Source organism: Heterodontus francisci, chromosome 40, assembly GCF_036365525.1.
Source record: "Heterodontus francisci isolate sHetFra1 chromosome 40, sHetFra1.hap1, whole genome shotgun sequence".
Taxonomy (NCBI): Eukaryota; Metazoa; Chordata; class Chondrichthyes; order Heterodontiformes; family Heterodontidae; genus Heterodontus; species Heterodontus francisci.
The window spans coordinates 13,175,754-13,464,111 of record NC_090410.1 but is presented as its reverse complement, the minus strand read 5'-3'; the positions used below and the strand labels follow the sequence as shown (position 1 = coordinate 13,464,111).

The 288,358-nt window shown below is 46.2% G+C and overlaps 4 protein-coding genes across 10 annotated transcripts in view; all 4 read right to left on the bottom strand.

The window, feature by feature from the left end:
• The window catches only part of LOC137353105 (ADP-ribosylation factor 6-like), a 6,422-nt gene extending 1,995 nt beyond the window's left edge, over positions 1 to 4,427 (bottom strand). Inside the window, exon 1 of the mRNA XM_068019098.1 lies at positions 1 to 4,427. This exon is cut by the window's left edge and continues 1,995 nt beyond it. Within this exon, the coding sequence (XP_067875199.1) occupies positions 3,395 to 3,922 (528 nt within the window). The 5' untranslated portion in view covers positions 3,923 to 4,427 and the 3' untranslated portion in view covers positions 1 to 3,394.
• A 32,590-nt stretch (positions 4,428 to 37,017) lies between these two features.
• srsf7a (serine and arginine rich splicing factor 7a) lies at positions 37,018 to 61,995 on the bottom strand. Of its 5 annotated transcripts, XR_010969813.1 has the most exons (9): positions 61,884 to 61,995; positions 48,834 to 49,058; positions 46,916 to 47,095; positions 44,430 to 44,516; positions 44,280 to 44,324; positions 42,059 to 42,106; positions 41,265 to 41,294; positions 39,174 to 39,224; positions 37,458 to 37,498 (listed from the first exon to the last, which is right to left on the bottom strand). XR_010969813.1 is itself a non-coding variant. In XM_068019094.1 (8 exons), exons 2-8 carry the CDS (start codon positions 49,046 to 49,048, stop codon positions 37,444 to 37,446), a joined length of 681 nt encoding a protein of 226 aa, XP_067875195.1. In that variant the 5' UTR covers positions 49,049 to 49,058; positions 61,884 to 61,994; the 3' UTR covers positions 37,018 to 37,443. The 5 variants fall into 5 exon arrangements, 4 of the variants coding, with proteins under 4 accessions (XP_067875195.1, XP_067875196.1, XP_067875197.1 ...); XM_068019094.1 differs by lacking the exon at positions 41,265 to 41,294 and having other exon boundaries at positions 37,018 to 37,498; positions 61,884 to 61,994; XM_068019095.1 differs by lacking the exons at positions 41,265 to 41,294; positions 61,884 to 61,995 and adding an exon at positions 49,841 to 49,915 and having other exon boundaries at positions 37,018 to 37,498.
• Positions 61,996 to 77,723: 15,728 nt separating this feature from the next.
• Positions 77,724 to 131,142, bottom strand: LOC137353103 (cyclin-dependent kinase-like 1). Of its 2 annotated transcripts, none has more exons than XM_068019093.1 (9): positions 130,318 to 131,142; positions 100,977 to 101,098; positions 95,547 to 95,619; positions 94,292 to 94,382; positions 91,647 to 91,847; positions 89,732 to 89,814; positions 87,981 to 88,037; positions 87,182 to 87,337; positions 77,724 to 78,402 (listed from the first exon to the last, which is right to left on the bottom strand). In XM_068019093.1, exons 1-9 carry the CDS (start codon positions 130,483 to 130,485, stop codon positions 78,379 to 78,381), a joined length of 975 nt encoding a protein of 324 aa, XP_067875194.1. In that variant the 5' UTR covers positions 130,486 to 131,142; the 3' UTR covers positions 77,724 to 78,378. The 2 variants fall into 2 exon arrangements, with proteins under 2 accessions (XP_067875194.1, XP_067875193.1); XM_068019092.1 differs by lacking the exon at positions 77,724 to 78,402 and adding an exon at positions 80,111 to 83,533 and having other exon boundaries at positions 130,318 to 131,141.
• A 1,095-nt stretch (positions 131,143 to 132,237) lies between these two features.
• Positions 132,238 to 275,783, bottom strand: LOC137353101 (mitogen-activated protein kinase kinase kinase kinase 5-like). Of its 2 annotated transcripts, none has more exons than XM_068019088.1 (32): positions 275,590 to 275,783; positions 252,910 to 252,967; positions 231,410 to 231,500; positions 229,812 to 229,876; positions 200,963 to 201,018; positions 195,485 to 195,532; positions 189,643 to 189,685; positions 184,187 to 184,259; positions 183,508 to 183,639; positions 179,816 to 179,878; positions 177,882 to 177,963; positions 175,572 to 175,700; positions 174,748 to 174,826; positions 172,801 to 172,856; positions 171,699 to 171,763; positions 171,139 to 171,183; positions 169,988 to 170,036; positions 168,371 to 168,569; positions 158,679 to 158,767; positions 155,710 to 155,751; positions 154,363 to 154,447; positions 154,160 to 154,239; positions 153,502 to 153,562; positions 151,316 to 151,421; positions 149,161 to 149,219; positions 147,940 to 148,043; positions 145,548 to 145,725; positions 143,213 to 143,281; positions 141,625 to 141,717; positions 140,576 to 140,646; positions 133,612 to 133,667; positions 132,238 to 132,684 (listed from the first exon to the last, which is right to left on the bottom strand). In XM_068019088.1, the coding sequence occupies exons 1-32, from the start codon at positions 275,692 to 275,694 to the stop codon at positions 132,546 to 132,548; spliced, it is 2,670 nt and encodes an 889-aa protein (XP_067875189.1). In that variant the 5' UTR covers positions 275,695 to 275,783; the 3' UTR covers positions 132,238 to 132,545. The 2 variants fall into 2 exon arrangements, with proteins under 2 accessions (XP_067875189.1, XP_067875190.1); XM_068019089.1 differs by having other exon boundaries at positions 175,584 to 175,700.
• Between the last annotated feature and the right edge of the window lie 12,575 nt (positions 275,784 to 288,358).

Genomic DNA, 288,358 nt, shown 5'->3' with positions numbered 1-288,358 from the left:
TAAATTGCTGATTGAAGCTGGGGACCTTTAGCGTGTCACCTATTTTGGCACAACACAGTCTTACTCTTGAAACTATACTGATGAGGGTCCACTTTGCGACATTAAAGGCTGATGCAGAGACTCTGCCCTTACATAAAATGATCTTCAGAACAAAAAAAAAAGTAAGAACTCCCAGACCTCACCAGGTTATTCACATCACACACCTTCCACCTCCCCTTTTATCACACCAAGGTCAGGCAACTGACCTATCGCACACATACTGCTCAATTCAGGGATGGCACAGGCTGAATCAACCTCCACCTTCTCTTCTGAATGCACCTGGCATTCACCCTCCTCCCAGAAACTGAGATGTCATGGTGAAGTCAGCAGCCAACCTACCTCCTGCATTTCTCTGCTGCCACCCACCAGTATAGCATTGTACAACACAAGGAGGCCTCAAAATGGAATTTCTTAAAAAATGTTGACAATGTAATTATTTGAATGGAAAGACCCTTTGCAGGGCATGAACCTAAATGCTGACAGTGCCAATCCTATAATCTTCCACTAGGTATCAATGGCATGGACTGAAAGTGCTCTGTAGCGACGCCTACTGCTAATTAAATAGTACTGCATGGATACTATTCCTTATCCCCCTCCCCCTCCAATTATTGTACCGGCTAATCTAAAAGGGCTTTGCATTGGAAATCTTTCAGAGCAGGCTGGGAGGAGCTGTAAGTGCAGGGTTTCACCAGTGAAAACAAGAATTAGGAGGTAAGGATGGCAGCTCTGCATTACCATGTGCTCTAAGTCACTTAGAACAGGAAACATCACAGACAAGCTCTCACGCCCAACACAAGATGGCTGTGGAGATCCAGAACTGATTTAAAAACCTGTGGCATTATTTCCTTCGCGTTCCAATTATTTTCTCCCCTCCTCCAGATACTGACAATTGCTGGGATACGCGATTCCACAGGTACCTACAGCCTCTGGGGATGATTCCTGTTACTCTTTACCTGACAGCCCTGACAGTGATTGGGAGTGGAATCGGGCGATATTTCCACCCCACTTTCCCAGAAGGTCACTGGCAGAAGTCCCACCAGCCCCTCAGCTGGGTTCAAGTTATGTAGCAGAGGCTTGGAAGCTACACTGGGACCTTCCAGTCTGGATGGTCACACTGGGCAACAGCACCCTATCCCATCAGCATCTGCGGAACAAGGTTCAGATAAAAGGAAAACCCAGACCAATTTGCTTAGAGAAGAGCCCTGAGTAAACACCTTTAAGTAGACTGAATAACTCCAGCTGTGTTTAAGCAAGTTCACATCGGTTGTTTTGACAACGCACCCTAAATTCTACTGTAATATCAGAGGAAGTTACCTGAAACCCATCCCCTAGAATGCAGAACTAATTTTAAACTTCCTCTTAGAAAGGCAAGTAATACCTAAATCATTCTGAAAGCAGCTCACAACCACATCCCAAAACTCGGTCTCCCATCATTCGCACCCAAGCCTTTAACCCTAACCCCAATGGAGTATTCCGCACTGATAGTGGGCATGACTTTCCTCATCCCCTTTAATTGTCTTCCCTTCTCTGCTGATAGGTGCACACGATGCACCTCCCCCAGTACCTTGCCATACTTTGAGGAAGGCCTGGACATTTGAATTTCAGCAGGCTATTCGTCATTAGGGAGCATCACAGCAGAGCCCAATTCTGTCCTCTCCTGGGATTCATATATGAGCACTTTCCATTTTAGGAGGGGGGAGGTAGTAACAGACAGCAATGAGTTTGTGCCATGCTGATCTACAGAACGATACCAGGGCCTAAAGGGTTCAACTAGGAAGATTAATTGCATAAATCTTGACTTGTATTTCCTTGAGTTTAAAAGGTTGATGGGTGGCATAATCAAAAGGTCTTTAAAATGGTAAAGGGATTTGATAGAGTAGATAAGTGGCAGAGTCCAGAAGGGGATAGAGCATTAAAATCAAAACTAGGCTATGGAGGAGAAAAGAGGGGGAAAAAAAATCAGGAAGCACTTCTGCTCACAAAAAGAGACTGTGGAAAACAGGAACTTACTTCCCCCAAATGGTTGACAATACTTGGGCAACTGGAGCTTTCAAGGCTGAGATCGATAGCCTTGCCTGATAAAAATCTATCAAGGGATACGGAGCAAATGTAACTGGAGTAGAGATCCAGATTAGCCACATTCTAACAGAATAGTGGAACAGGCTCAAGGGGCTGAATGCCACCCCACCACCCCCTCCCTCCTGTTGCTATGTTCTTGCTCCTCCCTCCCAAAGTTAACACACAAAGGGAGTGGTCATTCGTTCATTCATTCATTATTTGGGGTGGGTGTGAAGAAACAATGTTTATAAATTATAAGCATTTGAGAGCTGGCATGGACTCGATGGGCCAAAGAGCCTCCTTCTACATGTCACAACTCTAGAATTCATCGGGGAAAGCAAGAAGCAGTCTTTGAATTAAATTGGACCCCTCTCCCCTCCTGAAGGTTCCCACCCCTGCTATATGTCACGAGAATGGATATTCTTCCCGTGTGAGAATATATTTGGCAGCCTTTTCAGCCACACAGAGCATCACAGTGGAAAACTGCTACATCACTTGACAAGTGCACTTACCAGCCAGGACTGGTTTTGTTCCATTAGGAGGCCAGGAAAAATGACCCAAACTGCCATCAGCAACACAATGCAATTTAAAATTTGGGGAGGGGAATTTTTGATTAAACCCCCCTTAGCAGACACACTCATTTGATATAAATCTGTTACAAAAATAACTTCAAGCTAGCCATCCAGACACCCCAAGCCAGACTGCTGTCAATTACAGTCGAGAATCACAATTTAGATCCGAGAGATTAATGGTTTGATTTATTTATGGAGATCACAAATCAGAAGAGGGAGAGTGGGGGGGGGCTTGTAGGGAGACTGCATTAGCAAGTATCTCCCACTGAAATTGCTCAAACACACATATCTCTTGCATAGTACGATAGGGAAGTGTATGTCATATAATGAATCAATTGAAAACCAGAAAAAAAAACAAGCAGCCTATTGTAATTATAGAGATGTGTCACCAAACAGCCGAGTGGACAGAATCTCTCCCACCGTTGCATAGCCGTTGTATGTAGGTGACTTCCTCCCCTCCCTCCTCCTTAAATCTCTATGCTTTTCCCTGTTAACTTTTCAGCCCCGGGCTGGATTGGACCCGACTGATCAGACAGCCTGGAGGTCACAATTAACCAGTTGGAAAATTCCTCTTTTCCCCCTCCCTCCCCAAGCGAAAAACAAATTACATTTTCATTAAACTTTTTTTTTTTCTGTGTCTTGTACAAGTTAGGATTTCTCTATAAAGGTTCAAGCCAACCGAGTCGGCTCAGAGAAGAATCCCGGGCGTCTTCTCTCTGCCGCAGTTAGGATTTGTAATTTGAATTTAGCCAGGTGAGTCCCTCATGGAGTCCGTCTCCCGAGGTGGCGCAGGACGGCTGCACGTACCAATTCCTGTCCCTGATCCTGGTCAACCCCAGCTTCTCCTGGATCTCGTGTGGCTTCATGGCATCAGGCAGATCCTGCTTGTTGGCGAAGATCAGAATGATGGCATCCCTCATCTCGCGGTCGTTGATGATCCGGTGCAGCTCCTGCTTGGCCTCGTCGATGCGATCGCGGTCGGCGCAGTCCACCACGAAGATTAACCCCTGCGTGCCCGTGTAGTAGTGCCGCCACAGCGGCCTGATCTTATCCTGGCCGCCGACGTCCCACACGTTGAACTTCACGTTCTTGTAGGTGACCGTCTCCACGTTGAAGCCCACCGTGGGGATGGTGGTGACGGACTGGCCCAGCTTCAGCTTGTACAGGATGGTGGTCTTGCCCGCCGCGTCTAAGCCCAGCATCAGGATCCTCATCTCCTTGCTGCCGAATATCTTGGCAAACGCGCTGCCCATCTTCGGTGCGGTGGGGTGGGGAAGGGAGAGGGGAGGGGAGGGGGAAGAGGGAGGGAAGGAAAAAGGGGGAGGGGAGGTGGGGTAGGGAGAGGGTCACAAATTTCGGGTTGCCCTAGGTGAAATAAAGGCAAAAGAAGGCGAGCACAGCGATGTCTGCGGGCGGCGGCGCCGATCAATGGAACGTTGAGTTTCAATGGAACGTTGTGTGATCCGTTTCAGGCCCTTTGATACAAAGTATCCAAATTGTAACCAACGCTTCAATTCACAATTTCACCCGTCCGCTTCCGCACTGCTGCTGTCCCCTCGCTTCATATTTAATGCATTTCATCCTCTTGGGGTCTTTCCCCCCCCCCTTTTAAGTTAAAGAAAGAAAAAAATCTTTGATTTTTTTTAAAATCTATCTGAAACTGAACTCCGAGCCCCGGAGAGGAAAGGGCGCGGATGTAGATTACAGCAAGGGACCGAGCATGCGCAAACACTCACTCCTCATCCACTTACCCCACCTCCCACTCTGCAACTTTTAAAATGGCACTGCCCGCCCTCTCTTAAGGTGGCTTTGCATTGTGTTGGCCACCGCCTCTTTTTTTTTCTCGTATTTCCGTGGTGCATTAGGCGGGTTGCTAGAACATTTAGACGTCAGAAAAATATTCAGTTTCACCAATGCATTTGAATGCTGTGCATTCTCATTTAGCAAAATAACTCGCCTTGTGTTTCTTGGTGTATATATTTGAATATTATGCACGACTGCACATACTCATTATTCTGCCCCCCCCCCTTTCTGAAGGGCTTTATTGGGGTGTGGTTTCACCCTCTGATACCTCAACCAACTTGTCATTCCTTTTCTTTTAATCGTCAAGGACCACATATAGATCGGTCAAAGATTGTTGGCGCCAGCAGATCTCGCTGTTACCCCGGCAGTTCAACCATGGGAGCACTCACCTGATGCCCTTACCCGTGCACATCCCAGAAGGGGACGCTGAACATCAGGGGTGGAAAAACCTGGTCAAGTTTCTCCCCTGCTGATTCAAGTTGAGACATATTATAGGACCCACCCCTCTGCAATACCTTACATGTGGTTTAACTTCACCAATCCTCCCCACTTCTTTTAAACTACCATTACCACAAGTTTAATAGATAAACTTAGGCCCTTCGAGATCCTGCTTGAGATAGGCTGTAGGACCTTAGAAACCCAGTTGAACTATTTTCAGATGATAGATTTGAAATCACTCCTTATATATATTGTCTTTTGAATACTGAAAGTTTTTGAGATGTGATTAGAATCTGATGTACTATAACTGATGTTAGGGGTTTGTATTGATTAATATTGCAGCTCTGCCATCAATTTGTAATCAACTATTTTAATTTCGTTTTTTAAAAAAATAGTATTTTATCTCAAGGTGACTTATGAAACCTGTTCCCCGACAAAGGCTTTTACTGGGCGTGGTTCAAATAGACAGCCGCTGGACGCATTTATTTGTCCAGCTGCACGTCGAACCCCACGTGATGCGCAGCCACGGCACGGTGGGGCCAGTGACAGGTGGGCACACTTGGTGGGTCAACCTGCTGGTGATGATGATGAGAAGGAGGGGGGGAAGGAGGTGGTCACTGTCAGTTTAGGAACGACCTCTGTAAACCAGCACCCTCTAGAGGCATAAGGGTACATTTCAACCTCATAAGAGAATCAGGAATTTAAATGCCGAAGGGGCTCAGTGGGTAAGTGCACAATGTTGTGTGGTACTGTGCCCTATTGTTTGGTATTGTGCCATAGTGAGTGGCATTAAGCCCTACTGTATGACACTGTTTGGTTCTGGGCACTATCGATAAGCAAGGCTTCAGGTTTGATGTCCAGTCTGGGCAGAGTTTGATCTGGGCTGCAGTGGCAGTGAGGGGCGATAATTAGACTCGGTATTCTGATGTTAAGTGAGGTACCATACCTCTACATGCATTGGAGCATACGAGTCTGCTCTGTCATTTAAGATCATGGCTTATCTGAATGTGATCTCAGCTCCACTTTCCTGTCTGCATCCACCCCCCCCCCCTCCCCAATAACACTTGACTTCCTTTTCTATCAAGAATCTATCTAACTCAGCCTTGAATATATTCAATGACCCAGCCCCCACTGCTCTCTGAGGAAGCAAATCCCATAGACTCATGACCCTTTGAGAGCAAAATATTTCTCCTCCTCTCTGTCTTAAATGGGAGACCCCTAATTTTTAAACTGTATCCCTTAGTTCTAGACTCACCCATAAGTGAAAATATCCTCTCAACATCCATCCTGTCAAGTCCCTTCAGGATCTTAAATGTTTCAATAAGATTACCTCTCATTGGATGATTCTTGACTGTACCAGATAGATAAGGTCGTGTTGTGGTTAGGCTACTGGACTAATAATCCAGGGTAGTTTGAGAGAGTGAATTCAGTTTATAGAAAGATCTGGAAATGTAAAAAAAGCTGGTTTCAATGAAAGTGACCTTGAAGCTGTTGGATTAGGGAAGGAAACCTGTTATTCTTACGCAGTCCAGCCTACATATGGCTCCAATCCCAGTGGCCCAGCAAGGCACTCAGAGGGCAGTTAAAAGTCAACAATGCATTGGTTCTGAGAAGTGGCTCAGTGTAACTTGAAAAGGGCAATAATTTCCAGCTGTACCACATCATAGAATCATAGAAAGTTTACGGCACAAAAAGAGGCCACTTGGCCCATCGTGTCTATACCAGCCAAAAAATGAGCTGCCCAGCCTCATACCACTTGCCAGCATTTGGTCCGTAGCCCTACGGCTCTTCAGGTGCATATCCAGACAACTTTTCAGTGAGTTGAGGGTTCTTGCCTCTACTACTCTTACAGGCAGTGAGTTCCAGAATCCTGCACCCTCTGGGTGAAAAAACTTTTCCTCATCTCCCCTCTAATCTTTCTACCACTCACTTTAAATCTATGCCCCCTAGTCACTGACCTCACTGCTAAGGTAAGTAGGCCCTTCCTATCCACTCTATCCAGGCCCCTCACAATTTTGTACATCTCAATCTAATCTCTCCTCAGCCTCCTCTGTTCCAAGGAGAACAACCCCACTCTATCCAAACTAAAAGCAAAATACTGCACATGCTGGAAATCTGAAATAAAAACAGAAAGTGCTGGAAATACTCAGCAGGTCTGGCAGCATCTGTGGAGAGGGAAGCAGACTTGACATTTCTGTTGAAAGGTCACTGACCTGAAATGTTAACTCTGCTTCTCTCTCCACAGATGCTGCCAGACCTGCTGAGTATTTCCAGCACTTTCTGTTTTAATCTCCGCCTATCCAATCTTTCCTCATAGCTGCATTCTTCCAGTCCTGGCAACATCCTTGTAAATCACCTCTGTACCCTCTCCGGTGCAATTACATCCTTTCTGTAATGAGGTGACCAGAACTGCACACAGTACACAAGTTGTGGCCTAACTAATGATTTATACAGTTCCAGCAGAACCTCCTGATAATCAATTCAAAAATAAAACAAACAGCCTTTTCCACATTTCCAATTTTTTTTAACTACTAAGAAGAAAGATATGGACAATCTTGCTAAAACTGTTCTGTTTTTTTTCTCCCAGGCTATTCACAGCATTGTCCTTTAATTCCTGGTGACCCAAAGGCCACTTTATCAATGCAAGTTCTGTCTTAAATTAAAGGGATTTAGGACAAAGGAATTGGTTTAGCATGCCAAACTGTTGCCAGCGATTGAAATCAGTGATTTCAGTGGGGGGTGGGGTGGTGGGGGGGGGGGCGAAATACAGGTGGATTTATGAATCCAGGCTTCAGCCAGTGCCGTCATGTGTTTCACTCACTGCTGAGTGAGCTGGGCATCTTTTAAGGCCAAGCAACTTAAACTACTCACTACATTGCACTAACTAGAATAATCGACTGGATCGGAATCACGCAGCTAGTACAGAAGTTGCTCAAGGGAGCCCAACTGAAAGATGGAGCAAGAAAACAGAGTCAGGACCTGAGATGAGTCGGAGAGGGAGGGATGGGGATAGTCCCACTGAAGGTCAAGGCATAGAGGGAGAAGGATGGTCAGACTGAAGAGTGGGTGACAGGGAGCGGGACAATTATAGGGAAAGATTGGAGATTAAGGGATGGAGATAATCTCACTGAAGATCGGAAAGGGGAGAGATAGGGATAATCACACTGAAGTATGGGGAAATGGTGATTAACAGTAAAAGATTAGAGATGGAAGGTGAAATGTACAGAAATTACTGAGAAGGTGGTTATATACTGCTGGACTGCAAGAGCTGGGCAGTCTCACACAGACGTGACTAGTAGGCTCTGACTAAAACCAGTCGCACAATCCAAGTTGCTGACTTGGCAGGGATCAGGTAAAGTAAGCACAGCCTGGGGAATGGAACCTGGGACCTCCTGGCCTCTATCCCTCAGCAGTACACAGCCTGTTATATGTACAACTATTGTACATTGACCCTACCTTGTGGTCTTACAGCCTTAGTTTCTGCTGCACACGTGGAAGAGTGACAGGCCTAAAAATGATGGAGTCCAAGAAGGTTAGAAAGAACATTCATTCTTAGTATCAATGAGAATAGATCCCTAATTTTTATCACCCCACCATTGGTGGCCGTGCCTTCAGCTGTTTAAGCCCTAAGCTCTGAACTCCCTCCCTCTCTCTCCTCTGTTAAGATGCTGCTTAAAACCTATCTCATTGTCCAAGCTTTTCTGGTCAGAGCTAATATCCTCTTATATGGATCAGTCTCAAATTTTGTTTGGTAAAGCTCCGGTGAAGTGCTTTGGGATGTTTCAGTATGTTAAAGGTGCTATATAAATGCAAGTTGTTGTTTTCTGTTCCTTTCCCCTCCTCTCCTTCCATGAGGTATTTGGGGGTGGGGGAGGGTACATATCCTTCTGTAGAACAATTCCTCGGGTGCCAGTGGCTCTCAGTACCTTCACGTGTGAGCCCAGATTTTGTCTGCAGTCTACCCTACCATCCATGGCATTGCCACTGAGACTGTGCTTGGTCACATGTATTCAGGATCGAGGGCCTGGCTCATTTATTTTGAAGCTTTAATCCAATGCGAGGTTTCGGAAGGTGGTGGATCAACACCAGATCATAACTTGCTCGTAAGTTCCTGTTACCCTGTGTGTAATTCTGTAGCATGTATCATTTTACGCTACAAGGGTAAACCCTCTCACAATGTGGCACAGCAACCCTTGTCATTGTACATGGGTACAGACTGGTTCGTTGATGGTGGATAAATGCGACTGCCAGGGTGGTACTGAGCCACGCCAATCAGGGAGATCCCACGTTTTATTTCTGGCCTGTGCTGTGTTGGCTATAAACTTCCTGAACGTTGGTGCAGGTGTTTGGGAGGTAGAAGGGGATCAATATCCCTATGATAAGGAAGGGAAAGCAACAATCCAGGGTCTTTGCTTGCTCTGCTTCACCAGCAACCTCTGCTGGCATGTATGTATTGGAGGAATGGACCAGGCTTGGATAAGATGCTCTCCCTGGTTAAAGAGCCTTCTGTTATTCATTGTTCGTACATGAAGAATGGCCTCTTGTGACAGGTGCTGGAGGACGACTGGTGGCCCAAGGACGTTTCCCAATGACAGCCAGCAACTTCAGGAGAGGAGGGGAGAAAATTGGGAAGAAGTCTCAGGGTTTATATAATGTATTTTGTCGAGAGTATTTTAATGTTTTAGAAAGAAGGCAGTCAACTCAACTAATGTGAGGCCTTCACTAGCTGAGCGATAATGAATCTTTTTAAAGTACTTCCCTTTTTTTTTGGCTGCATTGAATCCTTGTATTTTAAATCCCTCCAAGGCCTCCCCCTCTATAACCCCCTCCAACCCTACAATCCTCTGGGATCTCTGCACTCTTCCAATTCTGGCCTCTTGCGCCTCCCTGGTTTTTATTGGCGGCCGTGCCTTCAGCTGCCTGGGCCCCAAGTTCTGGAATTCCCTCCTTAAACTTCTCCACCTCTCTCTCTCCTCCTTAAAACCTACCTCTACGACCAAGCTTTCGGTCTGCTGTGCTTTGATCTGCAATATTAAATCAAAGCAGCATGATTTTATTTGGAAATTTGCACTGTAGTCCGGGAGTAGTGGTTCATCTACTTTAATTAAAGTTTAAACCTGTTAAGAAGTTGCTGTCAACTCTCAAAGTATCCATTACCTTGAAGTTTCTGGTCCAATCTAAGATCAGAATAATTTTAGCCCTAGTTCTCTTGCTCATGTTATGAACCTCGTGAACTTTACTTTTGAAGAATTTGTTATATTTGCCACTGCCGTCTACGTCTCCAAAGCTTCTGATGGGGTCTGAGGTAAATTGCCATTATATTCCACTGAATATTCATCTTACGTGGTGGTGGTGGTGATGATGATCTTGTTGTGGTGCATGGTTGTCAACAGAGACAATTATGTTGTTTCATAGATTATTTGGAGCCGTGGATTTTTTCATGTCTCTTGTGCATTCAGCCAACAGCTATTATCTTTTCATAACATAAGACATAGGAGCAGGAGTAGGCCATTCGGCCGTCAAGCCTGCCTCGCCATTCAATAAGATCATGGCTGATCTGCCCCAGACCTCAACTCCTCTTTCGTGCCAGCTCCTCATACCCCTCAACTCCCCCATATTTCAAAAATCTATCTACCTCCTCTTTAAATACTTTCAGTGATCTAGCCTCCACAGCTCTCTGGGATAGAGAATTCCAGACATTCACTACCCTCTGAGAGAAGAAATTCCTTCACATCTCAGTTTTAAATGAGTGTCCCCTTATTCTGTAACTATGTCCCCTAGTTCAAGACACCCCTACTAGTGGAAACATCTTCTCAACATCTACCCTGTGATGCCCCCTCAGAATCTTGTATGTTTCAATAAGTTCACCCCTCATTCTTCTAAACTCTAATGAATAAAGGCCTAACCTGTTTTAGCCATTCTTGATAAGTCAACCCCTTCATCCCAGGAATCAGCCTAATGAATCTCTTTTGAACTGCCTCCAATGCCAGTATATCCTTTTTAAAATATTTTTTGGATCGATCGACCCTTCATCGACCCTTGGCCTCATGTCTCTTACCTCAAATAGAACTCCTATATCTCCTCCATTTCTCATGTTAACTACTTTCAACGTGTTCAGTTTCCTGTTCTAAGCACTTCTTGTCCACTCAACTTTTAATGCTTGATGCAATGCAGATCTGTCCAAGATTTAAATATCATGCACATAGCTGGAGATTCTCTTGCGACACTTTGACCCTCCTGCATAGGACATGAAAAAAAAACCTCTACATTTAACAGATCTTCCTCTTCCCACTAGCTTCCAATTTTTTTTTCTCTGTCTTTGCATAGACCTTCTGGTTTCCTGCTGCTATGCTCTAAAATGCAACTATCTCAAGAAGTATGTTTAAAATTTAGAGATTGCCACATTGTTAATAAAATGCAATTGATAGTTTTATGATTTTATTTTAAAATTTTAGCAATGTTCATTAAGATGAAATATAGGTGGAAGGAATAAAAAATATTTAAATGAAGAAAAAGGTGCACTCTAAGGTTTTACAGTAGTTCCATTATGGACTAATTGTTCCCATGTCCAAGTACAAGAATGTGATCTGCCTGTCACATAAAAAGCTAGCTTCCCAATCGTGAGCATTTTAAATAAAAATTATGTTGGTGGTTTTTTTAACAGTTAGATGTGCAGTAATTAATTTACAAAAGAACAAGTTGGCATCTAGTGACATTGCCCCATTATCCAGAAATTGAATTTCTGTTAAAATTTAACAATGAAAAGCTTATCATAACTTGAATATGTTGTAATATTTTCAATACACAGCACTGTGGACATTTGTGTTCCAAGGATCCAACTAAATTGCGGCACAGTGGCGCAGTGGTTAGCACTGCAGCCTCACAGCTCCAGGGACCCGGGTTCGATTCTGGGTACTGCCTGTGTGGAGTTTGCAAGTTCTCCCTGTGACCGTGTGGGTTTTCGCCGGGTGCTCCGGTTTCCTCCCACAGCCAAAGACTTGCAGGTTGATAGGTAAGTTGGCCATTGTAAATTGCCCCTAGTGTAGGTAGGTGGTCGGGAATATGGGATTACTGTAGGGTTAGTATAAATGGGTGGTTGTTGGTCGGCACAGACTCGGTGGGCCGAAGGGCCTGTTTCAGTGCTGTATCTCTAAATATAAATATAAAATATTATGTGGCTCGGTGTCAAATTGTGTCTGATAATGCTGCCGTGAAGCACCTTGGAGCATTTTACATAGGAACAGGAGTAGGCCACTCAGCCCATCATGCCTGCCCCACCATTCAGTATGATCTTGGCTGATTATTCACTTCAATGCCTTTTTCCCACACTATCCCCACATCCCCTTATGTCATTTTTATTTAGAAATCTGTCAATCTCTGCTTTAAACATACTCAATGACTGAGCTTCCACAGCCCTCTGGGGTAGAGAATTCCAAAGAGTCACAACCCTCTGAGTCAAGAAATTTCTCCTCATCTCTGTCCTAAGTGGCTTCCCCCTTATTATGAAATTGTGTTCCCTGGTTCTAGACTCCCCAACCAGGGGAAACATCTTACCAGCATCTACCCTGTCTATCCCTTTAAGTATTTTGTAGGTTTCAATGAGATCACCTCTCATTCTTCGAAAGTCTAGAGAATACAGGCCCAGTTTCCCCAATCTCTCTTCATAGGACAGTCCCACCATCCTGGGAACAAGTCTGGTGAATCTTCGTTGCACTCCCTCTATGGCAATAATATCCTTCCTAAGGTAAGGGGACCAAAACTGCACACAGTACTCCAAGTACGGTCGAACCATGGTTGTATACAATTGAAGCAAGACTTCACTACTCCTGTACTCAAATCCTTTTGCGATAAAGACTAACATACAATTAGCCTTCCTAATTGCTTGCTGCACCTGCATGTTAGCTTTCATTGACTTATTGACAAGGACACCCAGGTCCCTTTGTACACTTTCTAATCTCTTACCATTTAAGAAATACTCTGCACATCTATTCCTTCTACCAAAGTGGATAACCTCACATTTTTCCACATTATATTCCATCTGCCACGTTCTTGCCCACTCACTAAATCTGTCCAAATCCCCTTGAAGCTGCTTTGCATCTTTCTCACAACACACATTCTCACCTAGTTTTGTGTCATCCATGAACTTGGAAATATTACATTTGGTCCCCACATCCAAATCATTGATATATATTGTGAACAGCTGGGGCCCAAGCACTGATCCCTGCGGTACCCCACTAGTCACACCTGCCAATGCGAGAATGACCTGTTTATTCCTACTCTCTGATTTCTGCCTGATCACCAGTCCTTAATCCATGCCAGTATATTACCTCCTATCCCATGTGCTTTAATTTTGCTAACCAATCTCCTGTGGGGGACTTTATCAAAAGCCTTCTGAAAATTCAAGTCTACCACGTCCACCAACTCCCCTTTATCAATTCTGTTAGGAACATCCTCAAAAAACTCCAACAGATTCATCAAACATGATTTCCCATTCATAAATCCATGTTGACTATGCCCAATCAGATCATTATCATCCAAGTGTCCATTTATCACATCCTTTAGAATAGATCCTAGCATTTGCCCAACGACTGATGTAAAGCTAACAGATCTGTAATTCCCTGTTTTCTCCCTCCCTTCCTTCTTAAATAGTGGGGTGACATTTGTGGTGGAAGCGGAGGCAATCAATGATTTCAAAAGGAAATTGGATGGGCACTCGAGGGAAATAAACTTGCAGGAATATGGGGGTGGAGTGGGGGGGGAATGGGACTGACTGGATTGTTCTGCAGAGATGGTATGGACTCGATGGGCTGAATGGCTTGATTTGTGCTGTAATGACTCTATGACTAAAGGGAAGATGAGGAAGTGAATAACTAGGGGTGGGGGAAATGTGGAGAAGTTTATTTTATGCAGTGAGTTGTTGGGATCTGGAATGCATTTCCCGAAAGAGTGGTGGAAACCGAATTCAATAATAATTTTCAAAAGGGAATTGGATAAATTCTTGAAGGGAAAAAGAATTGCTGGGCTATGAGGAAAGAACAGTGTAGTGGAACTAACTGGGTAGCTCTTTCAAAGAAACAGCATAGTTGCAAGGGGCCCAATGGCCTCCTTCTGTGTTGTAAGATTCTATGATTTTACTTCCTCTTCCTGGATGGCTGCCCATGTCCCACCGGCTTCTCTCACCCACTTTTTGAATCGTAGCATTTTTGCAACACAGAAAGCGACTATTCGACCAGGTTTGGCTCTCTGAAAGACGGAGCCTGTCCCATTTCCCCCCTCACTCTTTCAATTATTGCTTTTCAAAATATGGATCCACATCCCTTTTAAAACATTTCATGGATTCTGCTCCCACCACTATTTCTTGTTGGGCATTCCTAACAAGCCTCTGTATAAAAGAATATCTCTGAATCACTGCCTGAATTTTTCTGTGGTTTTAAGGTATTGACGTATTTTAATAAGGAACTGTCTCAAAGTGCTTTGCAGAGACAGTGAGGGGAAAATGCCAAGCCAAAGAAAGAGATGGGGGCATTAAATACAATGACGTGTTTCTTTAATTTAATTTCAGTACCTTATTAGTTACAAAAAGTATTGGGGATGGGGGAAAAAATGGGCTGTTTGACAAGGCGGGGCAATTGGTGAGAGTTCATCTGGTTAAATCTCCAGGAACATGTCCCAGGCAGAGTTGGAACCCAAAGGGTAGTTGGTGTAATGATGAGGTGCAAGTAGATCTTGGTGTTGGCTGGGTTGTGAAGTTCAGCTCAGGGTCAAACTGGATGCCACAGGTTGGCATATCATTGCTTGAGTGAGCAGGGAGTGATATCAGGGGCTTGGTGTTGGGTTGCTGGCAGGAGCTGACTTTAGTTTTGCCGAACAGGAGCAAACGAGGCACCGTTAAACTTCTCCTAGTGGGCAGCTACAGATTGGCACCTTTTGGCAATCTACCTTGCCCTTTTTTTTTAACCTGCAGTGTTTTTTTTGTTATTCATTTCCAACTTGTGAGCATTTGCTGGGCACCCCTGGTTTCCCCTGAGAAAGTAGAGGTGGTTTTTGTCTTGAAATGCTGGTAGCGGTTTGAATGCAACTGACTAGTTTGCTAGATCATTTCAAAGGGCAGTTAAGAGTCAACCACATTGATGTGGCACTGTAGTCACACGCAGGCCAGACTGGGAAGGCATCCTTCCTTAAAAGACATTAATGAACCAATTGTGTTTTTACAACAGCTTTTACTGGCAGCAATGCTTCTTACATTTCAACAGTGATTATACTTCAAAAGTACTTGGTTATAAAGTGCTTTTTCTAACCATTCATGGGACGTGGGCATTGCTGGCAAGGCCATCATTTGTCACCCATCTCTAATTGTTAGGCAATTTCAGATGGCAGTTAAGAATCAACCACTTTGATGTGGGACTGGAGTTACCTGTAGGCCAGACCAGGTAAGGTTGGCAGATTTCCTTCCCTAAAGGGCATTAGTGAACCAGATGGGTTTTTCTGACAATCCGGTAGTTTCATGGTCACTGCTACTGGCACCAGGTTTTCATTCCGGATTTTATTTAATTGATTGAATTTAAATCCCCCAGCTTTTTGAACTCATGTTTCTGGTGCACTAGTTCAGACCTCTGGATTACTATTGCAGTAACATGACCACTATGCTACCGTGTCTGCAGCAAGAGGGACGCTGGCCCTGGAAGAAATGGTGTCTGGAGACAATCGGCTGGGCCCCGATGAGGCAAAGGGGCATCGGTCGTGGGGCAGGGGGGAGTGTAGTGCGGTGGGAGCAGTCGGGCTGAGAAGGGTGCTCTCCGTGGGGAGGGAACCCCCCACACCCACTCCAACCCACAAGGAGGCCGCCAGGTTTTGCTGGAGAACCTCAGCCACCTGGGGCCGCTGGTAAAATACCAGTGGCAGTGGGAGGAGGCCCTTAAGTGGTAGCTAATTGGTCACTTAAGGGCCTTGATTAGACTGGGGCGGGTAGGCCACTTCTCGCTGCCACCGCCCCGTGTAAAGTGGCAGCCAGGGGTTGGGGGGATGGAGGCTGGAAGGCATCAGGAATGGCCCCCAACCCCTGCCTACCACCTCACTCCAGTGGGGGGGGGGGGGGTGGGGGGCCTAGAATTCCATCTTGCATTTCTATAGCACCTTTCACACCCTCAATACGTTCCAAACTGCTTTACAGCCAATGAAGTACCTTTGACGTATAATCACTGTTGTATTGCAGGAAACGTGACAGGCAATTTACAGGCAGCGAAATTGCACAAACGGCAATGTGTTAATGATCAGATAATCTGTTCTTTTTTAAGGATGTATTCCCTTAGTACGGCCCTGAGAATGTCAGCCTGGATTATGTGCTCAAGACTCTGGAGTGGAGCTTTAACCCATGACCTTCTGAATCAGAGGCAAGAGGCCACAGCTGACGCACAAATCCCAAACCTTGGCCCTGTCTGGTGTGGTGTGTAAGCTGTGTAACAGCAGGTATTCAGCGGTGTAGTGTTAGAATAGAGGCTTTGATTTGAGCTAAGCTAAATGAGGGAGGAAATTTGGGGAAACACACTTGAGCAGTCCCCCAGTTTCTGTTAGCAGTCAGATGTTGGTGTGGGGTTTAAGTAGGCTCACAGTTTGCTCCCTTGGGAACAGACTCCTGTTGCTTAACCCAGTCTGCCTGATGTGGAAATTTTTAATGCTTACGCCACACAACAGAGGTCATACAATAAAGGTCATGCTACAGAGGTTATACTATAGAAGTCACACTGCAGAGGTCACACACTACAGCAATCATATCACAGGGTTGTGTTTCGATGCAGTCATTTCACAGAGGTCATTTACAGGTTAATTTCTGCTGCGAAGGAAGTCGGTAGATTAGGCTGGAATTACAAGCACTTGGGCATCTGCACACTTCCCTCACTATCAATAATTAACCTGTATTTGTCCTTGGAACTTAGTTAGATCAATCTTTCACAAGCAAGGGCCTGAGCAAAGGGCCTTAAAGGCACAGGCCAGGTCGGCAACTAATTTTTAAATATTTGCTCATGGGATGTGGGCGTCGCTGGCCAGGCCAGCATTTATTGCCCATCCCTAATTGCCCTTGAGAAGGTGGTGGTGAGCTGCCTTCTTGAACCACTGCAGTCCATGTGGGGTAGGTACACCCACAGTGCTGTTAGGAAGGGAGTTCCAGGATTTTGATCCAGCAACAGTGAATGAATGGTGATATAGTTCCAAGTTAGGATGGTGTGTGGCTTGGAGGGAAACCTGCAGGTGGTGGTCCCATGCATCTGCTGCCCTTGTCCTTCTACGTGGTATAGGTCACGGGCTTGGAAGGTGCTGTCTAAGGAGCCTTGGTGAGTTGCTACAGTGCATCTACTATATGGTACACACTGCTGCCACTGTGCGTCAGTGAAGGAGGGAGTGAATGTTTGTGGATGGGGTGCCAATCAAGTGGGCTGCTTTGTCCTGGATGGTGTCGAGCTTTTTGAGTGTTGTTGGAGCTGCACCCATTCAGGCAAGTGGAGAGTATTCCATCACACTCCTGACTTGTGCCTTGTAGATGGTGGACAGGTTTTGGGGAGTCAGGAGCTGAATTACTCGCTGCAGGATTCCTAGCCTCTGACCTGCTTTTGTAGCCATAGTATTTATATGGCTACTCCAGTTCAGTTTCTGGTCAATGATAACCCCCCAGGATGTTGATAGTGGGAGATTCAGCGATCATAATGCCATTGAATGTCAAGGGGAGATGGTTAGATTCTCTCTTGTTTGAGATAGTCATTCCTGGCACTTGTGTGGCGTGAATTTTACTTGCCACGCATCTGCCCAAGCCTGCATATTGTGCATGTCTTGCGGCATTTCTGCATGGACTGCCTCAATATCTGAGGAGTCGCGAATGGTGCTGAACATTGTGCAATCATCAGCGAACATCCCCACTCCTGACCTTATGATTGAAGGAGGGTCATTGATGAAGCAGCTGAAGATGGTTGGGCCTAGGACAATACCCTGAGGAACTCCTGCAGTGATGTCCTGAAGCTGTGATGATTGACCTCCAACAACCACAACCATCTTCCTTCGCGCGAGGTATGACTCACCAGCGGAGAGTTTTCCCCCTGACTCCCATTGACTCCAGTTTTGCTAGGGCTCCTTGATGCCATACTTGGTCAAATGCTGCCTTGATGTCAAAGGCAGTCACTCTCACCTCACCTCTTGAGTTCAACTCTTTTGTCCATGTTTGAATCAAGACTATAATGAGGTCAGGAGCTGAGTGGCCCTGGCGGAACCCAAACTGAGCGTCACTGAGCAGGTTATTGCTAAGCAAGTGCCGCAACACCTTCCATCACTTTACTGATGATCGAGAGTAGACTGATGGGGTGTTAATTGGCTGAGTTGGATTTGTCCTGCTTTTTGTGTACAAGACATGCGTTGGCAAGTTTCCATATTACCGGGTAAATGCCAGCGTAGTAGCTGTACTGAAACAGCTTGGCTAGGGGCGCAGAAAGTTCTGGAGCACAAGTCTTCAGTGCTATTGCCGGAATGTTGTCAGGGCCCATAGCTTTTGCAGTATCCTGTGCCTTCAGTCGTTTCTTGATATCAATTGGAGTGAATCAAATTGACTGAAAATTGGCATCTGTGATGCTGGGGACTTCAGGAGGAGGCCAAGATGGATCATCCACTCGGCACTTCTGACTGAAGGTTGTTGCAAATGCTTCAGCCTTATCTTTTGCACTGATGTGCTGGACACCCCCATCATTGAGGTTGGGGATATTTGTGGAGCCTCCTCCTCCTGTTAGTTGTTTAATAGTCCATTACTATTCATGACTGGATGTGTTAGGACTGCAGAGCTTAGATCTGATCCGTTGGTTGCGGGATTGCTTAGCTCTGACTCTCACATGCTGCTTCTGCTGTTTGGCATACATATGATCCTGTGTTGTAGCTTCACCAGGTTGACAACACTCATTTTGAGGTATGCCTGGTACTGCTCCTGGCATGCCCTCCTGCACTTTTCATTGAACTAGGGTTGATCTCTGACTTGATGGTAATGGTAGAGTGGGGGATATGCCGGGCCATGAGGTTACAGATTGTGGTCGAGTACAATTCTGCTGCTGCTGATGGCCCACAGCGCCTCACAAATGCCCGATTTTGCATTGCTAGATCTGTTTGAAATTTATCACATTTAGCATGGTGGTAATGCCACACAACACAATTTTATATTTGAGTCACAATGGCACAGAAGGAGGCCATTTGGCCCATCGAATCCATGCCAGCTCTCTGTGGAGCAATTCAGTCAGTCCCATTCCCCCGCTCTATCTCATAGCCTTGCAAGTTTATTTCTGTCAAGTGCCCATTCAATTTCTTTTCAAAATCATCGATAGTCCCCACTTCCACCACCCTCGGAGACAGCAAGTTTCAGGTCATTACCACTCGCTGCATAAAAAAGTCTTCCTCACATCCCCCCATATCTCTGGCCCAAAATCATAAATCTGTGTCCCCTCGTCCTTGTACCATCAACTAATGGTAACAGCTTATATTTATCTACCCTTATCTAAACCTGTCATAATCTTGTACACCTCCATCAAATCTTCCCTCAATCCCCTTTAGTCCAAGGAGAACAACCCCAGCTTCTCTAACCTAACCTTGTAGCTAAAATTCCTCATGCCTGGAACCATTCCAGTAAATCTCTCCTGCAACCTCTCAAGGACCCTCTCATCCTTCCTATACTGCTCAGGTCCCATGAGCAATATCACAGTTGACCAGCTGGTTTTTTTTTCTTTAGCCTCCTTATCTCGAGAGACAATGGGTAAGCGCCTGGAGGTGGTCAGTGGTGTGTGGAGCAGCGCCTGGAGTGGCTATAAAGGCCAATTCTAGAGTGACAGGCTCTTCCACAGGTGCTGCAGAAAAATTTGTTTGTCGGGGCTGTTACACAGTTGGCTCTCCCCTTGCGCCTCTGTCTTTTTTCCTGCCAACTGCTAAGTCTCTTCGACTCGCCACACTTTAGACCCGCCTTTATGGCTGCCCGCCAGCTCTGGCGAACGCTGGTTAACTTAAGTTAATCATAGTCTGTAGTTGCTCAGATGTAAACAGCTCCATTTAGGAGTGAAGTCCAATTAGACGGAGCCCTGTAGCTCCAATTGGCAGAGATTCTAGCCAGGTTTCACTGTAGCTCACCCACAGGGGGCAGTGCTGAGAAATATGGGGACTGCCTGTAACACTGACAGGTTTCCCGCAGTCAAGGCAGAAGTTGAAGTCTGGTGAAAACGTAAAACCAGTCCAGAAAATCCTTCCCAGTGGTATGTTGGTAAATGCACTGCCTTATGTGTTAATAGTCCCTGTTCAGACCCGGATCTGAGATTTTGCTAAGAAAGAACTTGCATCTGTATATCATATTTCACATTGTCTGGGTTACCCAAATTGTTTACAGCCAATGAAGTACTTTTGCAGTGTGCTCACTGTTGCCACTGTTACAATGTGGGAAACGGGGCAGCCGCTTTGTACACAGCAAGCTCCCACAAACAGTCTCATCTGAAAGATGGCACCTCCGAATGTGCGTCACTCCCTCAGCACTGCGTTGGAGTGTCAGCCTAGATTACGTGCTCGAGTCTCTGGCTCGAGGCTTGAAACTACAACCTTTTGCCTCAGAGGTGAGATTGCCGCTGAGCCAAGGCAAACGCTTTTAGCACCATTCTTGAGCATGAAAAGAAGTAAAGGCGGAAGTATGCGTGGAGACAGGTGAAAGAAATGCCAAAGACTTGCAGGTTGATAGGTAAATTGGCCATTATAAATTGCCCCTAGTATAGGTAGGAGAAATGTGGGAAGGTGGGGATGTGGTAGGGAATATGGGATTAATGTAGGATTAGTATAAATGGGTGGCTGATGGTCAGCAGTCCTCAGACGTGTCCTCAGTACCTTGCTCTACGGCAGCGAGGCCTGGACAACGTATGCCAGCCAAGAGCGACGTCTCAATTCATTCCATCTTCGCTGCCTTCGGAGAATACTTGGCATCAGGTGGCAGGACTATATCTCCAACACAGAAGTCCTTGAAGCGGCCAACATCCCCAGCTTATACACACTACTGAGTCAGCGGCGCTTGAGATGGCTTGGCCATGTGAGCCGCATGGAAGATGGCAGGATCCCCAAAGACACATTGTACAGCGAGCTCGCCACTGGTATCAGACCCACCGGCCGTCCATGTCTCCGTTATAAAGACGTCTGCAAACGCGACATGAAATCGTGTGACATTGATCACAAGTCGTGGGAGTCAGTTGCCAGCATTCGCCAGAGCTGGCGGGCAGCCATAAAGACAGGGCTAAATTGTGGCGAGTCGAAGAGACTTAGTAGTTGGCAGGAAAAAAGACAGAGGCGCAAGGGGAGAGCCAACTGTGCAACAGCCCCAACAAACAAATTTCTCTGCAGCACCTGTGGAAGAGCCTGTCACTCCAGAATTGGCCTTTATAGCCACTCCAGGCGCTGCTTCACAAACCACTGACCACCTCCAGGCGCGTATCCATTGTCTCTCGAGATAAGGAGGCCCAAAAGAGAAGAAAAGAGGTCAGCACAGACTCGGTGGGCCGAAGGGCCTGTTTCAGTGCTGTATCTCTAAATAAAAAGAAATAAAAATGGTTGAATTTATTTGTTCAGGTATTTTTAAACTTGACTGAGCACAAAAGGAAATTCTGAGATCTGATTGCAAGGTGAGCGATATTTTAGAGCATCGCCACCTAGTGGAAATGTCAGCCAGCAGCAACTTTTACAGTAATGAGACATTGCAACAACAAGAACTTGCATTTATATAGCAGCTTTAATGAAATAAAATGCCCCAAATGCTTTTTTACAGGAGCATTATGGAACAAATTTAAATTTAACACCAGGCCACAGAAGGAGATATTAGGCCAGATGACCAAATGATTGGTCAAAGAGGCAGCTTTTAAAGAACGTCTTAAAGGAAGAAAGGTGGAGAGATATAGGGAGGGAATTCCAGGTTTAGGACCTTAGGTAGCTGAAGGCATAGCCGCCAGTGGTGGAGTGATTAAAATCAGGAATGCTCAAAAGGCCAGGATTGGCAGAACACAGATCTGGGGGAGGGGAAGTTCCAGGGCTGAAGGTGATTGAAGAGATTGGGAGGGACAGAATGGTACATCACAGTAATGGTATTAGTCAGCATGAGCATATAACCCATTTTATGCCTTGGAGTTTCAGCATTCAAATAGGCAGCATTGTAAGAAGTGTACATGGAAGCGTAGAATTACAGAGAGATATTGATAGATTAATTGAACAGTCAAAACTATGGCGAATGGATTTCAATGTAGGCAAATGTGAGGTCATCCACTTTGGACCAAAAAGGAGAGAGTAAGGTACCTTCTAAATAGCGAAAAGCTAGAAAGAGTGGAGGTCCAAAGAGACTTGGGGGTCCAGGTACATACATCATTAAAATCTCATCAACAAGTATATAAAATAATCAAAAAGGCTAATGGAATGCTGGCCTTTATATCTAGAGTCCCAGAATACAAAGGAGTAGGAGTTATGCTTCAGCTATGCAAAGCCTTGGTCAGCCCATACCTGGAGTACTGTGAGCAGTTCGAGGAAGGATATATTAGCCTTGGATGGACCACAGCATGGATTTACTGGAATGTTACCTGGATCCAAGGGTTAAGCTGCGGAGAGAGATAAAATAATCAAAGGTTGTATTCCCTGGAAGTTGGAAGGTTATGGAGTGATTTGATTGAAATTTCCAACATATTAATGGGAACTGATAGGGTAGATAGAGAGAAATTACTTCCATTTGTTGGGGAGTCTAGGACTAGCGTGCTTAGTCTAAATATTAGAACTTTTAAAATTAGGAAACACTTCTTCACAAAGGGTGGATGAAGTTTTGAACTCTCTTCTGCAAATGGCAATTGATTCGAGATCAATTGTGAATTTTAAAACTCAGATCGATAGATATTTTTTTTCCCAAAGGTATTAAGGCATATGGGGCAAAGGCTCTGCCGAAAAGGCTCAAGGGACTAAATGACCTACTCCCATTCCTATATTTCTCCACATTGTACCGACAGTGAGCTTGTTCCACACATTGCCCACATTGAGAGACTGGCACTGGACTCATTTCCTGGGCTCTGCAATTATGAGACCAGCTACCAACAGCCATGTGACAGCAGTACATCAATCACTCTCTGTCTCAGTGGGGTAACTGCCTGTTCCCCATTTGATTGGCCAACAGGGTGACTTGTTCAAGGTTGGAAACTCAGGTTGGTGAGAACTATTTCAAACTTCTGATGAAGCGTCACTGACCTGAAACATTAACTCTGCTTCTCTCTCCACAGATGCTGCCAGACCTGCTGAGTATTTCCAGCATTTCTTGTTTTTATTTCAGATTTCCAGCATCTGCAGTATTTTGCTTTTATTACCCTTATGATCTTTATTCTCTGTTATATATGTATTAGCGTGCCCGATTTACAATTGAAAGATAAAATTGCATTTATATAGAACTTGCAATTCATCTCTAATTGCTGTAACTCACTTAGTGGAGAACACACCCACCACATTCTCTCAGACCACTGTGTCTTCTTTGGCCTCCTTGTCTCGAGAGACAATGGGTAAGTGCCTGGAGGTGGTCAGTGGTTTGTGAAGCAGCGCCTGGAGTGGCTATAAAGGCCAATACTAGAGTGACAGACTCTTCCATAGGTGCTGCAGATAAAATTAGTTGTCGGGGCTGTTACACAGTTGGCTCTCCCCTTGCGCTTCTGTCTTTTTTCCTGCCAACTGCTAAGTCTTTTCGACTCACCACTCTTTAGCCCCGCCTTTACGGCTGTCCGCCGGCTCTGGCGATCGCTGGCAACTGACTCCCACGACTTGTGATCAATGTCACAGGACTTCATGTCACGTTTGCAGACGTCTTTAAAGCGGAGACATGGACGGCCGGTGGGTCTCATACCAGTGGCGAGCTCGCTGTACAATGCGTCCTTGGGGATCCTGCCATCTGTCATGCGGCTCACATGGCCAAGCCATCTCAAGTGCCGTTGGCTCAGTAGTGTGTATATGCTGGGGATGTTGGCCGTCTCAAGGACGTCTGCGTTGGAGATACGGTCCTGCCACCTGATGCCAAGGATTCTCCGGAGGCAGCGAAGATGGAATGAATTGAGACGTCGCTCTTGGCTGACATACGTTGTCCAGGCCTCGTTGCCGTAGAGCAAGGTACTGAGGTCATAGGCTTGATACACTCAGATTTTTGTGTTCCGTGTCAGTGCGCCATTTTCCCACACTCTCTTGGCCAGTCTGGACATAGCAGCGGACGCCGTTCCCATGCGCTTGTTCATTTCTGCATCGAGAGACAGGTTACTGGTGATAGTTGAGCCTAGGTAGGTGAACTCTTGAACCACTTCCAGAGCGTGGTCACCGATATTGATGGATGGAGCATTTCTGACGCCCTGCCCCATGATATTCGTTTTCTTGAGGCTGATGGTTAGGCCAAATTCGTTGTAGGCAGCCGCAATCATGCTGAAGAGTGTCTGCAGACACTCTTCAGTGTGGGATGTTACTGCAGCATCGTCAGCAAAGAGGAGTTCCCTGATTGTGTATTGACCATTGTGTACAGGCTAAAAAAAGCAGCAAGATATTAATTCACACAATACATATACAATTAAACATGAATCTATCCACAAGGCGTTATATACTCTGTTACAGTAGGCCACTTGGTACACCTGTTGGCAGCCAATATTTCCTTTAGCTGGAACAACTATACTTTAACTATATATAAAGATTCTTTCGTAGACTTTCAAGTTGAGATATTGCACATGGGAGACATAAGCTACAGTTCACCCATGGCGCTTTTTTTTGATTATTAATTTCACGGGATGTGGGCATCGCTGGCAAGGCCAGCATTTGTTGCCCATCCCTAATTGCCCTTGAGAAGGTGGTGGTGAGTTGCCTTCTTGAACTGCTGCAGTCCATCTATGCGGGTACACCCACAGTGCTGTTAGGGAGGGAGTTTCAGGATTTTGAACCAGCGACAGTGAAGGAACGGCGATATAGTTCCAAGTCAGGATGGTGTGTTGCTTTGAGGCGAACTTGCAGATGGTGGTGTTCCCATGCATTTGCTGCCCTTGTCCTTCTCGGTGGACGAAGTCACAGGTTTTGAAGGTGTTGCCAAAGGAGCCTTGGCGAGTTGCTGCTCTGCATCTTGTATATGGTACATATTGCTGCGTTGGTGGTGGAGGGAGTGAATACTTAAAGTGGTGGATGAGGTGCTGATCAAGTGGGCTGCTTTGTCCTGGATGGCATCGAGCTTCTTGAGTGTTGTTGTGGCTGCAAACATCCAGGCTAGTGGACAGTATTCCATCACACTATTGACGTACAAACATATGAACATACGAATTGGGAGCAGGAGTAGGCCACTTGGCCCCTCGAGCCTGCTCCACCATTCAATAAGTTCATGGCTGAACTGATTACTCCACATTACCACCTACCCCCAATAACCTTTCACTCCCTTGCTTATCAAGAATCTATCTACCTCTGCCTTAAAAATATTCAAAGACTCTGCTTCCACTGCCTTTTGAGGAAGAGAATTCCAAAGACTCACAACCCTCTGAGAGAAAAAAAATTCTCCTCATCTCTGTCTTAAATGGAGGACCCCTTATTTTTAAACAGTGACCCCTAGTTCTAGATTCTCCCACAAGGGGAAACATCCTTTCCATATCCACCCTGTAAAGACCCCTCAGGATCTTATATGTTTCAATCAAGTTGCCTCTTACTCTTCTAAATTCCAGCAGATACAAGCCTAGCCTGTCCAATCTTTCCTCATAAGACAACCCGCCCATTCCAGGTATCAGTCTAGTAAACCTTCTCTGAACTGCTTCCAATGCATTTATATCCTTCCTTAAATAAGGAGCCCAATACTGTACATAGTACTCCAGATGTGGTCTCACCAATGCCCTGTATAGCTGAAGCATAACCTCCCTTCTTTTGTATTCAATTTCCCTCATGATAAATGACAACATTCGAGTAGCTTTCCTAATTACTTGCTGTACCTGCATACTAACCTTTTTGTGATTCATGCACTAGGACATCCGGATCCCTCTGCATCTCAGAGCTCTGCAATCTCTCACCATTTAGATAATATGCTTCTTTGTTACTCTTCCTGCCAAAATGGATAACTTCACATTTTCCCACATTATACTCCATCTGCCAGATTTTTGCCCACTCACTTAACCTATCTATATCCCTTTGTAGTCTCCTTATGTCCTCTTCACAACCTACTTTCCTACCTAGCTTTGTGTCATCAGCAAATTTAGCAACCATACCTTCAGTCCCTTCATCTAAGTCATTTATATAAATTGTAAAAAGTTGAGGCCCCAGCACAGATCCCTGTGGTACACCACTCGTTACATCTTGCCAACCAGAAAAATGACCCATTTATGCCTACTCTCTGTTTCCTGTTAGCTAGCCAATCTTCTATCCATGCCAATATGTTACCCCCTACACCATGAGCTTTTATTTTCTGAAATAACCTTTGATGTGGCACCTTATCAAATGCCTTCTGGAAATCTAAGTACAATACATCCACCGGTGCCCCTTCGTCCACAGCGCATGTAACTCCCTCAAAGAACTCCAATAAATTGGTTAAACATGATTTCCCTTTAATAAAACCATGTTGACTTTGCCTGATTACCTTGAATTTCTCTAAGTGCCCTGTTATAACGTCTTTAATAATAGCTTCTAACATTTTCCCTAAGACAGATGTTAAGCTAACTGGTCTGTAGTTACCTTCTTTCTGTCTCCCTCCCTTGTTGAATAAAGGAGTTACATTCGCTATTTTCCAGTCCAGCGGAACCTTCCCTGAATATAGGGAATTTTGGGAAATTAAAACCAACGCATCAACTGTCTTACTAGCCACTTCTTTTAAGACCCTAGGATGAGGTCTGTCAGGACCTGGGAACTTGTCAGCCCACAGCTCCAACAATTTGTTCAGTATCACTTCCCTGGTGATTGTAATTTTCTTCAGCCTTGTAGATGGTGGACAGGCAATGGGGAATCAGGAGGTGGGTCACCTGCCACAGAATTCCCAGCCTCTGACCTGCTCTTGTAACTACAGTATATATATGTGTGTGGCTGCTCCAGTTCAGTTTCTGGTCAATGGTAACCCCCAGGATATTAATAGTGGGGGATTCAGCATGTTGCTCTTAAACTGGAACTGAAAACTACCTGCCAGAGTTTTACACCCTGGGACTTCGTTGAAGTAAACAAGCAACCAGGGATGTATTATAAATTTTTCCACCCTAGTAGTGACTGCAAATAAGCATTCTTTGTATATTTTCCCCAGGATTGGGTTTCACATCTTATAAAGGATTTTTTTTGGTAGTGTGGTACTCAATGAAACAGGGTCGTAAAAGAACAAATTATTGACTAGGCCTCCGATGGAATATTCTGTCCCTTTCTGGGTGTCATACTTTAAGAATGATGTCAAAACCTTGCAGAGTGTGCAGAGATTTACTAGAATGGTACCAAAGATGGAGGACTTCAGTTCTATGGAGAGAGCAGTGAAGCTGGAATTGTTCTACTTAGAGCAGAGAAGGCTAAGAGAAAACTTAATAGAGGTGTTCAAAATTCTGTAGGGTTTTGGGAGAGAAAATAAAGAGAAACTGTTTCCACAGGCAGGCGATTTGGTAAGCTAGGGAAACAGATTTAAGATAATTAGTATAGGGGAAGATGAAGAGAATTAGTTTTATGCAGGGAGTTACTATGATCCTATGGTGACTGAATCAGATTCAATAATAACTTTCAAAAGGTAATTAAATATCGTAAAGGAAAAAATATGCAGGTCTATGGGAATGGAGCAGGGGATGGAATTAATTGGGTAGCTCTTTCCAAGTGCCAGCACAGGCACGATGGGCCGAATGACCTCAAGTTTGAATGCAGGATGGTACAAGGCGGATCTGTCACAGTAACGATCAGTTATCTTAAGACAAGAGCATTATGATGGAAATTAAGTTCACAACACAATGTTAAAATGAGTCTGAGAATAGCTTACCGAAACGATTCATCCCTCTGGCAGGCATGAGTGGGCATGCTCACAGACAGCAATTGAGTAATTTATGCTCAGTCAGAGTAAAAAGAATACTGATGGAGGAAAGGTGTTCATTGTATTCTTCTTCTGAAAGAAAAAAAGAACTTATATTTATTTAGCACCTTATCACATCCTCAGGATAACCAAAGTGCTGCTGCTATGTGGGAATAATTAGCATAGGTCAGGGTCCTTCAACTGGTAAGTAAGATAAATTAAAAGATAATCTGTTCTTCGTTGTGTTGGCCGAGGATGGAATGTTGGCCAAGGCATCGGGAGAATTTCCTTCTCTTCACATCCACCTGAGCATTGGAAGGCTTGAGATCTATTCCTTCATTTCATAGCATTGAATGCAACCCTTATAAAGCATTGCCTTTCAGACCTAATGGAAGTTCAGGTGTGCAGATGGGCCCCCTCAAGATTAGGCAGTGGTCCTGACCAGTAAAAACAGGTCAATTGTCAGAGGGATTGAATGTGTATGGTTCAGTACCACACTTCAGTGTATAACCTCAATAAATCTGGCATTACACTGATCAGACTTGTGGATGAAAAGTTAAGCAGTTTGCCTTCTCAGGTGGACGTTAAAGGACCCATTGCAATATTGGAAGAGGAAGGGAGTTCTCCCGGGTGTCCTGTCCAATATGTATCCCTCAACCAACTCTAAAACAGATGATCTGATCATTCATTTCAACATTGTTTGTGGGATCTTCCTCTGCTGTGTTTCCTTAGTACAACAGGGATTATGCATCAAAAGTATTTCATTGGCTGTAAAGCACTTTGGGATATCCTGAGGTTGTGAAAGGTGCTATATAAATGCAATTGAAAAAAGTTCACTAATCATGCAATACTGATGTTGCAGTTTCAAACCAAATTAAATCAATTTCCCCCACCCACCCTCCCCTCAACAAAACACAAATTCTTAACAGACCAGAGTCTCAAATACCTGAACTGTATCCTTGGACAGTTGGAAAGTAAATACTATCCATTACTGTTCAACAGGAGACTGCTAACATTGTCAAGGTCAAACAATTGAAAGAGATTGACAAATAGGTTGCAGAATCCTTAATTCTTGGGGGAGCTTTAGAAACACAGGCTGTGGTAGGACTGGAAATGTATTCCATCCACCGTTTAGTTGGAAGATAGTTCCAGTTGACTTACGACGTGGGGAGGTCTTATGCCCCTGTCCAGTGGAATCTGTGGCTATGCTATACTGGGAGTCCTAACAGTAATGAAAGTTTGCTTTGGGCAAATTTTTAAAGTAAAGACATGATATTTAAAATGTTAGTGCCCTAGAATTCCAGGGGCTGAGACTAACACCTCACCTTCTATACCACTTCCTGCTTTCACTCGACAAGAGACCATAGGGTAGATTCTCCACCCAATAGTGTGCTGACCCTAATAAAAACAGAAAGTGCTGGAAATACTCAGCAGGTCTGGCAGCATCTGAGGAGAGAGAAAAACAGAGTTCACGTTTCAGGTCTGTGACCTTTCATCAGAACTGGCAAAGATTAGAAATATAATGAGTTTTGAGCATGTGAAGGGGGTTGGCCCGGGCGTGGTGGTGGGGGGGGGGGCGGGGGTGGTAAGGAGAAGAAAAGGGAAGGTGTGTGATAGGGCAGAGGGCAGGAGAGATTAAATGACAAAGATGTCATGGAACAAAGGCAAAGGGAGTGCTCATAGTTGTAGTGAAAGATAAAGCATTCGTCCAGAGAGAGGGTTAATGGCAGAATAATGAACAGCTCTGTCCAAAAGCACAAACATGAAAAACAAGTTTAAGGCAGGCACGTGGTTAAAAAAGTAATAAAATAAAATAATTAAAAAAAAGCCAGTCATGCTTTGAAATTGTTGAACTCAATGTTGAGTCCAAAAGGCTGTAGAGTGCTCAATCCGAAGATGAGGTGCTGTTCCTCGAGCTTGCATGGATGTCCATTAGAACACTGCCGCAGGCCAAGGACAGAAATGTGGGCATGAGAGCAGGGTGGAGAATTGAAATGGCAAGCTGACCCTGCCTGGTTTTGCAGACTAAGCTTAATTTAGTGATAGTGAGTTTCCAACCTACAATGGCGCTTCGCAGAAGGAAGCAGGTAATGGGTTAGCAGCCCTTATAACGACAACAATTTGTATTTATATAGCACCTCTAACATCATAAAATGTCCCAAGGTGCTTTGCAGGAGCATTATAAAGCAAAATTTGACACTGAGCCACATAAGGAGATAGTAGGGCGGATGGCCAAAAGCATGGTCAAAGAGGTAGCTTTTAAGGAGCGTCTTAAAGGAAGAAAGCGAGGTAGAGAGGTTTAGGGAGGAAATGTTAGAGGCCAGGACCCAGGCAGCTGAAGGCACAACCACCAATGGTGGAACAATTAAATCAGAGATGTTCAGGAGGTCAAAATTAGATGAGCGCAGATATCTCGGTGGGTCGTGGGGCTGGGGGAGATTACAGAGATAGGGAAGGGCTTGGCCATAGAGTGTTTTGAAAAGAAGGATGAGAATTTTAAAATTGAGGGTTTGCTTGACAAACAGCTACCGCAGGTCAGTAAGCACAGGGGAGATGGATGTAGGGTATTTGGTATAAGGAGGCGGGCAGCAGAGTTTTGGATGACCTCAAGTTTATGGAGGGTAGAATGCAGGAGACCAGCCAGGAGTGCGTTGGAATAGTCAAGTCTGGAGGTAACAAAGGAATGGATGATGGTTTTTACAGCAGATGAGCTTAGGCAGGGACAGATTCAGGTGGTGTTAGAGATGGAAATAGACAGCCTTAACAATAGCACGGGTATGTGATCAGAAGCTCATCTCGGGGTTAAATATAACACCAAGGCTTCTTCAAACAATCTGATTCAGCTTCAAACAGTTGCCAGCGAGATGGACAAAGCCAGTGGCTCAGGATTGGAATTCATGGTGGGGACCAAAGTTAATGGTTTCAGTTTTCCCAATATTTAATGCAGTGGTGCAGTGGTTAGCACCGCAGCCTCACAGCTCCAGGGACCCGGGTTCGATTCCGGGTACTGCCTGTGTGGAGTTTGCAAGTTCTCCCTGTGTCTGCGTGGGTTTTCTCCGGGTGCTCCGGTTTCCTCCCACAAGCCAAAAGACTTGCAGGTTGATAGGTAAATTGGCCATTATAAATTTCCCCTAGTATAGGTAGGTGGTAGGGGAATATAGGGACAGGTGAGGATGTGATAGGAATATGGCAATTAATGTAGGATTAGTATAAATGGGTGGTTAATGGTCGGCACAGACTCGGTGGGCCGAAGGGCCTGTTTCAATGCTGTATCTCTAAATCAAAATCCAAATCAATTAATTGGAGGAAATTTCTGCTCATCCAGAACTGGATGTTGGACAAGCAGTTAGTTTAGAAACAGTGCAGGAGTTGAGAGGTGGTGGTGAGATAGTGTTGGGTGTCATTAGGAGCAGAAGTAGGCCATTCGGCCCCTCCAACCTGCTCTGCCATTCAATAAGATCAAGGCTGATTTGTTTGTGCCTTGAATTTCACACTCCCATGTACCCCCAATAACCTTTGATTCTCATGCCCAACAAGAATCTACCCCCACCTTAAAATTATTCAATGACCCTGCCTCCGCCACCTTCTGAGGCAAAGGGTTCCAAAGTTGCACAACCCTCTGAGAAAAAAATTCTCATCTCTGTCCTAAAAGGGCAACCCCTAATTTTAAAACAGTGCCCCCTAGTTCTGGACTCCCATAAGAGGAAACATCCTTTCCACATCCACCTTGTCAAGACCGTTCAGGATCTTATAAACTTCAATCAAGTTTTGCTCCTCTAAACTCCAGTGAAAACAAGCCCAGTCTGTCCCACCTTTCCTCATAAGACAACCCGCTCATTCAGGTCTCAATCTAATAAGCTATCATCAGCGTACAGGTGAAAACTAATTAGGTGTTTTCAGATGATGTCGCTGAGGGGCAGCATGTACATGAGAAATAGTCGTGGTCAAGGATAGATCCTCGAAGGACTCCAGAGGTAACGGTGTGGGAGCAGGAAGACAAACCATTGCAAGTGATACTTTGGCTAAAAGTAGGTAGATAAGATTGAAACCAGGTGAGTGCAATCCCACTTAACTGGATGATAGTTGAGAGGTGTTGGAGGAAGATGGTGTGATTAATCAATGGCTGCAGGCAGGTCGAGAAGGGACAATTTATCTGTCATAGACACATAAGATGTCATTTGTGACTTTGGTAAAAACTTTTTCAGTACTGTGGCAGCGCAGAAACTGTGGAGGGATTCAAACATGGAGTTCTGGGAAAGATGGGCATGGATTTGGAAGGCAACAGCATGGTCAAAGACTTGAGAGGAAAGGGTGGTTGGAGATGGGGCAGTAGTTCGCAGGGGACTGTGGGCTCAAGGGTTGGTTTTTTGAGGAGAGGGTTGATGATGGCAGATTTGGGGGAGGGGGTGGGATACAGGTCCTGAGAAGAACCACTAACAATATCAACTAACATGGACACCAGGAAGGAAAGTTGGGGTCAGCAGTTTAATGGGATTAGGGGCAAAGAAGCAGGAAGTGGGGTTCTTGGACAAGGTGAGCTCAGAGTAACTGGAGAAAGGTACGAGTTCAGGGCTAGGGCAGGGCCGTGGTTGGTGGAATCTTTAGAGGAAGTTTAGCCCGGTGGGCTACTGAAAAGGAAGGAAGCGGCAGAGGCAGCTGATCAGATGGTCGCAATCTTAGTGATAAATAAGTCCATGAGCTCCTCACACTTATTGTTGGAGGTGAGGGCGGCAGAAACGGGGAGAGTTAAGATGGTTTGCAGTAAAGAAAGTGGGTTTGATTTTTGTATTCCAGAACGATCCTGGAATAGTGAGCAATTTTAGCAGATGAAAGCAGGACCTGGTAGTGCTTTATGTGGTCCAGCCAGATCTGGTGGTGAATGGCTAAACCAGTTGCCCACTGTAATCATTTAAGTCTGCTTCCCTTAGCCTGAAGGGAGTGGAGGTAAGAGCTGTTACGGGGGAAATAGCTGGGGCAAGAGGGAGTAATGGTTTTATTAGGGACGAGGGCATCATAGAGGTGAGGGTGTGGTTGAGCTAGGCAGTAGCTGCTGGAATATCATACCAAACAGAATGTCAAAGGCTAGACACTTGTAATTTTAAAATGTGCAGTTTAAGTGAATTGGGGGCTGTTTTTTTCCCCCGGGGCAGACACAGGAGTTAGGATTCGTGAATGTGGAAGGGAAATGTGGGTGGACAGTGCTACAAGGAAGTGATCAGCGATGGCCTTAACTGTGATTGATAGGATGGGACTGGTGAGACCACGGGACAGTAAGGTCAAGGCGATGACCATGAATATGGGTTTGGGAGTTTACAGTTGGGGAGTTAGGGAGAGATTAAGGGAGGCTAAGACAGTGAACTCAGAGGAGAAAGAGCATATTGAGATGGAGAATGAAAAATCATTTGGTGTAGAGGCTGAGGGAGAAAAGCAATGAAGATAACTTGGTGAGAAAATTGTTATTGTACTGAGGTGAGTGGTACAGAACGAGGATTTTAAATGAGAGGTGTGGAACAAGGTGAGATGCATAAAGGAAGAGAAGGTGTAAGAAGAGTCGTGTCAAACCAAGGTATGAAACCTATGAGGTTTAGAACATAGAACAGCACAGTACAGGCCCTTCGGCCCACGATGTTGTGCCGAACCTTTAACCTACTCTAAGATCAAACTACCTACATACCCTTCATTCTACTATCATCCATGTACCTAATAGAACATAGAACACTACAGCACAGGCCCGGCCCTTCAGCCTGTAAATTTAAAGAGATACACCCACTTAAAAGCAAGTTGTTGCATGTAGGGCTGAAAACCTTGGTAGAAATGACAAAAGCCAATGCATATTTCAGATTTCACAACAGCTGTTTTTGACACCCATTTTGTTAACCAATCTGGGAGGAAACCTAGTCTGCAGCCAAGTGATGGAATCATAAAATCATACAGTATAGGAGGCTGTTCAGCCCATGGTGCCTGTGACAGTTCTTTGAAAGGACTATAAAGATTGTCTCTATATAGCACCTTTCGAGCGTAGGATGTCCCAAAGCATTTTACACCCAATGATTTTTTTTTTGAAGTGTAGTCACTGTTGGAATGTAGGAAACACAGCAGCCAATTTACACACAGCAAAGTTCCCCTAAACAATCTAATTAGACCCAATCCCCCTTCATTTGCTCCATTGCCCTGCAAATGAGTGTTATGAAGTAGCACTCAAACCAATTCAGGAAAGGCAGATTGGCGATGGTTAGTGAAGGTGACACTGCTCTACTTCTCATTGCAGCACACCATGAAGACTGAAGGGTACACTTGACTATTACTGCCACTGGCAGTGCCCGCTCTGGTGCGCATTAACAGTTAGTGTCCTTCAGAGGGAACAGCTCTGACTGACTGCTGCTCTGAAGCTTGTACGCCCAGTCTGTAGGAACAACAGTACCACCTCTACCTGTAAATGTGGAAGGGTGCCAGATGAAGAGAGTCCCCTATCTTGCCATTGCTTCACCTGTATTTCCAAAACCATTTGGGGAATTCTCATTGGGAAACCCACTGCATCAATATCATGGACATACCCTAAATGCCAAAATACATGGCACAAACCCTCTTATCTTGCCAAGGGAAAATAGTAGTCTACAAATTGCCACAAGATATTGCGCAAAATCTTATTTAAGGGCTTTTTAAACAGCCCTGGATGCCATTTTATAAGCCAGGTTGACAGTTGAGCACGACACTGAGAGCATCAGGAATTTAGCTGAGCAGCATTGGGGGGCTTTTTGACAAAAAGCTTTATATTAATTGCAACCTAATACCAGTACAAAACCCAACTGGACAAACTGTAATGGAATGCTCAATATTGCCAAATCCTGTCCATTTTTCAGAAAGGTTACACCTAAAGAAACTCCAACTTCATCAGTTATCCTCCAGAAGGCAAGTCTAGCTCAGTCCCATCTTACAATAGTCAACCAAGTGATACTCTTGCCTCCTGTTAAATACGAGTCTGGGAAAGCAGAGTCTTAGTATTTTTTATTACTATTAGAGTTACCAGTCTGACCCTGAACAAGTCCTGATTGCAGCACAGTAGCATTTCCTCAACCCTTCTCCAAAGTAGGAACTGCTGATTATTTTGGACATGTTATATCTTGGAAGACAGAGTAAATAAATTGGACAATCTCCTGCTTGGCTATCCTAATATAAAATAGCACTGCGCATCAGGACATCAAGACTTCCCCATTCTAGGATTCCCTGGGCTATTGCTAGATTTTGGTCACTTGACTCAGCCACTGAGGACAAAACCAGCAAATGTCTTAGATTGCAGTTATATACAGCTGTGTATGTATGAAAGCTTCAGTAGGAACCCTTAGGATTGAAGCATTGAAACTAAGGATTCAATGCAAATAATCAGTGACTCTAGCTCATCCAGCCTCAAGTTAAAAGCAAGATCAACAGAAAATAACAGGTGAAATCTTTCATCAATGGTTCTGCTGCAGGATTCCTTCCCAAATGCTACCCTTCTTATCTAGGATGCTGGCTGACATGCTGTGTGTTTTACTTTTGAATTAACCGACCACAGATCTTGTTCCGATGTTCACTTCCAGCACATAAACGCATCCGTTAAAAGTAGAGAAAAAAAATCATCTCATAACAGATGTAAGTGGAGGGGTGCCTACAATAAGTGTGCAAAGGTGAGCCATAACTATAACAAATCCATGCTTTGGTAGTTGTTTTTATAATGAACACAGTAGGTCCCTTAATATGCAGGGTTCAAAGCTACCTCAGATGGTACAAAAAAGATTCCTTTGAAATAGGCTTGGGAATTAAACCAATTATGAGCTACTGAGCAATTTACTGACAATTATTAGATGGAATTACATAGAAACTGCAGCACAGAACAGACCATTCAGCCCTAGTGTCCATGACAAAGTTTATGATCCACATGAGCCATGTGTTAGGGTATTTCAGAGAAACTGTATGAAATATTGAGACATTTGAGATAGTCACATGGTTTATTGACACTCCCCCCCGCAATAATGGCAACCATGAAGAGTATATGCTCAATAGGATGTTTTCCTTATTCAACTTATCTTCAATGTACTGAGGATCCAACCTTGTGTTGCTCCTATTCACCTACATCTTGGTGACATGATTTGGGAACACAGGATCAGCTTCCAAATGTGTGGAGACGATACACAACTACTTCGGCCTCCAAAGTCCATAACCACGTTCTCCAACAGCCTGTCCAAAATAAGACCTGATAGGCCAAACGTTTCTTCAGCTTAATGCTGGTGAAACTGAAGCCAACCTCTTGGGGCTATTAACAGCATTCTGCAGAGCCATCATCTCTAGCTCAATAAAGAAGTGGTGAATCTTGGGCATGGTGCTTGACCACAAACACTCTGCCACACATCTAAGTTTCCAAGCCTCTGCAACACTTCACCCCTACATGTTGCTTTGCCGTCAATCCTGAGCCTACAGCTTAATTAGCCAATGTCCCACTTCAACTCATCTAAATCACTGCAGCCCACATGCTCTCTTCACCTTTCCTGTTTGAGGTCCACTGGCTTGCCATGCCCAAATTAACTTCTAAAGTCCTGTCCTAGTATTCAGATCACTCAACGGCCTCACCTTTGTGATCTCCTGCCACTCATCCCCATATACCTTCTGTTCTTCCCCGTGCTTCATTGATGGCCACCTGTCCTATGAAACTCCACAGCCCACTCCTTCTACCTACTTCCTTACTTTCAAAGATCTCAAAGCTCTTCTCTTCTGCCACACCTTTGCTTCCTCCCCAACTCTAACTCTCTCCACTTTGCCCTTCCTACTCAGCACTTTGGTGTTGCTCTTAATATAAAATCCTTTGAGACATTTGCCTGCATGAGTGTAACAGAAGTTGAAGCAGATGTTGGTATAGTTTAATCTCTCCAGATGTTCACTCATCAAGACTGGAGTTTAATTTTAAATGCAACACACCTGCAGTGACCAAACATGGAGCATTGACAAGGTGATGCAAATGAAGCCATCCAAGGGGCTTCACTACATATTTCACTTTTGCCAGCTTTGTATCATCTCAATCATACCATTATAATACAGAGCACATAACTTAAATTACATTTTAAGCCTTTTTTTTATTATTGGGAACTGGGAGGAAAAACTGTAGAGACGAAATAGTTAACTGGTTTGGAAGCTTTAGAAATTCTCAATTGTATAACCTTCATGACATTACCTGGCACACTCTGCAACAAATTCACTGAAGCAGAATTTCTGTACTTTGATAAACGTGTAAAATTTAATACAAAGAAATGCGAGCATTTTACTGAACCCCTGCCAGCTAATGAGGAAGCTCCATAGAACAAGCTGTACAGTTCATTTCACAACATTCAATTCATAACATTTACTCGTGCTAAGTGAACAGTAGTAACACTTCTCTGTGGAATGCATGCATGTAAAAAGGCACTAAAACATCTAGGTTAGTTAAAAGATGGTCAGGCGACAAGGGCCCCATTGCCGTTCTCTTCACAAAGTCTTTCCGTTTCAATCGTCTCTTCCAGGACTTGGGCTCTTACGAGAACTTTCTGAAGGTGAATGACTGAAAGAAAAATAAAAAGGAAAACTGTTGCCAAAGGGTAGTGGTTGAATTCGCACTCTTTCTGTGTTCAAGGACCAACAGCCCATCAAGGTAAAGCCACACAGTGAAGCAGGTAAAACACTCATCCACAAAGAAACCAGAAGCCAATTTAAAAATACAATATAGGCAACAGTATCTATCACACCTGATTACATTAAGAGTGAACCATGTACTATGGGGGAAGCAGTCACATGTTGGCATGGCATTAGTGAACCAGTTGGGGTTTTTTATGACAATCCGGCAGCTTTCTCAGGCATTTTCTGGTGCCAGTTCTTAATGACCAGATTTACTGAATTCAGTTTCACAACTAGTCAAGGTGGGATTTGAATTTGCAGGGTTGCTCGTCCAGTACTGCAATCTCTTGGTTACCGTAACCATAATTAGGGATAAGCTCCGGGGAATTCTTGTCCGGCTTCCCAAGGCCACCATACAAGCTTCAGGTTAGCACAGCTATGTGACTCAGTGATCACAGCTAAATCAGGAACTCGTGAAGATGGCTGCAGTGACTCTTCACTCAGGTCTCAGCAGGTTTTTCTGCCCCGAGAGCAAAGACTGACAAAATAAAATACTTCCGGGCATCTAACCTAATGCCACAGAATTTATAGACATTGACCTCCACTTCTGCCATCTCCATCCATCTGAAATAACCCATCCAACCAGATTGCCCAACCCTCTGACTTTAAAAGTCTTACATCATGTCACCAACAAAGCTAGTGTTTCTCACAAAATAAACAACTCTAACTCCTGGAAACTATCCTTCTAATTGAGTTAAGATGCCCATCCAGTAGCTCATGAGTGCAGTAATTTCACATAATGTCTAGGGAGCACAACTCCCAATGCAGTCCTTTCAGTTCAACTACAAATCATTACCGCTCCCTAGTGCTCACTCTCAAATGCAGCTCCTTAAACGTGATTTCAGTTTTCACATAAAAAGAGTGTACTTCAGGTGTAATGCCAGATTGGGCCCACTAGCCTTTAAGGAGGGCAAATACGGTAGTTTTAATCTCATCTCACGGTTGACTATCGGCAATATCAGGCTCTGAAGACTCATACCCAAAATGCGAACTACTTCTTTCAAGTTGTCTTTTTACTACAAGAGTAATGAGCTAAGATAGGGAAGAAACATTTCTACGTTTGTGCTAATTGAGCTAGAGGATAGTGGATAGTAAGAGGACAACACTGAGCAGATGTAACCACCAACATTGGACCGAAGGTTAATTGAAGCAGTTTTCTGTTGTTTTCTATTCCCCACCTGCTGTGCAAAGTTACGCTCATCAAAACACTATTCCGACACCAGGACCTGCTCGCCCATCATCCCTCTCCTTATTGGCTCCTAGCTTCTCCTCCCCACACCTCTAATCCGCTTGTTCAATTCCCTTCATGACCCTGCCCCTCCCATCCCTACGAACCACCATTCCTCCAACTACTTGTGCCGCACCCAACCCCCTGGCTGCTGGGTAGTTGTAGAGTGAAGGTATATAGCATCGGGCACAGTCCAGAATTGCACAATTGGCTTCTCCACCTTAGCCTCGATGTCCATTTTTTGATTACACTTCAAATCCTTAAGGCCATTTACGACCTTAGAGGAGTTATATAAAATGCAATCTGTTGCCGTTTGCTAAGGGGATGGACCTACCTTTCTCGCTTCATGGAAAAAGACCTTGATCGAGACCTTGATCTTGAAGGGCTGAACACAAAGAGAAATATTAGAGCAACCAGTGCCCGGCTCCGGCCGCACCGCCACCCCGGCCCCTCACGGCTCCGGCCGCACCCCCGCCCCTCACGGCTCCGGCCGCCCCCTGCCCCCTCACGGCTCCGGCTGCACCGCCACCCCGGCCCCTCACGGCTCCGGCTGCACCATCACCCCGGCCACACTCCCACCGCCCAGGCCCCTCACGGCTCCGGCTGCCCCCCCGCCACCTCACGGCTCCGGCCGCACCCCCGCCACCCTGGCCCTTCACGGCTCCAGCCGCACCCCCGCCACTGCACAGTTATTTCGCTCCAGGCTTTGAACTGTGAGAATACAATTCCAGTAGTGATCAGCCAAGTCTAATCAGATTTTCTCTCCATGTCATGAACTCTTTATCTCTTCAGCTATCAGGAGACCTTGCACTGTCTGAACCAGGAACACGAGTTGTCTACATAACACTTTGCTGCATCACTGACCCACAAGTTATCTACCCTTGTTTTTCCATTTGCTAATGTGACAGGTAAACTGTAGTTCAGAAGTGAGGTGAACAGACTGCAGTGTATCCATTACTTATTAAGAGTTGATTGTTGCATTGCGTTGCTTTTTTAGATGGGAAGAGTATACAAGGGATTCCCTCTCACTTCACCTGAAGCCCATGGTAGCAAATGGTGGGTGCAGAGCGATTGGGAGTACACAGCATGGAGGACAGACCAGAATGGCACAATTAGCTCCAGCATCTCCTGCTCAGGGAGGAATCAACACTCCTGATCACTATCCAGTGAGGCCTGCAAGTAGAGGGGCTCAGCAATCCTATCCTAGACACGCAATTGAACGGCACAGGGCCACCCTCTTAGAGGAAATTACCAATTACAAGTCAGGGTCTTTAGGAAAGGGTGCAAAAAGAAAACACAATTCAGCATATTATGCATGCAAGCACCAATCGTTTCAACATCATGTACTGCACAAAAGCAATTCACCATTTTACCGCTTAAGACTCTCACCAAGAGCTCAATCAAGACATTGTCTGTCAAAATTAATTTCAAGACAGTATATGAAGGAACACTTCATTGTAAAGGACTCCTCTGGCAGTTTAAGGAAACTTCTAGATTTTCCACAAGCGGCATCCCTTCTGCCTATGTGTCAGTAGAGGTCCCATTACGGAGCAGCACATTTGAGCAGCAAGTTGCTGACTGATGCACATTAGTCTGGCACGTGGTTCAATCCTAGGTCAGCGCGAGGTTAGCCCCAGTGGCCTTGACTTATGGGGAGGACGAACAACAACTTATATAGTGCCTTTAATGCAGTAATATGCCCAAGGCACTTCACAAAAGTGATAAAACAAAATGTGACACTGAGCCACACAAAGAAATGTTAGGACAGATGACCGAAAGCTTGGTCAAAGAGGTAGACTATAAAAAGCATTTTACAAGGAGGAGAGGGGTAGAGAGGTTAAGGAAGGGAATTTCAGAGCTCAGGGCCAAGGTAGATGAAGGCACAGCAGCCAATGGTGGAGCAATCAAAACAGGAGATGCACAAGAGGTCAGAATTAGAGGAGCATAGAGATCTTGAAGGCTTGTAGGGCTGGAGGAGGTTACGAAGGGTTTGTTGGACTGGAAGCCAGTGTAGTTCAGCAAGTGCAGGGCTGATGAGCGAACAGAACTTGGTGAGTTAGGATATGGGCAGCAGAGGTTTGAATGAGCTCAAGTTTACGTATGGTCAAAGATGGGAGGTTAGCCAGGATAGCACTGGAATAATCCAGTCTAGCGGTAACAAACACAGGAAGGAGGGTTTCAGCAGCAGATGAGCTGAGATAGGGGTGGAGTCGCGTGATGTTACAGAGGTGGAAGTAGGCGGTCTTGGTGATGGAGCAAGTATGTGATCAGAAGCTCATCTTGGCCCAGCCATGATTTCCTTCTTGCACATTACCCCATAACTCCTGCTGGAAGTGACAGGATCAGGCCCAGGTGTAATGCCTCCTGCAGTCAAATGGTCTACCAACACTTACAGTCAAGACTCTCAAAAATAAAGTGTACTTACGCGTTCATCAGGCATCAAGCAGGTAACAGCCTTGGGAAAGATGGGGATAAAGTTGGTGTGGAAAAACTTATAATCATTCGTGCCCTTAAAAATCTACTTTTGACCAAGCTTTTAGTCACCCCTGTACCCTTCTTTGGATCAGTGATGATTTTTGTCTGGTTGCACTGCTGTGCAGTGCCTTGAAATGATTTCACGTTAAAGGTGCTATATAAATACAAGTTGTTGTTGTCAAATGTCTATGCAGATCAAGAAAATTACATTTACCTGATGATAGATAGTGTCTTAATTTTAAGAAATAAACTTCTAGCCAATTGTTCCCCCTCCTTTTGATGTTGATTGCACCAACACAATACCATGTCCAATTGACCACTGATCTTCTGCACCTCAAGTGCTGACAGACTGGGGGGGTTCAGAGTTGAGCTGATTCTGGTCTCTGTCCAACATCCACATGGGTGGACTTCCATCAGGAAATACTGGATAATGATCAGGAGACAAAAATCTTCCTTCCCAACCCAGGAAGGCAGAGGTTTATCGAAGCACCATATCACAGCCACCTTGGCTAAGGTCGCCTAACTCAGCAGAGGCCAGGAAATGAACCTGGGATCTTCCTGTGCTGATGTGCATGGCTCAGCTACTCACTGAGCCAGTGGTGTTTTGGGAGAAAAGTTTACTCTCCTCCACACAGGCCCCCTCAAGCGAATGGCCACTCTCATCTCCCCTTCCACAGTAATTCACATAAAACCTTCCAACATATATGACCTGCTGTGCTCCGAGCAGAACAAAATTTCACCTACCTTCTTCTAATTGGAGATCTGGACTTGGACCTCATTGGAGTGAGAGACCTGCAGAGAGACAAAGTTTGCCCTTTAAACTACATTACACACTAAACATTTTAAACCATGCCATTTGAGTGCTTTATTAAAAAGGACATTGGTGCAAGTTACTTTCATTTCACTTTATACTCCTGTAATCCTAATACTCTGAACTGTATGTGTATATATGACCCAACATAACCCCCAACATGCCACACCATTCCTACTGGGTTCCCTGTTTTAAAATCCGAATCCAACCAAAGACTTACCTGGTAACAATCACCATCAAGATGCAACATAATTTAATGCAAGCCCGACACTCATTACTTTAACCTCAATTACATGGATTCAGACCAACGGTACAACTCAATGTGAAGCAATTGGGCTAAGAATAGTTAATATAAGGATTTTGAGGATCACAAAGAGGCAATTAGCCTCAAAAAGTCCACCCCACTCATCACATTGACCACAACGTCAAAGGTTACTACACAAGGTAAGAGCACATGGTGTAGGGGGTAACATATTAGCATGGATAAAGGACAGGTTAGCTAACAGGAAGCAGAGAGTAGGGATAAACGGGTCATTTTTGGGTTGGCAAGCTGTAATTAGCGGAGTGCCACAGGGATCAGTGCTGTGGCCTCAATTATTTACAATTTATATCAATGATTTAGATGAAGGCACCAAATGTATGGTTGCTAAATATGCTGATGACACCAGGATAGGAAGGAAAGTTGTCAAAAGGAGGTAAAGAGACTACAAAAGAATATAGATAGGTTAAGTGAGTGGGCAAAAATTTGGCAGATGGAGTGGAAAAATGTGAACTTATCCATTTTGGCAGGAAGAATAGAAAAGCTGCACACTATTTAAATGGAGAGACACTGCAGAAATCGGTGGTAAAAAAGGATCTGGGTGTCCTGGTACAGGAATCTGAAAAGGTTAGTATGCAGGTACAGCAAGTGATTGGGAAGGCAAATGGAATGTTGGCGCTTATTGCAAGGGAAAATAGAGTATAAAATAGGGAAGTTTTACTGCAACTGTACAGGACCTTGGTGAGACCACATCTGGAGTACTATGTACAGTTTTGGTCTCCTTATTTGAAAAAGGATATAATTGCGTTAGAAGCAGTTCAGAGTAGGTTCATTCGACTTATTCTGGGGATGAAGGGCTTATCTTATGAATATATATACCCATTGGAGTTTAAAAAAATGAGAGATAATCTTATTGAAACATAAGATCCTAAGGGGACTTGATAAAATGGATACCAGGAAGATGTTTCCTCTTGTGGGGGAGACTAGAACTAGGGGACACAGTTTAAGATAGAGATGAGGAGAATTTTTTTTTCTCAAAGGGTTGATAGTCTATGGAATTCTTTTCCCCAGAAAGCAGTGGAGGCCGGGTCATTGAATTTATTCAAGACGGAGTTAGATTTTTGATAGACAAGGGAGTCAAGGGTTATGGGGGCAAACAGGAAAGTGCAGTTGAGACCACAACCAGATCGAATGGCAGAGCAGGCTCAAATGGACGAATGACCTACTCCTGCTCCTAAGTCCTATGTAACTACCAGCCATATCCCCAATCTTTCTTTTTACAGAAGTATCGAATTGCCTCACCCTCAGTTACACTGACCACTACAATGTCCCTTCTTGGTAAATTTATTATATTACCTTTCCAGTTGACTTCTCTGCTTACACCCAAGTTTGTCATTGTTTTTCTTTTTGAAAAGACCTGCAACCCCTGGTATTTTCACCCTCATCAAAATCATAGCTCAATTCATTCAAAGTTTCATGTTCTCAAAGCAGTAACAAGTGCTGTTATATGGCATGTGTGGCCATCACATTTGTTCCACGTTTATGACAGAAAGCTAGAGAGAATGCCAGAGAGAGCGTGTCAGAGAAAGAAGCTTTCCTCTGTCCCAAATCCCACAGGAACAGAAGGAGGCCATTCAGCCCAAGCCTGCTCTGCTATTCAATTAGATCATGACTGATCTTTACCTTAACTCCACCTATCAGCCATGGTTCTGTATCCCTTAATACCCTTATGTAACAAAAATCTATTAATCTATTTTGAAATTTTCAATTAACCCCCAGCCTCAAAAGCTTTTTGGAGGACAGCTGCAAATTTCCACTACTCTTTGTGTGAAGTGCTTCCTGACATCACCCCTGAACGGCCTAGCTCTAACTTTAGGTTGCTGATCGCCACTCACCGGCTTCTCTTCTTAGAATACGAAGGAGAACGGGAACGAGATCGGCTGAAATGCAAGAACAATTTACAGAGCATCAGCCTCTGAAGGAAAAAGAAAAGGCAAGCTACTGAGCCCAAATCCTAGATTCCAAAGCCAGGTTCAGTCACTTACCGATCGCGGCTGCGGCTGCGGGATCTGGTGTAACGACGCCCCCTTGATCTGGATCTCGAACGGGAACGAGACCTAGACCGAGACCGACTAAAACAGAAGAGAATATAATGAGCTCGCTTGGTGGAAGGGCACACGAGACAGCTAGCCATGCTGCACAAAGTGTCAAAAAATTATCAAAACGGTTACTTTTAAAAAGTTAAACGTGGATTCGTAAAGCCAAATTATTGAAGCGTTAAAAAGTCACATTAAAATTAAATACTTTTTATAAAAGGCTTGTAAAATTATAAACTACTCCTGATAAGAAATTAACCTTTACAGAACAGATTAGCCGTCTCTGCCCCAGAGAGATCTAGAAGATCTAGAAGACGCAGGTTGGTCTAATTATGTTCATTTCTCGTTGTGTCTAGCAGATCTTCCAAACACAGAAAGCTCAAATCAGGATACATGTGGTGCTTGATTGTGGAATATTTGAGGGGAGTTTGGACTAGGACGGACTAAGATGGACGCTCCTCTAGCAAACCGGAGTGCCTGATTAGTTGGCTTGATGGGCGTACTTTAGCGTTACATCTTTTAAACTGGCCAATTTTCTGTATCACAAAGACCGTAGACTGATTTTTTTTAAAGGCAGGACGAAGCAGAACCTCAGGTAGAGGTATATGCGCACAACAGAAGATCTGAACCCGCAGTGGCCAAAGTTTGCTAGAAGGCCCGGTGCCATGAGGGTCAGAAGATCATTAATCATGGCGACAGACTCAAATGCAGCAACCTGAAAGGTTGGATCAGGTGAATCGTTAGCCAAAGAATTATTACACCAGAAACATTGTTAACAGCCCTTGAAAAACATAGTAAAGCCTGGTGGTTAGGGATGAACAATAGCAGGACTAGAATTGTGTGACTGAAAACAATCACATCAACTTTTTACTTCTACAAAACTGCACCCGCTGCGCCCCTCACCCCCAACCAAGGTAAATGCACCACACTGTGAAATACTAAAGGTCAGACACCAGAAGGTCCCACATTCAATTTCCAGTCCGCAGTGAGTTAACCAATCAGAACTGATGTAGCCATTCAACTGGCCTGAACACCACTTGAATGATGGAATAGAGGGAGGTGAAAGAAAAAGAGCTATGCAGGACTCCTGCTGAAAAGTGCAGGAGGCGAAGCCAAGTTTAGCCTTGACTGAGATGCCCTTGATGATGTAATGGCCTGGCGACACACCACCTAGACTCATAGTTGCAGAATAGCCAATTGTGTAAGGAACGACAGAGAGTTCAACACCAGAGGGGTACGGAGCAAAAAAAAAAAAAAATCTACGGTTTCTCCATCTGGCAATTTGCCACAAGGGAAGCAGGTTAAAGGTTACAGTCAATGTGAGCACTGAGGCTATTTTTTTTTTTCAAAAACACTATTGTTTCATCCCTGCCACCAGTATAATAAATATATTCCTCAAAACTAAAACAACTGCCTGGATCTGTCTTTACGGATTTGCCTTTACTATCATATTGGACTCAATACGCATCTCACTAATTCATAACTTTTGACTCATTTCACAAACAGCTGAGATCTGTTAATTTGGACAGGCTAGGCAGGACCTTCTCCGGAATCAAACTGGTCCCAATGGATTCAGGTCCATGGGTTACTTTGATCTGTCAACCTTATGAATATTTCCACCTGAGAGTCCCAATTAACAGGGTTCAACTGCATAGTACAGGTACAATGCATAGCAAAAGCTTACTTTACACATTTATATATATAATATACACACACAGGGCAAATTTTTAAAAAAGATTAAAACGTTTCAATGTACATATTCTAGCATTTAAAGAGAAGACAAGTCAGACATGGAATATACACTTGCATAAAATATGGAAATCAGAAAACACAAGTCCTCTAAAAATTTCATTAGTCACCTCAAGATATAACATTTTGAATACCTCCATTATCAAATTCAGTTACCTACAGTCTAGAAAATTAACAGAGCACCCAAGTGTTGCACTGGACTTTCTTTTGGCAGGAGAAGGGAGAAGGAAGCTGGCGTGCAGGGGCAAAAGATGGGATTTTCTAAAGCTGTAGGTAACGGGACTGCCTCAACGTTGCTCCGCGCTAGAACATAACCGAACTGAACTTTACCAGTCAGCGGGGCTGTTAGACCAGGAGTTTCAGTGTATTAGATTCAAGAACAGGACAGTGTCATGTCTGAGCAAATATGCTGTGGAAATTAAACCAGCGAGAGGAACTGTCAAGATAAAGTTTGTGTTGCCATCTCCTTTTGAAACACTTGTGCTAGACCAACACTGAGCTGGCAAAGTTCATCCAATCTCTCTTACTGCTCTCCCTAGACTTTTACAGTGTTTTCCCCACTTTGCTCAGATTTTTCAAGGGCGAGTTACTTATATAGCAGTTCCTTCCTAAGTGTCATGCTTTTTCCGCTGATCGCAAGACACTGAAACCCCCACTTTCCAGCCAGCGTGCCCGCTGCAGCTTACCTGAAGCCGCGCCTTCTCTTGCTATAACGGTAGCAGTCGTAGGCATAGTGGCCACGCTCGCCGCACTGATAGCAACGATCATTGGGATCAAATTGGCGGCGAGCGGGAGGACGGCCAAAGCGCGATTTGCGTGACATCCCATTTGACAGCTCGACTCGCACCCTCGATCCACACAAAACCCTGAAAGGGAGAGAGAAAGTGAAAGAAACAGGTTTCTAAAGAATTATGGGGCAATGATATAGGCAGCTGAACGTCCACTTCAGGTCCTTAACCCCACTTGAATTCTCTACATAAAACGTACTGAAGACTAAGTAATCGTTTGTAAGCAGTTAGCTGCGTGCTGTACTAAACACACATATATCCTGACCTCCAACAGCATTCAGGTTTTAAGAAAGAAACACAAAATACTAGATAAGCACACATCTTTCCTATAATGCAGTGACCAGAAATGTATGCAGTAAGCTAGCTGTGGCCCAACTAGTGTTTTATACAGTTCTAGCATAACTCCCCACCACCACCACCCCTCATGTATTCATATCTCAGCTGATAAAGAAAAGCATCCGTATACCTTCTTAACCGCCTTATCTACCTGTCCTGCTATCTTCAGGGATTTGTGGACATGCACTCCAAGGTTCCTCTGTTCCTCTAACTTCTCAGCATCCTACCATATATTGTGTACTCCCCTTGTCTTGGTTTGCCCTATCCAAATGCATTACCTCACACTTCTCCAGACTGATTTCCATTTGTCACTTTTTCTGCCCACCTGACCAGTCCACTGATACCTTGCTATTTACGAGAAAAGAGAATGCTGAGGGTCATTATGGCACATCGAGCCCGTGTTGGCTCTCTGTAGAGCAATCCAGTCAGTCCCATTGCCCCACTCTATCCCCATAATGAATCTTAATGAGTACTTTGCCTCTGTTTTTACAGAACAGCGCGACAAAGCAGACATTGTAGGTTAGGAGTGTGAAATAATGGATGGGATAAACATGGTAATTAATCAAGGACAGTCAGCATGGTCCTTTTAAAGGACGGTCATATCTGACTAACCTGATTGAATTTTTTGAGGAAGTAACAAGGAGGACTAATGAGGGTAGAACATTTGATGTACTCTATACTTGTAGGGGAGATCAAAACAAGGGACCATAAATAACAGTCACCAATAAATCCAATAGGAAATTCAGGAAAAACTTCCTTACCCAGATCAGTTAGAATGTGGAACTCACTACCACTAGTAGTTGAGAGGAAGCTGGATAAGCACAAGGGCAAGTGGAAAGTACAGTAGGGTTAGATGAAGGGGAGGTGGGGGGAAACTAGCATGGACCAGTTGGGTTAAACTGCCTGCTTCTGTGATGTACATTCTATGTTAGAATGGGGATGGAAGCTGGGATCTTTGTGGTCTTTTCAGACTGAAGTCATTTACCATCCAAACTAACTCAGACATCAAGGGCACCCTGACTCAGGTTTTCAATGGAAACTGGGTGTGCCAATGTTGCATTTTAAAAAAAAATTCTTTCATGGGATGTGAGCATCACTGGCAGGGCCAGCATTTGTTGCCCGTTCCTAATTGCCCTTAACAATTGAGCGGCTTGATAGGCCATTTCACAGAGCAATTAAGAGTCAACCCCACTGCTATGGGTCTGGAGTCACACGTAGGCCAGACCTGGTAAGGACAGATTTCCTTCCTGAAAGGACATTAGTGAACCAAATGGGTTATGACAATTGATGATAGTTTTATGGCACCATTGCTGAGACTAGTTTTCAACTCCAGATTTTCATTAATTAATTTATTTTAAATTCCACTAGCTGCCGTGGTGGGATTTGAACCTGTATTCCCAGGGCATTAGGCTGAACCTCTGGATTACTAGTTGTGACATTGCCCCTTTGTACAGTTTGAGGGACTTCCCAATATACTCACTTGCCATCCATCCCACGCACAGCATCCTCTGCATCTCTGGGGTCTTCAAACTCCACAAAAGCGAAACCCGGAGGGTTCCGTGCTACCCACACGTTCCTCAGAGGGCCATAGTAGCTGAAAGCTCGTTCTAACTCTCCTTTGGCAGCTCCTGTTCCCAAATCACCAACGTAGACCTTGCAGTCTGAAGCTCTGGAGCTTCTGGAATAATACGACATTCTTCAGCTCCTGCAAAAGTCAAAAAATAAAATCAATCCCAACGGAGGCAATCATTTTCTTCCCTTATATAATCACTGGTAATTTTATATGTTTTGAAATAAAACTGGCCCAGAGTCTAACTACTGACAATTCGACACGATTGATTACTTTAGTACCAGATTTCTATAATAGCTACGACTTTTAAGAGCAGTTGAAAAACCATTTACAAATGCTTAGCTGTCGTGGGTGACAGGTTTCACACAGCTCCAGACTCTCCTTGAGAAAATGTTAAATTGAGAGTATTATACAACAATGCAGCATAAATACCTCAGCGACAAACAATACTCAACTATGAGAGCTTCAAGTCCTCACACAGCTACACTGGAGTATGTGTAATGTTTGGGTCTAGTATTCAGTCACAGAGGCCCACCCTACTGGCACTGGAGCAGGTTATATGGCAGAAACACAGGCAGTGCAACACGCTAAATGTATCTGCCAGCTCAGAACTTTACACAGACACACAGCTGCTTTTCCTCTCCCAACATAGTAGCTGAATTCTTTAGTTTAAAAAAAGTGCGCACATGAAATTCTTGTTTTAACATCTATGTAATTAAGGAGTAAGGAGAGTCCAGGAGCAATGTCTCCTTTCTCTCTCCAAAGTAGCCTCCCATTTTATAGTTACATCATAACAAAATTTCTGATGCTTTCTGAAGTACAGTGTGATGATACTGTAAGATCTCTTGACAGTTGAGTTTGCAAAAAGAGCAATAACTCTCAAAATTAATTTAGGAAGACAATAAAATACTACTCACCCAAAATACCAGATATCTTTGAGCTGTGTAACAGATTTGGTTCTCTGCAATCTCCTTTAGGAAGCAGGTTGGTATTATTTTTTGAACCATTTCAATGTTGCTGTGCCAAGTATGTTCTCTCAAAACTTGCACCACCTCTAAACACTTCCAATGCCACAAGGGCCAGTGTCAAGGGAAGTTCAAGGCCACACAGTTGGTTATTGAGCAGGCATATGTAAACTGTTTGATTGCAGCTGGGCCAATGAGAAATTGGCTGTGGCTCAATTTTAAAGCAAGGTGGCTTTCAAGTATAATTTTATTGCAGCTAACTCATGCACAGCTGGTTCCTACTTTAATGTCTTTTCTGGATTGGAATAGAATAGGCAACTCGCTACAGATACAGCGTAGGGAAGGCTCCTGTGGCACTGAACTGCTCAGTTCACAAAGAGCTCCATCTACTGTATTAGTTGCTTTGAAAGTTAAAACACATGCACGAAAACTAACCAGCTGAGCAGACTAAATCCAAGCCTTCTGAAAGATCCTCACAGGAACAGGAGACGACCATTTAAGTTCGTTTTGCCATGCAATTATATCATGACTGATCTCTTCCTTAACATTTACCAGCTGTAATGCTTAATTTCCTTGCCGAACAAACAATTAATTAATTAATTGACCGCCAGCCTCAACAGCTTTTTGGGGGAGAGTTCCAGATTTCCACTACCCTTTGTGTGAAGTGCTTCCAGACATCACCCGTGTGCAGCCTAGCTCTCATTTTAAAATTATGTCCCCTTAATCTGAACTACCACCACCCCCCACCCCTCCCCTGCCCCCACACCGAGCAGAGGAAATATTTTCTATTTACCCCATCAATTCCTTTGATCATCTTAAACACTTCAATTGGATCACAGACCTTTTTGTGCACACAGAGAGATGCATTAAGGACTGCACCATGGCAACTGCAGGGGGAAAGGACAAAGTGAACCTCAGGGCCACAGTTGTGACTGAGCGAAGATGATAGTTACAGAAGCATCTTTATGCCTTGCAAGTGCAAAATAACAATACTTGAGCGTAACAAAGTCCTGTGCCAACAACACCAATACACTCAGTAATGTTACGAAAGTACTTCGATCTTTTGTTGAATTTTGAGGACTTAGGTTTCATTTGGGAAAACTGAAAGGGATTCCATGGATTTATTTTTCCACTGGGGTCATTGAAAAGACTGAGAGGTCTTGTTTGCAAACAATATGTACTGAAGTCGTCAGATAAATACCCAGCAAAGGCTTTTTGACTTGAAGATGTTTACAGAGAAGTGACAGGTCAGATTTATAGGGGTCAGGAAGCTTGACTCGAGATATTGTTTTGGTTTCACTTTGGACAGTCAGTTGGAGTTTTAAAAACCAGCCAGGAGAGAACTCACCACAGCTCGGCCTTTCCCACCTCTTTGAGCAGCTCTTAGAAGTGAGTGTAAGAAATAGAGAAATTGATGCTACAGTCGTCCTGAAAGTTCTGCTCGAAACCCCTGTTGCCGCATTTCTCCTGAGAGGCTGGAAAAATCTGCCGGATAAATCCTTGACGCCGCCTGAACGAACTGATCCAGGAAAAGATCCCAGTGACAGCTATCTACACATATTTGGGATGCCAAACCGAAAAAGGGACAACCGACAACTCTGTAAATCTTTTTTTCTTCAAGAACTAGCAAGTGTTTGGCCAGAGACCGGAGAGAGAGAGAGGAGAAGGGGGGGGGGGGGGGGGGGAGGGAAGAGAAAGGGGGGGGGGGGGGGCTACGGTAAAAGGTGCTTTAATGCTTCCCTCCGTTACTGATCAAGTCCTGTTTTATAATAAACTGATAATTTTGTTGTTTTTTAATGTAACCTGGTTGGTGTATTTTATTGTGGGATAAAATAGAGTCTATGACTGACCATATCAGTAACTGGGCAAACATCTAAATATATGTTGTGACCTGTGGAGAAGGAGAACTAGAAAAAACAGTGCACTCCTCCCACCTCAGTCGTAACATTAATCACATAACTAGCTTAATAACCAGTAACAAAAGCTGCACCTGCAGTGCACCATTTCAATTCCTCAGGGTTTTAGAGATTAAAAGAGATTGCAGAGAGTTGGAAGCCCTCAAAGCTCACTGGGAGTTGCACGTCAAAATTACAGTAAGGCAGCAAATGGAACAGGATAGTTCTGAGAACGTTAGAAGTGAACGTATGAAAAGACCCGCTATTCCATCAGATGCCTTATGCATCACAAAACAGACACTCTCTACCCGTCTGGAACCATGTCATCACCTGGGAGAGGCAAAAAATAAAGATAAAAACCCAGGCTAATCAGCAGGTGGTGGTGGAGGACACAGTTTTGCAAAAGTCCATTCCAACCTCTTTAGGCGATCGAAACTAGTCCAGGACATCACATCGACCTTGATTTTTTTAATAAGATATCTACCTCTCGTACAAGGTGATCTTCTCCCCGGCCTGAAGCAGGTCCAGCTCTTGTTTGAAACAATACAGCCAATTAGTGTTCACCACACAAGCCAACAGCCTGTTCCATAGGTGCACTATTCTCTGACAAAAAGAACGTCCCAACATCCAACCTAGTTCTTCAAGCACAGGAACAGACCATTCAGCTCGACTGGTCTATGCCAATGCTTATACTCCACATGAACCTTCTTCACTTGTAACATTCCTACTTTCTCACCCTATCAGCATATCCTTTTATTACTTTGTCCCTCATATACTTACCTAACTTACCCTGAAATGCATCTAAGCTATTTGTCTCAACCGTTCCCTGAGGTAGTGAGTGCCACATTCTCACCATTCTCTTGGTAAAGAAGCTTCTCCTGAATTCATTATTGGATTTATTATCGACCATCTTATATTTATGACCCCTAATTTTAGATTCCCCCAAGTGGAAAAATCTCCCCCATCAAAACTCACAATTTTATAATTTCTAATTTTAAAGGCTTCTATCATCTCACCCCTCAGCTTTCTGTTTTCTGGGGAAAAGAACTCCAGTCTGTTCAATCTTTTCTGATAGTTACAACCTTTCAATTCTGGTCATCACCATTATAAACCTTTTTTTGCACCTTCTCCAGTTCCTTTATATTCTTGTTTAATATGGAGATCAGAACTGTCCACAGTACTCCATGTGTGGTCTAACCAAGGTGCTAAACAAGTTCAACATAACCTCTCGGCTTTTCAATTCTATTCCTCTAAAAATGAACACCAATGTTTGCCTTTTTATAAAAATGGTCTTGTTGAGCTGCATTGCGAATTTTAATGATTTATGAATCTGTAGTTCTGCCCTTGCGCAACTTGTAATCATGACTTTTGGTCCTCTCTAACCTATCCAATTGAAATAATTTGTTCGCATGAAGACAAACCAGTTCAGTTGTTCTTTTCAAACCTAAATCAAATCACCCCATAGTTTGCGTTTCTCTAAAGTGCACACTCCCAGCTCTTCTAATACAATGACAAAATACTGAAAGCTGGAAATCTGATCGACAAACGGAACAGGCTGGAGATACTCAGGTCAGACAACAACTGTGGAAAGAGAACCAGAGCCAATGTTTCAGGTCGATGACCTGCTGTCTGAAGTTAACTCTGCTTCTCTCCATAGATGCTGCTTGATCCTCTTGAATATTTTCAGCCTTTTGTGTTTACATCCCAGCGCTACTAAGCCTATCTTGGTAGTGAAGGTGTTTTAAAATGACAATTAATCTTGTGGTCCTCCTCTGCACTCTTACCAAAGCCTCAATGCCCCCATCACATTGGGGGACCAGCCCTGAGAACAGTTACTGCGGCTCAGCTTTGGGTGCTGTTGCCCTACACGCAACATTTGTATTTTTATTCTCTGATCATATTCCATTTCAGGTATTTCAGGCACCCACATGCAGGGCTGGGCTCTTAAAAACCTACTTCAGCCAGATTGAGAGAAAAAAAAACAATGGCAAAACCTAGCCTGCAAAACCACACTCTTTTTTCTTTCTTTTGGGCCTCCTTATCTCGAGAGACAATGGATACGCGCCTTGAAGTGGTCAGTGGTTTGTGAAGCAGCGCCTGGAGTGGCTATAAAGGCCAATTCTAGAGTGACAGGCTCTTCCACAGGTGCTGCAGAGAAATGTGTTTGTCGGGGCTGTTGCACAGTTGGCTCTCCCCTTGCGCCTCTGTCTTTTTTCCTGCCAACTACTAAGTCTCTTCGACTCGCCACATTTTAGCCCCGTCTTTATTGGTTGCCCGCCAGCTCTGGCGAACGCTGGCAACTGACTCCCACGACTTGTGATCAATGTCACAGGATTTCATGTCGCGTTTGCAGACGTCTTTAAAGCAGAGACATGGACGGCCGGTGGGTCGAGCTCGCTGTACAATGTGTCTTTGGGGATCCTGCCATCTTCCATGCGGCTCACATGGCCAAGCCATCTCAAACGCCGCTGACTCAGTAGTGTGTACAAGCTGGGGATGTTGGCCGCCTCGAGGACTTCTGTGTTGGAGATACGGTCCTGCCACCTGATGCCAAGTATTCTCTGGAGGCAGTGAAGATGGAATGAATTGAGACGTCGCTCTTGGCTGACATACGTTGTCCAGGCCTCGCTGCCATAGAGCAAGGTACTGAGGACACAGGCCTGATACACTCGGACTTTTGTGTTCCGTATCAGTGCGCCATTTTCCCACACTCTCTTGGCCAGTCTGGACATAGCAGTGGAAGCCTTTCCCATGCGCTTGTTGATTTCTGCATCTAGAGACAGGTTACTGGTGATAGTTGAGCCTAGGTAGGTGAACTCTTGAACCACTTCCAGAGCGTGGTCGCCAATATTGATGGATGGAGCATTTCTGACGTCCTGCCCCATGATGTTTGTTTTCTTGAGGCTGACGGTTAGGCCAAATTCATTGCAGGCAGCCGCAAACCTGTCGATGAGACTCTGCAGGCACTCTTCAGCGTGAGATGTTAAAGCAGCATCGTCAGCAAAGAGGAGTTCCCTGATGAGGACTTTCCGTACTTTGGACTTCGCTCTTAGACGGGCAAGGTTGAACAACCTGCCCCCTGATCTTGTGTGGAGGAAAATTCCTTCTTCAGAGGACTTGAACGCATGTGAAAGCAGCAGGGAGAAGAAAATCCCAAAAAGTGTGGGTGCGAGAACACAGCCCTGTTTCACGCCACTCAGGATAGGAAAGGGCTCTGAGGAAGAGCCACCATGTTGAATTGTGCCTTTCATATTGTCATGGAATGAGGTGATGATACTTAGTCGCTTTGGTGGGCATCCAATCTTTTCTCGTAGTCTGAAGAGACCACGTCTGCTGACGAGGTCAAAGGCTTTGGTGAGATCAATGAAAGCAATGTAGAGGAGCATCTGTTGTTCACGGCATTTCTCCTGTATCTGACGAAGGGAGAACAGCATGTCAACGGTCGATCTCTCTGCACGAAAGCCATACTGTGCCTCAGGGTAGACGCGCTCGGCCAGCTTCTGGAGCCTGTTCAGAGCGACTCGAGCAAAGACTTTCCCCACTATGCTGAGCAGGGAGATTCCACAGTAGTTGTTGCAGTCACCGTGGTCACCTTTGTTTTTATAGAGGGTGATGATATTGGCATCGCGCATGTCCCGGGGTACTGCTCCCTCATCCCAGCACAGGCATAGCAGTTCATGTAGTGCTGAGAGTATAGCAGGATTGGCACTCTTGATTATTTCAGGGGTAATGCTGTCCTTCCCAGGGGCTTTTCCGCTGGCTAGAGAATCAATGGCATCACTGAGTTCTGATTTGCTTGGCTGTATGTCCAGCTCATCCATGACTGGTAGAGGCTGGGCTGCATTGAGGGCAGTCTCAGTGACAGCATTCTCCCTAGAGTACAGTTCTAGGTAGTGCTCAACCCAGCGGTCCATTTGTTTGTGTTGGTCAGTGATTATGTCCCCTGATTTAGATTTGAGGGGGGCAATGGCAAAACCTGGCCTGCAAAACCACACTCACTGTATATATATAAACCTGCAGCACAGCAGTGTTGTGTACACAAGCAACCATATGAAAATATATATTATACTCCCAACATCTCTCACAGGCAAAGCCACCTGATTACTTCTTTGTATGCCTCACACGCCTCTTCCAACCGCCACTGGGGGAAAAAAAAACTCCAAGTCACTTACAATGGCACCTTCAAACTCCCAACTCTCTTTGGCCCTCTGTTTGCAACGATTCTCCAGCAAGTGTTAATCTGCTCAATCACGACCTCACTTCTGCCTTTGATGCCCTTGTCTACAGCAAAATCTTTAATCCCCTATCCTGGCTGTCACCCCTAGTATGGCCCATCTTCACTCGCTTAAATCCAAGAGAAGCAGGTCTGAACATATATGGCACATTATGGTATATGGTTTGTATATATGGTCCAGTTATTCATCACCAGATCCAGCTGGACCACATCAGACTCTCAGTACTCAGTGTCTAAAACTACTCCTGAGTGCAAAGACAACCCTCCGCTTCTTTCTCTAATTTCTCACCAATTTCTTGCTCCTTCGCCAAACTCATCGCGTGCCTGAAATCCGCCTCCGGTTCCGCTGACCACCCAACATCCATTCTTGGCCCCGATGCTAGCCGATATTGCAAGCTGTTCACTCTCCTCAGATTTTGTCCCCCCTCTCTTTCAAATGTGCAGCGATCTCGGCCTAAAAACCCAGCCTTGATGCCTTCCTTGCAAACTACAGCTACCACCCCTCCCCCATCTCTAAACTCCATTTCCTCTCCAAAGTCCCGGAATAATTTATCACCACCTAAATCTGTGCCCACCTTTCCTGTAACTCCATGTTTGGGCCTGTCCAATCAAGATTGTTCCCCTGCTACTGAAAAAGCCTTGATCAATGTCATAATGACATCCTGGGTGAAGTGGTCCAATATCCCTCCTCATCCCTCTCTGCAGCCTTTGACATGGCTGACCACACTCTCCTCCAACTCTTCTCCATTGTCCAGCTGAGTAGAACTGCTATTGTTTGTCCCACTTTTGCCTATTCAGTCATAGCCAGAGAATCTCCTGCAATGGCTAATCTTCTAGCCCATAGCTTTGGAGTTCCCCCTAGGGTCTACCCTTGATCCCCACTTATTTCTCATCCACATGCTGCACCTATGCAAAATCATTTGATGACACGATGTCAGATTCAGAGGTTTTCCTATAATCTCTCCCATTTTTAAGGTCGGGTCAGAAAGAAATGTTACACACCAATAAACAAAACAGAAAGCTAGCAGTAAAGGAATGGCAAACAGATTGCTTCAAGAGCAAGAAAAATGATTAAGGACTGCGCCATGGAGCGGTGCACCTTAGATTTGCAATCTTAACTAGAGCAGCGGCCAAATGGAGGACAGCTCCTTTATCACCAGTAAGGGAGATGTATTCTATACCAGGACCCTTGAACTATTATACTTTTACTCCATAATCTTACACAGTCTCTCACCAGTCACTGAAAAAAAATGCAGAATATAGCCACACATTTAGATGTTCATAATGAATCCAGTGTTCTATATAGTAAATATGGAGTTCAATAGGTTAGCTGCCTCTTCCTGCAAGAATTACTGGAACTTTAGTGATGCATAGTGTCACATAGCAACGGAGTGAAACAGACACCACAAAGCCATGTCAAACTGATTAGAACCTCAGCTCACATCATGCTGCACTCCATATTCTAAACTAGAAGTGTGACCAGAAACAACTCAAAATGTGCAACACAAAGCAACTTGTGCCAATACCCACACAATTCACTCAAGTTATGTAACTGACAGGATCGCAAACAGCCCACTACAACCAGCTTAAATCACAATGTAACATGGTACTGCAGCTGGCTACTGCACTATCTGAAAAGCCCAAAGGATGCTCACCAGGAACAATGTACTAAGATTAATGGATTCAATTTATACAGAGCAGGAACAAAAAGCAACAATGGTTTATGCCAGTAACACTCAGCCATACCAGCCAAAAGCAAGTCACAAGAGTGGTTTGTTCTAACAATCTGTCGAGGTTTGACAGTTCACAGGGATTATTCTACACCCCCCCATTCCTGGAAAGAGAGACATTTACCAGGGTACCAAAAATCTGGAATCCCTCCAGTGTTCTTTGGTGATAATATTCTTGCATCAGAGTCAGAAGCTTATGGGTTCATGACCCACTTCAGAGACTTGAGCACAAAATCTTGGTTGACACTCCAGTTCTGTACTGAGGGAGAGCTGCACTGGCGGGATTTTGTAAGAGACAGTAAACCAAAGCCCTATCTACCCTCTTATGTGATCAAACATCCCATGGCACTATTCACAGAAGAGCAGAAGAGGGCAGCACAGTGGCGCAGTGGTTAGCACCGCAGCCTTACAGCTCCAACGACCCGGGTTTAATTCTGGGTACTGTCTGTGTGGAGTTTGCAAGTTCTCCCAGTGACTGCGTGGGTTTTCACTGGGTGCTCCGGTTCCCTCCCACAGCCAAAGACTTGCAGGTTGTTAGGTAAATTGGCCATTATAAATTGCCCCTAGTATAGGTAGGTGGTAGGGGAAATTGAGGGAAGGTGGGGATGTGGTAGGAATATGGGATTAATGTAGGATTAGTATAAATGGGTGGTGGATGGTCGGCACAGACTTGGTGGGCCGAAGGGCCTATTTCAGTGCTGTATCTCTAAATAAATAAAATAAAGTACTCTTCCTCAATTGATAATTGTCCAATTCTCTTTTGAAAGCCACAATTGAATCTGCCTCCATCACATTCTCAGGCAGTGCATTTCAGATCCTAAGCACTCGCTGTGTCAAAAAGGTTTTCCTCATGTCGCTGTTGCTTCTTTTGCTAAGCACCTTAAAATCGGTTTCTCCCTATTTACTCTGTCCAGACCCATGACTTTGAACACCTCTATCAAATCTCCTCTTTACCTTCTCTTCTCCAAGGAGAATAGCCTCGGCTGCTCCAATCTATCCACGTAACTGTACATAGGAAATAGGAAGAGTAGGCCATTCGGCCCCTCGAACCTGTTCCACCATTCAGCCAGATCATGGTTAATCTTCTTCCTCAACACCATTTTCCCATACTACCCCCATATCCCATGATGCCTTTAATATTTAGAAATCTAACGATCTGTCTTGAACATACTCAATGACTGAGCCTCCAGAATTCCAAAGATTTACCACACTCCGAGTGAAGAAATTCCTCATCTCAGTCCCAAATGGCCTACTCCTTATTCTGAGACTGTGTCCCCTGGGTCTAGATCCCATCCACCCAGCCAAAGGAAACATCCTTCCTGCATCTATCCTGTCGAACCCTGTAGGAATTTTATGTTTCAGTGAGATCACCTCTCATTCCTCTGAACTCTAAAGAACACAAGCCTAGCCTCCTCAATCTCTCCTCATAGGACAATCCCACCATCCCAGAAATTAGTTTGGTGAACCTTTGTTGCACTCCCTCTAAGGCAAGTATATCCTTCCTTAGGTAAGGAGACCAAAACCGTACATGATACTCCAGCTGCAATCTCACCAAGGCTCTATATAATTGTAGCAAGGCACCTTTACTCCTGTGTACTCATCCTCTGGCAATAAAGGCCAACATACTATTTGCTTTCCCAATTGTTTACTGTACTGACATTTTAGCTTTCAGTGACTCGTGAACAAGGACACCCAGGTCCCTTTGGACATCAACACTTCCCAATCTCTCACCATTTAAGAAATACTTTGCATTTCTGTTTTTCCTAAAAGTGGATAACTTCACATTTTTCCACAGCTGCCATGTTTTTGCCCACTCTTGTACACCCAAGTCTAGGTCATTAATATAGATCAAGAAAAGTGGTCCTAACACCGACCCCTAAGGAACCCCACTGTATATCTTCCTCCAGTCCGAAAAATCGTCCACCACTACTCTCTGTTTCCTGTCTCTCAGCCAACTTCACATCCACGCTGCCATGGTCCTTTTATTCCATGGGCTTTAACTTTGTTGCCAAGCCTGTTATGTGACACCTTATCAAATGCCTTTTGAAAGTCCATGTACACCAGATCAATCGTGTGACCCTCATCAACCTTCTCTAATCCTGTTACCTTATCAAAAAACTTAAGCAACTTAAACATGATTTTCCCTTAATAAATCTGTGCCGGCGTTCCTTAATTAATCCACATTTGTTCAAGTGACTGTTAATTTTGTCCCGAATTATCATTTCTAAAAGCTTTCTCACCACTGAGGTTTAACTGACTGGCCTGTAGTTGCTAGGCTTATCCTTACACCCTTTCTTGAACAAGGGTGTAACATTTGCAATTCTCCAGTCCTCTGACGCCACCCCTGTATCTAAGGAGGATTGGAAGACTATGGCCAGTGTCTCTGCAATTTCCATTCTTACTTTCCTCAGTATCCTTAGATGCATCTCATCCAGCCCTGGTGACTTATCACAAGTACAGCCATCCTATCTAACACCTCCTTTATCAATTTTTAGCCCATCCAGTGTCTCAACTACCACCTTTTTCACCATGACTCAGGCAGCATTTTCTTACTTGGTAAAGACAGACGCAAAGTACTCATTTAGTATCTCAGCCAGTCCCACTGCCCCATGCACAAATCCCCTTTTTTGTCCCTAGTCGGCCCCACTACTCCTTTTATCACTCTTTTATTATTGATATGCCTAAAGACAACTTTTGGATTCCCTTTTATGTCAGAGTTCTGATGAAAAGTCACAGAACTAAAACATTAACTTTGCTTTTCTCTCCACAGATGCTGCCTGACCTGAGTATTTCCAGCACTTTTTGTTTTCCTTTCCTTCCTTCCCTATCTTTCCTGAACACCTTGTATCCAGGAATAGCCAGTCCTGCTTTTTTTTGAGCCAGATTTCCATTATCGTCACATCATCACACTTCCATGTGGCTATCTGCGCCTGCAGCTCACCAACCTTATTTACCACACTCCGCACATTCACATATATGCACAATAAACTTAATTTAGACCTTATTTCCCTCCCTCATACTCTGACCCTATCTAATACCATACTGTTGCCTACTCTAGTGATATCTGTCTCTCCCAATTCTCTGTGCATCTGCAGTATTTTGCTTTTATCTCTGTGCATCTTGTTTTTCCTTGCTATTAACTCCTGGCTCCCACATCCCTGCCAAGTTTGTTTAAAACTTTCAAAATTACACTAGCAAATTGTCCTACAAGGATATTGGTCCCAGCTCTATTCAGGTGCAACCCACTCGGCTTGTACAAGTCCCATCTCCCCCAGATCTGGTCCCAATGTCCTAGGAATCTAAAGCCCTCTCATGCACCATATCTCCAGTCACACATTCACCTGTTCTACCCTACTTTTATACCCACTAGTGCATGATACTGAGATTACTACCTTTGAGGTCCTGCTTGCTAGTTTCTTTCCAAGTTCTCTAAACTCTGCCCACAGGACCTCATCCCTCTTTCTACCTACGTCACTGGTATCGATACGGGCCATGACTACTGGCTGTTGACTCTCCCCCCTCACTAGTACGAGGGGGTGATTGGAACACTCCAAAGGAGGGAAAGAGGAGAAAGCAGGATGTAGAAACTATCTGAAAGTAGCTTAATCTGCTTTCTCGTGCATTTGAAGAATGAAAGGCTCCTTCTGACTACTTCAAAATATATATCAGATAAAGTATCACCTTTAACATCATGGGCTGTCCCAGAAGGAACCCGGGAGCCTAAGCCGCAGCCCCGGCGCCCCTCCTCTGTCCATCGATTGACTGAACCCCTCACTGCAGTCGGACAGGTCGCAGCAGCATTAGCGGGCCCTGACCTCGAGGGGCTCAGCTTCCCCTGGACACGCGGTCCATCAAACCGCCCTCACCACACCTGATCGGGAGACCCTCCCCTGGTAGCTGACCATGGGCCTGGGAATAGATCCGCAGCCGGTTGCTCCTTCTCCCTTTCCCGGCCGGCCCAACACTCGACCCCGCAGTAACAAAGGCCTACGGCCTACTCCACGCCGCCACACGGGGGAGGGGGCAACCTTAACCAGGACTCCAATGGGAGCGGGGATTCGCAGGCCCAGGCAGTAGCCTTCCCTTATTATTAGACCCCACTCCTCTCACTGGATTTCGCCCCATTTATTTTTTACCGTATTCTTTCTCTCCGTCCCGCTCTCAAGCACCCGCGGAACTCCGCGCCTGCGCAGCTCTCACAAGCTAGGCCGCTCGGCTCAAGCGTTGGTTGTCACCCTCATGGGAGGGGGAGGGGGCGGGGGGAGTCGTTAAGAGCATGCGCACTGAGTGGCTCTAGCAAAGGACCACCGTCAGGAGCATGCGCACTGCGAGTGGTTCCGGCAAAGGCCCACCGTCAGGAGCATGCGCACTGCGAGTGGCTCCGGCAAAGGGCCACCATCAGGCGCATGCGCACTGCGAGTGGCTCCGGCAAAGGGCCACCGTCAGGAGCATGCGCACCGCGAGTAGCTCCGGCATGAGGCGAGCGAGGGCACCAAGGAATTCTGATGAAAGGTCACGACCTGAAACGTTAACTCTGTTTCTCGCTCCGCAGCTGCTGCCAGACCTGCTGAGTGTTTCCAGCATTTTCTGTTTTTGTTTCAGATTTCCAGCATCTGCAGTATTTTACTTTTGGGTGGCTCCCAAGGAAATGGGCACAAAGCAAATGTTCCCAATGTCTGAATGGGGCCGGCCCAAGGCGCATCGAATATTGGGCCTCGTGCCTCATTATCGTCCAGTTGTCGAGGTTTAATGGGCGTCCCAAGGCAGTTGGTTGGGGAGTGGACCAGCAGCTCCCCTCTGGTAAGTGGTTTATTTATTTTGTTTAGAGATACAGCACTGAAACAGGCCCTTTCAGCCCACCAAGTCTGTGCCGACCAACAACCACCCATTTATACTAATCCTACATTAATCCCATTTTCCCTCTCACATCCCCACCTTCCCTCAATTCTCCTACCACCTACCTACACTAGGGGCAATTTTTACAATGGCCAATTTACCTATCAACCCACAAGTCTTTGGCATGTGGGAGGAAACCGGAGCACCCGGAGGAAACCCACGCGGTTACAGGGAGAACTTGAAACTCCACACAGGCAGAACCGAACCTGGGTCGCTGGAGCTGTGAGGTTGTGGTGCTAACCGCTGCGCCACTGTGCCGCCCAAGTCAGCATATTTTAGATATTTGTCTTTTCGGTGGCAGCCTGCATGTGGTAATGGTTTCTCCACATCTGCCCTCGGGCTAAATTTCATTTCCGGGATCTTTCAGACAAAGGAGAATCAGTTTCCCTACCAAATCCTTGCCTGCGGGCACCATCTTTTTCTGAGATGGAGGGCAAACAGATGCTGGTTGAAATCAGTCTTTAACCAGTGCCTGCCGCAAGCAGAAGTCTTTGAACGCCTCGCTTTTAAAATTCTCATCTTTGCTTTCAGATCCCTCCATGACCTCGCCCCTCTCTACCTCTGTATCTCCTCCAGCCCCACAACCCTTCATGATCTCTGCGCTCCTCCAATTCTGTCCTCTTGAGCATCCTAGATTATAATAGCTCCATCATTGGCTTCAGCTGCCTAGCCCCTAAGCTCTGGAATTCCCTCCCTACACCTCCACCTCTCTTTCCTCCTCTAAGATGCTCCTTAAAAACCTACCTCCTAGAGCAAAGTTTTGGCTATCTGTCCTAATATCGCCTTATGTGGCTTGGTGTCAAATTTTGCTTTATAATCTCATATGAAGCACCTTGGGGTGTTTTATTACCTTAAAGCCGCTATATAAATAAAGTCCTTGTTGGATCCAGAACAAGCACCAGAAGTCATATTCATATCTTCAGGAGACTCAGGTTTTATGAAGGGCCATCTTGTAGATCTTGAAAAACAATGGGGTGTAGTTCAGGCCTCATGTTCTTAAGCAGTTTGACACCTGACTGTAGATACAGCAACCTGACTGTAGATACCCAGCTCTGCCTCCATCAGGTACACGCCATAGGTTGGAGACTACAAGATCCAGGAACGAACAAAATCAGAGACTGTGCCTAAAAGGGTTAAATTATGAGGACATGCTGCATAGACTAGGCTTGTCTTCCCTTGAGTAAAGAAGATTAATAGAATAACTAATTGAGGAGTTGAAGATGGTTAAAGGAGTTGATAGAGAGAAACTATTCTGTCTAATGGGGAAATCCAAAACAAGGAAGGCATAACCTTAAAATTATAGGTAGGCCGTTTAGGGTTGACGTCAAGAAACACTTCTTTACACAAATGGTAATGGAAATTTGGAACTGTATTCCACAGTAACCTGTTGAGGCTGGGGGTCAGTTGGAAATTTTAAAACTGAGATTGATGGATTAGGCAAGAGGATCAAGAGTTACAGGATTAGGTGAAATAGCAATATGGTCACTTAAAGGATGTGGCAAGCCATTAGACAGATGCACTGAGGAGCAATGAAGGCGGGATAACAATGGGTCTGATTGCCTATAATTTTCAGGTAACAAACGTGTCCTTTTTTGTGATACAGTTTCGGTGTGACGGATCCAGGTTGCAGAGAAAACATTTCCTTTACGCAGTGTATATTAGGAGTCCCTTGTAATCATGTTTTCTGCTGCTGGTGGAGACAATTTGAGGAAATTGCTGGTTGATATTGTGTTGATATAAACAGGAGGATAGATGTTGGGACAATTCAGTGGAAACACTTTCCCTGTAAATTTCAATACTCGGAAAAGTAAAGGTTCAAACTTATAATTCCTGACTAGAATTCGCAGGGCTCCAGTCCTTGATTAATATTGTCCCATTTTTACAGCTGAACTCCTATAATGATGCAATATGAGAAATATTACAAACTCAGACTCCGAGTTCTTCTGAGGAGGCATGACAGGGCACATGCTGAGAGGTTGTTTCATAGAAACATAGAAAATAGGAGCAGGAGTAGGCCATTCAGCCCCTCATACCTGCTCCGCCATTCATTATGATCATGGCTGATCATCCAACTCAGTAACCTGTTCCCGCTTTCCCCCCCCATATCCTTTGATCCCTTTCGCCCCAAGAGCTATATCTAACTCCTTCTTGAAAACATACAATGTTTTGGCCTCAACTTCTTTCTGTGGTCGCGAATTCCACAGGCTCACCACTCTCTAGGTAAAGAAATTGCTGCTCATCTCAGTCCTGAAAGGTTTACCCTGTATCCTTGGACTATGATCCCTGGTTCTGGACTCCCCCACCATCAGGAACATCCTTCCTGCATCTACCCTGTCAAGTCCTGTTATAATTTTATAGGTTTCTATGAGATCCCTGCTCACTCTTCTGAACTCCAGCAAATATAATTCTAACCGACTCAATCTCTCCTCATACGTCAGTCCCGCCATCCCAGGAATCAGTCTGGTAAACCTTCGCTGCACTCCCTCTATACCAAGAACATCCTTCCTCAGATAAGGAGACCAAAACGGCACACAATATTCCAGGTGTGGCCTCACCAAGGCCCTGTATAATTGCAGCAAGACATCCCTGCTCCTGTACTCGAATCCTCTTGTTATGAAGGCCAACATACCATTTGCCTTTTTTACCTGTTGCACCTGCATGCTTACCTTCAGCGACTGGTGTACGAGAACACCCAGGTCTCGTTGCCTGTTCCCCTCTCTCAGTTTATAGCCATTCAGATAATCTGCCTTCCTGTTTTTGCTACCAAAGTGGATAACCTCACATGTATCCACATTTTACTGCATCTGCCATGCATTTGCCCACTCACTTAACTTGTCCAAATCACCCTGAAGCCTCTCTGCATCCTCCTCACAACTCACCCTCCCACCCAGTTTTGTGTCATCTGCAAATTTGGAGATATTACATTTAGTTCCCTCATCTAAATCATTAATATATATTGTGAATAGCTGGGGTCCTAGCACTGTTCCCTACGGTACCCCACTAGTCACTGCCTGCCATTCGGATAAAGACCCGTTTATTCCTACTCTTTGTTTCCTGCCTGCCAACCAATTTTCTATCCATTGCAATACACTACCCCCAATCCCATGCGCTTTAATTTTGCTCGCTAATCTCTTATGTTTCCCTTGGCTGGAGAGTCTAAAGATAGGGGACATAGTCTCAGGATAAGGGGTCATTTCGGACTGAGGTGAGGAGAAATTTCTTCACTCAGAGAGGGTTGTGAATCTTTGGAATTCTCTACTCCCGAGGCCTGTGGCTGCTCAGTTGATGAGTATATTCAAGACAGGAATCATGGGATATGGGGATTGGGCAGAAAGTGGAGTTGAAGTAGAAGATCAGCCATGAGCATTAAATAGCAGAGCAGGTTCAAGGGTTCATATATTCTGCTCCTATTTCTTATGTTCTGAGTTTTACCCATTGGGAGCTCATAGTGGGAATCTGGGGCATGGAGATGTGCAGCCTGTGGGAAGGTCACCCTCACTGGTGAAGTCATCACCTGGCAGGTTATGCGACAGCTCAAGCCTCAAGATATCACAGTGAAATTCGTGACTTCACTGAAGCAGGAAGTAGGAATCTACAAAGAAAAGTCTGCAAAGGACTGACGTCTCTGTGCAGAAAGAAGTTCCACTCACAAGAGAGAAAGAGACAAATAAATTAATGTCAAAACAACAAATTCGTAATGTAACGAGAATGATTTTTCTGTGATTGACAAGAAGTCCAAAGCCAAGGATTTCATTGAAATTGTGTCAATGTCGAGCATTTCCTAGCAGAATTATACAAATCCCACTCTTGATACTTGCAATCCAGACTTTCTTTGAAATTCAACATGAGAAGGTGATTTGGGACTATGAAAATGAACCCTCCACTTGTGGAGCACCTGCAAGTCTACCTTAAATCACCTTGCTGCCACATCTCAACAATGAGAGCAATGAGGTCATAAAAGTCTTTCAGGAGGGAAGCTAGGAAACACTTCTACACGCAAGGGGTGGTAGAACATTTGAACTCTTCCACAAGTGGCAATTGATGCTGAATCAATTGTTAATTTTAAATCAGAGATTGATAGACTTTGCTAACCACAGCTAATTAGGGACATGGTGCAAAAGCAGGTACATGGAGTTAGGCCACAGATCAGGCATGATCTCGTTGAATGGCAGAACAGGCTCAAGAGCTAAATGGTCTACTCCTGTTTCCCATGGCTACAAATCAGTACTGAACTTCTTTGGTCCAATAATGGAGTCAGAGAATTTCTTTTAATTCATTCACAGAATGTGAGTGTCGCTGGCAAGACCAGCATTTATTGGCCTTCCCTAATTGCCCTTTAGAAGGTGGTGGTGAGCTTCCTTCTTGAACCACTGCAGTCCATGCGATAAAGGTACTCCCACTTACCAGGTAGGGAGTTTGAGAATTTTGACCCAATGACAATGAAGGCAGGCGATATATTTCCAAGTCAAGATAGTGTGTGACTTGACAGAGACTTGCAGGTGGTGATGTTCAGAGTCATATGTAAGATGTTTCATGAGCTATTATTGGAGCAGACCACCCTGAATTATGAGAAATGTTTAAGCAACATCTCCAGACGCATTGTCAAAGACTCGTACAAGCAGATCACCTTCTCCATAAAGAACTATGCTGGCTTCTTCAGGTCAGAGAAAACACAATCACAACTCTAGGTTTTCTCATGAACAGTGCACCACCGGATTATTACAGATCACCCACTGCAGATCAGATTTGGAATGGGATTATTGCCTTGCTGTCAGATCACGTGCAAAATGTTGGAATAAAACAGCCCCTACATGCAGTATCTTTATGTGTATTAGTGATCACACTGAAGAATGCCTGCAGAGTCTGATCGACAGGTTTGCGTCTGCCTGCAATGAATTTGGCCTAACCATCAGCCTCAAGAAAACGAACATCATGGGGCAGGATGTCAGAAATGCTCCATCCATCAATATTGGCGACCACGCTCTGGAAGTGGTTCAAGAGTTCACCTACCTAGGCTCAACTATCACCAGTAACCTGTCTCTAGATGCAGAAATCAACAAGCGCATGGGTAAGGCTTCCACTGCTATGTCCAGACTGGCCAAGAGAGTGTGGGAAAATGGCGCACTGACACGGAACACAAAAGTCCGAGTGTATCAGGCCTGTGTCCTCAGTACCTTGCTCTACGGCAGCGAGGCCTGGACAACGTATGCCAGCCAAGAGCGACGTCTCAATTCATTCCATCTTCGCTGCCTTCGGAGAATACTTGGCATCAGGTGGCAGGACTATATCTCCAACACAGAAGTCCTTGAAGCGGCCAACACCCCCAGCTTATACATACTACTGAGTCAGCGGCGCTTGAGATGGCTTGGCCATGTGAGCCGCATGGAAGATGGCAGGATCCCCAAAGACACATTGTACAGCGAGCTCGCCACTGGTATCAGACCCACCGGCCGTCCATGTCTCCGTTATAAAGACGTCTGCAAACGTGACATGAAATCGTGTGACATTGATCACAAGTCGTGGGAGTCAGTTGCCAGCATTCGCCAGAGCTGGCGGGCAGCCATAAAGACAGGGCTAAATTGTGGCGAGTCGAAGAGACTTAGTAGTTGGCAGGAAAAAAGACAGAGGCGCAAGGGGAGAGCCAACTGTGCAACAGCCCCAACAAACAAATTTCTCTGCAGCACCTGTGGAAGAGCCTGTCACTCCAGAATTGGCCTTTATAGCCACTCCAGGCGCTGCTTCACAAACCACTGACCACCTCCAGGCGCGTATCCATTGTCTCTCGAGATAAGGAGGCCCAAAGAATTAGTGATCATCAGAACAAAACTATTGTGAGGCATTTGCATTTGGCAACAGCAAGAGTGAAGCAGTAAATTCTTCTATTGAAAATGGCCAAACAGAAGAAAACATCAGTTACTAGGCTGAACCTCTCTGCAAAGGACTTCATTGCTACGATTATCATCAGCAACAAGCTGCAATCTCATCTTATTGGAAAATAGATTTTCAAATCCAGTCTTTGTTTTACAAATAGAATTTATTTATGAAGGCAACCCTTTTGTCACTTTTTAGGGGATTTTTGGAACGAATTTTCCACAGAAAGGATTTGGAAGAGTTACTATTAATGCTAGGTTTTTAACAGCAATTTTTTTTCTTACAAGTCAAAGGAAGGGTGGGCAATATGCTGAACAGAAGTTGTTTCTTCAAGAGATTGAAGAATAAATGATATGTTAGCTCGTTTGGATAAATCAGAAAGCATTGCTCACCCATTGTATTGGAAAACCCTTTAACCACTGTCTATGAAGCAGGAGTTAAGCAGAGACACAGATGTCAGAAAGGAAGTCTCTTTATTTTGGAAACAGGTGCTACACAGGCATTTAGGCAGCAAAAGACATAAAACTCCAGAGGGAAGAGGTTGGTAGATGCAGAACAGAATGTAGCATGTTTATTCTGTTTAAATTAAATAAGATGAAATGGGGTGGTGTTGCATATTCATTTTTATAGCATTATGCAAGGATAAGTTTAATCGTATCTGTTGCTTTGTGCATTCACCTTACTGTTAAATAAAGTGGTTTAATGCTTCATCATCTTCTCTGATGACAAAGATAGGTAGGAAAGTAAGTTATGAAGAGGACATGAGGCTACAAAGTGATATAGATAGGTTAAGTGAGTGGGCAAAGATCTAGCAAATGTGGGGAAATGTGAAATTGTCCATTTTGGCAACAAGAATAAAAAAGCATAATATCTAAATGGTGAGAGATTGCAGAGCTCTGAGATTTGGAGGGATATGGGTGTTCCACCCCCTCCCCCTTTGCTCCCCTTCCCTCCCTGCACCCCCTCCCCCCCTTCCCTCTCCCTCCATGAAATTGCACAGTTTACTTGTTAAGGTCCCTGCTCAGGGATAGGAGCTAACAACCCCACTGCCTTGTGGGTGTCTCAGGAGAGACCAAGGCTAAGGGAATAAACCCTAACAGAAAATCCAGAGCGGAACCCCTAAGGCGGTCATGTTTGGCATGTTTCCGGCAGTCCCTGCAGCCATACCGGTGCCAAGGGTCATGCTCTGCACTCCTTTGGACCCCACCAGGAAGACCGAGAGGGGGGTTTTGACGCTTGGGCAACTCACAACCTCCATACATTCCGCCCAGGCATGCACCATGGAGAGGTCACTCTATAGTCACCTCACAGCGACCAAAACAACACGGAAGGCGGCAGTCTTGGGTTTATGTCCAGCTCAATTGGCATAGAGATTGGGCACCACGGGTTGCCTTTGTCGGTGGGAGAGGTCATCGCATCTCACTGGACAGCTACCGCCAGCCTCAAACTGGGCAGCCCCCGGTCAGAAAGGTTCTGTCCCGCCACAGTCTACCTGCTTCAATGGGTGCTTGGAGCTCAGGGTCATTGCCCGACAAGTGGACTGTAACACCGAATCAATCAGCATGACAAAAAAAGGAAAGAAGGTACCAGCCCTTCGTTTTGCAAGCTGGAACGTCAGAACTATGTGACCTGGCCTGTCGGAAGACCTTACACAAACCAACGACTCTTGGAAGACCGCCATCATTAACAACGAGCTTAGTAGGCTCAATGTGGACATTGTAGGACTTCAGGAGACTCGCCTCCATGTGAGCGGATCTCTAAGAGAGCAAGACTACACCTTCTACTGGCAAGGTAGGGATCCTGAAGAACCAAGACAGCATGGAGTGGGCTTCACCATCAGAAACTGTTTGCTCAGCATGATAGAGCCACCTTCAAATGGCTCGTAACGCATACTGTCCATCCGACTGCTCACCATCTCTGGCCCAGTACACCTACTCAGCATCTATGCTCCAACACTGCTCCCCACCTGAAGTTAAAGATCAGTTCTACGAGGAACTCCATAATATCATTAGTAGCATTCCTAATACCGAACATTTGTTCCTGCTGGGGGACTTTAATGCCAGGGTTGGGGCCGACCATGACTCATGGCCCTCCTGCCTTGGGTGCTATGGCATTGGAAGGATGAATGAGAACGGACAGAGACTGCTGGAGTTGTGTATCTACCACAACCTCTGCATCACCAACTTGGTCTTTCATACTAAACCCTGTCACCAGGTTTCATGGAGACACCCAAGATCACTCCCTGGTGTGCAGCAAAGTTAGACTCAAACCAAAGAAGCTCCATCACTCCAAGCAGAAGGGCGCCCGCGCACAACACTAACAGAATTTCTTATCCACAGCTGTTAAAGAAGTTACTAAATTTACTTGGAAAAGCCCTTCAAAACACTCCTACAGGGGATGCAGAGACGAAGTGGGCCCACATCAGAGACGCCATATATGACTCAGCGATGACCATCTTAGGCAAACGTGAGAAGCAGAATGCAGACAGGTTTCAATCTCACTTTGAAGAGCTGGAACCTGTCATAGCCGCTAAGCACACTGCACTGTTGAAATACAAGAAAGCCCCCAGTGAGTTAATATCCGTAGCACTGATTGTAGCCAGAAGTGCTGCACAAAGAACAACCAGGCGCTGTGCAAGTGACTACTGGCAACACCTATGCAGTCGTATTCAGCTGGCCTCTGACACCGGAAACATCAGAGGATGTATGATGGCATTAAGAGAGCTTTTGGGCCAACCATCAAGAAGATTGCCCCCTCTCAAGTCTAAATCGGGGGAAACGATCACTGACCAACGCAAGCAAATGGACCGCTGGATGGAGCACTACTTAGAACTGTACTCCATGGAAAATGTTGTCACTGATACCGCCATCAATGCAGCCCAGTCTCTGCCAGTCCTGGATGAGCTGGACGAACAGCCAACAAATTCAGAACTCAGTGATGCCACTGATTCTCTAGCCAATGGAAAAGCCCCTGGAAAGGATGGCATTACCCCTGAAATAATCAAGAATGCCAAGCCTGCTATACTCTCAGCACTGCATGAACTGCTTTGCCTGTGCTGGGATGAGGGAGCAGTACCACAGGACATGCGCGATGCCAATATCATCACCCTCTATAAGAACAAGGGTGACCGCGGTGACTGCAACAATTACCGTGGAATCTCCCTGCTGAGGATAGCGGGGAAAGTCTTCGCTTGAGTTGTTTTAAACGGACTCCAGAAACTGGCTGAGCGTGCATAACCTGAGGCACACTGCGGCTTTCGAGCAGAGAGATCCACCATTGACATACTGTTCTCCCTTCGCTAGCTACAGGAGAAATGCCGCGAACAACAGATGCCCCTCTACGTTGCTTTCATAGATGTCACCAAAGCCTTTGACCTCGTCAGCAGACGTGGTCTCTTCAGACTACTAGCAAAGATTGGATGCCCACCAAAGCTACTAAGTATCATCACCTCATTCCATGACAATATGAAAGGTACAATTCAGCATAGCAGTGCCTCATCAGACCCCTTTCCTATCCTGAGTGGCGTGAAACAGGGCTGTGTTCTCGCAACTACACTGTTTGGGATCTTCTCCCTGCTGCTCTCGCATGCGTTCGTCTTCAGAAGAAGGAACTTTCCTCCACACAAGATCAGATGGCAGGTTGTTCAACCTTGCCCGTCTTAGAGCGAAGACCAAAGTGCGGAAAGTCATGATCAGGGAACTCCTCTTTACTGACGATGCTGCATTAACATCCCACACAGAAGAGTGTCTGCAGAGACTCATTGACAGGATTGTGGCTGCCTGCAATGAATTTGGCTTAACCATCAGCCTCAAGCAAATGAACATCATGGGACAGGTTGTCAGAAATGCTCCATCTATCAATATCGGCGATCACGCTCTGGAAGTGGTTCAAGAGTTCACCTACCTAGGCTCAACTATCACCAGTAACCTGTCTCTTGATGCAGAAATCAAGAAGCACACAGAAAAGGCGTCCGCTGCTATGTCCAGACTGGCCAAGAGGGTGTGGGAAAATGGCGCACTGACACAAAACACAAAAGTCTGAGTGTTTCAAGCCTGTGTCCTCAGTACCTTGCTCTATGGCAGCAAGGCCTGGACAACTTATGTCAGCCAAGAGCGACGTCTCAACTCATTCCATCTTCGCTGCCTCCGGAGAATCCTTGGCATCAGGTGGCAGGACCGTATCTCCAACGCAGAAGCCCTCGAGGCGGCCAACATCCCCAGCATATACACCCTACTGAGCCAGCGGCGCTTGAGATGGCTTGGCCATGTGAGCCACATGGAAGGTGGCAGGATCCCCAAAGACACATTTGTACAGCGAGCTCTTCACTGGTATCAGACCTACTGGCCGTCCATGTCTCCGCTTTAAAGACATCTGCAAACACGACATGAAGTCCTGTGACATTGACCACAAGTCGTGGGAGTCAGTTGCCAGTGATCGCTAGAGCTGGCGGACAGCCATAAAGGCGGGGCTAAAGAGTAGCGAGTCGAAGAGACTTAGCAGTTGGCAGGAAAAAAGACAGAAGTGCAAGGAGAGAGCCAACTGTGTAACAGGCCTGACAACCAATTTAATCTGCAGCGCCTGTGGAAGAGTCTATCACTCTAGAATTGGCCTTTATAGCCACTCCAGGCGCTGCTTCACAAACCACTGACCACCTCTAGGCACTTACCCATTGTCTCTCAAGACAAGGGGGTCAAAGAAGAAGTGCATAAATCGCAAAAGGTTAGTATACAGGTTCAGAAAGTAATTAGGAAAGCTAATAGAATGTTATTGTTTATTGTGAGGGGAATTGAATACAAAAGTAGGGAGGTTATGCTTCAGTTATACAGGGCATTGGTGAGACCGCATCTGGAGTACTGTGTACAGTATTGGTCTCCATATTTAAAGGAAGGATGTAAATGTGTTGAAAGCAGTTCAGAGAAGGTTTACTAGACTAATAGCTGGAATGGGCGGATTGTCTTATGATGAAAGGTTGGAAAGGTTAGGCTTGTATCCGCTGGAGTTTAGAAGAGTCAGAGGCGACTTGATTGAAACATATAAAATCCTGAAGGGTCTTGACAGGGTGACGTAGAAAGGATGTTTCTTCTTGTGGGAGAATCTAGAACATTTCACATTTCCCCACATTATACTCCATTTGCCAGATCTTTGCCCGCTCACTTAACCTATCTAGAACTAGGGGTCACTATTTCAAAATAAGGGGTTGCTCATTTAAGACAGAGCTGAGAAGAAATGTTTTCTCTCAGAGGGTAGTGAGTCTTTGGAACTCCCTTCCTCAGAAGGTAGTGAAAGAAGAATCTTTTAAGGCAAAGGTAGATAGATTCTTGATGAGCAACGGGGTGAAAGGTTATTGGGGGTAGGCGGAAATGTGGAGTCGAGGTCACAATCAGATTAGCTATGATCTTATTGAATGGCGGAGCAGGCTCGAGGGGCTGAGTGGCCTACTCCTGTTCCTAATTCGTGTGTTCTTGTGTTGAGTCTTTGAAGGGAGTGAAGAAATCTGCTTATGAGACGGTGATCCAGTTGAAACAAATGGGTTTCATTTTCATATCCCTAGGATCATGCAAGCATGAAAGAAATGGTGGCAGTTGCCTGGTATACTGGTTACACTAGTGATCAAAACAGTATAAAAATGTCTAAGATTTCAAAGTGATTGGAACAGAAACAATGCTATCTAAAATATTAACTGGAGCAGAAGAGGAAGAAATTGGGATCACTTGACTGGTAAATTAAGAGAGAATTTCTGTCAGATAAGTCTCAATTGAGAGCATAGGCACAAGAGAAAATAATGGGGGTCACAACTAGAAATGAACCGTGTTTGCGGAACCATGGTCCTATCTCAATTGCCGACGGTGCTGAGTTCAACCCAGTTGAAAGCCGAGACACATTGTAGATTACTTCCATGAACCAAGAGGCTGGAGGGATGAATGGCCAACTCCTATGAGACAGATAGCAGTAGAGTATGATCTAGTAAGGCACTGGGGGCGGGGTGGGGTGCAGTGTAAGAGAGAATATAAGCTCTAAATTAGTTTTACTGTGAATGTATATGAATGCACAGAATGTGCTAAATAAGGTTGGTGAGCTGCAGGTGCAGATAGCCACGTGAAAATATGTCATGGCAATAACCGAGACCTGCCTCAAAAAAGGGCAGGACTGCATACTAAATATTCCTGGATACAAGGTGTCCAGGAAAAATAGGGAAGGAAGGAAAGGAGGGGTAGCAGTATTGATTAAGGAAAGCATTACAGTGTTGGATAGAGACGATGTCCTAGAGGCGTTTAGGACAGAATCTATTTAGTTTGAGCTAGGTAACAATAAAGGTTACATTTAATTGCTGGGGGTATTCTATAGGCCACCAACTAGTGGGAAGGATATAGAGGAACAAATTTGTAAGGAAATTACAGAGAGGTGCAAGAATTATAGGGTAGTTATAATCGGAAAGTTTAATTATCCTAATACAGACTGGGACAGTAATAGTGTAAAGAGTAGAAAGGGGCAAGAGTTTCTAGAGTGTGTTCAGGAGAATTTTCTACTTCAGTATGTTTCCAATCCAACGAGGAAGGTGGCACTGCTGGATGTCTTCTGGGGAATGAGTTGGGTCAATTGAATCAAGTGACAGTCAGGGAACATTTAGGGGACAGTGACCATAGCACCATAAACTTTAGGTTAGCTATGGAAAAGGACAAGGAGCAATCTGGAGTAAAGATATCTAACTGGGTGAGGGTCACCTTCAATGGAGTGAGAATGGATGTAGCCTGAGTAAACTGGAATCAAAGATTGGAAGGCAAAACTGAAACTGAACAATCGGCTGCATTCCCACAAAGGGGAAAAGTAGGGAAAACAGATCCAGAGCTCCCTGGATGACGAAAGAGATAGAGTAAAATGCAGTGACGTACCAGCTGAATACAGAAGGTTCAGAGGAGAAGTGAAAAAAAATAAGAGAAGCAAAGACAGAGTATGAGAAGACATTCACGGCTAACATAAAAGGGAATCTAAAAGTCTTCTTCAGGCATATAAATAGTAAAAGGAATAGTGGGGCCGCTTAGGGACCTAAAAGGGGATTTACACTTGAATGACAGAGGGCATGGTTGAGGTATTAAATGAGTACTTTGCATCTGTCTTTACCGAGAAAGAAGATACTGCCCAAGTTATGGTGAAAGAGGAGGTAGTTGAAACACTGGATGGGCTAAAAATTGATATAGGAGGTATTAGATAGGATGGCTGTACTTAAAGTTGATAAGTCACCAGGACCAGATGCGATGCATCCAAGGATACTTAGGGAAGTAAGGCTGTAAATTGCAGAGGCACTGATCATAATCTTCCAATCCTCCTTAGATATTGGTGTGGTGACAGAGGACTGGAGAATTGCACATGTTACACTCTTGTTCAAGAAAGGGTCTGAGGATGTAAGACCACGCCCAGCAACTACAGGCCAGTCAGTTTAACCTCTAATGGGAAAGCCTTTAGAAAAGATAATTCGGGACAAAATAGTCACTTGGATAAATGGGAATTAATTAAAGAAAGTCATCTGGGATTTGTTGAGTGCAAATCATGTTTAACTAACTTGCCTGAGTTATTTTATGAAGTAACAAAGTGGGTTGATATGGTCTACAATTACTTCCAAAAGGCATTTGATAGAGTGCAACACAACAGGCTTGTCAGAAAGTTAGAGCCCATGGAATAGTAGCAGCATGGATACGAAATTGGTTGAGTGACAGGAAACAAACAGTAGTTGTGAATGATTGTTTTTCAGACTCGAGGAAGTGGGGTTCCCCAAGGGTGGGTGTTGGGACTCCTGCTTTTCTTGATATATAGCCAGACAGGTGTTCAGAGCACAATTTCAAAATTTGCAGATGACACAAAAGTTGAAAGTATTGTGAACTGTGTGGAGGAAAGTGATAAACTTCAAGAGGTCATAGGTTGGTGGAATAAGCGGACAAGTGGCAGATGTAATTTAATGCAAAAAAAAAGTGAAGTGATTCATTTTGGAAGGCACAACAAGGAGCGGCAATATAAATTAAAGGGTACAATTCTAAAGGAGGTGCAGGAGCAGAGGGACCTGGGGGTATATGTGCATAAATCATGGAAGATTGCAGGGCAGGTTAAGAAAGCAGTTAATAAAACATATGAGATCCCGGGCTTTATAAATAGGGACATAGATTACAAAAACAAGGAAGTTACGATAAACCTGTATAAAACACTGGTACAGCCTCAACTGGAACATTTATGTTCAGTTCTGGGCATCACACTTTTGGAAGGATCTTAAGGCATTAGAGAGGATGCAGAAAAGATTCATGAGAATGGTTTCAGGAATGAGGAACTTCAGTTATGTGAATAGATTGGAGAAGCTGGGTCTGTTCTCCTTGGAGCAGAGAAGATTAAGAGGAGATTTGCTAGAGGTGTTCAAAATCATGAGGGGCCTGGACAGAGTAGATGGGGAGAGACTCTTCCGTTGGCTGAAGGATCCATAACCTGAGGAAAAACAATTATGCAGGGAGTGGTTAGGATCTGGAATGCACTGCCTGAGAGTGTGGTGGATGCAGATTCAATCGAGGCCTTCAAAAGATAACTGGATAAATATCTGAAGAAAAAGAAATTGCAATGCTATGGGGAAAAGTTGGGCGAATGGAACTAGGTGAGTTGTTCTTGCAGAGAGCTGGTACGAATATGATGGGCCAATGGCCTCCTGTGCTGTATTGATTCTATAAATAGCTGAAATGGGCTCAGGACTGCTGTATGGAGGGCAGTACATTGGGAGCTTGACAATGAAGCACTAGCCTGCTTTCCACACCACGATAGGTTTACAGGGAAGAATATTTAGCCAAATTGCAGTTGATTAGAAGGGAGCATTCCATTGTAAGAGGAATGTCACTGGCTTGAGTTTACTTTGAAGGATCACTCACCTGTACAGGTAACCAACCACTAGCATAGCCTACCTGTTGTTCTGTGCATGTGAGACTAAAGGATGATGCACTTCTAGACGAAATTCCTTATCCAGGACAGATGTTGTAAAGCATTTCTTTTTGTATTAGCCTGTTGTGGTTCTCTGTGATTTTTGATTTTTGCCATTCATGAGGGCTGTGCTCAAAGCTAAAATTTTAATCACAGACCAACCACTAAGAAAGACTTACATTTGTACAGCACTTTTCACAACTTCAGGACATCCCAAAGCACTTTACAGTCAAAGAAGTACTTTCGAAGTGTCGTCACTGTTGTGATACAAGAAATGTGACAGCCAATTTGGCAACAGCAAGATCCCACAAACAGCAATGTGATAATGACCAGAATCTATAGTGATGTTGGTTGACAGATAAATATTGGCCGGGACACCAGGAAAAAATTTCCTGCTTTTATTTGATATAGTGGCATGGGATCTTTCTGACCTCTACCTGAGAGGGCAGACAGGGCCTTGGTTTAACTCCTCCAAAAGATGGCAGCTCTGACAGTTCAGCACTCCCTCAAATTGTATTATTATGCTCAAGTCTTTGGAGTGGGACTTGAACACACAAACTTTTGACTCCGAGCTAAGAGTGTAACCCACTGTGCCACAGCTTGCATGTTTTCAACTGTAAATCCAGTAGAGAGGAGAGGGCGATAGTACTAACATGTGCTCTTCTGTCCCTGAATAAAAATGGTGGAGCTCCATTCTTTTCACTTTACAGCGTCTGTTCATACAGTTCTTAGGCTGGCTATCGGAGGGAGAACTGAGCATACCCTCTGATTTCTATGCCAAGTACCCTCTCTGCACATACATTTACAGGCCACTTGAATTGTTGACCTGCTGACTGTCTCCTCATTTAGTTTCAGATTTCCAGCGTCAACAGTATTTTTCTTTTTGCCCAATATTCACGTGACCACAGGCCAGTCAGTTTAACTTCGGTGGTGGGAAAACGTCTAGAAAAAATAATTCGAGACAAAATCAATAGTTACATGGACTAATGTGAGTTAATTAAGGAAAGGCAGCATGGATTTCTTAAGGGAAAATCATGTTTAACTAACTTGCAGGAGTTTTTGGAGGAGGTGACAGAGAGGGTTGATGAGGGCAATGCTGTTGATTGGTGTATATGGACTTTCAAAAGGTATTTGATACAGTGCCACACAACAGACCTGTGAACAAACTTGTAGCTCATGGAATAAAAGGGACAGTAGCAACATGGATATGAAATTGGCTGAGTGACAGGAAACAAAGAGTAGTGGTTAATGGATGTTTTTCGGGTTGGAGGAAGGTTTGTCGTGGAGTTCCCCAGGGATCAGTGTTGGGACCCTTGCTTTTCCTGATATATATTAATGACCTAGACCTTGGTGTACAGGGCACAATTTCAAAGTTTGCAGATGATACGAAACTTGGAATCATTGTGAACTGTGAGGAGGATAGTGTAGAACTTCAAAAGGACATAGACAAGTTGGTGGAATGGGCAGACAGGTGGCAGAGGAAGTTCAATGTAGAGAAATGTGAAGTCGTTCATTTTGGTAGGAAGAACATGGAGAGACAATATAGAATAAAGGGTACAATTCTAAAGGGGGTGCAGGAGCAGAGAGACTGAGGTGTTTACATGCATAAATCATTGAAGGTAGCAGGATGGGTTTTGACAGCGTGGTTAATAAAGCATACGGTATCCTGGGCTATATTAATAGGGGCATAGAGTACAAGAGCAAGGAAGTTATGTTGAACTTGTATAAGATACTAGTGGGGCCTCAACTGGAGTATTGCGTCCAATTCTGGGCGCGGAACTTGAGGAACGTCGCGAAGGCATTGGAGAGAGTACAGAGATTCAGGAGAATGGTTCCAGGGATGAGGAATTTCAGTTATGAAGATAGATTGGAGAAGTTAGGACTGGTTTTTTTGGAGACGAGAAGGCTGAGAGGTGATTTATTTTATTTTTATTTACAGATACAGCACTGAAACAGGCCCTTCATGAGCAGTCCTGACAGAGTAGATAGAGAAACTGTTCCCATTCGTGAAAGGATCGAGAACAAGAGGTCACAGATTTAAAGTATTTGGTAAGAGAAGCAAAAGTAACAGGAGGAAAAACTTTTTCATGCAGCGAGTGGAATGCACTGCCTGAGAAGGTGGTGGAGGCAGGTTCAATTGAAGTATTCAGTTATATGAAAAGGAAGAATGTGCAGGGTTATGGGGATAAGGCAGGGGAATGGAACTGATGTAATTGCTCTTTCAGAGAGCCAGTGCAGAAACGAAGGGCCAAATGGCCTCCTTCTGCACTGAAAAGATTCTGCGACTATAGAATCCTCTTCCTTTGTTCGAGGGAGCAGCTGCAGAAAATCCAACAGCCCCATGGTGTCACTGTTGAGCCTACAAAGGCATTGTTGCTGAGTAAAAGGCAGCATGGTGTCACTGCAGCCCTTCAAAAACCAATGGAATAAGACTGCTGAAATATTGAGGCTGTTCAGTCTACCTTTAACCCTTGCTGTGCTGATGCTTCAAACGTCACCTTCTTTAATTGGTAGGAAGGATTAATCACTCTGACCATTGAACTTGAGGAAAAATAGGCAATTCGGGTTATGTTGTCCTGAAGGCTGAATGATCTCCCTTGTCAGTATTTGTAAGTGACTGATAAACACAAAAAGACCACCAATTGTTCAGTTTAGTTTCAAATAAACGTGTTTAATATTATACAGAAGTATCCTGTGCCTACCTGGGCTGGGCCTTTGGTGTATATAACCTGACACAAATTGGCTAGAGCGAGGGTGCTAGTCCTCAGGAGCGGCCGCCCATTCGTGTACCCTTATAGTGGACCAGACCCAGTTCCACAAAGTCACCAGTCATCTGTAACCTGTTTGGTTGATAACTCGCAATTCATTAACAATCCAAGTAGCCTATAAATGTGATCATACTGTGTGTGACGAGAGGTGTCAGAGAAGCAGAGGCTGTGCATGGTTCTCCCTCACTATTTCAACAGAGGCTGCTATGGCTGAAAAGAATGATGCTCTTCCATTTTTATCTGGGGAAAGAAGAGCACATTGGGGCCACATTAGTCCCTCCCTTTCCCCTCTGCTTTACAACTGAAAAACATACCAGCTGTGGCTCGGGTGGTACGCTTGTCTCTGAATCAGAAGGTTGAGGGTTCAAGTCCCACTTCAGTTATCCTGTATCATCCCATTTATAGGCCACTTGGATTATTGGTCAGTCGCAGGCTGCACTTAGCAGTAACTTTCAAATAGGAACTGGATACACACTTCAAAAGGAAAGAATGTGCAGGGCTATGGGGAGTAGGTCTAATTGGATAGCTCTCCTAAAAATCTATCACAGGCATGATGGGCCAAATGGCCTTCTACAATGATATCTATTGTTTGCCTCAGACTGGAGACCCTTAGACCAGCCCCAAATCAGCAGGTCATGTTAGTTCCTCAGTTTAGGCAACACCGTACTGTACACACCCAGAATTCACAAGCTTCTCCAAAGGTGCATATTTTTCTGCAAGAGACAGTGGCCTGGTGCCTGTGTGGGATTTAATGACTGTCTCAAGTCAAAGGAACTGTTGCCATATTGTATAATGAATCTCCATGTACGACGAGGTTTCGTTACATGATCTCTCATCACCAACCACCTCACTTGGTTAAACAGGCTTTACCCATCTCCAATAAATGGAAGTGTTCAAAGTAAATTGTAGAAAAAACTTTTCAATAATTTTTCTCTGTTTGCAGTGTCCTGGCACTTAACCTTTCATCTCTGGAGACTACAGGATTACCCTAGACCGTTGGCAACCCTAATGGTAGAGGGTCAGTGAGCAGTGACTCATCCAGGCACAAGGTTGAGTTATCACAGTGTCCATGTCTAGCACTCAGGTAGGCTTTAAAAGTTTTGATACATAAGATTTATAGGCTACTAAATTGCTCCATAATCTTTAAATGGGAGATACTTGTGCACTTACTGACATGTCTCAGTCACTTCTTATTACTCTATGTGCAAGGTACAGGCAGGGTATAAAGCTCAGGGTTACTGAGAGACAGTAGTCAGTGCACACCATAATGTGTCAGGATCCTTTAATGGTTCATAGGGAGACAGACTGAGTGAACACAAGAGGCCTACTTGATGGGTGATTGAGAAAAGAAACATTTCATAAATTGTATTTATATAGCGCCTTTCATGATCTCAGCATGGACCTAGGCATTTTACAGTCAATGAAGTACTTTTAAAGTGTAGTCACTGTTGTAACGTAGGAAACACGACAGCCAATTTGTATACAGGAAGGTCCCACAATAATTATAGTCTATGGCTAGGAGGTAAAGTCAGGTGGTTGTAGCACATGGGAAGTGAAGCCCCATTCTCTCACATGCAAAGCTGCTATCTGAGGTACCAACAGGAATGAAGGGCGAGACTATCCCCTGGGTAGAGGCCAATCCAGATTACGCACACCTACTGTTTTTTTTTTCCATATACACATTCCAATCTGTGCGGAGTACATTGTGTTAAATAAACCAGGAGCTACGCCATAGCTCAGACTCAACCCTCAGGGGTATGTGGAACAGGATATACAACATAATCCAACTAGAGCCAGTGACATTCACAGAAATCCTAGCTCTAGCTGTCTCTTTGGACTATTGTATTAATAGTCTGTTGATAGGCAGCAGCCCTGGGGAATCAGGCCAGTGGCTGATGACAGTGCACTGCTTCCATATAAACAGGGTCAGTAGGAAAACCATAATTCTTTCCAGCACTGTGGTGGAAAGCCAGTGCTTCCATAGGCATCTTACTGTCTCCACCTGCCAACAGGGACAGCGGGTGCATGGGAAATGTAGTCCTTATCTGCTGTCCCAAAGCTCAATGGCCCTTCTCGCACACTTCAGTATTTTCCACCACCCACAAGCTGCAGCAGATTCCTAACTCATCCCAGCCACATATCATCCCCAACTTAGACACAAGGTTAGCTTCACCTCCATGACCTCTCCTCTCAAACACAACATTTAGTGTTTGTCGGAAATGGTATGCATGGAAAATAAAACAATTTGTAACTGTACATTTGTGCTTGCTGTAAATTTTAAACCGTCAGTTTTATAAAACAAGTGTGTAAATAGGAGACTGTTCCAGGTTTAATTTCAGGCTGGAGTAATGGATTTGGTTCAAAATCTGCACTGAGGGATTTAAAGTTACGTCTACCAGCCATCCAAAGCCAGGAGTGGGAGAGCCTGGGGTATTTGGAAGATTAGGTTGATGCTTAGGATTCATACAAGAGGAAGAGTCATTCTTAAAACATGCACAGAGACATGTGCAAATGTAAATACAGATCCCACTGACTAATATTATACAGAAAGAATCTGATTTTTTTTTGGTTCTCTAAAAATCTTGCATAGGATGCAAGACACTCACTGCCCATAAACACTTACTCCTACTATCTTTATTTTTGGTCCCTTTCCACCAATGTTTCCCAATGTAAATTGCTATGTCAGCATTTCCCATTCAGTTTTCCTACATCAGCAATCACACTGCAGTTGTAGGCTCTGGCCAATAGGTGGCTCTGTGCAATCAGTTTCTGAAGTGTTAACTCCATTGTCCTCTTGTATTAAAAAAAAGTCTATTAATCAACTAGGAAGACTGCCACCGATGGATTTACTGGCCTATAAAAAGAATCTGCAAAGCAGAAAGGTACAAATGTATTGTAAATATGTCACCACTGTGGCTGTATGTCTTAGGTATCTTCATATATTAAAAGGGGCCTGGCCATCAAGAGAATTACTATTTGCCAGGCAGGCTCCATCAACCACACATTGCAATACCAAGCACACAGGTCCCTCTCCACTAACACCCCCCACCCCCAACTCCCCCTTCAATGCCGTGAACTAAATGACCAGGTCCCTCTAAATGCAATGGGTTTGGAAGTGGTTGTCAGGAGTTCCACTTGGTGGGGAAGTTGTGGAGGCGCAGATGGGCGTTTGGCTGGGCTCGCTGGCTTTTGCTGCCATATAGTCAGATGTTGGGCAAGTGATGGTCGTACTTGTGCCGGTGGTACTTCTTGGTCTCGGGCGCTGGTGAGATGTTGCTGCTAGTTAGTTGAGGCAGGTACTGGAGCTGAGGAGAGCAGGGAAAAAAAGAAAAAGCTACAAACACATACTCAGCATCATCTTACTGTCGACTGCTGTAATGTAGGAAATGCAGACAGCAAGCTCCACAAAAAACAGTATGATAATGAACAGATCATCTGTTTTTGTGATGTTGTATTGGCCAGGACACCAGGGAGAACTCCCCCACTCCTCTTCAAATAATGCCATGGCATCTTTTACATTCACCTCAGAGGGCAGACCGGGGTCGCAGTTTAACGTCTTGTATGAAAGACAGTTCCTCTGACAGTGCAACACTCCCTCAGTACTGCACTGGAGTGTCACCTTGACTTTAGTGCTCAAGTCCTGGAGCAGAACTTGAACTCTCAACCCTGTGACTCAGAGGCAAGAGTGCTATCAACTGAGCCACAGCTGACACATAACGAGGGGACATAGATACAAGATTAAATGCAAAAGATTTAGGACAGAGAGCAGAAAGCTTTTTTTAAATTAATATACAGTGTTTTGAGGCTGTGGAGTGTTCGTGATGGAGGCAGAGACCATTTTGCCATTTAAGAATCAGATAGATACATGGCTAAAGGAAAGATTATGCAAGCCAGGTTTTTACCTAATTCTCACAGCCTTTATCTAGAGTGAAAGGCTCGACATAAAACTCTCCCTTGCATACAATCTCTTCTAAAATTCACATTTTTCTACCAGTGCCTGTTGGGAAATCAATCCTTGGGCTGAAGAGGTAGCAGTAACTGACAAGGATGGGCATGTAGAATTAGGATTACTCCTTGGGTGGAGGATAAACACCAACATGAACTTGTTGGGCTGAACGGTTGGTCTTGGTGTTGTAACATCTCTGTAATTCAAATGTTAAAAGATCCCAACACACTATTGCTAAAGAGCAGGAGCTCTCCCAGGTGTCTTGGCTCAATATTTATCCCTCAATCACCATTTGTAAAGGCAGATTAACTGGTTAGTTAGCCCAACATGTCATTGGGAAAATGCTGGAATCCATTATTAAGGTAGTAGCAGGACATTTAGAAAATCACTATAAAACCATATTGACTCTGCTTGAGAAATCATGTTTGATAAATTTATTAGAATCCATTGAGGATGTAACAAGCAGGGTGGATAAAGGTGAACCAGTAGCTGTAGTGTAATAAAAACAAGAAGTGCTGGAAATACTCAGCCAGGTCTGGCAACATCTGTGGAGAGAGAAGCAGAGTTAACGTTGCAGGTCAGTAACCCTTCTTCAGGTCACTGACCTGAAACGTAAACTCTGCTTCTCTCTCCACAGATGCTGGCAGACCTGCTGAGTATTTCCAGCATCCGCAGTATTTTGCTTTTATTACAGTAGATGTAGTGTATTTGGATTTCCAAAAGGCATTTGATAAGATGCCACGTGAAAGGTTACATACAAGATGTTGGGGTAATATATTAGCATAGATAGAGAATTGTCTAACTGACAGAAAACAGAAAGTCAGGATAAATGAGTCATTTTCAAGTTGGCAAACTGTAAATAGTGTGCCACAGGGATCAGTGCTGGGGCCTCAACTATATCTATATTAATGACTTGGATGAACTGTACTGTGGTCAATGTGAGGTTATCCACTTTGGTAGGAAGAATAGAAAAGCAAAAAGAGAAACTATAGAAAGTTGCAGTACAGAGGAATCCGAGTCCCCATAAATGAAACATAAAAAGTTAGCATGCAGGTACAAGTAGTAATTAGGAAGGCAAATGGAATGTTGGCCTTTATTGCAAGGGAGATGGAGCATAAAAGTAGGAAAGTCATGCTACATCTCCATAGGGTGTTGGTGAAACCACTCAGAGTACTGCGTACTGTTTTGGTGGCCAGAATTTTACGCCCTCCCCCCTCCCGCCGCCCAAAGAGCGGGAATGCGGGGGGCCTAAAATGGAACTAGAGGCTTGGGGACCCTTCCCGACCTGCTCCTGCCTCCGCCACCACTTTACACAGGGCGGCAGTGAAAATTGGCCCGCTCGCCCCAGGCCAATCAAGGCCCTTAAGTGGTCAGTTAACAGCCACTTAAGGGCCTCCGCCCGCTGCCACGGGGATTTTACCCATGGCTCGTAGGGCGGCCCAGGCCCAAGAAAAGCCGCCTGTGTCCGATGGAGGGGTGCCCCTGCTGCCCCAACCACCCCCAACACCTAACATGCCCCCCCGGGGAGGGAGGGAGAGGAAGGGGGGGGGGGGGGGGGAGGGAAAGGAAGGGGGGGGGGGGGGGAGGGAAAGGAAGGGGGGGGGGGGGAGGGAAAGGAAGGAGCAGCGGAAGGGGAGTGCCTTTTTCTGTGCATGCGCCATAAACACAAGGACTGGCTGATGAGATAGAGCCAATTAATTTGCCCAACAATTGCCTGGAAGCACCTTCGGATGGAGGTGGCCATGCGCTGGACATCAGTCGCATGCCACAATCCATGGATCCTGAGCGTTTCACCACCCTCCTCCCTCCCTCTCCCCCCCGCTCTCCTTCTTTCTCCTCCCCTGGCACCGCTACCGCTGGTCTCCCCGCGCTGCTGTCCCCGGCCCGCTCCACACTCTCACTCCGGCCAATGTATTCTGCCACGTGTTTGTTAGGTTTCATCTCTGTGATTCTTTGAGCAGCGCCATCTTTAGTCCTGGCAGCTGCTACAGTCGCAAGCTGTGATGTTTTTGTGGCACATGCTGTATTTGCGCATGTGCCAAAACAGCGCCACCTATCGATCGCATTGTCAACAATTGCAGTCAAAAAAAAAACACCAACATCTTCTTTGTGAATCTGGGCTGCAGTCCCAGCAGTGGTCACCGCTCCTGGTGGCGCTGCTGGGCCGCTAATTGGCCGGCAGCTCCATTAGGCAGGACTTCCTGCCTCAAGCGGGTGGAAGTCCCGCCTCAGAAAAATTAAAGGCCGAGGAACCGCAAAATGCAGGTCGGATCCCCAGGCCAGGCGGAAGCGGGTTCACCACCTACTTTTCAGTCGGTGGACGGTTCCCATCCGCCAAGGGAAAAATCCCGGCCGCTATCCTTATTTGCTTTGGGGGCAGTTCAGAGTAGGTTCACTAAGCTGATGCCTGGGATGAAGGGGTTGTCTTATGAGGAAAGTTTGAGCAGGTTGGGCCTATACTCATTTGAGTTTAGAAGAATAAGAGGTGATCTTATTGAAACATAGAAGATTCTGAGGGGGCTTGACAGGGTAGATGTTGAGAAAATGTTTCCTTTCATGGGGAATCTGGAACTAGGGTGCATAGTTTCAGAATAAAGTGTCACCCATTTAAGGCAGAGATGAGGAGGAATATCTTCTCTCGAGAGTTGTGAATCCCTCTTCCGCAGAGAGCAATGGCGGCTTAGTCACTGAATATATTCAAGTCTGAGACAGACAGATCTTTGAATTACAGAGGAGTCAAGGGTTATGGGGAACAGGCAGGGAAGTGTTGAGGCCAAGATCAGAGCAGCTATGATCTTATTCAATGATGGAGCAGGCTCAAGTGGGTCATGTGGCCTACTCCTCCTACTTCATATGTTCTTATGGTTATGTGTAACTGGGGAATATGATACAACCCCTGTAATTTATTTGCCTCACCCACATGTGGCTTACAGTTCCATGGTGATTAAAATGGCTGGGCAGTGGCGGGTTGACCCCATCAATGGGTTGAAGCACTCTGCGCCCTTACCCCTGGTGGGCGCCTGCGTGGCATCCTCTCATGCCTCCTGTTGAGCTTCTCAGCATCTCGGCTGCTCTCCATTTCCTCCCGACAGCTGTCAAAGTGTGGGTGCTGCAGCAACTGCTCACATGTCAGTCTCTCTGTGGGGTTCATCATCAGACAGCCCTAGGACAAGTAACAGAGGTGACAGACTTTCACACTGAGCCCTGCCCAAATCTTCAACACTGTCGAATCGCAGCACAGAATGTAGCAGAGATCAAGGCACACCCACCCGGGCCTGTGAGTGAGGGGTACATCAGAGTGTTAACTGAGGTATGGGGTATAAAATAGTGTCTTATAGTGTAGGGTCTATCAGGATATTACAGTGAGGGCGTGGAGCATAACAGATTATAGTGAGGGGTGTGGGATAGATCAGAATATTACAGTGACGGTGTGGAGCATAACAGAATATTACAGAGAGAAGTGTGTGGGCATATCAGAATTTAGTGAAGAGTGTGGGGCATAGCAGAATATTCCTCAGGGTGTGGTACGTATCAAGTGCTGCTGTGAAGGTATGCTGTAGATAATACTGTTATGCAGTCAGGGTTAGGGACTCTAATACAGCAAATGCCTTTAATATAAGCAAGTAGCAACCGAATTGAACAGGAGCCAATCATGTTTTCAATATTCTCAGTTCTGCAGATCTGAGTGACGTAGGTCAGCCTGGAGTTGCCTACATCACACTCTGTGTGGTGTCTCTCCCAGTGTGGTGGTATTTGGGATGTTTCACACTGCGATAGGTTACTGGCAGCTGAAGGTGTTCACTCACCTTCATTAAGTGGAGTGCCTGAGCAGAGATGTGTGGAAACTTCACCTCCAATGGCTCCTGGGGAGACAAGCAAGTAACAGTGTTAGCGCTATGCCTGAGCCCCTCTCAGCACCGGCAAGATTCCCATCTCCAGATCCAATCCTGTTCTGCATCCCCCTTCCACAAATTCATTAGGATAATCCCAGTTTAGAAGTTGCCTGCAGCGGGCAATAACAGAAGCCAATGGAAAACCCCAAGTGGGAGACTCCACACAGCTCTGCCCACCCCGTGCATCTCGCCACATCTGTGGGAAAATTTGAGGAATACATTTTTTCTCTGTGGAATGAGCAGTTGCTATGGAAACAAATCCGATGCTGGAGTTGAACTAACAGCACCATCAGGAACTCCTGGCTTGCAATGTAAAAATTCCTGTTTTGGCAGTACACACTGTGGCTGCAGACTCAACTGCTGGACACTTTTAAGAGTGATTGTCAGGGCTGTAACAATGAGACATGCACAGGGGCACAAGATAATGAGATCATGTCAGTATTGTAGACAGTTGACCTTTTCAGAAAGTCATAGTTCACATATAATTTCACATGCTGCATCAACTGCATTTCAACTCCCCGCATTCCCTCCCCAAACAGGTCAGGGTGTTGGCAGTATGGTATTAGGGGTCTGGTTAAGGGTTAGGCCCCTAAACTGCTCTGGGGAAATGACTGACCATCTTACCTGCCCCAGTGGCATGGGCGTGTGAATAGGCCGCCAACCAACTAGTAGTTCCAGCTATGGTCCGTGCCGAGTTAGCCATTCTCAGCTGGGGTTGCACTTGGGATGCTACAGTTGGCCTCAGCACCCGTGGGCTGATGGAGGGAAGACAGTGGGGAAAGAGAAGAAAGAAAAATGAGCTAAGGCTCTGACTCTTGGTCACTATCCACCATGTTAGGTGCGTGGAACTCTGATGAGAGCAGGCCCTGATGTGGCAGTGAAGCTGGTTGATTGGCCTGGCAGCACTCACCGTCTCAGCTCATAACCTTTGGGTATGGTTGTGGGGGTCGGCTGCCATCTCACAGAACTGACCCCCAGCTCAAGACTTCTCCCCCAGGACAGCAGAAAGGATTTCCATTCCTCCATCAAGTTAAAAGACATTGACTGAGGACGGCACTTTAAAAAGCATACTTCAATGGCTGTAAAGTGCTTCTGGAACGTCCTGGGGTTGTGATAGACACAATATAAAATGTAAATCTTTGTCTTTTTATTCTCTTGCTATGAACCCCCAAAACCCATATCCAGGACGAAGCTGAAACTCACAGATTTGACCCCGGCTGTAAGCTACGGCTCAGTAGGTAGCACTCTCACCTCTGAGTCAGACAGTTGTGGGTTCAAGTCCTACTCCAGAGACTTGAGCAAATAATCCAAGACAACATTCCCAGTGCAGTACTGAGGGAGTGCTGCACTATCAGAGATGCTGTTTTTCAGATGAGACATTAAAGAGGCCTTGTAAAACATCCCAAGGTAGTATTTCAAAGGAGAGCAAGGAAGCCGTCCTCTGTGTCCTGTCCCATATTTATCCCTTCACAAACATCACTAAAACAGATCATGTCATTATCTTATTGCTATTTGCAATGTGGACTGCAACATTTCCTGCATTACAACAGTGACTACACTTTACAAGTACTTCATTGGGATGTCCCAAAGTTGTGAAAGGTGCAAGTCATTCATTTTGTAAAGTGTGGGAGGGGGGGGGGGGGGGGGGGTTGGGGAGTCCTTACCATGATGTCAGGAACAGGAATGTTGACTCCACTGAAGAACTGGTTGGAACTGAACACCTTTTGGTGCCGAGGGATGAGATCCCCTGTGAGAGCAGAGAGAAAACATCACACACAGTCCATGTGAAGAATGTGACTGAGGTACAATGTCGAGCGAGATAGAGGTCATTCTCCTGCCTCAACATCAAGATAAGCTCAAATACTAGAGACAGCTGGGACTGGAGTGGGCAGCACAATAGGATCTTCAAACAAGCTCGATAAACACTGAGGAACATCAGTAACCAGAGGACACAGTTCTAAGTAATTGGCAAAAGATCCAAAAGGAGATGAGGGGAATTTTTTTTTTTTTAAATGCAGCATGTTTTGATTTGGAATGCACTGGATGAAAGGGTGGTGGAAGCACTTGAAATAGTAACTTTCAAAAGGGAATCTGACAAAACACGCGAAGGGCAAAAAAATTGCAGGGCTATGAGGAAACGGACTAATTGGATTGTTCTTTCAAAGTACTGGCACTAGCATGATGGGCTGAATGGCCTCCTTCTGTTGAGAGATTCTATGGTAAACACTTCTGTTCTCAGACCACAACCTAGATATTGCACATTGACAGTTCATGATTTTGCTACTTTTTCTCCTGTTACATAAAGCTTTTAATAAACTAAGTTCCCCAGCCAAAGGACACTCCACGCCTGAAAATTGACAGAACAACCCTGGCATGTAGGTATTGCTGGCAAGGCTGGTATTACCCATCCCTGATATTGTGGCAATGAGCCTTCTCCTTGAACCAATTTGAATGGCTTGCTTGGGCATTTCAGAGAACAGTTAAGAGTCAAAAATATTGCTGTGGACTGCAGTCACAGTCAGACTGGGTAAGGACATCAGGTTACCTTCCAAAAGGGCAATAGTGAACCAGTTGGGTTTTTAAACTTCATAGTCACTTTTACTGAAGCGTTTAATTTTATTTCCAGATTTTATATAGAATTTAAATGGAATTCAAATTCTCAAACTGCCACATTGGGATTGAACTCTCATTCTCTGGGTTATTAGTCTAGTAACATAACTGCTACACTGTAATAACCTGTGACTAGGCCTCAAAGCAGGAAAATGGCAGTGCTGAATTATAATAGTTGGAATTACTTAAAGCTATTACTGAGCCTTGATATTACAAGGAGCATCCCTCCCCCCCACCCGCCCCCTGGCTGACCTCCACCAAACATGCAGAGGTCCGAGAGCGAGGGGAACTAGGATGCAGCCTTTGCTTATGCCAGTTAATAGTGTTTTCCACTTGGTGATTCCTTGCAAAAAGATGTACGGTGGGAAATATGGTGATGGTTGTCAACCCTTCAGGATCGTCCTGGAGTCTCCAGGAATTAAAGATTCTGTACACTGGATTCCTGGACACTGCTACGACAACCCAGCAGAAAAATCATAGGACACTGAAAAACAATAAATATATTTTCTGGTGCACTTTTGTTTCTGATGGGGAGGGATGAGGCTATTTGGCAATCAAGAATTGGCAAAATTTCTGTTTGCTTTCCAATTGGCCATGAGAAGGTGGGACGCCACAATGATGGACATTCTGGGTGACCAATGGCGTGAGTGTGGTGGTGGTCATGTGATGAAACACATCCATACAGAGTTGGCAATCCTACATCGGGATAAGGGGTACATGATTAACAACATCCCTGACTTTGCAATTCAGCAGTGAAATACTTCAAAAAGATAATGTAGGTAAAGCTGGTGCTGTCTGCCTCAGAAAGATCCAACCAGTTAAACTGCCCCTCTGCGGCATTAATTGGTTATTCGGCACACTCTGAATTAATTGATTAACGTGACCCACTAGCCACAACAAATGCATCCAATGCCAGAAAGATCCTGGGCGACAGAGACAGCTGGAACTGACCCGGGATCTGCAGCTTACCCAGCGTCCTCCTGATTAGATAGAGCTGATCGACATCTGACCGGCCGGGCCATAAAGGATTGCCCGAAGTGAGCTCAGCAAAAACACAGCCTATTGCCCAGACATCCACTGGGGGGCCGTACTGAGTGTCTCCGACCAGTAGCTCCGGGGCCCGGTACCAGCGAGTCGCCACATAATCCGTGTAGTCATCCCCTGGACCAGCTGGAACACAATGATTAAAATTAAGATGTCAACGTGTCAAGGTCAGCAGAGGCCAGTCACACCTCCCTACAACAGTGAGCAGGGGCTCCCTGAGCTCCTCAGACAGCAGGGCTCACCAGCACCGGTTTAGCAACAGCCTTCTCTCTCTCTCCTCCTTTTAAAGAAAAGAAAGGCTTGTATTTATATAGTGACTTTCACGACCTTGGGATGTTCAAAGTGCTTCACAGCAAATTAAGTACTTTTGAAGTCCGGTCACTCTTATAAAGTAGGAAATATGGCAGCCAATTTGCAAACCACAAGGTCCCACAAACAGCAATGTGATAACAATCGGAATTTGTTTTTAGCGATGTTTAGCTATGCTATAAATAGCAGCCTAGGGCTTAGAATCATAGAATGGTTACAGCGCAGAAGGAGGCCATTCAGCCGGTCATTTCTGTGCCAGCTCTCTGCAAGAACAACTCAGTCCCACTCCCCCGCCTTTTCCAAGTAGCCCTGTAAATCTTCTCTCTTCAGATAATTAGCCAATATTCTTTTGAAAGCCATGATTGAATCTGCCTCCAGCACACTCTCAGGCAATGCATTCCAGGTCCTAACTACCCGCTGCATAAAAAAAGTTTTTCCTTATGATGCCATTGGTTCTTTTGGCATTCACCTTAAATCAGTGTCCTCCGGTTCTCAATCCTTCCACCAATGGGAACAGTTTCTCCCCATCTATTCCATCCAGACCCCCTCATAATTTTGAGCACCTCTATCAAATCTCCTCTCATCCTTCTTTAGGGAACAGCCCCATCTTCTGTTATCTTTCCTTGTAACTGAAGTCCCTCATCCCTAGAACCATTTTAGACATCTTTTCTGCACCCTCTCGAATGCCTTCACATCCATCCTAAAGTTTGGTACCCAAAATTGGACACAATACTCCAGTTGAGGCATAGAACATAGAACAGTACAGGCCCTTCGGCCCACGATGTTGTGCCGAACCTTTAACCTACTCTAAGATCAAACTAACTACCTGCCCTTCATTCTACTATCATCCATGTACCTATCCAAGAGTCGCTTAAATGTCCCTAATGTATCTGTTTCTCCTACCACCACTGGCAGCGCATTCCACGCACCCACCACTCTCTGTGTAAAGAACCTACCTCTGACATCTCTCCGAAACCTTCCTCCAATCACCTTAAAATTATGCCCCCTGGTGATAGCCCTTTCCACCCTGGGAAAAAGTCTCTGGCTATCCACTCTATCTATGCCTCTCATCATCTTGTACCCCTCTATCAAGTCACCTCTCATCCTTCTTCGCTCCAATGAGAAAAGCCCTAGCTCCCTCAACCTTTCTTCGTAAGACATGCCCTCCAGTCCAGGCAGCATCCTGGTAAATCTCCTCTGCACCCTCTCTAAAGCTTCCACATCCTTCCTATAATGAGGCGACCAGAACTGAACACAATATTCCAAGTGTGGTTGAACCAGGGCCTTATAGAGCTGCAGCATAACCTCACGGCTCAAACTCAATCCCCCTGTTAATGAAAGCCAACACACCATACGCCTTAACAACCCTATCAACTTGGGTGGTAACTTTGAGCGATCTATGGACATGGATCCCAAGATCCCTCTGTTCCTCCACACGACCAAGAATCCTGTCTTTAAGCCTGTATTCTGCATTCAAATTCGACCTTCCAAAATCAGGGAGAACTCCCCTGCTTTTCTTCAAATAGTACTGTGGGATTATTTACGACCACCTGAGGGGGCAGACGAGGCCTCAGTTTGACATCTCATCCGAAAGGCGGTACCTCCGACGGGGCAGCATTCCCTCACTACTGGCACTGGGAGTGTCAGCCTAGAATTGATGCTTTTTAAAAAAAAAAAAATTCCTACATTACTTTTTGAAGTTTTGTTACTGTTGTCGTTTATTGGCTTTAAAGCACTTTTGGATGTCCTGATGTAGTGAGTCACTGTATAAATACAAATTCTTTGTTTATCTGGACAACACTTCCAGACTCAATGGAGCTCAGATCAAGTAGGGAGAGGAAGTGGACTTGGGCCCCATCTCCCTTCCTGTTCCCTAACACGGAGTAATTACCCACCAGCACCCAACCACATCCTCAATATTAAATTAATATTAACCCACATTATTCTCCTTCAGAATCTTTTGCACAGCTAATCATAATTTCATGCCAGCAACAGTATGCGGTAGTTAGGAGAAATTTGGAATTATTAAAAAATGTACAGTTCTTTCACATCAGTAATTACAAACCATTACAGTTGAAATATAAAAGATTCCATATATCTGCTCAGTGCTTTAACCTAATTGGTTTTCATAATTTGAGATCCTGAATTGCAACATCATGACTAATTTAATTGTTAAAAAAACTAAACTAAATAAAGTGCTGTAATATATGTGGTTGACACAGGCTCTGGTGCCTCAAGATTGAGAAGGGAAACAAACTCACTCAAGATTCTCGCAAAGCCAAAATCGCAGAGCTTGATTACCCCATGCTTGGTGATGAGGATGTTCTCTGGCTTCACGTCTCTGTGGATGCACTGAGATAGATACAGGCATTGAGAGTCAGTCAGCTGCTGTAAATAACTTTGTGGCGCTTGAGAGCTAAGAGTAACTTGTCACACCCAGATTCAGCACCTCAGATAACAATGTCTTTAGCTCTATTTAACTCGCGTCATGATCCCGCGTGTGTAATTTAGTCACGAGTCCAAAGGTTTGAAACCGTGAGCTGAAATGTATTGCTATTTACCGCAGAATGCACAATGGGCGTTCTGTGCTGTGGACCCGTGGCTCCCATATAGAATCAAACTGGCACTGCCCTACTCATCTCATTTAGAGGCAGTCCCAACAGTACTGTGGTCATGGTGGGGTTGGAAGTTTGGTACTAGAGTAGCAACCCTGGGGTCTTCAAATCCCATCATGGCGAGGTTTTGAAACTGAACTGCACCAGAAACTGACCATGAAAGCTGCTGAAATTTTGTTAAAGACCCAATTGAAGGGAAGGGAAGATTCCACTCCACCCTGTTACATGTGACTCCCATCCTGCATTACTTATATGACTCAATATGCTCTGAAGCAAGCCAATCCAGTTGTACAGCCAGCTTCATAGGGCAACTGGAGATGGAGTACAAGTGTGGCCTTGTCTACATCCCAGGAACATCTCCACAGATGAGCCTGTACAGAGTACGGGAAGGATATTCCATCATGGTGGAAGCAGCATTGCACAGAGCCCAGCCTGTGCCAGTCCAAGCAGCGGGGGAGTCGCCAGATAATGTTAGATACCCCTGGCCACCTTTCTCTTCCAGAACTCGAGCCAACCGTAGCCCAAGGTCAGTGAGTTCAATGGGGGCCAGGGATGAAGCTGGCGTTTACTCACTGACCCATCAGTGCAATGCAGAATGGGGAAGGATGCTGTCTAACAGTTCATTGACACATCACACCAGCTAAACCTTTTCATGGAATCTTAAAACACAGAAAGACAACATTTAGCCAGACTTGCCTCTTTAAGCTATTCAATTAGCCTCGTTCTCCCTACTCTTGCCCCAAAGCCCTGCAAATATTTCCTTTTCAAACAAACATTCATTCAATTCCCTTTTGAAAGTTACTATTGAATTGGCTTCCACCCTTTCAGGCAGTGCATTCCAGATCATAACTTGCTGCTCATCCCTGGTACCATTCTAGAACATTTTTTCCGTCACACTTACGTTGTGCTTGTGACAGAAGTTGACAGCCTGCAGTGTCTGCCTTATGATGCTCTTTACTTGATCCTCTGCAACTCTGAAAGAGAGAGAGGGAGAAAAAAAAACAGTCCTGTCAATCACATCTCACTTCAGACCTGATCCTACACTAGACTGAACCAGACCAGCTCAAGTGTGTCAATGTAACAATGGCTGGAGTGATTGTTTTTTTTTTAAAGAAGTTGTGTTGCATTATTTAAAGTGCCAGACACTAGCTGCAAAGTGTCTGATATTAATAGCCACAAAGGTCTCCTTTCACTCAACAATTTAATTATCCTTTTTACTGAGGCCTCCACAGCGATTCTATGCAAATGAGGCAGCTGAGGTACAAATGAATTACTGTCGTGCAAAACTAAACGAGCCAGTGGGCATAGCAGAAAGGGCACAGACTGGCAGCAGCAGAGCTGCTGTAGGGAAGGTTCCAGAACCATTGAGAAGTTAAACCTTTACCCCTCTCATTTTCTCCCTCCGTCTTCTGAAACCTCTTGCTCGGGCTCCGGCAAATCGTCCCAATCGGGCACGCCGCATATATGAACAACATGCAATTCGTGGAAGGAATCATACCCGCGTCCCATCTTGTCCCTACTCAACAACCGCACTCACACAGGCACAACCGCACTCACACAGGCGCACGCGCACACTCTTCCCGAGATGCCACTGGATAGTGATCAAGAACAGGAACCTTGGCTGGTTTTGCTCTTCTCACATCCATTGAACCGGAGACTTTCAGGTCTGTGTGGCTCAGTACCAGTCTCTAGATCCAATTGCTGTAAATAAAAATCTTCTGCGGTCAATTAGAGGATAATTGGTTCTCTGTGCATTGGCAGTTACTTGTAGATCTTGTGGCACAGTACTGCAGCTTAATCCACCAGCAACTGGGGGAGGGGTGGGTAGGTGGGTGGGAACCAAGTCAAAACACCTCAATAGTGTGCCAGAACACACCACACTGTTAAACCAACAACCAAAAGGTGGCAAAGTGGTGCATATGTTGTAGAGTCTTGGTCAGACCCCGTCTAGAATAGTGCATTCATTTTTTTTCTCCTAGTAGGGAAATCAAGAGCAAGGGGACATAATCATAAAATAATCTTAAAATTCAAGTTAGGCTAATCAGGACTGAAGCACCCAGGAAGCATTTGTTTAGTGGAAATCAGGAAGTCTCTTCTCCAAAAAGCTGTGGATCAACTGAAATCTTCAAGACTGAGATCGATAGCTTTTTGTTGGCTCAGGGTATCAAGGGTCTGTTACAATCATCTAATTCACAGTTTGTATTAATATTTTAAGTCACTTTTAGTTTTGGGGAATTAAATGTATAGTGTGAGAATTTCAAAAGGTTGCCGACCACCCAAGATTTAAAGTTCAAAGATTTCTCCATGAGTGCTTTGAGATAGAGAATTGAAAGCCATAAAATAGCAGGTGGGCGTGTTTAGTTGGGAGTTGTAGCCAGAAAATCTGAGAGAAATTGCTCTGTCATTGTTAACAATATCAATTATTCATATGGGTATCAGAAATCAAAGAGAGGTTTGGAGTTGGAGGTAATTGGTTTAAATTGCTAACTGGGACATCCTATATGTACCACATCGCTATGGAGATAGATGATGCAGGGGGATACCTTTGATCAGGTGTTTTATCATCTCTGTGCTTGCTGTCAGTTGGCTTTGAAAGCTGCTGGACTCGGGAAGAGGCCATCAGGAACCAGGGGTGTTTCTGTTTTGATTAAGGCCCAAGCTCAAGCTGCAAAGTCCAGATTCAGGAGCTGTTGGAAGAGAACTGGAGGATTTGCCTAGCCGGATGCTAGAGGGAGAATCCCCCAGAGATCTCATATCTCGGAAGACAGCTGAGAAATTAAGGAAAAGTGAAGTGAATCTCCAAGAGCTGTGGTACACTTTGGATTGGTCCTAGGAGAAGTGAACAAATTGCCAAGATCCTATAACGTACAGGGGAACATTTGGAGTAGAAGTAACAGTCAAACAGGAGTATTCTATTGAGATTTAGAGTGTAAAGTATACGTCTTCATGTTCTGTTAGGTTTTAAGTTGAAAGTACATGTGTTTCCAAAGTGTAGTGCTAAGTTAGTAGCATTTTGCTTTGTTCAACTCTTGTACAGTAAAGTTTTTTTGTTTAGAACTTGAAATCTTGTGACATAATTCTTTCAGGAATAACTGGGAATTTGACTTTCTCTTTAAAAGTTAATGGCCCCTAATGGGATCGTAATAGGGCATAGAGCAAAGCTGGGCAAATGGAGTTGAAGTAGAGATCATCCGTGATCTAAGTAAATGGGGAAAACAGACTTGTGGGACTGAATGGTCTACTCTCGTCCTATAATGTACAAGGACCAAGTCGTGCGCAATGTATTATTCTGCTGCTAAGGTGGGTGTCCCATTGAGACCACTCTGTCTAATTGCTGTAATTAGGAATATTTTATAGTCAATTAGAGGGTAACTGTTTCTCTGTACATTGGCTGTTGCTTTTAAATCTTTGGCTTCTCTTCAGGTCCAGAAAAAAATGACTGGATTTTCATTGTTTTTGCACCAAATAAAACAAAACTTTTAAAGTGTGACGCATATACACCAGTTCCTTTGTTTTAAAAAAAATTCTTGAGATTTTCTGATATTTCACTTTGGGCCCTTTTTGGGCCAAGAGGGAAAAGAAATTGTTCTAGTTTCACTAGGTTATAATCTGATCCACACATTGCCCAGTGCAGCCCCTTCCCTTCAGCGAGACTGAGATATTGTTGAACCTGAGTGGGCCTCTTTTTCAACCAAAATCCCAGAAGTGAAAGGTCAGGAATATATAAGCAGTTCTTCATTACGTCCTAAATAGGGCTGTTTGTTGTTTTTTTATAGATAAGAGTTTAACCTGCTCGATCATCCTTATTCCATTTTCTTCTCAGCTGTCCAGCATTAATTAAACTCCAGTCTGCTTATATTTTTTCATCTCAGTGAGCAGGCCTCTCCCTCAGGAAATAAAATTGCAAATGACAGTTTTTAATGACAGCTTTCAGATTTTTATAGGAACCATCGTTTAATTGTTTTCCCTCAGCTGATTAAGACTACACTGCTTCCCCTGCAGCCCGCTGGTTAGTATGCTGTGCAGAACCTAGCTCTGACTGTAAATATGCTCGGTGCAGGAGCAAACAGTGCCGTTGACATGGCAACTGCTAAACAGCCTTGCTGTACTTGGCTTTCCCCTCCACACACTGGGTGTTTCTTGCTCTCACTCATCCTCTTTTTACCACCCCCCCCCCCAAAAAACACCCCCACTGACTCTTTCTCTTTCTATCTGTACGCATCCCTTCGCCTCCATCGGCATAACTGGAATACAAGGGGGCTGTCCTTACTCTGGAGTCAGCGGAATGTCACTGCAGGCCTACCGGAGCCATTTAGCCTGCTTATCACATGAAATAAGTTCGTAGTAGTCCAATGGACCAATGGCAGGGAGGAGAGAGAGAGAGACAGCTGTTCATAGTTATTAGAAGGAATGGGGTTGATGGATCAAACCAAGCCCAGAATCACCGCAGTCTTGTCTGTTGAGTGTGCAGCTACATCTGATGCTGCAGCGATCAGGGCAAAGCAGTCATGTGCTAGTCTTTAGTCTTGCGTTCTTCCTACAAGTTACAGTATTTTAAAACCAACCCAACCACAACTTTTCAAATTCATCGCTCTCCTTTTTAGCCTTTGTGTTCTGACCTACAGGGCTTTAGTCCTTGTCCAATGGCAAACTAGTGTCCATCATCCTTGAAGCTAGGGTGTGTTTGGTACTCCAGGGTAACGGTTGATGGGTAATCAGCAATAAACTAAGTGGAGTCAGACAAAATCAGGCAGCAGCCTCTCATCCTAGCTCAGTGCCCCCAAGGCCCCTCTGCTAGAGTAAATAGCCAAAATTCAGATCATATATCTCAATCTGTGCATGGATTGACCTTTTCCTCATACCCTTTCTGTTCTATTGTTGCTCCTCAGGCTTTTTGAAATGGTTTCCTTTCATTGTTTAACTGCGCACAGCTGAACATTCAGAATTCTTTCCCCTTTAGGCCTTGGTTTGAAGTTCCATGCACAATGTATCACCCGGCAACCAGCTAATGACTCCCAGATAACGTGCAATGACAAAAGCCCCGAGCCAGCCCCTGGCGCCACCCTTGCTGCCAGAACGCAGCAATACCATTATTACTAAGTGACTGCACAAATTTAAATAAAAATCACTGATAATAACTGGATTATACAGTTGAAAAGAACCTTTCATCTGCAGAACATAGCGGAGGATATCTTTACAATGGCTTTTGTGATCACCTTTTCACCCTAGGTAGAAAATATTGTTTACAGTGGTTCATTAATGGAGAACGAGGAACCATATTCTCCATTAAGGACCTGGGCTAGCTCAGATATAGCAGGTAATTACATAGGTCCCAGGCTATACATTTTGGCTTGTCCAAGTCAAACCCTCACCCCACCTCTAACCCCAAAGGGCCCACGATCCCAACAGTTCCTTGACATTAACACAATTAAACAAGAGACTGCGACAAACCCAGGCTGTTTGATAGCCTGAAAACAGATTCTGATGAGTTGAGGACAGAGCTTGGAGGAAAGAACTGGAGTAAAGGAGAGTCCATTATAGGCAGGGAGGAGGTTTTCTAGAGTGGACTTGAGACCTCAGTTACGTGCTGAGACCAGATAAATTGTGGTGGTTCTCCTTGGAGCAGAGCAGGTTAAGTGGAGATTTGACAGAGGTGTTCAAAATCATGAAGATAGAGGAAATAAGAAACAACGGTTTCCAGTGGCAGAAGGGTCAGTAACCAAGGACACAGATTTAAAGTAGGTAATTGGCACAAGAACCAGAGGAATTTTTTAATGCAGTGAGTTATGGTGATCTGGAACCCACTGCCTGAAAGGGAGCAAATTTGCTAACTTTCAAAAGGAAATTGGAGAAATTAGTTGAAGGGGGAAAATTATGGGGAAAGAGCTGGCACAGACACAATGGGCCAAATGACCTCCTCCAGTGCTCTTTCATCCTAAGATATACCAGCGTAGAAAGGGTGTGATCGTACCATACATACTAGTGTACAGGAGACAGAAATTTACAGTCACAGTAGGGGCTTGTCTTGTATGTGATTAAGGATTGATGCTCTGACCAGGACACACTGTTCTGTGTCTCATGTGTGAACTTCATTCTGGCACAGCAGCACGATTCACAGATGGCAAGTACAATAGCACAGCTGGTGAGCAAGACAGAGTGTGCGTCAATCACACCACTAAGAATACGATGGCAGCCTAGAAACTAAATTGTTTTAATTCATCTTCAGAATGGAAAGCAGAAACTTTCAGAATTTTTTTTTTTAATAAAAAGGAAAATGATGCAAAGTTGGACAGCTTTCTAAAAGCAAAGGGAGGGGGCATCATTCACTCACCCCCTTGGGTACTTGTCCAGCTCATTCAGTACTGTGTGGTCACAATACTCGAAGACCAGGTGTAGTTTGCGCTTCCGTCTGAATACCTCCAACAGGTTGACCAGGTTCACGTGCTTGAGTTGCTGTTAAGACAAAGAGGCAGTAGCAGAGGAAGTGCCCCAGGCCCAGTCTACCTGCAGTTACATCTTAAATCAGACACATTAACTTTATCCTTGAAATAAAAATAGAAGCTACGGGAAGCACACAGGTCAGTCAGCACCTGTACAGAGACCCCACCATCAGATACCTGATACATCATTGGTCTTTCCTTCGTATTGATGTCTGACCTGTGTTTTCTAGTTTTTCCCCATTACTTTACTCAGTATTCCCAGAAATTGAATGCTACTTTGTCTCAGTGGTTGTGCCCTCACCCTGGATACCAAGGCCCCACTCTAGAGGCACGAGCACATCACATAGGCAGACACTCCCAATGCAGTACCGAGGGAGTTGCCGCACTGTCAGAGGTGCAGTCTTTCAGACACGATGTTAAACAGAAGCAGGTCTTCCTGCCGAGGTGAGCGTAAAAGATCCCAGGCACTATTTGAAGAGGAGATGGAGAATTCCCCTGGTGTCCTGGCCAACAATCACCACCAAATCAATTAACCGGTCATTTACCTCATTTGCTTTTAGTGGGATCTTGCTCTGCAGAAATTTGTTACCACTGAATTTGCCCAGAGAAACAGTTACTGCACTTTCAAAGAAACTTGTTGCCTGTGAAGTGCTCTGGTACATCCTGAAACATGTGGAAGGGATTCTATCAGTAATAAACAGAATCGATGTGGTGTAGAGATGCAGTCTCAGTGTAATGGTTCTGTACATTTAGAACTAAAACAGTCCCATTGGGGTTGAAATGGCACTGGGAGAGATCAAGAGTGAACATGCTTGCTCCCCTCTCCACCATTTTGACCACAATTTTAGACCAATTAAAATAAACAAATGATTTTGGTACAGCAGAAGAAAGGGACCTTTCAGACGATCACATTCGTCCTTACCATCCCTGAGGTTTCAGCACACAATGGTTGGCATCCATCAAGATGCCTGGGATTGGCCTTGGTTGCCATGCTGGAATTTGAAGCTTAGAAACAAGAACTAGCTGCAGATAATGTCCAGCTGATTTAACAAGTATGAATGGGGGCAAGTGGAGATGGAGACAAGAGGCTCATGGAGAGCCTGAATCGTAGCCTTTATGGGAGACCTTTAAGTGGTAATAAAGTGCTCCTTTGTGCATGAGTTACAGTAAAAGTCAACAGGTCACTGCTCCTCACAACTGATAGAGAAAACTGAAGGTATTATCCAACTGACTATTCTATGTCCTCACCATGCTGTAACTTAGCAACAAGGTAACTAAACCAGAATGTCTACTGACTAAACCAAGCTTCACAAGATGGGACAGATGAAGCTGTGGAAGACACTTGTGCCTCATGAACACTTGGTAACCTTTCAGATAAAATGGGCAGCTACTGTCAAGGGAGACATCTGCAGTGTCTTGGACACTATCTTGGGCTGTGTGTTGCACCAATGAGGAGCCACAGTGCATATCACACCTTGCGGCACCTTAGCACCTCCATGGGTAGTCGGGGGGTATGTTCTGCAAGCACAAATGACAGTCACATCAGCTGGCCATTGGCCCCACGATGAGGATCAGAAAAGGTTACCTTGTGGTTACTGTCTTGAAACGAGCAACCTGTAAGTCAGGAGTTCAAATTGGACCACAGCAATCTAGGGAAAGAGTCATCACTCCCCAGTCTGGTCTACATATGACTCCAGTCTTATACTATGTTGACTCGCAATGCTCTCAGGGTGGCTGAGAAGTCACTAAGTACTGCCTTGCCAGTCCGACCCACATTCCAAGAAATAAAGAGCTTGAGGAAGGGGTTAACCAGAATATTCTGTTGCTGACCTGGAGTGATTTGATATTGTAGTAACTTTTGTTTGTTAAGCAGGCTAGCAAGATACTTAAATTGTAACATCTTAAAATGGCTAAGTGGTAGCACTCTAGCCTTCGAGTCAGAAGATTGTGGGTTCAAGTCCCATTTCAGATACTTAACAGGTCCTGGTCACATTGCTGTTTGTGGGAACTTGCTGTGCGCAAATTGGCTGCTGCACTTCCAACATTACAACAGTGACCACACTTCAAAAGTACTTCATTGGCTGTAAAGCACTTTGAATTGTCCGAAGGTCATAAATGGCATTGTATGAATGCAAGTTCGTTCTCTTTAATTGATACTATGGTCACACGTTTGAACTAATTACTGACCCTTGCAGCACACATTTCATGTAATGGCCTGATAGATAACGTGTCTTAATGGGAGATGTGCAAGTAGGGACGATTCACAAGCTTGAGGAATCCATAAGCACTGATTATAGTTTCAAGGGCACCAGCTAGTCCTGCACAGGAAAAACATGCCTCAAAACATTATCTTTTTAATTAAAAACTTATGTAGCATGGGAGGACCAGATTCGAGGCAGTGTTGAGGGACGCAGAACAGACTCACATGGTCAAACTGCAATTAAATGCAACAGGACAGAAATGTGTGATTACAAAAATAAAGGGCCGATACTGATCTCACTAGCTCAAAAGGAAAAAGGAACTGGTTAGTGGGGAGGAATTCAGCTCGTTGACAAAACTATTGATAAGGTCTGTTTTCTAATGAGTTTCTCTTTATATGGAGTTGTTTTTAAACTTTTGGTATAACCATGTAGAGAGTTTGATTTATCCCTGCTACATGACAGAGAAAATGTATTAAAAAGTAGAAAACTGCAATGAGAATTTGGATTTGAAGGGTTTGATCAACCTGAATATTGGGCTCAAATTTGAAACCCTAATCACCAGATATTATAATTACTATATTATCATCTTTATGCTTATGCTGAATAAATCTGTGATTTCTTGACTATATTGATTCAAGAACCTAGCTGATTGAGGAATAGAGAGAACATCTAATCATAAAACATTTCCTCTAGCAGGGAGGTTTATTTATTTATTTAGAGATACCGCACTGAAACAGGCCCTTCGGCCCACTGAGTCTGTGCCGACCATCAACCACCCATTTATACTAATCCTACATTAATCCCATATTCCTACCACATCCCCACCTTCCCTCAATTTGCCTACCACCTACCTATACTAAGGGCAATTTATAATGGCCAATTTACCCATCAACCTGCAAGTCTTTGGCTGTGGGAGGAAACCGGAGCACCCGGCGAAAACCCACGCAGTCACAGGGAGAACTTGCAAACAGGCAGTACCCAGAATTGAACCCGGGTCGCTGGAGCTGTGAGGCTGCGGTGCTAACCACTGCACCACTGTGCTGTTTATAATGGAGAGCCCTACAGGGTGGGCTGTGTAATACAGAGAGATTGTTAAGAGGCTTTAATGAAGGTGGAACAGAGAGGGTCATAACAGCTTTTCACAGTAAGGGTACAATATGTAACCCATTCTCAGTCAGTAAATTGTCACTACCTTGGTTAAATTGTCACTTTGCTTTGCCAAGTCTTCTAAATAATACCAAATGGAAACCCTGCTCCATGTTCAAGTAAATCCTGAGGTACAGAAACTCTCTAAAGTAAGCAAAGAATGCCCAGGAAGCAGTAATCCATTGACAGCAATCCGGGGTCTGCACTAGATGTTCTGCATCATCAGTCTCTACTCTAAGCAGACCCTGCATTCCTTATAACAAGGAGTTTACCTTTACTGCCCATTATATAGTCAAACGGTTGAGACACCCTGGGCTGTAACACTAAGACACCTTGCTTAATGCAATGAATACTGTGACTTTGCTCATGCATTTTTTAAAATCTTCTCCAAGGCCTCCCATGAATGAGATGGAATATAAATAAATATTGGTTTCACACAATATACACCGAATACAGCTTGACTGAAATTCAAAGTATTGCCTCTCGCTCCTCATCACACAGAAAATAAAGTCAACAAAGCAATGTCACCTTACTCGCCAGTCACTGCCTGGCTGACAATGCCGAAGAAAGAGAATCCAATGCCTCTCAGCTTTGAGTCAGCCGTGGCTCAGTAGGTATGTAGTCTATTCTGCACTACTGGTCTGGAGGTTTACTTTGGGTATCAATGACTCAAGACTACTAAATTATCGTTCACACATAGCACGTTCATTCAGCGTTTCAAAATCTTATCTTCAACAGAGATTATACTCATGCGTCCATGTAAGCTAGGTTACTTAGGTTCATCCGAGAGTCAGAACGGAGCAGATGATCAGTCCTCCCCATCCGATTCTCCAAGTAGTTGATCAGACTACTTAGTCCTGAGCTAGCTAGCACTTCGAAGCACGCTTTCTTATACCCTGTTTCATGCATGCTGCCTGCGTGATCAGCTCGGGATGGGCCCGACCTGACTACCCGATATACAGTGATTTTAAATTGAGCAAACAGTGTTTGAACTCAGAAAGCAGTGTGCTCCCAGTTGGAACAAAACCTTTCTCTGCAGTCCTGCCTGCCTCCATCTCTTTCCCATAGAACTGAATCTTGTGAAAACGTGTGAACCTCAAAGAGAGAAAAGTCTCCTATGTGAACAAGGTTTAAGAAGAACACTGGGCCCCAACGAACAGCAAGACTACTTACAATCAAATGAGCTTGAAGTACATTAAACAATAAACTCTTCTGATATTGCCTCAAACCCCTCTCTACTATATTTTCCTCTCCTCTTTTCTGTCCCTATCACGTGAAGGACAGGTTGCATCTAAACTGGAGGGGCACAAATATCCTGGCTGCGAGGTTTGCTAGCGTCACTCGGGAGGGTTTAAACTAGTGTGGCAGGGGGGTGAGAACCAGAGCAGTAGGACAGCAAGTGAAATAAATGAAGGGGAACTAGTAAATAAGGCCAGTAAGACCAAGAGGAAGAGCAGGCAGGGAGATGTTGCGGAGAACAGCGGGACTGGTGGTCTGAAGTGCATTTGTTTCAATGCAAGAAGTAGAACAGGTAAGGCAGATGAAAGAGCTTGGATTAGTACTTGGAACTATGATGTTGTTGTTATTACAGAGACAAGGGCAGGATTGGCAGCTAAATGTTCCAGGATTTAGAAGCTTCAGGCGGGATAGAAGGGATGTAAAAGGGGTGGGGGAGTTGCATTACTGGTTAAGGAGAATATCACAGCTGTACTGCGGGAGGACACCTCGGAGGGGTCATGCAGCGAGGCAATATGGGTGGAGCTCAGGAATAGGAAGGGTGTAGTCACGATGTTGGGGGTTTACTACAGGCCTCCCAACAGCCAGCGGGAGGTAGAGGAGCAGATATGTAGACAGATTTTGGGAAGATGTAAAGGTAACAGGGTTGTAGTGGTGGGTGATTTCAACTTCCCCTATATTGACTGGGACTCACTTAGTGCTAGGGGCTTGGATGGGGCAGAATTTGTAAGGAGCATCCAGGAGGGCTTCCTGAAACAATACATAGATAGTCCAACTAAGGATGGGGCCGTACTGGACCTGGTATTGGGGAATGAGCCCGGCCAGGTGGTCGAAGTTTCAGTAGGGGAGCATTTCGGGAACAGTGACCATAATTCCATAAGTTTTAAGGTACTTGTGGATAAGGACAAGAGTAGTCCTCGGGTGAAGGTGCTAAATTGGGGGAAGGCTAATTATAACAATATTAGGCAGGAACAGAAGAATTTAGATTGGGGGTGGCTGTTTGAGGGTAAATCAACATCTGACATGTGGGAGTCTTTCAAATGTCAGTTGATTAGAATCCAGGACCAGCATGTTCCTGTGAGGAAGAAGGATAAGTTTGGCAAGTTTCAGGAACCTTGGATAATGCGGGATATTGTGAGCCTTGTCAAAAAGAAAAAAGGAAGCATTCGTAAGGGCTGGAAGGCTAGGAACAGACGAATCCCTTGAGGAATATAAAGACAATATGAAGGAACTTAAGCAAGGAGGCAGGAGGGATAAAAGGGGTTATGAGAAGTCATTGGCAAACAGGATTAAGGAAAATCCCAAGGCTTTTTATACGTATATAAAAAACCAGGGAAAGGGTTAGCCCACTCAAGGACAGAGAAGGGAATCTATGTGTGGAGCCAGAGGAAATGGGTGAGGTACTAAATGAGTACTTTGCATCAGTATTCACCAAGGAGAAGGACTTGGTGGATGATGAGCCTAGGGAAGGGAGTGTAGATAGTCTCAGTCATCTCATTATCAAAAAGGAGGAGTTGTTGGGTGTCTTGCAAAGCATTAAGTCCCCAGGGCCTGATGTGATCTACCCCAGCATACTGAGGGAGGCAAGGGAAGAAATTGCTGGGGCCTTGACAGAAATCTTTGCATCCTCATTGGCTACAGGTGAGGTCCCAGAGGACTGGAGAATAGCCAATATTGTTCCTTTGTTTAAGAAGGGTAGCAAGGATAATCCAGGAAATTATAGGCCGGTGAGCCTTACGTCAGTGGTAGGGAAATTATTAGAGAGGATTCTTCGGGACAGGATTTACTCCCATTTGGAAACAAATGGACTTATTAGCGAGAGACAGCATGGATTTGTGAAGGGGAGGTCGTGTCTCACTAATTTGATTGAGTTTTTTGAGGAAGTGACAAAGATGATTGATGAAGGGCAGTGGATGTTATCTATATGGACTTCAGTAAAGCCTTTGACAAGGTCCCTCATGGCAGACTGATACAAAAGGTGAAGTCACATGGGATCAGAGGGGAGCTGGCAAGATGGATACAGAACTGGCTCGGTCATAGAAGACAGAGGGTAGCAGTGGAAGGGTGCTTTTCTGAATGGAGGGATGTGACTAGTGGTGTTCCACAGGGATCGGTGCTGGGACCTTTGCTGTTTGTAGTATATATATATATAATGATTTGGAGGAAAATGTAGCTGGTCTGATTAGTAAGTTTGCGAACGACACAAAGGTTGGTGGAGTTGCGGACAGTGATGAGGATTGTCAGAGGATACAGCAGGATATAGATCGGTTGGAGACTTGGGCGGAGAAATGGCAGATGGAGTTTAATTCGGACAAATGTGAGGTAATGCATTTTGGAAGGTCTAATACAGGTGGGAAGTATACAGTAAATGGCAGAACCCTTAGGAGTATTGACAGGCAGAGAGATCTAGGCACACAGGTCCACAGGTTACAAAGTGGCAACGCAGGTGGATAAGATAGTCAAGAAGGCATACGGCATGCTTGCCTTCATCGGTCGGGGCAGAGAGTATAAAAATAGGCAAGTTATGCTGCAGCTGTACAGAACTTTAGTTAGGCCACACTCAGAATATTGTGTGTAATTCTGACCGCCACACTACCAGAAGGACGTGGAGGCTTTGGAGAGGGTACAGAAGAGGTTTACCAGGATGTTGCCTGGTCTGGAGGGCATTAGCTATGAGGAGAGGTTGGATAAACTCGGATTGTTTTCACTGGAACGACGGAGGTGGAGGGGCAACATGATAGAGGTTTACAAAGTTATAAGCGGCGTGGACAGAGTGGATAGTCAGAAGCTTTTTCCCAGGGTGGAAGAGTCAGTTACTAGGGGACATAGGTTTAAGGTGAGAGGGGCAAAGTTTAAAGGGGATGTGCGAGGCAAGTTCTTTACACAGAGGGTGGCGAGTGCCTGAAACTTGTTGCCGGGGGAGGTGGTGGAAGCAGGTACCATAGAGACGTTTAAGAGGCATCTTGACAAATACATGAATAGGATGGGGATAGAGAGATACGGACCCCAGAAGTGCAGAAGGTGTTAGTTTCGGCAGGCATCAAGATCGGCGCAGGCTTGGAGGGCCGAATGGCCTGTTCCTGTGCTGTACTGTACTTTGTTCGCATGCTAGTGTGGGTGTGTCAAATATCTGTAGGCATTAACTGTATTAGAGTTTAAGTTTAGGTTTAATAAATTTCATTTTTCTTCTTTAAACTGAAGAAAGCCAGTTTCTGCTCATTTCTTTGTCTTATAATTGGAAAGCTGTGAACAAGGATTCACAAATGGGGAGCTCAAAACACTGTTTAAAATTAAACCCAGTTACAATAAGACCAGGTGAAGACAGAAAAAGACCCCTAGACAGATTCCTCACCTGGTCATAACAGTAGCCTCATCCCTCAAGTTTCGATCACATTGCATAGCTAGTTCTCTGTTCTCCAGCCCTGGTCATTATTTCACTCTGCCGACCCCTGGTCTCCAAGCAACCAGCCCACATGGCCCGTCTGTTACAAATTTAGCAGCAAGTTTAGACATGCCTTAATGACCACCTTGCAGGTTTCACCACATTCACTTCCCCTTTAACAGTTCAATTATACCACAGTTGTCTCAGCACATATTCCTACATCCCTGCTGTGGACCTGTTTACCACTTTTAGCCGCGCACATTACTTTCGCCACTGACCAGGTTACGTACAGTTCACGGATTGGATGGTGGTCGCTTACAGGTAGCAGTATTGCCTCTTGTACACTGAGCCAGAGAGTCATGGCTTTAAGCCCCACTCCAAGGAGTAGAGCACATAGTGCAGGCTGAAACTCCAGTGCAGTACTAAGGGAGTGCTGCAAGGTTGAAGGTGCCATCTTTCAGATGAGACATTAGACAGACAGTCTGCCTTCTCGGGTGGACATAAAAGATCCCATGGAATTATTTCAAAGAGGAGCAAGGGAGATCTCTCACGTCCTGGCCAATGTTTTGCCTCAGCCAACATTGCTGAAACAGATTATCTGGTCATTAGCTCATTTCTGTTTGTAGGACCTTGCAAGAACTATTAAAAATCAAAAAAGAGACTTTGGACCCTGAAAAGGTCAATTGGTCAAGTCCCTGTCACAGCCCCTGCATATGTTGATCTGTTACAGGTTCAATCACACTTATTTCAACTTCAGAGGGAATGTTCCGCTTCATGTTACTTTAACCCCATAGTTAAAGGCCCCAATTTGGTATGTTTTATAGAGGGATTCAGGGTTTCCCAGCAGACTACTTCAATCCCTGTTTAATGGGAGCTTATCATCCCCCTCAACAGGTAACTGCACTATTTTATTTGATTTGTACTTGGGATATGAGCAAATCAGCAAGGTTTATTTATTGCCCATCCGACATCGTGTCAACCACATAGTGTGGGACGGCAGTTGCCAACTCTGGTTGGACATATTCCTGGAGGTTTCAGCATACCATCTCCCAATATCTTTTACAACTTAATAAATGAAAGTGTTCAAAAAAAAAAGACAAACACCCAATTGTTCTTTTATTGCCCCATGATGTTTCTCCCAAGTTGCTTGTAGCAGTGCCCAGGCGATTAACTGTTAATTCCTAGAAGTTCCAATCCTGGAGGCTTGGCAACTCTCATGTCACATGTCGGCCCAATCAATGTTACTGAGCCCATACCAGCACAGGATGAAGTTTGGAACCCAAGACTGCTCCTTGCTTTCTACTTTTCCAAACCAGATATTTACCCACTTGCTTTTTGAAGTTGCTATTTAACATTCTTCATTTCCACAGATCCAGTAAAAAAAACCTCCATTTATATAGCACCTTTCATGACCTCAAACGTTTTACAGCCAATTAAGTACTTTTGAAGTGTAGTCACTGTTGTAATGTAGCAAACGGGGCAGCTAATTTGCACACAGCAAGATCCCACACACAATGAAGTAATGACCAGGTAATCTGTTTTTAATAATAATTGAGGGACATACGTCAGCCAGAATACCAGGGAGAACTCCCCTACTCTTTGAATAGTACCACAGGATCTTGTGCATTCACACAAGAGGGCAGATAGGGGCTCAGTTCAACATCTCAGCCAAAAGATGACACCACCAGCAGTGCAGCATTCCCTCAGTACTGTACTGGAGCCTCTGTACTTTCATCATCTCAGCAGTGGGACTTGCTATATCTTCTTATTCAGAGGAGAGACTGATACCAAGGAAGCCAGGGCAGAGCAGCACTCCACATGACCTTCCAGCCCCTGGCCTAATCCCAACATAATGCCATGGTAGTTGGCTCCTGCGTTTAGCAACCCTGCTCTCTACCCTGGGCCAAATGGATTCAGCAACATCAGCATTCAGAAAGGACTCACTCAGCCACTGATTACTTAATCCTGTAACCTGACTCTTTCCCTTACCCGATCCCATCCAGCCCCGCACCCCTCTCCACGCACACACAGCTACACAGTATCAGTAACGTTCCACTTCTCCTTTACTAAACTTGGCTCAAGTCTGCTATGCCAGGTAGAAATCGCAGTTTAACCTTCGTCTCACACCATCTGTCTGTAAGGGATACCAGTGGCTAACAGCATCCCACCTTAATGTCGCCGCCTTGCTAAACGAGATGCATTACCGCTGTGCCGGTGGTTTTGTGGTAATGCAGGGAGCTGTGACAGATTATTATAATCCTCTCGGCCCACAGCTGTTGTGTTGAAAACAATTAATGGGACGGCAATTCAACCATGTAATTAATTTTACAAAGTGCAATTTCCCTCCTCTCCCTCACTGCCCAAATTTCCCCTCCCTCTCTCCCAGAGACACAACTCTTGCTGGCAGCTTCCCCGAGTGGCCGTTGTCATCCAAGAGCCTCAACAATAAGTTAATGGAATGTTCAACCATCTGCGACATCACAGAGGAGCTGCATACCTGTCCTCACCCAAGGCTCAAACTGGCACATCTTTCAGTAGGAGTCACCGCATAGCGACTGGAAGCAGGAACCCTGGCTGGTTTCCCACTACCAGTCCTCCCCAGTGTGGGGAGCTGAAGCATCCGCATCATGCCGAGCATCTGATTCAGCACAAACCGGGAAGATAACCTGGGACCTTGCTAAACTGTATGGTTCAGCCATTCAAATCGGTTGGCTGTAAGCCCCCATTCCTCCACAATCTTCATTGCTGCCACCAGTGGGGCCCCAAACTTCCCTCTGTTACCTGGGAGGCTGCATTGCAGGTCTTGCCCCTAGCTAGGGCACAAAGTGTAATAAAAGGCCAGAAATCGGCTATCAATCCCTCCAGCCCGACAAAGTCCTATTCTGGTCAATGAAGCGTTCCCTCCACTGGTGAGAAAATGAATACAGACACAGGAGTCAACCAGGGGATGACAAAGCGAGGGGCGGGAGGCCATTCTGCAACATCAAAAGTATCTAATGTCTCTTGAACAACTCTGGAACCCAATCCAGCCATCCGTTGCTCTGTGAAGAACAGTCCTGACATCAATCCTAAACATGTCTGTTCCAGGTTTACGTTCCCTGTCCTGCAGTCATAGCTGAACTTGAAACCAAGATCTAGGTACACTCTCTTATATGGCTTTCCAATGTCCATGTATTAAAAAGATTGGCCAGGCAGGATCTCTTTCTAACACTGTATTGGCTGCATTTACTGGCTTATTTCAGAATAAGTGGTCAGCAATTTAGGCCTCAGCTGAGGGGAAATTTATTTACTAAGAGAGGTGTGAATCTTTGAAATTCGCTACCCCAGAGGGCTGTTGATGGTCAGTCACTGAATATATCGAAGACGGAGATCGATAGACTTTTGGATACTAAGGGACCAAGGGATTTGGAGATAATGTGGGAAGGTGGAGTTGATGACAATCAACCATGATCTTGTTGAATGGCGGAGCAGGCTTGAATGGTCTACTCCTGCTTTTATTTCTTATGTTCTTATAGGAATGCAAGAAATAGGAGCAGGAGTAGACAATCCAGCCCTTCGAGCCTTCTTTCCCATTCGATAGAATCAGGACTGATCATCTACCTCAAATTAGTTCCAAATGATCAATTCCATTGCCCAGTTTTTGGTGCAACACTAATGGGTCTGTAAATTACTCAAATCTGTATTGTTTCCCTTTTTGAAAATAGGAACCACATTGGCTTAATTTGATCCAGTGGGATCTCCCCTGTATTCATTCATGTTCTCACTAACTATTGGTACTTTGTAGATTCTGTCCCCAGTCTCCTTGGCACATAGTGCCCATCCCTGGGGATTTATTGAGCTTTTGCCCTTTAAGACCAACTCAGACATCTGTACCAATGGTATCCTTGAGCTGCAGAGCCTCCACAATTGGTGGCGGGTTACTAGTGCCTTCAGTAGTGAAGTAATCATTTGTTTATTTATTTTTATTTATTTAGAGATACAGCACTGAAACAGGCCCTTCGGCCCACCAAGTCTGTGCCGACCAAAAACCACCCATTTATACTAACCCTACAGTAATCCCATATTCCCTACCACCTACCTACACTAGGGGCAATTTACAATGGCCAATTTACCTATCACCTGCAAGTCTTTGGCGGTGGGAGGAAACCGGAGCACCCGGCGAAAACCCACGCGGTCACAGGGAGAACTTGCAAACTCTGCACAGGCAGTACCCAGAATTGAACCCTGGTCCCTGGAGCTGTGAGGCTGCAGTGCCAACCACTGCGCCACTGCTCCGCCCCACAGTGTTATTTTAACTACAGCCAGAGAAATTTACAGCCTCAATGGAAGCCATTTGGCTCACCATTTCTTCCCAGAACCCTGTATCTTCCCATGCTTCAAATATATATCCACATTCCCTTAAAAGATGCAACATTCTTTGATTCAGCTGTGCCCTGCAGCAAAATATTTCATTTTCCATGTAAAGAAATTTCTTCTCTATTCACGTTTGCTTATTAACAATTTTAAACTGTTGAACCCTGTTTACTGACACCCCAAAGGACATAGTCTTTCCTACTCATCAAAACTCTTTCTAACTTTAAAAACAATTCTATCTTGTTTTTCCTTCTCTGCTCCAATAGATACAGTTCCATTATCTCAATTCTCTCCCTTGCAATTATGATTTATCCAGATGGATTCATAGTTAATTTTTCTTCTGGCTTTAATGTCCTTTGTATAGAGAGTTTTTATTTTAATTCATTCACAGAATGTTGGCATCACCAGCATTTATTGTCCATCCCAAGAGGAGGTGGTGGTGGTGATGGTGAGATGCTTAAGATTGCACTCGGTTGTTTAACTGTGACCTAACCATTGTTTGATCACAGATTTATCATAATCACTTCATTTTTTTGCACTCTGTCTTTCTGTTCACAAAACCCCAAATGCTATTGGTCTATTGTACAGCTTTATCCAACACACACACACACTTACAGGGAATTCTATATTGCATTCCTGTTCATCCACATCTTTCAGTGTGTGACCATTGAGCGTACACTCACATTCCCTGTTATTTTCCCAAAAAAGATAATCACCTCACACGTCTCCAGTCCTGCTCTCAGTTTGCCAAATGCTTACTTGTGTGACATGAGCAAATGTCAATATAACGTTCCCTTGCCCCAAGTCAAAAATCATGAAACATACATCCATCTCCCTTGAACAAAAGGGAAGAGTTAATGTACCAGAAGGCTGGTCTTGATATGGGAGTTAATAGACTGGAGGGATGGGCTTCAATGAGAGGATTAATGTATGGGGGAGGGGTGGGTTTCTAAAGGAAACAGTTACTGTGCTACAGGAATGGGACTTAATGGGCTGAATGGCCTTTCTCACCTCTTAACTTGTTTTACATTTCTTAAAGAGAGGACACGGATACAACCATTGGGTGCAGCGAATAGTTCATAGTGAAAAGGGAGCTGATGGCATCCAAACAATCGCTGAGTGATGAATCAACCCAGATCGGGAGACTGCAAATCACAGCTGCAGATCTCACTGCAAGTCCACCCCCACAGGCCTCCCAGTGAGAAGTTCTGACTCCCACACTGTCTCGCCGTTTTAGAATGGCTTGTGATGGCGCTAGATTGAGCCCAGAGTACAAAGAAATGCCAACACAAATCAATTGGCCTGGCTTTCTCTCGCTGGAAGAAACCTCTTTTGGGACCAAAATAATAATATGCCTTTAGAAGGAATCCCCAAGATAAAACAGCTCCACACTCTTCCTCCCAGCTGGACTGTGGGCTGCTTTACGAGCCCACATTAAACCATTTATAGTCTTTTCTCAGCTCGCTGCCTAACCTCTTCATATTGTGCCCTCTTTTCTATAAAACAAGGGAAGAATTTACAGTCCAGTGACAGCTGCTCTTGGCTGGACCCAGGTGCAGCAGTACCAAATGCCTAGTTCTGACTGGGTAGACCCGCACTCCTGTCAGCTGTGAAATGAACCAATTTACATTAGCTAAGTGTCCCCTGCTCTCTGTAGTCCCAGCCTCAGACCCCATCCCCTTTCTCGGCAAACTGGCAACTCAAGTTTCTACATCAGTTTAACAGGAGGGGGATAAAAACAGAAAGAGAGCAGTATTAGAGGGGTGTCGAAAGGCAAGAGTTAGAAACAGGGCAAGGAATTTTTAGCCTGACCAGATTTTAGAATGAGGGAAAGAGTGAGCAAGAATAAATTTTTTGGGGACTGTGCACAGCCCCACAACCCTCAGCAGAGGATAAGTCAGTGACAGTTTATATCGACCTCCTCACTTTTCAAAGAACAGTACAGTACAGGAACAGGTCATTCAGCCCTCCAAGCCTGCGCCGATCTTGATGCCTGCCTAAACTAAAACCTTCTGCACTTCCAGGGTCCGTATCCCTCTATTCCCATCCTACCGTCTCTCCAATACCTCACTTCTTCGGAGCTATTTTGCTGGCCTGTGTCCATGCTCAGTTCCCTGCTTGCCAGGGTTAGGACATTGGTGGAAGAGATTCGGATTGCCACTGCCTACTTTAAAGGTTGCTCCAGGTTTTTCGAAGCATTCCGATGAGGGTGGGGACACAGGAGCACTGTACAAACCTGAAGTAGAGAACTAGAGAAGTGTGGACAAAAAAGATTTGCATTTATGTAACACCTTTCATAACCTCAGGACAACCCAAAGTGCTTCACAGCCTATTAAGTACTTTTGAAGTGTAGTCACTGTTGTGATGTGGGAAATGTGGCAGCCAATCTGTGCACAGCAAGATCCCAACACAGCACGGAGATATAGACCAGATAATCTGTTTTAGTGATGTTGATTGAGGGATAAATATTGTCCAGGACACCAGGGAGAACTCCTCTTCAAATAGTGCCATGGGAGCTTTGATGTTTACCCGAGAGGGCAAACAAGGCCTCAGTTTAACATTTCATTCAGAAGAAGCCCCCTCCCTCAGTACTGCAGTGATTGAATTCTTCAAAATATTAACAGGAAAAGACAGGCTAGATAAAGATAAACTATTTCCACTGGTTGGAGATTCTAAAGCTAGGGGGCATAGTCTAAAAATTAGGACCAGACCGTTCAGGAGAAATGTCAGGAAGCACTTCTTCACGCAAAGGGTGGTAGAGGTTTGGAACTCTCTCCCACAAACAGCAGTTGAAGCGAGAACAGTTGTTAATTTTAAATCGGAGATAGATTTTTGTTAAGCAAAGATATTAAGGGATATGGGCCAAAGGCAGATATAGATATATGGCGGGACAGGCTCGAGGGGCTGAATGGCCTACTCCTGTTCCTATCTTCCTGTGTTCCGAATAGTCAGCCTGCATTATATGCTCAAGTCTCTGGAGTAGGACTTGAACCCCCGACCTTCTGAACCAGAGATGAGAGCTACTAACTGAGGCAGCAAATGCCAATCACTGGGGTCAGAAAGGCAGCTGCAGTTTCAAGAGGCCAGTGGTTGCTGCCTATCGCTGACACCAGGCCTCAGCAATGGGGTCGGGCCGGAGCTGGATCTTCTCCCCCACCACCCCCCTCAACTCCAGGCTCTTTAAGCAGAGAGGATACTTGGACAGAATAGGCATGGTACACTTCTGTTTGCCTGGTGGCTCTGGGGCAGGGACAATTCATTTCATATCTTTTATATTAAACCACAGTTTTCTACTGTGCAGTTAGAGGTCATCAGCCCTGTGTGATCTCCCACTTTCACAAGCCTGGTCAGACCCCATCTGGAGTACTGCAGTCAGTTCTGGGCACAGCACACAAGGAAGGCTATTTTGCCCTTGGTTGGGGTGCAGCACAGATTCACCAAAATGACACTGAGGTTTAGGGATTTATATTATGATTGCAGGCCTTTATATCCAGAAGACTAGAATACAAGGGGGTAGAAGTTATGCTTCAGCTATACAAAGCCCTGGTTAGACCACACCTGGAGTATGGGTGGTCAATTCTGGGCAGCATACCCGAGGATGGATATATGGGCTTTGGAGGGAGTGCAGCGTAGATCTACCAGAATGATTCCTGGACCCCAAGGGTTAAATTACAAGGAGAGATTACACAAAGTAGGGTTGTACTCCCTGCAATTTAGAAGGTTACAGGGTGATTCGATCAAAGTTTTCAAGATATCAACGGGAACAGATAGGGTAAATACACAGAAAGACTATTCCCACTGGTTGGGGAGTCCAGGACTAAGTGGCATAGTCTAAAAAGTTAGATCTAAAAACTTTTCAGGAGTGAAATCAGGAAACACTTCTACACACGAAGGGTATCAGAAGTTTGGAACACTTTTCTGCAAACAGCAATTGATGCTCGATCAATCATTAATTTTAACTGAGATTGAATGATTTTTGTTATCCAAAGGTATTGAGGGATACAGGACAAAGTTGTGTATATGGAGTTAGGTCACAAATCAGCCACAATCTCATCGAATGGTAGAACAGGCTCAAGGGGCTAAATGGCCTCCTCCTGTTCCTAGGTTGCAAAAACTTGGCTTGTATTCCTTTGAGTATAGAAGATTATGATCTGATTGAGATATTTCAAATATTTAAAAAAAAAAAAAGAGTAGATAAGGAGAAATTACTTCTTCTGGTGGGGATCCAGCATAAGGGGACATAATCTTAAAATTAGAGCTAACCCATTCAAGAGTGAAATTTGTCAGTACTTTTCCCACTCAAAAGGACGTCGAATTTTTGTACCCTTTCCCCCCCCAAAAGCCTGTGGATGCTTGTGGTCAATTTGGAGCTTTCAAGACCGAGATTGATAGATTTTTGTCTGAGAAGGGCAAGAAGAGTTGAGCAAATGTGGGAAAAAGAAGTTCAGGTACAGATCAGCCGTGATCTAAATGCAAAAGGAACAGACGTGAAGGATTGAATGGCTGCCTTCTGTTCCGACATTCCAATGACCTGTTGCACATTTCCAGCATTTGCAGTTCTCATTTTTCCAAGCTTCCTTTGGTTTTCCAGTGAGAGTTTAGTTTTTAAGTCTTGCTGTTGTTACAATGAAGCAGTTGCATTTTTGCCCCAACGATACAGAAACATTCATCGACATGGAATGGCTTCTACGTGTCTGGTTGAGGTTTAAAGGCTGCATCCTAATGTCCAGTGTGGATTGGTGGACAGTTGGACCCTGGTTTAGATGTTGAATTCAAATCCAAGCCTACTCTGACTGACTTCAGTACTCACCTGTATCTGGTGGGCCTCCACTATTAGATCATAAACTATCTGGGATTGCACGCCCACTTGTAGTGGACATTGATCAGTTTAAACAAGGAAGTTGCCAGACCCTTTTTCATGCACTCTCCCCATCTACTCACTTTATTTCATTCTTCAATCATGTTCCTGAAATCCTCTCCCACCTCAGTCTTTTTTTTTATTATTGCTTTTCAGGATGTGGGCATCGTTGGCAAGGCTGGCATTTATGGCCCATGCCTAGTTGCCCCGGGAAGGCAATGGTGGGCCTTTTCCTTGAACTGCTCCAGTCCTTGTGGCAATGGTGCTTCCCCAATGATGTTAGCCAAGGAATTCCAGGATGTTCAAGCAGCATCAATGAATGAATGGTACAATATATCCAAGTCAGAATGGTGCATAACCTGAAGGGAACCCGGTGATGGTGTCTCACAGCATTCCTGCTCTTGTTCTACTTGATGGTCAAAGTTGCAGGGGAGGGAAGCACCACTGAAGTAACCTTGGTGAGTGCCTTGTAGATTGTACAGTATGCAGAGGGTGGAGGGAGCAGATATTGCAGCTCAGTGTCAGGGAACCTGATCAAGTGAAAGGCTCCAGCTTTTTTTTTTATACAATCTTCAGACTCAATAGCCCAAGCTCGGAGTCAACGAGTACTTCTTTCTTCTAGTTTCCTTCCTCTCCCCAGCCCCTGCCTCAATGGTGTCCTGCCCTACTCCCCTGGGGATCCAAACTTCAAAAATCCTTCACAGTATGACAGGCAAGGTGGAGTTGGGGTGGCAGGGTGAAAATGGGGATGAGAAAGTGCAGTCTTTGAATTGCACCTGGAGTAGTTCTGCCAATTCCTCAGAGGTTGCTATGGAACAGATTTGCCACCCTCGAATAGCGTGCCAACAATGACAAAAAGATCAAAGCAACAAATTGAAAGATTGGCACCTGGGTCATGTTGGAATTGTTTACCAATGTTCGGCTAATAGGCAAACACCAACTATACAATGTACAGATATATCACTGCTGTCTGTCCCTATGGATACAATTATACATGCACACACTGAGGTATGCAGAGCCTTGCATAGCATCAAAGAGCAATGGCAGGGAATAGGGAGGGTTGACCCAACTACTATTAGTCACTTCACTTCCACAGCAGTCTCGGAACAAAGAGGGCTCTGTGTATTATGCTGATACTCCACATGGAGTAGCAGCCAGGGAAAGGCTGACAAATGGTTTGTATTTACCGATCCTTGTCACAAGACCACCACATCAAGAAGTGTCAGGTCTGGTGCCCAGGACCCTTCCCCAAGGTTGCTAACCTCTAGTCAGATAAGAAAAATGGCACTTATAATGAAGAAGGCACTGACAGCTCTCAGTTTTCTTTTTAAATACCAGAACTTACAGCACAGGAGGCCATTTGGTCCATTGTACCTGCACTGATGCTAGCCCTTCACTCGGACTGATGATTCTAACTTCAGTTTCACTAACCTTTTTGTTTCCAAGTCATTCCCAAATTTGGATGTCAGGTCACTCTGTACCACAAAATTTCCACCGTGGCCGACACACAGTTTTTTTTATTCTTTCATGGGATGTGAGCGTCACTGGCAAGGCCAGCATTTGTTGCCCATCCCTAATTGTCCTTCCCAACTGAGTGGCTTGCTAGGCCATTTCAGAGGGCATTTTAAGAGTCAACCACATTGCTGTGGGTCTGGAGTCACACGTAGGCCAGACCAGGTAAGGACGGCAGATTTCCTTCCCCAAAGGACATTAGAGAACCAGATGGGTTTTTAACAACAATCGATGATACTTTCATGGCACCATTATTGAGACTAGCTTTCAATTCCAGATTTTAATTAATTAATTGAATTTCGATTCCACCAGCTGCCGTGGTAGGATTTGAACCAGTGTCCCCATGGCATTAACCTGGGCCTCTAGATTACTAGATTGGTGACATTACCACTACGCCACCATGGGTGATATTCTGAAACTGAGCTGAAGATGAACTGGACTTTACTCTGTATCTAACTCATTCTGTACCTGCCCTGGGAGATTTTGAAGGGATAGTATAGAGGAAGCTTTACTTTGTATCTAGTCCATGCTGTACCTACCCTAGGAGAGTAAGAGGGAGAGAGAGCGAGCGAGAGCACATGCAAGTGACCCCCTCCATTTACCCAAATGTACACTGCAAGTCAATGTTAATAAATATCTAATATGAAGAATGTGACAGGAGGTTTTTTTTAAGATTTTTTTTTAGATTTAGAGATACAGCACTGAAACAGGCCCTTCGGCCCATCGAGTCTGTGCCGACCATTAACCACCCATTTATACTAATCCTACACTAATCCCATATTCCTACCACATCCTCACCTGTCCCTATATTCCCCTACCACCTACCTATACTAGTGGCAATTTATAATGGCCAATTCACCTATCAACCTGCAAGTCTTTTGGCTGTGGGAGGAAACTAGAGCACCCGGAGGAAACCCACGCAGACACAGGGAGAACTTGCAAACTCCACACAGGCAGTACCCGGAATTGAACCCGGGTCGCTGGAGCTGTGAGGCTGCAGAGCTACCCACTGCGCCACTGTGCCGCCCGGTTCGGTATTTATTCCTCACTCCCTGTGATATCAAGAAACAGCTGAAGGCACTGGATACTGCAAACGCTATGGGCCCTGACAACATTCCGGCAATAGTACTGAAAACTTGTGCTGCAGAACTAGCCATGTCCCTAGCCAAGCTGTTCCAGTACGCTATAACACTGACATCTACCCAGCAATGTGGAAAATTGCCCAGGTATGTCCTGTGCACAAAAAGCAGGACAAATCCAACCCTGCCAATTACCGCCCTATCAGTCTACTCCCGATCAGCAGCAATGTCATGGAAGGCTTCATCGAGAGTGCTATCAAACGACACTGGCTTAGTTTGAGTTACGCCAGGGCCACTCAGCTCCTGACCTCATTGCAGCCTTAGTCCAAATATGGACAAAAGAGCTGAACTCAAGGTGAGGTGAGAGTGACTGCCCTTGACATCAAGGCAGAATTTGACCGCGTATGGCATCAAAGAACCCTAGCAAAACTGGAGTCAATGGAAATCATGGGAAAACTTTCTGCTGGTTGGAGTCATACCTAACACAAAGGAAGATGGTTGTGGTTGTTGGAGATCAATCATCTCAGTCCCAGGACATCACTGTAGGAGTTCCTGAGGGTAGTGTCCTAGGCCCAACAACCTTCAGCTGCTTCATCAATGACCTTCCTTCCATTATAAAAGGTCAGAAGTAGGGATGTTCGCTGATGATTGCACAATGTTCAGCACCACTCGCTCAGATACTGAAGCAGTCCGTGTAGAAATGCAGCAAGACCTGGACAATATCCAGGCTTGGGCTGATAAGTGGCAAGTAACATTCGTGCCACACAAGTGCCAGGCAATGACCATCTCCAATAAGAATGAATCTAACCATCTCGCCTTGATTCAATGGTATTTCCATTGCTGAATCCGCACTATCATCCTGGGGGTCACCATTGACCAGAAACTGAACTGGACCAGTCATATAAATGTTGTGGCTACAAGAGCAGGTCAGAGGCTGGGAATTCTGTGGCGAGTAACTCACCGTCTGACTCCCCAAAGCCTGTCCACCATCTAAGAGGCACAAGTCAAGAGCGTGATGGAATACTCTCCACTTGCATGGATGGGTGCAGCTCCAACGACACTCAAGAAGCTAGACACCATCCAGGACAAAGCAGTGCATCCACCACCTTCAACATTCACTCCCTCCACCACAAATGCATAGTGGCAGCAGTGTGTACCATCTACAAGATGAACTGCAGCAACTCACCAAGGCTCCTTCAAGAGCACCTTCCAAACCCATGACATCTACCACCTAGAAGGACAAAGGAAGCAGATGCATGGGAACACCACCAGCTGCAAACTCCTCTGCAAGCCACACACCATTCTGACTTAGAGCTATATCGCTGTTCCTTCACTGTCTCGGGGTCAAAATCCTGAAACTCCCTTCCTAACAGCACTGTTGGTGTACCTACACCCCAAGTGCTGCAGTGGTTCAAGAAGGCAGCTCACCACCACCTTCTCGAGGGAAATTACGGATGGGCAATAAATGCTGGCTTTGCCAGCACCGCCCACATCCCACAACGGAATAAAAAAAAAAACTATACTTGCACATTCCATCGCTGCTTGCTGACCCTCATAATACAAATGTTCACAGTACAGTCTGCCCTTGGCTGGCAGTGTGTTAAGAGCCCATGTCTATACTGGTGCTCAGATTAAATCGTAAGTAAGGCGTGCTCTGCCGCATTCATAAAACAGGGCAACATTGCCACATGCTTTGATGATCCTGGTGTATCTCACTCGCTCGTTCTCTCTCATTTCCGCCCCCGCCCCAAACAAGCACTCTTGCTAGGCTAACGACAGAGAGGAACCAAACTCAAGAGCTAACCCAATATCTCCAGGAGGAAGGGATGTTAATAAGAGTAATGGATTAGAACAGTCTCTAGGGGCAGTACTGAGCTACTCCTTCAGCAAGGACAATGGGGAACTGCTGACTGAAAGGAGAGGACGAATGGTAGGTTTCATCAGATCAAGAGTCCCACTGGTTCTAGTCCAGTGCATATATGTAATTAAACATTCTTCAGGCACAATGCACTGAAGAGAATATTTTATACTGTGCTGCACCTGTGGAACTCTGTAAAAGCACCTAGTGTGGGTTAAAGATTATCCAGAAAGGAATTCAATAAAGAAAATGATTATTTGAACCTGCGATTAAGATATGGGCTTTAGGTCATACTATGGTGTTATAAAAGCAAGTTCTTTCGCTCTCTCTTTTCAACCACAAAGCAGTTTCCGCTAAGTACCAGCAATTAATAATTTAACATTCACATGATCAGAAGTCAGCCTAGGACAGCACTCTCACCTGAGTCAGAAGGTTGGGGGTTCAAGACACACTCCAAAAATTTGAGTGTATAATCTAGGCTGACACTCCAGTGCAGTACTGAGGGAGTGCTGCACTGTTGGAGGTGCCGTCTTTCGGATGAGATATTAAACTTAAGCCTGGTCTGCCCCTTCGACTGGACGTGGTAGATCCCATGGCACAATTTGAACAGCAGAAGATTCCTGGTTAATACCACCACTAAAAATAGATAATCTGGTCATTATCACATTGACGTTTATGGGGTCTTGCTGCATGCAAAACTGGCTGCCACGTTTTCTACAGTACAACACTTTAAAAAGTACTTAATTGGCTGTAAAATGCTTTGGCACGACAGAGGTTGTGAAAGATACTATATAATTGCAAGACTATCTGTCTATCTTTTCAACCACAGAGCATTGATACTTGGTGCAGTTTCTACTGAGTAATAGCACTGATTCATTGAACATCATCACTCTGATCGAGTCACTAAAAATCTGATAGACAGGCATGCTGCAGGACTGTGACCTTAAAGTAACGGGCCTGTCGAGCTCTGCAGTGCAGGTTTGGTGCCTGACCTATTTTCAACTCATTACACTGTCTGACAGCTCTGGAGTGCCAATCAATTATACATCAGTGACAGCTCCCAAGCTTTAGGTCACGGCTTTATTCCAGCAGCCAATCGAGGCTGACTGGGAGGGAAACAAAAGGCCAACTCTGTCTGTGTGATGGTTACTGTTTCTGGGGTAGGAACTGACTTTGTCTCTCTGCCAGAAATGAGCACAAGTTCCAGGCCTGGCATGGGCAGCAACAAGATAGGGCTTTAAATAGAAAGCACTTCAATAATGGAAAGACTTTTATTGGAGCTGCATCTGGTAACTGATTATAAATTAAACAAGCAGCTCCTCGACTGGTAAACTCTGAGCTCTGTTCCTGATCCTATCCTCAGTCTAACCTCACTGATCTCAGCCAGGGCCCTATGCAGCAGGCGAGCTGCACTTCAGCCAGGTGTCCTTCAGGTTGGGAAGGAAGGATTCCTGCATCGGATTGCTCCCTGCGATCTAACCATAAGAAGGATGTGGGTTCAAGTCCCACTCCAGAGACTTGAGCACATAATCTAGGCTGGCACTTCAATGAGGGACTGCTGCACTGTCGGAGGTGCCCTTTTCTGGATGAGACATTAAACCAAGGCCCCGCCTGTCCTATCAAATCAATGTAAAAGATCTCACAGGGCTATTTAGAAGAGCAAAGTTGTTCTAGTGTCCTGGCCAATATTTATCCCTCAACCAACATAAATGATGAAAGATTATCTGGGCAAATTACCTTTGCTGTTTGTGGGAGCTTGCTGTGTGCAACTTGGCTGCTGCATTTTCCTACATTAAAACAGTGACTACACTTCAAAAGAAAGACATCATTGGCTTTGGGATAGCCTGAGATTGTGAAAGGCGCTATACAAATGCAAATGTTTCTCTTCTTTCACATTCCAAACGGAGACTGCACTTTAAGCCTCAAACTCAGCCACCACTATTGGCTATTATCTGAGGTAGTGTGGTGGGGGAAAAGAGGCGAAATACATCTGGCAGGATCTTGCTCCTGATCACGACCCAGTGATCCCTGCTGTACGAGGACAGCATCAGATGAGTGTGGGGTTCCAACATGGTCGAATCGTCTGCTGCCACTGCTGAGGATTACACAAGAAATGGCCACATGGACAGAGGGCCACTGAGGAATAGGGGACAGGGGAGGATCTCTGGTGCGAATCCTTTATTCGCAGCAGCGGAGGTAGGTGGCAAAGTGCCAACGATGGCATGTCCTTGTAATGCCAGGGTGCAGAAAATACCAGGCACTGCTCCATGTCTGAGCTACACCAAATGATGGACTGGCATGACTGGGCATCTCACCCCTGGTGATCCAGTGCAGATACAGCCCTAGTTCTAATCTCCATTAGACACCACACAGAATGCTGCAAAAGATTCCTCAAGCACGACCCATTTTAATAAGCCAACTGCTACCTGCAAATCCACTTCACTGCAGGACTCTCAGTGCCAGAGATGCAAATAAATTTTAATGCAGCCATTTGAAGAGAAAACCCGTCTTCCAATTAGATGATTGCATCCGAGGAGAGATTTGGCTTGATTCGTCCAATCAAAATAAAAAAGAGATAGGTCTTTAAAGCATCCAAACTTTGTTCTAGGATTGATGGCAAGTCTGACCAATCACAGACCTAATTCACATGATGCCCCACCAACTCCTCAAGAGAAAAATAATTGCCTACCTATGAGAAGTTATATTGATAAACCCAAACTAATCTCAACAGGTCGGTGAATTTGTAACCCTAATAAGCAGAGGTTAAAACACATCAGGCAGTAGTACTGGACGGTAAAGATGGTGCTGGGCAGAACAAATGTCACACATGGTAAAGTGCGCCACACCATAACCAACGGTTTGCTAAGGTCAGCTGATGGAAGTGTTTGTTTACAGTCAGAACAATCTCCTCTCAGTGACTTCAATGCCCAATTATTGTCAGAGACAGGCAGAAAGGGTTTGAGCACAAGCAAGTACAGATTAAATTACTAGTCTATGCTTCATTGGTTTTAAGGTTTGAACATCAGGTCATGTTACAGTCATACTTGAGAAAGTTTCAATCTGAATTTAGCTTTGGTGATCCGACACATCACCAGAGCAGAAGGGAAGAGAATCAGGAGCAGCAAAGTCATGGGAACACTATCACTACCAAGTTACACGCCATCCTGACTTGGACATGCATCACTATTGCTTCGTCACTGGGTCATTATCCTGGAACTCCCTACCTAACACCAACAGCGGACTAGTGGTTCAAGAAGATGGCCCACCACCTTTTCAGGAGTTGAATATCAGTAATGTGACCTTAATGAGAACAAATGATTAAAAAAAACTTAGTCCCTTTATTGATGAACAAAGGGCTGTATTTTTCCTCTTCATGAATAAAAAGTTAAAACTGTGATTCTGAAGAAACAATTGGATCAAAATCAAGATGGCGGATAGTTGCTGCTTGGCTTCAAAATAATTTGCCCAATTCAACTCTGAATGTTTGAGTCCGTGTGAAAAAAAAACTCAGCCATAGGATCCAGTTTAAAAATGGGCCAATGAAGATTTTTGGAGTCCACTGTAAAGACCAGGCCAGAGAGGACAAAGTTACAGCCCCCCTTGTTAACCGAACCTCCACCGTCAATTCAGAGCCCACACCCAGAGCTGACTTGACCATGACCCTTATGCTAAATCATGCAATGACCAAATGCAAATTAGTCATTCATTGTTAATATGGAGAGGGTAGTTGCACAGAAAGAATCATACAACACAGAAGGAAGCCATTTGGCCCATCGTGCTGATGGTGGCCCTTTGAAAGAGCTACCCAATTAGTCTCACTTGCTTGCTCTTTCCCCATAAGCCTGAAATGTTTCCCCTTAAAGTATTTAATCCTATTCCCTTTTGAAAGTTACTACTGAATCTGCGTCCACCACCCTTTCAGGCAGCGCATTCCAAATCATAACTTGCAATGCAAAATTACATGCCCCCTCTGGTTCTCTCGCCAATTACCTTAAATTGGTGTCCTCTGGTTAACGGTCCTCCTGCCAGTGGAAACAGTTTCCCCCTCCCCAATTTATTCCATCAAAGCCTAAAGATGTGTGTCGCTTTTACAATGCTATAAATGGAAGCATACATGGAAATGAACGAACTGGATTAATAAAAAGTGGGGAAGAACTCCATTCTGCAGCAAATGCACTGTCACACAAAAATGAGCATTCACTGCAGTAATTTACCAACGGCGTAACTTGGATTGGCCATTAACTCCCACTATCAAAGCGAGAAAGCCCATTTTTTCTTTTCTCCCTTAGGTATTGAATTTTGGATAATGCACAGAGTACTGGGAATAAACATATCAACAGGTTCCGATTGTGTTCACTCTGCGAGTTAGGAACTGGTGCAATTTATAAAATGTCAGCCCAACCTGAAGATAATGCATCGATTACACTCAGTGCACTGTTCCATGCAGAAGAAATCATTTGCCTCAGTGAAAGTTAGACACCCCGGTGATTAATTATGTTATTTTCATTTTTTTTTTCCTGTCATTTGTGGTAGACGGGGAAGGATAGGCAAGTAGGGAGAAGGAAGGGTGGGGCAATTCTGAGGGGGGGCAGGGGATGGTTAGACCCTTGGAAACTAAATTACTTAAAAACTTCCAAAGTTTAGAAGCCTGGGAACACGACTGGAGGATTGCATTTCAGGACAGGGGTATACACACAATTCAGTCTCATGGGGGAAACCAATATTAGGACAGTCCATTGGGAAGGATCCATGCAAGCTTTAGTGGAAGGAGTTTCTCTGCCCCAGTTGGTCTAGTGGGGAGGTATTCAGGTGACCTCTGGTCTAATGGAAGGAGGCAGTGAATGCTTGGCATTGATCAATTAGTTCCTGATCCAGGGCAGTTTAGGACTGGTACACTCCTAGTTCTGAGCGGCTCAGTAGAAATTCAAAGATCACCCAAGGCTTACTGGACCCTCAAGTTTGGAACTAGGTGGCACTTTTACACCCTCGTGGTTCAGAATGAAAACTCAATTGAGTGTGTGATGTGAACTGAGGCACAATCACCTGGATCAGACACGTTAACAAGGAGTAGTGGCCAGGAGCAAAACATCGATTTGCCACTTACTTCACACTGCATTAAACCACAAAACCATTATGGGGCTTAATTGAATCAGGGAATTGTTACAGCAACGAAAGCCACCATTCGGCCCATCGTGTCTACCCTGGCTCTCCCAAGGAGCAATTTACCTAGTGCCACCCCTCCCATAGCCCTGCATAATTTTCCTTTTCAGATAATCCAATTCCCACTTGAACGTCTCGATTGAATCTGCCTCCAACACACTCTCAGGCAGTGCATTCCAGATCCTAACCACTCCCTGCGTTAAAAAGTTTTTCCTTGTGCCGCCATTGTTCTTTTGCCAAATACCTTACATCTGTGCCCTCTTGTTCACCATCCCTCCACCAATGGGAACAGTTTTTCCCCTACCTACTCTGTCCAGACCCATGATTTTGAACACCTCTATCAAATCTCCTCTCAACCTTCTCTTCTCCAAAGAAAGCAGCCGCAACTTCTCCAATCTATCTATGCAACTGAAGTTCCCCATCCCTGGAACTATTCTCGGTGAACCTTTTCTGCACTGAAAAAGGAAAACTATAAATGCAGATCTTTTTCTTTTCCTTTCATGACCTCAGGATGTCCCAAGTGTTTTACAGACAATTAAATACTTTTAAAATGTAGTCATGATTATAATGCACAAAACGCAGCAGCCAATTTGTGCACAGCAAGATCCCACAATCAAAAATGTGTTAATGACCGGATGATCTGTTTTTGCGGCATTTGCCGAGTGCTAAATATTGGCCAGGACACCAGGAAGAACTCTCCTGGCTGTCTTCGAAGCAACGCTGCGGATTTTTAAAGGTCCGCCTGAGAAGGTGGACGGGACCTCAGGTTAACGCCTCATCAGAAAAGCGGCACCTCTGACAGTGCGGCACTCCCTCAGTACTGCACTGAAGTGTCAGCCTGGATCTTGTGCTGGATTCTCTGGAGCAGGGGGAGAGCCCACAACATTATGACTGAGGTGAGAGTGCTATCCACTGAGCCATAGCTGATACCTTAAGTTAATAGGTACACAAAGTAGAATTCTGTAACTACAAGGGGTGAGAGGCAGTTAGACAAGTTGTGGGGAGTGCTGGCTGCATCAGAAAGTCTTCCACCAGATTGCAGCTGCATTTTTGACATGGTCTGTGGACTCTCCACACTTCCTCTGTCTGTCTCTCTGTCCCTCCCCCCTCTCTCAGGGAACTATGTGATTGATGCAGACACATTCCTGCAATCCCAATGACACAATCCATCTCTCTTGACAAAGGCATTTACATTCTTTAGTGTAGAGATATCAAATACAGGAACAGTAAATTGCATTTATAATGCGCCTACAAGACATTCAACCATGGCCCCTCTGCCCTCGCATAAAATATCTCATGACACTGTTCGAAGATGAGCAGGGGTGCTTTTCCTCGTGTCCTGGCTGATATTTCTCCTTCAGCCAACATCACGAACAAAGCAGATTATCTGGTTATTTATTTCATTGCTATTTGTGGCATCTTGCTGTGCACAAAATGGCTACCACATTTCCTATATTAGTGACTACACTTCAAAAGTACTTCATTATTTATAAAGCACTTTGCAATGTCATGTGATTGCAAAAGGCACTATATAAATACAAGTCTTTGAACAGAATAAAACACCCCAAGACAATCCACAGCAATCTAGCCTGACAAAAACTGATGCCAAAGGAGATGTTGGAAAAGCGACCAAAAGCTTGGTCAAAGAGGTAGGATTTAAGGAGCATCTTAAAAGGAGGAAAGAGAGACAGAGAGGGATTTCTAGAACTCAGGGCCTAGGTAGCTGAAGGCACAGCCGCCAGTGGTGGAGTGAAAGGAGTGGGGTTTACAAAAGAGGCCAAAATTGGAATGTGGTAGGCGGGAGGAATTTACAAAGATAGGGAGGGGTGAAGCCATGGAAGTATTTGAACAGGTGAATCTGAATTTTAAAATTAAGGTCTTGTTACCCTGGGAGCCAATGTAGGTCAGTGAGCACGGGTGTGCTGGGTGAACAGGGTGGGAGTTAAAATACACACCACTCTGGAAGAGCAATTTCCCAATCCCTATCTATAATACTCATTTTTTTTTGTCAGTCTGGAAAATTCATTTCAACAGATGTAAACAATTATATTTTAATAGACAACATTCTTCTGTACAATAACACATTAGAAGTGTTGGAAAACAACTTTTTTGTTTTAAAAAAAAAAGCTGACAGTGTAATTATTGCCTTTTTAATGCAGAAGAAAACAGTTCCCAATTAGACTTTCATATTCTATGACTATAAACAAGTCACAAGGCCAGACTTTTGATAACATTTGTATTTATATTCCTAGGCCTGTTTTTACACATGGACAACTTTATGTAGCCTTTTCCAAAAGTGAGAAGTTTTGATTTTCTTAAAGACTTTGGTGAAAGAATAACTAGAAATCCTGTATTTAAAGAATTACTGTTGCAATAAAGATACTAAATGTTTTGACCCCAAATGTTTTGCGGGTCTCTGGTGGTAAACTGATTAAATGCCACCTTACCTTTAACATACGGATCTCTCTCAGTGCGATCTTCCTGATCAACGGGTCGTCCTCGGACTCCACAAACTTCTTGATGGCCACAATCTGGCCCGTATCCTTGTTCCTGCACCTGAACACCACCCCATAGGAGCCCTCCCCGATCTTACCCAGCTTCTCATACTTCTCCATCTCACTGGCAGGGACCCAGCCTCGCAAACACCCAAGCCTCCAAAACAAAAGGGTGTCAGTCCGCCTATGCTGATCTTCAGCAGAAAATATGTGTGCGTGTTTAATTGAAAGATCTCCCTGCTTGCTTCTTTTAAATTGTTTATCTGGTGCAGTTTTATTCTGCCTTACTTCACCCTCTCTCTGTAGCTGTTTCCCTCCCTCTGTTGCTCTGTCCCTTTTTCTCTCTCCCACTTTTGTCGATTTTTCCCCTCCCTCTGTTGCTGTTATTTTCCCCTCTCTGTTTCTCTCCGTTTCTTCTCTTTCCCTCTGGCTCTGTTGCTGCTTTTCTCTCCTTAGTTCTTATCGTTCTGTATTGCTGCTTCACTCTGTTATTTTCCCTGGTTCCCCTTTCCTCTGTTGCTGTGTTTTTCTGTCTATTGCTGTCCCTCTCTCTCTGTTTTTCTGTCTCTCCCTATCAGGCGCACTAGGTGTAGAAAGCTGGATTTTAAAGATCGCCGGGGATCTCTTGTCCTGCTGCTCTAGCGGATCCCGCTAGTCCCTCTCTCACTCCATCCTGTCCTCTTTCCCTGGGCCCTCCAGCCCCCTGCTGCCTCCCTGTCCGCTCCGACTCCCTGGCTCTCACTCCGCGTTTGCCGACCCACCCGGGAGCCCTGCTCACGCGAATATTGTAACATTTCCGAGCCCCGCCTCCGCTCATCCCCATTGGAGGCCGTGGGCACGTGCGGCCAACTCTGCGCTCTGATAGGCCGCTTCAATTGGTTACATCTTACCTGGAGCAACAAGGGGGAAGAAAATGATCAATGGGGACAAGGAGCGGGAGCAAGATTTACCCGGGGACTAGGGAAGGGAAGGGAGGGGGATAAGAGTAAGATTTACCCAGGAACACGGAGCAGGGGTATAAGATTTACCTGAGGCCAACACCATCTGAATGCAGCTGCCAGTTGGAATTATTCCAAGGGTACCTCGAGGAAACAAACTCTTCTGCCAAACTGTTTTTGTGTTCTTGCTAATCCTGCCTTTGACATTATAATGAGGATACTTACGACGAGTGGCACTTGTTTCATTAAGTTATTTAACAATTCCACCCCTATCAGGCATCCAATGCAGTGGGGTTTGGCCCTCGGAAGGTATGTGGGGCAAGCAATCAATCTCTAAATTTTATAAACTTTACTGAAATAATTGATCCATGAATCTCCCACTGAAATCTGCAGCCTCTTTGACACAGCAAAATAAAACGGGTCCATTCTGACCCTGCCTTTGCCAAAGTGCATGTGTTTTCAGTGGAGCAGGCCAGTCTGAATCAATGGCAGACCCACCCGCATCCAACAACACCACAACCAGCTGAAGTTTAAAAGCGCTGATCTTTCTGCAGGCCGGTCAGGACTCAATTGGAATAGTCTTAGCCCGTAGGCACAAAGGCATGGATAACGCTGTCAGCAGCAGATGGGTAGAGGCAGGGGCAGAGGTGGGTGACATTACAAGTGAGGGGAAGTGATCCTGGTGACAGAGAGGATGTGGGGCTGAAAGCTCGCGGTCGATTAGGATGCTGAGATTGCAAACATTTTGATTCAACCTGAGACAGTTTGTTGGGGAGGGGGGATAGAATTATTGGAGAGGGTGTGTTTATGAGCGTGCCATTCTTGGTTGGCATACTCTACAGAACTAGGCGTACCTGTTTAATAGACTTTTCTCACGGCCCGCCACAACTGTGCCGACATTAGAGTAAAATTAATGGACTGAAGAAAAAAGATGTAACACTCAAATATATTTATTTATAGAATACCATCAACGACTTCATTCATTCCTCAATCCTACTTTATAATATTCATCATTCAAACTTTACATGCTATCGGTTTTGTAGGTGTTGCTATAATACAAGGACACTCATTCTGAAACTGTGGTGCGGATTCAGCAGTCGAGGACGAACCTTAGGCCCACATACTGACACGGTGTGCAGAGGGGCTCAGCAGCTTTAAATATCCCCCTTTTTTTTTTAAGCCTCGTCCTGCTGCCAACAATTTTGCCCATTCCCCCCCCCCCTCCTCCCCACGGGAATGACGTCACTGCCGGGCTGCGGCCGCATCCAAGTGCCCGGCCCCCTTCCTTGCCAACGGGTTCTCCGGCACTGTCATGGTGTATAGGTTGCTGTGGGAGGTGGGGTCATCGGTCGGCTTGGTTTCAAAGACCACCAGTCTGCAGCTTGAAAGGAAGATGAAAGACCTTGTCAATGCCAAGATGTCACTTGCACAGGAGAGAACCCCAAATGACTGAAACTGACTGTGATGGTAGCCACGTAGTGGAATATGTTTAAGTGTATTCAGCTCCCCATCTTCCAAAATTCTCCACACCCACCCCCTCCTCCCCTCCCCTGAAAATTTTTAGGTTCAATGGGAACCCTCTGATTCATACCCCAAGTGATCATTCCTCATGTGTGAGCCTCAACAGTGTGTATTGGCAAACTATTGGACCATGAGCAAACCTGCTTAGCTACCTGGGATTACACGATGCCTCTCCCATTTTTTAATATTTGTTCTTAAGATGTGGGCATCGCTGACAAGGCCAGCATTTATTGCAATGCATTGAATTTCAATTGGCCATCCCTTTCCCATTCACAGCCATTGTACAAAATCCCAATGGACTAAAACCATTCCCATTCATGTCCATTGTACAGAATCCTAAAATGGACAAAATCATGTCCCATTTAGTCCCACTGTACAGAATCCCAATAGACAAAAACCCTTTCCATTTCCTCCCATCCTACAGAATCATATTGGATCAAATCACTTCCCATTCACCCCCACATATAAAATTCCCAAACCAAACTAGAACTGATATCTAGTTGCAGTTTTAGTGATCAATGACACGGACTAAGTACTCTCAACCCTTGGCCAACTGGCAGCAGACCATAGCAGCATATCAAACAGTGTAGTTGCTTTGTTTGGTTTTATTGAGATTTTTCTGTTACTGAATGGATGGCTCTAGGCGCTGTTTTACCTGGAATTACAGAAATGACAGGCTCCATAAACATTATGCACCAAACTAGACCAAGGTTTCTCAAAGGTCAATTTGCAAAGTGTGTTGATGTGTGACTCAGTGTAGAACACTGCTACTGTTGGAGGTGCCTACCTGTCAGCTCCCAAAAAGCGATAAAGCCGACTGTGTTCTGTTTTCTCCTCAAAAATCTGCAAATAAATGGTAATATTGCTCGAGTCATTTTTCTGTTTATTACTGAGCTGCTGTAATAATGCAATTGAATAACAAGTAATATGGCTAATTAATAGGTTATCCATCTTCACTCACCTCTCTCCATCTGACCCACTCCCCATGCGTCTCTCCACACGACCCTCTCCTCTGACCTATTCCCCACCCACCCCTTCCCTGTTTTTCAGTCCATTCAACCCTCTCAGCCCGACCCTCTTCACTCACCCCTCTCTACTTGCCCCTCTTCCCTCAGCCATAACATAGCAAGTTAACATGCAGGTACAGCAAGCAATTAGGAATGCAAATGGCATATCGCCTTCATTGTAAGGGGATTGGAGTGCAAGAATAAACAAGTCTTGCTAAAATTGTACAGGGCTTTGGTGAGACCAAAACTGGAATAATGTGTGCAGTTTTGGTCTCCATATTTAAGGAAGGAGAAACTTGCCTTGGAGGCAGTACAGCAAAGGTTCACTAGATTGGTCCCTCAGATGAGAGGGTTGTCCAAGACAAGAGGCTGAGTAAATTGGTTCTATACTTCCTTGAGTTTAAAGGAAGGAGAGGTGATCTCATTGAAACATACAAGATTCTGAAAGGCTTGACAGGGTAGATACTGAGAGGTTGATTCCCCTAGCTGGGAAATCCAGAACATGGGGGCACAATCTCAGGATAAGGGAATGATCATTTAGGACTGAGATGAGGAGAAATCTCTTCACACAGATGGTTGTAAATATTTCTTTTATTCATTCATAGGATGTAGGCGTTGCTGGCCAGGCCAGCATTTATTGTCCATCCCTAATTGCCCTTGAGAAGGTGGCGGTGAGCTGCCTTCTTGAACCGCTGCAGTCCATTTGGGGTAGGTACACCCACAGTGCTGTTAGGAAGGGAGTTCCAGGATTATGACCCAGCGACAGTGAAGGAACGGCGATATAGTTCCAAGTTAGGATGGTGTGTGACCTGGAGGGGATCTTGCAGGTGGTGGTGTTCCCATGCATTTGCTGCCCTTGTCCTTCTAGGTGGTAGAGGTCATGGGTTTGGAAGGTGCTGTCTAAGAAGCCTTGGTGCGTTGCTGCAGTGCATCTTGTAGATGGTACACACTGCTGCCACTGTGCGTCGGTGGTGGAGGGAGTGAATGTTTGTAGATGGGGTGCCAGTCAAGCGGGCTGCTTTGTCCTGGATGTTGTCAAGCTTCTTGAGTGTTGTTGGAGCTGCACCCATCCAGGCAAGTGGAGAGTATTCCATTACACTCCTGACTTGTGCCTTGTAGATGGTAGACAGGCTTTGGGGAGTTAAGAGGTGAGTTATCACAATATTCCTAGCCTCTGACCTGCTCTTGTAGCCACGGTATTTATATGGCTACTCAGGTTCAGTTTCTGGTCAATGGTAGCCCCTAGAATGTTGATAGTGGGGGATTCAGTGATGGTAATGCCATTGAATGTCATGGGTAGATGGTTAGATTCTCTCTTGTTGGAGATGGTCACTGCCTGGCACTTGTGTGGCGCGAATGTTACTTGCCACTTTTCAGCCCAAGCCTGGATATTGTCCAAGTCTTGCTGCATTTCTACATGGACGGCTTCAGTATCTGAGGAGTCACGAATGGTGCTGAACATTGTGCAATCATCAGCGAACATCCGCACTTCTGACCTTTTGATTGAAGGAAGGTCATTGATGAAGCAGCTGGTTGGGCCTAGGACACTACCCTGAAGAACTCCTGCAGTGATGTCCTGGAGCTCAGATGATTGACCTCCAGCAACCACAGCCATCTTCTTTTGCGCTAGGTATGACTCTAACCAGCAGAGAGTTTTCCCCTGATTCCCATTGACCTCAGTTTCGCTAGGGCTCCTTGATGTCATACTTGATCAAATGCTGCCTTGATGTCAAGGGCAGTCACTCTCACCTCACCTCTTGAGTTCAGCTCTTTTGTCCATGTTTGAACCAAGGCTGTAATGAGGTCAGGAGCTGAGTGGCCCTGGCGGAACCCAAACTGAGCGTCACCAAGCAGGTTTATTGCTAAGCAAGTGCCGCTTGATGGCACTGTTGATGACACCTTCCATCACTTTACTGATGATTGAGAGTAAGCTGATGGGGCGGTAATTGGCTGGGTTGGACTTGGCCTGCTTTTTGTGTACAGGACATGCATAGGCAATTTTCCACATTGCCGAGTAGATGCCAGTGTTGTAGCTGTATTGGAACAGTTTGGCTAGGGGTGCGGCAAGTTCTGGAGCACAGGTCTTCAGTACTATTGCTGGAATGTTGTCAGGGCCCATAGCCTTTGCAGTATCCAGTGCCTTCAGTCGTTTCTTGATATCACGCAGAGTGAATCGAATTGGCTGAAGTCTGGCACCTGTGTTGCTGGAGGAGGCCAAAATGGATCATCAACACCGCACTTCTGGCTGAAGATTGTTGCAAATGCTTCAGCCTTATCTTTTGCACTGATGTGCTGGGCTCCCCCATCATTGAGGATTGGGATATTTGTGGAGCCACCTCCTCCAGTTAGTTGTTTAATTGTCCACCACCATTCACGGCTGGATGTGGCAGGACTGCAGAGCTTAGATCTGATCCGTTGGTTATGGGATCGCTTAGCTCTGTCTATCGCATGCTGCTTATGCAGTTTGGCACGCAAGTAGTCCTGTGTTGTAGCTTCAACAGGTTGACACCTCATTTTGAGGTATGCCTGGTGCTGCTCCTGGCATGCCCTCCTGCACTCTTCATTTGACCAGGATTGGTCTCCTGGCTTGATGGTAATGGTAGAGTGGAGGATATGCCGGGCCATGAGGTTACAGATTGTGGTTCAGTACAATTCTGCTGCTGCTGATGGCCCACAGCGCCTCATGGATGCCACAGTTTTGCATTGCTAGATCTGTTCGAAATCTATCCAATTTAGCACGGTGGTAGTGCCACACAATACGAAGGAGGTTATCGTCAATGTGAAGGTGGGACTTCGTCTCCACAACGACTGTGCGGGGGTCACTCCTAATAATACTGTCATGGACAGACGCATCTGTGGCAGGCAGTTTGGTGAGGATGAGGTCAAGTATGTTTTCCCCTCTTGTTGGTTCCCTCACCACCTGCCGCATACCCAGTCTAGCAGATATGTCCTTTAGGACTCGGCCAGCTCGGTCAGTAGTGGTGCTACCAAGCCACTCTTGGTGATGGACATTGAAGTCCCCCACCCAGAGTACATTCTGTGCCCTTGCCACCCTCAATGCTTCCTCCAAGTCCTGTTCAACATGGAGGAGTACTGACTCATCAGCTGGGGGAGGGTGGTAGGTGGTAATCAGCAGGAGGTTTCCTTGTCCATGTTTGTTCTGATGCCATGAGACTTCATGGGGTCCAGAGTCGATGTTGAGGACTCCCAGGGCAACTGCCTCCCTACTGTATACCACTGTGCCACCACCTCTGGTGGGTCTGTCCTGCCGGTGGGACAGGACATACCCGGGGATGGTGATGGCAGTGTCTGGGACATTGTCAGGTATGATTCCGTGAGTATGACTATGTCAGGCTGTGCTTGACTAGTCTGTGGGACAGCTCTCCCAACTTTGGCACAAGCCCCCAGATGTTAGTAAGGAGGACTTTGGAGGGGTCGACAGGGCTGGGTTTGCCGTTGTCGTTTCCGGTGCCTAGGTTGATGCCGGGTGGTCCGTCGGGTTTCATTCCTTTTTATTGACTTTGTAGCAGTTAGATACAACTGAGTGGCTTGCTAGGCCATTTCAGAGGGCATGTAAGAGTCAACCACATTGCTGTGGGTCTGGAGTCACATGTAGGCCAGACCAGGTAAGGACAGCAGATTTCCTTCCAGAGAACCAGATGGGTTTTTACAACAATCGATAATGGTTTCATGGCCATCATTAGACTAGCTTTTTAGCTCCAGATTTATTAATTGAATTCAAATTCCACCTTCTGCTGTGGTGGGATTTGAACCCATGTCCCCAGAGCAATACCCTGGGTCTCTGGCCTACTAGTCCAGTGACCATACCACTACGCCACTGCCTCCCCTTATATTTGGAATTCTCTACCCCAGAGGGTTGTGGATGCTCCATCATTGAATTCCCCACAGGAAATCAAGGGATCTGGGGAAAGTGGAGTTGAAACCTAAGATCAGCCATGATCGTATTGAATGCGGAGCAGGCTCAATGGGCCATATGGTCGACTCCTTGTATTTCTTATGTACTTATCTCCACTCACCCCTGTCCCTTTCCCATTGCCCTCTCCACACCTCTCTCCCCCTTCCCCACTCCCCTCTCATCCTGACCCTCTCCCATTGCCCTTCACACCTCTCTCCCCTCTGCTTACCACACCCTTCTCCACACCTCTGTCCCATTGTCCCTCTCAACTCACCGCTCTCCCCTCTGCAGTGACTCACCACTGCTTGTTGTGACTGAACAGCCTGTGTTCGTACATTGAGCATGTACATGAGATTATGGCACCACTGGCAGTGAACACACCCAGTTATAGATGCTGACATGATAGGTTTCCTCCTGTGAGTGCTCAAATTTACTAGGTTGTGATTCAAATTATTCTATTTGAGTGAAACTTGGAGGTCAAGCCCTGTTTGCGACAACAGCCTATGGCCAGTGTCTGTCGCTGAGGAAACCACAAGCAGTTTAATTTCCATGGAGTTATTTAACCAGGTGTTCACCATCGCTGAACAAGAGGCATCACATAGTTTGAAGAAACAGGGCCAACAAATCTGATTCCGTCGGTCTGGTCCTGGGAAGACCCACAGTCCTCAAGGAAAACAAAAAAGCCGAAATTTATCTGCTGCCCCGTCCCCTTCTGTGGAGCAGAACCTCCATCGGAACTGCAATGGGCCATTGAGCCTGTTCCACCATTCAGTTAGATCTGGTTTCTCTCAATTCCATTTATCCAGCTTGGGTCGACATCCCATATTATCCTGCTTAACAAAAATCCTATCAATCCCAGCTTTGAAATTTCCAATTGCACCCCCCACTCCCACCCTCCCAAGATCAGCAGCTTTTTGTGGGATTGATTTCTGGATTTTAGCGACCCTTCGTGTGAAGAAGTGCTTCCCGACATGATTCCAAATAACCTAGCTCTAATTTTAAGGTTTTGCCCCTTTTTGTTCTGGATTCCCCCACCAGACTAAATAGTTTCTCTCTATCTACCCTGTCAAATCCTTTATTCATCCTAAACATCTCAATTAATTGACCATTCATCTCCGATAATGAAGGGAATACAAGTCTAGAGTATACATGTCCTCATAGTTGAGCCCTTTTAGCCCCATTTAGTCATGCCCCGCCACAAGAAATTCTTAAATTACTGCAGTTATTTTTGCCTCCACCTCTGTATCTGGAAACTTCTTCCTTTTGCCGATTACACTTTCTGTGAAGAAGCATTTCCTGATTTCAGTCTTAAAATTTCCCTTCTCTAGTTTGAGCTCCGGTACCTAGTTTTACTTCATCAGTTTAATTTAAATGTGTAGGGTCAACTTTTCCTATGCCCTTTATATACCACACACAAAGGAGCTGCAAAGGGATATTGTCAGTTTAAGTGAGTGGGCAAGAAGCTGGTAGATGAAGTATAATGTGGGAAAAATCCACTTTGATAGGAAAAATAAGAAAAACAAAACATTTTTTAAATGGTGGGAAACTACTAAATTTTGGTGTTTAGAAGGAGTTGGATGTCCTTGTACATGAAGCACAGAGGTTTAACATGCAGGCACAGCAAGCAATTCTGAAGGCAAATGGAATGTTAGTGTTCATTGCAAAGGGATTGGAGTATAAGAGTAAGGAAGTCTTGCTGCAATTGTATGGGGTATTGGTGGAGTACTGTATACAGTTTTGGTCTCCGTACCTGAGGAAGGATGTACTTGCCTTAGAGAGAGTGCAATGAAGGTCCACTGGATTGATTCCTGGGATGAAAGGGTTGTCCTATGAGGAGAGATTGAGTAGAATGGGCCTATATTTTCTGGTGTTTAGAAGAATGAGAGGTGATTGCATTGAAATGCATAAAATTCCTAGACTGTTTGACAGGGTAGATGCTGTTTCTGCTGGCTGGAGAGTCTAGAGCACAGGTTACAACATAGTCTGAGGATAGGGGATCAGCCGTTTTCTTTTATTTTATCGTTTGTGGAATGTGGGCATCGCTGGCTTGGCCAGCATTTCTTGCCCATCCCCAATTGCCCCTGAGAAGTTTGTGGTGAATTGCCTTCTTGAACCGCTGCAGTACTTAGGGTGTAGGTACACCCACAGTGCTGTTAGGGAGGGAGTTCCAGGATTTTGACCCAGTGACAGTGAAGGAACGGCGATATATTTCCAAGTCAGGATGGTGTGTGGCTTGGAGGGGAACTTGCAGGTGGTGGTGTTCCCATGCATCTGCTGCCCTTGTCCTTCTAGGTGGTAGCGGTCGCGGGTTTGGAAGGTGCTGTCAAAGGATTTTTGAGGTTCTGCGATGCGAAGAAATTTCTTCACTCATCTTTGGAATTCGATACCCCGAGAAGTGGAAGCTCAGTTACTGAATATATTCAAGGCTGAGATGGATAGATGTTTGGAAACTAAAGGAATCAAGCGGTATGGGGATAACACAGAAAGGTAGAGTTGATGTAGAAGATTGGCCATGATCTTATTGAGTGGCAGAGCATGCTCGAAGGGCTGAATGGCCTACTCTTGCTCATTAGGTTCACTATAAAATTAATAGCTCTTTCATAATGAATTGGATAGCTCTTTCAAAGAACTGGCCCAGGCATGATGCACTGAATAGCCTCCTTCTGCATTGTATGATTCTAAGATCACCTCTCAGAAACCTGCTTCCTAGCTCTTTCCTTGTACCTCCGACTCTGACACTGGGCGTCAGCTTCTGCCTTACTTGAATGTCTCCCTTGTTTCTTGGCGATCAGCATCTGACTGAGCAATTGAAACAAAACTCCGCTCACCTCACAGGACCTGAAACTCTTCCGCTGCATCCCGTGTTTCCAAAATCCCAGGACGCTGTCAGAGAAGCAGACTGGACGAGGGAAGAGAAAGCACATACGGTACAAATACTAGCAGACTACCTGTGGCATTGCTCACGGCATAATACATAGAATCTATAGCACAGAAACAGGCCATTCAGCCCAACTGGTACATGCTGGTGTTTATGCGCCACACGAGCCTCCTCTCCCCCTACTTCATATCCTTCTATTCCTTTCTCCCTCATGTATTTATCTAGCTTCCCCTCAATTGCATCTATGCTACTCACCTCAACTACTCCATATGGAGCAAGTTAGAGCAATGGAGACATTATCGACGAAGTGTGACAGGGAAAGTGGGACAAGAAGTAAGTGTCTCAGGCTACATGCAAGACTATTATTATTTATTAGTAATTCTGATCTTATTTTTAGATTTTCCATTCTAAATTGCTATGTCCACATTTACAATGGGAATTGTCTACTTAAACATGTCGCAGTGTAATTACACCCTCCCACCAGAGATGGCAATACAGGCCTTCCATTTGCATGAGGGTGCAATTACTTGACGAGTTCGCATGGATATAATGGGGGCAAAATAATTTATAATGGAAAACACTGATGGAAAGTACATGCAGATGTAAAGTTTTTAATATATACCCGGGAGCAATGTCCCCTCTAATCTGCGTGCATGTGTGGCTGTCCAGCAATCGTCAGGGTATCACACAGGCTGCTCACCAGCCGCACCACTTTAAGATACTGCACGTGTGCGACCGCACAAAAAAAGTGAAGATACTGCGTATTGAAATAAGCAGGCCGTGCACAACAACGTTAGAGGGATCATTGCCTGGGAGTGTTTGATGGGACAGTGTAGAGGAAGCTTTACTCTATATCTAACCCATGTCTGAAGTACTTGGTATCCTAAATAGAAAGTGCTTAATTCCTGAGCACTAAAGTCCCCCACAAAATTACCCTTAAAAAGCATGCACTTATAAAACTATAAATAGTCAAGTCTCAAATAACTCTTAACTCCTTACCGACTGATTCCACTGGGACATCAAACATCACCTCTGGGACCAGCTCCTTATTCGTCTTGAGGCATCCGTGAATATTTACAATTTTTATATTTTCTGTTAAAAGAAAATAAGCTCCTTAAATTGGGGGAAAAGGCCCAGATCTTCCTCAGTGAGGGCCTGGCTGCTGGCTGTGAGGTGGGAGGGGGGACGTCTACCCGCTCGATTGACCTCACACTGACCACTGCACCTGTCCTGGGGTTAGCCTCATTCGGATGCTCCAGGCCCACCTCAGGGCCTACAGTCTCTGGGAGCCTGAGGTAGAGTGTGGCCAGACTGGGAAAGAAAGACATGGAGAGGAGGCCTCTGAAAATAAAATTTAAAGATCCGCAATGGTTGCCACTGTTTGGGGAGGGGGAGGAATTTAAAATTTAAAGTGTCTCCTGCTAGACCTCAGATGCCAGTAACATGCTGCCGTTACTAGGCCCACTGTTGCTATGGTGATAATCAAAGAAAATACGTGTGATGTCACTCCATCATTGCCTACTTTAAATATGTCCGCCCATATTTGGGTCAGAATTTTCAATGAGTGCTGTCATTTCTGGCGGAAAGTTCCAGAAGTGGCGGCTACTGATGGTGGTAGAACCGCCACCTCCCCCCACTCCCACCACCCACCTGATTTCCTGCATGTCACAGGGATCTATTATTTTAGCACTTCAACCTCGAACAAGCAGATTCATTTGTTGAATTCTCGGCCTTCTCATTGCAGGCTATGGAGAGCATTCTTCGGGGGGGACCTGTGGAGATTTTCACTCAGAGGGGCCTGTGGGAGCCTCCCTCGAAGAGGGCCTGTGGAGAGTCTCCCTCGGAGGGGCCTGGGGGGAGCCACCCTCAGAGGGGCCTGAGGAGATTTTCACTCAAAGAGGGCCTGTGGAGAGTCTCCCTCAAAGAGGGCCTGTGGAGAGTCTCCCTCAAAGAGGGCCTGTGGAGAGTCTCCCTCAGAAAGGCCTGTATCTTGAACCTGTGTGGCTTATTTGGGCAAAGCAAAATACTGCAGATGCTGAAAATCTGAAATAAAACCAAAAAGTGCTGGAAATACTCAGCAGGTCTGGCAGTATCTGTGGAGAGAGAAGCAGAGTTAACGTTTCAAGTCTGTGACCTTTCATCAGAACTTTTATCATCCATGTTCTGATGAAAAGTCACAGACTTGAAACGTTAATTCTGCTTTTCTCTCCACAGATGCTGCCAGACCTGCTGAGTATTTCCAACACTTCCTGGTTTTATTTACAGCTTATTTGTAGCAAAGAGTCAATGGGCTAGATTTTCTTGTTGACTTGCTGCACAAGGGTAAAGTTGGCGGATTAATTGCCCGTTATCGAAACTGCCCTCGATGGAATTAAAAATCGGGCTGTTTCTATAACAGACGGGCAATCGCAAAGTTTGTATTTATACCCGGGCGGCAAACCCAACCCTGTAGGCTGCTGGGACTCCTGTTTCGTCAAGCTGGATATGCCTCTGCCCAAATATGCCAACCTCCCACTCTTGGGGAAATATTCAACTATGTTGGTTACCACGGCCAACCCGCAACCTCAGCCGAGGTGTTTGTACTTACGGCCGATGCACACCAGCACCATATCATTGTTGAGTTGATTCACATGGACAAGCTCCTCCTGAAGAGCTGCTGCAATGAGAAAGCTTGGTGTTACTTCAGCTGGTTTACATTTGAAGGAACATCCAAGAAGCAGCCCACAAAAAGATCGTCTCTATGACCTAAGCCCTTACCTCGGCACCATTCCATATAAAGCTGTCTGTGTTATTTAACAAAGCACTTTTTAAAATCATTCACAGGATGTGAGTGAAGCTGGCCAGGCCAGCATTTATTGCCCATCCCTAATTGCCCTTGAGAAGGTGGTGGTGAGCTGCCTTCTTGACCCACTGCAGTCCATGTGGGGTAGGTACACCAACAGTGCTGTTAGGAAGGGAGTTCCAGGATTCTGACCCAGCAACAGTGAAGGAACGGCGATATAGTTCCAAGTCAGGATGGTGTGTGGCTTGGAAGGGGAACTTGCAGGTGGCGGTGTGCCCATGCATCTGCTGCTCTTGTCCTTCTAGACGGTAGAGGTCGCCGGTTTGGGGAAAATAAAATAAAAATGAAAACGGTACCGCCACAGTTACAGATGGGAGAAGCAGGTGACAATAAAAGTCTGAGAACTTCAGGCTGGCAGACCACTGGGTGGGCATTTCTCTTTAATGCCCAAGATATAATCTGGCACGGACCCTGCCCGGATTTCACTGGGATGAAAATTAGCCAGGCTCTATCACGGGTGTGCACACTGCCAGATTCATGCCAAGAAGGTGAAGACGGAAATCCACCTGGTATTTCTTTGCTATTTTAATGTGGCCATTAGTTGCCCAGTTTCAAATAAAGGGGTTCAAGTCTGCAATAAAGGGGCAGTCTACCGAACAACAGCCAAAGGAGCCACACGTTCAAAGTTAGTGAGCTTACTCTCCCCAGAGGTTAGTGAATAAATATAGTACCATGGGAAATTTATTCCTGGGGCATGGCAAACACCGACGAGACAAGTATTTGTAGTCCAAGGTGGCCATCTATGCTCTGCAATGGCCTCACCCCATGGTGGGGTCACTCTGGCTGCCTGCCTCTCTGCCGTGATCTTGTCTGTGCCCGAGTGACCCAGAAGAGGGAGAATGCGGTGTCCGTCAGTGCGCCTGAGACCTTTCATGGCCAGTGGGCAACATAAGGACTGGAGTGTGGAGTGGACACCAGGAGCAACATCATTTAGTTTTCTAAGCTTCCTTTTGTTCCTTTTATGGTTAAGCGTTTTTATTCATCGCAGCCCTTAACAAAAGGAGAGCACGTTTTAGAAAAGAAAATTTCCCACAGAACTAGATTTACTCACTGACCACTCACTGCACGACCTTTTCAGGGGGTCAGACCGTGATCAGACCCTTTGAGCAAAAGTTAACTTCTCGTGACATCATGAAGTTCCTACTAATAACAGTGCGACTGGGGGAATACCCATAATCCATAGTGAAAGTCCATGATGTCACCTGTGGTTATTATGGGTCTGCACGTCGCTGAGAAGACGATGGGTTCTGGGTACCAAGCTGAGCCATGGTGTCTCTTTATCAGTCTTTTAGAAAGGCATATGTGGGACTGGAGTTACCCAGTGCACCCAGACTAGGTGAGGTAGCAAGTTCTCTTCCCTGAAGGGCATTGGTGAACCAGTTGGATTTTTATAACAATGCGACAACTTTCACAATCATTTGATCTGGTCTGCTCGAAACTTGCTGGTCTTCCAGCGCAAAGAGTTGTCCATGACCGAGTGTTGCAGACTGGCACATTCCAAGCTCCAGGACTACGTGCTGAGGGACGCACTAAAGCTTGGGGCAGCCGCAGCAAAGGCTCAATGGGGAAAGACCACTGTATAAGGTCCTCCCGCCATTGTATACCAAGAGGCTGGAAGCCGTGTTAAACCTCTCGGGCTGTATGCACCAGAGCAAGTTTTTGGTATGTAATGCAAATGTACATTGTATGTAAAATAGAATGGCAAAAGTTGCGAGGCATCTCATTGTTCTGTATGGAAAGAATCTGATCTCTATTGCACCCTGAAATGTCCAATTTGAATTGTTTTGTAATTTTTTTTAACAAATGTTATGAATGAAGTATATTTTGGAAAAAGAAAATCTGGTGCCAACTCACAAATTATTCGATTTATTGAGCTCAGTTCATCATGTGGATTTGAACTAATGACATTTGGGTTGCCAGGATCATTACCACAAGGCTACCATATTCATCAGGCGCTGGGGTCTTTTAATACAGGGTGGGGCTGTATCATCAGAAAGGGCTGTGTGCCCATGGGCTCCGATCTTTGGCCCGGGGAACTGGAACGTGACTTCTTTTCTGAACACCTGTGACAGTAACTCACCTGTTCCCGGGTCTGTGAACCAGGAAGAAGAGGAATTGAGGTTTATTGTCTGGAACTGTACAGCCTTGTTGGCGGAACATTTCTTGCTGACTCCAACGCAAACCATCGGATACTCCTGCCCTGGGACCACTAACATTTCCAAAATTCGAAGGGGATTGGGCAATGGGAAGTCAAAGTGCTGGAACATAAAGGACACAACATTAGAGGCAGCCTGAGGATAGGCCCAAGCTCAGTCTGTTTTCAGTGGTGTTGGGTTCAGGGGATAAATATTGTATAGGGGACCAGGGAGAGCTCCCTTTCTTCAGAATAATGCCATCAGATCTTTTGCATCCACCTTAGAGGGTAAAAAGCCGTGGGCTCATCTGAAAAACAGCACCTCTGACCATGTAGGACTCCCTCAGTACTGCACCAAAGTACCAGCCTAGATTTTGTGCTGAAAGCCTCTGTAGTGGAATTTGAACCCACAACTTTCTGACTCAGAGTTAAGAGGGCTACCCACAGTTGACACCTTACTTGCTGTTAAGAGCTATTTTGGGACCATGGGGCACCTCCACTAGATTTGCCAGGAATTAAAGCTTAATCTCCTGGATACTGCTGCAAGCAACACCCCGGAGAAAAATCAAAAAGAATTGTGTTTCCTTTCATTTCTTTGAACACTTTTGTTTACTCGTCAGAAAAATATTGGTGATGGGGTGAAGACTGTATTTGACTGGGTTGGAGGCGGAAGGAAACGTGATAAACCTCCAGGATCAGAATTGCAAGCCTAAGTCCCACAAATGGGATATTTAATTTGCATTTGGTAAATAATTTCTTTATATTTCAACTAAGAGGAGAAAAAAAATAAATGAGTCGTGGAGGTTACATTTTGTCCAAGATTGGGGGGGGACTAACAATTCAAGCCTTCACTTCTCAAAGAGACTCCAACAGCCCTGATGCCCAGGTACTGGGAAGAGGTCGGGAACAGGGGGCTCACCCTCTCTGACAGAGGTAGGAGGGGGACAGATATCTTCATCATTCATTGGGCCTGGGTGGTGCAGTGGACCAGGCCTCTAACCTTTCACCTCTAGCACAGGAGTTCAAAACTATGCCCAGACTGATGGGACAGAAAGTCTCCTCTCAACCAAGCGGAATGAGCTTGGCCTGTCCCAGGCTAATCTCCCGAGGGCCAAAGCAACTCCCAATTGGCCTGAAATGGGTCACTTGACCCAGATACATAGGAGCAGGAGGAGGCCATCCAGCTCCTTGAGACGGCTCTGCTATTCATTGAGATCATGGCTGATCTGTATCGTAACTCCATTTACCCACCTTGGCTGGGAAAAGCTGTCAATCTCAGATTTAAAATGATTTAACTGAACCAGCATTGACTGCTTATTGTGGGAGAGAGTTCCACACCTCTATCACCCTTTGAAGAAATGTTTCCCAACTTCTCTCCTGAATGGCCTGGGCTTTGACTTTAAGCTTACACTCCCTTGTCCTAGACTCCGACACCAGCAAAAAATATTTCTATCTAGCCTATCATTTCCTTTCGAAATCCTAAAAATCTCAGTCAAATCACCACTTAACAAATATATTCCAGGGAATACAAGGCTAGTTTATGTCATCGCTCCTCATTAAACTAACCCTTGGAGCCCTGAGGAAGCTACGCGGCTCTGTAATGTCACAGCTGGCTTGCAAATTGGGGAAATGATAGACTGAGGTAGGAACTGAGGCATGTAGCAGAGAATCAAGAGTTCATGCATCTCACACTGTTTACAAGTGTCTGAGGAGCTCAAACTCGTGCCCTTCACCATCGTGCAGCTTGGCTAAGAACTCAAGCAAATCCCCAGTCAAACAGAACATTCAGAACAACATTAGGAAAAGGAGGTGGCCAGTCAGCCCCTCAAGTCAGTTCTGTTCCATTAGATTGTAGCTGATCTGCACCTCAACTCCATTGCTCAACATCCCTTTGTATCATTTTACTGCTGGACAGCATATTTGTCCCTGTTTCCTTATTTAATTCTTTTTAACTGCTTTGTTAATTTAGTTTAGTAAATTTAGTTGGGTAATTTAGCTTCCCAACAAAGATCAATCAGTGTTAAAAACTCCAGCTGACCCCATAGCATCCGCAGCCGATTGGGGAGTGAGTTCCAGATTTCCGCTACCCTTTGGGTGAAAAAGTGCCCCCAGATTTCACTCCTAAATGGCCTTTTTTTCTAACTTTAAGGGTGTGACCCCCTTGTTCTGGATTCCCACACCCAGAGGATAGCCTGCAAACCTCTGAATGTCGAGGAGAGAAGGACCTCTGTGTCTGGCCTGCAGGGAATCAACCGATGACCACTATGTCTTCAGCTCACTCACTGTCCGACACTGACTGACAGCAAATAGTGACAAGGAGGACTGTGCGAACACTTACCTTAATGAGCATGAATTTGTGCATGGGCTCGTACCACTGCAAGAGAACGATACTGGACTCCAACGCTCCACACAGGTAGCAGCAGCCCGTGGGGGTGTTCCGCACTGTGGAAACAGGAACAGGGTTTAATAGCAGCAGCGTGTTACACTGAGGGGTGTGGGGTATATCATAGTGTGTTACAGTGAGGGGTGTGGGGAACATCACAGTGTTACAGTGAGGGGTGTAGGGTATATCAGAGTGTTGCAGTGAGGAGTGTGGGGTATATCAGGGAGTGTTACAGTGTGGGGTGTATCAGAGTGATTTACAGTGAGGGGTGAGGGATATATTAGTGAGTGTTACAGTGTGGGGTGTATCAGAGTGATTTACAGTGAGGGGTGTGGGGTATATTAGTGAGTGTTACAGTGTGGGGTGTATCAGAGTGATTTACAGTGAGGGGTGAGGGATATATTAGTGAGTGTTACAGTGTGGGGTGTATCAGAGTGATTTACAGTGAGGGGTGAGGGATATATTAGTGAGTGTTACAGTGTGGGGTGTATCACAGTGTGTTACAGTGAGGGGTGAGGGATATATTAGTGAGTGTTACAGTGTGGGGTGTATCAGAGTGATTTACAGTGAGGGGTGAGGGATATATTAGTGAGTGTTACAGTGTGGGCTGTATCACAGTGATTTACAGTGAGGGGTGAGGGATATATTAGTGAGTGTTACAGTGTGGGGTGTATCAGAGTGATTTACAGTGAGGGGTGTGGGGTATATTAGTGAGTGTTACAGTGTGGGGTGTATCACAGTGTGTTACAGTGAGGGGTGAGGGATATATTAGTGAGTGTTACAGTGTGGGATGTATCACAGTGTGTTACAGTGAGGGGTGAGGGATATATTAGTGAGTGTTACAGTGTGGGGTGTATCACAGTGTGTTACAGTGAGGGGTGAGGGATATATTAGTGAGTGTTACAGTGTGGGGTGTATCACAGTGTGTTACAGTGAGGGGTGTGGGGTATATTAGTGAGTGTTACAGTGTGGGGTGTATCACAGTGTGTTACAGTGAGGGGTGTGGGGTATATTATTGTTGGAGTGAGAGTGTGGGTTGTTGAAATGAGGAGTTGGGGAGTTGAGTGAGATGTTGGAGTGAGGGGATGGGTTGTTGGATGGTGGGTTGGACGTTGAGTGAGGGGAGGTTATTGGTTGAGAAGTGGGTTGTCGGTGTACGCCGACTAATTTACTCACCAACAGAACACTTCTTGCAACCTTTGGTGTCTGGAATCTTACTGGTTATTGCATTCTTCCTGCAGGAGACAAACAGACACGAGTCTAAGCACAACACTGTTTATCCAGGGCCTGCCCCAACCCTTACCCAGAGCTCTGCCTTCTCCCCTATGGCACCATCCTCACCATGTCTCCAGTGTCTGTGGAGCTGAATGAAACAATTAAATTAAGAGTTGAGTTGAATGTGTTGAAAGAAACGGCCTTGAGTGCATGGGAGACTATTCAACCATTGGGAGACAGCACAACCGTGCCTGATCCTGATCTCTACACGCGCACCCTTTCCATCTGGGGATCTGGACAGTGAGAGGAGTGGTGGATATCAATCCTGCCTCATGGGCTGAGCACTGCAGTATGGGTGACTGTCCTGGTGAGATCAATAAACTGAGCACAGACCAGCGATCAAAGCTGGGGACCTCCTGGTCTATACTATGCTAGGAAATGCATTCGCCAACTGTGTCGGGTGCCAACCCACCAGGATTGTTCTGGAACCCCCAGGATCGCTGCTGCAAGCAACGCAGGAGAAAAATCAGCAAGAAAAGTGTGCATTATTTGCATTTTCTTTCACCACTTTTATTTATTAATTATAAAGAAATTAGAGATGGGGAGAAAACAAATGCTGTCTGACCTGACGGGCGGGGCAGATGGAGGTGGGAAGTCATGTGATGAAACCTCCAGGAATACTTCCAATGCTAGAACTGGGACACTTGCAAAGTGTCATAAAAACAGGCCACAGTGCAATGAACGAGATAGAGGGTAAAATGGGTCCGAATTAAATATCTTGCTGCTGTAGCAACAGGGACTGAGAGGGTCAGAATTTATTGAAGATTAATTTTCAGACCCCTCTCAGCCACTGGTCATCACTCTAGATCTTGAGGTGATCCCAGCCCCGTTTTGAGCCCTGAATTGTCAGAATATTGTATCCAGTGCCCTAGCGGGGGACTGGTGTGCGAGGTTGGTTCCTGAGCAAGGTTTGGTGAATTCGCTCACCTTGCCCACCCCCCCCCCCCGCCCGAGTCCCCAGCCCCCACGTTATGGGATGGGCCACGAGTGCTTTTTGACGTCTGTTTGAAATGCCGGGTTTGCTCGCGGTCCTGTGTCTCATTTGGACAGGAGAAGTGGATTAACGGAACCATTGATGCTGCTCCTGACGATCCGCAGTAAAGACTGGAAGACCAGTTTACTTCGGGGCGGCCGCAAATGTCGTTCCCGTGGTAACCCACTTCTACCACGCGTGCAGGAAGGTTGTTCAAAAGTTACAATCGAGCGTTTCTTATTTTAAAATCACTCTCAGGTTATGGGCATCGCTGAAAAGGGCAAAATTTATTGTCCATTGCCAGTTGCCCTTCAGAAGGTGGTGGTGGTGGGCTGCCTTCCTGAACGGCTGCAGGCCGTGTGGCAAAGGTGCTTCCACCTGTCTATGACCCAGTAACAATGAAGATATGGTGATATATGTCCTAGTTGGGATGGTGGAGGGGAAATTGCAGGCGGTGGTGTCCCCATGCCTCTGCTGCCCTTGTCTTTCTAGAGGGTAGAGGTTCCGGGTTTGGGAGGTGCTGTCAAAGAAGCCTTGGTGAGTTGCTGCAGTGCATTTTGTATACGGTATCCATTGCAGTCATGTTGCACCAGTGGTGGAGGGAGTGAATGTTTGTGGATGGGGTGCCAATCAAGTGGGCTGCTTTGACCTGGATGGTGTCGAGCTTCTTGAGTGTTGTTGGAGCTGCACACATCCAGGCAAGTGGAGAGTATTCCATCACACTCCTGACTTAAAGCTTGTAAGCAGTGGATCGGCTTTGAGGAATCAGGAGGTGAGTCATTTGCCGCAGAATTCCCAGCCTTTGAGCTGCTCTGGTAGCCATGGCATTTACATGAATGATGCAGTTGAGTTTCTGGTCAATAGTGACCCACAGGATATTGATGGTTGTGGGGGACTTGGTGATGGTAATGGGCATGAAATCTCCCTGATGTCGAAGTGGAGGCCTCATCGCTGGTAGGTACAGGTGAGGAGCACCTAGCCTGCTAACAGCCAGGACAAAAGAGCGTGAAGTTTGGCTCCAAGTGCTGATCCCACGGTTACAATTTGGCGTGGAGTTAATGTCTCGGTTCAGTTTGGCCTTACCTGGGTAAGAGTCGGTGTGTTGGAATGTGAACCATTGACCTCTGCTCCTTCTTGGCCTGTTCGTACAGTCCCAGCAGGCTGTGTGAGTGTAGCTGCAGTGTCTTCCCTGGAAGAACAAGTGAGTCGCGTTAATGTCCCCCCCGGCATTGGCATTAAGCTAACATCTCAGAGAAAGTTATGGATCTGCTGCTGCCCCCGCCCCTTCACCCTCCCCCTACAAAGGGAAAAAGGAAGAGAGCTTCAGATAGCCTGGTAATAAATAGATGACCACCAACATTCATTAACCTCGGTTTGGAAGCAACCTGGAACAGGGAGTGAGGAGCTCCTCTCCATGAGAGATGGTTAATCTTTGTTTTCTTCTTCCAATGCTCTCCCTCTCACCTCCACCTCTCCCTCCCCACAACAATAGTTTAAAAATAAATCACAGCCAGCTCAGATTTAGAACATAGAACAGTACAGCACAGTACAGGCCCTTCGGCCCACGATGTTGTGCCGAACCTTTAACCTACTCTAAGATCAAACTAACTACCTACCCTTCATTCTACTATCATCCATGTACCTATCCAAGAGTCGCTTAAATGCCCCTAATGTATCTGCTTCTACTACCACCGCTGGCAGCACATTCCACGCACTCACCACTCTGTGTAAAGAACCTACCTCTGACATCTCCCCGAAACCTTCCTCCAATCACCTTAAAATTATGCCCCCTGGTGATAGCCCTTTCCACCGTGGGAAAAAGTCTCTGGCTATCCACTCTTATCTATGCCTCTCATCATCTTGTACACCTCTATCAAGTCACCTCTCATCCTTCTTCGCTCCAATGAGAAAAGCCCTAGCTCCCTCAATCTTTCTTCGTAGGACATGCCCTCCAGTCCAGGCAGCATCCTGGTAAATCTCCTCTGCACCCTCTCTAAAGCTTCCACATCCTTCCTATAATGAGGCGACCAGAACTGAACACAATATTCCAAGTGTGGTCGAACCAGGGCCTTATAGAGCTGCAGCATAACCTCGCGGCTCTTAAACTCAATCCCCCTGTTAATGAAAGCCAACACACCATACGACTTCTTAACAACCCTATCAACTTGGGTGGCAACTTTGAGCGATCTATGGATATGGACCCCAAGATCCCTCTGTTCCTCCACACTACCAAGAATCCTGTCTTTAAGCCTGTATTCCGCATTCAAACTCGACCTTCCAAAATATGTCCTATGTTCTATGTTAAAGTGCATGGGACTAAAGGGGCAGCGACTGTGTGGATACAAAATTGGCTAAGTGACAGAAAGCAGTGGTGAATGGCTGTTTTTTTCAGACTGGAGGGAAGTATACAGTGGCGTCCCCCAATGGTCGGTATTCGGATCAATGCTGTTTTTGATATATATTAATGACCTGGATTTAGGTATATGGGGCATAATTTCAAAGTTTGCAGATGTCACAACACTCTGAAATGTAGTAAACAGTAAGGAGGAGAGGGACAGACAGGAAAACAGAGACTGGTGAAATGGGCAGACAAATGGCCAATAGAGTTTAATGCAAAGAAGTATGAAGTTATAGGTTTTGGTAGGAAGAATGAGTAGAGGCTGTATATACTAAATGGTACAGTTTTCAAGAGGGTGCAGGAACAGAGAGACCTGGGGAAATATGCGCACAAATATTGAAGCTGGCAGGACAAGTTGAGAAAGCTGTTGAAAAAAAAACATATGAAACACTTGGCTTTACAGAGGCATCGAGTATAAAAGCCAGGAAGTTATGCTAAACCTTTACAAATCACTGGTTAGGCTCCAGCAGAAGTGTTGTACTCAATTCTGGGGACCATGCTTTGGGAAAGGTGTAAAGAAGGTGTAGAGATGAATTACTAGAAAGGTATCAAGAATGAGGGACTTTGTTACGCGGAGAGACTGAAGTTCTTTTTTACTCGCTCATGGGATGTGGGCATCGCTGGCTAGTCCAGCACTTATTTCAGAATAGGGGCATTGAATTAACATTCTCCATTGTGAAACAATGCTCCTTCGGAATTTTAAGAGCTCCCGGTAGGTTTGTTAATGATGGGGGAGGTTCTGAGAGTGAACACAACCCCAAATTATAGTTCATGCCCCCACACACCCTTCCCAAAATTGAAGTTTGTCAGTTTTTGTAATGTTAGTTTGAAGGGTGAGTTAAAGCAAGGCTCAGTGTGAGGTTATTCTTACCTGATATGCTGATTAATATATTACTGATGACGTAAATCCAAGTGCAACGCCCTGGATACAACTGAGGGACAAGAAACAGGAGTCAAGTGGCAGCCAGAGACCACAGTTACATACAGAGAACACACGGGCACAGGTAACACACAGATACAGCTAATGCACGCAGGTAACATATGGACACAGGTAACACACAGATACAGGCAATGCACAGGTAACAGATAGACACAGGTAACACACAGATACAGGCAATGCACAGGTAACAGATAGACACAGGTAGCACAAACACAGGTAATGCAGACAGATATAAGCAGCATGCACCCCAGTAAAATGCACACAAATATACTAGCACAGATTCACACATGCATACAGGCAACATGCACAGACAGAAAACAGGTACACAGGCCACACACACAGGTTTTACATATGCACAAGCAACATGCACACAGTTTGAACATACATAGGTAAAATGTACATGGGTCACATGTGCACATGGGTCACACACAGACAGTTAATACACATAGTTAATAATCACAAATGCAATTGTGCATGCACATCCATGTGAATGAATTTATCTTTGTATATTGATCAGGTTAGTGTGTATCTGCGTGTGTTGCACACATGTGTGTAGGTGAGGGCAGTGAGTACGCAGATCTAGCCTTACCTGTTCCAATATGGCTTCCTGCAGCTCATTTAGATTCAGGGTATAAATTCCTTCCTCTGACCCTAAAATCAGGTGCTTGGCTGTAAAACAAATATCGATGAGAGATCTGCGGTCATCACTGAATTCCACAACGCCACCTAATTCACTGTCACTCCCAATATTACTGCAACATGCTGGCCTACACGCTATTTATGAGAAGTTACCTTTGGTGTTGGGGTGAATCCATGAGGTTACGCAGTTAATCTTCAGAGGGCAGCCGTTAAACACTTTCACTAATGGGACCTCCACCTGAAACAGACAGTTTCCGGGTTAGACAGGGTACAACAAGAAGCCAGTCAGATGGCTGGCACTTTTCCGGGGTTGGGGCGGGGCAGTTACATTAGACATTCTACTTGGCTTCAGCATTAATGACCAATCAGAAGGCGATGGCGTAGTGGTAATGTCATGGGACTATTATTTCAGAGGCTAATATTATGGGAACATGGGGTCGACTCCCACCACGGCCGATAGTGAAATTTGAATTCAATTAATAAAAATCTGGAATTAAAAGCTAGTCTAATGGTGACCATGAAACCATTGTCGATTATTGTAAAAATCCATCTGGTTCACTAACGTCCTTTCGGGAAGGAAATCTGCCATCCTTACCCGGTCTGGCCTACATGTGACTCCAGACCCACAGCAATGTGGTTGACTCTGAAATGGCCTAGCAAGCCACTCAGTTGTATCAAACCACTATGCAGCCCAAGAATGAAACTGGACAGACCACCTGGCATCTGGAACCGACAAGAGCAAACGCAGCCCTGTCGACCCTGCAAAGTCCTCCTTACTAACATCTGGGGCTCGTGACAAAATTGGGAGAGCTGTCCCACAGACTGGTCAAGAAACAGCCTGACCTTCCAAACCCTCGACCTCTACCACGTAGAAGGACAAGGGCAGCAGACGCATGGGAACACCACCACCTGCAAGTTCCCCTCCAAGCCACACACCATCCTGACTTGGAACTATATCACCGTTCCTTCACTGTCGCTGGGTCAAAATCCTGGAACTGCCTTCCTAACAGTACCTACACCACATGGACTGCAGTGGTTCAAGAAGGCAGCTCACTGTCACTTTCTCAGGGGCAATTAGGGATGGGCAATAAATGCTGGCCTAGCCAGCGATGCCAAATCCCATGAAACAAATAAAAGAAAAGCTCCCAAATGCAGAGACCCCATCGCACCCTACACAGTCAACCAATCCACACCACTGCAGCCCTATAGCAAGTTAATACCAAACCCACAGACACTTCCCCAAACCCAGCCCTTACAGGGAGTCAGATCCACAGATTCTACATCGCCCAGAACTATTCCAGCCCTCACAGAGGTAGTAGCAAACCTAGAGACCCCTGACCCGTCCCCTCCCTACATGGGGTAAGCCCTTACCCCCCTCCCACCCTACACAGGAGTGAGACCCACCCCCTCCTGTCTCCCACACCACACCTCCCACCACCTCATCCCCAGTAATCTCCTATCCAGCAGCCCACAGTTGCAATGTTTCTGGATGTCGCTCACCTGCACTTGTTGAACAGAGGGAACTTCGGTATCAGGAGGTACCTGAAAGACAAAAGAATTCTCATTGACGTTGTCCACACAGTTTTGCCCTTCCCCCACCACTCCCCATTCCCGCGCTCGAGAGAGCAAACGAACACTGGAGCCTGCAGAGCCCAGCACAGCGGAGTGCGAATCTGACTGACCACCTGGACACACGGTCTCCATCGTGGGATCAGGAGTGGAACGAGATCCAAGACTCTGAGCTCGTGACCGTCTGATTCCCATCAAACAGCAGATGGGATGAAAGGCAGCGCTAGCTTGGCTCGAGCCAGTAAGACTCAACCCCTGAGCAAGGAAGTTCGACACTCAATCCTCACTCCAGGAAAGAATGAAGAAAAAACTTGCGTTTATATAGCACCTTTCATGACATTCCCAGAGTGCTTTACAGCCAATGAAGCACTTTTGAAGTGTAGCCACGGTTATAATGTAACCGACACAGTGGCCAATTTGCACACAGCAAGATCCCACAAACAGCAATGGGATAATGACCAAATCATCTGTTTTTAGTGACGTTGGATGAGGAAGGAAAATCGGTCCCAGAGGGCGAGCAAAGGATTCAACAGTGGAAAGGATTCACTGGCCATTCACCTCAGCTGCTAGCTTCACCTACACAATGCTTGATTTGACAACTGAGTGCCTTGCTAGGCCATTTCGGAGGGCAGTTAAGAGTCGACCACATTGCTGGGGGTCTGGAGTCACATGTAGGCCAGACCAGGTAAGGACGGCAGATTTCCTTCCCTAAAGGACGTGAGTGAACCAGATGGGTTTTTACGACAATCAATGATAGTGTCATGGCACCATTACTGAGACTAGCTTTCAATTCCAGGTTTTTACTAATTAATTTAAACCTGCGTCCCCAGGGCATCAGCCTGGGCCTCTGGATTACTAGTTCAGCAGCATTACCATTTTGCCACCATCTCCCTTAAGTACAAAACCCAACAGTGAATGGGTTCCTCACATTAGATCTTATATTCTCACATCTTCTCTGTGACAGCCCAGCAGCTTTGAAGTTGTGTCAACCGTGGACCAGTGGGTGTACTCTTACAACTAGGTCAGATGTTCATGAGTTCAAGGCTGATGCTTCCAGTCCTGCACTGTTGGAGGCGCTGTCTTTTAGGTGTGATGTTCAACTGAGGCCCTGTTTGCCTTCTCAGATGGATAGAAACGCAGCTGGGGAGCTCTCCCCAGTGTCCTGGCCAATATTGCTTCCTCAACCAGCATCAGTAAAGACAGATTATCTGGTCATTTTCACATTGTTGTTGCGGGATCTTGCTATGCGTTTCCTACATTACAGCAAAAAGGACTTCATTGGCTGTAAAGTGCATTGAGACATCCTGTGGTTTTAATAGGCGCCGCAGAAGACAGTGGCTTACTCGTAATGTCACTAAACTAGTAATCCAGAGGCCCAGGCTAATTCCCTGGGGACAAGGGTTATAATCCCAGCATAGCAGCTGGTAGAATTTAAAATCCAATTCATCAATAAAAATCTGGAATTGAAAGCCAGTCTCAGTAAATCGTGCCATGAAACTATCGATTGTCATAAAAACCCATCTGATTCACAAAGGAAATCTGCCGTCCTTACCCGGTCTGGCCTACATGTGACTCCGGACCCACAGCGATGTGGTCGACTCTCAACTGCCCTCTGAAATGGCCGAGCAAGCTGCTCAGTTGTCAAGGGCAATTAGGGATCGGCAACAAATGCTGGCCTCGCCAGTGATGCCCACGTCCCATGAAAAAAAGCATTTTAAAAAATTGCAATTTTTAAATTTCTTTCAAACGCAGATCACTGTCAGGGAATTCCTAGCTCAGGACACTTTCTGATGGTGATCCTGTTTTAGGGTCATGGGAAAGACTGAACCCACCTCACTATCAAACAGGCTGGTTTGGGTTTGGTCTAAGATTGACATTGAGGTCCTCAGCTTCACTTCAGGATCAGACCCACACACACACAGCTTCATTATCTTATTATTAAATATTTAATTCCTTGTTTAAGCATGCAGCCCCGTAGACGCCATACAGACCTCTTGGTCCTGTTTTTTGAGGCTTGCAATTTGATGGTAGAACCCCAACATGCAGTACCACCAAATACCAGCTGGTGGCACTGAGGGCACATGTGACTGCCAATGGTGCAGCAGCGCCACCAGAAGTCAGCTTGCAGAACTGCAGCTTCCTACCAAGCACTGAAAGAAGCATGATACTCATGAGCTCACCCAACACCCACTTAGGGAGATTCTTGGGGAAATATTTCCACTGGTGAAGTGACATTGCAAAGCGCTTCAAAGGCTCTCCTTAGATTAAAAAGCCAAAAAGAAAAGAAAAACCACTTGGACAGTATATTTAACCTCAGCACTCCTTGGACTGAGGAGAAATTCCAATTGCTGTCCAGTCTTGGACATTGGGTCTGGATGAGATTGAACCCAATGGCGATTCCCCCCCATGATTAAATCGCCCGAGGGTGCTGACTGCCCAGGCTGAGGTACAAATAGAAGCCAGGAGGTGGGAGAATTGGAGCGACTTGCGATGTTCTCAGGACTAGAGTGAGGTTTAGCCAAGTTTGGTAAGAAATAGGGACAAAGACTGAGCCAGAGGCAGCATGTTGTTGAATATAATGGAGTCTTTTTATTCTGTCTTACTTTCACTTTCTCTCTTAATTCCCTCTGCTGGCTCATTTGTGCATGGTAGCCTCGAGTGAACAATATGTACAATGCAATTCTCAAAACACTACAACTCCCATGCTTGTTTCCAATGAGAATTAATGGTTTTCAGTAGAATGGGAGTGTGCAACGGCTGACATTATTATGATGCCCCAATAGCTCAGCCAGGACCTTAGCAGGGGGAGTGGGAAGTAGGAGTCACCAGTGGGTGGTGGATCGTGCGATGGTACGTACAAGTCGGTCTCTTATGCCAGTCCTACGACTGATGGGACTTACCAGTCTGTCTTTCTTCTCTTTCCTGCGTGGTAATATTGGCGGCGTTCCTCCTGTGTCCTTGGCAAGGTGACTCGCCCAATGGCTGGGATCTGCCAAGGCAGAAATCAAAAAAATTAGACCTACACCTCTCAGATCCAGAAACCTAGGAGGACCCCGGCATCAGGCTAAGTAAATCTGCCAAAAATGGACCAACACTAGGAGGGTCCCATATTCCACCCCCTGATTTCAGCCAGGGTGGCACTGAGCAAGGTCAGCGGGGGTTGGGGGTTGCACATGAATTCCCCTGTAGGTTATGGAAGTTTGCACTCTCATGTCCAAATCACTGTGGAGACTTGAGCACAAAATTTATGCTCACACTCCAATGCAGTACTGAGGGAGTCTTTGAGATGAGATGTTAAACCGAGAGCTATATGCCCTCTCAGGTGGATGTGAAAGAACCCATGGCACTATCCAAAGACGAACAGTAAGGGAGTTCTCCCTCGGTATCCTGGCCTATATTTATCCCTCAACCAACATCACTAAAACTGATGATCTGGTGGTTTATCTCATTGCTATTTCTGGGATCTTGCTGTGCATAACTGGCCTACATAAATTGTCAAACACTTCAAGAGCAATTCATTGGTTGTGAAATGCTTGAGGACATGCTGAGTATGTGAAGAGATCTCAAATACTCAGCCACAAGGACTGCCTACTTTCACCTCTGTAACATTGCCTTAGCCCATCTGCTGCTGAAATCTTCACCCGTGTTTTTGCAACCTCTAGACTTGACTATTCCAACGCTGCCCTTACTGGCCACCCACCTTCTACTTTCCATTAATCAAAGCTCATCCAAACTCTTTTGTCTGTCTCCTAACTCGCACCAAGTCCCGTTCACTGATCACCCCTGTGTTCACTGACCTACACTGACTTCCAGTCAAGCAACCACTTGATGTTCAAATTCTCAGCCGTGTTTCCAAATCCTTCCATGGTCTCGCCATGAAATCTCTGTAACGTCCTCCAGCCCCACAAACCTCCAAGATCTCTGCATTCTTCCCGGTCTAGCCTCTTGCTCATCCCCGATTTTCATCGCTCCACCATTGGCGGCCATGCCTTCAGCCGCCTGGGCCCCATGCTCTGGAATTCCCTCCAAAAACCTCTGGGCCTCTTCACTTCTTTCTCCTCCTTTAAGACAATCCTTAAAACCTAGCTTTTTGGCCAATTATTTGGTCACTTGTCCTGACATCTTCTGGTCACTTGCCATTTTAATTCCCCCACTTCCATTCTGACCTCTCTGTTCTTGACCTCCTGCACTCTTCAATGAAACTCAATGGAAGAGTACCTCGGCTTTTGATGAGGCACTTTACAACCTTCTGGACTCAACATTAAGTTCAGCAATTTCTGATGATAACCATTTCTCCCATCAGTCAGCAGCTACTGGAGCTCTTTCTGCTTTTCCCATTTACACCTGCTCTAGAGCCATGAGGTTGAACTTTACGGGCCCCTAGGGACTGGAATGGAGGCGGGGGGGAGGGGCCATAAAATTGCAAGGCAAGGTGGGGGGGTGGGGGTGGAGTACCCATCGTATTCCAACTTAGTCCAAGGCGGGGAAGGCCAATGGTGCCTCTGCTATGTAGGGAGGTCACCCAGTAACTCAAGGCGGGCTCTCTGTGGGCTTGGGGGGGGAGGGGCCTTCCTCCATGGGAGATTTGTGGCCCACGGAGGGCCCCCAGCGGCAAGGGCCACCCCCTCCCATCACCCACCTACCCTGTCCTCACTAACGCACCACCTCAATCCCTCGCTGGTGCCTGCTTGAGTGGCCCCAGTGAGCTCACCGCCACTTACTTTCAGTTCAGGCGCCATGGCTGCTTCTCTTCAATGTGGTTGACTCTTACATGCCCTCTGAAATGACCTAGCAAGCCACTCAGTTGTATCTAACCACTACAAAGTCAATAAAAAGGAATGAAACCGGACGGACCACCCGGCATCTAACTAGGCACCCAAAACGACAACGGCAAACCCAGCCCTGTCGACCCTGCAAAGTCCTCCTTACTAACATCTGGGGGCTTGTGCCAAAGTTGGGAGAGCTGTCCCACAGACTAGTCAAGCAACAGCCTGACATAGTCATACTCACGGAATCATACCTTACAGACAATGTCCCAGATACTGCCATCACTATCCCCGGGTATGTCCTGTCCCACCGGCAGGACAGACCCAGCAGAGGTGGCGGCACAGTGGTATACAGTAGGGAGGGAGTTGCCCTGGGAGTCCTCAACATTGACACTGGACCCCATGACGTCTCATGGCATCAGATCAAACATGGACAAGGAAACCTCCTGCTGATTACCACCTACGCCCTCCCTCAGCTGATGAGTCAGTACTCCTTCATGTTGAACAGGACTTGGAGGAAGCACTGAGGGTGGCGAGGGCACAAAATGTACTCTGGGTGGGGGACTTCAATGTCCATCACCAAGAGTGGCTCGGTAGCACCACTACTGACCGAGCTGGCCGAGTCCTAAAGGACATATCTGCTAGACTGGGTATGCGGCAGGTGGTGGGGGAACCAACAAGAGGGGAAAACATACTTGACCTCGCCCTCACCAATCTGCCTGCCGCAGATGTATCTGTCCATGATAATATTGGTAGGAGTGACCACAGCATAGTCGTTGTGGAGACGAGGTCCAGCCTTCACATTGAGGATACCGTCCATCGTGTTGTGTGGCACTATCACCGTGCTAAATGGGATAGATTTCGAACAGATCTAGCAATGCAAAACTGTGGCATCCATGAGGCGCTGTGGGTCATCAGCAGCAGCAGAATTGTACTCGACCACAATCTGTAACCTCGTGGCCCGGCATATCCCCCACTCTACCATTACCATCAGGCTAGGAGACCAACCCTGGTTCAATGAAGAGTGCAGGAGGGCATGCCAGGAGCAGCACCAGGCATACCTCAAAAGGAGGTGTCAACCTGGTGAAGCTACAACACAGGACTATCTGCATGCCAAACTGCGTAAGCAGCATGCGATAGACAGAGCTAAGCGATCCCATAACCAACGGATCAGATCTACGCTCTTCAGTCCTGCCACATCCAGCCGTGAATGGTGGTGGACAATTAAACAACTAACTGGAGGAGGAGGCTCCACAAATATCCCCATCCTCAATGATGGGGGAACCCAGCACATCAGATCAAAAGATAAGGCTGAAGCATTTGCAACAATCTTCAGCCAGAAGTGCCGAGTTGATGATCCATCTCGGCCTCCTCCTGAAGTCCCCAGCATCACAGACTTCAGCCAATTCAATTCACTCTGCGTGATATCAAGAAACGACTGAAGGCACTGGATACTGTAAAGACTATGGGCCCTGACAATATTCCGGCAATAGTACTGAAGACCTGTGCTCCAGAACTTGCTGCGCCCCTAGCCAAGCTGTTCCAGTACAGCTACAACACTGGCATCTACCCTGCAATGTGGCAAATTGCCCAGGTATGTCCTGTACTCAAAAAGCAAGACAAGTCCAACCCAGCCAATTACCGCCCCATCAGCCTACTCTCAATCATCAGTAAAGTGATGGAAGGTGTTATCAACAGTGCCATCAAGCAGCACTTGCTTAGCAATAACCTGCTCCGTGACGCTCAGTCTGGGTTCCGCCAGGGCCACTCAGCTCCAGGCCTCATTACAGCCTTGGTTCAAACATGGACAAAAGAGCTGAACTCAAGAGGTGAGGTGAGAGTGACTGCCCTTGACATCAAGGCAGCATTTGACCGAGTATGGCATCAAGGAGCCCTAGCGAAACTGAGGTCAATGGGAATCGGGGAAAACCCTCCGCTGGCTGGTATTATACCTAGCGCAAAGGAAGATGGTTGTGGTTGTTGGAGGTCAGTCATCTGAGCTCCAGGACATCACTGCAGGAGTTCCTCAGGGTAGTGTCCTAGGCCCAAACATCTTCAGCTGCTTCATCAATGACCTTCCTTCAATCATAAGGTCAGAAGTGGGGCTGTTCGCTGATGATTGCACAATGTTCAGCACCATTCGTAACTCCTCAGATACTGAAGCAGTCCGTGTAGATATGCAGCAAGTCCTGGACAATATCCAGGCTTGGGCTGATAAGTGGCAAGTAACACTCGCACCACACAAGTGCCAGGCAATGACCATCTCCAACAAGAGAGAATCTAACCATCTCTCCTTGACATTCAACGGCATTACCATCGCTGAATCCCCCACTATCAACATCCTAGGGGCTACCATTGACCAGAAACTGGAGTAGCCATATAAATACCATGGCTACAAGAGCAGGCCAGAGGCTAGGAATCCTGAGGCGAGTAACTCACCTCCTGACTCCCCAAAGCCTGTCCACAAGGCACAAGTCAGGAGTGTGATGGAATACTCTCCACTTGCCTGGATGGGTGCAGCTCCAACAACACGCAAAAAGCTCAACACCATCCAGGACAAAGCAACCTGCTTGATTGGCACCCCATCTACAAACATTCACTCCCTCAACCCCGACGCACCGTGGCAGCAGTGTGTACCATCTACAAGATGCACTGCAGCAATGCACCAAGGCTCCTTAGACAGCACCTTCCAAATCCGCGACTTCTACCAACTCGAAGGACAAGGGCAGCAAATGCATGGGAACACCACCACCTGCAAGTTCCCCTCCAAGTCACACACCATCCTGACTTGGAACTATATCACCGTTCCTTCACTGTCTCTGGGTCAATATCCTGGAACTCCCTTCCTAACAGCACTGTGGGTGTACCTACCCCACATGGACTGCAGTGGTTCAAGAAGGCAGCTCACCACCACCTTCTCAAGGGCAATTGGGGATGGGCAATAAATGCTGGCATAGCCAGTGACGCCCACATCCCATGAATGAATTTAAAAATAAACTGCCTGCTGCAGTTCCAGCAGTGGCTACTGCTCCCACTGCTGAGCAGCCGGCTCTATGATTGGCTGGCAGCTCTTGGAAGTGGGTTCCCCATCCTTAAAGGGATGGGGACCCTGGCCTCGGGCAGCTTTTTGCCCAAGTGCCATAAAATCCAACCAGGGGTCCCCCAAACGGCCGAGGTGGGACTCCCATTGGCTGCACAAAATCCAACCCATCTTTTGTCCCTTCCACTTGTCCCATTACCATCTCCTTTTGTCATTTAATCTCTCTAACCTTCCACCCTATCACAGACCTTCCCTTTCGTTCTGTAGTATATTGTAATAGCTGACTATTTTGTTATACTGTCCTCTCTGCTGCCCCCTCTGTTGGGGAGGTGTAAATAAAGCTGGTTCAATAATTGCTGCTTGCTGTGAGTCCTCATGTTAATCTGACTCAGTGAAATACACAACAGGTAGATGGCGATGAGGATGGCATTGATTTTTTTTCATTTCATTTGAGATATTACGGTCTGAAGAACACTGTGACACACTTTTTGGAACTCCCAAAGTTGATTTTTGAGGAAGTTTGGTGTGATTTGAAAGATGACTCCTTGTGTGTTCACATCATGTTCAGGTGCAACTCAATGAGTCAGCACAGTATGTAATTTAAAAAATGGCACTGAAGATATATTTTGGGAGAATGAGGGAATTCATCCCTAACAAAGAGGACTGGTGTAATTACAAACAAAGGTTACACATTTGGCTGAAAGTAAATAAAATAGGAGATGAGGATAAAGTAAATGCTTTCCTCACCATGATGGCGTCAGAGATGGTCTTTAACCAATGTTGCCTACGAGACACCAGCACTGTGGACTTTTCTAAAATTAATGAGATTCCGGACTTCTATTATGGCACGACTAAGAATGAAATTGCACTGAAAGTTGCATTTCATGAAAGTTTGCCAAGTGTGACTATTGCAGATTATATTCTCAAATTAAAGAAACTCCCTCATTACTGTGGGTATGGCATGAACTTAGAAATTAATCTTAGAGACCCATTCGTTGGAGGTCTAAAGAACAGTGAAATCCAGGCCACGCTTTTGAGTAAAGTCAATGAGCTGATGTGGAAGGAGGCCTGCGATGAGGCCACAGGAAATGGCAGGAAGAGATAGTTGCAAATTGCAAGAAAGTTCTTTTCCTGAGCCGGCAGGGGAGACACACCATATTTTAGAGGGAACCAGGTCACAGCAGACTCAGAGTCAGAAATTTTAATATTGCCATTGCCACAGTAGCCACCAACCATCTAAGTCAAAGTGCTGTGCCTGTGGGAAAGTCAGTCAAAACCAGATGGCATGCAGGAGTAGAAGAAACAGTAATGCTCCAGGTCGCGGTAAAGCTCCAGTTGCAGCAATGCACCAGGTCAAGGTCATGGCAAGTCTAAAGCTAGTTCAGGAGGCTGGAACCCCTTGAATGTGCATACGATAGATATGGAAACAGAAGTTAATGTTATCAACAGGAAGATCACGAGTTGTACTCAGTCAAAGAGTAAGAAAAACAGCACATGAAAGATGAGAGTAAACGGGCTGAAGATATAATTCCAGTGCCCACAGTAAAAATGAAAGTCAGAGATTCACAATTTACTTTCATCGTTGATACAGCTGCAGCAGTGTCTGTTATCTTAGAAGGGGAGCACAAGGAGTCCCGAAGACACATTCCCTTACTGAAAACGAGTGTGAAACTGACTAGTTATTATTCCAGTGTTAGATGAAGTTAGTGTTAGGGTGGAATCCGATGATGCATCCCATTACATGCCATTGGTAGTAGTAGGAGGGAACAAAGTCTCCCCGATGGGAAGGAATTGGCTTAAGAAAATACGATCAAATTGGGCCGAGTTATTTACAGTAGGGATCAGTAAGTGTATGTCTGGCATTGAGGCAGTGCTAAGAGGGCACAAAGTGGTCTTTGAACAAGGAGGACCAAATGATAAAATTAGGCATCACAAGGCCGAAGTCAAGATAAAGGACAATGTACTGCTAACATTTTGCAAAGCTAGCCCAGTGCCTTATGCACATTTAGAAGCAGTAAGTAAAGAGCTGAATTCATTAGGAAGAACAGGGGTAATTTATAAGGTGAAGATCAGTGAATGGGCCGCACCCATTGTGATCATTTAAAAAAGCAGACAGTGCATTTGGATTTGTAGAGATTATAAACAAACAGTAAATAAGGTGATTGAAAATGATACTTACCCACTGCCTACTAGTAACAATGTTTTCTAATTAAGCAAATGGGAATGGTCTGTGGAGTGTCGGAATGCATTTGAAGAAGTGAAGGAAGCACTGACTAGTGATGCTGTTTTGACCCACTATGATCCCAAGTAACAATTGCTTTTAACGTGCGATGCCTCACCACAGGGGTTAGGTGTGGTGTTTACCACACATAATGGAAGACGGTGTGGAGAAGCCTGTAGAATATGCTTCAACAACTTTAACAAAATCAGAGTAAAATTACTCACAAGTTGAGAAAGAGGCATTAGCAATCATTTATGGTGTTACAAAGTTCCATAAGTACCTGTACGGTAGGAGGTCCACTTTGTTAACTGACCACCAAGCCCTTACGATCATATTCGGTTTAAAGAAGGGAGTACCATCTCTAGGGGCAGCACGGCTTCAGAGATGGGCGTTGATGTTGATGCCCATCAGTGCGATGTTAAATATCGTAAGTCAGCAGATCGTGCAAATACGGACATTCTTTTGAGATTCCCCGTGAAGATTGATTCATTTTTAGCCAATGAGTTACCTGTGAATTATTTCACATACAGAAATAATATGCCAGTGTCTGCTGGAGAAATTAGTGAGGAAACGCAGAAGGATGTGGTGCTCAGTAAAATGTTCAATTATATCGTGAATGGCTGGTCTAAAGAGTATAATGATGAGTAATTGCCGGAGTTTTTCACATTTAGAAGTGAACTGAGTGTAGATCAAGCCGTCTCCTATAGGATTTAAGAGTCATTATTCCACCAAGGTTTAGAGGCATTGTTAAAGGAACTTCAAGAGTACACACTGATAGTCTGTATAAAAACAGTGGCAAGAAGCTATTTTTGGGATCCAAAGGTAGATAGAGATCTTGAAGAGTTATTGAAAAGTTGTAAAGTGTGTCTCAGAATGAGAAATGATCCAAACGATATTCCTTTCATTCCATGGTCAAACACAAGAAAACTGTGGAGATGAGTACATGTCAATTTCTTTGAAAGTGTATTTTGTTTTGGTGATAGCTATAGCAAGTAGATAAATCTCTTCTCATTACCACAAGTGCCAGAACTATTGATGTTTTGAGAAGTTGGTTTGCAATATATGGGTCACCAGAGGTGTTGGTGTCAGATAAAGGTCCACAGTTTACATCAGGAGAGTCTGAAATATTTCTGAATAAGAATAGAGTTGAAAACACACTCTAATATCACCATATCACCCAGCTGCAGAATGGTGCTGCAGAAAGAAGTGAACAAATTGTGAAGAGGTCTTTGCAGAAGTATTTTCCAGGTGATAAGCTAGGCAGTAATTTCCATGTTTCTTTTTGACACAGGCTGGACATTTTTATGTTCTCTTACAGACTAACCCTAAAGTCGACAACAGGTTGCTCACCTTACATGTCAGTGTTTAAACACGCTCCTAGGACAAGCTTGACGTCAATAGCAAAGTAAGAGAAAAACAAGATGAGTGAAGATGAGTCATGATACAGTATGCATGAAACTTAGAGAGTTGCTGGTCGGAAGGTCATGGTGAAAAACCACTGAGGTGAGAAGTATGTATTTGGCATTATCTAGTGGAGACGGGGGACAGACTCCTCAGCATCATGTAGATCATTTGCTAGACGGAGAAAATTCTGACAAAAGGAGAGCATGAGAAACTTCCCATTGTCCAAATTTCTACAGTCCCAATTAAAAGTCAGAAAGAAAGTGCAAGTCACAAAGAAACTGAAAGTTTGTCGGTATCACAGAATGAGTAGAGTAAAGTGAGTCAGGGTCTTTAATTAAGACTATTCAATCAATTTCACAGTCCCAACCATTAAGTGGAGTTGCTAGTTAAAGTTCAGGGTTGACACAGACTGAGATGTTGAGAGAGCAAAGTCAAACTAATGGAAATGGAAGATACTCAGAAAGAAAGAGAAAGAATGCAGATGGAGTAATTGCAAATATATAGGAAGGAAGAATAAATCATTTGTTCTTTTCATTACTTCTTGTCAAATGATGATATTTTTGTTAAAGGCATACTGGTGTTAAAGAAAAACTTTTTTTTACATGTAAATTACTCTGGAAATATTGGTCATATATGCTTTAGTTGTGATTACAGTAACAACAAGCATGTAAGCTAACCTGCTAAAAGTCAGGTATTGTTATTATATTCTGGGAAATTATGTACATGTAACACAATATTTTAATGTGTACGTTTTCTTATGGGGAGGGATTGTAGTATATTGTAGTAGCTGAGTATTTTGTTATACTGGCCTCTCTGCTGCCCCCTCTGTTGGGGAGGTGTAAATAAAGCTGGTTCAATAATGGCTGCTTGTTGTGAGTCCACTACCACATGTTCTTTGCTCCCCTCCCCCTTTTCCTGCCTCTGTACTTGCTTAAAATCTGTTACATCTCGAACTTTTTCCATTTCTGGCGAAAGGGCATCGACCTGAAACGTTAACTCTGTTTCTCGCTCCACAGATGCTGCCAGACCCGCTGAGAATTTCCAGCCTTTTCTGTTTTTATTTCTTCCTGCGAAGCGGCTTGGGTTGTTCCCCTGTGTTAAAGACGCGATATTAATGCATGTTGCCGGTGTTTTAAAGGAAGCTCCTTTCACTCAAAGTACCTGAGCTGCTGGAATTCATGGCGGAATGGACCGGGCTTCTGGAGCCCCCGGGTGTGGGCTGTTTGGGGGCTTTGGCTGCCGATGGGCCACTGGAGCATCGGACCAGCGTGGTCGGCAAGCACTGGCGTGGGCGAAGGTCCACCGTCTTTATCTTCTCTTCCTCGGGAATGCTGTCCTCAGAGCTGCTCCGGAACTTGGGCTGTGTTGGGGGCAGGGTGGGGGGAGAAAGAGGGAAATGTGTCAACATACCAGGGTCTGGTACAGGTCCTAGCTTTGCTGCTCTATCAGGGCGTTCCTTGGAGGAGAGTCAATAGGGAGGAATGGGGTGAAGACCGTAGGGGAGATTAGAAGTGGACAAAGCTGGTAAATAAGCTCCCTTCAAACCACTAGAATCAATCTTTCCAAAGTAGCCCATGGGTGGGCAATGTCTGCATTGCGTAGTTCAGTGGGTGCGACACTCTCACCTCTGAGTCAGAAAGTCATGGGTTCAAATCCCAGTCCAGAGCACATAATCCAGGCTGACACTCCCAGTGCAACACTGAGGGAGTGCTGCACTGTCGGAGGTGCCGTTTTTCAGATGAGATGTTAAACCGACACCCATCTGCCCTCTGAGATGGATGTAAAGGAGCCCAGGGCGCTATTCCAAAGAAGATCGGGGGAGGGTTCTCTCTGGTGTCCTGCCCAATATTTGTCCCTCAACCAAAAAATCACTACAAACAATGATCTGGCCATTATCTCATTGCTGTTTGTGGGAGCTTGCTGTGCGCAAATTGGCTGCCATGTTTTCTACATGGCAACAGTGACCACACGCTTCAGAAGTATTTCATTGGCTGTAAAGCCCTTTTGGAAGTCCTGAGATTGTGCAAGGCGCTATATAAATGTAAGCCTTTCTTATTGGGTGGTGTACCGGGGTCATGTGACCACCACTTCTGGTGTGGGGGTTTTGGGCACTGGGCAGTGCAGTAACCATGATCTTCCCCTAGAGCTCTCCACCACCTTCTCAAGGGCAATTAGGGATGGGCAATAAATGCTGACCTGGCCAGTGATGCCCACACCATGAACGAATTTTAAAAAGTGATGATGTTGTGCTCCTATTACAATGTTAATGGACTGCAGCTTGGATCTGGGTGTCTTGAATGGATGGTTGGACATTGACCGTTGACTTGGGACAGTCCAGCCCTATAAACCTCTCCATGGGTGCACAGCGGTCCAGAAAATAGCCTACGGCCTGAGATGTTCCTAATATGGTCAACACGTGACCATGATTCTTAGCATGACTTGCTATGTGATGGCAGTGCATCAGGTCCAAACAAATAGGCTTGACCTCGTCTCGTCATCCTGACAGCTGGAGCTGCAGGTGAAGCTGGCTAGATATTAACAATTTGCTGCCTGAACAAATGATTCACCAGACAGTCTAGAATATTCTACGGAGTCTCCAAACAGTCCAGCATCTTTTAACAGGTAACCTGCAAAGTCAGTTTTCCACTTATTTCTGACATTACACATCGGAGTTTTCAATTAATTTGCAACAGGAAAGTTCGACCCGGATATCCCCCTTCCCCATGGCCACCCCCTCCTATCCTGCTCCCTAATTGGAGGTTAGGAAGTGCTGCTCACCTTGGGCGGTAATGGTGGGGGGATGTCATCCCGCAGGGTCTCCATCAGTCTGCGACAGATCAGAGAAGAAGATTAAACTCAAACCCTCACACACCCCCAAGTGCATTGCATCTCTGGCCTTGTGGTGAGGACAGTGCCTCACACATGCTGGGGCACCGGTTATATCCACCTGGGAGCCTGAGTGACTGGGAGCCAGTTTCAATGTTAGATTGTTCCTGAATTTTTATACTATGTGAAGATGTTAAACTGCACCCTTACAGACAGAGAGAGAGCCACACAGTCTGAAACAGATTAAAAGAGATAGAAAGACAGACAGATTAAGAGACACACGCACATACACTGAGACAGAAAGTGAGAGACTCACATAGACAGAGAGTCACCACCCACAGGGAGATGGGGGAAAACTCATAAACCAAGAGAAACACATCTTCCATTGTAGTACATGGCGGGGGTGGGGGGGGGGGGGGGGTGGTGTTGCTTGAACTGTGCATGTCCTGGGGTCTTGGAAGGGTCCTCGCCCAGAATTCATGGTGTATGTCCAAGCTGCCCTGAGGAGGAGGTGGCATTGCCCCATTCCCTGGCCCCCTCACTCTGTGTTAGTCTCCTGCCCTCAGCAGTACCCCCATTGGCAACACAGCTCTTTAGCCTCGCCCCCCCCCCACCCCCACCCCCCACCCCCCTGAAGTTGCCCATTTCTCAGGCTAGTCCTGAGCCGGGTTGAAGTGGTAAATCCCAGAGCATGAGGAGTAGCGTCAATTTCTGAAAATTACAATAATCGTGACAGTGACTGGGGGAAACACAACCTGCTTGGACAACCCAAGCCATCCAGCAAGGCTGCTACAACCCCCACACCAGAGCAACGGGTGGAGACGCACAAAGCGCAACCGGGGGAGGCCCTATGGATTGGCACTGGGGGGCACAGCCTGGTGGGGGGTTGTCAGAGGCGCGATATCCCCTGTTGGTATTGGATACCCTCGGTCGAGGCTGATACAGCTGAGATATCCCTAGGGAGCGCTGCCGAGACAGATACCTCCAGAGAGCACTATAATAATTTGGTTTGCCTTATTTTACTGGGGAAGGTGATCAGTTAATGACAGACTACCAGTAGTGGCACGGGCACCAGACTCTTTGACACAAGAACCGTCACCTACACAGCAACATCATCGTAATCATCGTCCGAATCTGATGTCTTCTCCCTGCAGACAGACAGAATCAGTCATGAGTTTCAGCTTTTACTTGCGTGTTTCTGTTACACCTGATTCACGTTCCCCCAAGATCCTCAGTGCCCTCCCCAACAGCAGCAGCACGCAGACAAGTAACCGCACACGTGTAAGCACACACGCACATATAACTGTGCACACATGTAAACACGTACACATATAAAGCACACACGTTCATGTAACCACGCATGCTTGCAAACGCACACACGTAGACATGTGCACACATAAGTAAACACACACAAGTAAACATTAACACAGATACACACGGATGAACATACACATGTAACTGCACACACATGTAAACACACACCTAATATACATTTGCAAACACATGCACACACATGCAAACATACTGGCAAATATACAGATGCACTTACACGTGCTTGTGCACATACAGATATACACACGCATGTTCACACAGAGGCACACTCGCATCCACACATTCATCATTTCCTCAAATGCCTCACAGTCCCTGAAGGTGACCATCTCACCTGTCCCTCCTCCCAGAAATGGACACACTCGGTGAAGAACCTGAATTCTGCTCCACAGACTGATCCTAGATGAAGAGAATAAATTCAGCAGAGAGTCACGAACTGTATCTGTGACGTTCTGGGTCTGTGACTCACAGAGTCTCCCCCAGATGGAAGGGGACTGGAGCCAGTGTTCATCATTGGGACACAGTCAGCCTGTGACTTGCAACATAGACATGATGGGGGGAAAGAACTCAGGAGATGAGGCCGTATTGGACTGTGTGGGGGTCAGAGTAATACTGGACTGTGTGTAAGGTCAGACTGGTCCGACTGCACAGGGTTTCCTGTCCCACTGACCGACCACCATCCCACAGCTTGCAAGGAAAAAACTGGAGCCCATCTCCCCCAACCTCCTATCTCTGGGGCATCATGCCTGCCCTTCCCCCAACAATTCACCTAGCTCAGAAGCAGCTGGTTGGAGGAGGGGAGGAAAAACATTGAGGATATAAATCCACACTGGTCCAATTGGAGGTGTAACCATAGGACAGGAGTTCTGTGGGGGGAGGTGGGGGTGGTGATTGTGTGTCTGGGTAATTCTGGGTTTTGTACTGAGGCAGGAAGAGCGCAATTTGAGGTGGCATATAGATGTGGCTCAGTGGGTAACACTTTTGGCTCTGTGTCCAGAAGGTCGTAGGTTCAAGTCTCGCTCGAGGAACACAAGCACAAAAATTTCAGCTGCCACTCCCAGTGCAGTACTGAGGGGGTACTGCCTTTTAGATGAGGTGTTAAACTGAGGCCCCGTCTTCCCTCCTGGGTAGACGTGAACAATCCCATACATCGTCTGGCCAGTATTATATTGGTGCTTGTGGGACCTTGCTGTGCACAAATTGGCTGCCGCATTTCCCACAGTACCTCGTTGGTGTAAAGCACTTTGGGACGTCCTGAGTGTGTGCACGTTTGTTCTTTCTATGTCCCCTTATCGCCCCGTCCCCACTGAGCGTGCCTATTGCTGTCTGTCACCATTCTGAGGTGGGGGTGGGGTGGGGGGGGGGAGTCAGAGGTGAAGGTGGGTTTCTGCTGGGTGGCTCCATGTTGATTGTGGTAACATCACTGAAAGCCTCACCTTATTCTGCCAGCACTCTTCCCTCTGTATGGCTTGTTCAAACTGAATCTTGTGAACTGCGAAAACATCATCAAGTTGTCAGAAACCATCAAATCTGTAAGGGCCGTTCACCCCTCATTGAGCTGATAGCCCAGCCCCATCCTGCCAAACCCTGCAGCTGCTTGCACTGAAACCCAATCCAAAGTTTCAAAGGAAGAGGACTTCAACCTGGGAGGAAAAAACTCCAACAAGTGACAAAACTACAAGTTGCCACCAAAGTGTACTTGAATAAAAACAGCTGTGTAAACTAACTAACCCCCACCCACTAACCCCTGGCCTGGTCATGTGAGAGATAACGCTCAGGCTGGTTCGCTGTTTGCCCCATCGGGAGCACACACTCTTTCCCTATAGTTTCTCACCCAGTTGATGGAGGTCGAGAGATTTGAAGTGTACATTTGCAGAGCCAATCTTTTATAGACCCTGCAGCTGTGCCCAGGGGGTCACAGCTGGAAATTAACCAGCTGGAGGCACATAACCTGCCAGTAAGGGGCACTCCGTGCCCAGCCTAGCACCATGCATTAGGCCTTTGATGAGCTTGTCTTCTGAAATCTATTCCCTCGCTTCCCAAATAATCACCACATCTCTATTAAAGGGAGCTCAGTGAATTGGCTCTAGATAGACCTGGGCTGGGAGTCCCAGACCATCCTTCCATCCAATTATAGCCAGAAGGAGGCCATTCAGCCCATCCTGCCAGTGCTGGGTCTCGTAAAGAGCTATCCAATTGGTCCCCACTCCTCCAGCTCTTTTCCCCATAGCTCCAGAAACGTTTCCTTTTCAAGTGTTTATCCAATCCCCTTTTGAAAGTTATTAAATCTGCTTCCATTGCCTTTTCAGGCTGTGCGTTCAATATCGTAACAACGCACTGTGTTTAAAAAAAAAAGGTCTCCCTGAGCTTTTTTTTGCCAATGATTTTATATCTTCTGGTTACTGACTCTCCTGCCGTTGGAAACAGTTTCTCCTTATCTACTTGATCAGACGATAAAACATTCCACAGTTTCACATTAGATGAGACAACCCTGAATCTAAGTCTCACAACCTGGGCCTAGATTTTTCTTCACTAACTGGGCTGAGCAAATCCTGCCTTGGTTGCACTGCCCCCTCGGGACTGTCAAGAGAGCGGGGGAACGGAGATCCCAGGATTTTCCTTTTGAGGCCTCTGCAAGTGGCGGGATATTGGACTTGAAGTCCTCACAGTGAAAAATAAATGACTTCCAATCAGGAAATATAGAATTACATAGAATGAACAACACAGAAACAGGCCATTCGGCCCAACAGGTCAATGCTGGTGTCTATGCTCCACACCAACCTCCTCCCACCCCTCTTCATCGAACCCCATCAAGATATCCTTCTATTCCTACCTCCCCCATGGGTTTGTCTATCTTCCCCTTAAATACATCCAGGTTATTTGCCTTAACCACTCCTTGTTGTTGTGAGTTCCACATTCTCACCACTCTCTGGGTAAAGAATTTTCTCTTGAATTCCCCATTGGATTTATTAGTGATTATCTTATATTTATAGCCCCTAGTTTTAGACTCCCTCATAAGTAGAAGCATCTTTTTTTACGTCTATCCTATCAAACCCTTTTATAATTTAAAAGACCTCTAGCAGGTCACCTCTCATTGTTCTCTTTTTTAGAGAAAAGAGCCACAGCCTGTTCAGTCTTTTCTGATGTGAATATCTAGCTGTTCTGGATTCATCCTTATGGGGACAGCGGGCGGAATTCCTGCCTCAACTTTCCTGAGGTGCGGTAGGGAAAACCCAGGGCTTGAGGTTTAAGAAGAAAATCTATCAAACACCTGTACAATCCATTGTAGAGTTATTTTCAAACTAAACTGCTCGGCAGCACAGACCAGAGAGCAGACACTTTGGTGGGTCAACTCCACGTGTTCAGGGAAGTCCAAAACTTACGTTTTATTTCCGAGTTTGTTCTCTCTGCTTGCGAGTGCCGGTTAGTCGAGTGAATCCTACGTGGGACAGCAGGAGGAGGCTGTGGGGAGGAGAAAGTGTCATAAGGTCAGAGGTCTCGGCTGATCCAAGAGCCAATATCTCATGTGCTGTGTCACTTACTTATTGCGGTTAGATACAGAGTTAAAGCTCCCTCTACACCGTCCAATCAAACACTCCCAGGGCAGGTACAGATGGGGGTTAGATACAGAGTTAAAGCTCCCTCTACACCGTCCCATCAAACACTCCCAGGACAGATATTCTCCAATTCTTTCAGTACACAGAGGACTCGAATCCCTGCCCTGTTACTGAGACTAATTCAGAGTCACAAGAGCAACACAGCCGGAAACATTAGTAGCCAAACTCAGGTAGAGGCCACTGTGGGGGGAGATGTCAGAGAGGGGGGATAGCAACTCTTGGCAAGTATGGAACATCTGGGCAACTGTGTCAAGTTGTTTACTATAAGCTGCCTTGACCCATTTCACTGAACAGGAAGTGGGGGAGCTGTCTGAGTTGTGTGGGGTGGGGGGGGGGGGGGGGGAAGGGACGGGAATAGATCTCTATCATTCCCTGTGCTGCGCTGGGGAGGTGACAACACCGGCCTCAATCCCAGTAGGAGGGGTGGGCCTGCAAGTCTTCTGTGACGACACTAATAAGAGGAGGTCTGGATCTCCCCTTGGCCCCAGGAGGGGGAGTTACTGCTCGTTCCCTAGGCCCCAGTATCGAGAAGGCCCTGCCCCACCCCTTGGACCCCAGCAAGTATAGGAATAGTCAGCACAGGTACTCACAGTGTAACGTACCTCAAGGTCATCGTCATCCATCTCCTGGAGGCTGGAGTGCTTCTCTGGGTTCCGAAGCTTGTCGATTAGTTCATGCACCAGTACTCGGCTGAGGCCAGACTGTGCCACAAACTGATGCTAAAGAGGAACAAGCAAAACAGGGGAAATGGGTGTGGAGCAAGAGAAAAGGAGAGAGATGGAGAAAGAAAGAAAGAAAAAGGGGGAGAGAGGAAAACAAAGTGGAGGGAGAGAAAGAGGGAGAGCAGGGGAGATGGAGAGAATGAAAGAGAAAGGAAGAGATGTTGGGATGGAGAGATACACAATTTATAAATTATTCTAAGTTTGTACGATCATACAGCACAGAAGGAGGCCATTCAGCCCGTCATACCCATGCTGGTTCTCGGAAAGAGCTATCCAATTCATCTCACTCCCCTGCTCTTTCCCCATGGACCTGTAAAATGTTTCCTTCTCAAGTATTTTACCAATTCTCTTTTGAAGGTTATTATTAAATCTGGTCCTACTGCATTCTGCAGAGCATTCCAAATCACAACAACTCACTGTGTATACAAAATTCTCCTCATCTCCCCCCCTCTGCTTTTTTTGCCAGTTACTTTAAATTTGTGCCCTCTGGTTACCTCCTGCCAGTGGAATCCATTTCTTCTTATTTATTCCATCAAAACCCTTCATAACCCTTGGAGGAAAGTATAGGTGGTCTGATTAGCAAGTTTGCAGACGACACTAAGATTGGTGGAGTAGCAGATAGTGAAGGGGACTGTCAGAGAATACAGCAGAATATAGATAGATTGGAGAGTTGGGCAGAGAAATGGCAGATGGAGTTCAATCAGGGCAAATGCGAGGTGATGCATTTTGGAAGATCCAATTCAAGAGTGAACTATACAGTAAATGGAAAAGTCCTGGGGAAAATTGATGTACAGAGAGATTTGGGTGTTCAGGTCCATTGTTCCCTGAAGGTGGCAACGCAGGTCAATAGAGTGGCCAAGAAGGCATACGGCATGCTTTCCTTCATCGGACGGGGTATTGAGTACAAGGGTTGGCAGGTCATGTTACAGTTGTATAGGACTTTGGTTCGGCCACATTTGGAATACTGCGTGCAGTTCTGGTCGCCACATTACCAAAAGGATGTGGATGCTTTGGAGAGGGTGCAGAGGAGGTTCACCAGGATGTTGCCTGGTATGGAGGGCGCTAGCTATGAAGAGAGGTTGAGTAGATTAGGATTATTTTCATTAGAAAGACGGAGGTTGAGGGGGGACCTGATTGAGGTGTACAAAATCATGAGAGGTATAGACAGGGTGGATAGCAAGACGCTTTTTCCCAGAGTGGGGGATTCAATTACAAGGGGACACGAGTTCAAAGTGAAAGGGGAAAAGTTTAGGGGGCTATGCGTGGAAAGTTCTTTACGCAGAGGGTGGTGGGTGCCTGGAACGCATTGCCAGCGGAGGTGGTAGACGCGGGCACGATAGCGTCTTTTCAGTGTATCTAGACAGATACATGAATGGGCAGGAAGTAAAGAGATATAGACCCTTAGAAAATAGGCGACAGGTTTAGATAGAGGATTTGGATCGGCGTAGGCTTGGAGGGCCGAAGGGCCTGTTCCTGTGCTGTAATTTTCTTTGTTCTTTGTTCTTTGTAATGTTGAACACCTCAATTAAATCTCCCCTTAACCTTCTTTGTTCTAAGGAGAACATTCCTAGCTTCAATCATCTTTCTGCATGACTGAGGTCCCTCAACCCTCTGGTCATTCTAGTGCATCTCCTTAATATGTTTGCAGTTTTCCAGACTTCATTTCCTCTTCAGAAGTGTGTAGCTGGCTGCATATAAAGACGTCACTATTCCTGGCCAGAATGGAGATGATTGGATAATTACCCCCATCAGTCATGCCTGGAGATCACCCTGCTTTTATCGGGAGACATTGCTGTAGTTTCAGTCATGAGTTCTGTTTCCTACAGTTCATACAGATGCTTTTTCTATAGACTCTGTACACTATTTAGACGTATTTAAAGGACAAAGTTCTTTCCTGCTCATCAGGAGGGAATAAAAGGCCGAGAGTTTTAATAGAGGGCTTTCACTGCTGCAATGGATCCTGGGATAGTTCTGCCTCCATTGTGTTCTCTCACTGTGACAGCAAAAGGGCAAGGGAAGGGATTTGCCATCAATGTGAAGGGATCAGATCATGATCCACAGGCTGCAGAGTGAGATATCTGCCATGAATGCGCAGACCTGTCAATGTGTGACTGCAGGCTAAGATTGCAACAAGATGTGGGGTCCACATCGAGACCTGGGATCCGTGGCTGTACTTACTGTTAGCATCTTGCTGGCGGCTGGCCTCTTCTTTGGATTCTTCGTTAATGTCAGCTTGGCAAAATTGTGGAACGCTGAACTCCTGAGGGGGGGAAAGGGCAAAGGTCATGCCTTCTGCCTGCCTTACCGAAAGGTCAATATCTCACTCTGCCACCCCACCCCTTGCCCCAAACTGGCAGGTTAACCCCTTCACTTCTCTACATTAATCAGAGGAAGAGGAAATTGAGTGTGTGTGTCTGGCTGACTGATGGGCTCCATGCAAGGTGTAGAGTTTCATAGAATTTACACCACAAAACAGGCCATTTGGCCCATCTGGTCCATACCAGTGTCTATGCACCACACGAGATTCCGCCCAATCCTCTTCATCTAACCCTATCAACATATTCTCCTATACCTCTCTCCCTCATGTGCCCACTTAGCTTCCCCTTCAAGGCGTCTATACTATTCACCTCAACCACCTCTTTTGGTAGTGAGTTCCACATTCTAACCAATCTCTGGATAAAGTAGTTTCTCTTGAATTCCCTATTGGATTTATTAGTGACCTAGTTTTGGCCTCCCCCACAACCTTCTCCACATCTACTCTATCAAACTCTTTCATAATTTTAAAGACCTCTATCAGCTCATTCAGAAATTCTAGGCTTACAATCTCACCCAGTTGTTGGTTCTTTCTCCATTCAAATCCCAAATCTTCATGCTCTAGTCCTCTCTCTACACCCTGGTTGATTCCTCCTGGTGTGGCCCCCACCTCAAATCCAAAAGGCGCAGACTGGAGCATACCTGATGCACATTCACATCAGATATGGCTAGACCACATCAAGTGATATCAGGCCTCATTCTTCCCCCTGCCTGGAGATTATTTCAGAATGGACTTCTTTGTCCCCAACTTTTCAACTGCCTCTGCTATAAACCTCCCTTCGCCTCTCCCTTGTCATCTTGTTCATGAAACCCACCTCCGACTGCCTGGACCCCATTTCCACTAAACTGCTGACCAGCCACGTTCCTTTCCTGGCCCCTCTGCTGGTGAAATTCGAAATGGTTCTCTCTCCTTAGGTATCTTCACTTCTGAAACACCCATTATTCGCCCTTCCTTATCCTTGCAAGCTACCACCCCATCTCCAACCTCCCTTTCCCCTCCAAAGCCCTTGAGCTTGTTGTCACTTCCTAAATGGCCATCTTTCTCACAATTTCCTATTTGAATTTCTCTGATCAGGTTTCTACCCCTGCTACAACGTTGGATCAGCCCTATTCAAAGTCCAAGCTCCTCTACCTCGTAACTTGATCTATGTCCATCCATTGCCTTTTTCATCCCAATCTTCTCTCATCCACTGCTTAAGATCCACTCTCCCCTGCAATGGGTGCATTTTAGCTCAACATACAAGTTCAAGCAGTAAGTTTAAAGCTCCCTTAAAACTGCCCATCACTGAAAAATCTTGATTTTGTGTCCTTGTGTTCAAATGGCCTCTCCCCTCCTCATCTCTGTGATCTCCTCCAGCCCTACAGCCCTCTGAGAATTCTGTACTCTAATTCTGGCCTCTTGCCCATCCCCAGTTTTCACTGCTTCACCATTGGCGGCCGTGCCTTCAGCTGCCTGGGACCCAAGCTCTGGAATTCCCTCCCTGAGTCTCACTGCCTTTCTACCACCCTCTCTTCCTTTAAGACACACCTTAAAACCCTTTGACCAAACTAAAAGGGGCTCATTATTCTCTCAGAGGCCACTCTCCGAATACTTTGTGCACAAGACTGAGCTTTGCTCACACTATCTGTGTGCTTGACGATTTGTGCAGAGCACAAGTAAACCGTATTGCGATGGAGCCCAAATCATAACAGAGAGAAGACTGGGAACCATAGATCAGAAAAAAAAAATTAATATAAATAAACTTATCAGTTGTTAACGGTGAAAATACCCTGTTGTAAAGATCCAGAGCTGAACTCACCATTTTCCTTTATCCTTTAATTTGGGCGGCTGGTAACCACTTTTAGACATTAGAAAGAGAACCCTGGATAAAATAGAGAGAATGTTACTTCCCTGGCCTTAGAGGCAGAGAGACAATGAAATAGATGGAGAAAAACAGATACAGAGTGAGAAAGATACAGTGAGAGAGAGAGAGAGAGATTTCCCTCCACCTCGCTGGGTGGTGACTAATTCTCCTCATTCCAGAGTTTAGGAATCTCAGGGATTGACCGAACCATTTGAAGTACATCCTGCCCAACCTTCCACCCCCAACAGAGGAGAGAAAGAAAGGCTGAGAGATATCCCCAATTTCCGGTTTGATCTGGGTCTGTGTTGAGATAGAAGGGGTTCATCTCAGGGGCTACAATTTACCTCAATACCCCTGGATTAAGGAGAGGAATATCAGGCAGGGTTCCTGCTCCTGATCACTAGTGTGTGTGTGTGTGTGTGTGCATGTGTGTGTGTCTGTGTGTGTGCGCGCGTGTGCGTGCGTGCGTGTGTGTGTGTGTGTGCATGTGCGTGTGTGTGTGTAGCAATATGCAAATGAGTATGAGAGGAAATGTGAGAAAATAAAAACACTTTTCAAAACTAGCGCAATTTTGGACACAATTTGCACCCGAATCACCGATTACATCCAAAGCAGAAATTCGACCCAAGAATGGTTAGCACAGAAACAGGCCATTCGGCCCAACTAGCCCATGCTGGTGTTTATGCTGCACTCGAGCATTCTCCCACCCGACTTCACGTCACCCTATCAGCGAATCTTTCCATTACTTTCCCTCATGTGTTTATCTAGCTTTCCCTTAAATGCATCGATACTATTCATCTCAACCAGTGTTGCCTCTAATTTCTGTTGCACGTGCGGCCCCACATTTTAAGGAGAATATGGCTTGTGTGGGCGGCTTGTTTGTTCCCTCACGTGGTGCATTCCGGACTGTTGGGTGGCTACGCATTCACGCATTCCCCTCTCCCTTCTCATCTTGTCCATCTTGAAAACCGCTTCCTACAGGCTGGACCCCATTCCCACTAAAGTGCTGACCACCCAAACTCTCCACGTGATTGTGAGTTCCACGATCTAACCACTATCTGGGTAAAGACGCGTTTCCTGAATTTCTTATTGGATTTATTAGTGAATATCTTATATTTATGACCCCTTAGTTTGAGACTCCCCTACAAGTGAAAACATCTTCTCTACGTCTACCCTATTGACCCTTCAGAGTTTTAAAGACCTCTCAGCCTTATTCTTTTCTCGGGATAAGAGCTCCTGGCTGTTCAGTCTTTTCTGATAGGTGTAATCTCTCAGTTCCTGAGAATCTGGCTTTCAAAGACTACAACTGGAATTTAAGGGCTGGATTTTGAGCCATGACAGAGGTGGTTGCTAAAAATAGCGCCACCAGCCAGCGTGCTGGTTCCCAGGCTCCATCCTACCCCCGGGCCCATTTTCCCGGAGGCAGGATTTGGGGGAGGGGGTTTGAGGGAAGTTTCTGCATCAGGGTTCCCTACCCACATGCAGTGGATAGCTGATTAAACTAATTAAGGGCTGCTTAAGGCCAATTGAAGGAGGCCTGTTTTGCTGCCTGGAGGCGGCCTTTCAGCCGAGCAGGAGCCAGTACTCCAGGCAGGCTTAGGCCTACCTGCCTGCCTGGGTGCAGTAGCAGCAGCTGCAGGCCGCCCTGAATCGGGGCTCGGCCCCCACAGTGGCGGCCTGGCTGCAGAGGCCCTTATGAAAAAAAAGTTGGAGAGGGCGCCATTTTGAAGCGCCCTCTCCCTCACTTACCTGCCACGGCATCCTGCTGCTGCTTTCCAGATGGAAGGCCCCTGATTGGCCCTCCAGCTTTGAGAGGCCTCCCACCCTCTGGTCATTAATAGGCCGCTCTGGGGAAAATTCCCACACGGAGCGGGCTTCGGAAACCCGTGGGGAAAAATCCCGTCCTGACCTCACAAACTGGCTTCTGAATCAGGAATTCGTGATTCTGAACATTTTAGAACCGGCCTGAAGTCCTGTGAGAATGTCAGAACGTACTGACGCTGGCTGTGGTGAAATTGGGAATACTGGTCACTGATTGTGCCTGTATTGGGAATGCTTCCTCCTGCAGTAACTGTGGCTCAGTGGGTAGCACTCTTGCCCCTGAGTCAGAAGCTTACGTGTGCGAGGCCCACTCCAGGACTGAGCACATAATCCAGACTGACATTCTGAGTGCAGTATTGAGGGAGTGCCGCACTATTGGAGGTGCTGTCTTTCCAGTGAGGCCTAAACTGAGGCCCCAGTCTGGCCTCTCTGGCGGCTGTAAAAGATCCCACAGTATAGTTTTGAAGAGGAGAAAGGGAGTCCTGGCCAATATTTATCCCATAATCACCATCACTAAAACAGATTGGAGAAGAAATTTGACTCAGGCGGTACTGGATCGGCTGACTGTTACATGCAGTGACTGGTATGCAGTCCCATTGCCTGCAATGGAATTAATTATCAGGCGTTGAGTACAATGTGCAGACAATCCCATTTTACACCATCACCTGAGATGATTTTCTAACCTGTTATCTGGTCATGATCACATCGTGGGATCTTGCTGTGCACTGATTGCCTTCCGCACCTCCAGCATTGCAACGGTGATTACACTTTGAAAAGGTAATTGGCTGTGAAGTGCTGAGGGACTTTCTGAGGCCATGATAGGCGCTATATAAATACAAGTTCTTTCTCTGACAGGAGCAAAGGGTTAGCTTTCTCGCCGGCAGTTAGAATAAGTTCAAAGCAGCTCATTGTGAAACTGCCGCCCACGCCCCGGGCAACCCACAGTCTTCAGGATGGCGGGTGAATCCCAGAGCGCGTGGGTGGGCCCAGACTGCGGTTGTAGGAACGTTGCTTGTGCCAGTCTGGTTAAAGGGCAGAGCACCCCCTCACACTGTGCTGAGGCGAGAGATCTCTGAAACAGTCTCCAATGATCAAGGATGATAGAAGGGCCTACAAGTGGGTTGGCAATTCCCGGGATGAGAAGGCTGTGCTCTGAGGAGAGAGTGAATAGAATGAACCAATATTCTCTGGAGATTAGAAGAATGTGAGGTGATCTCATTGAAATCTGAGAGGGTTTGACAGGGTAGGCACTGAGAGACTGTTTCCCCAAGCTGGAGAATCCAGCTCGAGGGCTCATAGTCTCAGGGTAGAGGCCCGAGATGAAGAGAAATTTCTTCACTCGGAGGGTTGTCAATCTTTGGCATCCTCTACCCCAGAGAGCTGTCGTTGAGTATATTCAAGACAGAGATTGATAAGTTGGGGCTTGAAGGGAGTCAAGGGATTATGGGTAGAGGGCGGGAAAGTGGAGTCGGCATAGAAGTTCAACCATGACCCCATTGAATGGCAGAGCAAGGCTCAAGGGGCTTAAGAACAGTAGGAGCAGGATTCGGCCAGAGGCTCGAGGAGCTGCATGGCCTACTCTTGCTCCTACTTTTTTTATGTTCTTATGAAGTGTCTTGGCAAGAACCAAGCCTGTGCCAACTGAGAGAAATGGCCGTTAAAGAGGCAACGCACAGCGTCTTGGAGAGCACCGAAGGCTTAACATCCTGGAACTAAAACAAATCTCAATGGACACAACGATGGGTCAACAAGTCCGATTGGCAAAGCTCTCCACCCAAAATGAACACTCCAGACGAGGCCTTATTAAAATGGCAAACACCACCCACCTCAAAGGATGAACATCAAACATGGGGGGCTGCAGTTCCGCCAGCTCAATGGCCGTGATGCCAACCGCCCAGATGTCGCACAGCTCATTGTAGCCACCTTTGAACTCCACAGCAGCTACTTCAGGAGCCATCCTGCGGAAGGATCCGGAAACAGACGGAGCACGATTAACAGTTATTAGTGAGTCAAAGCAGCTCCTTATCGTTCATTCAATCTATGGAATTAAACCCAGGCCAGGTAGAGGCGTGAAGGAACAGAGGGTGAAATAGTGGAGAGAATGGATAGAGGGGTGAAGCAATGGGGAATGGATAAGACGGGTGACAGGGAAGATGGTGAAGTCAAACAAAACCCATTAGAAACCATGTAAATTGTGAGCCGTATGACCATCAGGGATTATGGGCGGAGGGATCAAAGCTACACCCTCAAGGGGCACTGCTGGAGGGCTGGGGGCCCCTCAACCCCAGAGGGGACATTAGCAGAGGCCCAGATGCTGATTAATCAGCTGACATTTTGGTTCCAGGTCGGGTGAAGGACGGAAAACTCGGCTTGGGAAAAACCGCCAATCAAAATGGAAATGAAAATACAGGAAACCCCTTTAGGAACATTGCCTCTCTCCCCTCCCCACCCCACTGGAATTTAATGCCCCGAGCAGCTTTCCCAAATCCCAGATTTCAATCGTACCAGTACGGTGTTCCGATGAAGGACATTCTTCGGGCAAAGGTGGCGGTGATTTGAGCCGAAATCCCAAAATCAGCTGGAAAACAGAGAGGGAGAATTAAGCAGTTGCAGGGTTCAGACTGCATGTGTATCACCAAGGGCTCATCATTGCTCCTTCCCACCGAGACGGAAAGGTCATTTCCCTCCCCCTCATTTATTTAACGATGACCTTTCCTTTCCCTCCCTCTGTGTGTGACCTTTCCTGCGTATCTTTATACAACAGCACAACTGAGGTAAAAAATTTACTGTGGGTAACCCACCCATACATCCAGGCCAGGCCTTCACATGCAGAACAGGCCTTTGCCTCACACTTAGGCCTACCCTTCACACCCAGGACAGCCCTTCCCCCTCACTACCAGGCCATACCCTTCACACCCAGGACAGGCCTTTACACCCAAGACAGGCCTTTACACCCAGGACAGGCCTTTACACCCAGGACAGGCCCTCAGGCAGGCCTTTCACTCACACCCAGGACAGGCCTTTGCCTAGGTCAAGCCTTTCCCTCACACCCAGGCCAGGCTTACCTTACACATACAGAGCAGGCTTTCCCTTCACACCCATTCTGGGCCATCCCTGGCACATGAAGGCCAGGCCTCCCTTCACAACAAGGACAGGCCCTCAGACAGGCCTTCTACTCACACCCAGGATAGGCCTACACCCATCATACCCATCTTCCCCCCCACCCCCCACACAAACTGGCTAGGCTTTCATTTCACACCAAGGTCAGATGTTCCCCTCACATAGGGTAGATCTTTCTCTTGCAATGTGCTGCCTGGCATCCCCACTTGTGGGGGTGTTCAATTTTGGAAGAAAGACAACTATTAGAGCTTTGAGATCGTCTCTTTCTCTCTCTCCTCAATCTCCTGTCTGCAGTAAGATCAAAATTCTGGGCCCTGTGCAGCCATTACTGAATCATCTACAGAAAATTCACTAAAAACCCCTGCAAGATGGTAAAGACTACAAAGACAGGACGCATTTAAAGAATCACTTGTGACGATAGGGACAAATATGCTAGTAATTATAGATTTGATGCTAAATCCCATCACTAAAGGTTTCTGGTGTAAAAATGTAAGCAAAGCTTTACCCCTCTTGTGATTCCAGCTGTTCTTCAGCCCTACATTCTGGGTTTTTAGGAACATTAGCAACTGGAGGAGGCCATTTGGCCCATCGTGTCTGTACCAGCTCTCCAAATGAGCAATTCACTTAATGCCATTCCCCTGCCTTCTCCCCATAACCCTGCACATTCTTCCTTTTCATATAACAGTCTAATTCCCTTTTGAATATCTCAGTTGAACCTGCCTCCACCACACTCTCAGGCAGCGCATTCCAGATCCAAACCACTTGCCGCGTGAAAAGGTTTTTCCTCATGTCACCATTGCTTCTTTTGCCAATTAGCTTAAATCCGTGTCCTCTGGTTCTCAATCCTTCCACCAATGGGAACAGTTTCTCTCTATCTACTCTGTCCAGACCCCTCATGATTTTGAATACCCTCTATCAAATCACCTCTCAGCCTTCTCTTCTCCAAGGAAAATAGTCCTAACTTCTCCAATCTATCTTCATAACTGAAGTTCTTCATCCCTGGAACCAGTTCGTGAATCTTTTCTGTACTCTCTCCAATGCCCTCACGTCTTTCCTCAAGTGCGGCGCCCAGAACTGGACGCAATACTCCAGCTGAGGCCGAACCAGTGTTTTATACAAGTTTAACATAACTTCCTTGCTCTTGTACTCTACGCCCCTATTAATAAAGCCCGGGATACTGTATGCTTTATTAACCGTGCTCTCAACCTGTTTTGCCACCTTCAATGACTTATGCACATATACACCAGGCCCCTCTGCTCCTGCACCCCCTTTAGAATTGTACCCTTTATTCTATATTGTCTCTCCATGTTCTTCCTACCTAAATGAATCACTTCACATTTCTCTGCATTGAACTTCATCTGCCTTCTGTCCGTCCATTCCACCCGTCTATGTTCTTTAGAAGTTCTACACTATCCTCCTCACGGTTCACAATGCTTCCAAGTTTCATATCATCTGCCAATTTTGACATTGTGCCCTGTACACCAAGGTTAAGGTCATAAGTCTGTTTTTGACTGACCTGAACTCCATCCACCTGCCTTAGCTAACAAAAATGCATCCCCCCTCAGCCTTGAACGCTTCAATTTTCGGGGGACCCAAGCTTTGTCACCAATAGCTGGTGCCTATGATGGTTGCGTCAGCTGTGGCTCAGCTGGTAGCACCCTCACTGCTGAGTCAAGAGGTTGTGGGTTCACATCCTACTGCAAAGGCTTCTGCACGTAATCTAGACTGCTGCTCCTAGTGCAGTACTGAGGGAGTTCTGCACTGTTGGAGGTGCTGTCTGTCAGGTTAGACATTGAACTGAAGCTCCATCTGCCCTCTCAGATGGAGGCAAATGATCTGTGGCTCTATTTTTGAAGAAGAGCAGAGAATTCTCCCTGGTGTCCTGTGTCAATAAACCAGATTATCTGATCATTATCACATTGCTGTTTGTGGTGATATGTAGTCACTATTCCATTGCAACAAACAGTGCAGCCAATGCACACAGCAAGCTGCACCAACAGCAATGTGATCATGGCCAGATAATCCGTTTTAGTGATGTGGATTGAGGGAAGAATATTGTCCAGGACACTGCAGATACATCCCCTGCTTTGCAATAGTGCCATGGGATCTTTTACATCTACCCAAGAGGTGCAGAAGGGGCCTAATTTTGACATCTTATCTGAAAGACGGCACCTCTGGCGATGCAGCACTCCACTGGGAGTGTCAGCCCGGATTCTGTGCTAAAGTCTCGAGTGGGACTTGAACCCACGACTATTTGACGCAGAGGTGACTGCCACATCCGTTGAACCAAGCTGGCAGCGGTAGCATTTCAGGAATAACCTAAGATCCCGGCGCGTAGTTTGGTTATACTTTATGCCTTAAACGTGCAAGGAGGCTCCAAATGAGGGCAACGCATTGCAGTGTTGGGGTAATGTTTTATCAGATCAGCAGTGGCCCATTTATCAAGTGCGGCTTGAAGATTTTTGCGGGATTCCCCCCCACCTGGGTTTCCCCTGGTAACCCTTGGGATCTGACCCATTCAAGGAACAGACAGCTTAAAACAGGCCTGAGTTACAAACAGATGAGGGTGGCTTTTCCAAAGGTCAACTAAAAATATAGTGAAAAGGCAGCCATGGAATTAGCATCCACCACCTGGGAGGAAAGGGGTTTTGCTCAGGACTTGAGTGCCAGGAGTCAGGGGTCAAGGGTCGCGGCCACAGGCGGGGTGGTCCTGAGGTACAGCATGGTTGTGCTCTGAGTAAAGCTCCTTTGATACTACCCTAACTGCAGAAAATCCTTTACTATATCGGCGTGATTTTCACACCCCATTAATCCTTATAGTCTGAGTGAGATTGTTTGCAAACACACACTTTAGTCCCCATGCCAACTTGTCAGTGTTCCAGGAGAAAAATGAACTTTTCACTGAGGTTGGCGGTCGTCACTTTGAAGCATTCAGATCAGTTGCAGGACTAGACTAACAGCTATTCAAGCCAATCAATTAGATATTACTAATTCTGGTCTCCATATTAGAATAAAAAAAGATACAGAGGGACTGGTGAAGGTGCAAGAAAGATTTATAAGGAGAACACCAAAACTGAGAGGTTATACCTATCAGGAAAGACTGAGCAGGTTCATTTCGCTAGAAAAGGGAAGGGTGAGTGATAATCTAATAGAGGTCTTTAAGATTTTGAAAAGGTTTGACGGGATAGACGTAGCGATATTTCCACTTGCAGGCGAAACCAAAACTAGGGGCCATAAATATAAAATAGGAACTAATAAATCCAATAGGGAATTCAGGAGAAACTTCTTTATCAGAGAGTGGTTAGAATGTGGAACTCGGTACCACAAAAAACATAAATGCATTTAAGGGGAAACTGGTTAAACACATGCGGGGGAAAGGAATAAAATGTAATACTGATAGATTGAGATGGAAATCAGTGGGAGGAGGCTCATGTGGGTCCTAACTGTTGGCATAGACCAGTTGTGTTGTACATTCTAGGTACTTTCTCCAACAGTAGGTTGTACAGCAACACGTTCCCTTCGCGGTCAAAGACACAGTTTAACTGCTGGATGACCAAGCAGCCAACAACATTCTTGAAAAAGCCGCTGATTCATTGTTTCCTCCTTGTGCGAAGTCTTGTGGCTTGAGCTGTCACATGATCGGCCAGGTGATGAGGTCACTGCTGAGGGTGATCTTATAATTGATTGAATCCTGGGTTGGTTTTTAAACTGCTTTTAAAATTATTTTTTTGGAAAACCAATGATAAATAATAGTTATAGGGCAGATTTTATCAATTTGTATCCCTGACAGAAAATCTCACCGCAGTCTTTCCTGCTGTTTAACACATAACTAGGGTTAGTCCAGGTTTGTGCCTGAGAGCCTTGATTTTCTTGGGGTGACCACCTCCTGATTAGCGTGCAGGTGGCCCGAGACCTGTTTGATGGGACAGTGTAGAGGGAGCTTTACTCTGTATCTAACCCTGTGCTGTATCTGTCCTGGGAGTGTTTGATGGGACACTGCAGAGGGAGCTTTACTCTGTATCTAACCCTGTGCTGTATCTGTCCTGGGAGTGTTTGATGGGACAGTGTAGAGGGAGCTTTACTCTGTATCTAACCCCCATGCTGTATCTGTCCTGGGAGTGTTTGATGGGACACTGCAGAGGGAGCTTTACTCTGTATCTAACCCTGTGCTGTATCTGTCCTGGGAGTTTTGATGGGACACTGCAGAGGGAGCTTTACTCTGTATCTAACCCTGTGCTGTATCTGTCCTGGGAGTGTTTGATGGGACAGTGTAGAGGGAGCATTACTCTGTATCTAACCCTGTGCTGTATCTGTCCTGGGAGTGTTTGATGGGACACTGCAGAGGGAGCTTTACTCTGTATCTAACCCTGTGCTGTATCTGTCCTGGGAGTGTTTGATGGGACACTGCAGAGGGAGCTTTACTCTGTATCTAACCCTGTGCTGTATCTGTCCTGGGAGTGTTTGATGGGACACTGCAGAGGGAGCTTTACTCTGTATCTAACCCTGTGCTGTATCTGTCCTGGGAGTTTTGATGGGACACTGCAGAGGGAGCTTTACTCTGTATCTAACCCTGTGCTGTATCTGTCCTGGGAGTGTTTGATGGGACACTGTAGAGGGAGCTTTACTCTGTATCTAACCCCGTGCTGTACTTGTCCTGGGAGTGTTTGGTGGGGATAGTGTAGAGGGAGCTTTACTCTTTACCTAACCTATTCTATACCTGTCCAGGGAATGTTTAATGGGACAGTGCAGAGAGAGCTTTACTATATCTGAACCATGCTGTAGTGGAGGTGCTTGATGCAAGGTAGAATTTAATAAAATATATGTCTGTCTGTGTGACTCACCTAACTTTACATCCCCGTTGTCGTTGATAAGAATATTTGCTCCCTGTAGCAAGAAAATAAAACAGGTTTACGTTAAGCAAAAGAGCACAAGTCACTCTTCTTGCATATGCAATACACATAGACTCAGACAACACACATATATATATATATAGGTATAGATGTGTGTAAGAGGAGATTTGATAGAAGTGTTCAAAATGATTCACAAACCACTGATCACCTCCAGGCGCGTATCCATTGTCTCTCGAGATAAGGAGGCCCAAAAGAAGAGGAGATTTGATAGAAGTGTTCAAAATGATGAAGCGTTTTGATAAGAGTAATTAAGGAGAAATTGTTTCCAGTCGCAGAAGGGTCGGTAACCAGAGAACACAGACTTAAGGTGATTGGCAAAAGAATCAGAGATGACAAGAGGGAACATTTTGTTACATAGTGTGTTGTAGTGATCTGGAATGCACTGCCTGAAAGGGTAGTGGAAGCAAACTCATTTGTAACATTTAAAAGAGAATTGGATACATACTGGAAGGGAATTGATCTGCAGGGCTAGGAGGATAGAGCAGGAAGGTGGGATTGATTGCATAACTCTCCCAAAGAGCTGGCATAGGTACGGTGGGTCGAATGGTCTCCTGTACTGTGTCGTTCTACGATCCTATGATTTTATGGGCACACACACACACCCTAACAAAGTGAGCAGCTAGCTACTAAACTGAGAGTCAAGCAGCTCAGTACTCTGAAGCCAATTTGCTCAGCATTCCTGCTACGTTCAACCAGAAGACGTGATGCGGGGTGATGGGAGCTTCATGGGAAGTGCGAGCTTACATTGATGGAGAGTGTGATCAACTCCTGTCTAATCATGGACATTTTGAAGTGCAGTCAGTGTTGTCGTTCGTGTAAATGCCGGTGAAGAGACACAAAAAATGGGAGCTTATTGTGAGCCTCTGGTATTTGAAATAAGTGATACCATTTGTCTCAACTGCTGTATTTGATGTCATATTACAGGAGCTAAGCACCGATGAATGACGGAGAACTACCACACTGTATATACTGATTATACTGTGCAGGGTATATCAGATACACCACACACAGTATACACAAACCATATGTGCACGACACATCAGATATATCAAATACCACAATACTGCATGCAGCATATTATATATACCACACACAGTATAGATTAATTATACCGTGAATTGTTTTTAAAATACCACAGACTGCAGTTTTTAACTATACTTTATATCATATATTAATTATAACTAAACCCCACATGCTAGATGCACCAAATAATGCATATATTTAATTATACTGCTGTATTCAGTGTAACATTAGCACGAGTGAATAACTGGGAAATACAACGGGCAGTGCATGTATTAACTAAATTATCCACTGTATACAAGATATAGAACACGTTTTAACTGTGATTGTGGTTCTTTACCCCTCCTCATCCTCTGCAGGCTTTGACACAGTTCACCACATCATCTTCCTAATTCACAAATAGAGGTATTGAGTCCAAAAGCAGGGAAGTTATGCTGAAACTTTATAAAGCTTGGGTTAGGCCACAGCTAGATATTGCGTTTAGTTCTGGTCACCACACTTTAGGAAGGATGTGAGGGTCCTTGAGAGGGTGCAGAGGAAGTTCACCAGAATGGTTTCAGGGATGGGGGATTTTAGCTACAAGGTTAGGTTGGAGAAGCTGGGGTTGTTCACCTTGGAGCAAAGGAGATTTTGGGGAGATTTGTTAGAGGTGTATAAGATTATAACAGGTCTAGATCTGGTAGACAAAGAAAAGCTGTTCGCATTAATAATATAAAAGCAAAATACTGCGGATGCTGGAAATCTGAAATAAAAACAAGAAATGCTGGATTCACTCAGCAGGTCTGGCAGCATCTGTGGAAAGAGAAGCAGAGTTAACGTTTCGGGTCAGTGACCCTTCATCGGAACTGACAAATATTAGAAAAGTCACAGGTTATAAGCAAGTGAGGTGGGGGTGGGGCAAGAGATAACAAAGGAGGTCTAGATTGGACCAGGCCACATAGCTGACCAAAAGGTCACGGAGCAAAGGCAAACAATATGTTAATGGTGTGTTGAAAGACAAAGTATTAGTACAGATTAGCTGTTAATACACTGAATATTGAACAGCAGCAAGTGCAAACCTGAAAAAAAACAGTGGGTAAGCAAACTGAACAAACTAAGATGAAATGAACTAAATGCAAAAAAAAAGATTGTAAAAAATGTGAAAAAGAAAGTAAAAAAAAAAGGAAGAAAAAAATAACTAAAAATGAAAGTAAAATGGGGGGCTGTCATGCTCTGAAATTATTGAACTCAATGTTCAGTCCGGCAGGCTGTAGTGTGCCTAATCTGTAGATGAGATGCTGTTCCTCGAGCTTGCGTTGATGTTCACTGGAACACTGCAGCAATCCCAGGACAGAGATGTGAGCATGAGAGCAGGGGGGAGTGTTGAAATGGCAAGCAACCGGAAGCTCAGGGTCCTGCTTGCGGACTGAGCGGAGATGTTCCGCAAAGCGGTCACCCAGTCTGCGCTTGGTCTCCCCAATGTAGAGGAGACCACACTGTGAGCAGCTAAAGCTGTTCACATTAGCTGATTGTACAAGGACTAGGGGACATAGATTTAAGATTTCGGGCTACAGATACAGGGGGGATGTGAAGAAGAAATTTTTTATGCAGTGAGTGGTAATGTCCTGGAACTCACTGCCTACAAGTGTGGTGGAAGCGAAGATGATCAATCATTTCAAAGGAAATTGAATGGGCACTTGAGGGAAATAAACTTGCAGGACTATGGGTATGGAGTGGAGAAATGGGACTGACTGGATTACTCTAAGTAGAGATAGCAGGGACCCAATGAGCTGAATGTCCTCCTTCTGTGCCATAATGATTTTTAAAAATTCATTCATGGGATGTGGGCATCGCTGGCTAGGTCAGCATTTATTGCCCATCCCTAATTGCCCTTGAGAAGGTGGTGGTGAGCTGCCTTCTTGAACCGCTGCAGTACATGTGAGGTAGGTACACCCACAGTGCTGTTAGGAAGGGAGTTCCAGCATTTTGACCCAGTGACAGTGAAGGAACGGTGATATAGTTCCAAGTCGGGATGGTGTGTGGCTTGGAGGGGAACTTGCAGGTGGTGGTGTTCCCATGCATCTGCTGCCCTTGTTCTTCTAGGTGGTAGGGGTCACGCTTTGGAAGGTGCTGTCTAAGGAGCCTTGGTGGTTTGCTGCAGTGCATCTTGTAGATGGTACACACTGCTGCCACTGTGCATCAGTGGTGGAGGGAGTGAATGCTTTTGGATGGGGTGCCAATCAAGCAGGCTGCTTTGTCCTGGATGGTGTCGAGCTTCTTGAGTGTTTAGTTTAGTTTAGTTTAGAGATACAGCACTGAAACAGGCCCTTCGGCCCACCGAGTCTGTGCCGACCATCAACCACCCATTTATACTAATCCTACACTAATCCCATATTCCTATCACATCCCCACCTGTCCCTATATATTTCCCTACCACCTACCTATACTAGGGGCAATTTATAATGGCCAATTAACATATCAACCTGCAAGTCTTTGGCATGTGGGAGGAAACTGGAGCACCCGGAGGAAACCCACGCAGACACAGGGAGAACTTGCAAACTCCGCACAGGCAGTACCCAGAATCGAACCCAGGTCCCTGGAGCTGTGAGGCTGCGGTGCTAACCACTGTGCCACTGTGCCGCCCCTAACTGCATCCATCCAGGCAAGTGGTGAGTATTCCATCACACTCCTGACTTGTGCCTTGTAGATGGTGGACAGGCTTTGGGGAGTCAGGAGGTGAGTTACTCACTGCAGGATTCCTAGCCTCTGACCTGCTCTTGTAACCACAGTATTTATATGACTCTTCCAAAGCTTCTCCACCATTGTCCAGCTGAGCGGGATTGTGCTCAGGAAAATATGGTCTACATTTGGCCTAACCAGACTGAAGCCTGAATGAGGAACTGGGAGGAGCAGGAGTACTCCTACTTTTAGAGACATTGAATTTTTTTTGCATGGAGGAACAAGTTTGAAAAGTTCTGAGTGTACATTCTAATGAAGTTTGTCACAATTCATGTTCAATCTGTATCTATCATATGATAAAAATCGAACACCTGCACGTACTTCCCTTCTGCAAATCCTTAATTCCTATTGTTACATTTTTATCATACTTTACTGATGGCTTTTACGTTATAAATTCACATGTCCACATTTATAATGGAAATTGCCTATGTAAAGAAGTCACACTGTAATTATACCCTCCTGCCAGTGGTGGTGCTGTTTCCTGTCTCCAGAACTTATTCTGCCGAGAAACTGTGCTTCTGTGCTTAACCAAATTGCCAAATATTAATAAAAAATCAGGGTATTGTATAAAAATAAGGACACAATGTGTAATTTTAGAAAGTCTTGCATTCATACAGTGCCTTCCACAACCTCAAGACATCCCAAAGTGCTTTACAACCAATTATAAACTTTTTAAAAGTTGTAATGTAGAAAACTTGGCAACCAATTGGTGCACAGCAAGCTCGCACAGAAAGCAAGCAATGCGACAATGACTAGATAATCTGTTTTAGAGATGTTGGTTGAGAAATAAATATTGGCCAAGACCCTGGGGACGAGTACCCTGCTCTTCGTCTAAATATTGCTACCTGCAAGGGCGGACAGGACCTTTATAGTTTAATATCGCATCCAAAAGTGAAATTTGAAGCCACATCTGACTCAAGAACACTACCCAGTGAACCACAGGTGACAGGGACATAATTACATCTGCCTGGCTAGTTCCAGTTATCTCCCACCTTCTAAACCTGCTTCACCTGAAGAACAAGCTTGTGTGCAATACCACAGGAGATCAGTTAATATACATAACACATTTAAAATATAAGTTGTATCAGCATCTATAACAGTGTATCTATAATTTAAATGAAACATAGGAACATAGTGCTTCCCGACATCACTCCTGATTGGCCTAGCTCTAATTTTGGAGTTACACTTTCTATGTTGTTTAATTTGAAAACCCTTTCCCAATGATTTATCCCCTTTAAATATGCAAGTGTAATACTATAGGACATTGACGAATATATAATTGAAAATCTTGTGTGAGGCACACACTTCCTGTCACAAATGTTACTTCCTGTTGCCATAATTGATCTTTTCTGTCAACATGTACTATTGTAACTTGCTGCCTACATTTCCCATTTAATGATGCTGTGTTAACTATGGCTTGTTGGACTCTTGCCTTCGAGTCATAAGATTGTGGGTCCAAGTCCCACTCCAAGGCTTAAGTACATAAATCGAGGCTAACAGTGCCCTACTGAGGAATTGCTGCACTGTTGGAGGTGCTGTCTCTTGGATGAGATGTTAAACCCTGAGACCCCATCTGTCTGCTTGGGTGGATATAAGAGATCCCATGGCACTGTCTCAAAGAGAAGCAGGGGAGTTCTCCCCAGTGTCCTGGCCAATACTTATCCCACAATCAACATCACAAAAACAAATTATCTGCTCATTATCACATTGCTGTTTGTGGGATCTTGCTGTGTGCAAATTGGCTGCTGCATTCCCTCTTTTACATCAGAAGTACTTGATTGGCTGAAAAGCGCTTTGAGACTTCCGGTGGTTGTGAAAAGCGCTATATAAAGGCAGGTCTTTTCTTTCTTTATGTCAACTGTCACGGTGTACTCACATACACTGGCCACTAGGTGACTTAGAGCAAGTTTTTTGAAATGTCTTCTGACTCTGTCAGCACTTTATATTTGAAAAAAACTTATATTTATCCATACCTTAGGTAAGGGCATGGACAGTTTACTATAAATCAATAAAATTTGATGTTGGGATCACATACCTTGATATCACGGTGTATCTTCCCCTGATTGTGCAGATATTCCAAACCCTAAAGAGACACAAAGCACAAAATAGTTTGAATTATAGGTTCCTTCTCATCCTTTGACCAGTCTCTTCCCACCCTTCCTATTGCACTCATTCACAGAGGTTACAGCACAGAAGGAGGCCATTCGATCCATTGTGTCTGTGCCAGCTGGTCAGCTCATGCCATAACCAGACTCTTGTTAGGGCACAGGTGCATCCAGCAGTTGTCTTTGGTACTTCAACCAAACTTAATGCGTGAGCCTTGACAGCTAGTGTCAGTAAGCTATTCCACAATAGGGAGTCATGGTCAGCTATGGCCCAGTGGGTAGCACTCTTGTCTCTGAATTAGTAAATTGTGGGTTCAAGTCCTGTGCTAGAGATTTAAGCACAGAATCTAGCTGACACTCCAGTGCAGTACTCAGGGAACGCTACACTGTTGGAGGTGCCATCTTTTGGATGAGATGTTGAACCAAGGACTCTGCCTGCCCTCTCAAGTGGACATAAAAGATCCCATGGTACTATTTCAAAGAACAGCGGGGGAGTGATCCCCAGTATCCTGGCCAATATCTATCCGTCAATTGACATCTCTGAAACAGATATCCGGTCAGTATCAGATACTCACCACCTCAGGACATCCCAAAGAGCTTTACAGTCAATTTACTGATGAAATGTAGTCACTGTTGTAATGTAGGAAACATGGCAGCCAAAAGGTGCACAGCAAGCTCCCACAAAGAGCACTGAGATAAATTAGATGAAATTTAATGCAGAGAAGTGCGAAGTGATTCATTTTGGTAGGAAGAAAGCACAGAGAGACAATATAAAATAAAGGGGGCAAGTCTAAAGGGGGGTGCAGGAGCAGAGGGACCTGGGCATGTATGTGCATAAATCATTAAAGGTGGCAGGCCAGGTTGAGAGAGCAGTTAATAGACCATTCAGCATCTTAGCCTTCATTAATAGGGGAATAGAGTACAAAAGCAAGGAATTTATGTTGAACTTGTATAGAACACAGGCTCGATCACAGCTGGAGTATTGCGTCCAGTTCTGGGCGCCACACTTTAGGAAGGATGTGAAGGCATTGGAGAGAGTGCAGAAATGATTCACGAGAATGGTTCCAAGGATGAGGAACTTCAGTTAAATATAGATTGGAGAGGTTTGACTGTTACTTGGAGAAGAGAAGGTTGAGAGGAGATTTGATAGAGGTGTTCAAAATCATGTGGGGGTCTGGACAGAGTAGATAGAGAGAAACTGTTCCCATTGGTGGAAGGATTGAGAACGAGAGGGCACAGATTTAAAGTAATTGGTAAAAGAAGCAACGGCGACACGAGGAAAAACCTTTTCACGCAGCGAGTGGGCAGGGTCTGGAATGCACTGCCTGAGAGTGTGGTGGAGGCAGATTCAATCGAGGCATTCAAGAGGGAATTGGATTGTTAGCTGAAAAGGAAGAATGTGCAGGGCTACGGGGAGAAGGCTATTTTAGTGATGTTGGTTGGAGGATAAATGTTGGCTAGGACACCTCCCCAGCTCTTCATTGAATAGTGCCATAGAATCGCTTACAAATCTATCAAGCGGATGGATGTGACCTCAGTTTAGTGTCCCATCAAAGAGAAAGAGTCGCACCCTCGCACTATTGCACTGAAATGCCAGCCTAAAAACAGAGGAATTCCCACATAAAGAAACAGACCAAATCCCATCTAGTTCGCCTTCTACCATCCCGGTAGGCACATGATATAATAACAATGGAGCTGTTGACCAATCTCTATCAGAGTCTACAACAGACCCATGAGGTGAGGGACACCCCGAGTGGTGCAGAGTTTTGGGAACCATAGATCCAATGTCCCTCCCAAGCGTGCTACACTTACCACAGTTCATGTCTCAAGTTGCTCATTTACTGCGTCCCAAAATATTACCTGTAAGTAATCTATTTAATTCCCATTTGAATGAATCAAGGATTTTGAAGTCAGCAGTAGAGATACGGTGCATGCTGTCCACTACACTGACAGCTTGCCGCAGAGTTTTAGTGGGCTTTTGAGCAGCGACTTGCTGTCATCTGACGTTCTGATCCAGTGCGGTGCTCTGCGGGGAATCTGTGGTGTGTGTGAACAGGGCAAGGCTCCCTCGACCAATTAGATCGAAGAACATCGAGACACACAGGGGGATTGGATGAGGCTGGCAGTCAGGCACGGGAATCGCGTTGCACGACTAGCCTGCCCCGCCCCTTTGTTGCTATACAGGCAGCGTGCAAGCTTTGTTCTAATTTAAATGATAGCAGTGTGCAGCCCAGCGCTAAGTGCGTAATGGGGCGGCTGCACGCCTCAGCAGGGGGCCCCAGACCGTGTGGGGCTAGCACCACTTAAAGCTAGCCTGCACCACTTAAAGCCAGACCGTATCTCTTAAAGGCGAGGTGCATTCTGGCTGCAGCAGGTGTGGGAACTGGTGACTGAAGAGCGAACAGCAAGAGGAGTGGAAATGGCACAACGGACTGGAGAACGTGGCCCCCTAGGTTTTCTGATGCAGCACTGGGGATCTTAAAGGTGGACAGGAGCAGAGAGATCCTCTTCCTTCAGGGGCCAAGGAGGCCCTCCTGATGGAGGGAGACGGTGGCGTAGTGGTAATGTCACTGAACTAGTAATCCAGAGTTCCACACTAATGCCCTGGGACAAGGGTTCAAATCCTACCACGGCAGCTGGTGGAATTTAAATTCAATTCATTAAGAAATTCAATTCATTCATAAAAATCTGGAATTGAAAGCTAGTCTCAGTAATGGTGCCATGAACCTATCATCGATTGTTGTAAAAACCCATCTGGTTCACTAATGTCCTTTAGGGAAGGAAATCTGCCATCCTTACCTGGTCTGTCCTACATGTGACTGCAGACCCACAGCGATGTGGTTGGCTTTTAACTGCCTTCTGCAATGGCCCAGCAAGGCACTCAGGGCAATTAGGGATGGGCAACAAATGCTGGTAGCCCCGAGGCCCTGCGAAATGTTCAATGACCTTACACAAGTGGTCAAGGTCAGTGAATGTATCTTCACATGCCATATCCTCACAAATCAACCTCTCTGCTCCATTCACCACACCCCCTTCACTCGCCCACCAACCCTCTCTGTCCAGCATGACTCATAACTCACACTTAGCACTGTGCAAGCCTCACACTCACATCTCGCAGCTATTCAACTGTGGCAAGCACATCACCCAAACACATTGCACCACATTCGCTGACGCACTTCCCTCTCTCTTTTGCAGGACAAGGTGGCCCATAATTGGGGGCAGCAGCACCTAACCGGAGCGGAACAGGCACAGTTGCATGGGCTAATCCCCATGGTTACAATCATTGATGCGGCCACAAATGAGGTATGGCAAGCGACAGACCTGAAAGCACAGAGGGTGATGGTTCCTGTCCAATTCACCTTCTCACATCCCACTCCCACCCTCACCACCCCCCACCCCCGCCCCGATCTCTTGTGCTTTGCAAGCTGCAGATGGTTTAAGCATACACCTCTTGCTTTCCCCCGCTTCCCTCACTACAACCCTGCTGCCTGTCTTTATCCTTTCAGATGCCCAAGAGCTGCCATCTGGCCAAGGGAGTATGAAGTGCGAGAGGAACAGGAGACTGATGAAGAAGAAACACAGTCACTGACTTTCACACTCACAGCCACCAGCTCAGATACAGGCCCTGATACTGACACCGCACATACTTTAAGAGGGGCGCACAGAGACGGGATCTGCATGTGGTCAGCCACTGGGCATAAGTGGGCAGCAACCAGGGTAGGAGGAAAGGATAGTATGGGTGCCATCTTCCCTGAGGATTGGGTGGTGCATGAGCTCTGCTCCCAGGGGACTGAGATGAGGACTTCGATGGGGGCGGTGTATAGAAAAAGGACATGCACAAGGAAATGCTTGGTGCAATGGCGGGCTTCCCAGAAAGCCTGCTGTCAATGTCAAGGAGCATGGAGGAGGCCAGCTCTAACTTGGCACAGAGCTTTGCGCAGAGCTTGAAGCCCATCCTTTCCAGCGCGGAAGTGGTGGCGGACTCCATGTGAACGTTTGCTGAGTCGACAATGATGCGGAATGCGAGGGCCAATGTCTCAGCTTTTGTCACAGCTAAGAAGAGCACTGAAGTGGAAGATCACACTGAGCCTCAGCCTGTTGCCATCATGGCGGTGGATGCCAGTGCTTTCGGCAATCTGTGCTCCGGTTGATCATTAGGATTGCTGTGGCACTGCCCCCAGGGGCGAGTGGCAGTGTGGAACACAAACCTGCTGCCCTCTCTCAGGATGACAGCATTCGTGCCCCCATCACTGCCACTCCCGCCAGTGCTCCTGCTGCTTCCAGTCATCTAGCCCAGACTGCTGCCATCCATGCCAAGACAGGGCAGTCTGAAGCTGGGCCTTGCAGACCCAGAACTGCTCAAGGTCATCCTGAAAGGCCATTTGAAGTCTCCCCCAGTGAAAATCAACAGCCTTCCACCAACCCTGCTGCAGCCACCTGGGACAGCATTGCGTAGGAGCACTTGGCCAGGTAAAAGCACCCACAAGACAAGCACGAAGGGAATGGACAAGGGTGATTAGTTGACTTTTGTACGGAATATTGGATAAAGTTGGTTTGGAACGGTTGTTTAATGTTTATTTTATTTCAACATTGTGACCGAGAGGACGATGGTTTGTAACAGAGGGTTGCTAAGGTGTGGGACTATTGTACATTGGGGATTTGGTGTTGTGTTCATGGAACCGCAGTCAAATAAGGCAATCAGGGGCAGTCTGGTCGGAACAGGGATGTGCCAGCTGCCTCTTCCCTTCCTCCTCCTCCTCTTCCTCCTCCTGAGCTGCTTGCCGGATCCCTGGGTAGCAAACGCTGTGCCCTCATGATAATCAGGTTTGAACCCACACTCTTTAGATTACTAGCCCACTAACATAGGCACTACATTACCATACTCCGGAACGTCATTGGATAGAGAGGGTAGGATTGCCGTCAGAGGCCAACAGATCACTGTTGAAACTGAAGGTGTGGGGGTAGAGTTTGTATCCTGGTCATAAGTTATACAGCACAGAGACAGACCATTCGGCCCATCGTGTCTGTGCCGGCCATCAAGCACCTGACTATTCTAATCCCATTTTCCCTTGATTCCATTTGGGGGGCAGGTGTTGATTAGATGTACAGATAGGGCAGGCCGCACATGAACTGAGCAGCTTCGATGGAACCCAATGACCTTTTGTCTTTTCCAAGGGCTTCTTGAGAGTTTTAGAAGTCCAAAACTGTCCATTGCGTGACACACACACTCCTGGGGGTGAAAGGTTATTGACCGCTTGTCAAATTTGAGACCGAGATGGGCAACGCGGAGTTTATGGTGGAGGAGGCCTCCTTCGGACACGAGTCACGGACAGCCAATCGCAAGGGCCGCTCACTTCGCTGCGTCGCCCACACTACAAGTGGTCAAACTGTTCAGCACTGCCTCTCACCTGTAGCGTCTCTCTGCTGATATAAGCAATCTGTAACTCGGAGAGCGGGCCAGTTACTGGCAGGAGAAAAAGAAAACAGAAGTTAATGCTGGTTAGTTACACATTGCAAAAAAGGTCTTTGTGTTATCAGAAATAAAAGGGGATGTCTTCAGTTTCACATCCCGAAGCGACAGTCACAGTTGGAATCACAGATGTGCTCTTTAATTTAGTTTCCCTATTTCACATCTGGCAAGGCCACAGCAATTTGGGAATATGCCTGGATCTGTGACTCCAAAATACAAGGTACGCCCTAGTGGGTGCTGAGCCTCATCAATCACTAAGGTTCCAGATTTAACCCCTTATCTTTGCTCAACTGCCTCTACTTATAAAGCCATGGATCCCATTTCCCCCTTTTTTTTTTTACACAGCCTTCTCAATTAGTCCCGCCACCTCAAAGAGTTGTGTATGTGAACCCCAAGGTCTCTCTGTTCCGACACCCCCTTTTAAAATTGTACCATTTTGATTCTATTGCCTCTCTTTAATCTTTCCGCAAAAATGCATCATCCACACATTTCTGCATTAAATTGTATCCGCCGTGGGCCTGCCCGTTTCACCAGTCTACACCCTCCAGAGATCTGCCACTATCCTTCCCAGTATTTACGACATGTATAAGTTAAGAATCATCTGCAAACTTTGAAATTATGCCAACTCTAGATCTAGATCTTTATATACATCAAAAAGACCAGTGGTTCTAATACTGCCCCCTGGCCCGGGGGTCAGGGACTGGGGGTGTGGAGCACCATTGTATAACTCACTCTGTGTTGTGTTACAGGCTTCACATTATCTACATTGCATCTCCCTCAGGTAGGTGTTCCTGGGCAATCTGGTTATGTGGAGCAACATCACACCATTTAGATATCAAATTAAACTGGTCAAAGCTGGTCCAGAGAACAGACTCGTGACCACAAGGCGAAGGCACAGCCCAGGGTCAAATGGGATGGCCCAATAACTCACCTTTCTCACATTCTCATTAATTCACCTCACTCTCACTCTCAGTAACTCACCTCACTCTCAGGAACTCACCTCACTCTCAGGAACTCACCTCACTCTCAGTAACTCACCTCTCTCTCAGTAACTCACCTCACTCTCAGTACCTCACCTCTCTCTCAGTAACTCACCTCGCTCTCAGTAACTCACCTCTCTCTCAGTAACTCACCTCACTCTCAGTAACTCACCTCACTCTCAGTAACTCACCTCACTCTCAGTAACTCACCTCACTCTCAGTAACTCACCTCTCTCTCAGTAACTCACCTCTCTCTCAAAACTCACTTCAATCTCAGTAACTCACCTCACCTCACTCTCAGTACCTCACCTCTCTCTCAGTAACTCACCTCACTCTCAGTAACTCACCTCTCTCTCAGTAACTCACCTCTCTCTCAAAACTCACTTCACTCTCAGTAACTCACCTCACTCTCAGTAACTCACCTCACCTCACTCTCAGTACCTCACCTCACCTCACTCTCAGTACCTCACCTCTCTCTCAGTAACTCACCTCTCTCTCAGTAACTCACCTCTCTCTCAGTAACTCACCTCACTCTCAGTAACTCACCTCACTCTCAGTAACTCACCTCACTCTCAGTAACTCACCTCACTCTCAGTAACTCACCTCTCTCTCAGTAACTCACCTCTCTCTCAGTAACTCACCTCTCTCTCAGGAACTCACCTCACTCTCAGTAACTCACCTCTCTCTCAGTAACTCACCTCACTCTCAGTAACTCACCTCACTCTCAGTAACTCACCTCACTCTCAGTAACTCACCTCACTCTCAGGAACTCACCTCACTCTCAGTAACTCACCTCACTCTCAGTAACTCACCTCTCTCTCAGGAACTCACCTCACTCTCAGTAACTCACCTCTCTCTCAGTAACTCACCTCACTCTCAGTAACTCACCTCACTCTCAGTAACTCACCTCTCTCTCAGTAACTCACCTCTCTCTCAGTAACTCACCTCACTCTCAGTAACTCACCTCACTCTCAGTAACTCACCTCTCTCTCAGTAACTCACCTCTCTCTCAGTAACTCACCTCACTCTCAGTAACACACCTCTCTCTCAGTAACTCACCTCTCTCTCAGTAACTCACCTCTCTCTCAGGAACTCACCTCACTCTCAGTAACTCACCTCTCTCTCAGTAACTCACCTCACTCTCAGTAACTCACCTCACTCTCAGTAACACACCTCTCTCTCAGTAACTCACCTCTCTCTCAGTAACTCACCTCTCTCTCAGGAACTCACCTCACTCTCAGTAACTCACCTCTCTCTCAGTAACTCACCTCACTCTCAGTAACTCACCTCACTCTCAGTAACTCACCTCACTCTCAGGAACTCACCTCACTCTCAGTAACTCACCTCTCTCTCAGGAACTCACCTCACTCTCAGTAACTCACCTCTCTCTCAGTAACTCACCTCACTCTCAGTAACTCACCTCACTCTCAGTAACTCACCTCTCTCTCAGTAACTCACCTCACTCTCAGTAACTCACCTCACTCTCAGTAACTCACCTCTCTCTCAGTAACTCACCTCTCTCTCAGTAACTCACCTCACTCTCAGTAACTCACTTCACTCTCAGTAACTCACCTCTCTCTCAGTAACTCACCTCTCTCTCAGTAACTCACCTCACTCTCAGTAACTCACCTCTCTCTCAGTAACTCACCTCTCTCTCAGGAACTCACCTCACTCTCAGTAACTCACCTCTCTCTCAGTAACTCACCTCACTCTCAGTAACTCACTTCACTCTCAGTAACTCACCTCTCTCTCAGGAACTCACCTCTATCTCAGTAACTCACTTCACTCTCAGTAACTCACTTCACTCTCAGTAACTCACCTCTCTCTCAGGAACTCACCTCACTCTCAGTAACTCACCTCTCTCTCAGTAACTCACCTCACTCTCAGTAACTCACCTCACTCTCAGTAACTCACCTCTCTCTCAGTAACTCACCTCACTCTCAGTAACTCACCTCACTCTCAGTAACTCACCTCTCTCTCAGTAACTCACCTCTCTCTCAGTAACTCACCTCTCTCTCAGTAACTCACCTCACTCTCAGTAACTCACTTCACTCTCAGTAACTCACCTCTCTCTCAGTAACTCACTTCACTCTCAGTAACTCACCTCACTCTCAGTAACTCACCTCACTCTCAGTAACTCACCTCACTCTCAGTAACTCACCTCACTCTCAGTAACTCACCTCTCTCTCAGTAACTCACTTCACTCTCAGTAACTCACCTCTCTCTCAGTAACTCACCTCACTCTCAGTAACTCACTTCACTCTCAGTAACTCACCTCTCTCTCAGTAACTCACCTCACACTCAGTAACTCACTTCACTCTCAGTAACTCACCTCTCTCTCAGTAAATCACTTCACTCTCAGTAACTCACCTCTCTCTCAGTAACTCACCTCTCTCTCAGTAACTCACCTCACTCTCAGTAACTCAACTCTCTCTCAAAACTCACTTCACTCTCAGTAACTCACCTCACTCTCAGTAACTCACCTCACTCTCAGTAACTCACCTCACTCTCAGTAACTCACCTCTCTCTCAGGAACTCACCTCACTCTCAGTAACTCACCTCTCTCTCAGGAACTCACCTCTCTCTCAGGAACTCACCTCACTCTCAGTAACTCACCTCACTCTCAGTAACTCACCTCACTCTCAGTAACTCACCTCTCTCTCAGCAACTCACCTCTCTCTCAGGAACTCACCTCACTCTCAGTAACTCACCTCACTCTCAGTAACTCACCTCTCTCTCAGGAACTCACCTCTCTCTCAGGAACTCACCTCTCTCTCAGGAACTCACCTCTCTCTCAGGAACTCACCTCACTCTCAGTAACTCACCTCACTCTCAGTAACTCACCTCACTCTCAGTAACTCACTTCACTCTCAGTAACTCACCTCTCTCTCAGTAACTCACCTCTCTCTCAGTAACTCACCTCTCTCTCAGTAACTCAACTCTCTCTCAAAACTCATTTCACTCTCAGTAACTCACCTCACTCTCAGTAACTCACCTCACTCTCAGTAACTCACCTCACTCTCAGTAACTCACCTCTCTCTCAGGAACTCACCTCACTCTCAGAAACTCACCTCTCTCTCAGGAACTCACCTCTCTCTCAGGAACTCACCTCACTCTCAGTAACTCACCTCACTCTCAGTAACTCACCTCACTCTCAGTAACTCACCTCACTCTCAGTAACTCACCTCACTCTCAGTAACTCACCTCTCTCTCAGGAACTCACCTCACTCTCAGTAACTCACCTCACTCTCAGTAACTCACCTCACTCTCAGTAACTCACCTCTCTCTCAGGAACTCACCTCACTCTCAGTAACTCACCTCACTCTCAGTAACTCACCTCACTCTCAGTAACTCACCTCTCTCTCAGGAACTCACCTCACTCTCAGTAACTCATCTCTCTCTCAAAACTCACTTCACTCTCAGTAACTCACCTCATTCTCAGTAACTCAACTCTCTCTCAAAACTCACTTCACTCTCAGTAACTCACCTCTCTCTCAGTAACTCATCTCTCTCTCAGTAACTCAACTCACTCTCAGGAACTCACCTCTCTCTCAGTAACACACCTCTCTCTCAGTAACTCACCTCACTCTCAGGAACTCACCTCACTCTCAGGAACTCACCTCACCTCACTCTCAGTACCTCACCTCTCTCTCAGTAACTCACCTCACTCTCAGTAACTCACCTCTCTCTCAGTAACTCACCTCACCCTCAGTAACTCACCTCACCCTCAGTAACTCACCTCTCTCTCAGGAACTCACCTCACTCTCAGGAACTCACCTCACTCTCAGTAACTCACCTCTCTCTCAGTAACTCACCTCTCTGTCAGTAACTCACCACACTCTCAGTAACTCACCACACTCTCAGTAACTCACCTCACTCTCAGTAACTCACCTCTCTCTCAGGAACTCACCTCACTCTCAGGAACTCACCTCACTCTCAGTAACTCACCTCTCTCTCAGTAACTCACCTCTCTCTCAGGAACTCACCTCTCTCTCAGGAACTCACCTCACTCTCAGGAACTCACCTCTCTCTCAGGAACTCACCTCACTCTGAGTAACACACCTCTCTCTCAGGAACTCACCACACTCTGAGTAACTCACCTCACTCTCAGTAACTCACCTCTCTCTCAGGAACTCACCTCTCTCTCAGGAACTCACCTCACTCTCAGTAACTCACCTCACTCAGTAACTCACCTCTCTCGCAGGAACTCACCTCACTCTCAGTAACTCACCTCACTCTCAGTAACTCACCTCACTCTCAGTAACTCACCTCTCTCTCAGGAACTCACCTCACTCTCAGAAACTCACCTCACTCTCAGAAACTCACCTCACTCTCAGAAACTCACCTCACTCTCAGTAACTCACCTCTCTCTCAGTAACTCACCTCACTCTCAGTAACTCACCTCTCTCTCAGTAACTCACCTCTCTCTCAGTAACTCACCTCTCTCTCAAAACTCACTTCACTCTCAGTAACTCACCTCACCTCACTCTCAGTACCTCACCTCTCTCTCAGTACCTCACCTCTCTCTCAGTAACTCACCTCACTCTCAGTAACTCACCTCTCTCTCAGTAACTCACCTCTCTCTCAAAACTCACTTCACTCTCAGTAACTCACCTCACTCTCAGTAACTCACCTCACCTCACTCTCAGTACCTCACCTCTCTCTCAGTAACTCACCTCTCTCTCAGTAACTCACCTCACTCTCAGTAACTCACCTCACTCTCAGTAACTCACCTCACTCTCAGTAACTCACCTCACTCTCAGGAACTCACCTCTCTCTCAGGAACTCACCTCTCTCTCAGTAACTCACCTCACTCTCAGTAACTCACCTCACTCTCAGTAACTCACCTCACTCTCAGTAACTCACCTCTCTCTCAGGAACTCACCTCTCTCTCAGGAACTCACCTCACTCTCAGTAACTCACCTCTCTCTCAGGAACTCACCTCACTCTCAGTAACTCACCTCACTCTCAGTAACTCACCTCACTCTCAGTAACTCACCTCTCTCTCAGGAACTCACCTCACTCTCAGTAACTCACCTCTCTCTCAGTAACTCACCTCTCTCTCAGTAACTCACCTCACTCTCAGTAACTCACCTCACTCTCAGTAACTCACCTCACTCTCAGTAACTCACCTCACTCTCAGTAACTCACCTCTCTCTCAGTAACTCACCTCACTCTCAGTAACTCACCTCACTCTCAGTAACTCACCTCTCTCTCAGTAACTCACTTCACTCTCAGTAACTCACCTCTCTCTCAGTAACTCACCTCACTCTCAGTAACTCACCTCACTCTCAGTAACTCACCTCTCTCTCAGGAACTCACCTCACTCTCGGTAACTCACCTCACTCTCAGTAACTCACCTCACTCTCAGTAACTCACCTCTCTCTCAGTAACTCACCTCTCTCTCAGTAACTCACCACACTCTCAGTAACTCACCTCTCTCTCAGTAACTCACCTCACTCTCAGTAACTCACCTCACTCTCAGTAACTCACCTCACTCTCAGTAACTCACCTCTCTCTCAGTAACTCACCTCTCTCTCAGTAACTCACCACACTCTCAGTAACTCACCTCTCTCTCAGTAACTCACCTCACTCTCAGTAACTCACCTCACTCTCAGTAACTCACCTCACTCTCAGTAACTCAACTCTCTCTCAAAACTCACTTCACTCTCAGTAACTCACCTCTCTCTCAGTAACTCACTTCACTCTCAGTAACTCACCTCTCTCTCAGTAACTCACCTCACTCTCAGTAACTCACCTCTCTCTCAGGAACTCACCTCACTCTCAGTAACTCACCTCTCTCTCAGTAACTCACCTCTCTCTCAGTAACTCACCTCTCTCTCAGTAACTCACCTCACTCTCAGTAACTCACTTCACTCTCAGTAACTCACCTCTCTCTCAGTAACTCACTTCACTCTCAGTAACTCACTTCACTCTCAGTAACTCACCTCTCTCTCAGTAACTCACTTCACTCTCAGTAACTCACCTCACTCTCAGTAACTCACCTCTCTCTCAGTAACTCACCTCTCTCACAGTAACTCACCTCTCTCACAGTAACTCACCTCTCTCTCAGTAACTCACCTCTCTCACAGTAACTCACCTCTCTCTCAGTAACTCACCTCACTCTCAGTAACTCAACTCTCTCTCAAAACTCACTTCACTCTCAGTAACTCACCTCACTCTCAGTAACTCACCTCACTCTCAGTAACTCACCTCTCTCTCAGGAACTCACCTCTCTCTCAGGAACTCACCTCACTCTCAGTAACTCACCTCTCTCTCAGTAACTCACCTCACTCTCAGTAACTCACCTCACTCTCAGTAACTCACCTCTCTCTCAGGAACTCACCTCACTCTCAGTAACTCACCTCACTCTCAGTAACTCACCTCTCTCTCAGGAACTCACCTCTCTCTCAGTAACTCACCTCTCTCTCAGTAACTCACCTCACTCTCAGTAACTCAACTCTCTCTCAAAACTCACTTCACTCTCAGTAACTCACCTCTCTCTCAGTAACTCACTTCACTCTCAGTAACTCACCTCTCTCTCAGTAACTCACCTCACTCTCAGTAATTCACCTCTCTCTCAGGAACTCACCTCACTCTCAGTAACTCACCTCTCTCTCAGTAACTCACCTCTCTCTCAGTAACTCACCTCTCTCTCAGTAACTCACCTCACTCTCAGTAACTCACTTCACTCTCAGTAACTCACTTCACTCTCAGTAACTCACTTCACTCTCAGTAACTCACCTCACTCTCAGTAACTCACCTCTCTCTCAGTAACTCACCTCTCTCTCAGTAACTCACCTCTCTCTCAGTAACTCACCTCACTCTCAGTAACTCACCTCACTCTCAGTAACTCACCTCTCTCTCAGTAACTCACCTCTCTCTCAGTAACTCACTTCACTCTCAGTAACTCACTTCACTCTCAGTAACTCACCTCACTCTCAGAAACTCACCTCACTCTCAGAAACTCACCTCACTCTCAGTAACTCACCTCTCTCTCAGGAACTCATCTCTCTCTCAGGAACTCACCTCACTCTCAGTAACTCACCTCTCTCTCAGTAACTCACCTCTCTCTCAGTAACTCACCTCTCTCTCAGTAACTCACCTCACTCTCAGTAACTCACCTCACTCTCAGGAACTCACCTCACTCTCAGTAACTCACCTCTCTCTCAGGAACTCACCTCTCTCTCAGGAACTCACCTCACTCTCAGTAACTCACCTCTCTCTCAGTAACTCATCTCTCTCTCAAAACTCACTTCACTCTCAGTAACTCACCTCACTCTCAGTAACTCAACTCTCTCTCAAAACTCACTTCACTCTCAGTAACTCACCTCACTCTCAGTAACTCACCTCACTCTCAGTAACTCACCTCTCTCTCAGTAACTCACCTCTCTCTCAGGAACTCACCTCTCTCTCAGGAACTCACCTCACTCTCAGTAACTCACCTCTCTCTCAGTAACTCAACTCTCTCTCAGTAACTCACCTCTCTCTCAGGAACTCACCTCTCTCTCAGGAACTCACCTCACTCTCAGTAACTCACCTCTCTCTCAGTAACTCATCTCTCTCTCAAAACTCACTTCACTCTCAGTAACTCACCTCACTCTCAGTAACTCAACTCTCTCTCAAAACTCACTTCACTCTCAGTAACTCACCTCTCTCTCAGTAACTCAACTCTCTCTCAGTAACTCAACTCTCTCTCAGTAACTCACCTCTCTCTCAGTAACTCACCTCACTCTCAGTATCTCACCTCTCTCTCAGTAACACACCTCTCTCTCAGTAACTCACCTCTCTCTCAGTAACTCACCTCACTCTCAGGAACTCACCTCACTCTCAGGAACTCACCTCACTCTCAGGAACTCACCTCACCTCACTCTCAGTACCTCACCTCTCTCTCAGTAACTCACCTCTCTCTCAGTAACTCACCTCACTCTCAGTAACTCACCTCTCTCTCAGTAACTCACCTCACTCTCAGTAACTCACCTCTCTCTCAGGAACTCACCTCTCTCTCAGGAACTCACCTCACTCTCAGTAACTCACCTCACTCTCAGTAACTCACCTCACTCTCAGTAACTCACCTCACTCTCAGTAACTCACCTCTCTCTCAGTAACTCACCTCTCTGTCAGTAACTCACCACACTCTCAGTAACTCACCTCTCTCTCAGTAACTCACCTCTCTCTCAGTAACTCACCTCTCTCTCAGTAACTCACCTCACTCTCAGTAACTCACCTCACTCTCAGTAACTCACCTCTCTCTCAGTAACTCACCTCTCTCTCAGTAACTCACCTCTCTCTCAGGAACTCACCTCACTCTCAGTAACTCACCTCTCTCTCAGTAACTCACCTCTCTGTCAGTAACTCACCACACTCTCAGTAACTCACCTCACTCTCAGTAACTCACCTCACTCTCAGTAACTCACCTCTCTCTCAGTAACTCACCTCTCTGTCAGTAACTCACCACACTCTCAGTAACTCACCTCACTCTCAGTAACTCACCTCACTCTCAGTAACTCACCTCTCTCTCAGGAACTCACCTCACTCTCAGTAACTCACCTCTCTCTCAGGAACTCACCTCTCTCTCAGGAACTCACCTCACTCTCAGTAACTCACCTCACTCTCAGTAACTCACCTCTCTCTCAGTAACTCACCTCTCTCTCAGTAACTCACCTCACTCTCAGTAACTCAACTCTCTCTCAAAACTCACTTCACTCTCAGTAACTCACCTCTCTCTCAGTAACTCACTTCACTCTCAGTAACTCACCTCTCTCTCAGTAACTCACCTCACTCTCAGTAACTCACCTCTCTCTCAGGAACTCACCTCACTCTCAGTAACTCACCTCTCTCTCAGTAACTCACCTCTCTCTCAGTAACTCACCTCTCTCTCAGTAACTCACCTCACTCTCAGTAACTCACTTCACTCTCAGTAACTCACCTCTCTCTCAGTAACTCACTTCACTCTCAGTAACTCACTTCACTCTCAGTAACTCACCTCTCTCTCAGTAACTCACTTCACTCTCAGTAACTCACCTCACTCTCAGTAACTCACCTCTCTCTCAGTAACTCACCTCTCTCTCAGTAACTCACCTCTCTCTCAGTAACTCACCTCACTCTCAGTAACTCAACTCTCTCTCAAAACTCACTTCACTCTCAGTAACTCACCTCACTCTCAGTAACTCACCTCTCTCTCAGGAACTCACCTCTCTCTCAGGAACTCACCTCTCTCTCAGGAACTCACCTCACTCTCAGTAACTCACCTCTCTCTCAGTAACTCACCTCACTCTCAGTAACTCACCTCTCTCTCAGTAACTCATCTCTCTCTCAGTAACTCACCTCTCTCTCAGGAACTCACCTCTCTCTCAGGAACTCACCTCTCTCTCAGGAACTCACCTCACTCTCAGTAACTCACCTCTCTCTCAGTAACTCATCTCTCTCTCAAAACTCACTTCACTCTCAGTAACTCACCTCACTCTCAGTAACTCAACTCTCTCTCAAAACTCACTTCACTCTCAGTAACTCACCTCTCTCTCAGTAACTCAACTCTCTCTCAGTAACTCAACTCTCTCTCAGTAACTCACCTCTCTCTCAGTAACTCACCTCACTCTCAGTATCTCACCTCTCTCTCAGTAACACACCTCTCTCTCAGTAACTCACCTCACTCTCAGGAACTCACCTCACTCTCAGGAACTCACCTCACTCTCAGGAACTCACCTCACCTCACTCTCAGTACCTCACCTCTCTCTCAGTAACTCACCTCTCTCTCAGTAACTCACCTCACTCTCAGTAACTCACCTCTCTCTCAGTAACTCACCTCACTCTCAGTAACTCACCTCACTCTCAGTAACTCACCTCTCTCTCAGGAACTCACCTCTCTCTCAGGAACTCACCTCACTCTCAGTAACTCACCTCACTCTCAGTAACTCACCTCACTCTCAGTAACTCACCTCTCTCTCAGTAACTCACCTCTCTCTCAGTAACTCACCACACTCTCAGTAACTCACCTCACTCTCAGTAACTCACCTCACTCTCAGTAACTCACCTCTCTCTCAGGAACTCACCTCACTCTCAGTAACTCACCTCTCTCTCAGGAACTCACCTCTCTCTCAGGAACTCACCTCACTCTCAGTAACTCACCTCTCTCTCAGGAACTCACCTCACTCTCAGTAACTCACCTCACTCTCAGTAACTCACCTCTCTCTCAGTAACTCACCTCTCTCTCAGTAACTCAACTCTCTCTCAAAACTCACTTCACTCTCAGTAACTCACCTCTCTCTCAGTAACTCACTTCACTCTCAGTAACTCACCTCTCTCTCAGTAACTCACCTCACTCTCAGTAACTCACCTCTCTCTCAGGAACTCACCTCACTCTCAGTAACTCACCTCTCTCTCAGTAACTCACCTCTCTCTCAGTAACTCACCTCTCTCTCAGTAACTCACTTCACTCTCAGTAACTCACCTCTCTCTCAGTAACTCACTTCACTCTCAGTAACTCACTTCACTCTCAGTAACTCACCTCTCTCTCAGTAACTCACTTCACTCTCAGTAACTCACCTCACTCTCAGTAACTCACCTCTCTCTCAGTAACTCACCTCTCTCTCAGTAACTCACCTCTCTCTCAGTAACTCACCTCACTCTCAGTAACTCAACTCTCTCTCAAAACTCACTTCACTCTCAGTAACTCACCTCACTCTCAGTAACTCACCTCACTCTCAGTAACTCACCTCTCTCTCAGGAACTCACCTCTCTCTCAGGAACTCACCTCACTCTCAGTAACTCACCTCTCTCTCAGTAACTCACCTCACTCTCAGTAACTCACCTCTCTCTCAGGAACTCACCTCTCTCTCAGTAACTCACCTCTCTCTCAGTAACTCACCTCTCTCTCAGAAACTCACCTCACTCTCAGTAACTCAACTCTCTCTCAAAACTCACTTCACTCTCAGTAACTCACCTCTCTCTCAGTAACTCACTTCACTCTCAGTAACTCACCTCTCTCTCAGTAACTCACCTCACTCTCAGTAACTCACCTCTCTCTCAGGAACTCACCTCACTCTCAGTAACTCACCTCTCTCTCAGTAACTCACCTCTCTCTCAGGAACTCACCTCTCTCTCAGTAACTCACCTCTCTCTCAGTAACTCACCTCACTCTCAGGAACTCACCTCTCTCTCAGTAACTCACCTCTCTCTCAGTAACTCACCTCACTCTCAGTAACTCACTTCACTCTCAGTAACTCACCTCTCTCTCAGTAACTCACTTCACTCTCAGTAACTCACTTCACTCTCAGTAACTCACCTCTCTCTCAGTAACTCACTTCACTCTCAGTAACTCACTTCACTCTCAGTAACTCACCTCACTCTCAGTAACTCACCTCTCTCTCAGTAACTCACCTCTCTCTCAGTAAGTCACCTCACTCTCAGTAACTCAACTCTCTCTCAAAACTCACTTCACTCTCAGTAACTCACCTCACTCTCAGTAACTCACCTCACTCTCAGTAACTCACCTCTCTCTCAGGAACTCACCTCTCTCTCAGGAACTCACCTCACTCTCAGTAACTCACCTCTCTCTCAGTAACTCACCTCTCTCTCAGTAACTCACCTCTCTCTCAGGAATTCACCTCTATCTCAGGAACTCACCTCTCTCTCAGGAACTCACCTCACTCTGAGTAACTCATCTCTCTCTCAGTAACTCACCTCACTCTCAGTAACTCACCTCTCTCTCAGGAACTCACCTCACCTCACTCTCAGTACCTCACCTCTCTCTCAGTAACTCACCTCTCTCTCAGTAACTCACCTCACTCTCAGTAACTCACCTCACTCTCAGTAACTCACCTCTCTCTCAGTAACTCACCTCACTCTCAGTAACTCACCTCACTCTCAGTAACTCACCTCTCTCTCAGGAACTCACCTCTCTCTCAGGAACTCACCTCACTCTCAGTAACTCACCTCACTCTCAGTAACTCACCTCACTCTCAGTAACTCACCTCTCTCTCAGTAACTCACCTCTCTGTCAGTAACTCACCACACTCTCAGTAACTCACCTCTCTCTCAGTAACTCATCTCTCTCTCAGTAACTCACCTCTCTCTCAGGAACTCACCTCTCTCTCAGGAACTCACCTCTCTCTCAGGAACTCACCTCACTCTCAGTAACTCACCTCTCTCTCAGTAACTCATCTCTCTCTCAAAACTCACTTCACTCTCAGTAACTCACCTCACTCTCAGTAACTCAACTCTCTCTCAAAACTCACTTCACTCTCAGTAACTCACCTCTCTCTCAGTAACTCAACTCTCTCTCAGTAACTCAACTCTCTCTCAGTAACTCACCTCTCTCTCAGTAACTCAACTCTCTCTCAAAACTCACTTCACTCTCAGTAACTCACCTCTCTCTCAGTAACTCAACTCTCTCTCAGTAACTCAACTCTCTCTCAGTAACTCACCTCTCTCTCAGTAACTCACCTCACTCTCAGGAATTCACCTCACTCTCAGGAACTCACCTCACTCTCAGGAACTCACCTCACTCTCAGGAACTCACCTCACCTCACTCTCAGTACCTCACCTCTCTCTCAGTAACTCACCTCTCTCTCAGTAACTCACCTCACTCTCAGTAACTCACCTCACTCTCAGTAACTCACCTCTCTCTCAGTAACTCACCTCACTCTCAGTAACTCACCTCACTCTCAGTAACTCACCTCTCTCTCAGGAACTCACCTCTCTCTCAGGAACTCACCTCACTCTCAGTAACTCACCTCACTCTCAGTAACTCACCTCACTCTCAGTAACTCACCTCTCTCTCAGTAACTCACCTCTCTCTCAGTAACTCACCACACTCTCAGTAACTCACCTCTCTCTCAGTAACTCACCTCACTCTCAGTAACTCACCTCACTCTCAGTAACTCACCTCTCTCTCAGGAACTCACCTCACTCTCAGTAACTCACCTCTCTCTCAGGAACTCACCTCTCTCTCAGGAACTCACCTCTCTCTCAGGAACTCACCTCACTCTCAGTAACTCACCTCTCTCTCAGGAACTCACCTCACTCTCAGTAACTCACCTCACTCTCAGTAACTCACCTCTCTCTCAGGAACTCACCTCTCTCTCAGTAACTCACCTCTCTCTCAGTAACTCACCTCTCTCTCAGTAACTCAACTCTCTCTCAAAACTCACTTCACTCTCAGTAACTCACCTCTCTCTCAGTAACTCACTTCACTCTCAGTAACTCACCTCTCTCTCAGTAACTCACCTCACTCTCAGTAACTCACCTCACTCTCAGTAACTCACCTCTCTCTCAGGAACTCACCTCACTCTCAGTAACTCACCTCTCTCTCAGTAACTCACCTCTCTCTCAGTAACTCACCTCACTCTCAGTAACTCACTTCACTCTCAGTAACTCACCTCTCTCTCAGTAACTCACTTCACTCTCAGTAACTCACTTCACTCTCAGTAACTCACTTCACTCTCAGTAACTCACCTCTCTCTCAGTAACTCACTTCACTCTCAGTAACTCACCTCACTCTCAGTAACTCACCTCTCTCTCAGTAACTCACCTCTCTCTCAGTAACTCACCTCTCTCTCAGTAACTCACCTCACTCTCAGTAACTCAACTCTCTCTCAAAACTCACTTCACTCTCAGTAACTCACCTCACTCTCAGTAACTCACCTCACTCTGAGTAACTCACCTCACTCTCAGTAACTCACCTCACTCTCAGTAACTCACCTCTCTCTCAGTAACTCACCTCACTCTCAGTAACTCACCTCACTCTCAGTAACTCACCTCTCTCTCAGGAACTCACCTCACTCTCAGTAACTCACCTCACTCTCAGTAACTCACCTCTCTCTCAGTAACTCACCTCTCTCTCAGAAACTCACCTCACTCTCAGTAACTCAACTCTCTCTCAAAACTCACTTCACTCTCAGTAACTCACCTCGCTCTCAGTAACTCACTTCACTCTCAGTAACTCACCTCTCTCTCAGTAACTCACCTCTCTCTCAGTAACTCACCTCACTCTCAGTAACTCACCTCTCTCTCAGGAACTCACCTCACTCTCAGTAACTCACCTCTCTCTCAGTAACTCACCTCTCTCTCAGTAACTCACCTCTCTCTCAGGAACTCACCTCACTCTCAGTAACTCACTTCACTCTCAGTAACTCACCTCTCTCTCAGTAACTCACTTCACTCTCAGTAACTCACTTCACTCTCAGTAACTCACTTCACTCTCAGTAACTCACCTCTCTCTCAGTAACTCACCTCTCTCTCAGTAACTCACCTCACTCTCAGTAACTCAACTCTCTCTCAAAACTCACTTCACTCTCAGTAACTCACCTCTCTCTCAGTAACTCACTTCACTCTCAGTAACTCACCTCTCTCTCAGTAACTCACCTCACTCTCAGTAACTCACCTCACTCTCAGTAACTCACCTCTCTCTCAGGAACTCACCTCACTCTCAGTAACTCACCTCTCTCTCAGTAACTCACCTCTCTCTCAGTAACTCACCTCACTCTGAGTAACTCACTTCACTCTCAGTAACTCACCTCTCTCTCAGTAACTCACTTCACTCTCAGTAACTCACTTCACTCTCAGTAACTCACTTCACTCTCAGTAACTCACCTCTCTCTCAGTAACTCACTTCACTCTCAGTAACTCACCTCACTCTCAGTAACTCACCTCTCTCTCAGTAACTCACCTCTCTCTCAGTAACTCACCTCTCTCTCAGTAACTCACCTCACTCTCAGTAACTCAACTCTCTCTCAAAACTCACTTCACTCTCAGTAACTCACCTCACTCTCAGTAACTCACCTCACTCTGAGTAACTCACCTCACTCTCAGTAACTCACCTCACTCTCAGTAACTCACCTCTCTCTCAGTAACTCACCTCACTCTCAGTAACTCACCTCACTCTCAGTAACTCACCTCTCTCTCAGGAACTCACCTCACTCTCAGTAACTCACCTCACTCTCAGTAACTCACCTCTCTCTCAGTAACTCACCTCTCTCTCAGTAACTCACCTCTCTCTCAGAAACTCACCTCACTCTCAGTAACTCAACTCTCTCTCAAAACTCACTTCACTCTCAGTAACTCACCTCGCTCTCAGTAACTCACTTCACTCTCAGTAACTCACCTCTCTCTCAGTAACTCACCTCTCTCTCAGTAACTCACCTCACTCTCAGTAACTCACCTCTCTCTCAGGAACTCACCTCACTCTCAGTAACTCACCTCTCTCTCAGTAACTCACCTCTCTCTCAGTAACTCACCTCTCTCTCAGGAACTCACCTCACTCTCAGTAACTCACTTCACTCTCAGTAACTCACCTCTCTCTCAGTAACTCACTTCACTCTCAGTAACTCACTTCACTCTCAGTAACTCACTTCACTCTCAGTAACTCACCTCTCTCTCAGTAACTCACTTCACTCTCAGTAACTCACTTCACTCTCAGTAACTCACCTCACTCTCAGTAACTCACCTCTCTCTCAGTAACTCACCTCACTCTCAGTAACTCAACTCTCTCTCAAAACTCACTTCACTCTCAGTAACTCACCTCACTCTCAGTAACTCACCTCACTCTCAGTAACTCACCTCACTCTCAGTAACTCACCTCTCTCTCAGGAACTCACCTCTCTCTCAGGAACTCACCTCACTCTCAGTAACTCACCTCTCTCTCAGTAACTCACCTCTCTCTCAGGAACTCACCTCTCTCTCAGGAACTCACCTCTCTCTCAGGAACTCACCTCTCTCTCAGGAACTCACCTCACTCTCAGTAACTCACCTCACTCTCAGTAACTCACCTCTCTCTCAGGAACTCACCTCTCTCTCAGTAACTCACCTCTCTCTCAGTAACTCACCTCTCTCTCAGTAACTCACCTCACTCTCAGTAACTCAACTCTCTCTCAAAACTCACTTCACTCTCAGTAACTCACCTCTCTCTCAGTAACTCACTTCACTCTCAGTAACTCACCTCTCTCTCAGTAACTCACCTCACTCTCAGTAACTCACCTCACTCTCAGTAACTCACCTCTCTCTCAGGAACTCACCTCACTCTCAGTAACTCACCTCTCTCTCAGTAACTCACCTCTCTCTCAGTAACTCACCTCACTCTCAGTAACTCACTTCACTCTCAGTAACTCACCTCTCTCTCAGTAACTCACTTCACTCTCAGTAACTCACTTCACTCTCAGTAACTCACCTCTCTCTCAGTAACTCACTTCACTCTCAGTAACTCACCTCACTCTCAGTAACTCACCTCTCTCTCAGTAACTCACCTCTCTCTCAGTAACTCACCTCTCTCTCAGTAACTCACCTCACTCTCAGTAACTCAACTCTCTCTCAAAACTCACTTCACTCTCAGTAACTCACCTCACTCTCAGTAACTCACCTCACTCTCAGTAACTCACCTCACTCTCAGTAACTCACCTCTCTCTCAGGAACTCACCTCTCTCTCAGGAACTCACCTCACTCTCAGTAACTCACCTCTCTCTCAGTAACTCACCTCACTCTCAGTAACTCACCTCACTCTCAGTAACTCACCTCTCTCTCAGGAACTCACCTCACTCTCAGTAACTCACCTCACTCTCAGTAACTCACCTCTCTCTCAGGAACTCACCTCTCTCTCAGTAACTCACCTCTCTCTCAGTAACTCACCTCTCTCTCAGAAACTCACCTCACTCTCAGTAACTCAACTCTCTCTCAAAACTCACTTCACTCTCAGTAACTCACCTCTCTCTCAGTAACTCACTTCACTCTCAGTAACTCACCTCTCTCTCAGTAACTCACCTCACTCTCAGTAACTCACCTCTCTCTCAGGAACTCACCTCACTCTCAGTAACTCACCTCTCTCTCAGTAACTCACCTCTCTCTCAGTAACTCACCTCTCTCTCAGGAACTCACCTCTCTCTCAGTAACTCACCTCTCTCTCAGTAACTCACCTCTCTCTCAGTAACTCACCTCACTCTCAGGAACTCACCTCTCTCTCAGTAACTCACCTCTCTCTCAGTAACTCACCTCACTCTCAGTAACTCACCTCACTCTCAGTAACTCACTTCACTCTCAGTAACTCACCTCTCTCTCAGTAACTCACTTCACTCTCAGTAACTCACTTCACTCTCAGTAACTCACCTCTCTCTCAGTAACTCACTTCACTCTCAGTAACTCACTTCACTCTCAGTAACTCACCTCACTCTCAGTAACTCACCTCTCTCTCAGTAACTCACCTCACTCTCAGTAACTCAACTCTCTCTCAAAACTCACTTCACTCTCAGTAACTCACCTCACTCTCAGTAACTCACCTCACTCTCAGTAACTCACCTCACTCTCAGTAACTCACCTCTCTCTCAGGAACTCACCTCTCTCTCAGGAACTCACCTCACTCTCAGTAACTCACCTCTCTCTCAGTAACTCACCTCTCTCTCAGTAACTCACCTCTCTCTCAGGAACTCACCTCTCTCTCAGGAACTCACCTCACTCTGAGTAACTCACCTCTCTCTCAGTAACTCATCTCTCTCTCAGTAACTCACCTCACTCTCAGTAACTCACCTCTCTCTCAGGAACTCACCTCTCTCTCAGGAACTCACCTCACCTCACTCTCAGTACCTCACCTCTCTCTCAGTAACTCACCTCTCTCTCAGTAACTCACCTCACTCTCAGTAACTCACCTCACTCTCAGTAACTCACCTCACTCTCAGTAACTCACCTCACTCTCAGTAACTCACCTCTCTCTCAGTAACTCACCTCACTCTCAGTAACTCACCTCACTCTCAGTAACTCACCTCACTCTCAGTAACTCACCTCTCTCTCAGGAACTCACCTCTCTCTCAGGAACTCACCTCACTCTCAGTAACTCACCTCACTCTCAGTAACTCACCTCTCTCTCAGTAACTCACCTCTCTGTCAGTAACTCACCACACTCTCAGTAACTCACCTCTCTCTCAGTAACTCACCTCACTCTCAGTAACTCACCTCTCTCTCAGGAACTCACCTCTCTCTCAGGAACTCACCTCACTCTCAGTAACTCACCTCTCTCTCAGGAACTCACCTCTCTCTCAGGAACTCACCTCACTCTCAGTAACTCACCTCTCTCTCAGTAACTCACCTCACTCTCAGTAACTCACCTCACTCTCAGTAACTCACCTCTCTCTCAGGAACTCACCTCACTCTCAGTAACTCACCTCACTCTCAGTAACTCACCTCTCTCTCAGGAACTCACCTCTCTCTCAGTAACTCACCTCTCTCTCAGTAACTCACCTCTCTCTCAGAAACTCACCTCACTCTCAGTAACTCAACTCTCTCTCAAAACTCACTTCACTCTCAGTAACTCACCTCTCTCTCAGTAACTCACTTCACTCTCAGTAACTCACCTCTCTCTCAGTAACTCACCTCACTCTCAGTAACTCACCTCTCTCTCAGGAACTCACCTCACTCTCAGTAACTCACCTCTCTCTCAGTAACTCACCTCTCTCTCAGTAACTCACCTCTCTCTCAGGAACTCACCTCTCTCTCAGTAACTCACCTCTCTCTCAGTAACTCACCTCTCTCTCAGTAACTCACCTCACTCTCAGGAACTCACCTCTCTCTCAGTAACTCACCTCTCTCTCAGTAACTCACCTCACTCTCAGTAACTCACTTCACTCTCAGTAACTCACCTCTCTCTCAGTAACTCACTTCACTCTCAGTAACTCACTTCACTCTCAGTAACTCACCTCTCTCTCAGTAACTCACTTCACTCTCAGTAACTCACTTCACTCTCAGTAACTCACCTCACTCTCAGTAACTCACCTCTCTCTCAGTAACTCACCTCACTCTCAGTAACTCAACTCTCTCTCAAAACTCACTTCACTCTCAGTAACTCACCTCACTCTCAGTAACTCACCTCACTCTCAGTAACTCACCTCACTCTCAGTAACTCACCTCACTCTCAGTAACTCACCTCTCTCTCAGGAACTCACCTCTCTCTCAGGAACTCACCTCACTCTCAGTAACTCACCTCTCTCTCAGTAACTCACCTCTCTCTCAGTAACTCACCTCTCTCTCAGGAACTCACCTCTCTCTCAGGAACTCACCTCTCTCTCAGGAACTCACCTCACTCTGAGTAACTCACCTCTCTCTCAGTAACTCATCTCTCTCTCAGTAACTCACCTCACTCTCAGTAACTCACCTCTCTCTCAGGAACTCACCTCACCTCACTCTCAGTACCTCACCTCTCTCTCAGTAACTCACCTCTCTCTCAGTAACTCACCTCACTCTCAGTAACTCACCTCACTCTCAGTAACTCACCTCACTCTCAGTAACTCACCTCTCTCTCAGTAACTCACCTCACTCTCAGTAACTCACCTCACTCTCAGTAACTCACCTCACTCTCAGTAACTCACCTCTCTCTCAGGAACTCACCTCTCTCTCAGGAACTCACCTCACTCTCAGTAACTCACCTCACTCTCAGTAACTCACCTCTCTCTCAGTAACTCACCTCTCTGTCAGTAACTCACCACACTCTCAGTAACTCACCTCTCTCTCAGTAACTCACCTCACTCTCAGTAACTCACCTCACTCTCAGTAACTCACCTCACTCTCAGTAACTCACCTCACTCTCAGTAACTCACCTCACTCTCAGTAACTCACCTCTCTCTCAGGAACTCACCTCTCTCTCAGGAACTCACCTCACTCTCAGTAACTCACCTCACTCTCAGTAACTCACCTCACTCTCAGTAACTCACCTCACTCTCAGTAACTCACCTCTCTCTCAGTAACTCACCACACTCTCAGTAACTCACCTCTCTCTCAGTAACTCACCTCACTCTCAGTAACTCACCTCACTCTCAGTAACTCACCTCACTCTCAGTAACTCACCTCTCTCTCAGGAACTCACCTCACTCTCAGTAACTCACCTCTCTCTCAGGAACTCACCTCTCTCTCAGGAACTCACCTCTCTCTCAGGAACTCACCTCACTCTCAGGAACTCACCTCTCTCTCAGGAACTCACCTCTCTCTCAGGAACTCACCTCTCTCTCAGGAACTCACCTCACTCTCAGGAACTCACCTCACTCAGTAACTCACCTCACTCAGTAACTCACCTCACTCAGTAACTCACCTCTCTCTCAGGAACTCACCTCACTCTCAGGAACTCACCTCACTCTCAGTAACTCACCTCACTCTCAGTAACTCACCTCTCTCTCAGGAACTCACCTCACTCTCAGAAACTCACCTCACTCTCAGAAACTCACCTCTCTCTCAGTAACTCACCTCTCTCTCAGGAACTCACCTCTCTCTCAGGAACTCACCTCTCTCTCAGGAACTCACCTCACTCTCAGTAACTCACCTCACTCTCAGTAACTCTCACCACACTCTCAGTAACTCACCTCACTCTCAGGAACTCACCTCACTCTCAGTAACTCACCTCACTCTCAGTAACTCACCTCACTCTCAGTAACTCACCTCTCTCTCAGTAACTCACCTCACTCTCAGTAACTCACCTCACTCTCGGTAACTCACCTCTCTCTCAGGAACTCACCTCTCTCTCAGGAACTCACCTCTCTCTCAGGAACTCACCTCACTCTCAGGAACTCACCTCTCTCTCAGGAACTCACCTCTCTCTCAGTAACTCACCTCTCTCTCAGTAACTCACCTCTCTCTCAGTAACTCTCCTCTCTCTCAGTAACTCTCCTCTCTCTCAGTAACTCTCCTCTCTCTCAGTAACTCACCTCACTCTCAGTAACTCACCTCACTCTCAGTAACTCACCTCTCTCTCAGTAACTCACCTCACTCTCAGTAACTCACCTCTCTCTCAGGAACTCACCTCTCTCTCAGTAACTCACCTCACTCTCAGTAACTCACCTCACTCTCAGTAACTCACCTCACTCTCAGTAACTCACCTCACTCTCAGTAACTCACCTCACTCTCCGTCACTCACCTCACTCTCCGTCACTCACCTCTCTCTCAGTAACGCACCTCTCTCTCAGTAACGCACCTCTCTCTCAGTAACGCACCTCTCTCTCAGTAACGCACCTCATTCTCAGTAACTCACCTCCCTCTCAGTAACTCACTTCACTCTCCGTCACTCACCTCTCTCTCAGTAACGCACCTCTCTCTCAGTAACTCAGCTCATTCTCAGTAACTCACCTCACTCTCAGGAACTCACCTCACTCTCAGGAACTCACCTCACTCTCAGTAACTCACCTCTCTCTCAGTAACTCAGCTCATTCTCAGTAACTCAGCTCATTCTCAGTAACTCACCTCACTCTCAGGAACTCACCTCTCTCTCAGTAACTCACCTCACTCTCAATAACTAAGCTCACTCTCAATAACTCACCTCACTCTCAGTAACTCACCTCACTCTCCGTCACTCACCTCTCTCTCAGTAACGCACCTCTCTCTCAGTAACGCACCTCTCTCTCAGTAACTCAGCTCATTCTCAGTAACTCACCTCACTCTCCGTCACTCACCTCTCTCTCAGTAACGCACCTCCCTCTCAGTAACTCACTTCACTCTCCGTCACTCACCTCTCTCTCAGTAACGCACCTCTCTCTCAGTAACGCACCTCTCTCTCAGTAACGCACCTCTCTCAGTAACGCACCTCTCTCTCAGTAACTCAGCTCATTCTCAGTAACTCACCTCACTCTCCGTCACTCAGCTCTCTCTCAGTAACGCACCTCTCTCTCAGTAACTCAGCTCATTCTCAGTAACTCACCTCACTCTCCGTCACTCACCTCTCTCTCAGTAACGCACCTCTCTCTCAGTAACGCACCTCTCTCTCAGTAACTCAGCTCATTCTCAGTAACTCACCTCACTCTCCGTCACTCACCTCTCTCTCAGTAACGCACCTCTCTCTCAGTAACGCACCTCTCTCTCAGTAACTCAGCTCATTCTCAGTAACTCACCTCACTCTCCGTCACTCACCTCTCTCTCAGTAACGCACCTCTCTCTCAGTAACTCAGCTCATTCTCAGTAACTCACCTCACTCTCCGTCACTCACCTCTCTCTCAGTAACGCACCTCTCTCTCAGTAACTCAGCTCATTCTCAGTAACTCACCTCACTCTCCGTCACTCACCTCTCTCTCAGTAACTCACCTCTCTCTCAGTAACTCAGCTCATTCTCAGTAACTCACCTCACTCTCCGTCACTCACCTCTCTCTCAGTAACGCACCTCTCTCTCAGTAACTCAGCTCATTCTCAGTAACTCACCTCACTCTCCGTCACTCACCTCTCTCTCAGTAACTCACCTCTCTCTCAGTAACTCACCTCTCTCTCAGTAACTCAGCTCATTCTCAGTAACTCACCTCACTCTCCGTCACTCACCTCTCTCTCAGTAACGCACCTCTCTCTCAGTAACTCACCTCTCTCTCAGTAACGCACCTCTCTCTCAGTAACTCAGCTCATTCTCAGTAACTCACCTCACTCTCCGTCACTCACCTCTCTCTCCGTCACTCACCTCTCTCTCAGTAACGCACCTCTCTCTCAGTAACTCAGCTCATTCTCAGTAACTCACCTCACTCTCCGTCACTCACCTCTCTCTCAGTAACGCACCTCTCTCTCAGTAACGCACCTCTCTCTCAGTAACTCAGCTCATTCTCAGTAACTCACCTCACTCTCCGTCACTCACCTCTCTCTCAGTAACGCACCTCACTCTCCGTCACTCACCTCTCTCTCAGTAACTCACCTCTCTCTCAGTAACGCACCTCTCTCTCAGTAACTCAGCTCATTCTCAGTAACTCACCTCACTCTCCGTCACTCACCTCTCTCTCAGTAACGCACCTCTCTCTCAGTAACTCAGCTCATTCTCAGTAACTCACCTCACTCTCCGTCACTCACCTCTCTCTCAGTAACGCACCTCTCTCTCAGTAACTCAGCTCATTCTCAGTAACTCACCTCACTCTCCGTCACTCACCTCTCTCTCAGTAACTCACCTCTCTCTCAGTAACTCAGCTCATTCTCAGTAACTCACCTCACTCTCCGTCACTCACCTCTCTCTCAGTAACGCACCTCTCTCTCAGTAACTCAGCTCATTCTCAGTAACTCACCTCACTCTCCGTCACTCACCTCTCTCTCAGTAACTCACCTCTCTCTCAGTAACTCACCTCTCTCTCAGTAACTCAGCTCATTCTCAGTAACTCACCTCACTCTCCGTCACTCACCTCTCTCTCAGTAACGCACCTCTCTCTCAGTAACTCAGCTCATTCTCAGTAACTCACCTCACTCTCCGTCACTCACCTCTCTCTCAGTAACGCACCTCTCTCTCAGTAACTCAGCTCATTCTCAGTAACTCACCTCACTCTCCGTCACTCACCTCTCTCTCAGTAACGCACCTCTCTCTCAGTAACTCAGCTCATTCTCAGTAACTCACCTCACTCTCCGTCACTCACCTCTCTCTCAGTAACTCACCTCTCTCTCAGTAACTCAGCTCATTCTCAGTAACTCACCTCACTCTCCGTCACTCACCTCTCTCTCAGTAACGCACCTCTCTCTCAGTAACTCAGCTCATTCTCAGTAACTCACCTCACTCTCCGTCACTCACCTCTCTCTCAGTAACTCACCTCTCTCTCAGTAACTCAGCTCATTCTCAGTAACTCACCTCACTCTCCGTCACTCACCTCTCTCTCAGTAACGCACCTCTCTCTCAGTAACTCACCTCTCTCTCAGTAACGCACCTCTCTCTCAGTAACTCAGCTCATTCTCAGTAACTCACCTCACTCTCCGTCACTCACCTCTCTCTCCGTCACTCACCTCTCTCTCAGTAACGCACCTCTCTCTCAGTAACTCAGCTCATTCTCAGTAACTCACCTCACTCTCCGTCACTCACCTCTCTCTCAGTAACGCACCTCTCTCTCAGTAACGCACCTCTCTCTCAGTAACTCAGCTCATTCTCAGTAACTCACCTCACTCTCCGTCACTCACCTCTCTCTCAGTAACGCACCTCACTCTCCGTCACTCACCTCTCTCTCAGTAACTCACCTCTCTCTCAGTAACGCACCTCTCTCTCAGTAACTCAGCTCATTCTCAGTAACTCACCTCACTCTCCGTCACTCACCTCTCTCTCAGTAACGCACCTCTCTCTCAGTAACTCAGCTCATTCTCAGTAACTCACCTCACTCTCCGTCACTCACCTCTCTCTCAGTAACGCACCTCTCTCTCAGTAACTCAGCTCATTCTCAGTAACTCACCTCACTCTCCGTCACTCACCTCTCTCTCAGTAACTCACCTCTCTCTCAGTAACTCAGCTCATTCTCAGTAACTCACCTCACTCTCCGTCACTCACCTCTCTCTCAGTAACGCACCTCTCTCTCAGTAACTCAGCTCATTCTCAGTAACTCACCTCACTCTCCGTCACTCACCTCTCTCTCAGTAACTCACCTCTCTCTCAGTAACTCACCTCTCTCTCAGTAACTCAGCTCATTCTCAGTAACTCACCTCACTCTCCGTCACTCACCTCTCTCTCAGTAACGCACCTCTCTCTCAGTAACTCAGCTCATTCTCAGTAACTCACCTCACTCTCCGTCACTCACCTCTCTCTCAGTAACGCACCTCTCTCTCAGTAACTCAGCTCATTCTCAGTAACTCACCTCACTCTCCGTCACTCACCTCTCTCTCAGTAACTCACCTCTCTCTCAGTAACTCAGCTCATTCTCAGTAACTCACCTCACTCTCCGTCACTCACCTCTCTCTCAGTAACTCACCTCACTCTCAGTAACTCACCTCACTCTCAGTAACTCACCTCACTCTCCGTCACTCACCTCTCTCTCAGTAACGCACCTCTCTCTCAGTAACTCAGCTCATTCTCAGTAACTCACCTCACTCTCCGTCACTCACCTCTCTCTCAGTAACGCACCTCCCTCTCAGTAACTCACTTCACTCTCCGTCACTCACCTCTCTCTCAGTAACTCACCTCTCTCTCAGTAACTCAGCTCATTCTCAGTAACTCACCTCACTCTCAGGAACTCACCTCACTCTCAGGAACTCACCTCACTCTCAGTAACTCACCTCTCTCTCAGTAACTCAGCTCATTCTCAGTAACTCACCTCACTCTCAGGAACTCACCTCTCTCTCAGTAACTCACCTCACTCTCAATAACTAAGCTCACTCTCAATAACTAAGCTCACTCTCAATAACTCACTTCACTCTCCGTCACTCACCTCTCTCTCAATAACTAAGCTCATTCTCAGTAACTCACCTCACTCTCAGTAACTCACCTCACTCTCAGTAACTCACCTCTCTCTCAGTAACTCACCTCTCTCTCAGTAACTCACCTCACTCTCAATAACTCAACTCTCTCTCAATAACTCACCTCTCTCTCAATAACTCACCTCTCTCTCAATAACTCACCTCTGTTCTGCAGATTTAGGCGTTCTGGCAGTTATTAAGTGGGCCGAGTATGGCCCCTCTAAATGGGTGTCATGAAGTGTTACATCTTTAACAACTCAGACTTTTTTTCAAAACAAGATGTTCTGTTTTGCTTCAAATAACAGCAGCAGCAGACCCCCTCACATTCATTATAGATCTTGTGAAAATATAACTTTATCAAATGGGTTAACATAACCAGAACCCGGAGAAACCACAAACACTGCCATTAGGAGGCCAGCTCCTGGTTAGCCTATAATTTATTCAGTCTATCAACCCAATCAAAACAAGCCAACCACACACACATTGGTTCTGAAGTGTCTGTAGATCTCCAGCACAGGGCCGCCTGCAGACGACGTTTGACTGTTTTTAAAATCGAGACTCTCAGGAGAAAGGTCGAGGCCCACAGTTGCAGAACAAGAGAGAAGATTAAACAAAAACAGAAAGGGCTGGAAATACTCAGCAGGTTCTGGCAGCATCTGTGGAGAGAGGAACAGAGTTAACCTTTCAGGTCAGTGACCTTTCATCAGAACTGGCAAAGGTTAGAAAAGAATTAGGTTTTAAGTGAAGGGGGTGGGGGGGTTTTTGTGGGGAAGAAAACAAAAGGGAAGGTGTGTATACAATGGGAAATAACAGGAGGGATTGATTCCATTAACATTCTGTACAATGAGAGTGAATGGGAGAGGGTGAGTCCATTCAGCTTCTATAAAATTGGATTGAATGGTAACTGGTTTGGCCTATTAAGAGTCTACAGCTTGGGAATGTATAGAAAGCAGCTTTTTCCATTTAGATTCTCACATTAGAATATAAGAAATCGCAGTAGGACTAGGCCATGTGGTTCCTCAAGCCTGCTCTGCCATTCAATTGGATCATGGCTGATCTTCGATCTCTGTTCCACTTTTCCTCTCAATCCCATGTTCCTTGATTCCCCCCGAATCCAAAAATCTATCAATCTCTTTCTTGCATACACTCAACCACAGAGCGTTCACAGCTCTTTAGGAATTCCAAAGATTCACAACTTTCTGAGTGAAGAAATTTCTCCTTTTCTCAGTTCAAAATGGCCAACCTGTTATCCTGAGGCCATGTTCCCGGGCTCTAGACTTTCCAGCCAGGGGAGACATCCTCCCAGCATCTACCCTCGCAAGCCCTCTCAGAATCTTGTATGTTTCAATAGGAAACTATGCTATACAATGGGAGTAAATGGGAAAGGCTTTGGTTCATTGGGATTCTCTACATTGGGAGTGCATAGAAATAGGAATCGATTCATTTGCATTCTATACAATGGGAGGGAATAGAAATAGGAGTTGATCCATTGGGATTCCATACAGTGGGACTGAATGGGAAGGGATTTGGTCCATTGGGATTCTATACAGTGGGAGCGAATGGGAAAGGATTTGATCCATTGGGATTCTATACAATGGGAATGAATGGGAAAAGATTTGGTCCATTGGGATTCTATACAATGGGAATGAATGGGAAAAGATTTGGTCCATTGGGATTCAATACAGTGGGAGCGAATGGGAAAGGATTTGGTCTATTGGGATTCTATACAATAGGAGTGAATGGGAAACGATTTGGTTCATTGGGATTCTATACAATGGGAATGAATGGGAAAGGATTTGGTCTATTGGGATTCTATACAATGGGAATGAATGGGAAAGGATTTGGTCCATTGGGATTCTATACAATAGGAGTGAATGGGAAACGATTTGATCCATTGGGATTCTATACAATGGGAGTGAATGGGAAAAGATTTGGTCTATTGGGATTCTATACAATAGGAGTGAATGGGAAACGATTTGGTTCATTGGGATTCTATACAATGGGAGTGAATGGGAGAGACTTTGACCTATTGATACCAAGATTGGTAAATGCGTTAAACTTGTTACGAAGGAAGACTTGAGATAATGGGGCTATTTTCACTGGAGCAGAGAGAGCTAATAAATGATTCAAAGGTTTTAAGATTATAACGAATTTTGAGAGGGTGAATAGGGAAAGATTATTTCCTCTGGTTGGGATGCCACTGAGAGCAAGGGGAAAGTGGAGAGAACTTTCTTTATGCAGAGAGCAGTTGTTGAGAATGGAATACTTTTCCTCAGGGAATGGTTGAGGCAGAGATCATTAAAGGAAAATTGGATAAATATAAGAACCAGAGGAAGAGAACAGAGCACCGGGATTCATTTTGGATTATTCTAGCTAAGGGACAGCACAGACACGATAGTCTGAATGGCCTCCTTCTGTGCTGTAAACTCCTGTGGTTAGCTAATGCCTGAGTCCCACCCAGGTCTCCTAACCTTGCTTCCTTTGTCAGACCTCCTGCCAATCAGAGAGTGAGAATTCAAGGTCATAGGCCAAAGGTCAGCAGTCTGATTGGACAAATCAGTGAATTTGTTTCGATCTATGCTGGATAACATAGAATGCTGCATTTCAATTGGCTGCAATTCCAAGGTTATGGTGGGCAGGTTTCTGGAAAGAAGTGATTGTTTGAATTCAGAAAGCTGGCATTACCGTGATAAATGTCCTGGAGTGATCCCCCTCCGCAGAATTCCATACAAATCCATAACTTGTTGGACCTAATAGAAGATAAAATAGACTTCCCATCAGGCAACACAGGTCAAAAATAATTGGATACAGATCGAACGTCAACAGTCAAAGTTACGTTGTCTAATCATCCAGGTCTGGCAAGTCTTAAGGCATTTTCTGATGGGGAATGTCTACCATAGAGTCCTTATGACAACTACTTGCTTTTTTACAGAACCCCTCACATAAATTGTCTGTTTGCAAGAGGGTGAGAAGGATACAGAGAAACGAGGTGGACAGGTTTGGGGGAGCAGAGAGGCAAATGAAGGCAAGGTGGAAAATGATCGGTGTAGGAGTTCCCTTCAGTGACCAGTGTTCCACCATTCCATCAGTAATTGGCATCCACTCTGTCACCCCTAATTGTTGCCCTAGTTGAGATCAACTCACTCGGCATGATCTAGGTACCGAACCTGGGCCCTTCCTGGCCTGTATGACTCAGAATGACAGTGTGCATCACCATTGCAATGGAAGGGCAAAGTTCTGAAATTAGTCACGCTCCATAGTTGATCCTGTGACAAGTGGCAAGCGATCCCATCTGGAACTAGTCAACCAAACTCAGAATAATTAGCAATCAGAAATTCTTTCCCACCTCGCAGGACTGCCAACTCTTCAGTAGGAATCTCATGTGCAAGATTGCCGTCTTCTGCCTTCCTGAATTTCCCACATACCTTGGGCCTATAGTTTTCATAGAAGACTTTCACTGCCACCAGGGATAGCACTGTGCCCATAGCTGTCGCTTCCTATCTCTTGGCCTCACAGCTAGTTAGGCTGCGAAGAGAGAAAGGAGGCAAAATGCAGAAAAGGAGAGACAGGAAAAAGAAGAGAAAGAGAGAGGAAAAAAAAGGAAAGGCAAAGGTATATTAATGTTAGCCATTGACAGATGGGCCAGAGATCCATCCATGACAGTTGTCGATAAATAATAAATATTTGGATCAGATAGTGAATGGATTAAAATCCAATTGGCTATACAGTGATGGAGTCACAAGCTCAAAGTATTTCAGCTCACCCATGTGCTCGCTGATCTACATTAGCTCTCAGTCCAGCATCACCTCAATGTTAAAATTCTCACTCTTGTGTTCAAATCCCTCCATGGCCGCACCCCTCCCTATCTCTATAACCTCCTCCAGCCCTACAACCCTCCAATTCTTAGGCTCTTGAGCATCTCTGATTTCCTTCACCCGGCCATTGGCGGCCGTGCCATCAGCTGTCTGGACCCTGAGCTCTGGAATTCCCTCCCTAAACCTCTCAGCCTCACTCTCCTCCTTTAAGATGCTTTTTAAAAGCTGTACCTGTCCTAATATCTCCTGATGTGTCTCGGTGTCAAACTTTATCGGGTAATATTCCTGGGAAGCACATTGGGACGTGTTAATCCACTAAGGGCGCTATATAAATGCAAGTTATTGTTGCTCGGGCCTAGACTTTACAAATGAGGAGGTATTAAACTCTTCACTGGATAGCTGCCACTCCCAATGTACAATCTGTTGCTGGGCCCCAAGTGCTGTAAGAGATTGTCAAGCTGCTCTTACCTGATGTAGCTTCCATAATAAGCGACTATATTCTGGTGTGTACAAGATTTTACCATGACGATCTCTTGTTGAATAACTGAAAAGTCATCGTCTATTGGAAAAAGAGAAACAAAACGTAAATTAGTTGTGATGGAGATAGAGCTTCAGTGCTGTGTCAAATGAGGAAAGTGGTATTTTCTTTCAAAACGACGTCAGATGGACAGATCAACGGGGATTACAAATGGGTTTCGTGAGCCATTGGCGAGAAGCAAATGATAGTTTTATTCTAATGCACACAGCAGAATTGGGTTGAATGTGAGTTTTATACCCCACCCCATTTTACTCTCTGTGGAGGAGTTCTTAATCTGGAATAAAAACAGAAAATGCTGGAAATACTCAGCAGGTCAGTCAGCATCTGTGGAGAGAGAAGCAGAGTTAACGTTTCAGGTCGATGACCTTTCGTCAGAACGGTTCGCTGATGTCCCACTCCGCCGGATGTGTCTGACATTACATCTGGAATCCGTACAAAGATTAAACCGTGACAGAGAAACAAACGCAAGAGTGAAGGAGCTAAAGTCTGGCTGCCCGACCCGAACCCAACCAAACCCGACGACACGTGACGGCTGCGGGTGGGGTCGGGTTTGTATTCCGCGGCCAGCGTTCGGGCTTGGATCAGGTCGGGCTGGACTGTACTGTTTTGTTTCGTAGTGTTTGCGTTTTAATCCTCGTTTTTTTTCTGTTTCAATAATGTGTTTGTTATTTTCGGGTCGGGTCGGGCATGAGAAAAAAATTAAAGGACTCGGGTCCCGGGTCGGGTTCAGGTTCGGGTTGGCTGTCGTTGGGTTGGGTTTTAATTTTATACCCGAGGCAGGCTTTAATTGGAGCTGGAACTGAGGAAGATGCACTCCACTATTGAGGTGTGTAACATCCAGGCCGTCCCAGTAAATGACCTTGCTTGACCATATGTGGCCTGCCCCTCCTACTGACATGAAGACATCATTTGGCAATATATTCTCATTAGATTATATAACACAAGTTGGAGTACTATATGTATGGGGCTCCACTCTATAGGAAGGATATTGAGGCTTTAGAGAGGGTAACCGCACAGATTCATTCGGGTGTATCCTAGTTTGAGGAAATACAAAGTAAAATTTGAAAAACTGGGACTAATTCATTGGAACGATGCAGCTGACAGGGTGATCCAATAGATGTGTTTAAAAGTATGAAAGGGTGGATAGATAAACGCTGACATTTATCCTTCGACTCACATTATTAAAGAAGATTATCCAGTAATTATTATTTGCTGTTTGTGGGATCTTGCTGTGCGCAAATTGGCTGCCGGATTTCCTACACTATAAATGTGACTATCCTCCAAATGTATTTAATTGGCTGTGAAGCGCTTTGGGACATCCTGAGGTCATGAAAGGTGCCATAGAAATGCAAGCTTTCAGAAAATTTCAGACTGCAAAAGACCGACTGGTAAAATGGCTAACTGACAGATGAGGCGCTGTTCCTCGAGCTATCAGTGAGTTTCATGGGAAGTACAAGTCAATCACTGTTTTACCTGGAAGGAGTCTTGGGGGCCCTGGACGGCAGGAAGGGAGGAGGTTAAAGGGCAGATGTTGCATCCCCTGCACTTGCACGCAAGCCACGACTCAGAACCCCTAATTCCCTCGCCTGCTGCTGACTGTTCTGTGTCAAAATCATTTGGCTACAAGACGTCCCAAAAGGTATTGGGATCTCCTGCTCCTATGACGTGATCCGAAAACATTCCAGCTGAAATAAATTTTGCTCATACAACTGAGAAATAAATCTGCAGCATCTATTCCTACCCGGGGGAAGATTTATGTTGGACACCAATGTAAGGGAAATGGAGTACCCCCTCTATCCCCCATCCCGTGGCATCAGTGACGTGGCCACTTTAATCCCAAATATGGATTTTCGGAATAAAACAAATGTTTAGGTGAGCCACTTGATCTAAATATCAAGTCCATGTCATCTTTGTCATGTGGATACTGGTTATGTTATTGATAATAGTAATCCAGTAGACCTAGACGACTAATCAAGCAAACATAAATTCACATCCTACCTTGGCAGTTTGAGGATTTGAATTCACTTTTTAAAAGAATCTGGAATTTCAAAATATGTTATGAGGGAAAGTGACCATGAAACTGTCAGATTGTCATGGGAAAAAAAACAACTGAATCCTTACTGTCCTTCAGGGAAAGAAACTTGCATTCTTACCTGCCCTATATGTGACTGCAGTCCCACACCAACATGGTTGACTCTGAACTGCCCTCTGAGGTGGCCCAGTATTGACTGTGCCCAACTGCTACCACACGGAGTAAAGTAATTCAAGACGACAGCCCACCATCACCTTCTCAGGGTCACCAGGGATAGACAATAAATTTTATCCATGCCAGCAATGCCCACGTTCCAAGAATAATAAAAAAAAATATGAAGACCCCAGTTTTGCTGCTTGCAATCTTGTGGTATGACAAGCTTGTTCCACTAGACTGCTACCCATGGTGGGATGGGTCCACTCACTGCAGAACCAGGATACAACCACACCTGAACAAGCCCAAAACCTTATGATTTAAAAATAGCAGCACACTCAAAGTGGGCATCAGAGTGGCAGAGGCTTTTTTTTTTGTTTGTTCGTGAGGTGTAGGTGTCACTGGCAAGGCCAGCGCATTTATTGCCCATCCCTAATTGCCCTTGAGAAGGTGGCGGTGAGCTGCCTTCTTGAACCCCTGTAGTCCTTGGAGTGTAGGTACACTCATATTGCTGTTAGGAAGAGAGTTCCAGGATTTTGAACCAGTGACAGTGAAATAATGGCGATATAGTTCCAAGTCAGGATGGTGCGTGGCTTGGACGGGAACTTGGAGGTGGTGATGTTCCCATGCATCTGCTGCCCTTGTCCTTCTAAGTGGTAGAGGTCGTGCTTTTGGAAGGTGCTGTCGAAAGAGCCTTGGTGAGTTGCTGCAGTGCATCTTGTAGATGGCACTCACGGTTTCCACTGCGCGTCGGTGGTGGAGGGAGTGAATGAATGGGGTGCCAATCAAGCGGGCTGACTTGTCCTAGATGGTCTCGAGCTTCTTGAGTGTTGTTGGAGCTGCACGCATCCAGGCAAGTGGAGAGTATTCCATCACACTCCTGACTTGTGCCTTATAGATGGTGGACAGGCTTTGGGGAGACAGGAGGTGAGTTACTCACCGCAGAATTCCCAGCCTCTGACCTGCTCTTGTAGCCACGGCATTTATGTGGCTGGTCCAGTTCAGTCTCTGGTCAATGGTGACCCCCAGGATGTTGATACGGGGGGATTCAGCGATGGTAATGCCTTTGAGTATCAAAGGAAAATGATTATATTCTCTCTTGTTTGAGATGTTCATTGCCTGGCACTTGTGTGGTGCAAGCAATTAGGAAGGCTGATGGTATGTTAGCCTTTATCGCAAGAGGATTTGAGTACAGGAGTAGTGAAGTCTTGCTTCAATTGTATAGAACCTTGGTTAGACCGCACCTGGAGTACTGTGTGCAGTTTTGGTCCCCTTATCTTAGGAAGGATATTATTGCCATAGAGGGAGTGTAACACAGGTTCACCAGGATGGTGGGACTGTCCTATGAAGAGAGATTGGGGAAACTGGGCCTGTATTCTCTAGAGTTTCGAAGAATGAGAGGTGATCTCATTGAAACTTCCAAAATACTTAAAGGGATAGACAGGGTAGATGCAGGTAAGATGTTGCCCCTGGTTGGGGAGTCTAGAATCAGGGGACACAATTTCAAAATAAGGGGGAAGCCACTTAGAACAGAGATGAGGAGAAATTTCTTTACTCAGAGGGTTGTGAATCTTTGAAATTCTCTACCCCAGAGGGCTGTGGAAGCTCAGTCACTGAGTATGTTTAAAGCAGAGATTGACAGATTTCTAAATACAAATGACAAAGGGATATAGGGATAGTGTGGGAAAAAGGCATTGAAGTGGATGATCAGCCATGATCGTATTGAATGGTGGGGCAGGCTCGATGGGCTGAATGGCCTACTCCTGCTCCTACGTTCCTATGAATGTTACTTGCCACTTTATCAGCCCAAGCCTCGATGTTGTCCAGGTCTTGCTGCATCTGGATACGGGCTGCTTCAGTATTTGAGGAGTCGCGAATGATGCTGAACATTGTGCAATCATCAGCGAACCTCCCCACCTCTGACCTGGCAAACCCAGGGCAGATGTTGGAGTGTGTTACACCAATTAGGGATTCAGTTTTCCCCTCAATGTTCTGCTGCTGATCATCCTTAACATGGTGGCATAATGATTATATCACTAGCCGAGTAATCCAGAGGCCTGGAGTAATTGTCCAGGAAAATGTGAACTCCAGTCCCACTGGGGCAGTTTGAGAATTTAAATTCAGTCGAAAGAAAAATAAAAAGTCGATTTGCTATCCAGCCAGAGCATGGGCTGCTGCCTTATATCAGGCAATCATTGGCCATTACAAAGGCTTTGCTTATAACACATGAATTGTTGTCTATTTTGGGACAATTCAAAATGCTTTCTGCACCTTGTTAAAGTGTGATTAAACTATTGGCCCCCAAAGCTGCATGCCTCAGTGTCACTGTTTGTATCGGGGAGTGTCCTAGTCATCCATGGGCTGTGGGCCCCACTGGTACCTGAGTGATAGAGTCACATGTATGCACCAGGATAGAATCACAGGATCAGGGAACCTCACAGCACAGAATGAGGCCATTCGGCCCATCCTGCCTGTGTCGCCTCTTTGAAAGATCTGTTCTATCTAGTCCCACACTCCTGCTTCGTCTCCATAATCTCCTCAAGTACATCGGCCTTCTGAAATTTCCTGTGGAATCTGCTTCAGTTACTGCAATCCAGCTCTTAACCATCGTCTGGCTGTAAACATTTCTCCTCGTTTCCCCTCTAGTCCTTTTGCCAATTGTTTTACATCTACGTCCTCTAGTTACTCACCCGCTTGCCAGAGAAACAATTTCTCCCTACTTGCTCTTTCGAAACCCCTCGTAATTTTTAATACCCCTATTAGGTGCCGCCTCACTCTTCTCTGCTCTAAGGAGAACAATCCCAGCTTCTTCAATCTCTCCACATAACTGAAATCCCTCATCCCTCGTATCATCCTGGTAAACCTCCTCTGCAGCCTCTCCAAAGCCTTGACATCCTTCCTAAAGTGTAGTGCGCAGAGATATACGTAATACTACAACCTGGGCCTAACCAGTGCTTTGTAAAGGTTTAGCATGACTTCCTTGTTTTTGTATTCAATGTCCCTATTTACAAAGCCAAGTCTCCCATGTGCTTTCGTCACTGCCTTACAAACGGCACAATCTGTCTCTTGATACAGAGCTTAATACATACATAGGGAAAGCAGCCTTTGGCCGACTTGTGAAACATGCATAGGATAACACCAAGCTGACCCTTAGGACCAAGCTGATAGTTTATATGGCCTGTATTCTCAGCACCTTGCTGTATGGCTGTGAAACATGGGCGACTTACAGCTACCGGGAAAAGCAGCTCAATAATTTCCATCTTTGCCGTCTGTGGTGCATTATGGGTATATCCTGGCAGGACATAATCACAAATGCAGCAGTCCTCTCAAAGACAGAGCTCCCAAGTGTGTTGGCACTAATCAAACAGAGGCAGCTTCAGTGGATCGGACATGTCCGCAGGATGGAAGAGGTTGCATACCCAAGGACCTTCTGTATGGCGAGGTAACCGGAGCCAGACGACCAGTGGGGCGCCCAAAGCTCTGCTTCAAGGCTGCAGCGTGACATGAAGGCCCTAAATGGCGACTATGGGAGTCACTGGCTGGCGAAAGAGGGAAATGGCGACACATCCTACGGACTGGTGTGCATTACTACGACCAGTTGCTACAGCAGCTTGGCAACAGGCACCAGCATCAAAAACAACAACTCACAGCGTCACTTGGCAGTTTCACATGTGGCCCCTGTGGCAGAAGATTCCCCTCAAGGATTGGCCTTCACAGCCATCAGCAATGATGCACCATCATCTTTCGTAGATAGAAGGATGACAACCAATAATATAAACCTGAGTTACCACCTTAAAAGATTTGTGAAGGCACACTCCCAGGTCCCTCTGCTCTTCTACTGCTTCCCCCCACCACCACCCACCCCCCCCCCAACTCAAAATAGTAGCAGAAAACTGCACACATATCAGCATTAAATTGCATCGGCCATGTATCTTCCCATTTCACCAGTCTGTCTATGTCCTCCTGAAGTCTATCCTCCTCACTACTTACTACATTGCCAAGAAAGAGTAGATAAGGGTAATGTAATAGATGTAATATACTTAGATTTTGAAAGGTCTACGATAAGTAGCCTCATTAGTAAGCTTAGAGCAGAGGGTCAAGAAGGCAGGTCTTCAGGGCAACTTGCTAGCAATGCTCACATCCCAAGAATGAAAATAGATTTTCCTGAAGCCAATAAGCCCTCCTGAGGTGCTGCCCCCTGAGGGTCGGATGACCTCTGGTGCCTTACTTTCTCCCCCCCACCCCCCCCCCCCCCCCCCCCACACTACAATGGCCCTGCATTGAAGGCATTAAAACTGATCCAGGTCTGGTCTCATCTAATATCAGCACACATGCATTAAGGGGCGGTGGGAGGGAAAGACGGTGGTGGGGGGGGGGGGGGGGCACTCAATGACACTTGAGTTTAGATAGTGCCTTTAACCTAGATAAATGTCAACAGAAGCAGAAGAAAGAATGAGCCAAAGAGGGAGAAAATCAGGAGCAGGAGCCCTGTTTCTTTGGGCCCTCCCTAACTCAACTGTAGCTGTTCCAATACAGACCCCTGCTGCAATCAGCCAACTCAATATAGACCAGGAGTCTAACCAGGGACCTGGCGGGTCAGTGTGACTAGGTACTGCACTGTCTGCACCATCTACAAAATGGTTCTCCCTATACCCAAGTCCAGATCATTTACCTAAAACAAGAAAATCAATGGTCTTCACAATCCCTGGGGTCCCCACTGCATGCACGCTCCCACCAGGGAGTACAATACCATTGTGTCCTTCTGAGATGAACATCACCTAATTGCTATTCTGTCTGAAACTTGTGAGCAAAGATAATAGGTGTTGGTGGTCAGTGCGATGAACAGACGTCCCCTACATTAGTTCGCACTCTGTGGTCAGGCTGCTACAAACAACCTGACAGTTGGTTTGACAAAGAACATGAGAAATAGGACTAAGAGTAGGCCAAAGGCCCACTCTAACATTCATCAAGATCATCACTGATCATCTATGTCAGCTCCACTTTATTGCCCTATCCTCATATCACAGAGTGACAGAATAATACAGTGCAGAAGAGGCCCTTCGGCCCATCGAGTCTGCACCGATGCATTAAAACACCTGACCTTAAAATATAGCCTTGAGCTTTCAAAAATCTATCAGTCGCAATCTTGAACATATTCAACAACTGAGTATCCACAGCCTTTTGGGGTAGAGAGTTCCAAAGATTTACAAAGCAAGCATCCTAGACCAGATTTGTTTACATTAGATAAATGGCTCTTAAAGGTTTAAACAGAACCGTTCACCTGTTTTCATCTGACACTTTTACCGTCCACATGCATAGAATTTACAGCACAAAATTAGGCCATTCCGTCCAACTGGTTGATGCCTGCGGTTATGCTCCACATGAGCCTCCTCAGTCCCACTTCATCAAACCCTATTTGCAGATTCTTCTAATCCTTTTTCCCTCATGTGTTTATCTAGCTTCCCTTTAAATGCACCTATACTATTCTCCGCAGCTACTCCCTGTGGCAGCGAGTTCCACATTCTCACCACTTTCTAGCTAAAGAAGTTTCTCCTGAATTCCTGACCGGATTTCTTACTGACTATGTTATATTCACGCCTCCTAGTTCTGGACTCCCCCATAAATCTGGGTCTACCCGAACAAACCTTTTCATCTTTAGGCCACCCCCTCAGCCTTCTCTTTCCTAGGGGAGAGAGTCCTCACCTGTTCAGTCTTTACTGATAGTGGTAACCTGAGTTCTGGTATCATTCATGTCAATCTTTTTTTGCACCTTGTTCAGTGCCTGCTGATCATTTTTGTTGTATGGAATCCAGAATTTGTTCACAGTACTCCAAGTGTGGTCTAACCAAGGCTCATTACAGGTTTAAGATAACTTCCTGCTTTTCAATTCTATCCCACTAGAAATGAACTTCAGTGCTTTGTTTGCATTTTTATGACTTTATTAACCTGCATTATTACTTTTAATGATTTGTGAATCTGTACCCCAGATCCCTTTGCTTTTCTACTCCATTTAGACTCTTATTTTCTAAGGAGTTATGTGGCCTCCTTAATCTTTCTACCAAAATGCGCCACTTCGCACTAATCTACCTTGAAATTCATTTGCCATTTCCATGCCCATTCTTGCAGGTTTATTAATGTCTTCCTGTGTTTTCTCTCCATCTTCCTCAGTATTAATTTTACCCTCCAATTTGGTGTCATCTGCAAATTTTGAAATTGTACTTCTGATTCCCAATTCCGAATCCTTTTTGTAAGTGGTGAACAACAGTGATCCCAGCACTGATCCCTGTGGAACACCATGTCCTATCTTCCGCCAATGTAACAACCTTTAACCCCCTACTCTCTCTTTTCTGTTTTGCAGCCAGGTTGCTATCTGTTCTGCTACTTGTCCTCTGACTCCACATACTCTAAACTTACTCATGAGGCTACTTATCGAAGATTTTTTCAAAATCTAAGTATATTACATCTACCACATTACCCTTATCTACTCTTTCTGCAGGCAAATGGCATTAACACCAATGCACCTGGTGGGGCACATCCAGACACAGTAAAAAGTAACCATTAAACTTTCAACTGTGACAATTGTTGTAAAAACCCAACTAGTTCACTAATGTCCATTTAGGGAAGGAAATCTGCCCTTCTAACCCTGTCTGGCCTATCATGCGTGGTTGATGCTTAACAGCCCTCTGAAGTGGTCACTCAGTTGTATCGAACTGCTGGACTGCGGAGGGTCAACAAGGCAGGGCTTCAGGGCAAATAGGCATGGTCAATAAATGCCAGCCTTTCTAGCAACGCTCACGTCCCGAGAATGAAAACAGATTCTCCTGAAGCCTATGAGCCCTCCTGAGATGCTGCCCCCCTGAGGGTCGGATGACCTCTGGTACCTTACTGTGCTCCACAACCCCCCCCCCCCCCCCCACAACCCCCACAATGGCCCTGCACTGAAGGCATCAAAACTGATCCAGATCTGGCTTCATCTGATATCTGCACACATGCATTAAGGGATGGTGGGAAGGAAGGGCAGGAGGGCACTCAATGACACTTGAATTTAGATAGTGCCTTTAACCTAGAAAAATGTCAACAGAAGCAGAAGAAAGAATGAGCCAAAGAGGGAGAGAATCAGGAGCGGGAGCCCTGTTTCTTTGGGCCCTCCCTAACTCAATACAGTTCCAATACAGACCCCTGCTGCAATCAGCCAGCTCAATATAGACCAGGAGTCTAACCAGGGAGTGTGACTCAGTACCGTACTATCTGGCTCGTTTCTCTGCTGAACCAATAGAGGGAAGGCACTATTTGTATTTGAAAAAAAATAGAGACAGAAATAACTCAATTTACAGATGGTGCCGTTGATGACATCGCTGCAGCAACAACTTGCTGCTGGAGAACAACACAGGTCTGTGAGCGCTTGACAAGTTGCTTTTAGTGTTGGCAGCTCTGGCCCTTTAAGAGCCAGCACTTTGCAGCTCTTCTCACCTCAGACAGTGTTAAACAGCTCTCAGTGACGCACCTCCTGATTCAGTAAAAAAAAACACCACAACAACACCAACTTGCATTTGTATAGTGCCATTTGCGACAGTAAAATGTCCCAAGGTGCTTCACAGGAGGGTTAGCAAACAAAGTTTGAAAGTAAGCCACTTAAGGAGATATTAGGGCATGCGACCTGAAACTTGGTTAACAGGTAGGTTTTAAGAAACTATCTGAAAGGAGAACATGATAAAAGTAGAGATGGGGAGGGAATTCCTGAGTTTAGGGCTCAGGCAGCTGAAGGCATAGTGCCAAAGGTGGAGAGATGAAAGTCGCTGATGAACATGGCCAGAACAGAAGGGAGGCGGAGATTTCAGAGTGTGTAGGACTGGAGAAGATTAGAGAAATAGGGAGGGTAATGTGAGTCAGAGACAGTGAGCCTCCGTGGGGTATTCAACTGGGGAAAGCATCACAGCTGAGCCCAGTCCTGTCTTTGTCCATGGTCCACTTCAAGAGAGGCCATTGGAGCTGTTGATGATAATTCTGCTTTTCCCATTTGCACCTCCTCGAGACCCATCTTTTCATAGAACCATAGAATGGTCACAGCACAGAAGGAGGCCATTTGGCCAGTCATGTCCATGCCAGCTCTCTGCAAGAGCAATTCACCTAGTCCCACTCCCCTTGCCTTTTCCCTGCAAATTGTTTCTCTCCGGATAATTATCCAATTCCCTTTTGAAGGCCTCGATTGAACCTACCTCCACCACACCTTCAGGCAGTGCATTCCAGATCCTAACCACTTGCTGCGTAAAAATGTTTTTCCTCATGTCACCTTTGGTTCTTTTGCCAATCATCTGCTTCCGCTGATTGGGGAGTCTAGGACTAGGAGACATGGTGTAAAAGTCAGAGCCAGACCTTTTAGGAGTGAAGTTAAGAAACACTTCTACACACAAACAGTGGTAGAAGTTTGAAGCTTTCTTCTGTAAATGATAGACAGAACTATAATGGAAGACCCCTGCTTTTGTTTTTTTACTTGTCTCATGATCACCCCCTTTTGCCTCGCACCACCATCCCTTTTGTCATTTATTCTTTCCTGCCTTCCACTCTATCACAGACCTTCCCTTTTGTTCTGTCGCCACCTTCCCCTTTCCCTGCCTTGCTTAAAACCTCTAACTTTTGCCAGTTCTGATGAAAGGTCTTTGACCTGAAACGTTAACTCTGTTTCTCACTTTGCAGGTGCTGCCAGACCCGCTGACCATTTCCAGCAATCCCTGTTTTTATTCCATTCCAATCCTCATTGGAGTAGGTGATGACTTCATCCAATCAGCAATAACCTCAACAGCATCATGAGAATGCTAGAAAGCACAGTGTAAGAGAAACACCATTTATCCATAGGCTGACACATTCAGTGCAGTGCTGAGGGAGAGCTGCACTGTTGGAGGTGCTGGTTTTCAGATCAGATGTTAAACCAAGATTCCATCTGCCCTCTCAGGTGGATGTAAAATATCCCACAGTACGATACTGAAGAAGAGTAGGGCTGTCTCCCTGGTATCCTGGCCAATATTTATCCCTCAACCAGAATTATTAAAACAGATGATCTGGTCATTATCACATTTCTGTTTGTGGGAGCTTGCTGTGCGCAGATTGGCTGCCATGTTTCCTACGTTACAACAGTGACTACACTTCAACAGTACTTCATTGGATGTAAAGCACTTCGAGACGTCCTGAAGTCGTGAAAAGTGCTATAGAAATGCAAGTCTGTCTTTTTCTCTTTTTCTTCCACAGTTGTGTGCAATTTGCCCTATCTTGGACTTTACTCAAGATAAAGCTGATAAGTGGAAAGTAACATTCGCGCCACACAAGTGCCAGGCAATGATCATCTCCAACAAGAGAGAATCTAACCATCTCCCCTTGACATTCAATGACATTGCCATTGCTGAATCCCCACTATCAACATCCTGGGGGTTACCATTGACCAGAAACGGAACTGAAGTAGCCATATAAATACTGGGGCTATCAGAGCATTTCAGAATCTAGGGATTCTGCAGCGAGTAATGACATCCTGACTAAACAAAGACTGTCCACCATCGACAAAGCACAAGTCAGGAGTGTGCTGGAATACTCTCCACTTGCCTGGATGGGTGCAGCTCCAACAACACTCAAGGAGCTCGACACCATCCAGGACAAAGCAGCCCGCTTGATTGGCACCCCATCCACCACCTTCAACATTCACTCTCTCCACCACTGACGCACAGTGGCAGCAGTGTGTACCATCTATAAGATGCACTGCAGCAATGCACCAAGGCTCCTTTGACAGCACCTTCCAAACCCCCGACCTCTACCACTTAGAAGGACGAGTGCAGCAGATGCATGGGAACACCACCAACTGCAAGTTCTCCTCCAAGTCACACACCATCCTGACTTGCAACTATATCACCGTTCCTTCACTGTCGCTGGGTCAAAATGCTGGAACTCCCTTCCTAACAGCACTGTCGGTGTACCTACACCCCAAGGACCGCAGCTGTTCTACCACACGACCACCTTCTCAAGGGTAATTAGGGATAGGCAATAAATGCTGGTCTAGTCAGCTATGCCCACATCCCATGAATGAATTTTTAAAAACCCAGACGTTTACCCCAGACACCACACCCAACGTCACACCCCAGACGTCACACCCCAGACGTCACGCCCCAGACGTCACGCCCCAGACGTCACGCCCCCAGATGTCACGCCCCAGACATCACACTCTGTTGCAGATACAACACAATCTTAAAAAGAAAGCTAGGCATTTTATCATGAGTTTTTACAAGCAATTTATTGAGTACTGATTGACTTCAGTAACGCATAAGCAGCTACAATGACCTGGGTGCACACAGAGATAGCTTGAACTTTAGTGTAGACAGGCTAGGGTTAGCATCAAAACTCAGTCCCATGCACCAGACACCAGTCTGTTCCTGAGCAACATCATGAGAGATGACCCAATGTTCATATTTTTTTTTTTAAACCTTGCATTAAATCTGTTAATTCATACCATTCCGTTGTTGGAGTCATTCAACATGATTAACAGAACAAACTAAGTGAAGCACAGAAAGTGCTGTACAAGCTTTTGGTTCTGTACTCATCCAGTCCAAACCTGACTCATCTCATCCCCTCCCCCTCCGAACTCCCTGCACCCTCGCCTACATTAACTTGCATTCGCAAAGAAGCTTTTCCCCTCCTTCGTCTACCTTTCATTCTTCCTTTGAACCTTACAGGAAGCCCCAGGTTTTTGTTTTCACCGAGGTCCCCATGATTTGAAAACCTGGATTTGTGCCCTAAGGCTGTCGTTAAGAGGCGATTCACCCTCTGATGCTGACAGCTCATGCAAAAGAAACAGCTTCCCACTGCACCCCCACCCCCCCACCACTCCGCAACCCCCCCCCCCCCCCATCCCTGCATCCCCGGAGGTGCAGTGACTGCAACCTGCTGCAAAGCCTCAGGCTGTGGTGCTGCAGGCCCACCGCAGGCCTCTTCCCACGTGTGGCGGATGCACACGGAGAAAGTAGGCCTCTAGGCTGCCATAGCAACCAGGAAGCAGCCTGACCACATGAAAGCTGCACTGTTTCTCACATGCAGAATTCATTAGCAGTGCCTTCTTGTACAGCAAGCTATCTCAATGGGCGGAGACCTCAACCATTCTCTGCCCATCAAACTACGAATCTGTCTTATAATTGCTTTCTTCTTTCCTGGGCTTTGGTTGTGACACTGGGTTAGACACTGACCTTTCACCTCTGGGAGCTAGAATTGTAAAATTTACATTTGGCCATTTACCTAATCTTCAACTCGGGATGACTTTTTAAAAACTAATTTCCCTGTCCTAATCCAATCCGAATGGACGAACGTTTTTTTTATATTCGTTTTGTGGGACGTGGACATCGCTGACTAGGCCAGCATTTGTTGCCCATCCCTAATTGCCCTTGAACTGAGTGGCTTGCTGGGCCATTTCAGAGTCAACCACATTGCTATGGGTCTGGAGTCAAATGTAGGCCAGACCAGGGAGGTTTCCTTCCCTAAAGGGCATTTCACAACACTGGACAAATGCTTTGTGGTTAGGCTAGCTTTTAATTCCAGATTTATTAACTGAATTCAGATTGCACCATCTGCCTTGGTCAGAGTCGAACCCGTGTCCCCAGAGCATTAGCCTGGGCTCTGGATTACTAGTCCAGTGACATTACCACTACGCCACAGTTTCCTGTTGGCTAGCCCTACAGTGCCCAGAATTGTAGCCATACTCCAGGTGTGTCTGTACCAGTTCCCAAATGTACCTGTACCTGTGCCTCAGATAGTTTCATTATCCTATCTTGTGTTATATGCTCTATATCCCTCTGGGTGTAGCCCCCAGGATCCGGTGAGTGTTCCTTGCTGCTGCAGCATACTTTGCTGTTGCTTTCAGTAACCTCCCCTATCGAATCCTCTCAGGTTCTTAACTGTTGTTCTTGTCCTGCAGTCTGGAGCTGTTTGGAAATGATTAAGGTTGTAACTTGCCAGGATCTCACCGTGCCGCTGGGCACTCGGGTGCAGCGGGACGATTACTGGTGGACGGTCCCGTGCAGCAATCGGGATTTTCCGATGGATCATTTCGATGATCTTTTTAGCTGGAGAGAGCCTTTTGGTTCAGTGGTAGCATCCCTGCCTCTGAGACAGAACGTGCAGGGTTTGAGCACTGTCCCAGACAGTCCAATTGTCCTTTGAAATCCAGTGGGATACTCACGTCTGGTGGGTGCGTTTACCCCTCCCCCCCTCCCCCCCCCGCCATCATATAAAATGCTCCTGTCGTGTAGGACTAACCACTGTATCTGCTGGTGTAGAAATGGTTGTAATCATGGAAGAAGCATTCGTGTCACGGCCTGTAAGACTATTCTCAGAGAGGAGAGCATGAAGGTACAAAAACAATAAAATCGCCATGCGATCAGACTATTACAAAAACTGCAAATTCTTCTGCTCCTTACACTATCCTCCGAGGGAGAAGAGTTCTTTTAACTTGTTTTTATATTCATCTCGCACTACCTGCCCACCACCCCCCCCCCCTGCACCTCCACCACTGGCCTCCTCCCATTCTTTGGAAAAGATGGGGGTGAATTTCTGCTGCATGAGCAGAGAAAGAGTATGAAATCCCCTGAAACATGACTGAAATGCCACTGACCACAGCAACTACTTGCAAATACACAGCAACAGTTGCAGAGGCAGACTACCATGATCAACTGGATCGGAATGAGCTGGTTTATGATTTCCTGGAAATTCCTAATTAGAGGAAAGTCCATCAATGACGGGCATCACTGGTACACAGGATTACTGAGACTATCCTCTCCCAGAACCTGGCTGGGGAAGGCTCAGCCTTCTTATTCAAGGGAGATTTATATTTTTTTTTTGGAAGAGATTTGCTTAACTCCAATGTATCTGCTGATGTCCCCGTCTGTCTGTCCCAATAATTGTGCGATCAGAAGTGAGAGTGTTGGTGTCCCTCCCTTCAGGGTCCTGAGGCAAACGTGCGAGCAGCAGAGTCGATATTTTCACACCTGCTGAAACTGGTTTCCTCGTCTCTCGGACTTTCAATCGTTCACTCTAACACGAAACACAGAATTCCTCAGGGTTTTTTTTTTTGCTGAATTCTGGTGCCCTATTTACCGATAATCTGATCTCACTGTTACACAGTTCTTGGTGCAGAGTTTCCTGGAAGTGATTTCTACCGCTCAGTAAACCATTACATGCAAATTGAGCAAAGCTTGAAACAAAGCTCATGAGAAACCACTTCAAAACACAACCAAATAGTTGCTCTCAAGAATAATCACAGCGACAAGGTATAGAGACAGATCACAGGAACTGAGTGTCAGGGAGATGGGATGAAGAGACAATGAGAGAGACAGAGGGAGATACACAGGGCCATAGAGATACACAGAGAAACACAGAAATATACAGCGATATATAGAGACACACAGAGACACAAACACACAGACAGAGAAACACAGAGATATAGAGAGATACATAGACATACAGAGACACAGAGATACACAGACACACTGACAGAGACACAGATAGACATACAGAGATACATAGAGACACAGATACATAGACAGACAGACAGAGAAACACAGATAGACATACAGAGACACAGAGATACACAGACACACCAACAGAGACACACAGAGACATACAGAGATACATAAAGACAGAAAGAGAGCGAGACAGACATGGAGACAGAGGGATGCACAGAAAAATATAGGCAGAAATAGTGAGAAAGACACATACAATGGTTGAGGCACACACTATGAGGGATGGATATGTGTATGTAATATATTATAGCAACATGCAGGCAAAGACCAAGAGAGAGAGAGAGACAAGCAGTAACTGAGATACTGAGACACAAAGAGACATAGTGACAAACTGATGGGAACAGAGACGGACACCAACACATTGACAGAGAGAAACACAGAGTGAGGGAGACCCACAGACAGATAGAAGTGCGCACTGCCACAGCGATAGAAAGACACAACAACAACTTGCATTTATATAGTGCCTTTAATGTAGTGAAACATCCCAAGGCGCTACACGTACATGCACACAGTGACAAGGAGAGAGGTACAGATATAAACAGATAGATAGAGACACGCAGAGCTAGTGATGGAGATTGAAAGTGGGATTTTCAGACAAAAAGCGAGAGATAGATGAAGAGAGTGATAAAGAAAAGAGATGGAGATAGAAAGAGAGACAGAGTTGGAGATAATGATTTTAATAGAGATATAAATCGAGAAAATCACATGAAAAGTGACCGAACCAAACAATGTAAACTGACTCTGACAGTTGCCTTGATAACTGAACCACATTCAAGTGGAAGATGCCAAGCCGATCATTGGTTTATATGGAATTATCTGCTTGCTGCAGGACCAGGGGGTGGGGATACTGCAGCCTGCCTCAGTTCTCCGGGGTTAGACAAATCCAGCCAGGGTTCCTGCTCCTTCCTCATTACTGCCCACTGACCCCAGCTGGAAGTGATGGATCTGGAACTCAGGTCAGGACAGGTTTGGACTGAGCTGTGATGCCCCATGTGGTTAAACAGCCTGTTGACACTTACCGTCTAGGCTTAATAGATGAGAACAGCAGCTTGGTTGAGGTACTGAAGTGTGACCATTGCCTGTGGAATCCACACTCTATTGAGAATCACAGCCCCACCAGGTAGGTTTAAAATGACCCAGACGAGTATTAAAAACAGCGATTTACATTCAGGTCAGATTCTTTGGGGCAATCAATAACAAATCTTTAGAGATGTCAGCGATGGAGATAAACAGGAATCACTAAAACTGAGTGTTAGTCTGATCGTACCTCAAGTAACGATTGATCGTATCCCACACACTGTCCGATCGTATCCCACACACAGTCCAATTGTATCTCACACACAGTCCGATCGTATCTCACACACAGTCCGATCGTATCTCACACACTGTCCAATCGTGTCCACACACTGTCCAATCGTGTCCACACAGTCCAATTGTATCTCACACACAGTCCGATCGTATCTCACACACTGTCCAATCGTGTCCACACAGTCCAATTGTATCTCACACACAGTCCAATCGTATCTCACACACAGTCCGATCGTGTCCACACAGTCTGGTTGTATCTCACACACAGTCCGATCGTATCTCACACACAGTCCGATCGTATCTCACACACTGTCCGATCGTATCTCACACACTGTCCAATCGTGTCCACACACTGTCCAATCGTGTCCACACAGTCCAATCGTATCTCACACACTGTCCAATCGTGTCCACACAGTCCAATTGTATCTCACACACAGTCCAATCGTGTCCACACAGTCCAATTGTATCTCACACACAGTCCGATCGTATCTCACACACTGTCCAATCGTGTCCACACACTGTCCAATCGTGTCCACACAGTCCAATTGTATCTCACACACAGTCCGATCGTATCTCACACACTGTCCAATCGTGTCCACACAGTCCAATTGTATCTCACACACAGTCCAATCGTATCTCACACACAGTCCGATCGTGTCCACACAGTCTGGTTGTATCTCACACACAGTCCGATCGTATCTCACACACAGTCCGATCGTATCTCACACACTGTCCGATCGTATCTCACACACAGTCCGATCATATCTCACACACTGTCCGATCGTATCTCACACACTGTCCAATCGTGTCCACACAGTCCGATCGTGTCCACACAGTCTGGTTGTATCTCACACACAGTCCGATCGTATCTCACACACAGTCCGATCGTATCTCACACACAGTCCAATCGTGTCCACACAGTCCAATTGTATCTCACACACAGTCCGATCGTATCGCACACACTGTCCGATCGTATCTCACACACAGTCCGACCGTATCTCACACACAGTCCGATCATATCTCACACACTGTCCGATCGTATCTCACACACTGTCCGATCGTATCTCACACACTGTCCGATCGTATCTCACACACAGTCCAATCGTATCTCACACACAGTTCGATCGTATCTCACACACTGTCCGATCGTATCTCACACACTGTCCGATCGTATCTCACACACTGTCCGATCGTATCTCACACACAGTCCGATCGTATCTCACACACAGTTCGATCGTATCTCACACACAGTCCAATTGTATCTCACACACAGTCCGATCGTATCTCACACACAGTCCAATCGTATCTCACACACAGTCCAATCGTATCTCACACACTGTCCAATCGTATCTCACACACAGTCCAATCGTATCTCACACACTGTCCGATCGTATCTCACACACAGTCCGATCGTATCTCACACACTGTCCGATCGTATCTCACACACTGTCCGATCGTATCTCACACACAGTCCGATCGTATCTCACACACAGTCCAATCGTATCTCACACACTGTCCAATCGTATCTCACACACAGTCCAATCGTATCTCACACACTGTCCGATCGTATCTCACACACAGTCCGATCGTATCTCACACACTGTCCGATCGTATCTCACACACAGTCCGATCATATCTCACACACTGTCCGATCGTATCTCACACACTGTCCAATCGTATCTCACACACTGTCCGATCGTATCTCACACACAGTCCGATCGTATCTCACACACTGTCCGATCGTATCTCACACACTGTCCGATCGTATCTCACACACAGTCTGATCGTATCTCACACACAGTCCGATTGTATCTCACACACTGTCTGATCGTACCTCACACACAGTCCAATCGTGTCCACACAGTCAAATTGTATCTCACACACTGTCTGATCGTATCTCACACACAGTCCAATTGTATCTCACACACAGTCCAATTGTATCTCACACACAGTCCGATCGTATCTCACACACAGTCCAATCGTGTCCACACAGTCCAATTGTATCTCACACACAGTCCGATCGTATCTCACACACAGTCTGATCGTATCTCACACACTGTCCGATCGTATCTCACACACAGTCCGATCGTATCTCACACACTGTCCGATCGTATCTCACACACAGTCCGATCGTATCTCACACACAGTCCGATCGTATCTCACACACTGTCCGATCGTATCTCACACACTGTCCGATCGTATCTCACACACAGTCTGATCGTATCTAACACACAGTCCGATTGTATCTCACACACTGTCTGATCGTATCTCACACATAGTCCAATCGTGTCCACACAGTCCAATTGTATCTCACACACAGTCCGATCGTATCTCACACACAGTCCGATCGTATCTCACACACAGTCCAATCGTGTCCACACAGTCTGGTCGTATCTCACACACAGTCCGATCGTATCTCACACACAGTCCGATCGTATCTCACACACAGTCCGATCGTATCTCACACACTGTCCGATCGTATCTCACACACAGTCCGATCGTATCTCACACACTGTGCGATCGTATCTCACACACTGTCCGATCGTATCTCACACACAGTCCGATCGTATCTCACACACTGTCCGATCGTATCTCACACACTGTCCGATCGTATCTCACACACAGTCCGATCATATCTCACACACTGTCCGATCGTATCTCACACACAGTCCGATCGTATCTCACACACTGTCCGATCGTATCTCACACACTGTCCGATCGTATCTCACACTGTCTGATCGTATCTCACACACAGTCCGATCGTATCTCACAGACAGTCCGATCGTATCTCACACACTGTCCGATCGTATCTCACACACTGTCCGATCGTATCTCACACACAGTCTGATCGTATCTCACACACAGTCCGATTGTATCTCACACACTGTCTGATCGTATCTCACACACAGTCCAATCGTGTCCACACAGTCCAATTGTATCTCACACACAGTCCAATTGTATCTCACACACAGTCCGATCGTATCTCACACACAGTCCAATCGTGTCCACACAGTCCAATTGTATCTCACACACAGTCTGATCGTATTTCACACACAGTCCGATTGTATCTCACACACAGTCTGATTGTATGTCACACACAGTCCAATCGTGTCCACACAGTCTGATTGTATCTTACACACAACTGATCATATCCCACACACAGTCCGATCGTATCTCACACAGTCCGATCGTATCTCACACACAGTCCGATCGTATCTCACACACTGTCCGATTGTATGTCACACACAGTCTGATTGTATCTCACACACAGTCCGATTGTATGTCACACACAGTCCGATTGTATCTCACACACAGTCTGATTGTATGTCACACACAGTCCGATTGTATCTCACACACAGTCCGATTGTATCTCACACACAGTCCGATTGTATGTCACACACAGTCCGATTGTATCTCACACACAGTCCGATTGTATGTCGCACACAGTCCGATTGTATCTCACACACAGTCCGATTGTATGTCACACACAGTCCGATTGTATCTCACACACAGTCCGATTGTATGTCACACACATTCCGATTATATCTCACACACAGTCCGATTGTATCTCACACACAGTCCGATTGTATCTCACACACAGTCCGATTATATCTCACACACAGTCTGATTGTATGTCACACACAGTCCAATCGTGTCCACACAGTCTGATCGTATTCGATACACTGCTCATACCCCACACACTGTCTGATTACTCTGCAGGTCAATCTGTGGGTCAGTCTGGAAAATTGTCCAATCACCAACAGACACTTATATTAAACCTTTGAAATTTGTAAACAGGAGAGCAAAAAGTTAGGTTGGCATCTACTTAAATATAGTAAAATGTCCAAAGGCACTTTCCAGAATTTGATGCCGAGCTACATAAGGAGCTATTAGGACAGATGACAAAAAGCATGGTCAATGAGGTAGGTTTTAAGGAGCATATTGAAGGTATAGAGAGAGACTGAGAGGATCAGGGAGGGGCTTCTAAACTTAAGCCCTTGGCAGCTAAAGGCACGTTCACCAATGGTGGAACGATTAAAATTAGGGATACGTAAGAGGCCAGAATTGGAGGAGTGCAGAGATCTCAGAGGCTTGTAAGGCTGGAGGTTGTTACAGCGATAGGGAGGGGTGAGGCCATAGAGGGACTTGAAAACAAGGATGAGAATTTTAAAATCAAGGCATTCCCAGCCTGGGAGCCAAAGTAGGTTAGCGAGCACAGGGTGAACGGGACTTGGTGCTGTTGATGTCCAGTCAAATGGAATCTATTAACACAGATACTCTGCTGGGTAAGAAATGGGGCTGTTTTCAGTAGCCACAGGTTTGTCCCCTGACAGCATCTCTACTGAAGCACTAAGAAATGTTATGTCGATATTTGATTTAAAATTCTTACCGGGTTCCATTTTGATGATCTTCACTGCGGCCAGATGCCCCGTCTGTTTGTGTCTTGCCTAGAGACAAACACAAAAATTTTGTTAGAAGGAGTCTTCCAGTTTACATGCCTTGTGAATGAGCATCATATTACAGTCCTGACATGCACTCCAGCATCTCAGTGATCTATAGAAATGTTACACAACTATAGTTGGCACATTGATGGGGACAGTGTAGAGGGAGCTTTACTCTGTATTTAACTGTGCAGTACCTGCCCTGGGAGTGTTTGATGGGGAACAGTGTAGAGGGAGCTTTATTCTGTATCTAACTGTGCAGTACCTGCCCTGGGAGTGTTTGATGGGTACAGTGTAGAGGGAGCTTTATTCTGTATTTAACTGTGCAGTACCTGCCCTGGGAGTATTTGATGGGGACAGTGTAGAGGGAGCTTTACTCTGTATTTAACTGTGCAGTACCTGCCCTGGGAGTGTTTGATGGGTACAGTGTAGAGGGAGCTTTATTCTGTATTTAACTGTGCAGTACCTGCCCTGGGAGTGTTTGATAGGGACAGTGTAGAGGGAGCTTTATTCTGTATTTAACTGTGCAGTACCTGCCCTGGGAGTGTTTGATGGGGACAGTGTAGAGGGAACTTTATTCTGTATCTAACTGTGCAGTACCTGCCCTGGGAGTGTTTGATGGGTACAGTGTAGAGGGAGCTTTATTCTGTATTTAACCCCGTTTTTTTTTCTTTTGTTTGGGGGAAGAGCTGAGCGGAGAGGCTGCAGTAGACTGAATATTTGATGCAAATATAGCTTTACTCTGTATCTAACCCCATTTTTTTTTTTAACCCCATGCTGTACCTGTCCTAGGAGTGTTTGATGGGGACAGTGTCGAGGGAGCTTTACTCTGTATCTAACCATGTTATACCTGCTCTGGGAGTGTTTGATGGAGCAATGTAGATGGAGCTTTACTCTGTATCAAGCTTGATGCTGTTGCTGGGTGGTAGAGGTTTATTTTATCATTGAAATGGACAGGGTCCCTTCACACACTGTTGTAGTTGCCAGACCGAGGCGTGAATTTGCAAACCAGCAGCTAAAGGTCAACTTATTTTTTTTTAAGTGGCAAACATCAGCTGAGGATGAGTCACTTGAGCATTGCTCAGAGTCATTAACTGGGATTATGCCATCTACCCGCCCACACACAGAACACAGGGAGTGTCGAGCATTGGCTTGTGCCCAGCCCACGAGCTTGACAACCTGCAGCGCCCGCTGCTCAGCACCCCTCACCCCCAGCTTTACAATATCAGCTTCTCTTCTGGGTGGAGCTCAGGCCCTGAACCTCAAACCTGCGCTCGTAAACCTACCCCCCCTTTCCTGACTGACACGGAACATGATATTTCACCCCCCCGACATGGTTCGGTCCGCACTGGAGGTGCATGGTATGCCATGTTGGTTAGGTCATCCTAGAATTATCCAGGGTGCCCGCCTGGAACTGTAATTGGGCTCATTGCTTCTGTACATCAGGAGGGATCTAACCTGCAGTTTAGTGTTTGGTGGCAACTGCCCGCCGTGTGTGCCACACGTGTTGTGGGCAGTTTTCCAAGGCGCACGGTGACAAAGAGATCCCTGGAGGCTGCCACCCTGTGAGGTATGTTTACAGTTTTGTTTCACGTACCAGCCTGGAAACTCTGTCAGTCTGGACAATATGTCAGTCTGGAAGCTGACCTCATCACAGAAAGGGTCAAAAATGAACTTTCTACAATGTTTATGGCAGTGTGAGCAACAAATGCAACCTACAGCCCTGTTGCAGGAGGGCTATGACCTCAAACCCCTTGCTATTTTAGTAAGCGTTGGCTCATAATTTTGCAATACAGCCCCCTCACTGAGGCTCAGACACCAGCTCACTCAGTGGAACAGTGGCTGACAACTCCCTTACCTCGACAAGCTTCCATTACAACAACAAACAAGTAAACAGGAAGTTATACACGAATAGGAACCAGCATTGTTGACAACAAAAGGTCAAAGGGGGGGTCATTGTCATCAATTGTGGTCATCGCAGGCGATCTTAACAGAGGAGCCAGTCAGCAGAGTCGGACTAAATTTCGACGAGCTGCACAGATACCTCAGGGCAGGAGGGAAGAACTTGCATTTATATAGCACCTTTCACAACCTCTGGATGTCCCAAAGCGCTTCACAGCCAGTGAAGTACTTTTAAAGCATATTCGCTATTGGAAATGCAGGAAACCACGGCACCCCATTTCTGCACAGCAGGATCCCACAAACATCAATAAGATACTGAGCCGCTAATCTGTTTTTGTTGGTGATAGTTGAGGAAGGATTGTTGGTCAGGATGCTGAGGAGACAACCACCCCTGCTATTTTCCAAAACAATTCCATAGGATCTTTTAGGTCCACCTAAGAAGGCCTGGGTTTGGAAGAACATAGGAACAAGATCGACCGTTCGGCCCCTTGAGCCTGTTCTGCCATCCAATGAGATCAAGGTTGATCTGTATCTTAACTCCGCCCACCTGCCTTGGCTTCATATCCTTTTATGCCCCTAACCAGCAAAAATCTATCGCTCTCAGGCTTAAAATTATGAATTGAGCCACCATCCACTGCTTTTTTGTGGGAGAGAGTTCCACACTTCTACCACCCCTTCTGTGAAGGAATGTTTCCTAACTTCTCTCCTGAATGGCCCAAATCTAGTTTTAGGATCATGATCCCTTGTCCTAGACTCCCCCACCAGCAGAAAGTGTGTTTTTTTAATTCGTTCATAGAATATGAGCATTTCTGGCAAATTGCTAATAAATCTCTAATTGCCCTTGAGAAGGTGGTGGTGAGCTGCCTTCTTGAACCCCTGCAGTCCATGTGCGGTAGGTACACCCACAGTGCTGCTAGGGAGGGAGTTCCAGGATTTTGACCCAGCGACAGCGAAGGAACGGCGATATAGTTCCAATTGAGGATGTGTGACTTAGAGGGGAACTTGCAGGTGGTGGTGTTCCCATGCATCTGCTGCCCTTGCCCTTCTAGGTTATAGAAGTCGCAGGTTTGGAAGGTGCTGTCAAAGGAGCTTTAGTGAGCTGCTGCAGTGCATCTTGTAGATGGTACACAATGCTGCCACTGTGCGTCGGTGGTGGAGGGAGTGAATATCTAAGGTGCTGGATGGGGTGCCGATCAAGTGATGGTGTCGAGTTTCTTGAGTGTTGTTGGAGCTGCACCCATCCAGGCAAGTGGAGAGTATTCCATCACACTCCTGACTTGTGCCATGTGGACAGGCTTTGGGGAGTCAGAAGGTGAGTTATCGCTGCAGAATTCCCAGCCTCTGACCTGCTCTTGTAGCCACGGTATTTGTACGGCTACTCCAGTTCAGTTTGTGGTCAATGGTAACCCCCAGAATGCTGATAGTGGGGGGATTCAGCGATCGTAATGTCATTGACTGTCAAGGGGAGATGGTTAGATTCTCTCTTGTTGGAGATGGACATTGCCTGGCGCTTGTTTTAGAACATTACAGCGCAGTACAGGCCCTTCGGCCCTCGATGTTGCGCCGACCTGTGAAACCATCTGACCTACACTATTCCATTTTCATCCATATGTAATTTTTTTTTTTTTGTGTGGCGTGAATGTTACTTGCCACTTATCAGCCCAAGTCTGGATGTTGTCCAGGTCTTGCTGCATGCGGGCACAGACTGCTTCAGTATCTGAGGAGTCGCGAATGGTGCTGAACATTGTGCAATCATCAGTCAACATCCCCACTTCTGGCCTTATGACGGAGGGAAAGTCATTGATGAAGCAGCTGAAGATGGTTGGGGCTAGGACACTACCCTGAGGAACTCCTACAGGCTGAGAGTTTCTCTCTATCTACCCCATCAATTCCTTTCAAAATTCTAAAAACGTCAATTAAATCACCTCTTAACCTTCTATATTCCAGTAAATACAAGCCTAGGTTTGGTTATCGCTTCTCACAATCTAACCCTTGGATACCTGGTAACATTCTGGTGATTCTGCATTGCACACCTTCCAAGTGCAACATATCTTTTGTAAGGTGTGGTGCCCAGAAATGTACACAGTACCCTAGATGTGGTCTTATCAGGGCTTTGTATAACTAGCAAAACTTCCTCCCCTTTATATTCGAGCTCGCTCATCTGAAAGACAGCACTCTTTCAGTCGTGCATTGGGAGAGTCAGCTTAGATTTTTGAGCTCAAGTCTCGGGAGGAGGATTTGAAGTCACAACTTTCTGACTCAGGACTTCCCTAAATAAAGAGTAAAGAAAAAAACCTACATTTATATAGCATTTTTTTAATGCTTTTAGGTTGTTGCTCCACTTAGGAAGTGTTGCTACTGTTAGAATCAGAGAATCATAGAATTGCTACAGCACGGGAGGCCATTCAGCCTGTCATGTCTGTGCCAGCTCCCTGCATGAGCAACCCACCTAATCCCACGCCCCTGCCTTTTCCCTGAAGCCCTGCAAATTTTTTCTCTTCAGATGTTTATCCAGTTCCCTTTTGAAAGCCACGATTGAATCTCTCTTCTCCGCACTCTCGGGGGAGTGCATTCCAGATCCTTATCACTCGCTGCCTAAAAAAAAGATTTTCCCCTTGTCACTAGTTGGTTCTTTTGCCATTCACCTTAAATCGGTGTCCTCTGGTTTGTGACCCTTCTGCCAATAGGGACAGTTTTCTCCCTGTCTTCTCCGTCCAGACCCCTCATGATTTTGAACACCTCTATCAAATCTTCGCTTAATCTTCTCTTCTCCAAGGAGAACAGCCCTAGCTTCTCCAATGTCTTCATGTAACTGAAGTCCCGCATCCCTGGAACCATCCATGTAAATCTTTTCTGCACCCTCTTCAATACCATCACATCCTATCTAAAGTGTGGTGCCCAGAACTGGACACAATACTCCAATTGAGGCCAAACCAATGCTTTATTCAGGGTCATCATTACTTCCTTGCTTTTGTACTCTATGCCTTTATTTATGAAGCCCAATATCTCCTGTTAACCTCTTTCTAGTGTAGGGAAACACAGCAATTCATTTGTGCCCAGCCAGGTTGGACAAGAATCACAGAAATCTCTGCCACTGGATTACACTTACAGTTAGCCCTGTTTATTGACATTTGATCTTGCTTTACAGGCTGTTTAAGAAAGAGGAACTGTTAGGAACAGGGGAAGGCCCAGATACCCAAACAAGGCTGGTGCCTGCTCTGCCGAACACCTCCGTTCAGTTCACAAGCGTGACCCCCGAGCTTCCTGCCGCCTGTCATTTTAATTCTTGACCTTGCTCACACTCTGACCTCTCTGTCCTTGGCCTCCTGCCGTCTTCCAGTGAAGCTCAACTCAAACTGGAGGGACAGCACCTCATCTTTTGACTGGGGCACTTTACAGCCTTCTCGACTCAACATTGAGTTCATCAATTTTAGATTCTAACCTCTGCCCCATTTTGTTTGTGTTTTTTATTTTGCTGGGTTGGCCTTAGCTCTCGTCTCTTTCTTAATCTTACTCTGCATCCAGGCAGCAGCTTTCCTGCCAGTCACTCCTCCTCTCGGCACATTTTTTTTTACCTGTCCCATTACCACTCCCTTTAGTCTTGCACCATGAAACTTTTGGTCATTTAATCTCTCCTGCCCTCCACCCTATCACAAACATTCCCTATTCCTCTTCTACCAACCCTCCCCCCCCCCCTTTCATTTGCTCAACACCTATTATATTTCTGACCATTCTCAGTCCTGATGGAAGGTCACAGACCTGAAACATTAACCCTGTTTCTCTCTCTCTGCAGATGCTGCCAGACCTGCTGAGTATTTGTAGCATTGTCGGTTTTTATTGCAGAGTTGGTAGCCACAGTTGGAGTACCAAACCAAGCCATAGGTCAGTACCCCCTTGGAGATTCTACCTCGCCAGTCGAGAGGCCACTTTGCCCTCTATCCAATGTATCATCTGCTGCTGAAACACTCGTCCGTGCCTTTGCTAACTCCAGCCTCAATTACTCAATGCTCTGCTGGTCAGCCTCTCACCTTTCACCCTTGGTAAATGTGAGCTTATCCTAAACTCTGCTGCCCCGTATCCTAACTCGCATCAAGTCCCGTTCACCCATCAGCCTGCTGCTTGATGATTGGCTCCTGGTCTGACAATGTCTCAATTTTAAATTTCTCATCCTAGTTTCAAATTCCTGCAAGGTCTCGCCCCTGCCAAACTCTGAAACATCCTCCATCCTTACAACCCTCTGAGATCTCTGTGTTCCTCCAATTCTGGCCTCTCGTGCTTTCCCCGTTTCCATTGCTGGACCAGGGGCGGGTCTGCCTTCAGCTGCCTCAGGCCTCATCTCTGAAATTCCCTCCCTAAATCTCTCCGCCCCTCTCTCTCTCTCTCTTTGAAGATACTCTTTAAAACCTATGTCTTTGACCAAGCACCTGTCGTAATATCTCCTTATGTTACTCCATGTTAAATTTTCTTTTGATAACGCTCCTGTGAAGCACCTTGGGACGTTTTATTATGTTAAAGGTGCTATATAAATGCAAGTGGTTGTCATTGTACTCTGATGTAGGGGACGATGTTTAGGCAATACACTGGTTTCGCCCCAAACAGGTCCCACGGGAAACATGAGGCAGACTCTGGGATCTGGAATGACAGGTCCATTCCTAATTCCTGATGCAGGTTTTAAATTTATTCATTCCTGGGATGCAGACATCGTTAGAAAGGTCGGCATTTATTGCCCATCCCGAGATGTCCTTGAGAAAGTGGTGGGTGAACCTACTTCTTGAACCGCTGCAGTCCCAGACTGACACCAATACGCTTAATAGTGGCTATTTTACGGTCAACAAGTTAATACATGCAAATAGTTAAGTGATAGTTAATAGAATGGGACTAGAATTGATATTACCCACTCCTCTTGTGGGTAGAATCAGCATTTTGTTCGCCAATCACCTGTCGTGTTGCAACTTTCTCCCTTGCCTTGGGTCTACACTCCTTTGGCACAGCTGCTATTGTTGACTTAACAAATTAAGCAACAAACGTGGCTCTGCTTCTAAACCCAGAGGACCAAGTAAGTTGTACCGACTGCTCCCTTGATGCATACAGAGCCAATCACTCAAGCAACACATCAATTCTACTTCCCGAGCCGCCAAAAATGAGTTAGCTGCTCCGTCCAACGGGTCATCTGTTTGTCGACTGATCAGGTTCAATTTTAGTTTGCTGTTTGACGTTTCAAAGAAACAGGAGATGAAATTTAGACCATCCCAGATGGTTAATGTGACCTCGCTGTTCGTCCACATATTAGTTATTCTCCATTGTTCTGGCCAATCAAATATTAACACCTCACATGGGATGCCTTCCACACAATGTGAGAAAGTGTCAGCTTGTCACTTGTTCCTGCTTTCCCGTTGTCCTGTCTAATCGCCAACATTAGCACACTCTAATCAGACAATGACCTCATGAGGTGATTAACTTCTGGCGTGTGTCAGCCGACTGTGGGTTTAAACGTTATCACTTTGAATGATTCGTAATTCGGGATGGTTAATGTAACCAAACAGGAGATGACTATTTCACCTCTCTGCCCAATATTCTTACACCTAGTTCACCAATGGTGGAGGGAATGAATGTTTAAGGTATGGATGTGGTGCTGATCAAGTGGACTATTTTGTCCTGGATGGTATCGGTTTTCTTGAGTATTGTTGGAGCTGCACTCATCCAGACAAGTGAAGAGTATTCCATCACACGCCTGAGGTGGGGGTGGGGTTAAATGTGGTGGAAAGGTTTGGGGAGTCAGGAGGTGAGCCACATAGCGCAGAATACTCAACCTCTGACTTGCTCTCGTCACTACATTATTTATGTGGCTGGTCTAGTTAAGTTGACTGCCAGAATATTGATGATGGGGGATTTTACAATGGTAATGTTATTGAAAGTCAAAGGGAAATGGTTAAACTCTGTATTGTTGGAGATGGTCATTGCCTGGCACTTGTGTGGCTCAAATGTTACTTGCCACTTATTAGCCCAAGGCTGGATGTTGTCCAGGTCTTGCTACATGTGGGCACAGACTGGGAATGAGAGTGTGATGCAAAGTGAAGTTCCTCACTCTAACTTAATGATGGAGGGAAAGTCATTGATGAAGCAGCAGAAGACGGTTGGGCCTAGGACACTGCCCTGAGGAAGTCCTGCAGCAATATCCTGAGGCTGAGATGATTGACCTCCAGAAAACACAACCATCTTCCTTTGTGCTAGGTACGACTCCAACCAGTGGAGAGTTTTCCCCCCAATTCCCATGAAAGGTTAGCGACCTGTTTCTCTCTCCACAGATGCTGCCTGACCTGCTGAGTATTTCCAGAATTTTCTGTTTTTATTTCAATTTTATTTGGGCTCTTTGATGCCATACTCAGTCAAATGCTGCCCTGATGTCAAGGGCATTCACTCTCACCTCACCTCTGGAGTTCAGCTCTTTTGTCCATGTTTGGACCAAGGCTGTAATGAGGCCTGGAGCTGAGTGGCTCTGGTGGGACCCAAACTGAGCATTGGTGAGCAGGTTGTCGCTTGATAGCACTGTTGACGACACCTTCCATCACTTTGCTGATGATTGAGATTAGACTAATGGGGTGGTAATTGGCTGGATTGGATTTGTCCTGCTTTTTGTGGACAGGACGTACCCGGGTAATTTTCCACATTGTTGGGGAGATGCCAGTGCTGTAGCTGTACTGGAACAGCTTGGCTAGGGGCACGGCTAGTTCTGGAGCACAAGTCTTCAGCACTACAGCCAGATGTTGTCAGGGCCCATAGCCCTTTCTGTATCCAGTGCCTTCAGCCATTTCTTGATATCACGTGGAGTGAATTGAATTGGCTGAAAACTAGCATCTAAGGTGCTGGGGACCTCAGGAGGAGGCTGAGATGGATCATTCACTCGGCACTACAGGCTGAAGAAGCTTGTGAATGATTCAGCCTTGTCTTTCGCACTGATGTGCTGGGCTCTCCCATGATTGAGGATGGGGATATTAGTGGAGCCTCCTCCTCCAGTTAGTTGTTTAATTGTCCACCACCATTCACGGCTGGATGTGGCAGGACTGCAGAGCTTAGATTTGATCTGTTGTTTATGGGATCGCTTAGCTCTGTCTATTGCTTCCGCTGTTCAGCATGCATGTAGCCCTGAGCTTTAGCTTCACCAGGTTGGCACCTCATTTTTAGGTATGACTGGCATGCTCCCCTGCACTCCTCATAGGACCAGCATTTGTCACCTGGCTTTGTGGTGATGGCAGAGTGAGGGATATGCCGGGTCATGAGGTGGAATACAATTCTGCACTGATGATCCACGTGGATGATCAGTTTTGAGCTGCTAGACCGATTCAAGTGGCAGCGGGAGTGGGAGGGCACGAGAATAACCATGAAAATTCTGCCTTTAAAGGAGGTTTTGAATTTGATGAGCTAGCAATAGGTTTCGGAGCAAAACTTAATAATGAACATTGAGGCTGTGCTTTGGGCCCAGCAGCTTTGCATTATCCTCTCTGTTGGCTTTATGCAAATAACGCTTCCTGTTCATGCAGTGCCTGAGTACAGTGCAGGGGTGCAGATTTAACAGCATATCCGATCTGACAAACAACACAGTGATTGACCGAGTGAAAACCACGGCATTAACGGCACAGAGCAGCAACTGAGAGCAGTCCGTCAATGCCAGGGAGGATGGGTGATCTGAGGTGGTTTATATTCCTGTAAAGCTAACAGTGTTGAGCAGTGTCTACACGTCACAGGGTTACATCAATTCAGAGAGAAAGCAAGCAGCTTCACGACAGGAGTTTCACGATTCAAAATCATCATTACAATTTTCAGGAGCAAGACGGGTCCAAGATGGGAATTCTCCCCTTACACACATGTCCCCATACTGCACATCTCCCCAGGTCCCTCAACTCCACCCACCCACCTACTCCCTATTTCCCCATATGCCACCAACCCACCTTCTCCCCAAATTCTCCCCAAATCCCTCAGCTCCACCTCCCTCAGACTCAGAAACTCCCCTCCTACTCTCACCAACTCCCTCACATTCTCAGTATCTCGCTCCCTGGCGTGCGTGTCACTCTGTGAGGAGTGCAATTCATAGGAACATAGGAGGAGGAGAAGGCCGTTCAGCCCCTCGGGCCTGTTCGGCAATTCAATGAGATCATGGCTGATCTGTGAACTAATTCCATATAACCACTGTTGTCTCTTTAATACCCTTGGTTAACCAAAACCCATCAACTTCAGTTTTAAAATTAACAACTGGCATTGGTGGAAGAGAGCTTCAAACTTCTACCACCTTTTCTGTGTAGAAATGTTTCTTAACTTCACTGGTGAGATGCCTGGCTCTGGTCTTTAGGCCATATCCTCTGGCCCCAACCAGTGGAAATAGTTTCTCTCTATCTACCAAGACAAGCATATGAGGGAGAAGGCAATAGAGAGTTATGTTGAAAGAGTTACAGCACTGAAACAGGCCCTTTGGCCCACCGAGTCTGTGCCGAACATCAACCACCCATTTATACTAATCCTACACTAATCCCATATTCCTACCAAACATCCCCACCTGTCCCTATATTTCCCTACCACCTACCTATACTAGTGACAATTTTATAATGGCCAATTTACCTATCAACCTGCAAGTCTTTTGGCTTGTAGGAGGAAACCGGAGCACCCGGAGAAAACCCACGCAGACACAGGGAGAACTTGCAAACTCCACACAGGCAGTACCCGGAATCGAACCCGGGGCCCTGGAGTTGTGAGGCTGCGGTGCTAACCACTGCGCCACTGTGCCTGTCCATGATATTTTAATTATCTAGTGCATGGACCACCACTACCCACTACCCCGCACCCACCCACCCTGCCCCCAAGTCTCTTTGGACCTCCACTGATTCCAGCTTTTCACCATTTAGAAAGTATTCTGTTTGATCCTTTTTCAAACCAAAGTGACGGCCTCACATTTGCCTCCATTTTCCACTGTTTTGCCCATTAAATGTGGTGAATGGTTGAGGTCCAGCATGTCCTTGTGGGACATCACTAGTCACATCCTGCCAATTCGAGTACCAGCCCATTATCCCGACTCCCTGTTTCCTGCCCCTCAGCCAAGTCAAAAGTTTGCCGTCAATTCCACGAACCTGAACTTTAGCTAACAGGCTCTTATGAGGTACTTTATCAAATGCCTTCTGGAAGTCCATATAAATAATATCCATATACATTCCCCTGTCTTTAGTCATCTCTTCAAAAAATTCAATCAAGTTGGTCAGGCATGACCTACTCTCTCTGATCAGCTGAAAATTTTCCAAGGTGCTCAGTCACTCTTTCTTTAACTCAGTGGTTCTCTAAGTGTGGTCTGCAGATGTCTGGTGGTCTACGAGGGTCCTCCAGGCGGTGCGCGGGCTGCCGCAAAATCCGTGTCACTGGAGCGCAACGACACAGCCGAGGCCAGACCCTCGGCCCCACCATTCGCGTGATGTCACACAACCAGACCAGTTCCCGTGTGCGCGGCACGAGTTGTTATAAGTATAACAACAATGTCGTTTTATAAGCAAGATTTATGTTACTGTTGATTTCATTTGATTAACATAGATGTATGATAAGTATTAGTTTCTTAGAAGATTACTGTGAACATTTTTAACACATATTGGAGTGTTACAAATAAACTCTCTTGTATTATTAACGTTTATAATATGAAAGTGTCTCTACTTTTGTTTCTGGCATGAATTAATAATTCACTTCATAAAAAAATGCACATAAATTTATTAAATTTAGTAGCAAAAAAGTGGCGAAATGTTTACAGTTTCCATACGTTCTCATTAATTCTGATGAGATTTTTTGCTGTAGCAAGCGAAAACTGGTGAGGTGGGGTGTGTGGTAGGCCCAGTAGGTGTCCTTTTCCCTGCCTAAATGGTCCACAGATGAAAAAAATTTGAGAACCACTGCCTTAAATACAGACTCTAGTAATTTCCCGACAACAGATGTTAGGCTAACTGGTCTATAATTCCCTGGTTTCCCTCTCTCAACTATCTTAAATAGCGGAGCGACATGTGCAATTTTCCAATCAAAAGGAATGGCTCCTGCATCGAGAATTCGCAGGGTCACTGGATGGGGTTGCTATAGGGAAATGATCGGGAAACTTTTTAAAGTGCAGGGAAATTACTTGATGAGGTTGCATTGAAGTTCTGCACTGTAACCACTAGCTAACTGGTATTGCTGAGACAATTTCAGTTGAGCAATTCTGTCACAACATGTTATATATCTTCACTCCATTTCAGAACCAGCCAGTCTGAGTGGGGATTTCCCATCAGGAGAAGTTTCAAGTCAGGGTATTGGGGGGCGGGGGGAGGGGGGATGGTGTCAGCGAGTTCTCACAGTTCTGGTAACGCCTTGCTGCAGAAACTCACTTCAATCGTTGTGCTCTCGTCCCTTAGTCATAAATATCGTGCACTGTTCCATGAATGAGCATCGCAACCCAAAAGCTCTTCAAACTTGGGGTTTGATTGAATGAATGACTGAATGAAACACAGAAGTGTAGAACATCTACATAACAGAAGGAAGCCATTCGGCCCAACGTGTCTGTGTCAACCAAGAAAGTGCTGTGTAACCTAATCCCACTTGCCAGCTCTTGGTCCATAGCCCCATAGTTTACCTCAAGTGCACATCCAAGTATTTTTAAATGCAATGAGGGTTTCTGCCTCTACCACCCTTTGAGGCAGCGAGTTCCAGACCCGCACCACCCTCTGTGTGGAAATAATTCTCAACTCCCATGCTAATTCTTCTGCTAATTACTTTAACTCTATGTCCCCTGGTTATTGACCTCTCTGCTAACAGAAATAGGTCCTTCCTATCCTTTCTATCTCGGCCCCTCATAATTTTACACACCTCGATTAAATCTCATCTCAGTCTCCTCTTTTCCGAAGAAAACAAAACCAACCAATCTTTTCTCATCACTAAAATTCTTCAGTCCTGGCAACATCCTCGTAAATCTCCTTTGTAGCCTCTCCAGTGCAATCACATCCTTCCTATAATGTGGAGACCAGAACTGTACGCAATACTCTAGCTGCAGTCTAACTAGTGTTTTATACAATTCAAGCATAACCTCCTTGCTCCCATATTCTATATTTCAGCTAATAAAGGACGATTTCCCATATACCTTGTTAACCATTTTTATCTACCTGCCCTGGTACCTTCATGGATCTGTGGACATGCACTCCAAGGTCCCTCTGTGCCTCTAAACCTCTCAGTATCCTACCATTTATTGTGTATTCTCTTGCCTTGTTTGTACTCACACTTCTCCAGACTGGATTCCATTTGCCACTTTTTTGCCCACTTGACCAGTCCATTGATGTCTTCCTGCAGTCTACAGCTATCTTCCTCGCCATCAACTGCACAACCAATTTTTATTCCATCTACAAACTTCTTAACCATGCTCCCTACATGTCAAAATAATTGATATATATCATGAAAAGCAAAGGAGCCAGTGCTGAGCCCTATGGAACCCCACTGGAAATAGCTTTTCAGTCACAAAAAACACTATCCTTTGCTTCCTGCATCTGAGTCTATTTTGTCCTACCACTTGTTCTTGGATCCCATGGACTTTTATCTTTCTGACCAGTCTGCCATATGGTACCTTGCCAAAAGCCTTGCTAAAATCTATGTAGACCACATCAAATGTGCTACCCTTATTGGCTCTCCTTGTCACCTCCTCAAAAAATTCAGTCAAGTTAATCAGACATATCCTTCCCTGAGCAAATCCATGCTGACTGTCCTTGTTCAATCTCTGCCTTTCTAAATGACAATTTTATTGTCCCTCTGAATATTTTCCAATAATTTGCACACCGAGGTTAGACTGACTGGCCTGTAACTACTCAGGCTACCTCTTCCTCCCTTTTTAAACAATGGTACCACATAAGCTGTCCTCCAGTCCATCGGCACCGAGCCTGTCGCCAGAGAGGATTGGAAAATGATGGCAATTTACCCACTTTAAAAGATGCCAAACCCCTTACTATTTCCCCTCTCACTATGTTTATCCCATCCAATATTTCACACTTTTCTTCCTTAACTGTAATGTCTGCATCGTCCCTCCCACTTTTGTGAAGACAGACACAAAGGGCTGAATTTTACAAGCCCACCAACATCGGGGATTGTGCTGGGGGGGTGGGGGGGGGGCCGGAATATTTTTCCGGGAAAGGCCCGTGATGACTCCCAATGCCGAGAAGGCCTCGTCGCATTTTACCGGCAGCGGCAAGGCCTCGGTGCGGCCCCCCGACCCCACCACCGAGTGGCGGGGCCTTCATTTCAATATGTTAATGAAGGTTAATGCATGCAGATTAACTTACCTCGTCCGGGCGGCCGTCCCATGCCGACATTCTGGCTGCTGGTCGAAGCTCCTACATCTTCAGCCTCTGCGCGCAAGTTACCTTTTTGTTCCCTATTTGACCCTACACTTTCCTCTTGCTATTTCTGTGTTTCTAAAATATCTTTGGGTTTTCATTGATTTTACTTGCCAATGTTTTTCAATATTTTTTTCATGCCCTCTCTTTGCTTTCCTAATTCCCTTTTTAATTTCATCCCTGCACTTTCTATATGCCGTTAGGCTTTCTGCAGTATTGAGTTCTCAATATCTAACATAAGCTTCCCTTTTTTGACTTATTTTAGTCTTGTATGCTCTTTGACATCCAGCAAAGGGGGTGGGGGACACTCTTTTTCTTTGTGGGAATGTATTTGTTCTGTAGCCTATCTCCTCAGTGGATCAGTGCTTGGGCCTCAACTATTTACAATCTATATCAATGACTTGGATGAAGGGACAGAATGTATGGTTGCTAAATTTGCTGATGACACAAAGGTAGGTAGGAGAGTTGTGAAGAGGACATAAGAAGTCTGCAAAGGGATATAGATAGGTTAAGTGAGTGGGCAAAGATTTGGCAGATGGAGTATAATGTGGGAAAGTGTGAACTTGTCCACTTTGGCCAGAGGAATAGAAAAACAACATATTATTTAAACGGAGAGAGATTGCAGAAATCTGAGATGGAGAGGGACCTGGGTGTACTCGTACACAAAACCCAAAAAGTCAGTATGCAGGTACAGCAAGTGATTAAGAAGGCAAATGCAATGTTGTCATTTACTGCAAGGGGAGTGGAATATAAAAGTGCTGTATAACTCTATAAAAGTAGATGTGTTTTGCTAGAGTTGTACAGGGCACTGGTGAGACCATATCTAGAGTATTGTGTACAGTTTTGATCTCCTTACTTAAGAAAGGATATAATTCCATTGGAAGCAGTTCAGAGAAATTTCACTCGACTGATTCCTGGGATGAGAGGGTTATCTTATGAGGAAAGGTTGGACGGGTTGGGTCTGTATTCATTGTACTTTAGAAGGATGAGAGGTGATCATGTTGAAACATATAAGATCCTGAGGGGACTTGACAGGGTGGATGTTGAAAGGATGTTTCCCCTTGTGGGAGAGACTAAAACTAGGGGGGCACAGTTTAAAAATAAGGGGTCTCCCATTTGAGACAGAGATGAGGAGAAAATGTTTCTCTCAGAGGGTCATGAGTCTGTGGAACTCTCTTCCCCAGAGTGCAGTGGAGGCAGGGAGATTGAATGCTTTTAAGGCAGAGGTAGACAGATTCTTGACAAACAAGGGAGTCAAAAGGTCTCGGGGATAGGCAGGAAAGTGGAGTTGAGTCCACAAACAGATCAGCCATTATCTTATCTTTGTCCTCTTCCATAACGGTGCTAAATCTAACTGAACTATGAGCACTATCACCAAAATGCTATCTCACCAATACCCCTTCCATTTGCTCAGAATCTTTTTCCTGAAACTAAATCCAGAACTTCCCCTTCTCGTGTTGGGCTTGCTACCTACAGGCTAAAAAAAAAGGTTCCCCTGAATACATTTTAAGAATTTTGCACCCTCTATACCTTTTACACTGTCTCTATCCCAGTTAATATTGGGGTAGTTGAAATCCCCTACTTTAACTGTTCTATTGTTTCTGCGCTTCTCAGCAATTTGCCTACATACTTGTCCTACCCTCTGACTGTTTGGGGGTCTATAGTACACTCCTAGCAGTGTGATTGCCCCTTTTTTGTTCTGCAGTACTACCCATAGGGCTCATTGGATGCTCTTTCAAGCATATCATCCCGCCTCACAGCTGTGATTGTTTCTTTAACCAATATTGGGAGCCCTCCCCCCTGCTCCACCACATTTTTAGATCCCTCTCTATCCTGTTGGAATACCCTGCGACCAGGAATATGTATTGTTCAGAATGTACCCTGGGGGTGTCCAGAACAAGAGGCCATATCTTTAAAAGTAGAGTTGGGGGTGATGTCAGAAAGCATTTCTTCACACAAAGGGTAGTGGAAATCTGGAACTTTCCACCCCCTCCCACCCCCAACCCCAACCCCCTAGAAAGTCATTCAGGTTGGGGGTCGGCTGAAAATGTCAAAACTGAGATCAATAGATTTTTGTTCAGCAAGGGAATTAAGGCATATGGAACCAAGGCAGGTAGATGGAGTTGAAATACAGATGAGCTACGTCTAAGTGAGTGGCAGAATAGGCTTGAGAAACTGAATGGCCTCCTTCTGTGCAAGTGTTGTCCTATGGAAGGATTTGATGCCCTAGGAGGGAATGGGTTTGAGTAGGGGATGGGACAATGGGTGTTAACACAGTGAGGATGGAGGAAGAAGGTGCATTGGACAAGGTAGTTAAAGCTTAAGAGGAACAGGCCAGGAACAGTCAAAAGAGCAGAGACCATAGCAAGAGATAAGGATTATTATTGAATTCACATCGACAGGCAAGAACATGGCAGATGGAATATAATGTGGAAAAATATGAGGTTATCCACTTTGATGGGAGGAATAGATGTGCAGAGTATTTCTTCAATGGTAAGAGATTAGAAAGTGTAGATGTACAAAGGGACCTGGGTGTCCTTGTCAATAAGTCACTGAAAGCTAACATGCAGGTGCAGCAAGCAATTAGGAAGGCTAATGGTATGTTAGCCTTTATTGCAAGATGATTTGAGTACAGGAATAGTGAAGTCTTGCTTCAGTTGTATAGAACCTTGGTTAGACTGCACTTGAAGTACTGTGTGCAGTTTTCCTTAGGAAGGATATTATTGCCATAGAGGGAGTGCAACAAATGTTCACCAGACTTGTTCCCGGGATGGCAGGACTGTCCTATGAAGAGAGATTGGGGAAACTGAGCCTGTATTCTCTAGAATTGAGAAGAATGAGAGGTGATCTCATTGAAATCTGCAAAATACTTAAAGGGGTAGACAGGGTAGATGCAGCTAAGATGTTTCCCTTGGTTGGGGAGTCTAGAACCAGGGGACACAATTTCAGAATAAGGGATAAACCACTTAGGAACAAGATGAGGAGAAATTTCTTTACTCAGAGGGTTGTGAATCTTTGGAATTCTCTACCCCAGAGGGCTGTGGAAGCTCAGTCATTGAGTATGTTTAAAGCAGAGATTGACAGATTTCTAAATGCCAATGACAAAGGGATATGGGGATTGTGTGGTAAAACGGCATTGAAGTGGATGATCAGCCATGATTGTATTGAATGGCGGAGCAGACTCGATGGGCTGAATGGCCTACTCCTGCTCCTAAGTTCCTATGACAGGCTGCGGTAGATCAAATGCGAAACTCTGAGAGCCCCAGGGTTCAAACCCAAGAGTGCGCTGACTGGTGAGAGCCCCTGACTCGTGGGAGTAAACAGGCCCCATCCTAACAAAGGAAGGCTCGAACGTGGAATGAAGTGTTGGAAGAGAGACATCATATTCCTGCTTAATCCCTTTCTATTGGCTGTTATAGCCCTAACCAATAACAAATCCTCTGAACTCACCCATCCACAACCACCCACCACCCATCCACCCCACCACATGCCCCTCCCTCAACTCCAGAAGTCACAAAGGGAGAGAGTTCCCTGGATCTGAGTTCAATTTTCCTTTCACTTCAGGAAGCCCAGTTAAAAAACATATTTGATTTGGCCGTATGGTCCTTGGCAACAATTCTCCAACTTCCCTCTTCTTCAACAGAAAGCACCATTAAGTTGCTGGATTAGGTTTGGACATTAACCACATAATTACATGAGAAAGAGGTGGAGAATATAAAAGCCAAAAAGTAATGGTGAATCTGTATATACCCTAGTAAGACCACAGTTGGTGTATTGGGTGTAGTTTGGGGTCCCACGCTATAGGGTGGATGTTGAGGCAAAAAAGTTATATACAAAAAATAAAATTGAGTTGATAATATTATGAAGCAATGGGACAGAGTAGATGGAAACAGACTTTTTTCCCCCAATGATTGGCAGGTCTAGAACGATGAACCATTTGAGATTTAGCAAAGAGAGCATAATTTTTTTTTTTGAGACTCTTGAGGCTGAGAAACGAGTTAGGAATTGAAGCAGAGAACTTGTCAACATTTAAGAAATGAGTTGCTGAAAACAGAGACATTTTGTCCAAGCTTTTCATCTTGCACTCATCAGGACAATTTGCAAGAATACCAATGTAAGGGAAAACAACAAATGTATAATGTTATACAGTGAGACTGGATGGGCCCAATAACTCTGTAACGTTTCTGTAAATCCGTCATTTCTCCAGGATTTGTGGGGATCTTCCAGTTAATTTACAGTGGGAGTTGAACCCCAACATAACTATGATGGGACATTTATCTGTCATTTCTTGGTCCAGCCTTAGAATTGATGGAGATCTTTTGGAACGAGCAAAACCTCTCTCCATATCTATTGACAGGCGTCATCCGCAAATTTTAGAATATTACGAGCAGGTGACCCAGAACTGACTCTGAATGCCCCTCCCCCGCTGAGTTTCACCAGTAACCCTGCCATTACTAATGAAACTTGTAACCCTGACAATAATTCTATCATAGTCAGCAAAAGCCTCACATATGCCACTTCTAATGAAAGAAAGATTTTCATTTATATAGTGCCTTTCACAACCTCAGGGCATCCCAAAACACAGTACAGACAATTAAGTACTTTCAAAGTGTGGTCACAGTTGAAATGTAGAAAACGCGGCGGCCAATTTGTACACAGCAAGCTCCCAAAAAACAGCAATGAGATAATAACAAGATAATCTGTTTTTTCTAAGGGATAAATACAGGTCAGAACACCGGGGAGAACTCTGTTACTTCAAAATAGTGCCGTGGGATCATTTGCGTCCACCAGGGACTGCAGACAAGGCCTGGGTTTAACAAGTCATCTGAGGGATGGGACTTCTGACGGTTCAGCATTCCTTCAGTATCCCAGCATCAGTCAGGGCTCCTGGAACTGTACCCCAGGCAGAGATGGCACCTTTGGCAGAGCAAGGGAGAAACACGGGGTGGGGTGGGGGTGGGGGGTGGGGGGAGGGAGTCACGAGGGAGGCGAAAAGAATATTTGTGTTGCCTTAAACACTTGCATACACTGCTTTGTGACAATAATCTGCTGTGATTTTATTAACGAGATGGCTCCGAGCCTCCCAGGAAATTCTCACAAGGTATCTACACGTGTTTGAAAAGAAGCTTCGACTGGGTTTACCGGAATGGTCTGCAGCTTTTGACAGAAGTGATACAAATGCAAGCTGGCTGGGCCAGGGAGAGGAAACACTTGTGTACTCGAACAGAGCTCATGTTTCTGCAGCAGCCTCTGGGGGGCAGGGCTCCGTGGGTCTTGGAGGGGAAACTTTAATTGCGGTTAGAGTATCGTATTTATAAACCAATTTTAGGCTTTCGTAAGGCCATTTTGATAAATAACTTGTTTTGAACATAGGACAAAGAACAGGTCATTCAACCCCCCTCGAGCCTGTTACATAGGAACAGGAATAATTCATTCAGACTCTTGACACTGTTAACACAAAAACAGGAGGCCATTCAGCCGTTCGAGCGTTTTCAGTGTCGGGTGGCTCCGAATTGCTGTTTGTAAAGAGAATTAAGGGCTAATATGGAAACTTAAAGGAGACTATTCTTGTTTTTTTGTCTTACATCATCAGAAGTCATTTCACTTTTGCAAATCCAAATCTGTTAACATCTACTTCCTTTGGAATTGATTTGAAAAAAAGGGAATCTTTTTTTTTAAAAAAGAGGAAAACATGCTTTGATTCCCCGGTTCCTGTTTTGTGGAGAGCAGCCAGTATCATGAAGCCTTGTGGCCGCACATGTTGCCACAAGGGACTGGGGTTGCTAACTCAAATTGGACATATTCCTGGAGGTTTATCACATGATTTCCTGCCTCCAACTGGCCCGCCTCCACATTGCCACCATTGGTCACCCAACATGTCCGTGCTTGCGGAGTCCCGCCTTCCCATGGCCAATTGGGGACCAGAATCTTGGTTAGCCAATTGGATAATTCTTGACATTCAATCAAACATCTCCAATATTTATTTAGAGATACAGCACTGAAACAGGCCCTTCGGCCCACCGAGTCTGTGCTGACCAAGAACCACCCATTTATACTAACCCTACATTAATCCCATATTCCCTACCACCTACCTACACTAGGGGCAATTTACAATGGCCAATTTACCTATCAACCTGCAAGTCTTTGGCGGTGGGAGGAAACCGGAGCACCCGGCGAAAACCCACATGGTCACAGGGAGAACTTGCAAACTCCACACAGGCAGTACCCAGAATTGAACCCGGGTCCCTGGAGCTGTGAGGCTGCGGTGCTAACCACTGCGCCACCCAAATCTTTACAACTAATAAGAGAAAGTGCTTAAAGAAAATGATTAAATAAAAGTTAATGGCCCTTTAATTTTTCTCCCTGAATGTTGCTCATTCTTCAATTCCTGGAGATTCCAGGTCAACCCTATCAAGGATGGTTTGGCCATGGTGAGGCTTGACTTGAGCCCTTTTCCAGCTCATTTACTGCCTTCTGGAAAGCTGCACTTCCCAGTTGTTAGGTGTGGCTCACTGGGTAGTACTCTCACCTCTAAAATAGACAACTGTGGGTTCAAGTCCTGCTCTGGAAACTTGAGGCTGATGCTCGATGCAGTGCTGATGGAGTGCTGCATTGTTGGAGGTACCACCTGCCCCCTCAGAGGACATAAGAAATCCCATGGCAATTTCAAAGACAGGCGAGCTCCTCCTGGTGTATTGGCCAATAATATCCCTTAACAAACACCACTGTTGCTGTTTGTGGGGCCAAAGGCTGGGTCATGGGTCATAACCTATCACCCCTGACCCCCCCCCCCCCATCTTAAAACCATGTATCATTGTTGCTGTGGAATCAGCACTGAGTGAGATAGGTCCCAGAGCAAAACCAGCCAGTTTAATCAGGTAGTGCCCAGCGCTGATGGTGCAATTACTGAAAAGTTTAGACCCACCCTGCACCTGACTCTTCACTTCCTCCACTGAACGAGGAAGTGACAGGGTCACTGACAGATTTATTTCTGCAAATATTGAAAGTCTATTTTAATTTTTATGACTGATCCACTCTGCTTTAACTCACCCCTCCATCCCTCTCCCGTCCTCCCTCCTTCCCCCTCTTTCCCCTCCCTCCTCCCTATCTTCCCTCTTCCTTGTCCACCATCCCCTCTCTCCCCTCCACCTTCTCTCGTCCCGTCCTCCCTCCCGCCTGTGCCTCCGGTTCTCTTGTACCCCCTGCTTCTCCCCCCTTACACCAAATACATTCACACATTCCCACTGCCCTACTGCACTCTCCCTCAGGGGAGGTCTGAACCAAACAGGCTGTCTTGTGAGGACTGGTGAGTCTCACAAACACCCTGGGCCGTGCCTAACCTTTTCTCCTCTTCAGTCCAGATTCCCGGAGCTATCAGTTTTGTCAAATCATCTCACTCTCATTCACACCCCCTCCACGAGATTCCCGGTGGCAGTGAGCAGTCGCGATCGGTTCAGCCCGCGACACCAAGGAAATTCAAAGCGAGCTGACCAACTGTAACAGCCTTCACAACTTCACAGGAACTGCCTGGACTGTTTATCCCAGTGGCTCAGCCAGTGAGAATTCCTGATCGCACACACTCCCCAACATACATAAACTTCCTCCAACAAATTTGAGCAAGGAATTAATAACAACTTGCATTTATATAGTGCATTTATTATAGTAAACCGTCCCAAGGCGATTGACAGGCGCGTTATCAGACAGAAATTTGACACTGAGCCACATAAGGAGATATTAGGACAGATGACCCCAAAAGCTTGGTCAAAGAGGTAGGTTTTAAGGAAGAGAGGTAGGTGAAGAAGGTTTCGGGACAGCATTCCAGAGCTTAGAATCCAAGCAGCTGAAGACACAACATCCGAAGGTGGAGCAATTAAAATCGGGGACGCTCAGGAGGCCAGAAGAGTGCAGATATCTCGGAGAGTTGTGGGGCTGGAGGAGATTATAGTGGGGTGGGGGGGGGCGAGGCCTAGAGGGATTTGAAAACAAGGATGGGAATTTTAAAGGAATGCTTATGGACTGACAGCCCCAATGTAGGTAAGCAAGCAAAGGAATGCTGGATGAGCGGGACTTAGTGTGGGTTCAGATACGGGCAGCAGACAAGAATTGTCAGGTGGGGTATATCTCGATAGAGAAAGAAAAATCTAACCAGACAGTGACAAGAAAGAGTACGTGAGAATTTAGATGCAGTCATTTTAAATGTGGCATGCAAGAGATCGATGTCTTTATCACTGAGTTAATGCAGCCCAGATTCTCTCTGTTATAAAGCCACGATTCGTACTGCGGACTTCCTCAGTCTGCGGGATCAGTGCATTGCCCGACAGGTGCCCTGCACCCCAGAGAGCCTCTAGTTCTTACCTTGTAAACCTCCCCATAGGTTCCTCCGCCAACTCTCTGTATGATCTCAAAGTCATCTTGTGGGTTCTTCGAAGAGATATCCAAAGCCGCCTGATTCTTGTTCATCGTTCGACCATCAGCACCGACAGTAAGCACATCTCATACTTTCACACACTCTGTGCCTCCGACGGCAGCTGAAGAAATGTTTTCACTCACGTGTTCATTTCCTGTCCTGGGACTGAAAACACCAAACAGAGTGTCGCTGCCCTCTGGTGGCTGGTGGCAGGATGCCCCCTCCTCCCCCACCGCCCCCCCGCCCCCCCCCCCCGCCAATGCAACTTACTTCCTCCTATTTCAACTCCATCTTGTCCAGTCCCTCTAACCCGACATCAGCAACTGTTACACTGCTCTACCCCTCCATCCCTCACCAAGACGTACAGTGTGGGGCCAATTATCAACCAGAGGATAATCCTATCTGGTATCCCTTTCCAGAGTAGTGAGAGAGGAACACTAGAAGATCCTCCCCATTCCCTAAGCCAAGTGTGGATGTGAATGGGATGGAGGTTATGCTACAGTTGTATGAATCCATGGCTAGATTCATCTGCAGTGCTCCATTTAGTTCTGGACAACACAATTTGAGGAGGATATATTGGCCCCGTCGGGCGTGCAGTGCAAACTCACCAGAATAATACCATATGCTTAAATTATGAGGATAGGTTACAAAGACTAGGCTTGTATTCCCTTGAGTATAGAAGATTAAGGGGTGATATACTTGAGGTTTTTTATGATGATTAGAAGATTTGATGGGGTAGATAGAAAGAAACTATTTCCTCTGGTGGGGTGAGTCCACAGCAGGGAAGCATATCCTTAAAATTAGAGCCCGGCTGTTCAGGGGTGATGTCACACAAAGGGAAAGCAGCAATTCTGTCCACCCTGTCATGCAGACCCCCACCTGCCAAGAATGAGGCATATTAATTTTGTCATATGAACATTGATTTTAAACTGTTGCTGGGAAGAAGAGAAAGCCTGTTGCAAGGGCTGCCAGACACTTAGCTGAAAAACATTTGCATACTAACAGACAGTGCTTGTGGAGACAAAAGGGCCATTCCCTGGTCCGCTTAATGCACAATGGATTTTGATCACCGGACATTGAAAATGTAAGGTAGAGCATTCCAGAGACCGCTAAGCTGATACAATCCACAAAAACCAGGACTGGTTAAATCAGTTGGTCACACGACTAACTGGCTGGTCCAGGGTTTTTTGAACTAGCCACAGAGTTTTTGAACTCAGAAAGACTGAAGACCTCTCCTGTCTGCTCCCACCTTTTTCTCACAAGCCTCTGGACCCATTGAGAACCTCAAGAGAGAAAAGTCTCCTACATCGAACAAGGTTTAAGAAGAATACTGGGCCCCAATGAAAAGCAAGACTTACCTACAATCAAGGACTCTACAGATATTGCCTCCAACCTTTCCTCTTTATTTCTTCTGCTCTTTTTTGTCTCTATCTGCAAGTGTGTATTGTGTGTGCATGCTAGCGTGGGCCATTGCATATCCACAGGTGTAAACCAAATTAGAGTTTAAGTTTAAAGTTCAACCTTTCTTTTTTAAACCTAAGAAAACCTGTTTGGTTGGTTTCTTTGCCTTATAATTGGAAAGCAGTGAACAAGGATTTACTAACGGGGAGTGAAAAACATGGTGTTTTAATAAATTAAAACCTGTTAATGGTAAGACCGAGTGAAGGCTGAGAGGGAACCCTAGACCCCTTTCTCACCTGTTCGTAATGCCCCAAAAAGCTGTTGAGGCTGAGGGTCAATTGAAACTTTCAAAATTGAGAGATAGATTTTTGTTCAGTAAGGGCTATGGAGCCAAGGTGGGTAGATGGAGTTAAGATACTGATGCGAGTAAGTAAATGACAGAACTGACCTGTGGGGCTAAATGACCTCCTCCTATTTCTACAAAACAGCCATACACCTGGTCCAGGTTTCATTGCAGGCAAGGTAGATGCTACGATGGATGAGGAAGGTGGAGGGAGGATTCTGCTGCTTGGCTTCTCAACATGCTCTCACCCTGCCCCCCGACCTCTCACTGTAACATTCTTGGAGGGCACTGATGCAGCAAGCCTGGAGTGAGCCTGAGGCTCAAGAGCCTAGGGCTGAGGTTGCCTTGACGATCACTGGCAGCATCCCGGCCTGTAGAGGGAATGGGGTTTGGGGAGGTCTCCTCTGTCACCTGCCTCCTGAGTCACACCATAGGAGAGTACAGCATGGGCATAGACAGAGTAAAGCTCCCTCAACTCTGTCCCAAACGCTCTCAGGGCAAGTACAGCACGGGATTGGCTGGAGAGATTGGAGCACTTCCTGTGTGCATTTAGGCGAAACAGTTGCACCTGAGCAGGCTGTGGGAGCTGCAACTGGAGAGGAGAGAGGAGAGAGCAGAGTGGAGAGAGCAGAGAGTGGAGAGAGCTGCAACTTACAGCTTCAACTGTGGAACTGTTTCTATTTTGTAAGAACGAGTCATTTTGGAGAGGTGGTTGTTGGAGCACCAGAGAACTGTTTCTGTTTGAACTGTTGGGGGGAGGGGGGAGGTGCTGGAAGATCCAGGGGTGGGGCTGCCAAGTTCTATAGGGAACCCCTGTATTTTCTCTTGTGTTTTTCTTCCATCCTGCACAAAGGGGGCTCCCTCCCCACCCCAACTGCATAGCTCGGGACGGCTGGAGCTGCCCGGCTGAAAAAAGTCTTTATGCAACAGCAGGAAAAGGAGAGAACCGGGCGGCTCCAGCCAACCCGGGCGAAGAACCCTCCCCTGACTGGAAGACTGGTCTTTGGACTCTGCAGTAAGGTGCTCCAACCACCGATAGGAGAGCAACATCCTCACAGCCCTTCTCTCCCTTCTACCACTCGGCCATCTATCCTCTCCTTTTCCTTTCCACCCCTATCTCCTCTACTCCCACCCCTCCCCCCACATCATATTGCTTAGGTTAAAAAAACTGTTATTTGTTTTGTTTCTGAGGGTTGGGCGTGGCTCTTCGACCCATGGCAAGCCCCTCTTCGCCGGTGGCGGGACATTCTCACATGTATGCTGCTGCGGCTGCTGCAGCTGCACCTATTGCCCCATCACCGTTTGCGCTGATAACATCTATGAATGGGGTCAAGAGCTACGACCACCCCAACATGTCAACAGAGGCATGCGTGTAGGCAATGGCTGAGCTCGTCGGCCCCTCGGCCATCGTTGCTGCCTCTAAAAGGTACGGGAAGGCTGTGTTTCTCCTGAAGACCAAGTGGGGCATGTCCCTGGCTCTGAGCAAGAAGCTCACCGTGGGCAGGACCTTTCGGCCAGTGGACCCACCTGGAGGCCACTGTGCAAAGGGTCATTCTGTCAAATGTCCCGCCCTTCATTCCCGGTGAGCTCCTCCTTCCCTACCCACCATCTGGGGGAAATAAAGACAGGGCTCACCCCAGTCCCGCTCGGTCTTCGGGAGAACAGTCTCCAGCACGTGTACTCCTTTCGCCTCCAGCTCTTTATGCAGCTTGGACGGGAGGAGGTTACGGAAGACCAGTTTAAGGTGGAGTTCCGGGGTTGGCCTACCGTGTCTTCTGGACCTCGGACGGGGTGCGTTACCATGCCTGCAAGGGAGTGGGGCACATTCGTATGAACTGCCCCAACTTCCCGGCCGCCAACTGCACCTCGGCGGACCAGGGTGGCGCCGTTGAACCTCCTCCCACTTCTCCTACAGTTCCAACCACTCAGTCGGTCCCAGAGGGCGTGGTTTTCAAGGCCTCCAGTGGGGAGGGGGGAGGGTACATGTCTAAGTGGAAGGAAGATGCGGAGAAAAAATAAATAACGAGAGGCACGTCCCCTGGACACTGTGGCACCACCCGAGCCTGAGCTCAGCCCAAGGCCCGCTCCCGGGGAATCCACCTGCCCCAGGGCTGGGCTCAGGCCCAGGGTAACCAAGCAAATGGAGGATGCGGAGGCGGAGGCGGAGGCATCTGATGACATGGAGGTGTCTGAGCCTCCGCGCCTAGTGGGAAAAAGAGAAGGCGGCACCCCTCCACAGAGGTAACACAGGGTCCTGAGATGCAAGGCCCATCTGTTGGAGGGGAGCTGTCTCCTGGTTCGGGTGCCCAGGTTCCCCCTTCCACCACCACCATCAAGACTGTAAAGACTGGGCACGAGCTCTCTACCCCTCAGGATGGAGGGGAGGGGGAGACCCCTGTACATGTGGCTCCTCCTGAAGGAGCAAGTCAAGCCCTGCTTGTGGTTGGGGATCCTGGGAAGGCTATTGTAGAAGCCATCCCATCTGCCACTGGGTCAGGTGCCCTGAGTGGAGGGGTGGGTGTGGCCCCAAAGGGTCGGCCCGCCCAGCCAAAATCCACTCCCGATCAGGATGTACCCGACCCAGTTATGGGTGAAAATACTGCCCCGTCGGCTGGGCCTGTAGGCGCTGGCAGAACGGGAGATGGCCTCCTCTCTGCCTCTGGTCTTGGCTCTAGCTAGATTTCTGGAGTCGGGAACTTCCATCTCTCTTGGGCCGCTCACTGGCCTGGGGAAGGAGGTGGAGGTGGGTCCTGAACCACTGGTGCCCATAGGCTCCAGCCAAATAGAATGAACCCAGAGAGGTCTTCTCCGCCATCAATCCTGGGGGTGGGATCATGACGGAGGTGGGACCAGCTGGCGCAGCCAGGATGTCCGCCCCACATTTTGTGGTGGGTGTGTCGGCCGCTGGCGGTGACGACCCGGAGGAGGATGGGGACTCAGTGTGGACACCGAGGACGACCTTGAATCCATCACCAGTGAGGCAGCGGACTCCCTTGTGTCTTCCACCGAGTCTCCTCTCATCCCCACTGTGGAACTCCGGGACTTCCTGGCGACATGCAGGGGTTGCCGCAACAAAGGTCAGCTGGCCCTCGGCCAGTGGTCAAGTTTGGCGCCGTTTGCCCAGTCCATCCGTGCCACCGTCAAGAAGGGAGGGAAGGGTGCAGGTGTCAAACTGGTTGAGACGCACCAGTTTAAAGCATTCCTCAGTGGGTCGCTGGAGGGAGCGGAAGGTCAGATATGAAGATAACCATAGCCAGCTTCAACATCAACAGCAGCAGGGGGTCTCACCGCAGATTTCATAATCTCTCATTCCTCAGGGAAGGGGGATATGCAGTGAGCTTTCTGTAGGAAACACACATCGTTCCAGGAGGCAAAGCCACCTGTCTCCTGGAGTGGCAGGGTGGGGTCTACATGAGTCACCTCACCCCTGTTTCCAGTGGGGTGGCTATCTTGTCGACCCTGACTTTCCATGCCGGAGATCTTGGGGGTCAAAGAACTTGTTCCAGGCCACTTGCTCCACCTCACCGTGCCTGGATAGTGTGCCACTCCACTTTGTGAGCGTGTACGCGCCGAGGCCCGGCATGTTGCAAGCGTGCTTCTTTGAAGAAGTGTCCGCTCTCTTGAGCTCCATCGATAGCGGCAAGTGCATCATCCTTGTGGGGGATTTTAACTGTACCCTCAAGGTGGGGGATCCCTCCGGTCCCCAGCGCGGCCAAGCGTTGGGGGAGAAGTTGAAGGAACTGATCAGCTCGCTTGAGTTGATGGACAGCTGGCGGAATCTCCATCCCGACTCCAGCCCCTTCACATGGAGACTTGGAGGAGGAGGGTCCCGAATTGACTGCCTCTACATTTCGCAGGCGTTCGTCTCCCGCATCTCAGCGGCCTCCGTGCGGCTGGTGCCGTGCTCGGACCATCACCTGGGCGAGACGGAGTCCGCGTACTGGCACTTTAACAACCAACTGCTGGAGGACGAGCGATTCCGGACTCATTCCGTCGATTCTGGACTGACTGGAGAAGGAAGGGGGGGCTTCCCCTCCTTGATGCTATGGTGGGGTGTGGGTAAGACTCACATCTGTGTCTTCTGTCAGGAGTACATGAAGGGGTTGACCAAGATGTGGGAAGTCGAGATCGGGTGCCTGGAGAGGGAGGTGCTCAACTTGGATTCCCACCTCGGTCATGCTGTCACGGACCCAGCCCTGTGGCAGGCGTACAAAGAGAAAAAGGGCACACTGAGGGACCTGCAGCTCATAGAGTCCCAAGGCACATACATGAAGTCGCAGATCCAGATCATGGAACGTTTGGACCGTGCCTCACCCTTCTTCTACTCGTTGGAAAAATGAAGGGGGGTCCGTAAGCAGCTTGTTGAGCTGCTGGCTGACGATGGATCCTCCGTCATGGATACGGAGGGAATGGGCCTTTTGGTCCATACCTATTACAGTGTGTTGTTCTCTCCGGATCCGTCCAGTGAGGATGCCCACAGAGTTTTGTGGGAGGACGTGCCGAAGGTCAGATCGGAGGGCGCCGAAGGATTGGAGGCTCCACTCACCTTGGTGGAGCTGACCAGCACCCTCCACCAGCTCTCGAGGGGCAAATCCCCAGGGCTGGATGAGCCAACCGTGGAGTTCCTCAGGGCATTCTGGGACGTCCTGGGGGATGATTATGTGCGGGTCCTAGGGGAAAGCCTGACGACCGGGGAGAAGCCCCTCTTGTGGCGCAGGACATTATTGTACTGCTGCCGAAGAGGGGCGATCTCCGCCTGTTTAAGAACTGGCGTCCGGTCTCCCTCCTCAGCACGGATTATAAGATCTTTTCCCGGGCTATGTCTACCTGCCTGGGCTCTGTGCTGGCCTACATGAGCCACCCCTACCAGTCCTACACAGTCCCGGGCCGGTCCAACCAGGACAACATCCACCAGGTCTGGGATCTGATCCATCTTTCCCAGAGGACTGGTCTGTTGGTCGCCTTTCCCTCGATTAGGAGAAGGCGTTTGACAGGGAGGATCACAAATATCTTTTCGGGACTCTGCGCACATTCGGACTCAGACCACATTGTGTCCGGTCAAAGTTAACGGGTCCTTGATGGCACCCCTTCGCTTTGGGAGAGGAGCGCGTCAGGGATGCCCCATGTCCAGCCAATTATATACCAGCTACGTGGAGCCCTTCCTGTGCCTGCTTCACAGGAGGTTGACGGGCTTGGCTTTGCGCGGGCCAGCCATGCGGGTCGTCCTCTCGACTTACGCTGATGACGTGTTCCTCGCGGTCACAGATCCCGTTAACGTGTGGAGGATGCGCGAGTGCCAACAGACCTTTTCTGTCGCGTCCTCCGCAAGGATCAATTGAGAGAAATGTTCAGGACTCCTGGTGGTGGGTGGACTCCCTACTAGAGGAGTTAAGACCTTTTGCGTGGAGCACCACGCACCTCCTCTATCTGGGAATCCACCTTAGCCTGGCCGGCAAACTGGCAAGAGTTGGAGGCAAAAGTCACCACTCGGCTGGGGCGCTGGACAGGACTGCTCCGAGTGCTTTCCTACAGGGGCCGAGCGCTGGTCATAAACCAACTGGTGGCCTCAATGCTGTGGTACCGGTTGGTCACTTTAGCCCCGCCCCCTGCATTTGCCACCAAGATCCGGAAGAAGCTCATCGATTTCTTCTGGGGCAAGAGGAAACACTGGATCTCTGCCGTAGTCCTGAGTCTCCCGATTGAGGAAGGCGGCCAGTCGCTGGTGTGCGTCCGCACCCAGGCTGCGACTGTCCCCCTTTGGACCCCGCAGAGAAACCTGTACGTCGAGCGTCCTCCCAGATGGTGTGCGCTGGCGATGTATTTTTTCCTCCAGTGTCACTGCCTCCAAGATGACACGCAGCTCCCGGCGGAGACCGTTAGCCGTGCCTCTCTGAGGGAGTTGCCTGTCTTTTACCGGGATCTATTCTGAATCTGGAATATGGTTGCCTCCAGTCAGGGCACTCCCTCGCCGGCGGAGGAGAGCACCATAGCTGTCTGGGAAGCCGGCACCGGGGATGGACCGACAGGTGGAGGAGTAGCCGAAGCCCCCCGGACGACCGTCACTGCGGGTGGCGAGGGGCTAGGGAGTGCGGAGCGCTCCCGGCCGAGCAGACTACCGCTCAGCTGGAACTGCTCAATGCACCCAGGCCCCGATACCCTCTTTGGGAGTCGATCCCGCACAACCTGAGCCGCCTCTTGGAAAGGCTCTCCGTGCCATTGCAAACGGCGAGGAGGGATTTCTTGTACAGGCTGCTCCTGCACACTCTCCACTTCCTCGCCCTCGTCAGCCGGCCGGACATGCCGTGGCGGTCCGTGTTACCATCTGACTGCGAGGGGAAACTCTCTGCGGGAGTCCTCCCCCTTTACATCGGGGATCTTGGGTGGAGGGTTCTGCACAGGACAGGGCACTCCTGTGCAATAGACTTTTAAGTAGGTTCACGGACTCCCAGGCTGCCTGTAATTTCAGCAGCCTGGATGAGTCCGTGTTCCATACATGGAATGTGCGAGGTTGCAGCCCCTGTTCGAGTATTTAAAGGGGCTGCTCTTTAAGTTTTGGCTGCACTTCAGCCCCACACTCCTGATCTTTGGGCACCTGGTGCGGAGGGGCGTGGGCCGGGAGGAGGATCTCCTCGTCGGTCTGCTCTTGGGCCTGGCCAAGGTGGCAATTCACAGGTCCATGCTGCGGACCGTGGTGGGGTCCGTCCACCCTGATTGCTTGCCCCTCTTCTGAGAATACATTTGCACCCGGGTGGCCCTGGAGAAGGTGCATGTGGTGTCCGCCAGTTCGCTTGAGGCCTTCTGCGACCGGTGGGCACCGCAGGGACTGGAGTGTATCATTGATGCTGATTTGAGTTTTTGTTTTACTAATCGGTTTTTAATAAAGTTATTTAAAAATGTATATAAAAGGGCCTGAGGAATAAAGGCCGCTTTTAAAAAAAGCAAAAAAGAGGGGAGCGACTGTGAGTGGAAAGAGAATCCATCATCTGGAGAGGTGGGTTTTGAAGGATTCCTTTGTTTGGACTGTTGGGGGAGGGAGAAAGGGCCGGAAGATAGAGGGGTGACGCCGCCAAATTCTGTCGGGAGCCACTGTATTTGTACCTGGACTTTTTTTCCCATTTTGCTCCCAGGGAGCTCCTTCCCCACCCCGACTGCCTGGCACGGGACAGCTGGAGCTGCCAGGGTGAAGAAAGTCTGTAACAGCAGGAAGTGGAGAATAGCGGGTGGCTCCAGCCAACCTGGGCGAAGAAGACGCCCCCCCCCCCCCACCCCCGACTAGAAGCCAACTGAAAGACTGAATTTTAGACTGTTAAGGTGCTGCAACCATCCAAAGTGTAACGTACCTTGCAGCCTTTCCCAACCACCTGTCCTTCCCTTTTTCCTTTCCACCCCTCTCGTCCTCTACTCCCACTCCCAAACCTTATTGATTAAAGACCTGGTCAATTTCCCAGTTGTATCCCCCCTCGGGTGGGCTTGGCTCTTCAACCCCATGGCAAGCCCTTCAACACCGGTGGCAGGGCCCTCTCACTCCTACGTTCCTGTTGCTCTGTCACCTTTTGGGTTAGTAACATCAGAGCATGGGGTCAGAAGTTATGTCCAGCTAAACATGACAATAGAGGCATGCGTAAAAGCAATGGCCGATGTTGTCGCGCCCCCCACCCCCCTCGACCGTTGGCACTGCCTCCGGGAAAGCTATCTTTTTCCTGAGGAGCGAGCGAGTGGTTCCCTGGCCCTGAACGAGGGGCTCACCACGGGCGGGACTTTTCTACCAGTGGACCCGTGAGAGGCCACCGTGCAGCAGATCACCTTGTCAAATGTCCCACTCTTCATTCCCGGTGAGCTCCATCTGGGGAAGGTAAAGACAGGGATGATACCAATCCCACTCAGTCTTCAGGAGAACGGCCTCTAGCACGTCTACTCCCCCGGCAGCTGCCGCGCAGGCGGTTCCGGAGGCCCTGGTTTTCTCTGCTGGGATGGAGAGGCCTGTTGGGTAGAAGGAAGGCGTGGAAGAAGAACAAACACCTAGCGGTTTGTCCCCAGGCTACTGAGGCACAGCCCGGGCCTGAGCTCAACTCCTAGCCCTGTTCCCGGGACCTCATCTGCCCTGCGGCTGAGCTCAGGCCCAAGGTAACTGGGCAGAAGGAGGGGCCAGAGGCGGATGCCTCTGATGACATGGAGGTACCTGAGCCTTTGTGCCCTTTGTTCGGGAGGGAGGGGAGGGAGAGGGCCCCGTCTACGTGCCCCTCCCTGGGGGTGGTGAATAGAGCTCAGCCTGTGGTGGGGGAGCCTGGGGACACTCCTGGAGAAGCCCTTCCATCTGCCGCTGGGTCAGGTGCCCTGGGTGGGGATTGGGGGTGGGCGAGGCTGGCAAGGTTCGGATGTCCCAGCTGATCTGGTCCCGCCCAGGATGTACCCCACCCAGTCGCTAATGTACATAGTACCCTGCCTGCCAAGCCTGTGGGTGCTGGCATGGAGGGAGATGGCCTCCTCTCTCCGCCTCCGGCTGGATTTCCAGAGTTGGGAACAACTGTTTTCCCTGGACTGCTCACTGGCCTGGGGAGGGGTCCTGAACCTACGGGCCCAGATTCCCAGGAGGAACCCAAGGAGGACCTGGGGGTAGGATTGTGATGGAAAAAGGACCCAGCTGGCATGGCCAGAATGCCCGCCTCACAGTGTGTGGTGAGTGTGCCGGCTGCTAGCAGCGACTACCCGGAGGAGGATGTGGGGCACAGAAGACGATATCGACTCCACTGCCAGTGAGGCGATGGGTACCCTTGTACCCCCTACCGAGTCCCCTCTCATCCCCTTGGAGTCTCCCAATTGAGTCGTTGGCGTGCGTCTGTATAAAGGCTGCGACTCACCGCCTTCGGATCTTGCAGAGATACATCGAGCGTCCTCCCAGCTGGTGTGCGCTGGCGACGTATTTTTGCACCAGGGACACTGCCTTCAAAACGACACGCAGCTCCCGTCAGCAAATGTTAGCTATGCCTCTCTGAGGGAGTCGCCTGTCTTTTACTGGGACCTACTCAGAGTCGGAACTGTCGTCTCCAGACAGGGCACTCCCCCTGGCGGAGGAGAGGGCTCTGGGTGTCCAGGCGTCTGGCTTTGGGGACGGACTGGCAGGTGGAGGAGTAGCTGAAGCCTCCAGGACCCCCTCACTGCAGTTGTAGAGTGGGCTCGGGAGTGCGGAGCTGACCACACACTCGCCCGGAACTGCTCATCAGACCCAGGCCCCGAAATCCTCCTCGGTAGACAATCCCACACAACCTGAGCTGCCTCTGGGGAATGCCCTCCGTGCCATTCCACACTGCATGGAAGGGTTTCCTGTATAGGCTGCTCCTGCACACACTCCACTTCCTCGCCCTCGTCTGCCGCCCAGACAGTCCGTGTTGCCGTCTGGCGCAGGAGTGGGGTTGGGGTCCCCAGTGGAGATCTCTCTATGCGGGAATCCTCCCCCTTTACATTGGAGACGTGGGGTGGAGAGTGTTGCACAGGGCAGTCCCGTGCAATAGTCTTTCAAGTCGATTCACGGACTCCCAGACCACCTGCAATTGCTGTGGCCAGGATGTACGCGTGTTTCCTATTTTTATGGAGTATGCAAGGTTGCAGTCCCTCTGAATATTTAAGGGGGCCGCTCCTCAGGTTTTGGCTGCACTTCAGCCCCACACTCCTGATCTTCAGGCACCTGGTGGGAAACGGGCAGCAGACCTCCTCGTCGGTCTGCTCCTGGGCTTGGCCACGGTAGCAATTCACAGGTCCAGGCAGTGGGCCATCGGGGAGGTGGTGGGGCGGGGCGGGGGGGAGGTGTCTGTCTGCTCTAACTGCCTGCCTCTCTTCCGAGGTTACGTTCATGTCGGGTGACCCTGGAGAGGGAGCATGTGGTGTCCACTGGTTCACTCGAGGCCTTCCGCATACGATGGGCACCACAGGGGCTGGAGGGCACCATTGATGCTGAGAATGGCATTTTAATTGAAGTTTGGTTTTATTGTTAATAGTTATTTATGAAAACTAAACATGTGTAAAAAGGGGGCGTGGTGGATAAAGGCCTAAAGAAAAAAGCAGATACAGAGTTAAGCTCCCTCTACACTATTCCATCAAACCTCACAAATGAGATGATATGTTTGGATGCACTGATTCATCAAGTTAGGCGCCTTGGAACCACAGAGTCTCCCAACAACTGGAGCCCAAGTCAGAGCCAATTCCTCAAACATTTGCTTTATTCTTTCATGGGATGTGGGCATCACTGGCAAGGCCAGTATTTGTTGCCCATCGCTAATTGCCCTTGAACTGAGTGGCTTGCTAGGCCATTTCAGAGGGCAGTTAAAAGTCAGCCACATTGCTGTGGGTCTGGTGTCACATGTAGGCCAGACCGGGTAAGGACGGCAGATTTCCTTCCCTAAAGAACATTAGCGAAGCAGAGGGGGTTTTTATGACAATCGACAATAAGCTTCATCGCACCATTACTGAGACTAGCTTTCGACTGGCTTTCAATTCCAGATTTTAATTGATTAATTGAATGTAAATTCCACTGGCTGCTGTGGTGGGATTTGAACCCGTGTCCCCAAGGGCATTAGCCTGGGCCTCTGGATTACTAGTCCAGTGACATTACCACTACGCCACCATCTCCCCGTTTGTCTCTCCCATTTATGTCCTGTCGTAAATGTGAAGCATCCGGCGGCTCCCTCACACGCACAGTCTCAGCTGACGGCCTTAAGGCACCACGACAAGGGGTCAGAGGTGAAAGGGCATCTGACTGAGACAGTAGACCATTGAACCGTGCGTGCAGTCAGAGAACACACTGCCACTCTCACTGACCGACTGGAGCCAGAGAAACAGCACAGGAAACATCAAAAGGAAAAGGTTTATTGTTCTTAAATTAATTCTGTTAAGCTCAAAAGTGGCATAATGTCATTTAATCATTTAGTTAATGCTGACAAAAACAGGCAGGGAAGAAATCAGGACTGGAATGATCCACT

Bases quoted from the DNA above. Each gene is read 5' to 3' on its own strand.
- srsf7a (XM_068019094.1), bottom strand. From the start codon at position 49,048: ATGTCGTATTATTCCAGAAGCTCCAGAGCTTCAGACTGCAAGGTCTAC. The intron at 47,096-48,833 runs GTGAGTATATTG...TCTCCCTTTCAG, and splicing joins GTGCGTGGGATGGATGGCAA to GGTTTTGTGTGGATCGAGGG. The intron at 37,499-39,173 runs GTAGGTCCATCC...TTTTTCTTTCAG, and splicing joins TTTTCCATGAAGCGAGAAAG to TCATTCACCTTCAGAAAGTT.
- LOC137353103 (XM_068019092.1), bottom strand. From the start codon at position 130,485: ATGGAGAAGTATGAGAAGCTGGGTAAGATCGGGGAGGGCTCCTATGGG. The intron at 88,038-89,731 runs GTAAGGACTCCC...TTGTCTCCCCAG, and splicing joins TTCCTGTTCCTGACATCATG to GAGCCATTGGAGGTGAAGTT. The intron at 83,534-87,181 runs GTAAGGGCGCAG...TGCTCTCCTCAG, and splicing joins CACGCAGGCGCCCACCAGGG to CTCCAGTACCTGCCTCAACT.
- LOC137353101 (XM_068019088.1), bottom strand. From the start codon at position 275,694: ATGAACAAGAATCAGGCGGCTTTGGATATCTCTTCGAAGAACCCACAA. The intron at 155,752-158,678 runs GTAAGTCCCATC...TTTGTCTTTCAG, and splicing joins AAGAGAAGAAAGACAGACTG to GTACCTCCTGATACCGAAGT. The intron at 154,240-154,362 runs GTAACTTCTCAT...TTTGTTTTACAG, and splicing joins GATTCACCCCAACACCAAAG to CCAAGCACCTGATTTTAGGG.